Raw genomic sequence first — 288,358 nt, forward strand, 5'->3', positions numbered from 1 at the left:
ACAAAGGTGGGAAGGCTGGTCAGGGGTCTGGAGCACAAGTGTTACGAGGAGTGGCTGAGGGAACCGGGGTTGTTCAGCCTAGAGAAAAGGAGGCTGAGGGGAGACCTTATCACTCTCTACAGCTACCTGAAAGGAGGCTGTAGCGAGGTGGAGGTTGGTCTCTTTTCCCAAGTAACAAGCGATAGGACAAGATGAAATGGCCTCGAGTTGCACCAGGGAGGTTTAGATTGAATATTAGGAAAAATTTCTTGATTGAAAGGGTTATTGAACATTGGAACAGGCTGCCCAGGGAAGTGGTGGAGTCACCATCCCCGGAGGCATTTATAAGACATATAAATATGGTGCTTAGGGGCAGGGTTTAGTGGTGATTTTGGCAGTGCCAGGTTGATGGTTGGACTCGACGATCTGAAAGGTTGTTTTCAACCTGGGCGATTCTATGATTCTATATATAAAATTTCTCATTTCTTATACTTCATATTTGTAGATGAAAGAATTGCACTTTTTCACTTACATAATATATGGTGATTTTTTAAATTTTATTATCATGCTGCAGTTTCAATATCATATATTTGTCGTGGTCGAGAAAGCACTTTCCCTAAAGTTCATGCTTTCATGTGGTATTTCATAGCTTAATAAAATGTCCTTTCCTATGAAGTATCACAGAATCACAGAATCACATGGGGTTGGAAGGGACCTCTGGGGATCCCTTCCGGGTGAGCTGGCGGGGAGGGCCGGATGGCGCCGTACGGAGGGGTTTCCGAGCTCAGGGACCCCCGCTTACAGCCCCAGCCGGAACCCGGAACCGGAAGTCCGCGGCAGCCAATCAGGCGCGGAGGGGCCACCGCAGCTTGTGGCGCGCGACAGGAGGGGAAAAAAAAAACCAACCAAACAAAAAAAAAACAACACAAAAAAAACCCCAAAAACCACCTCACACAGAAAAAACCCGCCACCAGGCACAAAAGTTCGAAACAAACACACGAACCACACGACAGGTTACTGCTGGAGAGATCATATCAAGTCATGGTTGGGACTCGGTCAAAGATCGTTAGAAACAAACCTGCGTGTACCCAGAAACACGCAGGCACCCAGGGAACAGGCTGCAGCGAGTGCTGGAACCTGGCAATGATGGGTGATAGAGACAACACCTGTGTTAGGGGTGAGCACATCAATGATCTGCTCCACGTGGTGGCTGAGCTAAAGGAAGAAGTGAATAGGCTAAGGACCATTAGGGAGTGTGAAAAGGAGCTAGATACATGGTGTCAGGCTCTGCAGACCCCTGTAGCAGAGGGAGATGACACAAGGAACAGAGAGGAATGGAGACAGGTGCCTGTTGGAAGAGGCAAGGATAACCCTTCACAGCCCCCTCCATCTTTCCATTTGCCCCTGCATAACAAGTATGGGGCACTGGAGGTTGAAGGTGAAACAAATGAGAAGGCTGAAGAAACACCACCCAGGGTGTTGCCTGAAGCAAATCACACTCCCTCTCACATCAAAATCAAAACCTCTACCCTAAAAAAAAGGAGGGTAATTGTCATTGGTGACTCCCTTCTGAAGGGAACAGAGGGTCCTATATGTCGGCCAGATCCCTCCCACGGGGAAGTCTGCTGCCTCCCTGGAGCCCGCATCAGAGATGTAACCAGAAGGCTGCCTACTCTGGTACAGCCCTCTGACTACTACGCCTTAGTAGTTATGCAGGTGGGAAACAATGAGATCAACACTGGAAACTTAAAAACAATTAAAAAGGACTTTAAGACATTGGGGAAACTGGTTGAGGGATCAGGGGCACAGATAATTTTTTCAGCAATACCCTTAATTGCAGGCGAGAATACTGAAAGAAATAGAAAGGCGTACGCGATTAACAAGTGGCTCAGAAACTGGTGCCACCAACAACATTTTGGGTTTTTTGACCTAAGGGAAATTCACATGGCACCAGATGCAATAGCAGCAGATGGAGCACACCTGTCTCAGAGGGGTAGGAAGATACTGGCCTGCGAGTTGGCAGGACTTGTTGAAAGGGCTTTAAACTAGGTCCGAAGGGGGAGGGGGTTAAACACAGGTCAAGCAGAAAAAAACTCAAGGAGAGCCATCAACCTACCATCTCAGCTAAAAAGTCAGCCCCTTTAGGCACCCAGCTGAAGTGCCTATACACAAATGCACGCAGCATGGGGAATAAGCAAGAGGAATTAGAGATGTGTGCACACCTCCAAGGCTATGACCTTATTGGCATCACTGAGACATGGTGGGATGGCTCTTATGACTGGAGTGTGGGAATGAAGGGTTACAGACTCTTCAGGAATGACAGGATGGGCAGAAGGGGAGGGGGTGTTGCCCTCTATGTCAAGGACTACCTGGAATGTATGGAGCTCCAACTAGGGATGGATGAAGACAAAACAGAGACCTTATGGGTGAGGATTAAAGGGAGCACAGGGGCAGGTGAAGTTACAGTAGGAGTCTGCTACAGGCCACCAGATCAAAGGGACAGTGAGGATGCAGCCCTCTATAAACAGATAGGGGCAGCATCGCGCTCACACACTCTGGTACTCATGGGGGACTTCAACCACCCCGACATCTGCTGGAAAGACAACACAGCGGAGCACAGGAAATCCAGGAAGTTCTTGGAATGCGTTGAAGAGAAATTTCTTTTCCAAATAATTGAAGAACCAACGAGGAAAGGAGCAGTGCTGGACCTTGTCTTTACCAACAAGGAGGGGCTGGTCGGGAATGTCAAATTCAAGGGTGGCCTCAGCTACAGTGATCATGAGATGATAGAATTCAAGGTTCATAACGCAGTAAGGAGGATGTGCAGCAAGGTGGCTACCCTGGACTTCAAAAGAGCGGACTTTGAGATACGTGTTAAATTGGTATTACTCCAAAGAGGAAAGATAAAGCAACATGAATGTTAATAAAACCTCCATATTTTAATTGTTCTTCATTTTCTCCTGTTGCAGATTTCATCAGAACAATATTCACAACTTTTTGAATCTTTTGGTGATTCTTTATTTGTTCTACACCCAAATGGAACCTTGAATTGAACTCTGCAGGGTGAGAGGGACAGAAAAGTTATAAACAGCAAACAGTGCAGGCCTCTAAATATTACCTAAGATTGCTTTCCAGTGTCATGATTTTATGATCCAATATCTTCCAGCCTGCCAGACCTAGGAAGGGTTGCCATCTCTCATTGCAAGGGAAGACTCTCCTCTTTCTAATGTGATAAAGCATCCACTCAAAGTCAGATGGCTCATGAAATATTGAAACTTAAATCTGTCACTAACCCAGACCTTAATTTTGAGTGTCCTGCATATCCAGCCACTGTAGTTCTCTCTCTCTCACTCCTTCACTCCTTGCTCTGAACCCAGCTATGTGGAAGCGGGGAAAGAGAGGGACATTCTTATCTTGAGAGAAAGAAAAAACTACCTTATATTGGGGTCCAAAATGTCTTTTGAAAAATTTTAAAAGTTCATTTCAAACAATGTCTCTGTATTCTTATTACCAGGGATGAATAATATATGGCTTCTTTTTAAATTATCTTCAAAACAATGCAGGAATTTTGTAGTCTTTTTTTTTTTTCCCCTACAGGATAGAACTATAGTTAAAAAAAAGGAAGGATAAAAGAAGAAACTTAAAAGTCAGAAGTTCAGCTGAGAGGCAGTTTGTGTATTTAACAGGTTTATGCAAATCTCAAGAGGATCAGTTAGAGACTTATTTTTTTTTAATTGTTGCATTTAAATGATGAGTAAATTAAAATGTGCTGAAAGTAGCTCTGATAATTTATGCATTGCAGCCTCTAAAAGCTTTTCTGTAAAGAGAAAAAAATATTTTCTATTCATGTCAGAAAAATAATTTAACTGTATTCTCCTACAGTGATACAGCTGATAGTAACCAAAAGGCTTAATCTCTCCAGAGGGCTCTTTAGGGACCTTCACAGAATGTTTTATGTCCATCATGTTAACATTGGAATCATGTGCACACCATGAACTTAACCAAATAATCATTCTTTACCAGTATTTTTAGCCATTCGCTGGTAAACACACCAGGGACTAACAGAAACCTAGTCTAAACTACAATTAAGGATGCTGGTAAATGTGACAACTTCATGGTAAATTTGAATCACCTGGAGAAGCAGGACAAGGGAAGTGTTTGCTCTTCCACCTGCAGGGAAGAATAGTATTTTCATCGTGCTATTGACATAATTGTGCTTGAAAAGAACTGAGTACAGTAAAAATTCAGGAGGTTGGTATTCAGATATTCTTTGGCATGTTTTTTCATGTCTCTATGCTTCAAATCTTTGTCTAAAAATGAGGCTAATGATATTTCTTTTCTAGGCCATATTTCAACAATTAGATTACCCAAGAAAGGACAACCTCAAGAATTTTGACAATTTGAGCACAGTGAGGGTTTTGTACTCTGTTCTAGTTTCAAGAAACTAATGTGGTAAAGTTAATAGCAGCAGATGTATATGGAATATAATCTCTGGCACTGTCATTATATATCAAAATTTATCTCCTTCAATAAACATTAAATCATACAAATGTAAAAATAAAAAATACCTAAATTTTATGTGTTCTAAATAATTATATTATTATTACATTGTTATATTCTTATATTAGTATTTTAATATAACTAATATTATAATATTATTAATAATATTGTTACATTATTATTTATTAATGTACTTATTGGCCTCCAGTTATTAAATAACTATATATCCTTCTAATGAAGTGTGAGGAAATTAATAAAGATTAAGCACTTAGCTGGCTAAACATATATTTATCAATTAGTCTTTTAATAATCTATCATATTCGACAATATGTAAAAAGACATCCTCGACCTCACGTTAAGTACTGACTTACAATAATATCTATACCCTAGGTAGAGAATGAAAAAAAGTAAGTTTGCTCTGATGCAAGCCAAAAATTTATGGTTTCTTCATGGTCTCTATTGGAAACATTAACTTTTATGTGACTCTCTGAAATTATGCTGTATTTAGCTATTATGTGATGTTAGAAACATTATTCTTTCTAGCGAAGGAACTGGCTATTTACCTGTACTAAATAGTTTCTCGAATGTGAGGAAAAATAACAAAAGATAGAAGTGTGTTTGAGCCTCATGCTAAAGGCACTTTTGGAGGTACAAATTTTCTTTGCAAACTCTCTGCTTTCGAAGTATGTGGCTTGTACAGACACAGATTTCCCTTCAATTCAGGCATAATTAACTCTTATTAAAAGAGTAGGAGGGCACTGAGGACATAGAAGAAAAGAGTTCATAGCTGTAGTCATGGGGGGAAAGAGCTGTTGGAAGCCAAGCACAGAATATGTTTGGGAAGGGATGGTTTGGGGAGCATATAAGGATGCAGGAAGTAGCTGAGACGGAATGGGGAATGGCAAAAGGCTGAACAGCACAGACAGCAGGAGCAGAGTGAATTTGAACCTCTTATCTGCAACACCCCAGCCTTGGTTTACTCAGCTCTGGTAGGAAGAGATTCCCCCCCAAAAATGTGGCTGTAATCTGATTCTCCGTTTTGCCCTTCCCCTGATGCTCTCAGCAGCTCCATAGCTCCTTTCTCTTTTCTTCCATGGACAAACTTTTGTCGGGGAAGAAATTTATGGAGGTGTTCGGTTTGCAAGTATTGTCTCTGATGATTTGCATCATTGTACCTTAAGTATGTTTCGCTTTGTTGTGGTTTTTTGTCTGTTTGTCATGACATGGGCATTTCAACATGTCAGCCAGGTGTGTTTCTCAGCACATGTATACATCTAGTTGACTAAATAAATGCTGCACAGATGTTTCTTGGTCCACTACACCAAGGATTTGTTTTAGAACAAATGCCTGTTGTGCGGCAAAGGTACAATAAAGATTTAGCATGCAGCAAAAGACTAGTTAAAAGAAGGCATGATTGGCATATTCTGCTCAAAGAGACCATTGCTTAGGTTTTTTTGTTCACTGAAGCAGAAACAGAAACAAACCAAAAAATCTCCTTCAATACAAAAAAAAAACCAAAAACAAAAAACAAACCAAACAATAGCCCTCAGCCTCATAGTATTTTTACTACAGCACAGAAGGAGCACAGCTATTTCGTGAGGGCGGATGTGTGTGTGAGAATTCATAATTGCTAACACCTCACAGGTTTAGGAAAGCATGTAGATAATAGACTGTGTTTATACAAAACGAGCATTTATGTTTGTGTGTACAGAGGGACAACCTGCAGTCCCCTTAGCTGTGGTTTTAGCAAATCCATATCTTTTTACTTCAATGTAGCCTTCCTCTTCTAGTTAAACATTCAGCAAGCCATCCAATAGGCACATAAAAGGAAATGTCCTTTCATCAGCTAATAATGTCTAGCAAGTCTAATCAACTGGCGTACACAGTAATTTACTTTTCTGTAGAACTAATTTCTTCTCCGTATTTCAATATCTGTGTCCTGCTTCAGAAGTGTGAGGGAACTTCTGCTCTCCTTTCTCAGGCTCTCCAACCCTGTGACTGTGCACTCACACAGCTAACCATGCCATGTCTCACCTCTGACCCTCTGAAAAGATTACATTCCTTTTTGTTTCCTTGTTTTTCAGCACACTTATTCCCCTTCTTTCCACTCATTTAACCTTTAACTAGCTCCAAGATACATGGCTTAATTATGATCATGGTAGCGGGTGACCTGAGGCTTTTCTCTAGTTAACATGACTGACCTTTACTTGATTTGCCTCCACCTCACTGTTCTTGACTACCAGCACTGCAGGGGAAGTGAAGCAACTTGTTTTGTTAAAGCAGGGAGGAAAGTAATAATAAAAACAGTAATAGTGATAATAATGAAAAACGTCAGCCTGGTAAAATGGTTTCCCGCTGCTTTCACAGGCTTCATCAGTTGTACTCACCCCTAATTACTCCCTGCAGGTTGACTGACTAAACAGCAATAGTGTGAGAAACAGCCCAGAAAGCGGAGTGAGGTTGGTGTTTCATGTTTACCAACCATCAGACATGTTACGGCTAGGGAGCCCTTTCAGCTCTGACAAGGTGGTGCTGCTAAGTAATATCCAATCTGCTCCCAGTCTGATGAGTACCTTGACAAATGACATTGAAAAAGACTAAAGAAAAAGCTATAAAAAGAAAAGAGATGCAGCAAATAGGAGGAAAAAAAAAAGAGTATAAACATGGTTTTCCCAAGTCTTTTTAATTTTGCACATAAAGTGCTTGTTAAAAGGAAGAGAGAATAAAAAAGGAGGTCTGTCAGATCAGACATGTGTATGAAACTTCACTGTATTAGATTCCACAGGCTGAATGTTGCAGCTGAGAGAATGAAAAAGGAGAGTTCCTCATTGGTTTGGTCCTGACTGGTTTGCATTTGTTTTCCTGCACAGCAGTTCTGTCATAATGGCTTTTCAGTGTAACCAGGTTAACCTTTTAATTTAGAAGTTTATCAGTATTTTTGCATGGTACATATAATTATTAATTCCTAATGTCATGATTTGAATTTCTGTGATTCAGATTATGTTTCCTGAGTTTAAAATAACTTGCCTTTATTCATGACAGGAAACATTTGCATATATATGTATGTAAAGTGTTTAGCTGGCCTACATCCCTCACTGAAGCCAGAGGCTCCCTCAATAAAAAAAAAAAAAAAACAACAGATGTCTTAAAAAGCCCCTGAAAACTCAAGGGATATATGCTGTACTTTCTGTCTTAGTTTGGAAAGCTTTATTGAAAGAGCAGTTGAATTAGCATGAAAGCATTTACACAAAACAGGAAAGTGGGAGATACTCTCAGACATAAAATTGCATGCAACTTCAGAAGGCATCCTTTGAAGCAGGTCTTTTTTAAATACTGAGAATGTTACCATGCTGTGTAGAAGGAGATGTGACGGCTGAACAGCAAGGGATAGTGTTTTATATTAAATGTTTTATGCACCAGAACATATGGTACAATGGAGATTCTAGAGTGGTAGAAAAGTAATTACATTAATAAAATCATCTCTGTGCTAATTGTACAAGGAGGTTCAAGTTAGAAGAATAACCTTCTATTTAATGTATTCATGATGTGTGTTGACACTTCAACAAGAAATAGTAACCAGATAAGGGGCAAAACATATGGTTCAATGATTCCCATGAGAAGCTGAAGGAGTGTTTTTGTCTCCTTTGGGCAATACCCCTGGAAAACTGAACAAGAGTGAGGGACCTGTCAACAGAAGTGCCAAATGCTGGCACAAGATTGAATTATATCTAATCTTGGTTCATAAACAGCAACTGCAAAAGTTATCTTTTGTTGAAAGCTGGTGTCTACTCTTGCAATAGTCTGATTCAATTTTTTTTGCATTAATTTTTCTCCAAGTTAATTTTCCTCCAAATTAATTTTCCATTAATTTTTTCTCCAAATTCTCCAATTCTACAAATGCTGCTTAACTTAAGAGAACAGAATTAGTGCCATTAGTATCAACCACAGGTGATCCAAAAGGGAAACCTGAAGTAATATTATAAGTCCTGAAATGATTCAAAAGTAATGAGATTTTCTAAAATGATTACTTTGAGACCTTTAATTTTCTATAGTTTTTGTTGGTTTCGTTTCATTTCTTCTATTTTTTACTTTCAAGGAAAACTTCTGGATTCAACGCGATATGAAATCTCTTAAAGGTCAAGTCCCATCTTAGACATGCATGCAAAAAGATCCCAACAAGTCTTCCTTTAGGAATTCCACTTGCAATGTCCTTCATGTTTTGAATATCATCCCTCCCCCTCCTCTTACACAGTCAGATGCAGCATCAGCAGTGTGGATGGTTTCCACAATGAGTAAAGTATGACAGCTTCGTATTACCCTTTCATAAAACAGACACATAAATACTCAATAAGACCTGGATTTATAATAATGAGAATAATAACAGGTGGCAGCACTGTAGAAGTGTAGTCTCAGATAAACAGGGAAAGCACTCTGGCAAAAATAAGGAAAAGGAAGGAATCATACAGTTCTACAACAGCTGGAAAAGTGTAAAATAAAATAAAATAAAAAAGCAAGGAGTCAGAAGAAAGGTCAGATGTTAGGTTACAGCAACCCCTTCCAACGCTTCTAAGAGCATAACAAAGACATGAAAATCTTGGCTTCAACAGAGTCCTTGAGAAAATCAAAGATTTTCCAGGTACCCCAGGCTGAATCAAATTTTCCAGAACAGTCTAAGTAGAGGGAAGGTAGGGAGCAAGGGAACAAGCTTTATTCATTTTTTACCTATACAGGTGTCAGGGCATGAATTAATATTACTTACATTTGGCTGTTATTTTAGCACAGTTTTATTTGCAAATAATAAATTTGTTTTGCTTAGTTGATGTTCTTAATGCTTGGAACAATTTGTGACAGTCCTTAAACATGTGACTGCTGGGAAAAGAGAAGCCTTTAAATAATCCCTAAGCAGTTTAATTTGACGTTATTGATCTACATTTTTTAATTGATTTGAACAGCATTACAGGAACAGCATTCTGCATTTTGCCATTTGAATTACTGTCTTGTTACTGTGCTGGAGTCTAGACACTCTCACTTTCCAAAGGGCACGAGTGTCTCTGATGATGTCTTCTCATAGAACAGTACCAATCAGTTCAGGGTAAGATATTTTTGCCTGTTTGTTACTACTTCTTTTATAACTTCATCTGCACAGTCACCAATTAAAATTTGCCTGATTTTACAGTGCCTTGCATTTACTGTGATGTTTCATGTTGCTGTATCCTTAGAGACGGTTCAGACACCTGACACAAGCAGGCTGCCAGGAGAAGTGGCTCCTGCCTGCTGGCTAGTCTGATTTTATGGAACCTTCTGCACCAGTAGTGGGTGGGTGCCTGCTCTGAGGACCCCAACTCCATCTGTTTGTCCCAGAGCGTATTACAACCCTGTGGCTGGACTCAAAACGTGCATCACCTGACCAGCCAGGGAGTCATTTTGGTCTTCAAGCCAGTCCTGCCCACAGCTAGCACCCTGAAGGGGAAAAAAAAAAAAAAAAGGAAAAAAAGCCACAGAAGTATTGCAATTACATGGATGTAAGCATTTTTGGGGTGTGCTGAGTCATGTCAGGGCTGTCCTGGCACTGTGGTGTCACAAATGAAATTACACTTTGGGGCTAAAGCATAACAGACCTACCCAGTTTTGGGCAATTCAGTATTACCCTTCATTCCCTTTTCATGAAGTCCTTGTGGGCTGCAGAGCTGTCTGATAGTATTTGGTGGCAAAAAACATTACCGTTATTTCCTGCAACATTAATTCTTCCACAAGATATTCCTGTAAGATTCCTTCATATATAAATTTAAAGTTACAGAATTTGTCTTTTTTAAATCTAATAAAATAGGGTGACTTGGTTCTAAAGGTGACATTGTCATTAAAAAAGAGTTCAAAACACAAAATTCCAATCTTACTTTGAGATCAGGAACAGTTTTCTAGTTAACAAGGTTCTAAAAGTGACCAAATTATAAGGTATGTTAATGTTACTAAATCTGCTTGTACTGGTACAGAAGAAATGATGGAAGAAACAGGAACGATTTTAGTGAAACTTCCTTTAAATGTTGGTATGCATGTATTGCTTGCAACTTTTTTTTGTCTAATTTTTTTTCCATTCTTATAAATTTTTTTATAATTTCCTGGTTAATATTTTTAATATAATCCTTCTTTATTCCAGACACTACCTTTCCCTTAATTTTCTATCTTTCTGGACATCATCCAAAGTTCCTTTAAATGAATGGAAAAATTGCCCTTGCCTTCATTGAGCTTTGCAAGTGATCCAGTAACTGAATCATTTAATACTGACCTTTCATTATCCTCCTACCATTCCTTATTGTCATTTTTATGTCTCGTCTTTGTTCTTCTAAATTCATGTCTTCCTCAGTCCTTCTGAGTAAGAAGGCTTGACAGCCATAAGTATTAGGGTTATTATGAAGGACGTCTCAAACAAGAACCAAGAAGTCTCTATATTTAAAGAAGCCATGAAAACTTCAAAATTGTATTGAGCCACATGTCTTATTATCATTAGGTTTTCTGGTGTTGCTAGGAAGAAAATATAGGAGTAGTATGTAATGGTCAAGGACACTTTCAAATCTATACACCTTCTGATGTGTTTAAATGATTATTTTATATTGATTTATTTCCATGAGAAAACGCTGTTAGATGTATTTGCCAGAATGTAGGGGTTGTTGAGAACAGAGATTCTTTGTTAAGGAATTCATTTTTGCTTGCCTTGAATAATCATCCTTCCTGTTCCCATTCCCTTACCTTTCCCTTGTCTTCCCTGTCCCTTTTGTCTTCCTCCTTTTGCCCTTTTTTTTTTAAAAAAAAATCTTTGCAAAGGCAAAAAAAGAGAAAAAAAACCCATAAAAAACCCTGAAGACAGCATGAGAAGGCATGGTAAAAGCAGTATCTGCCATACTACAGGCAGGGAGAGTTAGTACTTCACGTATTGTCAAAATGGAGCATATGGACAGCATGGTGTGTTGTCATCAGAAAATAGTGTTAATTAAAGCAAACATAAAGCATAACATGTCTTTAGAATTAACAAATCTACAAAGTCTTGTAAATCTTTTTTTTTTTTTTTTTAATGTTGAGAATCAAAGATTTTTCAGTGACAAACTTAGGGTCTTTGTGCAGTCTTTAGTTACATAGGTTAACTAGCAGCTTCACATTTTCCATGAATGAACATTTTCAGTTCTTTGTATTCCATATTTAACCAAAAATCCTTACCCTGTAAGCTGCTCATTACATAACTACTGAGTAAAAGAGTGATTCTTAATAATGTGAATAGCTCTATATATTTTAACAGGATTTTTTCTCACAGGTTGGAGTTCTTCAGGATCACACCCCAATGAAAGAAATCAATAAATTAAATATAAATAATATTTCTGAGAGGAACTTGCCAACATTAGGAAAAAAAATATATTATCCCTACTCAGCTATAATATTTATATGTCCATTATAAGACTAATATGTTCACATGAAGCTTACTGGTGCTAACAAAAGGAAATTCAAGACCCATTGTTGTTCATTACAAACAACACCAACATAACCCCCAGCAAATCCCCAGCCCCAATAGCTTCTGAGGTTGCATGTGAATACTGAGGAAGAGAACTGCAGATATATTTCTATAAATGCAGTAAGAATTACATTAAATTCAATCGGTATACTAGAGGTTCGTTTAAGATGATAAATTTCTACTGGGGAGAAATGGCAGAAGGACTTTATTAGTACATTATAGTCTGTGTTTCACATATTTTTCATGGAATACTGAAGGACAAACATCTCCTGTGAGTCCTCACTATCCATAACCTTATTTTAAGAGGTGCTGAGCTCAACATAAAATTTATCATTCCAAGTTTTCAGGATTCCCTTCATTTTCCTCTTATAAAGCTTTTCTTTATAATTCATTATACACCCAGCTGTTTCAAAACACCAACTATAATATCACATTTAGCTTGACAAGCTCTTCTTATCATTGCCACCACATTCTGGAAAAGTATTTTTGGAATGTGTGTAAAACATCCCATTGGTGTCATTTGTGGTTCTGACATTTAGTGCTATTAGGTTCTGTGACCAGTTTTGCATTCAGCTGACACCATTGCTCAGGAAATGGAACACATTCTTTTCAATTTCCCAATAGCCATTTGCTTTTTTTATTTGCCTTAAGAGGGAGAGCAAGGAATATTTGAGAAATAGATTACTGTGTATCTTTGCATAAGCCTTAAATCTAGCTTCCTGAGAACTTTGATATGTTCTGTAAAAGGTATATTATGTGCCCTATTTACGCTTGTAACTTTAACTCACACTGTATAAATTAGAAGACAGACTGTAAAAGACTGAGTGCAAACTGCAAAATGTTGTGGGTTTGTTTTTTTTCTTTCTTTCTTTCCAAAGCTGAGCTCTTCTTTAAAGTGTCTTTTTTCATCTTTATCTTGGGGCAGTAGTGCTTATTAGAATATTAGGTCAATCTTCTTACAAACATGCCTTGTCATTTAAACCTTTCTCCTTTCTTCTTTCTTTTCCTTGTTGGAAATCACACTGTTATCATTTTCTGTTGAGTAATTATTACAGATTCAGTACCAAAGACCAATTCTGAATTGTTCATTTAGTAAGATATCTTGTCAAACACAAAAGGAATGATATTTGCGTTCTTCTTCCTTCCCCCCCAAATATGAGAAATTATCCCATGGAAGAAGCTTATGAAAGAATGACTAGAGAGCAGATTTTATAATTTGTCACATAAAATTTATTTAATAAACAATTTATTATTTTATTAAGATGACAATCTTTTAGGTGATCATTTGATTCTATGACAAGTAATTTCTTTTAGCAGCCATCTTTCACTTTCTCAAGTCATGTACTTTTACTTATAGCCTCATTCTTTTCTAAATGTCTTGTAGTCTATGGCCATTTTCTAAGAACAATTACTCACTAAGCCTTTTGACATGGATCAAAGAAACACAGACCTTTGTTATTGCCCCTGCAGTCTCCCAGTGCCCTGTGTGGCTGAAATTTCATTCTCAATGACAGGCAAGTCTTTGTTTCTCATGGTTTTTTTGAGTTATCTTTACTCTGAGATATGGAATCTCTTGATCTATCCCTATAATCTGAAATGCCATCAAAAAGACACCTGAGAAAGAAGTAGCCATCTTCTTCACCCAATTGCATGATCTGTAAACAAGCATTCATATACCTTAAAAACAAGCCCTACCCCTGATTTTGTCATGTTTTCCTAAAGGATTTAAACAAAGATGATACGAAGTTTTTTTTCTCAGAAAAGCTCTATCTTCATCTAACAGTCTTATTTATATCTCCGAACTTGTATGGCATAAGGGAATGTAATGACAGTCAAATGATCTAAATAATTGTTAAACCTCCTACATTACATGACTCAACATCTGGTACATTTAGAAGAAGAAAACATTAGAATTTTTATGAGAAAAGTCTCTGTTCATTCACTGTAACTAATGTTTAGGATCCAAACATACTGTCATGTTTGTTAAGTTTAGCTATTACCCAGTCTCCTTCAGGGCTACACCACAAAGAAAACATGACTGTGCTTTTATTTCACTTCAAAGGAAACCTGACCACATGTCTATATTTGTTGGATATGCATGTTCTCATTGACATACACCATATGGAAATTTATTTATATTTTAGGACCGAAAGCTGTGAAATCAGTCTAACATTAAAATAAGGTCGTATTCTCTATATTAAATAGCTGAATAAGAGATAATACAACAGGAGACGATCAAAAAACACCTTCAACTTCATTCTACACAGGTTATGATTTTTTGAAAGTGCTGTGATAAACATTGAAACAAAGTATTTAGAAACCCCAGAAAACGCAGATTTAAAATGCTTAATTGGGTGCTTATGGAATTATTTGTAATACTTTTCAACAAAATGAAAATCCACCTGTGAAGGGAAAATTGAAGAAGGGTCAAGAAGTAAAAACACTGTCATATATTATTTTTTGTGAAGAACCATAAGTTCTAACATATTGTTTAATAGTGATTAGTTATAAACCATAAATAATTTGGTTATTATATACCACTTTCTAACTGAATTTGCCTTTGTCTTGCTATTCTCTGACCAGTATTCTAATATAACACACACCTAAAGATAACCCTAAATTTAAAATGTATCACAGATTTATCAAAATCAAGGTGTTGGGTTTTTTTCTTTAAAAATAAAAACAAAAAGGGGTAAGTAGGTAAGATATTACAAATGAAGAACACAAAGTAGGAATTAGAAGGGCAGAGTAGGGATAAGCTTTATCAGATGCCTGTCTGCCCCTAACAAAACACTGACATTCACAGCTACTGATTTCCAAGCACCTTTTCCCTCTCTTGCTCACATACATCCTTCCAGATCCAAAGTATGTTTTTGCTTTGATGTGAGCTTAATGTGGGGGAAAACCCCTGCCAAAATGACTGAGGGGCGACCTTATCGCTCTGTACAAGTACCTGAAAGGAAGCTGTAGAGAGACGGGGGTCGGTCTCTTCTCCCAAGTTACAGATGATAGGACAAGGGGCAATGGCTTCAAATTATGCCAGGGGAAATTCAGGTTAGATATTAGGAAACATTTCTTTACTGAAAGGGTTGTCAGGCATTGGAATGGGCTGCCCAGGGACGTGGTGGAGTCACCATCCCTGGAGGTATTTAAGAAACGTGTAGACATGGTTCTTCAGGGCATGCTCTAGTGCCCAAGATTATTGGTTTGTCGTGGGCTGCTGAGTGGGTGGGTGATGGATTTTTGGTTTGGTTGTTGTTGTGTGTTTAGGTGGTGTGGTGGTTTTTTTTTTGGTTTTTTTTGTTTTTTTTGTGGTTGGACTCGATGATCTCTGAGGTCCCTTCCAACCACCACAATTCTGTGATTCTGTGATTCTGTGATATATGCATTTACAAATTGCAGGAAATAATGCTCTTCTAGAGCATTCCTTCACATTCCTCTGATGCTCACACTAGTAATCACGTACCTGCTGTTAAGAAAATATCTCTTGTAGCCCATGTACATTACTAAACATATCAGAGGCATTCAGAGCATTACTGAGCTGTTAAGGGCATCGTCCACAAATGTATTTGTTATAGACGAATCCAAGCCTAAATCATAAATCCTCCCCTGTGTATCTTAAATATGTAGGCAAGTTCGTATTGACACAATTACAGATTTAAAAAGATAGCTAAGAGCAATTTACATAGATTATGCAGAATTTATATACCATGCTTCCTGAAATTTTTCTGGATTTGTAGATAATAAAGCATCATTTAATCATCTGAATGTGTTTCTCTGCTGGATTGTTAGTCCTGAGATATTACAGGTCTAATAAGTCTATAATGATACATAAGCTTTTCTTCATCATTTAGTATTTACCCATGTCATTTTTCTTAATTCCACTAATCTGTTCACTGCTTTCACACTCAGTTACCAAAAGAGACTAAAATGCTAAGATGAATATGTTAATTTTTAAAAACTCTTGAGAAAGGAAAACTCAGTGTATATCACGCATAAAAAGTATCTGCAGCATTTAGAAATTAGCCTGTTTTCTGGCATCGCCACCAAGTAAAAAGATTTTTACCAATTTACATTCTATTAAAGAAATGCCCCAATAAACAGAATTCTGGATGTACTCATATTTCCCCCAGAATCTAGAAAATTCAAAGATGACTAATAGGAAAATCGATGCAGCAAGTGCTCCAACTCTAATATATATAGGTGAAATGTTGTCCTGGATTGATAGAGAAGGAACATGTTTCTTTCTGCAATTTCTCTTTACTCAGCAATAACCTTATAGCCAAGTGAGCAGAAAAATGCCTATTTTATATGGAAAATACAGTACTTCCTTTCCTTGTCTTCCTTCCCAATTGGCTGTAACATGACAATCTGTAATATACCTGTTCAGCATTCTTAATCTCTGGCAGAGGCATTGTAAGAAATTATACTTCTGTACAGAATTAACAGGAAATCTATGGTTTTGTGGTTTATAATTTTTCTCCTTACCCGGTAGAGATACCTGTGTTACAAACTTGCTATTTTGTTAAGGGTGAATATTTACAGTTCACCTACATTTCTACTTCACTTTCTCAAGGTTGCTACACTGACTGGAAGTAATCATAGAATCAGAGTTGGGATTTTTATTTCCATGACCAGCAATGGACCACTATCTACTTCCAGGTAGTACAAGTTATTTCATTTATGTGATGACAAATGAGAGCTATAAGCTTTCATTAAAAAGGAATTTATAGAGTAGAGTAATTTTATTTTTTTTTCTGTGAAAAAGCTGTTCTTATTCAAATAGTTTCAATTTTATAGAATAAAGTATTTTTTCCTTTCTGAACTCCAAATACATCCAAATCCACCACAATAAGTAATTAAAAAAAATCTGGACTATTAAATGAGATCATGTTATTGCAGATGTAGAAACAGGTCAAGTTAAATGTGCATATATCCAGTAGAATAAACAGGGATATGCTGATTTATATCATCTGACATTTCCAGCCGTGACTCTTCCTTAGCTTTTGCAGATTTCCTTTCTACATCAAAGAAATACATGCAGTGCTTCTGAAGGAGACTAAATAAGGGGCAGGAACCAAAAGAAAATAATTGTTATAAACCATTTGAACCTGGAATCATACGAATAGTGTGAAAATAATGCATACCAAGGAAATGTTCCAGCAAGGATACACAGGATACTAGTGCCCATGGCAAAGTATTTTTGAGATGATTGCCAGTGTTTTAGAGAGCAGGTTTATCTGAGAAGGAATTATGAAGAACAGTATTCCCAAAGTAAAGTATATGCTGTCTGCACAAAACGAATTGATTCAGAAACGTAAATGGTTTTATATGTCTTTTATCACAGGAAAACTAATAAAGTTAGGAAAAGGTAATGTGGAATACAATTATTAATACATTATTATTTGCCCTTTAAGAAATAGAAATATTTCAAGTATAAAGAAATCCTCTTCTTTCTTCTGTCATAAGCTTTCTCAACTTCAAAGAGGCTAAGCATTAAGCCAAGTATGGCTCTATGTGCCCCTGGATCTTGTGGGATATGTAGGAATCCAAATCTCTTTTGCAATGTGCATTCCTTTTCTTGCAGAACCCTTGTTCTGCAACAAACATTGAGAGTTGTTGACTTGTCTCACCATGGTTTTTGTAGAAAGCTTCTTGTAGGTAGATTTGTCAATAAAGATGGGGAAAATGCCCATGAGCACAGTATGTTTGGGCTAATTTTCTGATGGTTTCCCCAACCATTCTTTAAAAAAACAAAGGTTCCGTAGGTTGCCAGGGGTCACTCAGGTAAGAAGGCGGCCAAGGCTTTTACTTTTGAGATTACATGGGCTGTAATTCTGCCTTTCATTATATTTGTATATGGGTTTTGACCTCAAAGGAGTATCTTATACAGCTATCAAGGATCTGATTTGACAATAGCAGAAACAGAACTTAAGTCTTCCAGGCACTTAATGTGTCTGGCAAACTTTATATATTAGTAACTTCAATTGAAAAAAAAAAAAAAAAAAAAAGTCCAAGAATTAATTTCAGAAACACTGGTGCCTGCAATTACCTGGCCTACTGTGCTGTTTTTGAACATAAGGAATAAAAATATTTTCATTTGTAACAAAAGCCTTGTCTGATCTGAAAATCAACCACACATCAAGACACATCGGAGAACCACAGTGCACTGACATTTTTACACTCTTAAGAGAAGAACTTAAAGTATGAGATGATGAGATCTCGGGCCTTCACTCCAGTGAAATTTCCGAAGTGCATGAATGTTAAAAAGAAAAAAAGTGGGATATTGAGGGAAAATGGGAGAAACGTGGAGAAAAGAGAAGAACAATCAGAAGGAAGAAAGAGGCTGGGAGATTTAAATGGTGATTGGAGCAACCTGGTAAAAGAAGGATCAAAATTACCTGAGGGATGTAAAACAAAACAAAAAAAAAGGAGGTAGGAGCCCCAAGTTATTCAGAATTACTCTTGAGAAGAGAAATAGGGCTGGGAAATTGTCTACTAAACAACAAAAAAAAAAGGCACTGAATCTTCATCCTAAGATATCAAACTGGCTGTGAGGCAACCATTATATACATATTCCTTACACAGAACACCAAATGATAGACAGATTTGAACACATACAGTACATTCAATGGCTGTTGAAAGGGGTTGGACAGAAAACAAAGTGTGTGATTTCCTTCAAAGAATATGTCATTTATTCTTACAAATTTCAGCAAATCACATCTGCCTACCACAAGGTCTAACTATATTATTCAGAAAAAGGGACTTCTTTTCTTATTATTTTCCAAGGTTATAACCTGGAAATGTTTTCCATCCTCTGCTCAAGGTTCATTTGCACATTTTCAAGGTACATTTTCCCAGTGAACTCTGATTACTGATGCCTATGGGGATTATCTTTAAGCAGACAGTTCGAACTCTTGTCCCTCCTGCAACCTCATTTTCTTCTCATCCTCTTGTTACGGGGAGATCAGTAGCTATAAACTTCCCATTACTGTGTTGGTCAGCAAAAAAGCCACACGGACATTAATGTTTATTAGCAAGCTTTTTAGCAGAGTAATAGCCAAAGTGATCTAAGCTTTAAAACTCTCCAGTGCCAGCTGGAGTATCAGAAAATGTGTATGAGCCTTTAATTAACTGTAAAATCTGAAGTGAACTGCATTGCATGATACCTGGGGATTTCAGTGAAGAACGTACATATGTTCTCTCTGCTAATTGAAGATGAGCTGCATTTTAAGGGATTACATCCCCTGAGGTCGCGGAGCCAGAGAGAGCAGAAGACAGGAGAAGAATTTTAAAGGCCTAAAGTAAACTTTCTGTTAATGGTCTGCCCTTTGCAAGAAAAGTGCATTAACAGTTTATCTTTAAGCTGATTTACTGCATGTTGTGTAAATTTTGTATGGAAATGGGAATGTAGGGCAAAAAAGAAGTTTATATTTTTTCTGCCTACCCATAAAATATAAAAATTGAAAGGCTTCTTATAGTTCTGTTATAAAACTCAGACTTTGTTTTTGCTTTTTCATTAAGCAGTGAGAACTTCTTTGTTTGCTTTTAAGAAGTTACAGAAGTAGATTAAATGGAAAAGAAACTAATCCTCACTGTAAACTCTTCTGAAATGTAGTGGACAATTACAACACCCTAGTGGCAGGGTGATACTGAATTGTCTGCTTCAAAGATGCAGAAGAGCTAGCATGGGCATTTCACCTTGCAGCAGGGACAAAATACAGTACATTGTCCCAAAGGGCGTCTTAAAACCTTAAATTTTTAGTAAGAGATTCCAGCCCTCTCCTTCTTTCTCCTCCTCTCCAATTCCCTGTACTTAGCCATTGGATTTCTGTCAATCAGTTGGAATATTTTCCTCTCCCAGCCTCTTTGTCACACTCTGGGAGGTATCTACAAGAGCAAGCAAGCTGAGTCTTGTTCCTGGATTAAGTAAAGCTTTTTGGCTTCCCATTCTTCCACTCTCTGCTTCCTCTCTAGGGTGAGCAGGGGGAGTAAAGAAAAAGTGAGATTAGCAGCTGCCTCTGATCCTTCCCTCAGGGTAAGACAGACAGTGAAATCGCTGACGATCTGGCATCCTTCAGATCATACTATGAAGTGACATATTAAAACCAGAGGAACAGCTGAAGCTTTACGTTAAAACACTTCGTTTTTTTCATTTTAGATTCGATGCAATACTATGCCACCTCTTGAAAAGTGTTGAGAGGGGCAGATGAAAAGGGCAGTGGAAAATGCTTTTAGATGTAACAGAGGAAGTAGAAGTTTTCAGAGTATCCATCATGGTTGCATTCCACCGAGGAGTTAAGCCAGCATTATGGTTAGGAAAGCAACAGTATATTGAATTTACAGGAAAAGAAAATATATTAAGGGGATAAGAAAATGTGGGGAAGTGGAGATTAAGTTGAATTGAATATGCTTTCTTGATTACATCTATTGGGGCAGGGAGATGCGGGAGAAAGGATTAGATGAAACAGCCTGAAAAAATGTCTCTCCAGTGTTTCTCCAAGTGAGAGGGTGGGGATTTTGTCTGTTTGACTTTATCAATCACTTATTCCAGAAGCTGGTGTGTGACTGAGTAACCAATGAATTTGGGTGTGTACCTGGTACATCTAAGTCTGTTATATGGAAATAGGCTGTAGATATGTACCATTTTGCAAGCTGTATGCAGTTCTAGTGCACAGTTTACACAATGGGCATTAGCATAGTAATGGGCATTAGCATAGTAATGGTTGGGCATACAATCACCTCTTTCATTGCAGTATCTCTGGAATAGGCTCAGGAGTAATGTGTTAGTTCAGGTGAGGTTTCCATGGCAGGGGTGCATAACATGACAACACTAGTGCAGCACATGAGCCTCTGCCTGGTCCAAATCCCCAGCTATGTAAAGACACAAGGGGGGCTTTTGAAGCTGAAATTAGAAGGTCATTCAAGGATCAAGGTGTGTGTTCATCCTCCCTCCAGTAACACAGCAGTGAGGTCTCCTTTGCCTTTTTTTTCTCTTCTGCCTTTGAACCATTTTCAGGGATCTGTCTGCCCTTCTTAGTTACAGAAGAGATATCTTGTGCTTTTCAGATATATGGTGATTTTGGTATGCAGCTTGCGGGGCCAGGAAAGCTAGACACCGCTGTACCAGACATGGAGTATGGCAGTTGCTGAACTTGGGAGCATTTTTCATTCTTTGCAGCTCATTTGGGCAAGGCAGGCTATCCTTGAGTATCAATGACTCTGTCAGAAAGCAGGGGTATATTTACATCTCATTTGCATACTGTAAATAGTTGTGTTCTTCTCGTGGATCTTGAATAAAAACTGCATATCATCTGGCATAATATGCCAGACAGAAAAAAGTTTGCTTAAGTTGTATTAAAAAAAGAATTTGGATTAAGTGTTGACATGCTAAACAGTGTAATAATAATATCTTTGCATAAGTGTTCAGATTATGGTAATGCCACAATTATAATAAGCGGTTGAACTTTCCAGAGTTTTAAAGAAAGGAACACCCAAGAATAGAAAGTATAATTGATAAAATCAAGACAAACATCTTTTTGACAAATAGTAATTTTTTTTTATTAAGAAGGGAAAAGAAAAATAAACTTTCAGGTACAATCTGAGGGGTTTTTCATGGTGGGTTTATATTCTTATACAAGAATATTCTTATACAAGGTTACTGAATGGAAACAACAGATTGTGGTAGTTTTCTTATTTGGTAAAGAATTTTAAAATTTGGCCTCTTTTTCATTAATAAATTCTGAAAAAAAAAAAAAGATGGACTGTGATATAGGATGCTTAGCACAATTTCTGTATATTAAAAAATGGCTAAGTCTTTTTGGTCTTATTTTTCTTTTTATGTTCTGTATGTATTCCAGTTTAATGGATCCATATGCATGTTCTCAGATACAAGAAACTAAGTCTTGTGGTATTTGCTCCAAAGTTCAGGCACTGATTTAAAGATTAAAGTTAAGATTGCCTACATAATATTTCAGCTGTCCACCTGTGAAGCAAGTTCCTTATTGAAGCTGTCCACAAAAAGTGACCTTCTAGATTTTCCTGTTGTATGCACAAACTACGTGACTGCATCGAAGCTCTGATTAACCCCAGGGCAACTGGTTGCACAGCACTAAGACGAATGATGCTTGGTATCATATCTTGCCAACTAACTACATCTTTTTGTGGTAAAGAGTCTAGACAGAGCTACTGAAGGTGTGTAAAGTCTTAGCAGGCTAAAGGCCCCAATAACCTATAGCAATACAGTAAAATTAGTTTGCTGAAGCTGATAACATTAGTAGGTGTCTCCCCATTTCTCTGTCAGCATAGGCATAGCTGGTGTATTGTATTTATTCCAGGGCTCAGTGATAATAGCATTTTCTGCTGTTCAACTTCAGTTTACAATATCTGTTAGCATGCTAAGGTTCACTGTAAATTGAAAAAACTGATAACATAGCCAAGAATCTGAATGCACTTTATTGGTTTCATTCCTGAGTTATGCTAGTGTAACATTAAAATATTCCTGCCCAGATATGGAAATGGACCCTACTTTATTAAGTAAAAAAGTGATTTTAAGTTCCTGTGCTTTGGTGTTGTGTTGGTTGCCCAGCTATATCTTTTCTTCAGTTAAGGCTATAGTAAAGACCAAATAATCTCTCTCTTATGACAGAGCAGAATTTCTCCCTTTCGGCCACTTTCACCTTCTGCAAAGAGCCTGTAATTCTCAAACTGTCAATTCTCACATTGCTGCTATAAATATCATAAAGCTTTTAGTAATTTAGAAAAAAACAACTGTGTTTCATTGTTGATGAAGTTGGTTTTCATAATCAATAGTCTTATAAAATATGGTTGTTGACTTTCTGTATTTATTTCAGTCTTGGCTAATGTTGGTGTTGTGTAATTCCAAAAGAGGATAGAGGAAGACAGACTAAAGAAAATATGGTAGATCAAAAAAAATATTCCAGAAGAATGCTAAAACCAAATTATAATGCACTGTGTAGGAAACTGAGGGAAAGGAAAAAAGATTACATGTAGAAGATTATAACAGCAGTGAGAAACAAAACAGTATAAAAGAAAAAAACCTATGCCTTAAGCTACACAAATACTGTGAAATACATTTTAAGAAAATCTCATTGTTTTTTAAAAGAAAAATGTTTGCTTCTGTTCTATTTCTACCCTCTTTCTTTTTCCCTGATGCATTCATTTTTGCAGCCCTTGCTATTAGAAATACAATTCCAAATAAATAAAATAATAAATAAAATAAAATATGAAATAAAATAAATAATAATTAAAAAGTGAACACTGAATTTTTCAAATAGATATTTTATTCCAATGCTTAAAGCTTTAAAGGAGGCACAAGAATCTTGGGATCATCTCTAAAATCATGTAGGTTAGCTAACCTGCAGCTGCAAGGGGAGAGGTGTAGGTGCTGGAGAAAATAAGACAAGATCAGGATCGAGAGTTTTAAAGGAGAAAGAGAGCTGTGGACCTCATTTTGGAAAAAAAAAAATAGATGAGAAACAGCAGTCTCAACATGAGCGGGCAAGAGAGCAGCTATTTGGAGGGGAAAGTAGATTCATACTGGGCAGTACACTGAAGGTGGCCGTCCAAGGTTGATATAGCAGTAAGGAGAGCCCTCCTGTTAACTTCCAGCTTGTTCATTCAGTCTCATGATGGCCCCAGAGGACTGAAATACTTCTCTTTCTATTTTCTGCTGTCCCTTGGTAGCTAACATACAGTTAAAGTCTCTCCTCATGTCTTCTCTTTTTTGCCCAGGAAAGGCTCAAGAGCTGTCCCCTTTTTCTGAAAAGCATCTTTCTGTTCTTGCTTTAGTCCCACCTCATCTTCCTGCTGAGATTAGCAACTTCACTGTAAGGGCACCTTTTTTCTTTTCTTCTTTTCATCTTCTTTGCACCTTTCACCAGTTTTCTTTGTAACTCTTAAGAAAGTAAAAGAAGGGGCTGAGTGAATAGGCTAGAGGAAATGATTGCATGATACTTTAACTCTTCGAAAGACTGTGCTTTGAATCCCATCATTTCTGGAAAGCACAGACATGTGTACTCTAAGTTTTTAATGACAATATTCTTATCCAAGATCCTGCATAAAATCATGGAGAAACATCTGTGGTTCTGTAAGAAAGAAAAGTGAGAGGCAATTGATTTCTGGATTAATGTATATAACATTCTGCCACATTCTGTGCTGCTGTTGAAGGCATACACTGGCTATATCAAACCAAGACAGTTGCTAAGTGCCTTTAGGGTTTTTTTATTGTATTTTTTGTGTATGCATTTTTAATTCTGAAATCTTGTACTATTCTTACTTTTTGAGCAGTAACAAGAACAGGTAAAGTGTGTTTGTTTTAGAAGGGAGATGCTATACTTTGGAATCAACCTTGGGCAGCTCCAATACTGAGCTTTCTCTGCTACTGCCCACAGCAATGACATAACGCTAGTTTCTCATAGAATTGCTACTTCTGAGATACATCATCAGCTGTAACTTACACTCTTGTCCAAACATATCTTTGGAAAACAAGACAATTTTTTTGTTGTCATCCTGACTTGGTGTATTTCAATGACTCCCTGTATTCTAGAGATAGTGACAGCACACTTTGTTTCCTCTGTTCAGTTCTTAGGTGCAATATACTCTCCACTAAGTACAAAAAGGAATTTTTCACAGAGTTGGGATTCTCTCACTGAACACGTATTGAGATAAATTTGAGGGAGAAAAAAGATTCTTCGTTGTCATTACAAAGCAGTTGGTAGTGTTCAAAATACTACAGTGTATGCTGATGACATGCTAAATGTTCATTTACTCTCAAAACAAATTAAAACCAGGAATATTCTAATGAAAACAGTAGTGTATGTTATCTGCCATCACTGTGAGGGCATTACAATGAACAAGGAGAAAATATACCCTTGATTATGGAGGTCGATTGAAACATCTTTCAGCTGCTTTGTTTGCATGCAAAACATATGCTGGTATTTCAAAGTGACTGAAAAAAAAGTTAAGACGAATTCACAAGTCCACTTTTCCCTATTGATGTGGTGGAAAGCATTTAATAAAATCTCATGGGATTTTTTTTTGAGAAAAAGCTTCTGAATATACATGCAACGATAAAAGAAAAAGTAGCAATAGAGCAATAGCTGAAATGGTCACGAAGAGAAAATAAGTGGTTTTGTATTTGTGATGTATGGATGATGATATGCACGTGTTTGAAGAGCTGATCAGACTTCATAATGTAGCTGACACTTCATAATGTAGCAGTCAGAATTTAAATATTTGATTATATAAATCAGAAACTGAATGACATGAAAAATCATCTTTGTGATGAGGTAATTAAAATCAAATGTGCAGGTATTTGTAACAACTAAATCAAGCCCAGAGTAATTGTATTTTCACTCTAGGAAGTTTCTTCTCCATTGTCCTTGAGGTCTGGCTACTAGTTAGTCACTCCCTTCTCCCTTTTCACAGGTCCTGTCTGAGATGCAGACGTCTCATTTCATTCTCTCTCTCACATCTTCTGTTCTTGACATCCTACAGTCCCTACAAGTTCCTCCCCTTGAGTAGATCTGCTTCATCCCCAGGAAAAGTGCAATTTGTCCAAAGCAGAGGTGCTTCCATGACAGTCATATAATCAGTAATGAGGTTGGCAGGGACTTCTGGAGATTGTCTAATGCAGCTTAAAACTGGGTTCATGAATGGAGACTCCACAGCCTCTCTGGCAAACCTGTGTTTGACCACTCTCCCATCAAAAATCTTTTTCTCATGTTTAAAGGAATTTCCTGTATTTCAGTTTGTGCCATTTGTCTCTTGTACTGTCACTGGATACCACTGGCTCTTCATTCCTTACTCCCATCCAACAGGTATTTTTACACATTGATAAAATACTCATAGCACAGAACTCACTCTTCTAAAAGGAGTATAACACCACAAGGAACACCTGAGAAATAAATATAGAGGCTGTCACAGAATGCTTTTATTTATTTTTTCTACATCGATTAAAATGCCCAGATGAAATGTCTTATCTGACAGTTTAAAATATGAAAAATTAATTTCCTCACTAGCAGCCATATGTCCATCCATTCAGATGGAACCTTCCAATAGAACCTCTTACTTCCTGAGAAATTGCTGTTACAAAGTACAACTAGTGTGTTACCTCCAGTTATGATGACTCCTTCATTTTCAAAGGACACATGCCTACTGCTTATTTATCAAGGCAGATTATACATAAGATTCTGGTAGCAAATACCACAGTAACTAATACTAATTCCATACAAGTAATGTAATATCAGTAATATCAGTTAGCAGTTCCTTCAGTCATAATGTCCTTGGATAATAAAATGTCAGTGAATTCTTTTCTTCGTAGGCTTCTTCTTCCTATACTTCAGGCAAATCCAAAGATCTTTGTTGGTGCAAATATCACATAGTGGGACATGTATGCTGATCTTCTTTAGTTATCTAATTGTAGAAGTTGTTAGCTACTTCTCCTATATATGTGTGTAGGCATAAACTGCAGCAATCCAACCACTGAAATTGAACAACAATCTCACAAAATGAAAAGCTTGTTATATCATTTGTTATTTGACATGTCAGCAAACTAAATCAGTTCATACTTCATTTCCCCGTTTTACATGTGTGCAACTTTTATGAAAAAACATACAACATGAGGATTTCAGTGGCTAAGACATAAACATTCATGCCAATACCACCGAAATTTATATTTATGGAGGACATGGTGAAAGATAGTACAAAAAACCCTGAAAGCAAAAGATTGGGTTGGTGACCCAAGCCTATGGGAGACTTTCTTGTTTGAATGTAGAGACATTAATTTCTGATGATAACTATATTTATTTTATTTCAGTCTGATGAAACATTTTCTGGACAAAAAATCTGTGGCTGTTGAAGACAGTGTGAATGCTCAATTTTCAGAACTAGAGAAGAGTTCCCCAAATATGCAGAGGTAAACTCAGCTATGCAAATTCAGTTGGAAGTAACTGATTTTGCAAAAGCTAATATTTAACAGGGATATGACGATATGATATCAATTACTGAGGCCTCCATAACTATTCCAAATGTAATAGAAATGTGAGCTTAAGATGGTTCCAGGTGCACGGTTCTGTTTTCAGCCATGATCAGCTGATTACTCATCATCATCTGTTGCAAGCCAGCTGTCAGCTCACAGGGAGAGCATTGAAGTCAGTTTGGCTGAGCAAACAGAGTTATTTCTGAACTGAATGTCAATTGGTTTCCAAAGCAGTGAAAGTAATAAAAGTGGTGATGCCAGTAACAGCAATCAAGCTGCACAGAGAAGCATTATTTCACTGCCCTAAATCAGATTAAACCATGGCTTTGATTAACAATGAGACAATTTCTGCTCCACAGGTTCAGACTTCTACTTGCATATTAGGACAAAACTTTGTTATTGATAGATCAGAAATAGAGAGGAACTGGTTTCAGGAAACCCAGTCTAATGACTTCATTTGTCTATTTTTATTGAAAAAAGAAAAATGCATTACTGGGTTAAATTCAATGTTCCTTTTATCTTTGCTTTCCAATGGTCTCTACAGTAGAGGCAGGGAGAGTGCTAAAATATATCTTTTGGGGGAATACCTCAGCAGATATAGGTGTATGTGTGCAGTGGTGCATATGTTCTGTAAATTCTGGTTCATCTGGACACACATGCCTGTAGATCTTATTAATAAATGACAGCTCTAGAGCTTTGTTTAGGAAATACTGATTATAGTGCAGATGTACAGAGCAACCCTATGTTGCTTTTATAACAGACAGCTACATCTATCAGATTAATTCCTGTCATTTCTAGAGAAATTGCAGGTTGTCTGGAGTGGCCGTGCACTTCTCAGCTATGTGTTTGGAAATGCCAGAGACACCTAGGAAGTTCTTAAAATCTGCCTGGACAAAGGAATGCATTCAGGAAACTTCAACAGCCCCTCTGGTTACGAGTAACCATCAGCAGCACTGAAAGAAATACAAAAGCAGCAAGTCCAGAGCTGACTGAGTTTGAATGAAAATGAAGGTGAAAACTTGTATCTATATGGGACTATTGAAGGATGAATTTCAGACTGAAAACCATCAAAAAAAATGTCTCCATAAAAAAGAAAGCAACTTGACAAATATTTGAAAACAATTTTTAAGCTTCCTAATTTTGAAGTCAGACTCATGATCCTTCAGACAGTCTGAGTCATGATTTTTTCAACCTGTAGGACTGATGGCTCTACAATTCTCCTGTGAGTTACAAGTTTCTATGCCACTGAAAAAGGAACGTTTATTACTCTCACATGAACTTTGCTTGTTAGCTTTCTAAAATAATGTATTGATATACTCATTTTTCTTAGGACTGTTCTCTCCCACCACCACTTCAAGTGTCTAAATAGAATAAAAAAGAAAAAGATTTTAATATAAAATAGGAGTTACTGTTGAAAAATCAACAGCAACCCTCTCCTGATCCACCGAAAATCCATCAGCACTGGATCTATCAGCCAGACTTTCAAATGATGTAATAATACATGAGAAGTATAAGCATTACTAAACATGCTTTAAAAAGCTACTAATATTATTCATTTAGATTAAACAGCCATCTGGCTGTCTTCTTAATCACTTGACCTAATTGCAAGGTGGTCATTTAGCACATGTTTCAAAGTGATATTCAGGTAGATGAGGTTATGAAGAAAAACATCTGTTTCATATCACAAATAATAATTAAAGTTAAACAATTAAAGCAGTGATGTACCTCTGGGATTTGTATGGAGTCCTTCATTAGAATTCCACAAACCAAATCAAGGTATGATTATACTTAATTTTCATGCCTCTGATGAAGCTTATTTGCTTTCTGGCTATTGCCAAATCATTCCTGTAGGATCCTTACAGGCATCTTAGCCAAAGAAAATATTTTTCACTTGTCTATTACCATAGACACAAGAAGGAATGGCTTTCTTTAGGGACTAGTAGGAGGGTAAAAAATGCTGCATAGATATCTAAATGCCCTTAAGGCAAAAAGTACTTGAGAAGTTCCTTGCATACGTCTAGTAATATCACCTGTAGTGTTTATCCTACAGTGTGGTTGACTAAGTGTGCAGTGAGAAATAGCAAATGGTTTGGGTATGTATTTTTTGCCTTGCCTGGTTACCTTCCTTGTCAATTAAGTTGCTGTAAGAAGGTATTCTTTTAGAAGCAGAAATGTGTAGCCTTCACTGTCTATCATTCATCTAGCCTTGTGGAGCACATGGTCACAGGGCAGTAGCATTCCTGGGCACAGAGCTAACATAAATAAAAATATTAAATATCAGATAATTGTTCTGGCAATTTAAAAAGAATATATTTTTTTTTCAGACTGGAAGGGAGATCTTTCATTTTCATATCAAACATTTCCAACTTGTTTTTACTAACAGTAAATTGAAATTAAAGGCTGAAAAATAACATCAATTAATTTCTATTTTATTTTGATTTTTGTTTTGTCTAAATGCACAACAGAGCCAGATTTAGCTGCTTTTATGTGGCATCTGGATGCCACCGAAAGAGCATTTTCTTGAATAGAAATTAAGTTCAAACAGACATATTTCACCTAGATTTAATAATGAAGAAAATAAAAGAAGACATAGTAGCAGTTGCCATTTAGCATAAGAGTTACCTTTCATTGCTCTGTGCCCTTTTACAGCCAACAGGACTTATTTCTGAGAAAGGCACAAGAAAATTCACAGTAGTAATAAATTTTGTTGATCTAATGAAATTTTGTGGCAGAAAGTTCCACAAAAATATTATGTGTCACAAACACACAGGTTTTTTTAAAATCGGTTCCAAAGGATGAATATATCTACTTAACTGAAAGGTTATATTTTATTATGGCAGGACAGCAGGATTCCATTTATATTATTGGAAATGTCTAATTTTTACCTACATCTTCCTTGTCCTGTTTCAAGTCAAATTATTCACAGTTATCTTATTTGGTTTTTGTTTGACAGTTCTTATCATGCCTCTAATACAATCACGTTTCTTTCTATTATTTGAATATGTATGTTTTAAGGTCCATAACAGAGCACAGTATTCCAAGTGAGAATATGCTACTGTTTTCCGCAATCTCCATTATGCAAACTATAATTGGTCTTATTTATTTACTCTTCATTTTAGTTTTCATCTCTTATTCATTAATCCTTCTGTGGTTCATTTCTACCACTACCAAGTGAGAATAAGGTTTTGCTGAGCAGTCTAGAGAGGCACACTGATAATTTTTTTGATATATTTCAAATTCAATATGTGAATGTCAATTTTTTTTCTCTCTACTGGACTCTTTCTTGCATTTATGAACAGAAAAATTCACATGCCAGGATTTTGCACGGTTCTCCAGCTTTACTAGATCCAGCAATACCTTCTGGTTTCTATTAAATGGGATGCATACCAGATAATTTTCATTAGAAAAACCAATTTCATTATAATTTCCTGGTGATGGCACCGAATTATAGCATAGATGCATTTTCGTATTATGTCTGCATTTCTGTGAACTATTTTGTATCAGTAGAAGAAGTCCACTCAGCTGTGTCGTTATAGGACTGTGAGTAAGCTCAAGGTCTCAGTATCTTTCTCTAGCTGATGGCTTTTTGTTCTGTGATTTTTAAACCAGAGTTCTTTCTTTTTATTACTTGCAGAAATAAACATGGTGGAGAACAAAGAATGGTATTGGAATGGTAAAAAGGAATTCTTCCTGCTTATTACCTGTCTTGCTAAGGATAAAATGTCATGTTTGTTTTCAGCTTTCCCACTGAGCTTGGGAATATTTAATAAGCTAAGCACATAACTTTGGATACCATTGCCCAAGGAAGAAAACTTCAGATGCCAACCCTGTAATTGGAACCAATTTCTTTTCTGTAGTTTTCTTTTTTTAAACACGTTAAAATGGTCAGTGAGTCAGTGAGTGACTAATGTAAAAAGTAGATACTCTTGAAGTTGCTTCTGGAGGCCAGAAAACTGTGTCACAAATTCAGAAATCAAGATGTTTCTAGAACTAAAGCCACATGACATAGTTTGTATGCTTCCTAAAAGTTAGTGTGCTGCGAAACCTTTTTATTAAACACTGACTATTTTAAGGCTTAGGGGATAGGCATATCGCAAAACTAACTTATACTGTGAAGATAACGTATTTCTTAAGAAGATTCATGGGTCCAGGCTACGCGGGATAAAAAGTGTATGTGCAATCTTCAGTCTTGAAAATCCTTACATTGCCATGAAATAAATAGAGTTTATCTATTGGGAATAGGGGAAGATTCTATCTTATCTAGGTTTCCATTTCACCTGTCATATTTCAGACTTGCCATATTTTTTCAACAAAATGTACTCACCACTCCTCTGAGAGCTGGAAAAAAAGGAGGAGGAGGTGAATTGTTGGTGTTTGGACGGTGTATCCCCCTGAGTGCAATAGTATGTGTCTTCTCATTCTACACCACATGTGAGACACCAGACAATTGCTGCCATGGTTACACTACTACTCACTGGCTCCATTTTTCTGAATATTGTCTGCCCTTGCTTTGTAGTAGTAAGTGGACTGTTACTGTTATGTTGCTTGTGCAAGATAGCAAATGGCACATAGTAATTATGCTGCTATGTAAAGAGTGTTTCAAGTATGGCTACTGCTTAAAAGAAAACATCTTAGCCTTTTAATGCAGAGGGAGCTCTTTTTTTCCTTCTTCTGAGACATCCCACTAAATAAAGCAGATGTTTCCACTCACTGTCCAGAATAACTGTATAGAAAGCAGGTCTCCATGCATCTTCTACAGCAAAAAACAATACAGCACAGAATTTGGGTACATTGTGGTTTGAATATGAAAAGACATCCACTCTTTTGAAGGTGTGCAATTTTTATTGAAACTGATTATGTCCGCATAAACATAGAGCAGACTTGACCTAGACCCTACAAAATCAAACAAAAAACTTTTGTAGATATCAACAGATCCTGGAACAACGTCTAAGAGCAGATAAATCAGTACTTGCTTTTTGTAATTTGGATGGGTAGAAGGAGTTTTCAAGCAGCACATAGTCTTGCTAGTGCAGCTAAAAACACAAGGACCCATGAGTGAAGCATGCATGGACTGACTGTAGTCCTATGTACCAATAGAAGCCCTGTATAATATTTCCTGGTATTAATTCTCAGACTACTGCCAAACATCTCAGGGCTTTGGTAGCTCCACATCTTAGAAACCACACAGTTAAGGGCAAAAACATAACATGTTAGAAAGCATGAAACTGAAAAATAGAACTTTTGTATCAATAACTCTGTTGCATATAAATATATAAATATATAATGGAGCTGGAAAACTGAAAAGATGTATTTGTTTTACAAGGTGTTGTATAAAAAACACATTTTCTAATGTGTTTAATTTAATCTAAATGTAATCCTCTTACTTAGTGGATGCTTTTCTTCTATCCTTTTTGTTCTCATGTCTGGAACAAACTAAATTCTCATGTCTTTTTCTTCTTTCCTTTGGACTGAGAAAAAGAAACACTTTTTTTCAGAGTCATACTATTACATTAAAAAACATACATTTCCTTCACTGAGTGTTTTATACAGAAAAGCTGAGCCTGCGGGATAAGAACCAGATGGAAAAAAAGTTTGGTAAGCTGTTCCTGCCTTAACATTCAGTAGATATTCAGACAATTTTTGATGAATTTGCACAGCTATAGGGAACAACATATATTATGATGTAAATGCCATCAATATGACATATGCTTAAAGTTCTGTGTATAAATAAATAAAACATATTGAAAAGCCTGCTGCTTACCCCAGCTGTTTATTTCTCACAGTGTATAACTGCCAGAGAAAAAGCAAAAATACCACTTGCTTTTGCAGTGTTTTCATATTGGGTTTGAGTCATAAAGTAATTAGTAATCTTAAATCAGAATTCCTAGCTGCAGTCAGGTCAAGTCCCATGAGTGAATTTCTGCATTTGTGCTGAAAAAGATGCAGAACTGTTTACATCAAACTGACAGAAAATGACATCTTCTTTCAAGATTGCATCCTGACTGAAAGAACATATATTTTGTGTTGATCTTTTAAGGAACTCTTGGTAATTCATGGGTGAATTGATATAGCTATTTGATAACTTATTGGGGCTAGTGGAAAAAGCTTCAGGTGACATCCATGATACCTCCATTGATTCTCAAAGTCACTTTTCATAGCAAGTGATTCAGTGACCAAAAAAATGGAGTAACTGAAAGTAGGGAATTGTATAATTTGCTGTGATTAAGCATACCCATTATAAGAGTCATCTGCAGTTGTTAAAAACTGACACAGCTGAGGACTAGCATCCCAGAGTCTGCGGTGCAGCACCTGGAGATTGTTAGAGGCGGTGGCCTGCCTTGCCATTTAGCTTGCATTATACTGCCAATGACCAGAGGGAAGGAAATAATCTGATCCATGATCAATGGACTGACGCCAAGCATTCGGTGTGACTGTGTTTTTTCATAAGTGTAACTGCCTGCCTGCCTGAAGAGAAAGTTGCTAAAATCATAAAACAGTGGAAAATCTATATGTCTAGAAAAAAACTTTTCTGCTCTGCCACAGAATCCAAAATTGATATTTGCACGTTTCACAGTCCTGTTTAGTTCCAAAAAAATCTTTATTTTTATAGTGATTCAAATAACCAGATTTATTTTGGAAAATTGAGGGCTGAGGACTGACTTCATTCCCCAACCAAAACTCCCCTTGCACTAAAAAAGGGTATTTCTAGATGAAAACATGTGGGCCCTAGCTTATATGTTTTTTGCTAATGCATCTAAATCATACAAATAACAAAAATGTTGAATTAACAGTACTTTATAGTATTTTCCAAAGTACTAAACATTTAATTCCCTCTATTCCAGTGCCAGAGATGACAGTATATGTCCTATAGACACAAACAGGAGCAGACCTAATTAGCAATAGAGTGTCTTTGAAAATCCGAAAAAAAAATAATTCTCAATCTATGATTCTCAGTTTTATTCCCTGCATGACCAGGATTAGCTAGTTTACATCCTACTTTGGTGTAAATTCATAACTTAATGGTTTGGCTAGGTTTTGGAACATTTGCATCTATGGAAACTCTTCATCATAACAAATCCCCTGGGAAATTACCTCTGAAGTTAAACTGTCAAGTCACAGAAAATGAATACACCCAAGACAGTATGTTCTGTAGTGGCTGCTCCTAAAGTTCCAGTGATGGAATGATGGTCCTTACTGCCATTTAATAATATCTTCATCATTTGGATTAATGCATCATCATTGAAGACTAAGTCATGGCTTATTTCTTCTTGGGTATACATGCATTCACCTAGAATTGGTAAGCAGCACTGTTTAAATTTCCAAAAATTTTCATATTAAGTGAAACTAATACTTTCATTATTACAAGCTTTCTTGAAAGAGTTAATGTCCTTTTCCATGTTCCACATATTTAAAAAAATGTTAAATGGAGCAGCTAAACCCTACACTTTCCAGCTTTCTTTGCTCATTTTAGTATTAGAATTGGATTTTTGTCAGATTTTGGGGGTTATTCATAAGCTTGCTAACACCTGACCTCAAAACAGAGCCATAACACTATGTATATCATGCAAAGAAATAATTAATTTCCATTAAAACATTCATTTGTGTTTACATCTCTTACATTCATTTAGGCAGTAAGCCTATTAACCTGTGGAAGGTGCATTTGGAGTTTGTTTCATGAGACACAGGGTTGGGAAGGCTGATTTTGTTTTTTTTCTTTGTTATTAAAGTCAGAATTTGCACAGTGAAAAGAAGTGAGTCTTATCTTTTAAGTCTCCCATGTTGAAAGGCTTTTGTCTTCCCCATCAACTTCTTATTTTCCTGTCACTGCTTCCTTCCAGTAAACTGTGTATTTTATATTTAAGTAGTAGATGAAAAAATTCCAGTTCTTCTGTTTTGAAATGCAGTGACTATAATCTATAACCACAACACGATTAGGAAAAGCCTTATTCTAGCTTTTTAATCTTTCAAGGAATCTGAGTTCAATATAAATGTCCTGGAGACAATGGTGAGCTCTTTATAACGAAGCTGTGAGCTGAACAAGTTTCTGCAAAGGTGAGAGAGCCTGCTACCCAAAATCTGGGAGTTAATGCCTAAGTTTTTCATGGCTGATTGTCTTCAGAAAAAGCTTTGGAGTGTCTGAACTTTTTTTTACTAAAAAATATTACATTTGCAGCTTTTCATTCCAACTAGAGACGTGTGCCTAGCACTACCTTGATCACTTTGCTTATTTTTTTACTTTCCTGTTTCTTCTTTGATAATATTTACTTTTTCAGTGATATACACATTAGTACCATACTGCTGAGATGGTTAGGGGATCAGAGCATGTGACAGATGGGGAGAGGAAAAGGGAAATGGATTTGTTTAGTGCAGAGGAGAGGTGACTAGACAGGGGAGGATTGAATCGCTATTTTCAACTACCTAATGAGTTTCTATATAAAAGAAAGCAACGGACTTCAGGCATTAGTTGCAAAAGGTGATTTCTAACAAGATAAGCCAAAAAAACCCACCATGAGAGTGGTTAAGGACTAGGACAGGAGCCCAGAGAGGACATGAAATCTCAGTCCTTGAAGATATTACAATCCAACTGGGCTTGTATTATTTTGTCTCAAATAATGATCGAAAAGAATGTATTTCTCACAAAACCCATCTATATAAGGTTGTGCCAATTGCATTCAGCTATCAAGAGGCTAACTTTTCCTGTAAAACGTTCTACCACTTCGGACCACATGAGCTATATCAAATGCAGGACTAAAGCTGGTATGGACTCATATTAAGAGATTACAATTACAGCCTTTTCCTTCCTCGCTCCTTGATATTATAGGTACCAATTCATATTCATCTCAGCCCAGAACTAAGGTCTTACAGCTCTAAAACCCATGGTGCAATCTGTCAGCATGTCTCTTGAAATGGTGAAAAGAAACTGAGTACTTTGATATCTCAGACAAGACATGTCAAGTTCTCCTAGCTACTTATAAACATTTGCAAGTTTCTTGTATCTGTTTCACAAGCAGCTATCTTGTATTTTTTTGTACAGAAAATGTCAATTGATGACAATGTTTTAATTCTCTTCTACAAAGTGAGAAATGTTTAGAGATACAGAAATCCCAAACCAGGTATTTCAAGATAGAATAATAAAATGCTAGCCTTATTTAGAGAAGAATCAGCAACATAGGATGTTTTCTTTTAGAAATCTTTGACAAATGCCTTGTAACCATAGAAATGATTTTGGAGACAGCAGGAGTAGCTAAAATAGATTAAATTAATGTGCCAGGCTCACTTTCTCACAGCATGTTTCACTGTAATTGATTACACTATAGCCAAACTTAAATTACTAATATCAGTGCAGATAGAGGAAAATGAATATTTAATAAAATCCCTTTGTGCAATTGTAATAAATTAACCTATTTGAATAAACTATAATTTGTGATAAGCATTTAAAGAATTTTTTCTGCCTGGAACACTTGGTTGCAGAACTCGTAAGTATGAAAAGAATAAGGCAAAATAATTTAACAAAAGAGAGAAAAGTAATTAATTATGCAAACTTGTATTCATTATTTACTTATAATGATTCAAGAATATATTGGATTTGAAAAATAGATGTCACCTGACTAATACTTTAATCTTGGCCTTGCAGACACACAGGCTCTTTAAATAGATTGGTTTTAGAAGAAGCAAATGCCCAAATAAATATGCACTCAGTTTCAACTGTAAAATGAAGGAGAATTAGTCAATAAAAACCTGTAATTGTGATTAATGCTTATAGCTGAGCAAAAATCTATGGTTCTAGGCAATACAGAAGCTTTTATTTGCAGGTAGTCTTAATAGAATAAATCCATGTGTCCCATGTTAGAATTAGAATAATAAATAAAATAAATAATTTTGACAGGTTAGATCTAGTGTCCAATCATGAAAGGAAAATTGGAACACAAAACAGGACAACCTTAGTAGCTAGTTGAAAAATGTAGAAAAGCATTCCAGCAACAGGAATATTACTAGGAATATGGCATAAACAATAAAGGAAAGAAAGCAGGTTCATACAAGCAAGAATTCAGGTTGATTCTTTTACTTCTCAAAAGCTTATTCTTTATATTCTATTTTACTTTAAAAACATACTTAAATTTTATATTATTTTCTTGTTCTTACTCTTTGAGGAAGATAATAGACTTATAAACTCCCACTTACTTCAATGGAGCTGTGATTTAGCTGGGTAAATGCTTTGTGCACAAAAGCCTCAGAAAAATCTGCTAGTTTATATCTCCACAATCCGTACACACAGCCTTTGCTTTGGCTTAATTGTTGGGTCTTTATTTCATTACATTCATCTAAGTAATGACTCATCATCAATTTAAAGTTTTTTCAGTTTTTAAGAGACACTGTTCTCTGAATGATTTGTCAGTGTAATACCAAGTGAGTTGAATATAAAAAAGAGAGGAGCAAGCAGATGATCAACACACGCTTTACCAGGTTCCTTGAACTTCTCACCTTTTTTGTTTGTGTAACATCCCCTTACCCCTTCCTACACATATCAGGGTAGAAGTACACAAATAGTTCAACTCTTTTGAAAGATATAAAAGGAATTTACTTACAATTTTGCTACTTTCACACAATTAGCTATATCCAATAAGGTTTTTTACTATAACTGTCAACTAAAAAATGTTGAAACAATATCCAAATGATTAAGTAAACCGCACCTATAAAAGCTCCTACCATTTTATGAAATTACCTCTTTTAGTTAATCTTATTTTAGATGTTTCACCATTAATGCTACTTCATCATTCATCAAAAACAGAACTCCTGTGTATACCCCATAACATCTCGTTTTTAACAATTAATTACTGATTTTTTTTGCCAGAAATATCTTTTTACCATAGCTCAAATTTTTGAAGTTTTTAAATTTTTTTGAAAAGATGGAGTTTATTTTTTGTTTTGCAAATACTTGTTAGTATACTCATATGATTCGTTTTACTTATTTATGAATAGTAAGGTATGAATTATATCATGTACTATATATAGCCTGTAAAAAAGAAGTCATCTCTATCATGGAGACATTTTACTGCATACAGAATTCTCCACCCAGACATGGGCTATTCTCTGTTATTTCAGTAAAATTATGTTGTCTCTACATTAGGAGAGCAAGAATAGCTTTTCACTGCCTAACCTGGTTTTGTGCATTGCTTTGCTCGGTACTAAAACAGGGGCACCATGTCCTAGGCAATGTGTAAAGCAGCCATGCCTAAAGAAATGGTATGCTTGATCTGAGAGTATATCAGTTAGTGCAGTCAATCAGAATAAAAAAAAACCATAAAGAGTGTCGAGAAACTGTATTTGTATTACGAAGTGCTTCAAATATAGGGTTGAAGAATTTACAGCAGCATGAATGAGAGCTATTTTTTAAATAATGCACGCTTTAGGGGCAATAAAAAGTAATTACGATTCAGAAAATTTAGTAATTTTAATTGAAGATTTTCTGCTGAACTTCATTAAGATCTGTAATATACTCACATAACAGAAAAAAAAAATATTCCACTAAATGAAGAAAATAGCCCCTTCACAGAGGTGGAAATATGCCAGATAAAGTTGAAGAAAATAGTAGCAATTTTGTGATGGGAAGTGGATGTGTTTTTGAAGTCCCCCCAGCCATAAAATTGCACAAGAAAAACGTTAATTATTTCAGAAATTAGATGCATAAAGCTTGCTCTCAGATGGTGAAGAATAATACTATTTAACCGCAGAGAAGCAACAGATTACAAGTCAGGGAGGCTTTCATGTCCCTAATACTGTAATTTAAATATTTTACAACATGAAGGCCTAAGATGGCAACAATAAGAAGGTCCCCATCTCTTTGGATGGACAAATGAGTTGTTGGTGGAAAATATTTGAATTCAGCTTGAAATTTTCTGTACCGGTAGTAGCACTAACAAAAACCTGAACAACCAATATCATAACTGCTCAAAAGTCACAGTATACAAAGATGATATAAAATGTCAAAGAAGAGAAAACTAGATCATGAAATGCAGCCATGAAATACAACAATCTTAACATTATGGGACTGTAAATGAAGGGAAAGAGTGGGAGAAGAGACAAGACTTAAGACCCTGTTTAGGGTATCTGCACATTAGTTTTTTTCAAAAGGGATATGTTCCATGTACAGAAGTTAATTGTACAACTAGGGAAAGTAAAGCAGAGTCATTGATGTATACCACATAAGACCATGGAATAATTGTATGGATGTCTTGCCTTAATGGTGCTGATGCAACAAAGTATTCATTCAGACTCTAGATAATATTATCAGTAAAAATTTCACTTAATACTTCTTATACTACTTTCGAAAGGAAGTTCAGCTCAGAGACGAGAAAGAAGCAGATAACAAACAGTACATCCCATGGACTCACTTGTGAGCAGCCACAATACTAAACTAAGCATAGGACCTTCTCCATCAAATCACAAAGCATGGCAAATCAGAAAATAGAACCTGACAAGATTTTAGTGACAGCAACACAAATGCCTAAATGTGTACAGTATCTGATACCTTCTAAACACTGGAAAAAGTACACAATTCAGCACAGTGAAATATTGGATTCCTCTCTGTGTATTCCTTATGTAAGTTAAGAAATAATAGGGTCAAAAATTATGAAAAAAGTGGGGTTTTTTTCCCTCTATTTTTATATTTCAACAAATACAATGCCAGTAAAATTTAACAATGTGTTAGTCCTTGGTCATCACAAAATTGATTAAATAAAAGCAATGCAAGAGATACAGGCAAAGGAAGGTTTTGTCATTATTACTCACATTCACTGCAACTCAGTAGTATTTTATTTTTTAATAAACTGATATAGTTCTATTCATTGTAAGTAATGTTGCTGTAAAACAAGTCCTCTCAGCTTTATAGCTTTATTATTTCAGATAGAGACCACACTGTGCCTATGGTCTGTAAGAACGTTGGTCACTTAGAACTTCAAAAGTTGCTCGAGGGTGTAGAGAAAAATTGCAGGGTTAACCATGCAAGAGACAAGATTATCTCTTTTGTGAAACAGGGGGTATGCATTAAACTGTCTTTCATAACAAATCTGCTCTTTTCTATACAACCTCTTTGTAACAGTATGTTTCTTTACTGGCATGTATCCTTAATGCGAAAGCCCAGATTTGTCTATGAGGTAAGAAAACATTTCAAGTTAAATTTTCTTCAAAGATCTGAAGTAGTGACAAAAAAAAAACCACCTTGAAATTTTAACTTGTGAAAGGCCTTACAATGTTTCTAGTGAGCTGAGTAGCAGTACTCTGTACGAAGACTCCCTCTGATTCAGCTAAGTCTGCTAAATAAATACTGCTAGGTATTTAATTAAAAGTCTGGGGTGTTTGTTTTTTTTTTTAAAGTAAATTAAAAATCCTATGGGAAATAGAGTTGCATGCAGAGAAGAACCCCTGTAGTACAAATTTAATTGACTCACATTATCCAAAATAAGCTGGATAATTTAGAAATTTGTATCTGCATGAAATTGCAAAGGAGGTTGATTATAAGGCAGAAACTGAGGAAAATAGAGATAATTTATTTATACTGAGAAAATCATATTATATTTTATTAAATAAAAACCAAAATAACAGGGGACAGACTTTTTCTTTGTCCTCTTTGAACAACACTGTTCTACTAATTCATATCTATGTGTCCCTCAAAGGGAGGTTTTTTTCTAGTTGCTTCTCAATGTTAAGCATTAAATATCCAAATTAGATATTAAAAAGGAAGGGGGGGAAAACCCAGGAAAATTCTACTTAACAAAGCAAAGCCAGAGTCCTGACCAGAACTAATGGAGATGACCAATTAAGTGAGAAGTATTTAAGCTATAAATAAACAGAGATTCACAACTTCAGTCTCAAGGGACAGGCCAGCCTATTTCTTGAAGTAGAATCAACAATTTAGATCCAAATGCTTCATCTTTCACTTGCATAAAAATGGTGCTTTTCATTTGCACCTTGTGCTTCTCTTTTATATTAACAGAACGAATTGAAAAGCAGTGTAATAAAGGCTGGCTTAGCAACTTGAGCGGGAGGAAATTGCCACTCTTCCTGTAACAATCGGAACAGAGAAGAGTTGTATGATTTCTCATTTCACATTTATTTGCAGGGATGGTGACAGTGTTTTGTTTTGTTGTTTTTTTTTCCTGGTATTCCTGCCACCTGATAAGATTGCAAGTGTTAGAGTCTGTCATTATTAGTGATTGCCGTCAGGTTCTGGCAGTGTTTAGACGTGCACTGAGAAGGCATGGTTTGTAACCTTATTCTGTCAGTCCTTGACCTGAAGTTTCAAGAAATGTTAAGAAAACACAGTGCTCTGTTATTAGGTGGTGAGCACATTATTGTTTTAGGCGACCTTTTGTAATATCAAAGATGGGGAAAGAAGACTGTCACAGTTTCTGCTGTTAGTAGCTTTAGAATGTTAATACTTATGCACAGGTTGAAACTGAAAAGTTCATAACATTTCTCAAAGGAAATTCAAGAAAAAATGGGTTGGATTTCAGTGAATTGAAACCCAGGTGGGCTTTTTGCCCTATTCAGACAGTATTATTTTGGATTAAACAAAGTCAATCAAAACAATAGAGATAAGTTTTCCATAAATGAAATGTGGGCATATTTTCGCAAAGATTAGTCCACTTAGAGATAAAGGCCACAAATGTCAAGCTATCTGCTTCAGTTAACCAGGCTGATATATCATTGTTTACCAAAGAACAAAAGTAAAAAATAAGCTGCAGAATGCATTTCTCTGCAAAATGTTACTGGAAAGCTAGCATACTGGCTAATATGCTTGAAGTCAATGCCAAAAATGTTTTTATTTTCACCACTGGGGCCATGATCTGACTCGTAAGTCTATGAAATATGCTAATATGCTAATATGCTTGAAGTCAATGCCATGATATGGGGCCATGATCTGACTCGTAAGTCTATGAGCTGAGTAAATCCAAGCATGAAAACTCCATAACCTCTGTGGTTAACCTGTTCCAGTGTTTGCCTACATCCACAGTTAAAAAAAAAAAAAAAATTAGGTGTGAATTTTCATGTGTTTCAACTTGTGTCTCTTGCTTCTTGTCTGTTCACTGCGTACCACTGACAAAAGTCTGTCTCCCTCCTCTTCATTCCCTTCCACTAGATATATACACACAATAATAAGATCCTCCTTAACCCTCTGTTGTCCAGGCTGAACAGTCCATCTCTCTCATTCTCTCTTTTTATGAAAGATGCTTCAGTCTCTTGATTGCCCTGTGGCCGTTCGCACATTAGTCCAAGAGACAGCATATAACTGTAGAGACTCTGTGTCCCTGAGGCTGGAGTTAAGTATGAGATTATTAGAAATTTTTCAAGGATTTACTGATTCTTTCTGATAATTACACCTGTATAACACTCTTGTTCTGGTCATTAATTTATGATTCGGAAGACCTCCCCCCAGATAATCACATAGTAGAAAATAAATTAAAGTACAACTGCTTATATTTAGCTGTTTAAGTAAGGGCTGTGGTCCATCTGCAGTGAGGCTTCCTGAAGAATTAGGGATTTTTATCAATTCATGAGAATTCCAGTTTGTTGTGACCTAAATTGCCTTTGAAAGTGCTTTTGAACCAACATCTCTCCTTCACCCTGAGTAAATACTTAAGGGTCGCTAGAATATGTGGATTTCATAATGCCTTTAAATGCCTTCAGGGGATGAATAATTTTAAAGTCATCATGTGCCATTTATCTCTGTATAAACTTTTGATAATTTATAATCAACTGTAGCTTCATCTGGGCAGAGTTAAGTGAAGTTGTATGCTCTGGCTGTATCTAGTTGAAGAGTCAGGGAGGTGAAGAGGAGGAGGAGGGAAGAAAGGACTGTGAGGTCTCAGCTTGTTACGGGGTTGGAACATAGCTGGACTGGGCAACAGTGAAACTGGAGCTCTGAACTATTCCTGTGTTTCTTGTTTTAATACTTACTATTAAAATCCTGGTTTAATATACTTTAAATGTTTTGAGAGTACTTTTGAAACATTTGTGACAAATGGTCTGTCTTTACAGTTTTTAAATATGTTTTCATTTATGCTCTAAATGATCAAGGAACTCAGCTTCTGTAACACAGATGGAAAAACAGTACAGGGCTTATGATGGAAAACTGCTTCCTCTTAAAGCATGCGGTAAATATTTTTTATCAAGGACAGTTTCCATAATTAAAAAAAAAAAAAAGAAGTAAAACTTAAGTAGTTTGACACATCTGGGTGACAAGCCACAACTAAGTTTGAGTGGCAAATACCTTGTCACTAGAAAAAAGGAATGCAAGTTTGCACTTTGAAGAGTAGATATGTATTCATTTTGATGCAGGGCAATGAATAAAAACAAAGACAAAAAGCACTTTTACTAATAAGCATTCTTTTCATAGTGGTGATCTGTGGAAGGTACAGTCTGTTTTCTGTAAACTGTAAGCAGAAACTACAAAGCATATAGTATAAATCCTGCCTTTTGTAACCAAATGTCTCTAGTTTCTTATGAAAGTAAGGTTATCTAAAAGAAAATTATTGATTAATTACATCTTACAAATAAGAAAATTTAAATGGTTATTTTTAAGGAGGAAAAGCAGAATTTTAATTTGAAAGGTATTTATTTAATGCTTAAAAAATTTAAAATACTGTGAACAGTCTCTTCTTTCCAAAGAAACCCTTCTTACTCATCAGCTGCAGTCCTCCAAGTATGCAGGCTGGATTGATTTTGCTACCTAAAGCTTATATGCCAATGAACATAGCTTCAAGTTCTTGCATGTCAGGATTTCTGCCTCCACACAATGTTGACATAAGAAAGGAATGAGATATAATATCATATCTATATTTGTTTACATTTAATGTTAGTTTAGCATGTATACATAGGCTTTGTCTTACAGTAAATTAAAACTGCAACTGAAAATTTATTCACCATATTCCTGCTACTGAGCAGTAACTCTGAATACAAAAAACAAAAATCACAGCTCTTGTGCAATATTTCAGTCTGCCCCAATTAACCATGAGATGTAAACAGAATAAATCAACCCTTTTTTTACAAAAAATGTAGCTGTTTTAAGGCTCCATGATGTTAAAAATGGATGTTTCTGTTAATTTTATTTTTTGAGAAAACAGTGTTTTGCTTTTGTTTTTCTTCCTGGCATTCATAATCATTACACATTTTCTGACTTCTGAGTTAAGATAATCAATTATTCTGAAAATCCCAGGACTTAACTCTTTTGGCAGAGATAATCAAAACTCCATCATACAGACTAGACCTGACCAAAGCAGCAGAAATACCTTCCAATGGAAAAATTGCCAACTGGAAGGTTAGTTCTACTCCAAATTGGAGTAGAAAGATGAAATTTTAAGATCTTATGAAAAAGAAGACAAAAACATTAAAACAATTGCTTCACACATATAAAATATAAATGCTTAAAAAATATTAACATAATTTAATAAATTTATTATAAAAGGAAGTGAATTTGATACCAGAAATGAAGTTGTATCACCTTATTAAACACATGAAAAGAGCAATGGCATGATTTTTAAAAAATCCTTCTTGAGTGGAATATACAATATAACTTGTGTAATTAGTAAAAAACAGTATCAACTTTCTCATGCTGTCTTATTTTCAAATGGGAAGCTGGTCCATCCATACTACAGGGGAAAAAAGAAATAAATTCTAAAAATAATGAAGCCTTCTTTTCTGGGCATGCATTTGGCTTCTGACCCAGCATTTCCTCAGAGTCTAGTCCCAGAGGGTGCCCTGGTCTTCTCCTCAAGCAAAAATTGACACCGCAGATTAGCCCAGCAGGTTATGAAGAGCAACCTGTTCATATCTGCTTCATTTCTGCCACCTTCTGAAGACTTTTTCCACAAGTGAACAATAAAGACAGGAAGATATTTTCCCTAGTGCGTTCCCTCTTGGAGCCTCCAAGGTCCAAACTAGGTGACTTACCTTCCCCCAAACATGACAGCAGTTTATATCAATTTCACCTCTCCTTTGTAGATATCGTCTTCAGGGAAAGAAGAAAAGAGAACTTACCAGCATAAAAAAGAGAAGAAAGCTGATGAAGCCTGCTTTTATTTCTGAACCAAGGGAAATTCTTTTCTTAGGAAGAGCGCAAATATGTCTCTCAGCAGAGTTTTCACAGAGCCCACCTAAGACAGTGCATCAGAATAAGAGGAGGGGCAATATAAATCCTACTAGACTTTCTCTTTGCTGAAAGAAAGAAGAAACTTGCACTTTTATCTACATTAGCGGTATGTTTTCAAAGGGACGTTCAGGGATTTAGTTGGAGAACTTCTATTAACATCACTGGGAGTTGAGGGTATTTTTCTTTGTGCTCGGCTTTGGAAACCGACCTCTTTGTGTTACAGGCACAAACACTGTTATATAAATAGTCTCTTTTTCTTACTCACTCTTTTTTATTATAATAATCATTGCTAAACAAACAGGCTTTTGATTATGATCGGTAAGGAAAATTTAGCTGGTCCTTTTATGCAGAGTAAAATAACATATGATGCTAATTAGGGCCAGAGTGGCCAGCTTTTATAATAGTAACTATTATAAAGGTGCTACAAAGGAGTATCTGTTGAATTTTATATACTGCAAAAATTCATTGCAAAAGAAAAGATAGTAATTAAAAAATGGAACACTGCAAATAGTAGAAATTAAAATATTTTAAGCATCCTTTCTACACAGATGAAAGCTCCTTTTATAGTTCAAATACCTCTTAATTAAAAATCAACATTTAATAATCATGTTATATGAAGCTGTTCTTACTGATATTAGCCTAAGGATAATTAATACTAGCTTAAAAATGGATATTTTTTTTCCTCATCTCTGCTAGCTAAAACATAATCTACTCTCAAGCACATAGACAGAAGGTTAAATTTTGTTTGTCCCTCAGATGAATGTACAACATACATTTCTTTGTTCTTGAAAATTATGCAGAAGGTCCACAGAAAGTAGATTTTAAAGGCAATAAAGACCTCACTGATGATAGTTCTTCCAAGTGATACTAGTCTATTAGATCGCCATGACTTGACAAGGAGTAAAAAGCTGGGATACATCCACTTTCCTTGGAAGTGAAGGGTGAGCTGCGGAAAGAGGCAAGCAATCAGCTCACCATTGGTATCTCCCAGGAGCTGTTGTTTCATGGTGACATGGAGTCCCATAAGCAGCAAGAGCTTATGACAACATTTCATGTAGCATACAAAATACCTGCCATGCTAGAAATCCAGATGGCAGAATGTGCTGGGCTATTTGATTAACTGGCAGGAGCCTACAATAGCAATAAAACACAACAGTATAGCTAAGAGATTAAAATGTAGAATTGTCATATATAGGTATTCCTTTCAGTATACAGTGAGCTCTTACACAATTTCTAAACACTGTTAATGGACCCATTTATCCCCCTCCCCATCAAGGGAAGAAGTGTTAAGACATCAGAGATAAAGCATGCAAAGGTGCACCTAGAACTCCTTCAGTTAAAACATCACCAGGCAAAATTACATAATGACTCCTCAGGAGAAGCATTTCAGAATTGTTACAATAACTTGCAATGCTGTTATTGTCTGTTTCCTGTGTCATCGAATACGGGTGGGTTGTATAGATCATAATATCAAAGTTTTCTCTGCACTTAGGATAACTAGAGGTTTTTGGCTTTGCTTCTTTGTTTGTTTTTAATGCGCTAAGATGTTTTACCAAATTACCTACCTCTAGAACAGGTTTTAGAAGTAAGCCTGTATAAAAATGATCAAGAAAAAAAAAACCTCCAAAAAACCACAATGTATTGAGAGGAGGTCCAACAGCATAAACGGCTATCAAGATTGTAGAACAAAATAATGAGCTAAACGGGAAATTAGAATTGCATCTGTACTTTGGGCAAAAAATCTCAGAGCACTTCCCTTTCTTTAATGACTTGAGGGAAATTTTCAAAAATGTAAGCAATTTAGAGGGCAAAAATAAAAGCAAAAATATTTTAAAGGACAATATTCACAAAAACACTCTTTCATACATTTCTCACTGAAAGACTTCTACTGTATAGTAAAACTTGACATAGTGAGGTTTGTTGCATTTTCCAACATACCCAACCTCTTTTTCTGAATTAACTGATACTTCATGACAAAAATAGACAAGGAAAAACATAATGAGCACTCAAGAGAGTGAATACTTCAAAAGCTAGAGACAAAATGAACTTAATTATGCCACAAAAGTTCTGTCATTGACATGTAACAGGTATAAATCACTTTCTATCACCAACCAAGGGTTTCATTTCAAAATGTATTTACATCCACCCAGAGATGAAATTGTAAGGCTGAAACATTTAGTCACATGCTCGTGCTGGGATTTTCACTTAACAGAATACAGTGACCAGTTTATATTAACATTCAGACAGGAACTTCATCATAATCCCACAAGGGTTTCAAAGCTTCTTAAAACAAATAAGAATATAAATCCAAATTATGAGTCTTCAGCATAAGACTTGTCAGCATTTTTCAAATTTAAAACTCTAATGAAAATTTTTCATTTGAAGTGTGTGTGTGGAGAATAGTTTATAACATTTTCTGATTAGAATATCAGAAAACTCTTGGTCTTTCCCACTCTTTTTAAGTAATAAATTCTCACCACTTAAACCTTTAAGGAACTGAGGCTTCACTTCAAAGAAAAGACAGTGAAAGTGCCCCTGAAAATGTTAAACCAAATTCAGTTGAAGGAGGAAAGTAGAAAGGCAAGTTCAAAAGAAGGGGGAATTCAGGAAATTTGAGAAATTTTCATAATACTTAAAGGAAGAAGTAAGGTTTGCAATCAAACAATTCAAAAAAATCCAGACTAAACATCTTTTACATATTAGCTTTTCTTCCAGAAGGCTTAATAGATTTGATTCTGTTTAGCTCAAAATCCTGTTCAAGCTCACAGCATTTTTTTGTTCTGGATAGGAAAACTAGACCCTACTGGAAGTCTTTCCTAAATTAGGCATTGAATTCTGAATGCAGCTAACTAATAAAAAAACAAAATTTTGGAAATATTAGCTTCCATTTCTCTAACTCTTTTCTCCTATTGTATACTTAAGGCTCAAAGCTTCTCTAGGTACTAGTTTCTGTGGGACCGATCCTTCCTCAGTTCTCTGGTGTTTGGGAGAAACAAGTCTGATGTGACATTTCCACAAATGTGCAGTGTGCTGCATGTGACAGCCAAAGGGTTTGCATGGAGAAGTGGGTTGTGTATACAGGTATGGAGAGGTTTCTTAAGTCTTTTCTATTTTTTTTCTGTGACCAGTGAGGAAATGGATTTTCTTGACTTCAAGAGAAGAAAGCTGATTTGAGAATTGTCATGTACTTGGCATCAAATCTACTTGGTTAAAAAAACCAAACCAAACCAAATCCACACTAAAAAAAGTTAAAAACAATGTTTTGAAAACCTATATTCTGCTGCTAATTCTGACATCAGAGAATACAAATTATTCCAATAAATCCTCACCACATTAGAAGTGCCAGTAGCAAAACTGTACTGGAGCAACTGTACTGGAGGTGATTTTTAGTTCAATATCCTGGTTTTGATAGCAAAAGCCCCAGACATTGCAAAGAAAATTCTAGAAAAGAGAAGTAGATACCTATCTCACTCTAAATCATAGGGTAGAGAAATTTTTACCTAGAAAGCTACATTTTTGAGTTCCTTGTTGGCATTGGCACAGACCATACAGGTATGCACATGAGAATAAAGAGAAAAATTAAGTTGTGGTTACAGAGCTCTAATGTTACCTATAAGGAAAGGAAACAAAATTTATGTGCTCTGATACATTCTTGTGTACCCTTATGTTTGATTTCACTGATTTAAGTGCTGCATTTTTCCATTTCTGTATCAAAATCATCTGTGCTATAAAAAAAGGCTGTATAAAAGTTCAGTGACCTGTAGATGAGCATGCCTGGCTGCAATTGGTGCTGTTACATATGGAAAATAAAATTTGGTATTGAGGGATCATCTGCAGAGAGTATAAGTAAGTCTTTAAAATCATCTGGTTCAAAACAGCCCTTGATCATGCCAGGAGCTCCACAGAGACCTGGTTGCACAGATTCCTCTACTTTCTCAAGGGCTTCATTCTTGGATGTATGTTTCTTCACTTTTACTGTACCAAAGGTTTATACACCTCATTTTGACTCAGAGTTCTTCTTAACCACCAGCAAAGAACACCAAATTCCCCACCTGCTTCTAACCTGAGTATTATCCCTTTGTTCTAGCATGCTCCCAGGGGTCACTCCTGAACCACATGGAGAGTGAAGCAGCAGCTGCTGCTAGGATAGTGCTAGAATGCAGTGGAACAGTATCTCTAGCACAATGAGCATTTTTCATCTAGAGGTACATATATGCTGGAGATGTCAACATCTCTCAGGGGAAGGAACAGACAGAATCAAATGACTACAAACTCTTGAGGGAATTTAACTTACCCATGAAACAGAAGATCCAACAAGACCATAGAAGCAAAGTCCTTAAGGATGTACACTAACCTGTCACAAAATCGCACTAAAGTTAGTGCACAGACAAGACTGTCACAGACAATTCTTAGCCAATAATTACAGTGTGTCATGGCCTGAAATGCCAGCTTATACACCTTCAGGATGAGTGGTTTGGAGGAAAAGACATAAATATTTCATTGCTTCTTGTCTTTCAGACCATGTTTCCATTGCAGAGTTGCCAGCTTGCATCCTAGTTAGAAAGACAGACTTTCAAATGAGAGTTTCTATTGCATAAAAAGTGTTTTATCTTGATAGGGAAACTATTGATTAGGTTGGAGGTGTATGGAGGGGTATTTACATTGTATTTAACAATACGTGTAACAGGCAATTACAAAATATCAGTGGTGTAAGTATCTGCATCTACACATACAGATGTGTAAATGACCAAAGGTAGCCTCTTAGATTTTCCCCTAGGTAGAAAAAATTAAATGTCACATTTACACTCTAATAACTGCATTAAGTAGTCAAGCAATTGTAAGTAATGAATCCCCATTTGTTCCTCATTGGGTATTTTCACATCCCTTTCTCAAAACAAAGGCAGCATTACCATGATATTTGACATAAGGGGGAAAAAAAGGTTAAAAAATGTATAATTGGAACAAGAAAACACATCCAGTAAATACTCTGTTTCTGTTTGTGTTGCAGGTTTTTTGATTGGCTAGTTGGTTGTTGTTGAGGGTTTGGGTTTTTTTAGCATATTAGTATTAACACCAACTAAACTGTATCCAAAAAGAGGTAAGCACAGAATCGAAAAAAACCCAGAGCACTGCAAACTGTTATTTCAAATCAACAGCTAGAGTATAAAAGTTTCATGTATAACTTTAAATTGCTTTCTCCTTCACTCTTTTGCAGCTGGTGTGTGTTAGTATTCTGCAGGTTGGTAACTTTAACATCACACAATACATCCAGCTAATGAGATTGCAAGAACATTGTGCTCCTCCATCATTTTCTTATCAGTGACAGTCAGTCCATTAAAAGCTGTAACCCTGAGAAGTGAACTCCAGTCTTAAACTTTTGCGTTCTGGAAATGGTCTTCCCTAGGCTGTTAATAGATAAGATGGATGCAACACTTTGTGACAGTTCAAGACACTCGGCCTCCAAGAACTGTTCTGAAACTAACAACAGACCTATTATCTCCTTTTAGAAAAGGGTTTTTATCCAGGACAATTAAGTGCATTGTGTGCTGCTGCTGGGAGCTCTAGGCTCATCTTCCAGGGTTGCATCTACCCTCATGGATACAACGCCCTTGTCTTCTAAGACTTAATGAGTTTCTTCTAAGTGAATTCAAAGGTTCTGGAAATATTTTTTTTTCAGTCATATAATAATTTGCAAATAGCTGGAACTGCTGAATGAGAAGATCTTAATTCATAAACTCAGAAAAATAGAAAGGTCATATTTAATACTGAAGGTTGTTGTATTGTCATCACTAGGAAAAATACCAGGTAATTGAAAGTATGGGTCAGATTCTGCAATCCATGACAATACCGTGTGTGATACTCTGGATTTACATCAGTGTACAGAAGCAGAACTTGGCATTATAACAAAGACTCAAGCAAAGATTTGCTATTGATAATAATTGAAACCTGTGAGTGTTTGCTGGATCTGAGGACATACTTATTCTTTAAAGAAGAACTAGACAAAAAATTATTCTCTGCTCTGTTCTGAAGGCTGTTTCAAGAGGAACAGCTAGTCATACTGAGGGGCAGGGCTGGCACTCTCATTGTTGAGACTGGGATTGGCCTTGACTTCAGTGAATCCTTGCCTACCTAGGGAGCCTAGTCTTCTAACCTGTCAGGAGCTAAGATGCCTGAAGTACCTATGATTAGATTCACTTACTATCCTGTTTGTGGCTGCACATATATGATATCCCTGCTAAGTGAATTTGAAGCTGAAGCAGTTCTGGATTGTTTGGTCTTGTGGATGAGTGACACTTGTCAGGTCCTGAAAAGGCATCATCCCCAGAGAAAGAGGAACTGATCACTGGACAGTCTCTGTCAGAGCGCCTTTTACACACTGAAGCATATAGAATAACCTGGTTTTTTTAGACTGTTGCAATATGAGGTGAGTTTGCTAGAGCTTTTTTAGATAAATTTTTAATAACTCAAGAGAAAAGAGGATCACAGATACAAATAGATCTCTGTGTGTTTAGCGTGAGAAAGACTGAAGAAGCATCAGAAAATGTTGGATTTCATTCAACTTTATTACGTGTTTAAATAATAAGACTAATAAGATGTTCTTTACAACAACTGGGAAAGAAAATTAATTGCGAGCCTGGCTTCTATGTGGCATTATCAACAACAAAAATATTGTCATTCCTCCAACTCAAACTATTCTTAAGACAAAGGAGAATTACTAGCCTACAGGTAAACAAAGCTTCTGCTTAGATATTCGGAAGGACCATGACTCTTTGCATACTGCATCTATAGGAAAAGTATGTAAAGTACCTTTGCTTACAATTAACTAGGTAAGGTTTGCTCATTTAAAGTGAGTATGTTAGAGATTACTGCAATAAAAAAATATCTTAGATATATGTATTGCATATTTAAACATCAACACATTAAAATTAAACCCAAAAGAACTACATAAGCTGACATTCTCATTAAACATTCCTTGCAGCTGACCTCTATTGTCTGTCAGAGGGATACCAGGTAGAATCTCAACAGAAGAGTGGCAAATAAGCTTCAATGTAGATAATAAAAAGTAATGCATCTAGGAAAAAGAATCAAAGCCATATCTAAGCAAAGCTGAAGTCAGAGCTGGCATTACAATTCACAAAAGAGGTCTTGGAGCTGTCATTACCAATTCTCTGAAATCATTAGTTCAGTGTACTGTGGGAGCCAAAAAAAAAAAAAAAAAAAAAGGGGGTTTTAAAAAAAAAAAAAAAGGGGGTTTTAAAAAAAAAAAAAAAGGGGGTTTTAAAAAAAAAAAAAAAGGGGGTTTTAAAAAAAAAAAAAAAGGGGGTTTTAAAAAAAAAAAAAAAGTTGGATAAAATCAGAAGGGGTATTCAGAAAAAAAAGAAAAAAAAATGAATGGTTTTTTTTTTGCTTCTGAATAAAACCTTGTTTTGCCCGTCTCTTGAGTAGTGTGTACAGTTCTGGTCCAGGAAGGGTCTAGAGGAGTTTGAAATGACTCATGGAAGGAGAATCAAAATGACCCAGCTGATGAAGCAGCTGCTTTACAAAGAGAGACTAAAAGGCTGAGATGGTTTGGAAAGGAGACAGTTGAGAGAGGTGGGATTAAGATTTAAAAAATCATAAACATGGACAACAGGCCCATAATAGGTTGTAAGAGGACAAGGCTGATATTTATGCCCCCTCCGACATTTCTTCTCCAACAACAGAGGATAGTGTTAAGTTTGATGGGAACAGGTTGCGCAGAGCCTCCAAGCTTGTATGCTTTCTGTAGTGACATCTTTTTTGTCACTGTTGGAGACTTGTATATTGACCTCTTGTCCAACCTAGTGAGTTATCTTCTGGGAGTTCTTCTGGAACAACACAAATGGGAGGGAATGGCTTCCTACATGACATGTGAGTAAATTACAGGTCTTCCTTGGCAAGTAGATTGAAAAGTGAACGTTTAACTTGAAAGTGACCATTATTCTGCTGAACAGTTCTACTAATGACTTTTTTTTTTCCTTCAAGCTTCTAAAGATATTTTTGTATTCTCCACAATATCAAGTTTAAAGAGATTTAATCAGCCAACACGTGGTATGTATCTATATGCATCATATTGGCAAATATAAAAACATTGTTCAGTAACCAGAAAAACTCCTTCCACCTCAAAACACTATCTAACAAGTTGAAGAACTTCTTAAGAGCATTTCAGAAATCCTTCTAACTGAAATGAACATAACATGGAGCTGAAATTCAAGAGGTATGAGTCTGAGAAAGATCTCTGCAAGCTATAGTACAGTTTTTCATCTTTGAGTCAATCTGAATCCGCTATGCCGCTGATGAGTGAAATGGCAACTCCCTGAGAAATGCCCATACAGGCAGGGTAATAGCTTTTCCATTTTTAAGGTAGAGTGAAGAATCTGATAAATAGATTTTTGTAAATAATTTTTACTTTTCAAAAGCAAAGCACTTTAATACCAATTTCAAAATCCAAAACAATGTAATCATTGATTAAAGTGTTAGACACCTTGTAAATACATAGACTGTGTAGTTTATAAGTTAAGACTAAATTCACTTCACTGAATTTCACTGAATTTTAAGAGTTGGAAGGGACCATAGAGACCATCTAGTCCAACTCCGCTGCCAAAGCAGGATTGCCTAGAGCTTGTCAGAGCATGTAACTCAGGACTACATCCAGGCAGGTCTTGAAAATTGCTTTCTGCTTCTTAGATGTATTCACAAATAATACTTAATGGTGTAAGTGAATGAGATTCAACTGTGACACCTCACAAGAATATAAATTAGCTTTGCACAAACAAGTAGTCAAGATTCCCCATATTTTCACCTAAGTTATCCAAGAGAAAAGTCAAGAGAACAGGCTGCTTTCTGTGTTCCTGTGGTGTTTTGTTTCATGGTATCCTCAGATGAATGCAGTCATTAGCACAGAAGAGTACCTCTCAGCATGTCTTGAAGAACATAATGAAGGAAAATAACACTACTTATTCAAAGAATTTCCTTTAGCTGTCCATAAGAATGGAACACAAGCCCCAAAAAACCATTTCAGTTCTGTCATCTGCTTGTGGAGGCAGCACATCAGGTTTTAGGATTATCAGCCCTTTGAAGCAAGTACCTGAGGAAAAGAAGGTAATAGAAGGAATAAAAGATTAAAAGCTGGAAACACAAAGTTCTGGGAAAGCTTAAGGCAGGATTTATGATTTATTTTTTTCTTAAGATAAGCAAGTACAGTTTAAATGCCATAGTAGTACGACTAATGTAGTGCATGTGTTCTATATTGATAATGTGGTATCACCCACTTCATGGGGTCCTGCTGAGATGCAGGTTGCTTCAGAGAAGAGCTATGAAATTGAGAAGTAAAGACTAAACATTTTTCTACTGTCTTGATCCTTTTACACTGAGGTGAGCACTTGTTTATATAAGCAGTTTGCACTCAGCTAGGGAACTGCTTGGACAGAGTATGGAGTGAAGATTGCATAGATCATTAACTGGTGCCAGGATAAGCCTCACTTTGACACAGATTCCTTTTTATGGCATCGCACTAAACAAACTATTTCCATGGACTCAGTTTAGATTATTAGACCAGAAATCTGAATTCAACAGAGACACTGTCTACTATCTCAACAAGTTTAAAACTACAATCAAGCCTAGTGATAAGATTCTGGAGGTAGACATAAAAGGAGGTAGTTTTCAGGAGATGTTTATTAGTCAAAGAAAAGTGATGGTTTAAAGCTTTATTCCTGTCCTCTTTATTTTGCTAATGTTGTAGTGAAATAAAATCACTTTATATATTAGAACTCAGATATTGAATATACATAAACACTTTTTCATTATTCATTGAGACGAGTTAATCAAGCATGCTTTGCATAGCTACGATAAAAAATGTCAAGGTAATCGTTTTCAGTTGTGATCAACAAAAGCTGACACTCTGCTGCTCAACCTTTGTAACTAAAACACCTACAGATTAAAAGTGTGCTGATAAGCAAGTAAATAATATTAGCTTGCCTTTAACCTGATTATAAGCAAACTAAAAAAGTTTAACCACAGTATGCTTGTATTTTGTATTATGGCCTAGACAGACACAACTTATATGCATTTTATTAAGTATATGAGCAGTATGAGCCCTAAAGGGGCAAGCAAAGAGTGGCATAGCAATATGCAAAGGGCATCCAGTTAACACAAATGTGCAAGACAGAGAAAGGGCAAGTACAAAGGAGTGCAAATTATATGTGCTGGATACACAAAAGGATGACTGGCAAAACAAAGGAAAATAGATGAGCAGGATTAGGACACATTAGACTCCCCTTTAGTGGAAAGGAAAATGGATAACACCATCAGGCGTAAGTGCAGAAAATCAGAGAAGAAAGAAGACAAAACCACTTTGTTCCTGGCCTCTCATCAAAGAACTCTCCAGCCTGACCACTTGGACATCAATGACTAAAAACATCAAGAAGCATCAGCTCCGTGTTATTGTGTACTCACAGATGATTCAAAACATAGGTATAAAGGACTAAAAATTTTGCATATGTTGTGGCCATGATTGATAATTTGTAAGTACAGCTGTAGCAAGAAGTGTGCCTGTAATTCATTCAGTAGAGTTTCAAAACGGGCCTGATTTGTCAGTCTTCTAAACAATCTCATCACAATAATCTCTGATTACCTAGCTGATATCTATCTACCTACCTGTGTATTCAATTGCATTATATTGATTTTTTAAGCCATTTCCTCCTTGTCTTATAAACAAAATCATCATTTGGTACCTGTATGATTTTTGAATTTGGGAATGGGAATATCAATATCCAAAGTTACACATATCAGTATAACAAGCATGTTGCCTTACAGTTGCCTTGCAGTTTAGACTTTCTGTTGTTATCAAATAAATAGATTTGATACAGGGTGCAACTCTTACCTTGTTTTCCTCCCCAGAACTATATGTTGTTTCAGAAATACTTTAAATGCAATGAAGTTTGCCAGACTACAACTCAACAAGAATGGTTGCAGTATTGCTTTCATTTTATTACCATTGGCAATGTTAGGGTAATTAGCTAATTAATATGGTAATAATATTAGCAAAAACATCAGATGGGGATTAATTAGTCATGCTAAATGTCTCATATTTCATGAGTTATTTTATGGCCCAAGAGAAAAAGAAAATTAAACGAAGGCTTAAAAGCCTAGTTAGTAAGTAGTTCTTTTCCTTTCTTTTAAAGCAACACATTAAATGTTGTGTCCTATATGAAGAATAAGAAAAAAAGATTAGCAAATATACATTTGTATTACTTAGGGATGCGTATTAATAGAATGAGTTATACATTTATGCCAACCTGTTCTGTAACTAACTATCTAATGTGCTTGGTTATCCATCTCTCTGCAAAATGGAGTCAAAATAATTGACATTGAAGCTGATTATTTATCACTGAGGAAAACATTTTTAATGGAAAAAAAAAAAGATTCTCATGTTGCTATTAATATTGGAAGATATTTAAAGAGAATCAGTATCACTGGGTGAACCTACATTACAGAGTTTTATGAAATGCCTTTGGAAATTAAAATAAAAATGGAACAACAGAGCTCTTTTATTTATCTCTGTGTGTTTAATGGTAATGAAATATGCAGGACCAAGCTCTGGATGCTGAAGGCTCTTACTCAGTGAATAAGTATAGCGCAAGTGATGACAGTTTCCTCTGAATACCTTACATATAATAACTACTTGCATGAAATACGGCGAGGGGATATGGTGCAAAGTGGATTATATGATTATTATTAAAAACCTCAGTATTTTATGTTTTATTTGATATAGTGCTCTGGCTCATTTTGAATGACAACATTTTACCAGTTTCTTGTAAGACTAGTGGAAACTTCCTGCGGTGCTCATTGTTTTGCATGCGCTGAAATGCAAGTCTTCCAGGGACAAACTCAGCAAATCACTTCAGCATTAAATAACAGTTAATAGGATATAAGCACATGGATTAGTTCTTTGGTGCATCCACAACACCTGACCCCGATCTGTTTAACTTTTATTTAGTGTCAATTCTTGATCCCTGGATTTTTTAATGATCTCTGTCAATATTGAGTTCATTGCAAGATCATACACTAGAACTGCCAAAATTAAGTCAGGATTTTTGCACCATCACCTTTGTTAAGTATCATCAAAAAAACAATATTCAAGACTCTCAAAGTCTTGAGAGCACAGTGAAACAGATTTCATAAATAGTAACACATGAATAAGTGAAATGGTTTGCTAGTTTTGTACTTAATTCAATAAAAGTCATTTTTGTGGATTGGGGCGAGGCATAATATTAGTTTCTGGAATCAAAATTCCAGTCTCTGTACCAAAAGATTGGAGGGAATCACTTGCGGAATTTAGATTAAGATTTTTATCAGTCCTAAATGTCATACATTTAGATTTAAAATCTAGCATATCAGTCCATTAAGACTAAGAAGCATAAAGAACTATAGTCCAAGCCCTTAGACAATGCTAGGATCCAGGAATGGTGATAACAGAGCCTAAAGGCAGGATTCTTGGGTAATGCTCAGTGAGGCAGACATATTACAGCTTTGTCTGTTGAGCCTAAAAATTGACAAGTCTGGAAGTAACAAGCAAATAGAAAGATTTTGCAATGACTGGAGTATTAAAATAATGAATTAAAGAGGCTAAGCATGCTGGCAGCAAGACAGAATGTGTGGGATTGGCTCTATCTGCATTCCAGCTCTTTGCTTCTGCCAAAATATGTAAAAAACGTATTTTTCCATAAAGTTTTCCATAAATGTAATCATGATGCAGAATCAGTTTTTTGTATTTTACATATAATGCTATATAGTTGTTACCTGTAATGATGCTTCCTAGCAGCCAGTGAGTTGTCAGAGAGATTCTGATGGAAAACTTCATAATAAATGCTTCATTTTCAGTCCAAGGAAAGACATAGGGTGACTTCATGCATCTAGCAACAACAATGGCAAATTCCTCTACGTACCAAGCAGCAGTATTTCGCAGTCCATCTAAAGGGAAGCACAAGAACAACTCTCTCCACTTTGCACTGTTTAAGTCTTCTCCATTTGAAAGGCAAGTATCTTTCTTCATGGGGTGGAACAAGGTGCCTTGTAGATGCCTACTGCTGTGCTTAGTTTTCTTACTGAGCAGAGCTGCCTACTATCCTCTGCTGTTGAGAAAACCATAAGAAATTAAAGGATCTCTATATTTCTGAAGGAAAAACCTGCAGTGCTAATAAAATTTTAAGTTACAAGCCAGCTGTCATTGCTATCTCTCAAGAAGTAAACCAAGAGTAAAATTATTCCTACTAGCCTAGAAATCTCTTCCCCCACCTCAAAAAAAAAGTGTTTTGTGTTTTAAATTAAAAGTTTATTTGGGAATCTCAAAAGCAAATTAATTCCTCTAATAAGAGAGGGACTCTGGCAAGGCAAATGTTAACCTTTTTCACAGCACATATGTACACATTATATGATTCTTAAAATTCTCTTCAGATACCAGCAGTATCTCTGGAGAGTTTATTACACTTGATTATTCCACTTAAGTATTCATAAATATTTATGCACCAATTGATGTTCTCGATGTAATCTTTCAGTGTCTGGTACAAATATGTCACTAAAAAGAACAGTGAGGGAATCTGCAATTAGCAATTAGTGATTCAAACATATCATGTGAAAAGTTGAAAATCTCATTTGTGTAAAATAAGCTTCTGCATTAAACATATGGATTAGTTTAGTTTCCAAATGCAAGTCACCACCAGAGAGCTAAGCCTGTTCTCTAAAGACTGTTATGAAGCTACCATAATATGTAAAGGCATAAACATTTACCTGAATTAGTTTACAAAAGCTTTGTTTACCCAATAATATGCAAATTTTCCATGACTGTTCCATTCCTCTTCCTTTTTTTTTATCCTTTCTTCAGATACATTTACATTTCTCTTGACCAGTATGACACTAACAGCCTTTTATAGTATCCTTACCAAACACTTCTGTGTTCTTGGAGTGTATTGCCTCATAGAAACACCTGCCAATACAGTCTGTCTGCTTGATTTAGAATTTTATATGAGCTTGTAAATTTTGTCATGAAGGTAGTAACCAGACATTATCATTTGCTTTTTTTTTGAGAGGAATCTCATATACAACATGAAAGCAGGTACAATGTATTCAAACATTGTTTCCTTTTATGTGTCATTTATGATCAAATACAGCAGTGATTTGTGAAGCACTAATCAGGCAGGCCATATGTTATCACATTTGTCCAGAAGGATAAGGATGTGTAATCATATTTTTTAACTGATTGCCTAAAATGTATGACTGGATTTCCCCACACACCCCCAAAAAGTCATAGTATCTAAGGTACCCTTCCCTTCAGTGGAAGCTTTGGGTTAATGTCAGATCTAAACACAAGAGAGATGCATGCTTCTCTCCTGAAGATCTCCATGTGGAGTTTCTTCCCTTCTGCGTTAGACTGGACTTGTACCCCTCTTCCATGTAAGTGACCTATTGATTGCTCTTTGCTGTCACATTCTGAGATGTGCAAAAACCCCACTTACTTCATGGTTGATCTCATTACCTCTGACAGCTTCCCATGCCTTCTTTTAATTCGGAAACTTAGCCATGAGAAGGCTGCCAAGGAAAAGCTATCTCTGTGACTTAGATGAGTGAAGTTAATCACCCTGCATATGCCCTTGCTTTACACAGTTAATGTCCCAATTGTCTCTGACTTGTCCCTGACTCGATCTTAACCAAATGGACCTGTCTTGCAATTATACTGCCACAGATCCACCTCAGTGCCAGCTTTACACATAGGCAAAAGAAGTAATTGATCAGAGGTGGCTGCCAGAGATTGCAAAACAGCAGTTGCAAAAATGTAAATGCCAGGGCCCTGGGAGAAAACAGGCACACTGCTACTGCTGTGGCTCTTGTTCCTCAGGGAACTTCTATGTGTCAGCTGCTGTCCACAGGGAGCCCTGATGCCCCTGGCAGCTCTCACAGTTGGGCTTCCTTTTCTCACGTACAACAGCGAAAAACTTCAGCTTTTCCAGGGCTGTCACCAAGACCACATTGCTAACTCTGTTGCTTTCGGAGTCAAGAAATTCAGAGGAACAGACAGTAGGGCAAACATACTCTAACCAGTTTGGGTTTTTTGTCCCCAAAAAACCACAGGTTGCAACTAAAAGTGGTTTCTGGGAGCTTTAGGAAAAGCCTGGCTTCATAATGGGCCAGCAGATGGTTGTAACAGGCCTAAGTCTTTTGTTCAGGGAAATGCACTCTTGCCAAATTTGGTAGCCAGTATGACCCCTTTTAGTGTTTGTTTTCCTTTGTACTCTATAAACGTCTTCTCTTACCTCCTGTAATTTCTATTGCAAAGAAAAATGATGTATTTGTAAAGTAATATCTTTGGAAGGTGAAAGCAAATCATTTAGGACATGGAAAACATACATTTGTTGTGAGATAGAAATGTTCTTCCAAGACAAAATACAATTGGGCCAAACATTAAAATACCCATTACTTCAATGCTCAAAAAACGATCTCTTCATTCTACAGGGGACAAGCAAGAGTGAAAAATACCTTACTTGAGCTAGTGTTCGTTCCAGTACATAATGACGCCATACACCCTATCAGATTCAGATAAGCAGTTTTCCCAGCTTTTTTATATTTCCTTAGACTATGAGAAATAAATTGAATTTGAGAATCTCATCCCGGGAATTGTTCAGAAGGAGGGTTATTGCTTCTGTTAACATGTTTTTGGATTGGATATGTTAATATACTTTCATTATGGTCATACCATTTCTGGCTCTCTAACTCACTCAGAGATATAGGCAATGAAGCAATTGTAACAACTGTCATTTAAGGTGGCAAAATCTAAGTCTGGGAGGATTATTTGTATGTGTTAACAGAGTTTCTATTTTATGTGAAATAAAATTTGATGTCACTACACAAGAGTGGGCTTTTTATATATTACTACTATTTCTCTCATTTGCATAATGTAAGTTATAATCAATGCAATATTTTATTGCAGGTTTGAAGCATAAGTGTCTCATCTATGAAATTCACCAGTGAAGATAGATCCTATATACAACTTTAAAATGTGCATGAAAAATATGAATAATTGACAGAAATTTAGAAGATTCATATGTCAATTGAATCTCACTTTGGGACATAAATTCACGGCATCCTCTTCTGAGATTCACAGTCATATTTCAGTTTTGGCATTACTGAAAACTTCAGCAAGGGAGAAATAATGCATATATGATATCAGAAACAGTAAGCATATTCACATTAACCAATTTTTGAATACTCATCTGTCAAAAGTGCAAGTGTAAAATGACACTGACTAGAGAAAGTCAGTGAAGCTCCAAGTGATTTAACATATGAGATAGATGTTTTGGTTAAGAAAAGCAAGTACCTAAATGAGAGGAATGAGAACTCAAAGAAAATATGTGCAGGTGGAGACGTGCAAATCTGTATCATGAGGAAAAATGTAGATGAGTTCCTCAATTTACACAGTAAACAGATTGTTGGTGAAGAAGTTCTTTCTCATCGAAGGGCACATTTGTGCACCAGCACTGAAGAAGTAAAAATACCAGAAGAGAAGAGTGACGTAATCTGCATTCTGAATATTCTGAAAAATATTGTCTGTAAAGAAATGGTTTCACTCATCAGAAATAATTTCTTTGCTAGTTTGAAAATCTTAAGAATCACTGACCTCAAAGAAGGATTAGTGTTGTTTAGAAGACATATGAAAGTCAGTGAATTAAAATGATATCCAAGAATATATGCCATAAACTAGAAGGAAGCCTACAGGCACGCTACACATTGTCTTGCTTAAAAAGGGGGAAATTATTGCTTATCCAAGAAAGATTTCTTAAAGTACTAAAGATGGAGTTGAAATGATCCAAATCAAAAATAGCGGACATAAAAGCAATTTTAAGTAAAGCAAGTTTATAGTTGAAAAATGACATTTAAATACAAAGTGTGAATGAGTCATGGCCTCCTTCCCTCTAAAAATTGAATGAAGATTCAATAAATGTAAGTGCTCCAGCTAAGTGTGGGGTTTTTTAACACTGTCATAAGGACAGAAGAAGTACCCAGTTTATCAATCTGATTAAAACAAATATTAATATTCCTCAGCCAGGATTCTGTGACCACATGAGTAAAAACATCATAGAATGAAAAATACTTTGTTGTGAACATGCAAAACATGAATACTCAAGAACATCCTGAACCTTCAAACATCTGGAGCATTGTTCATGTCATTGAGTTATCACAAGGACAGATATAACCCCTTCATTCCACAACAAATATTCAACCTTGTCTATACAAAAACAACCACAGCTTGGAATAAAATTGACAGATTTGTGGAAAGAATGCTGATTCATGTAGATGAAGTTGCTTTCCTGCCTCCTTTTAGTAGCTCAGCATCCAGAAAGACATTAGCTAACAGTAAAAAACTCAGTACAGAATAATCAATGCAACCATAATGTTTCTGTCCTATTAAAAAGCTCAGAAAGGATCGAACCCTATCCATTTCCAGTAGGAAACCAACACTGTCCATATAATGCTGATTCCCTATATCCGCTTGCCTGCTTCCCCACTAAAACAATACCAGTTTTGGATTATGAGATAACCCCACTGCTGGTTTATGGTGCTGTATTAGAGAGCTTTGATAAGAAATTCTATTTGTTCCTCTATTCATTCCCCAAAAATAAACCTGCCCTTTATCAGCTGTTATGAACCAATCATTGGAGAACATGTAAGTGCTGAAGTTGTATAAAAAACACTTCTTAGATTAACATGGAGTGAATTTTCTCCTTGCCTACAAGATAATTACATTGCTGATGTTGCCCACTTGGATGATGCACTTAAATGTATCAGCAGTGCTTGAGATAACATCTGCTAAGTGCTTTTTGATTAAGTCTTTTATAATTACTCATTTTCACAAAGCATGTACCTAATTGAAGGGCACCTCAATTATCAAAGAGAGGATGCTAATGGAAGCCTTTCGCTATTTTGGATTTCTTACACTGATTTGACATTTTTCTTAGGTTTACGAGAAGTAAGAAAAGGGTGTGGATGCTCTGTGTGAATCCCACCCATGCCATGATTCTCTGCATTTTGATATATAGTCCAAACTATGTCTCCTCTGTACTATGTGACTATGCAGAGAAGATGGGTATACTTGTTAGTTGATCAGATTGGAAGCTTGATGGCTCTGACTGGAGAATCCCAATACATCAGGCAATAGAAGAGACAGCAAAAAACCCCATTCAGACTACATGTCTTAAACAATTTTTTTTAATAGGTACTGCTTAATTCCTAAAAAATGAAGCATTTTTTATGGGACTACTGAGAAATCTGACAAAACTGAATAACACCTTAATAATTTCCACAAATCTCTGGGAGTCTGGCATTTGAAAAGATCAAGGACACTTTCAAATCTTGCATGAAATATTTGAGAAAACTGAATAATCCAGTGAATATTTCCAGAAAGACCTTGCTAGTCTATCAACAGGCCAACTAATCCCACCAGATGTTGTTGATAACTTAATTAAGTCACTGGAGGGATAAATGTATCATGATTTTAAGAAGAGTCATTTCAAGTGTGAGATGATTTTCATCCTCCTTGCAGAAACTGTATAGCCAAATGTCCTTAAAATGTTTTAAGACATCTATTCAAAAAAGGGGTTGTGAATATCTTAGGTTATATTCAAGTTATATTCAAAGCAGACAAGAATGTATTTAGAAACACATTTGCTGTTGCTCAAAGCAGATGAGGGAACATTTGAGAAATACTGTAATATCTTTTTCTCTAGGCATCAGCAATATTAGGTGAAACACTGAAAAAACAAGACATTTCTGGGTAAAGGGGCAGTATGGATTGTGAACCCTATAGAAATCATCCCCAGCCCTGTTCTTGTACCAGCAGCCTGAATGCTAACAAACATTTGCAGCACTTTAAGAACATGCCTGGTGACTAGCAGGACAAGAAGATGCTGTAAGTCAAATAATTAATACAGACCTCCATGTGCACTGGGATATATTAATAAAAGATACTGTGATACACAAAAAAGAGCCAGCACAAGCATTATTTTTGCTTGTGGAAAAAAGCTGCAAGTCAAAAGGTCCAGCAATACTGAAATCATTTGTGCATCTCCACCAACAAATCAGGCTTCAAGGACAAAAAACAAAAACAAAACTTCTGAAATATTCTTAGGTAGAGGAAAATTCATGTTATTTTGCATATATGTCACGACACAAATCTTAACAGTAAATCAATCCTAATTACTGGTTTAAGCTTTGAGTGTAGCAATGATGTTGGAACACAGACTGACAGTTAATTTTATATTAACTAAAGAGAGGACTTCCTTACAGTTTATGCATGCAGAGCACTGACTGGATATTTTGCATATTTTTCCAGTTTCACATTGTGAGTACTTCTGCAGGAAAAAAGAACTTGAAAATGCAGTTCAAAACAGACCTTTCCAGCTTGGACAACCTTTTGGGGAAGAATTAGGAAATCATTATTCATTGTTTTATATCTTGAACTGTAGCAATGGATAAAACCTTAAGTGTTATTGCTAGATTTTCTGTGCCAAAACTGACACAACTGACTCTAGACAATTTTTGCCACATAAAGAGAGTTCCTTTCTGCATGTGGATTATCAAGAAGAATCTTGGGGACAAATGCCGAATGAGTCCATTATACTGAGGACAAGAAGTCCTCAGTAGGCTGAAGGCAGAAGAAATGTAAGATGTTCAATGAATGCATCATCCACATCAAGTGTTACTCTGGAACTTATATCTGTTACCACTACTAATAAATAATTATGCATTAGTAACATAGTTAAGTGATACATACATAAAGCTGGAAGTGGGTGCCAGCCAAAATAAGAATAAAGAAGAGGAGGTTGTAGGAGACTGATTAGTGAAGATTTTGAGAAGAAAGGGAAGGAAGAGGAAATATTTATGTCTGAAGTATCCAGTCTCTAGAAAATGCTTTTTAGAACAACTAGTATGTTTGCTTTCCTTGTTGATGGTGCATTTAAGTGTTACTTTTTGAGCAATAAATATGTAAAGTCTGTCATAATATAAAATATATATCAAATGGGAGGGTAAGAAAATAATATCTGCTGCTAAGCAACAACTGAATCCAAGATATTATTTTAAACAGAATCTGTTGGCAAATGTCTTTCTAGAATTTAATCAATTTAACATCTCAGCTACTGAAATTTCTGTTCTTGAGTTACTGATTTAGCTTTACAAAACACTATATAATGCGCAGTCTAGGTACTTATTGTAATACACCTTCCCTGGTCACTTTGCCTACAGGTGAAAATCTGGTAATGGAATTCATGAATATTAGTTGCAAGGCTTTTAAGGTATTAAGATAACTCATGTTCTTATTAGGCTTCCCATTAGGAAAATAAACTCTCTTTTCTCTAAGTCCTGACTTCTTATTTAAGTCTTTCTATAGAAAATATTGCCTCAGTTGACAATATGTGAACTCAAACAATTTGAAGACAGTTCTGCAGATCAGTCTTAAGCTGAAGAGCTAGTTTAGCATATTTTTATATAAACCCTATTACCCAGTCAAGCAGTGGTACTTTCTATGTAACCCAATCCAACGATACAAAAATTGTTATGCCATGTTATCATGAATACTCAAAGATAATATGCATGCATCCTGGGTATGTGCCATTTGTTGTTAATGAAACCTTGATGAACATCAAACAAATTACAGATGCTTGCTGCAGCTGCCCTTTACTGTAAGATATTGAAAACAGTTTATCAGATGCCATCCATTTGGGATCTATGTAGACAACCTGATGACAAGCTGCTTGGAAATTTTTGGCTTCAGAGTAGGAGAAGAGAGGAGGAAAGAATAAATCCCTAAGAAAGAAATCTTGTCTTGTCTTATATGAACACAAAACTATTCTTTTGTCAAGCCTGCAGCTCAGTGTTGCTAATTATGACTGCTCCACCAGGATTTCCTGAACTATCTATTTTGAATGAGTGATTGTCTTAAGACAGAAAGTGACACATGCCACAAAGGTATGTATATTAACTACCTGTCTTAATGGCTATGCTTGATATTTCTTTGAAGATACTTCTTAAGAATCTACAGAGTACGGAAAGCTTCACTCAAAGAGGAACATTTAAAAGCAAGAATATCTCCTCGTGAAGCTATGAATGTAAATTACTTCTTTTTTGAAAAAAATTGCCTCCAGAGTTTTGATTTCCAAGTAAAATCCAGCCCTTTCTCAAAGATATGCCTTTGGAAAGTCTGAATATTTTTAGGGGTGGAGGGGGAAATATCAACTGCTCTTGTACCCACAGAAAGAGCCCCAGATTATGATTCATTGCTTGGCATATAATGCTGATACACGAAATACCTTGAGGCGTGTGTTTTCATCTATCTCCTTTTCAGTCAAAGAGGGTCTGAGGTCCCTACAGAGATATAGTGTTCACACATGAATCTATCTTAGTGTCCATTTCGGTGTGCAACTGTGACTGCAGTCATGCAGGCCATTTCCAGTACTAAGTCTGCATGACTGCTTTGTGCCACTGACCATGTATGGTGCAATATACACATTGAGGGTAATGGTCCGAACGTGACACAAGATCCATCTATACCAAATCCTTCCTGTTAGTCTATCTTGAGTGCTGAAAGAAATATCATGATACTTTTTAGTAAAGAGCTGAGTACAAGAAGGCCAGATTAGACTATTTCCTGGGTATATGTAGGTTATTGATTACTTTGGTGAAAGCTGTTATTTATATAAAAATATTCATATTTTTAAATCTCTTAGAATAATACACAATCTTATCAACAGTGTCTGTAACTGTGGGAACTGGGAAGGCATCCTGGTTGCTGGGACCAGATGCACCTTCTGCCCCCATCCTGATTTGGGGAAAGAGGAACTCTCCATCGCTATTACGCATTATCTGGTTGAGTACCTGACATAGCAAAGGAAGGGACCAGAAGGACCTGAAGCATACTGCAAGGCAATCCCTGCCCTCAGAGCAGCCATATCCAATACGAATTAGAGGAGGAAAACCTAATGGCACGCAGCCAGCTGCAGGCAATCCGTAATCCCTTTGCTGGAACCCCGGTGCAACCTGTATGATCCATCCACACTGAATAACGTCCCAGGTGTGAGTCAGTGTTTTCAGGGATGCTTTAGCAGAGGTGCAATTTCCAGTGTTGCACTGAAACAGTAATACCTCTAATAAACATATATTAAGCAAATAGGCTATTACTTTCTGAACTAAAATAAAGGCAATCTCCTCTGGAATCCTGATGAAGCGTTCGATCTGTGTCAAACTGTAAGTACTTCGGATGCAGGATAACAGACTGCAAAGTCCAGCATTAGCTTTTTAAAATTTAATTTCCATATTAATATATGAATCAGATCTTCAGAGATTTGAAGTTAAGATGTTCGTCAACATTTCATTGCAAATGCTCCTTTTTGCTTTGAGCACAACATTTATCAATGATGTGGTGATAGTAACAAATGATGCTTAAAACTAATGGCCTTCTTGAATATTTACAGAAGAATGAAGACAGTTGATTGCAGCTTTTATTGTTTACTCGGGTTTTTTAAATGTTTATTAAATGTGCAGTAGTTTTATCTACTGCAAAGCATTTCTTAAACACATACATCAATCTTTCCATCAAAACTAAACTCCATGTTACAGTGTTCCTTATGATTACGGTATTATATGCTGTGATCAGTTTTTATGGTCTTTTGATTTAAAATCAAGTACCCTAGAACCAATCTAGGATGGGGAGCGTGTTAAAATGCTTTGCTGGATAGAAATCAGAGAGCTTAGCAACTTGAGGTTGTTTCTGGACTGACTTTTCAGCGCATGTTTTCCCCAAGGGTCAAGACATCTAGTCCTTCAGATGGGCTTCCTTTTAAACTGCATTACAGCTCCTGTACAGGTTGAATGCATTACTTCTTTTGAGTGGAAATCTAGCTGTTGTAAAGTGAGAATGGGTGTAGGATATGAACAGGGCTCAATATCACACCTTTAAACTTAAGAGTGGGAAGCATATTTGAGTGCTTTTAAAAATCCCTGATTACCTAGTACGGTGGGTTGACCATGAGTGGCTGTCAGACACCCGCTGGCAGGGGGGGCTCAGCACAGGGGCTGGTGCAGGGGGCTCGGTGTCGAGTCCGGGCCAGCTCCTCTCTGCCGCTGCCGCCTCCTCACCTTCTCCCTGCTCCAGCCCGGGCCCTTCCCCGGGGCTGCCGGGAAACCCCTGCCCCAGCGGGGTCTCTCCCGGGGCCGCCTGGAGCCCCTCCTCCCCTCCTCCTGCTCTCCCCTCGGGGCTGGCGGGGCTGTTTCTCACCCGGTTTCCCTCAGCCCTGGCTGCCGGGCAGCGTTTTGCCCTTTCTGAGCCAGGCTTTCCCCGCGGCGCCCGCCCGTGGCTGAGGGGCTCAGCTGTGCCCTGCGGTGGGGCCGTTGGAGCCGGCTGGAACCGGCTGTGTCCGGCACGGGGCAGCCCCGGGCCCGCACCGCAGGGGCCGCCCCACACCGCCCGCCCACACAACCGGGGCACCCGCGCCCGGTACGTGTGGGTGTCTTTCTACTGACCTCAACAGCCTAAAATCTTCTTTAAAAATTACCGAATATAGAGATAGCCACCTATTTGTGGCCAGCCCTTTTAAGGTATGGGCATCTATGTTTCCAGTTTTCAATGACATTGCTGGGTATTTGGGTGGGAGGGTGAAATCAGGTGCTAATTTCATAATTTTACAGTTTCAGACAGGTTTTTTCTGAACAAACTGAAGTGTCATTTGTTACATAAATCACTCAAAGTACATCCTTCCTCTTTCTGGTTTGTGGACATGGGAGCAGTCGTGCGCTGTGTGAGGCAGTGAGGATGCCTGACTCCTGGGGCCCTGCCAACAGGCAAGTTATGTGGTAAATTATCATCCAAAAATGACAAGTGAAACAGCAAATGGGAAATTTACATTTCTCAAACTGTGTAGCTAAAAAAAAAATTAAAAAAAAAATCAGGACTTGATCTCAAAATAATGACAGTAACAAATGCAGGTTCGCCAGCAAAAACCTTTCCTTTCTTTTAGGTTTTTTTTCCCCCTAAGACATGTACATGTGACAGAAAGACTAAGAGAAAACGTATTGTTAATTTTAAAATTGTATTTCAGTAACACAGTATAACTTAATATTACATGTAATAGTGATTCAAGCTTTGGTAATCAGCTTAGATATCTGTCCTTGTTCTAGTCAACGGACCAAAGGTAAAAGTATTTTCCAGTAAATTTAACAAACATCATTTTGCTACGCAAACTGGGACAGGCATTGTCCTCAGAAAGAGAGGCTTGTTGCAGATAATGATTATACCATTATATATGGAAGTAAATAAAAGAAGAATCTTGGCCTTTGCTTTGGCAAGAATGTGGCTAGTCCACAGCATGTTTATAGACCACAGTTTCTGATGTACTGTCCTCTGCTGTTCCTGAAATTCTTTCAGCTTGACACCTGCCTCCCTTTCACCCACAAGTACCAGTGTAATTCTGCTGCCATCCAGCACAGAGCAGAATCTGATTCCAGAGATGGACAGAGGTTTTCTCCTCTCTTCAGCAGATTCCATAAGAATCTATCACCATGGATTCAACCACGGTTTTCACTGTTTTTACAAGTGGGCACTATGACATCTACAAGCTGGACAAATAAGTTGCACTTAGGTAAGGAATAGTAAATGAAGACATTTCTAAATTGAAATTTCTCTATAGAAATTCCTTGCAGGTTTTCATTCTTTCTGATTGAAAGTGAGTAAACAATTTGTTTTAGTTGAACCATCCATCTCAAATACAGTTTCCTTACAAGTTGTTCGACGTGTAGCTGTATGTATTAGTGATGCCATGGTGTTATGCATACATTGCTGTTTGGGTTTCCTATAGCCCCAGACTTTTCTGGACATGTTATGACAATAAATGTCTTATCTGATAAAGCCATGTCATACAGCACAAGAAAAGGAGGAGGAAAGCATGAAGCATGCCCTTATGCAGTGACGTGGGAACACAGGAACATTCAGTTGAACACCAAACTCATTAAAACAAGAAAGTCTGTCATTTCTAAATCATAAACTTTTTGAACTCTCAGAACAGTTTGTTCTTTAAAAAAGTCTGAGTAGTTGATTTGGGCTGACACAAATGTCACAAACTCGGGACTTCCTAAGGGACTGTGCTCTGATTTTCACCTGGTTGAACTATCACTGGAAGCTGTTGATATTTTTCTATCTATTCTTGACAATCAGGAGCAGAAAATGGAAGTTAACAGACCATTGCTTACAGATAAAAAGACTTCACACTACCTGCATTCTGGTTCTGCTTCCAATATAGGAAGTTGTCTTTGATATGTCATGCAAATTTAGAACTTCAGCTACAATATCAAATACAATGTTTTTTTTTTTTTTCATCTTATTAGCTAAAAGCAGTGTAAAGAACCCTAAGATTTTTACAGGTTTTTTTTTCAGTCTCATGATTTCTGAACAAGATGATGGCTTTTTTTCTTTGGATAGTCAAGATTCCTATTAGCTGGAAGGGTAACAATACTTTCTATAGTATTGCAGATCCCTTTCTGAACTAGTAAATTATATGACAAACAAGACTTTCTCTGCCAGCATTGCACAGCATATTCCTTTGAGTATGTTCTTGTAAGTGCAGTATTTTTGTCTTCATATCATGACTTTCTCAGTCTGCTCCATATAAATACACATGTTTCTACAAAAAGATTTAATTCCAAGTGGATTATAATGTTGGATTAGTCTCACCCAAGTGGCAGGGCAGAACAATATTTCCAGCAGTCACTTCAATTGTAAAAAACAGGCCTTACTTCTAGAAAAAGGAGCAAGATTTTTCAGCAAAATAATATCAGTCAAGTGTTTCCTGAAGACATTCTCTTGGCATTGTCAGATTTAGCAACAATTTCAAGGTTACACATTTCAAGGGCATACATTTGAATTTTAAAATATGCTTGAATATGTACAGATATGTAAAAATACTGAACTACACATTCATAGAAAGGTATTGATCTCTCAAAAGCAGCATGTTTGTGAGAATTTTATTTTTTACTTCTAAAACTCACAGGATAGCAACAACTTTTTTGATTTACTGAAAGCTACAATTAAAAATGTTTTCAGAGGATTTGGGGTTTTTTTCATCAGCTTTTATGAGATACGTGGAATAAGCATGACATTCACCACTGCAGTGAGAAAGTCCATGCCACTACTGACATCCCGTCAAGTGCAGGAAAAAGAAGAGTCTTGTGCACCGCTTATATATGCAATTTATTCAGGATCCAAATAAATTAGAGGAAAAAGAAGATTACAGAAACCTGTATTGTATGTGAGTTTTTCATCTGTGGTGTTTGCCATGAAGAGAGACTCCAGTGATTAAAACAACTTGTAACAAAGGGAATGACTGCCGGATTGCTGGATGTTGTGTAGACACGTGCACACACTTGTCTCTAGCACAACAAACAGTGACCCACAGCATATGCTGCTCCTTCTGCCTCTCTGTCCCAGTGGTCCTGGCATGAGTTGTGCCCCAGCAAAGCCACCCACCTCCCCATGGGCACAGCGTGTTTAAAGGTACCAGGGAAACGAAGATGGTTCCTGTATTGTTGAGTTCTGTCTCCTTGCTCTGGCAAGCTCTTTGGCAAGAGCAAGGAGGTTGAAAAGATTGCTTCTGTGACGCTCCAGAACGGAAGGGAAAGTGAAGTGGGCTCCACTGCCCGGTTTTGAGGCAATTCAAAGAAATCAGGTGGTCCCCGGGCACTCCTGGGCCACGGAGGAGATCCCCTCCCATTCACTGGAAGGTAGAGGTTGAAATATTGATCATTCCCCACACTGAAAATGGTTGCTACCACAATCTATTGAATATGCTGACATCATTCACGCTTCATTTTGGCACTCTGGACAGGGGTGAAATTCGCCATTTGTGAAGTTTGATTCAATGTGAGAGTCACGTTTTAAAACAGAAGTGAAATACCTAGACAACTAACAATCAGCTTTTAATATATCAGGCACACTGCAGATATCATTCTTGAGTGCTTCTTTTTCTTAAGTACAAGACATACTATTATATATGTCCTCAGATTTAAATTCAGGACACATTCCTTCTAAAGTAACTTAGTGTTTCTATGAGATGATGAATGGATTGAAGTAACCCATCTCGACAGAGAAAGATATCATCTTAATAATCTGATATTTTATGTTCTTTGTTATAATTACTTTTGCCTCAGATTAATGAATTCCATTTACAGTAGCAAGCTGGCAAATGAAAACCATTCAGCACAAGTATGAAGTATAAATGGAAAGATGAGACTATCTGGATGTGAGGCATAAATTGAAGTATTGAAGAGTCATTATTTACAAAAAAAAAAAAAAAGATTTTTTCATGGTGTAAATTTTATTATAGAGAAATCTCTTTCCCTCAGAAGATATCAAACACATTTACATTCTTGAAGACAAAGCCACAGAACCGAAAAACTAAGTTTTCAATTTTCTTCTCAAATCACTCCCTTTGTTCCCATTTACTTTCTGTATTGTGTGTTATGTCCTTCCTATCTCTCTCTTTGTTCCATCTGAAGTCCAATCATTAAAAGAAAAAAAGAAAAAAAATTCTTGGGATTTTTAAAACAAACTTCTTTTTCTATATAAATCCTTACTTGTTTAGAAATGCATGGCCTCATCTCCTTTGGAATGCACATCTCTTTCAAACTGAGACCCCTTGTAACAGCTGCTCTGCAGCACTGCAGAGTGATGCTTAATAAAGCCATTACGCTAACAAGTGAAATGGAATGGATCCATAAGCTGGAAAGGAGCAGTACCAAGGAGCCGGGACACGGGGTTCCAGGTCACAGTGCTGAGAGCAAAGGCATCAACATGAGAACTAAATGACACAGGAAGAAGTGGCTAAGGAAGTCAGACATCTCCAGATTGAAAGGCAGCAAGCAACTCCATAGCAACCAGAGTCCGAGACAGGCAGGTTTCCAGTGAAGAGGAACCAGACAGCACCCTGGTTGTGATTCAGCAGGCTCTGAAGTGAAGTAGCAAATGACACAGAGAAGTAAGCCTACTGCTGGAAATGTCAGAAGTCTGGTCATTTTACTCATTAGTTCATCCAGAATGAAACCAGCAGTGGCCAGACTAGTGAAAATATGACGTATGTGTAAATCCAAGGTCCTGAAATATCCTTCCAGCCAGCAGCATCTGACTTAAAATCTGATAGGAAAGATCCTAATGGCATCTGGGGCCACAATTGCTATGTTGCTGGAACAACTGGCCATCCCCCCCCTAAAAAAAACCCCCAAACCCAACAACACCCTACCCCACCACACCCCAAAGAATCAAAACCATTCCAGGGAAATTAATTTTATTCCATGGGAATTAATGCAGAGTGGAAAGGACCAAAGGACAAAGTTTTACGTATGTAGCTGACAAAACTCTATAGAAACCGAGGCTTCATGCTGTCATGGAATTTTACTGTGGCAACAGATGTAATACTACCTGTCAGGCTGTAAGGGGACCAAATCAGACAATATACATAGAGCAAATAATGACAGAGAGCAGTGTGGAGTTACCCTGCAGACATTAGAAAGCTATGTTTTCCCAGTAATGTGTGCTCTCAGAACTACAAAAGAAATACATACTCTGATCCAAATAGTTGAATATGCAGAAAACAACAAAATATTCTCTGTGGCAAGGTAAGAAAAGGAGAATATGACTCCATATCCCAGAGCCTAGCACACAGAGTTGAAAGAGTAGGAGTCTCCAGCACCGAGGGCTGCTTTCGTGTTTAATCCAAAACTGTTTAATGTGAAATATATACGGTCCTGGGAGCAGTAAACAGAAGAATAAGCAGCAAGACTGTGTCTGTTTTCCTGATATTTGTGCTGCTGAAAGAAGTGATGTATAAGAGGTAAAACAGGGACGTGTACTGTTCATTTTCCCCTTTTCTTTAATGTGCCTCAGCTTGTCATCTGGGAGTATCTCCATTATTTCTGGGATGCTGAAAACACTATTTTTGTCAGCTTCTCTTTTTGCTGTGAAGTACAGGTACAGAGAGGGGAAGATTTCATTTCAGCATGCTGATGCTCTTTCTCCCCGTGCAATTCGAATAGACCTTCCTATTTCATTCTCATACCTATTTTCTGAACTGTCTCAGCAGTGCATCCATGGAAAACCAAAAGGGGAAAAAAAAAAAAAAAATAAAACAAAGGAAAGAAAATATTCAAAAATCCCAGATTTTTATAACCAGATGCTTAACTCACCATTGCCTTTGCTGCACGGACCTTTTATGACATTGTATGCAGTCTGACATCTGACACTTCCTTGCTTCTTTACAGCAGAAAATTATGCCAGATTTACACACCACAGTAAAGTCTACAGTAAAAAAAAAAAAAAGGTAAAACAAAGGAAAGAAAATATTAAAAAATCCCAGATTTTTATAACCAGATGCTTAACTCACCATTGCCTTTGCTGCACGGACCTTTTATGACATTGTATGCAGTCTGACATCTGACACTTCCTTGCTTCTTTACAGCAGAAAATTATGCCAGATTTACACACCACAGTAAAGTCTACAGTACAGTGCTATCTCACTGGTATTTAAAGGAGAAGATATAGCATGGAAACCTGTGAAAAAAGTAATTAACCGTGTGGGATTCCAAACTCAGAGCAGATCATGGGTGATTTGGATTGGGGGATGGTGAGCCGTGGTCATACTGCGACAAAGTGCCCAAAGAGCATACAATCAGTCCTGTTCTTTAAAGTCCTAATATGCAAATTTCATCAACAGTAATATAAGAAGTTTGACTACACAGAAGTCTCAGTTTCATATAAGCTTTTCTTCAAGGCATATCTTTTCTCCCAGCTTGCTTGCAAAGGGGAGGAGGGAAGGAATCGAAGTCAAGAGACTGTAGCTGTTCAGATTGTGACTCTTGTTAGGTTTTTGTCATATTTGCTTTGGTAGGGCTGTCAGTAGTTAATCGATTGAGCCTGCTTAGGACTACTAAATGCATTTAACTTTGTCAAGGGCATTGTAGCTTAGGATAGGCTCCCTTTTATGTAGCTATTATAAACCCACTGTTATCAACTTGCAGAATTTTGCAAGTCTCTCCCCGTTTCATCATTATCTTAAATCCTCAGCTCTCGGTTCCATGTGACTACATGAGTATCTCAGATTTCATTGTAAAAGTACGATGAGTTTCAGTCCTTGTAGGATATGGAGAAAAGCTCTTTCTCTCTCTTTTGAAAAAGCACCCCCACTTTCTGTTATTTTTAAGATCATGATTATTAAGGAAAACTCATCACGTTATGACTTTTTATTCAGTTTGACTAAATTTTCGGTCTAAAAATGTTTTTATCTATTCAAGTATCAGCTAGATATGAACATATGTTTCTGCTGTTGAAATTCAGTTAACGAGACCGACCAAAAGGAAAAAAGTTTGCATAATATGTTTGTGAAAATCATTGCCACGGGAACTCATTGAGGCGAACACTATAGTTACCTTCTAAAGAGGAGTGGATAACTAATAGCATTGCTAAGAATCCATGCCTATGCAAGCTAAGATGATAATAAGGTAATCAGATTTCATGCTTGAGGGTGTTAGCTAATCGTCTGCAGAGGTTTGGCTCTGCACAACTGGCTGAGTGCATCTTGTTTATTTTTGTGCTTGCTCTGAGACATCAGTTATTCACTGCTACTGTCAACCGCTTACTGGACAAGATTAACTCAATGGTTTGTTCCAGCGTGATGAACTCTATGTCCTGTAATAAATGTTATCATAAATATAGCAAGCCATCCATTTTAAGACATCAATAAAATGTACATTATAGTGTAATAACTATTTAGTGCGCATGTGTACTGCTGCCCTCTGCTGACTTACAGCCATAGGCAAATGGAGTAGAGTTTTGTGTTTACCTGCATGCTACTAAATAGGACACTTTATGCTTTAGTAGACATCAAGAGCAGGAAAAGCTTCTCTCTTCCCCAGAAGGTAAAGAAAAGCCACACAAGTTGTCCCCATGTTTTAGGCATAAAGATGGAAAGACTCTTCTCTGACCCTCTCATCACTTCTGCTTCCTTGTCAGCTACTTCCTTTACATGCCAGAGAAATGGGACCCCTGACCAGTGGCAGAGAGAAATAAGTTGTTCCCTGCTCTTTGAAGCAGCCATCTCTTCAAAGCTGAAAACAGTCCTGATCAAGATTAAGGTAAATGAGAAAACAGAAATGTGAGGGACTTGAGAATGAAAATTCTGAAATTAAATGCCCAGAATTTTAAAAATGGAAAAGGCTTTGATTAAATATCTTTCTTGCTAGAAAGGGAAATGCAAGCTACAAATAAATGTATGCTGGGTGAAGAAAAGGGGAAAATGGCAATTATGACTGAGTCCCCAGATTCTGGGTTATCCTGAAATACTGATGTTCTTATCATATCCAGGAGAGGATTTACTGGAGCAACGTATTTCCTTCCTTGTTCATGCACTTGTTCTAGTTCACAGCTCTTGGAGGAAACCTGGACATACAAGTGAATTTCTCCTCCCAGCATGGAGCTGGGATGAAGTAGGGCACTCTTAGAGACCAGAATAGTAAAAAAAACCCAGCACTGGTTGTGCTTGTCACATAGACAACACTCAGTAGCACCTAAACCAGCCAAAAATTCATATATGGTAAAGCCAAGAAAGGCTGTTAGGGTCACCCTAAACTATAACGTCTAACCCTTTTTAGCAGCCCCATGTACTCTTTCAGTCTCACAGAAAATTTTGTACTTGATCAGTCATTGTGTGTGAAAACTGTATTTGACTTAACCTCTTTAGACTATGTATTGATGCAGTTTCTTATATGGTATTTCTATGATATAAATTAACATATGGTTTGTCTTTCCTTTTGTCCTGCTAGCAAATCGATCACACAGACTTCACATACTCTAAGACACATTTAGAAATGGCACCAAAAATACATGTCAGTGTACTTTGTTATAGTCCTTCACACTAAATATGTCAGTTAAAAGTGGTAGGTGGAAGGTACTGCACTCCTTTAACAATGTCCATAACATTTTATTGATTTAATTGTATTCCAAGTCATTAAACAAAATGGCTCTCAATTATCATTAGATAATGAGCAAAACACTATGTAAACAGGAACCCAACCAGCTATAGAAACTGAAGTGTTTTCTTTAACTTACCATGTGTTATTCATTAGGTCTCACAAAAAGACAAATGGTATTATTGATTTAATAATATGACTGATTTGAAAGCCAGAGGGACCAAACAAGCTTCTGGAGTGCTGTGTATTCTCAACCTTTTTATTCTGTGAGTAGCTGCAGAAAAGCTTCTTCGCTTTGGGCTTTTCTCATCTGGCAAAACATTAATTTTGAATTCAATCTATACCTAGTTTATTTTTTCAGCTACTACTTATACAATATATTATACATATTTTCCTGCAATTTAGGAAAATTTAGGTGAGTTACAAAGCCATTACTGAAGAGACCGTTCGAAAATTTTGCTCTCCTTTTCAATAGCCCTCCCTTATGCTAGGCTCTCAGGTACATTATGAAAATGAATATCCCAGAAAAGCACATGGAGCCCAATAAAAGACTTTTGGCTGGTATCTACCATTTTGTCAACCACTTGATGATCAAACACAGCTGTCTTTAAAGAAGTTATATTTAGAGTATATAGAGTGTAGAGTGTATATAAGGGGTGACAATCTAGTCACCCCTCAGAGTGGACCTGTGTTGTGAATAGAGTCATAATGCAGGTGCAAGTTGCCTGTTCTTAGATATATTTGAAGCAGTACTGAAGTTTTTAAACATATTTTTCTTTTCCGCTGACACTGGATTGTACAGGAGAGATGCGATTAATAAATTATATTGCTTGAATTTACAAATTATTACACCCCAGTCTGCCAATGTTCACTTTACCATTTCATTACCATCCTTTTACCCTAAGAAGATCCATACATACAGATACAGATACAAAAGGATACTCACCTAGTTTTAACACTGGACTCTACACCAAACATCTAGGATATTATAAACATGACAGAGTGTTTTCTACTCTAGTATTCTCTACTCTAGTATTACAGTAAATCAGGCATTCAGTCGGAGGCAGAAAGCCATAGGGTCAAAGGAGGAAAGCCTTTAGCGCTCTATCAGCTCAGGCCTTCAAACACATCTCAGTAACACAGTGCATTCATTCTTGGCAGCCAGCCAAGGCTGAGGTCCATACTATCATTGATACATGAACTAACTAGCTTTAAGTTTATTTGCGTATATTTGCATACAGACTTTTTAATGCAGTGTAGGTGCCTGCATGCATACATCTGCACAGTATTACCGTATGCCTACCTGTCACCAGATGCTGCATGCAGAATGGTTACACAAGACAAACCAGCTGCTCGTGGCTGCTGTTTTGCTGCAGGTGCCATTTCTGAAAGTCCCTGTGTGGTCAGGTTCCTCCCTTTGGAAATTCTACAGTGACCCAGCTACAGCACTGCAGACCCCATGGGACAAGGTGTTAGGTTCAACGCACCTAAATAGTCATACGCATCTGCAAAGTGCTTTAACTCTTGCGTACTTGACTAGCAATTAAGAAAAACCCAACCAATTAAGAATTAAGAAAAAGTAACAAGAAAAGGTACAAGCCTACATAAGGCTTTCTTGAGGAGATGAGCCCCATCACAAAGACAGAAGAAACTGCTGATTCACCCCTCAGATTCAGCTGGCTTCAGCTAAGAGTAGTGTTGAAAACACAACAGGACACGTGTCAACAAGGATAACCATGAGCATCCATACACAATTCTTGCTGTAGCTGAACATAGCATCAGGGGTTTGTCACACATTTGTTAAAATTGTCTTACGCGTTCCTGCTTCTGAGTGCAGTTAATAGTGATCTATTAAGGCTCTGAATTCCCACAGCTTGGACTAACTGAAAATCTTCAGCCAGGCTGTTCTTCTGTAAGCTACCCTTACCCTTTCCCCAGTGTCAGTTGCATCCTACCCCATTGCAAAAAAGGCACCCCTCAGCAGTGAGTTTGTAGCTTTGAATTTTACTCCCTTTGGAGTCTGTTAGAACCTAAATGGCATACAATTCATTATATCTTTACAAAACTAGTGATTAAGTGTAGTGTCCTAAAACACCCTCATTTAAATTCTTGCCAACTCATCCTTTATACACAGAAATCTGCGCCACAGCAGCCACTTTAATTTTTTTTTCTAGAAATGCTAAAAAGCCTCAGAACTCCCTGTCTTTTACCTTAAAATATTCACTTTTTTCAATCAAAGCCTGAAAGGATAATGACGGACTAGGGATATAGAATTCACAAGACAAGGCAGCAGACCAATCAAGCTGGCATACAGGAGTTTGCATACTTTACTCCTCACATACTTCACAAAAACTTATCTAGATCTGGATCCAAATTCTCCAGCTCAATCTTTTTTTTCTCTTTCTTGACTTCAAAAGCCTCTTTTTAACTTAAAAAAATTCTGCTGTGATAACAATGCTCCACCTAGTGGAAATAAAACTGTTTGAAGTATTGTAAAGACTATCATAGAAACTCGGAGAACTCGTCTCTCAGTGCCTGAGTAGTCAATTTTTCCAGTGATAAGAAAGAAGTGCTGCTGTGATTATTACAGGATAGTGCCAATTTAAGAACAAGAAATACTGTCATTTTAGAACATAATGGTGAACAAAAAAAAAACACCTCTTGGGGATCTGACATAATTATGACTCTATCACTAATTTGCTTATGATGACTCCTTGATATAGATATAGTTAAAATAGTTACCTTTACAAAAACATTTCATTGATTTTTAAAGAGTTAGTAGAGAAGATCTGTCAGATCATGCTGTCTAAAACTAATATATTGCAGGTCAGTAAATTTCACCTTCTTGTCTCAAATACTTGTGTTTTATTAAAGTATTTTCAGTTTTGTGGTAGCGCCTGGAGACTTGAGCAGGGATTGACATCCCATTGTTCTTTATGTTGTGAAAAAACTTAATGAAGAACTAATCTTCCCTTCAAAAGTTCATAATGTGGTGGGGTGGGGTGTTTCTCATCACGCAGTGCATTCACAACTTCAACAGCAAGGTGTTGAATTCCAGAGGGAATTTCAGATGAAGAGGTGTATGGAACAGCTGGAAGCCTTTAGGAGCCTCTGAGGGTGAAGTGTGAGACAATTTATTGAAGAATTATCCATGGGAAAAAATTTGCAGTACCTAGTGGCCCTGCACCTGTGAAAACTTGCATCAGGCTTACGAATCTTCGGAAAAAAAAAAAAGGAACAACCACAAAACCCCCATCTTATTGCATTACTTCAGTGTCTAGGGGTGTTTTCGAGGCAGCAATTTCATTCTCATTAATGATATTTCTATCATAATAATATTTCTAGCCTTCATCCAGATTACATCTATCTCCTTCCATCAAGGTAACGGTCTTCAATATCAGTCATTTAACTTAACTTGAAGCTAACACAAGCCTGCCATGGGACTACATAGCAAAGAATCTAGGATCTAACTCTGTATACAGAAACATACAAGGAAAATCACCGTGAAAAAAAACGTAGGGTATGAATTTAAAGAGCACTACTTTCTCTGCACTGTCCTCATGCATATATCTTTAATATGCAGGAGGGGTGATGTAGCCTAGAGCTTTCTGAAATGTCGCCACTGAGAGACACTGCTGTTGTTGCACAGCATGTCAACTATGTGGTTAATAGTTACTTTTGCTCTGATGTGGATTTCTACTTGTTTCAAAGAGTAATCTTGATTTTAAAAAAATCTACCCAATGCAAATGCAAAGACAGACAATTTCTTTATATGAATGTTTTATTATTCAAGCCCACAAGGTAGAGAGTGAAGTTCAAGAAAAACTTACTAATTTCATTTGGTGGGATAAATACATTTCAGTAAGATTCAAAAATTTGGCCAAAATTGCACAAGCCACTTTGAGCAATATGTCTTGTTAGAAATACGGCAAATGTAAACCTGTTAATTTCCTTCACAGTTTAACCTAAATTTTCCTCTCTCACAGAGCCTGAAGATTTAAGGATCCTATGCTTAACCTTCAGGAAAAGATGAACAGCAGAGATGAAAATGTATTATTTTTGCCTCATCAGAAACTAGGTGTAAGTAGATAATGAAATACTTGCCTGTTTTCTCAGAGCTACTGATTTCCTCTATACTGACCACTCTGTATAATGAAACTTTTTAATCATCCTTTATCCTCTGAGAAAACGTCTCTTCTTCACTGAGAAGCAAGGAAGCTAAGTTATTAAATAATCAGTAACATTTCCTAGATTAAAAATATTGGTGTAAAATCTGCAGTTTTAATCCATTCTCTCAGTAAATGAAAAGTAATTCCTCAGCTAATTCCTTAGTATCCTTAAGTATCTACATTGGCTCCTGCAAAACAGTAGTTATTCAGCCTCTTTATCAAAGACTTTTAAAAACTTGCCTCTTCTTCTTTTTAACATTAGCTTATATTTGGGATTTTAGTTGGCCTTTTAAAAATTTATTATTTATATTCCATTCTTTGCCTAACTTCAGCATAACTGAACAGCATTTTCAAAAACATTTACATGAGGATTGAGCAAAGAAAGATAAAGACAATGGAGCATTTCTTGAATGGCTTCTTCTATCATGGTATCACAACCACTGATAAGAATAGTAGATATACCTATTGTCAGACCTCAATATTACACATATATTTATTATATGTTAACAACTGTTTAAATTAACATGTACTTATGTTCAAGCCAATAAAGTGAGAACCCAGGCATGCAGACTGATACTATGACTTGTCTCTGTAAAGTAAAGATTTCACTAAAGGCATTGTTGCATCTTGTATTACCCATCTTCTAAGCTCCCTGTGGCCAGGTAATGATTGAGAGCTAGTCAGCCAGCCACATTACAATTGCACAGAGGACAGGAGAATTGTGTTGCTGCTGGGAACTTCTGCACTGAATGGGTCTTAGCTCTAAAAACACTGGTCATTTCTTGTCTCATGGTGACTCCCAAGAAACAGAGGGACCTGCTGCTTTTGCTCTTTCCAGTAGCCCCTTTGGTGCAGTCCAATTGCATGGATTCCTTCTTAGTCACCATACAGTCTGGAGACATATAAAACCTTCATTTTGTTTGTAATGACTGGAAATGCGTATCTGGAAACCTGAAGATGACAAAATCTTGCTTTCAAAATTGCTTGAAAGCTAATGTATGAAAGGCATTATTCCTATGACCAGTTTACAAAGCTAGAAAAATTGATGCTAGTTGACTCGATTCACAGAGAGCACCACAGATGAAGAAAGCTAAAGGAAAAAGGCATGCCAAGTAATTTTATCTGCATGTCACACATGACAGTCTTGAAAAGTAATTGCTTGGACAGTCTGGCTATTTCAAAATTACTTGCTCTGAACATTCACGACATCTCTTGGGTGAAGTAAGTGCCATTTTGTCCTTGATTAATTTTATGGATTGAGAGGAACTAACTGATTATAAAGGTACCATATTGATTTGTCTGCTGACATGGGTAATGATTTTAATTGTGCCTCTTTATGCTAACTACTTTTGACTAATTAGGCATCAATTCAGTGGGATCTGTGAAGTGCTCCATTTCCTATTGTATTTCAACCAAATATTTTAGCTTCCCCATTCTTTAAATTTGAGTGGATAAAAGCAAGACGTTTAGCAAGCAGGAAAGTCCAATAATTGAGGAAAAAAAAAGAAGCAATTTAAGAAGAGCAACTATCTGAAATGGGTGTGTAGACATCACAATGATTTCTAAACCAAAGCAACGATAAAACCATAGTTCTAATCAAAACAAGAAAAAATGTGAAATAAACACACTAAAAGCAAGGTTAATTTTGCAAAATGGAGATGGCATCAGTGATAATCAGTTTTTGTCCCTACACTTCCGTCTTGCTGTATTTTCTTCTTCAGTCTCTTCTTCCCTCTGTGATATAAGAACAGGGAGACAGAGAAGGAATTGGTCATTGTATCCAAAGAGTATGTCCCATCTTTCTTGCTCCTGCATTTTACTGAGGATTACAAGATTGTTATTTGTGTCTGCACAGAGCTCTATGCAGGGCCACGAGTCTGCTCTAAGAATAAGGCACAACTCTACGTGCATTTGCTTCAGTTCAGCCAAATGCTGAAGAAACGCTGTGCAGCTCAATCTTTTTTTCCCAGAATGCAGTCACTTTCTCACATCTCTTCCTGGTCTTTGCCAATGCCTCTCTCCAGCTGCTGCAACAGTTCCTAGAATATAGTCATTTTTCTGGAGGTCTATGCATGTGCTGTCCAAAAGAAACTCAACACTCAACCACTAAAGCACAATTGCCGTCTTCCCACCTGCTCTGTATCAACTTATTTATCAAGCTGCATGTAAGACGAAGACACAATTGTCTTGTATCTGCCTAAATAGTGTTAGATCACATTCTTTATAATTCACTCATATTTCAAGTAGAAAACTCCTCAAACCTCAGATGTTATTCATCATAAAACAAGACACTAGGAATTCATTAGGCCAGTTATATGGTTAGATTTTCCTCTTGATATACCTGTGAAACTTGACAGATACTTAATATTCATGCAGTTTCCCTTGTACAGTTTATCTTCTTTCTACAAATACAGTATAGATGTGCTTTGTAACATTTAGTACATGTGGTATGTATGCATTTAGACTGATAAGCAGAATTTATGGCAAAACTGTTTACCAAATACAGTAACATGATAAAAATTTTTATACTAGGAAAATATCTCTTTACAGCTATGGACACAGTTATTGTTACTAACTTTGTCTAGATGCCCCGAGATTACCATTATTATCATAATTTATTTTCTTATTACTGTTATTAACTTTAATAGATAACTTTACCACTACTTACTCCATTTTATTAGGCCATTATATTTTTATTACTTTACTACTCTTTACTGTTATTGTCATTGTGCAAATGGCTTGCATTGCAAATGTCTTCATTATCAGTGAAAACTGCAAGGAGACAGAGCTCCTCAGTCACTATTTCTAAAAATATCATAAACTGCCCTTGATAACTCAGAAGACTCCATATATGCTGAACCAAAAAATACACAAAGCAAATATCAAACTTTCACCAACCTTGCAAGAATAATCCAGCAACCGGTGGATACTCCACCTGCAATGTCAAAGAGAAAATGAACATCTGATTCCATCCCTTGAGACCATGGTCCGATAAGAGATAATAATTGCCCATCGAACTGTTATGCATATATATCTTTATTATATCCCTTTCTGCTGTTCTATCATTATAGCACCTGTGTCCACTGAGAAAACAAATTGAGCACTATAGAAAAACTTCTATTTTTATCAGTTATGCCTCAAGACTGATTATTTTTTATTGTCTAGCATGTATCTAATTTTTTTTTCAAAACCAAATTAATGTTGGACTGAGAATCTACCAGGTTGTAAATATGCATAAACTTCTGCACAGCCATAGCTAAACAGCTATGGTTTCATGAAGGGGATTGACATTCATATTATGTGGCTGAGGCTAGTCAAAGCAGTTTTAACTGCCTTTTCTGGAAGGGATTTCTAACCATCTTTAAATGGATAACTATGCAGGGTTTTAGCCCACATGGAGTAAATTTTGCGTAAAGTTTACTGTTCTCTGCCCTTGATGCAGCCACTGACTTGGTTTCTGTTTCCTGACCATAGCTCCTTTTTTTTTAGATTGGTGTTGGTTTGGCTTTTGTTTGGGATTTTTTGGTTGTTTTTTTGTTGTTTTGTTTTGTTGGGTTTTTTCCATTGATGGCAACTCATTATAAAATATGCCTTTTCTGTGAGAAGGTGTTTTCTGATTTGGGCAATATTTCAGGCACTTATTTCCATCTTCCTTGCTTACATGATTTGTTTTGCTCCCTTCCAAAAACAGATGGTGCCCAACAACTGCTCAGTTTCTCCTTTCCAGGAACTGTCCGGCAAAGTGTTTTTCTTGGGTCTGTTATGCTATGGGAAATCTGTTTTGTATAAACTATTTCCTTGTTCCTCCCAAACTCCTATTTCAAGGATCCCCTTAGGTATTAAGTTTTCCAGATTCACTTTGTTATGCCTGTGAAGTTGTGGCGCATGTAGCTTCTTTTAAAGGACCAAAAAGCCTGCTTCTTCTATGAATGATAACGTTAAATATTTTCTATGAGTATTCACTAAACTAAGAAAAGATATTGCTCTATCTGTGAATATAGTATGAATATAAAAGCAGCAATAATTTATGGAAAAAATATTTTAAGTGAGGAGTAGAAAACCTAATATTCTTATAAGACTAAATGACTGGTTCAGTAGATGGGGGAGGGCAGTGGATGTTGATTATCTTGGCTGTAGTAAGGCTTTCTACACTGTCTCCTGTAACATCCTTGCTAACAAACTGATGGATTGCAGACCACATGTAAGAACACTTACATGGAATGAAAACTGACAGAACTGCTGGTGTCAAAGGGTTCTGATCAGCAGCATGAAGTCACACTGATGGCCAGTCACTAATGTCACACCTCAGGGATTTATATCAGGGCTGATTTGGTTTATTGCCTTCATTAATAATCTAGATTATGGGACCTGGTGCACTCTCAGCAAGTTTACAGGTGATAGAAAACTGGAAGGAGCAGTCAATAAACCAGATAGATGCACCACAACCCACAGGGACCTCCGCAGGCTGGAGAAATGGGCTGACGGGAACATCATCCAGTTCAACATGGGGAAGCGCAAAGTCCCGCATCTGGGGAGAAATAGGCACAGGCATCATTTTATGCTGGGGGTCACCCAGCTGGAAAGCACCTTTGCAGAAAAGAACCTGGGGTCCTTCTGGACACCAAGCTGAACATGATGCAGCTATGTGCCTGTTCAGCAAAGGACAGTAGGATTGTGGGCTGCATTAGGAAGAACGTTGCAAGCAAGGGGAGGGAGGTGATAATTCCTCTCTGCTCAGCACTGCTGAAACACACCTGGAGCACTGTTTCCAGTTCTGGGCTCCCCAGTACAAGACAATTGGACATACTGGAGAAGGTCTAGCAAAAGGCTGCAAAAGTTATTAAGGGACTGAAGCATCTGACATATGAGGAGACAGTGAGAGAGCTGTTCAATCTGGAGAAGAGGAGGCTCAAGGGGATCTTACCAATGTGTATAAATGCCTGGTAGGGAGAGTATAAAAGACAGTATTCTCAGGGGTGCCCAGTGACAGGACAAGGAGGAATGGACACAAGCTGAAATACAATAAATTCCATTTTAACATAGGAAGAAACTTTTTTTACTGTGATGGTGGTCAAACACCGGAACAATATACCTAAATGTGTTGTGGAGTGTCTGTCCTTGGAGATACTCAAACTCAGCTGGACAATGCTGATCAACTCTCTCTAGCTGAATCTTTGTTGAGCAGGGATGACTGAACTCTGATGATGATTATTGATCTCCGTAACTCCTTTCCAACCTTACTCTTGAATTCATAAGCAAGAGTATTTTCTTAACATTAATGGCCTGCAGTAGAGAACAGATTCCCATGTCCCAATATGTGTCCAAATTGTACCTGCAGTTGTAGATACTGAAGTGATCAGGTGTTGGCCTCTGCCTTATGTTTGAGATTAAATATTGTTAAGATTCAGACTATAACATAAACTGAAAGGTTTCTAGGATCCATAAGCCTTTTAAGCTCTCAAATAAACTTATTCCCTATTGAGCCCAGCCCTAAAATGTATCCAGCTAAAACAACTAAATGGAAGTATCGAGTTTAAATTTTAGCACATCAAGAGATCTATTACTTGTTTTGTACTTTATTCTGGTGGCTAGAAAACCTCCTTGTTGCTACTTATCTTAAAATCTAGGTGAAGTAGCCAAGTTTTGGTCTCCTGCTATTGGTTCTTTTCACATTTTCTTTTGTGAGTTTAAAATAGACTTTAATGAACAAACCCACAAATAACAAAAGGAGAAAATAAATATAGTCCTACATAACTGATCCATAGTTTCACACCAGCACTTAAGCACACACTGAATTAAATCACTGACTTGTCTGATTTCAAAAGATTTTTAGTACATAAAGTCCCTAGCAGATATTTTTCCCCCTAAATTCTTAGATTTACATCTACAAATTATCAGGGATTTAGAAGCAACATGCACATCCTGTTAACTCCAATGCACAACATCCATGTTTGAAATACACTTTAAAGTGGTTTTTGTCATTTCATTTCTACTTATACAACTCAAAAACAGCTGGGAAACTATCTTCCTATCTTCCATATAATTTCTTCTCTGGAGCAGTCCAAGTATTTAATGTCATATTTGAAAATTTTTAAATAGCAAAAGGAAAATGAAGAGACTGCATAATATGTAAAGCAAATTTAAGTAAAATAAGAGTGTTCCTTATATATCTTGTCTCGGTAAAAGCTAATGGGATCACACAATGAAGTAGGTTTCTCTCTTCTGTTTGATCATCGGTTTTACATTCCACTAACTAAACCCCTTTCTTCTTAAGGTGCTTCAAGCACCATTTCCAGTGTGCAAATTTCAGTGATGTTCCAGCACAGCAGCCACAAAAATCTTCTCAATTTATTTTAAAATCCAAACCATTCTGCAGTGTAGTATAGTTAATGTTGTATACTGGACCAGCAAAAAGCAAGCATTTTATATATGTTCCAGTGTCCTGAAAACGAAGAAGAGCACAATCATACTGGTAAATGGAGAGTGCAAGAAGGGAGTAGGTGGAGAGAACATTCTAGTGTGCATATACTATTGTTGCTAGAGGGTTTTTTTTTGTTCTTTATGAGATTTCCATATTTAATTATTTACTCCGTCTCCAAGGCCTGTCAATCTGGCTTCATAATAGTGAAGCTATCCAATGGAAAGGATGCGTGTACGACTCCAAACAAAAATGCTTGAAACAGTTTGAAAGAATTCTAGAAATATTTTCTGACAAAAGAAATAAATAATAAAACCCTAAGAGAATACATAGCATTCTTCTGTGGCAGAGTGTTTTGAAAAAGATGGAACTCACTTGTGGCTTTTCAATTTACAAGGAATATAATTATCTCAAAATGAATGTTAATGAAAATTTTATACTCTACTAGCACCTCTGCATCCATCTATCCTGAATATATATTATTCACTTGCTATGGATCTTTTCCAAATATGCCCCACTAAATTAATTAGGCTAGTATATCATATGTAGAATACAGTACCCAGTATTGTGAGTGAGTTACCCACAGAAAGAAAACATACAGCAGTATCCTGTGTTATTTCCAGGCAGGTAATTTTATTTTGAGTATTTTCAAACCTAATAGTTCAGTAAAGATTATTTTTTAAGTTTTGACTGAGATTCACTTCCATAAATTTTTAGATCTCAGAAGTACATTAAAGTACTTTTAAAGTATTAAAACTTATTCACTGTCTCATTAAAGTTAAAGTGTTTTAATGGCCATACAATTGTTTCTCAGAATTGGAATATAGAATTTAACTGTCACTTTTGCCATCGTCTTCATCAAGGCACATAATCACCCTATAGCACTCAGGTAGGCACTTATATGCTTCTGTATAAAATATAGGTATTATATGTATATATGTATATCGAGAAAGTGTGGGATTTTAAAGCTTTAATGAATGAACCTTTATAACATCACTGTAAGGCAACAATTGGAATGACTCATTATGTATATTAGAATATAAAAAATGCAAAGAGCTGAAAGGAATTTTAGAAGGTTATGAAATACTACTTTGTTTGAAACAGACAGGGTTTAGACTTGAATTTCCTTTATCTTCATACAAAAGTGAAAGCACAGAACCACAATTTATTTACTTGTATCAATACCGAGGGTTCCCAGCCACAGATGAAGATAGATACTAACTGCTGTGATAGATACTAACAAAACAGAGAGCTGGTCCTCAGCCCCAACATGCACTTTAGAATAGAATAGAATAGAATAGAATAGAATAGAATAGAATAGAATAGAATAGAATAGAAAAGAAATTTAGTCAGAAAGGACGTACAACAATCATCTAGCCTGACCAATTCAGGGCTGACCAAGATAAAGTTTGTTAATAAGGGCATTGTCCACATGACTCTTAAACACTGACAGGCTTGGGGCATCGACTACCTCTCCAGGAAGGCTGTTCCAGTGTTTGACCACTCTCTTGGTAAATAAATTCTTCCTACTGTCCAGTCTAAACCTCCCCTGGCTCAGCTTTGAACCATTCCCATGCTTCCTATCACTGGATATCAGGGAGAAGAGACCAGAACCTCCCTCTCCACTTCCCCTCCTTAGGAAGCCGTAGAAAGCAATGAGGTCACCCCTCAGCCTCCTTTTCTCCAAACTACAGAAACCCGAAATTCCTTAGACCTCCTTATAGGACATTCCTTCCAGCTCTTTCACCACCTTTGTTGCCCTCCTCTGGACATATTCAAGCACCTTCACATCCTTCTTATATTGTGGGGCCCAGAACTGCACAGGGTACTCAAGGTGAGGCCACACCAACACTGAAGAAATTCCTTAGACCTCCTTATAGGACATTCCTTCCAGCTCTTTCACCCCCTTTGTTGCCCTCCTCTGGACATATTCAAGCACCTTCACATCCTTCTTATATTGTGGGGCCCAGAACTGCACAGGGTACTCAAGGTGAGGCCACACCAACACTGAATACAGGGGGTTAGTCACCTCTTTTGACCAGATGGTTATACTATGTTTGATGCACCCCAGGATGTGGTTTGCCCTCTTGGCTGACAGGGCACACTGCTAACTCATGTTGAGCCTGTTCACCAGCACCCCCAGATGCCTTTCTTCAGGGCTGCTCTTCAGCGCCTAGCATTACTCCATCCAAGGTGCACAATCTGGCATTTTAACTTGTTCTCCATAATTTCTCCAGGAACTGAGGTTAGATTAACAGGTCTGTAGTTCCCTGGGTCTTCCCTCCCTTTCTGTAGATTGGAACACTGGGTAGCTTCCAGTCAGCAGGGACCTCCCTACACTCCCAAGACCTTTGGTAGATGATCGAGAGGGATCCTGCCACAGCATCCTCTAGCTCCTTCAGAACTCTGGGAGGAATCCTACCAGGCCCCATGGACTTGTGAACATTCAGCTGAAACAGCTGCTCTCTTACAATTTCAGTGTCAACAAATGGGAAGTCTTTTCTTTCTTCTCTTTTTTTTTTTTTTTTACTTAAAACAAATATTTAGACACTCACAACAAAAAGCACTCTTAAATAGCTTTCACAACTCTATCTATATGTCAAGAGCTGAAAACATCAAAAGCTCGGGTATTTTTTTACTCCTGTGCTATGAGTCCCAAAATTGTTGTACATGTGTGGAAAAAAAACCAACAACCCTAGAACTTTTCTAAATATGTCAGTAGCACATGCATATACAAAAATAGTCATAAATAGTTCAAGAAGACCTACAGGTTGCCTGCATAATGAAAAATTGCTTCAGATCATTTTATTTAATAAGTATATTCAGGTTTAATTCATATAATAAGTTATGCAAGGACTCCTTCAGCTCTAGTAAAAGAAAAATACAACATTATCTATATTGTATTTATTTAGTGCACTCAGGGTTTGAGGCAGAACCTATTGAAGGCAATTGAAAAGACTCCAACTGGGGTCAATTGGCTTTGGAATTAGTCTCTTAAGTATGTGCCTGCTATTTTCTGGGGTTTGTGGGTAGGGTAAATGATGCACCATTTTGCTCACTGCTTGCTCAAGCTAGAATGGATCTGGCATGCTTTCAAAATTTGTCCCATAGAGAGTATCAGAACGAACAGTTCTGCTTGTGTTTGAAATGCACTCAGTATATTAGTTTCCCTAACTTAAAAGTTTCAGACATGAGACATTGCAACTGGAAGGCTCAAAAGTCGTAAATGTCATTTTCGATCTCATGCTCCATCTCAGCCATTTGTTTTTGCTGGCCATGAACTCATTAAGAACTGAATTACCAGAGTGGGAAAACGATCCTGATTGACTTCAGTAGTGATGATACAGCAGCAGTCACCTGTAAAATTCTGGCACCTGCACATACGATTAAAATTTTAACCACTGGAGACTGTGTTTACTGAAGAGAAGCACATTAACATAACATCTGACATTCATGCCACAATGATGACAGTCAAAGAAGACAGTAAGACAAACAGATTGTATTTGATATCTTTCTCCATATGTAGTCAAATATAAAAACATTAGCCATTTATTTCATTTCACAGAGGTGAGTAATACTGCACCCATTCGAACTTTAAATTCTAATCTATTTTCTACATGGCTAGACAGATCCAGAAAGATCAGAGAATAACTGGAGTTTGCTCTGTTCCTAACAGGTGCCAAGGGCTATAACATAACATCTTTGAGAGGTGTCCCTGGATGTGCACTTTCCTGGGAGAAAAGAAGAAATTCCAAGAGACATCAGTGGTCCCCCTGACTGTTACAGCTCGACTTCCAGAGTGATACATGGGAGTCAGCAACATTCAAGGATCCTGTGATTTGTGCGATCTGCTGAACGCTTTGTTCCCAAATTTAGGACAATGTAATCTAAGTGTATTATGTGGTAAGTATATTTTTTCTTCTTTTGGAGATGTACAACATGGTAAGGGTACTTTGTTTAACTTCAGTTTAATTTTTTTTCTCTATATGAATCTATAAAGATACCGAATCATCGTTCTTTCTCTAAAGTTAGTAAATACAGTGAAATGTCAGCTTCTGTGCTACCGAGATGTTTAAAAGTAGCTAAGGCCCTGGATGTCAAATTTTTGTCACTGAAATTTAAATAAACCAGACTGACCCTGGGAATAAAGTTTATATGAAGAATATATAAAGAATATTCTGGTTAGAAGACTGCAAGATTTAAAGTGCCTTTAAAGCCTGTCAAGGCTAACATTTAGGGAAAACTCATGTTTTTAAAGTGCAATAGCTTCAATAGATTTTTTTTTAATCTAAAAGCTTTTATTTGCATCTATTATTTATGGCTATTAAATGACTTGCTAATATTGAAGACTAATGCAAACCACAGTATATGGTTCACTTTTTCCGCTAATTAAAGATTTAATTTTTTTGAAAGGAAGGAAGAATCACTAATGCCAATTTTTACAGTGCAAAGTGCTTTGAGATGAAGATAGAATAAATGAGTAGGAGTGCTTTGCTTCCACGAGGAGAGATGCCAACAGATTGTTCAATTAATTGGCCACATAACTTGAAATCAGATGGCTTCAATATTTACTGGCTGCAGCTAGAGAAAACATGTCATCATTGAGAACGTCTGTACTTTCACCCTGGGAATGATCTCAAGGTTATATTTGTTATCATTCAGACATCAAATCTAGAAGCTCAGGCACATGGAGCACTTAGTTTCCTTATGCCCCAATATACATTTTATGATATCATTACTAATGTGTTAAGTGTCTTACAATGTTTCCAGTCATGCTCAACACAGATTATTCTCTGGTACATGTCAAGGAAGAAGTTATGCACTTCACTTTTAAGAGAGAGGCAGCAAAGTATTTATTGATATAAAACAGCAATTTAACGGAGTTTGATAGTAAATGCAACAGTGGTTTAACAAGATTCAATGGCAAGGCACACTCAGTTATTTATTGCATAGAGGACATGGTCAGACAATACTGTCAGGGAGACTCTCCTGTTGAGTCACGAGGTTCAAAATTTCTAAACTAAACTAAACTAAAAGCTTTCTAAACTTCTCAGAGAGGAGTCTAGGTGTGGCTGGATCCAATCCTAGTCCCCGACTTGGTCAACAGTTTATGTCTAAAGGATTACATATGTGTAATCAATCCCTTATATCACTTAGCTAAGATTTCAAACTTTAGAATGCTATTAATCACTTACCAAGGGTCTGTTGCAGTAAGGAATCTCTCAACCTCGTGGTATAACCTTAAGAGGCGTCCCTACTTAAGGGGGGATTCTGGTGTGCAGCCTGCCGCTGTGCAAGAGAGCTCAAAGGGCTCTTGGGCTACTCACTATTTATGGGTTAAGACGATTGACTCATAGTCGTATTTGCATACCGACTGTAGATGTTAGTTTCTTCCAAATATGGCTTGAGTCAGATATTGACCAGCACTGTGGTTAGGTGGGCACATTGCCATAAATTAGCCCTTGGCTATTGTATTATCTGTCTCCCCAAAATCCATTTTGGCCAGATACATCCACCACAACTGCTGCTGGTGGTTACTGCTTGAGCAGGGTTACGGGAAAAGCATGGGGCAGGGCGGGCCAGGGGGAAAAGCACACCACCATGGGATGCTTGCAGAAATTGTCTCAATTAAGTCAGTGGGATGAAAGGCAGGTAAATATGGGAAATGTACTGGCTTTGGCTGGGTGGAGTTGGTTTTAATCATAGTAGCTGTATTGTTGTGTTCTGGATTTGTTATCAAAACCGTGTTGCTAACACAGGAATGTTTTAGTTACTGCTGAGCAGTGCTTACACAGTGTCAGAAATGTTTTAGTTACTGCTGAGCAGTGCTTACACAGTGTCATGGCCTTTTCTGTTTCTCACGCTGCCCTGTCAGTGAGTAGGCTGGGGGTGCACAAGAAGCTGGAAGGGGACACATCTAGGACAGCTGACCCAAACTGACTAAAAGGATATTCCATACTATATGATGTTGTACTCAGCAATAAAAGGAGGAAGCACAGTGGGGTGGTCAGAGTTATGGCATTTGTCTTCCCAAGTAACTGTTACACTTTATGGAGAAATGGCTTTCCTGGAAATGGCTAAACATCTGCCTGCCTGTGGGAAGAAGGGAATGAGTTCCTTATTTTGTTGTGCTTGCATCTGCAGCTTTTGCTTTACCAATTCTACTGTCTTTATCTCAACTCATAAGTTTTCCCACTTTTACCCTTCTGATTCTCTCCCCTGCACTGTTCTACAGGAGCAGTGAGTGAGAGGCTGTGTTGTGCTTAGTTGTCTACTAGAGTTAAACCACAACACGCAGGTACACTAATAACTGCTCTTTAACTGAACATTTTTCAAGTGTTTCTCAAGCTGGATATACTAGTTGTACAGAATGGGTGCATCACAGTGAAAGGTAAACATTAGAAAATGAAAGAAGGAGAAGGTGATGACCCAAACAGAGGTAATTCATAAAGAAGATGGAAAAGGGTAAACACATATATTAAAAGAAAAAAAAAAGATAAAAAAGAGGAAATACTTCTGGTGGGACAGAAGACCATGGGATGCTTGCAGAAATTGTCTCAATTAAGTCAGTGGGATGAAAGGCAGGTAAATATGGGAAATGTACTGGCTTTGGCTGGGTGGAGTTGGTTTTAATCATAGTAGCTGTATTGTTGTGTTCTGGATTTGTTATCAAAACCGTGTTGCTAACACAGGAATGTTTTAGTTACTGCTGAGCAGTGCTTACACAGTGTCAGAAATGTTTTAGTTACTGCTGAGCAGTGCTTACACAGTGTCATGGCCTTTTCTGTTTCTCACGCTGCCCTGTCAGTGAGTAGGCTGGGGGTGCACAAGAAGCTGGAAGGGGACACATCTAGGACAGCTGACCCAAACTGACTAAAAGGATATTCCATACTATATGATGTTGTACTCAGCAATAAAAGGAGGAAGCACAGTGGGGTGGTCAGAGTTATGGCATTTGTCTTCCCAAGTAACTGTTACACTTTATGGAGAAATGGCTTTCCTGGAAATGGCTAAACATCTGCCTGCCTGTGGGAAGAAGGGAATGAGTTCCTTATTTTGTTGTGCTTGCATCTGCAGCTTTTGCTTTACCAATTCTACTGTCTTTATCTCAACTCATAAGTTTTCCCACTTTTACCCTTCTGATTCTCTCCCCTGCACTGTTCTACAGGAGCAGTGAGTGAGAGGCTGTGTTGTGCTTAGTTGTCTACTAGAGTTAAACCTGGCCTTTTCTGTTTCTCACGCTGCCCTGTCAGTGAGTAGGCTGGGGGTGCACAAGAAGCTGGAAGGGGACACATCTAGGACAGCTGACCCAAACTGACTAAAAGGATATTCCATACTATATGATGTTGTACTCAGCAATAAAAGGAGGAAGCACAGTGGGGTGGTCAGAGTTATGGCATTTGTCTTCCCAAGTAACTGTTACACTTTATGGAGAAATGGCTTTCCTGGAAATGGCTAAACATCTGCCTGCCTGTGGGAAGAAGGGAATGAGTTCCTTATTTTGTTGTGCTTGCATCTGCAGCTTTTGCTTTACCAATTCTACTGTCTTTATCTCAACTCATAAGTTTTCCCACTTTTACCCTTCTGATTCTCTCCCCTGCACTGTTCTACAGGAGCAGTGAGTGAGAGGCTGTGTTGTGCTTAGTTGTCTACTAGAGTTAAACCACAACACGCAGGTACACTAATAACTGCTCTTTAACTGAACATTTTTCAAGTGTTTCTCAAGCTGGATATACTAGTTGTACAGAATGGGTGCATCACAGTGAAAGGTAAACATTAGAAAATGAAAGAAGGAGAAGGTGATGACCCAAACAGAGGTAATTCATAAAGAAGATGGAAAAGGGTAAACACATATATTAAAAGAAAAAAAAAGATAAAAAAGAGGAAATACTTCTGGTGGGACAGAAGGTAAATGAAAGTAAGGTATTGAATTGTTAAGCATCAAAATGGAAGTGAGAACTTCAACTCAAGGGGAAGAAACTGCAGCTAAAGAAGATGAACTTGGTCTGATAGTAGTTGAGGATGGAACTCTAAGAGACTTGCTAAGTCTCTTGCTGGTTGACTTCTAAGAAAAGTTTGAAAGCATAAAAATGCCTCAAGTTGTGGATCTAATTACCCTCTCATTTTTAAGCCTCCTTACAAATTCATCATCTGAATTCTGGCAAGTAGACATTTTTTCTTGAACTCCTCATTTTTTTTATTTAAAGAAGAAAAACTGAAAAAAAAATCTTCAGAAATATTTTTTAGAAAAGAATGCCAAATGGTTCAGCTGTCTGTGAAAAATACTGTTGTTTTCTACAGATACTCACTTTTGAGAGCTTTATCTCCATATGTGCCATATATTTGGGCGAAGTTTGATACAGAGCACTCCAGAAATACGGCCTATAGGAATACTGCACAGCTTGCAAATGTCTCAGGAGGAACCATTCTGTCTTAAGGAGGTAAAATTCTTTCAGATTGTGTGTATATTGCTTTAGTACCTATTCTTCATTTAGTTTAAACATCACAGAATAAAATGGTTTAAGTCAATTGGACTCACATTTTTATGAACAGAATGTAAGTTTGCTCTGTGCTCCAGTTTCCCCACTTGGAGAGATTCAAATGAAAGTGCAAGTCCCAGATGCATGGAGGCAGGTATGGTGGACTCAGTCCAAGCTCAGGACTCAAGGCACTGTGAAAGTACAGTCTTTGCATTCATCATTGCGAGAATATTTGCATTTGCATTCTTCTAGGATGTTTGCTTTCTTTAGGCACTTTTGCCTGAGCCTGGCTTTACCACATAATTTTTAGCTTTATACATGACACTCTGATAATTCCTTTTTTTTTTGCAATATGAAGTTGTATGGAAGACTTCATATATACCATCTCAAGTAAATGAAAACTCTGACCTCTCCACATTTCACTTTTTTGTATGTTCACTGTTGCTGGCTGCAAGATGAAGGCCCTTACTAATCAAAAAAATACTTGCACAGTACTTGAAGCCTGAGTGAAGAAAGTTTCCTTTTCTGTTCACTTGAGTTATAAGCAGTTGAAACCAAAAGTCTATAAAAGAAATTATGGCAAACCTGCATTTATTGTATTGGCATTACTAAAACACAGCAAAAGCTAGATTAAATAAAATATACTAAATTATTCTTGGAATGAGTGCAAATAGCATTATTTTAAACAACAGACCAAATAAATAAATAAATAAAGAACAGAAACCTGACAGCTTACATTATGCTTTGCAATTCAACGTGCTTATTCCACTAACGTAATCATTTTTTCATTCAAAGTAATCCCGCACCCTACAAAGCCTTTTTAATAATTACTGCTGTTTCTCATCATAAATTCCCACAAGAGTTACAGCTGCAGATTTAACTTAATATTCCCAGTTTTGTGGATGTCATTCGACTACTCCCCCTCCTTTTCCCAGCTCTTTCAAACTGTGTATTGATTTACCATGATTGCTGCCTTGTAATGGTCATATGTATGGACTCCCTCATGTAGCACTCACACAAATGCCATTTTCACTGTTCTTTGTAAAAACTCCCTTCAATCAGTGGTTAGACTTTCAACTCAGTTAATGCCCTCTTTTCCCAGGTAAAAAAAAAAAAAAAAGTATGGAGTTTTATGATCAGACCCCTGTGAGGATTTTGGTTTTCAAGATCTCACCAGGACTTCTGTGATATCTGCAGACAAAATTATATTGTTATCTACGGACAGGAATGTCACACAAGTTAAGCCTGAACACAAAACCTCAGTGAGTATGTATCTTTCTTCAGCACCTTTGAAAATTCCAGCTACAATTTAAGAAAAATGCTAAATACCAGAATGCAATATTAGGATTATAATTTGTTTTGGACTTTTTTTCTTTTTCTTGCATGTCTTAAAAAAACAAACAAACAAACAAAAAAACCCAGACAAATTATATGTGTTTTGTTTAAGAAAAAAACTAAAATTCTGGATTCAAAATTGTTTCCATTTTCCAAACAACCATACTGTAATAAATATTCAGAAGGCAATTTAAAGTATTTTCAGTAGAACAAAGATTTGGACAGTCTTTTTGCTTTTAAATATGCACAATGTCTTACAAGTTCTATAAGTAGCTTTTTCATACATTGTTTGTATTTACGGTCCTCTCACCATTAATCCATCTCTAACTTGTATCACATTAATACCTTCAATGGTATTTATTAGTATACCTTTAGAATTAGAATTAAAATTCATTAGAAACAAGTTCTATTTTTTTTCTTTTCCATCAACTTATCTCACCACTCTGTCATTTCTTCTGGAAACACAGCTGAGAGGAAGCTCATTAAAAGCAAAATTAATTTTGAGGAGGACTTTAATGTTTTGCATTTTATGACTTCCTGGGATTAAAATTGATTAAATTATGGGGTTTTATATGAAAGAAATACCTATTTCCCAGAGAGCAACACTGCAATTTCCAGAAGGCAGCAGCTCAAGTATTCATAACGTCTTCCTCTATTAAAAAATTAAATCCATTTTAGACCATTAAAAAAAGTTCTTGACATCTTTCAAGCTCCGTAAAACTGAGCAGCATGCCACCCAAACCCAGTATGGTCCCATAAGTCACAGGCTCATTGTTTTCACCTGAGTGTCTTTCTGACACGGTGTTACTGCTGTTGAATCTCAGGACTGAGCTCCCCGATGCCGTGAGGGTGTTCCAGCGCGGGCTTCTGCTGGCTCAGGAATTTCTTCCCTGTGGGGCTCTACACGGCACTGTGTCACCCAGGGTAATGAAGACGTTTGGCTCTGCGAGGGGTATGGCACGAAGACTAGGAATAGCGTAATAATTTACACCCTTCTAAGGGATATCTGAAATACTTTTAAACCTACAATACGCACAGCATACTTGTTGTGACAATGCAAAGATTTTTTTCAAGAAAAAAAGAAAATGCTTGAAAATTTTGTGCAAACCAGCATGTGGTATCAGAATCGTGTTCTAATTCAAAATCTCTTTAGACAAAGGCAACTGGTACAAGGGCAATAACTACTTAACCCTACTTAACTAATTTAAACTACTTAACTAACTAATGTTTGGTGTGCAGCCTTTTGGAGACTCACACCTGGCTCCTCGGGGAAAACACCGAATGAGATTCCCATTGCCTCGGGGACCTCACTCCAGAGGTTTGATATTCGTGTGTCATTTCCCCACTGGTAAGGATGTCTTTCTGGCGCAGGTCCCAGGAGAAGGTGTGCGGGACAGGTGGTGGGGCCCTGAGCGCGGCTGAAATTGACGATGTTTGAAAAACCCCGGGAACGGAGAATGGGCACCACAGCCCTGAGCTGGTGGCCCTGCTGCTGTCATCAGGTAACAAGACATTTCATTCTCTGCTTTGCTCTTCTGTCTACTCCTACATTAAGTACTTCTGAAAATTCTATAAATTAACTTCTAAGCTGCTACAGTGATCTGCACACCACCGTCGTTTTTTATTATCTATTTAGTCCTTTTTTTAGCAGCCTTCTCAGACTACGGCTGGTTTTCTTTTGTACCTTTTAATCTAACTGTCTACAAGCCTTTACAAAGGATTTATCCCGGTAAACCTTGAGGTTTACACCTCACGGCGCCCCGGTTGTGTGGGCGGGCGGTGTGGGGCGGCCCCTGCGGTGCGGGCCCGGGGCTGCCCCGTGCCGGACACAGCCGGTTCCAGCCGGCTCCAACGGCCCCACCGCAGGGCACAGCTGAGCCCCTCAGCCACGGGCGGGCGCCGCGGGGAAAGCCTGGCTCAGAAAGGGCAAAACGCTGCCCGGCAGCCAGGGCTGAGGGAAACCGGGTGAGAAACAGCCCTGCCAGCCCCGAGGGGAGAGCAGGAGGAGGGGAGGAGGGGCTCCAGGCGGCCCCGGGAGAGACCCCGCTGGGGCAGGGGTTTCCCGGCAGCCCCGGGGAAGGGCCCGGGCTGGAGCAGGGAGAAGGGTGAGGAGGCGGGAGCGGCAGAGAGGGGCTGGCCCGGACTCGACACCGAGCCCCCTGCACCAGCCCCTGTGCTGCCTGGGAGGAGGAGGTCGAGGAGTGGAGAGCGAAGGTGAGCCTGGGAGGAACAGGGTTTGCGGAAAATATTTTAGGGTTTTGTTTTTTTTTTTTTTCTCATCATCCTACTCTCTTTTTAATTCACAATAGATTAATTTTCCTCAAGTCTGATTTGCCCATGAAGGTAATTGATAATTGATCTCCCTGTCTTTACCTCTGCCAATAAGCTTTTTCCATCTTACTCCCTCCTGTCCTGCACAGAAGGGCACAGTCACCCTGCCAGCTTAACAGGTGAGTTCAATTGGTGTTATCACCCTCTCAGAAGGAGCTTAGCTGTGGTCTCCACCCAGCAGAGAGCCATGTCCTCTGCACTCACCAGAAGGGATGCAGTAACCCAGAGAGAGATCCCATGAAAACATGCAGCCATCCAGGCCTCAGGCTGCAGGGTGTGCCAGAGCCTTTCACAGGTAACTGATGGCAGGGGTGAGGAGAGCAGTGTGAGGTGTGACCGGGTGAATGATGTGCTCTGCCTAGTGGCAGAGCTACGAGAGAGAGGTTAAGGAGCATCAGGGAGTCTGAGAAAGAGATAGACTGGTGGAACCATGCTCTGCCTTCCCTGAAGCAGGAACAGCCACCAGAAAAAAAGCAAGGTCAAGGGGATCCTGTATCCTTCCCTGCCAGGCCAAAGGCAGTAACCTAAAGGAGGGGAGTGGATGGAGGTAAGTTCATGCCCCAGGCACCAGGGGAACCACCTTCTTTCCCACCTTGTCTTCCCAGGTGCCTCTGAACAACAGGTACAAGGCTTTGTATGTGGAAGAGCAGCCAGTGGATGATGTGGATGATGGTCCATTTGCACTATAGAGGTGTTGCCAAGGTTGAAAAGGCCTACCCCTTGTATCATGACAACTTCTATGATGAAGAAGAGATGGGTTATAGTTGTAGGCGACTCTCTTCTGGCAGGAACAGAACCTCCAATATGCCGGACAGACCCTCCTCTTAGGGAGGTCTTTTGCCTCCCTGGGGTCTGTGTTAAGGACATCACTAGGAAACTTCCTAGCCTGGTTTGGCCCTTGGACTATTATTCATTACTGTTCTGCTATGGGGCTGGCGATGAAGATGCAACACTTGGTCCAAGGGCAATCAAAAGAGACTTCAAGGCCTTGGGATGGTTGGTAAGGGAATCTGGAGCACAGGTTGTTTTTCCTTCTCTCCTTCCAGTTGCAGGCAGTGACAATGAGCCCAGTCTATTAATACATGGCTTTATAGCTGGTGTAACTGACAAAATTTGGGGTCTTTCGATAATGGGAAGGCCTACACAGCACCAGTCAGATGTGATTCACCTTTCTCAAAGGATGGAAGAGGGTCTTTGCTCACAAGCTAGTGGAGTCACTGACAGAACTATAGAGTTAAATGGGGAGGGGGATCATATCAAACTTGCCTGTGACAACCTGTGGGATGACACAACAAGGTTAGAGGGATGAGGTGCTGGTGAGCACCCTCAGCCTATTGCTCTGAGACATCCTGGCTACGCTGCAGCACACTTGAAGTCTTATGGGGATGAGCCAAGGTCTGCTGAGCTAATGGGAGCCAACAGGGAAACACTAGTGAAATATCTCAAAGTGATTCAGGGGTGTTTTTCTAAGAAGGTCACATGGCCAGCAGCTCAGCTGAAGTGCCTCTACACCAATGCATGCAGTATGGGCAAAGAATGGGAGCAGCTGGAAGCCATGGTGCAGCAGGAAAACTATGATATAGTTGCCATCATGGAAATATGGTGGGATGACTCACACAACAGAAGTGTTGCAATGGATGGCTGTAAACTCTTCAGACAGGTTAGGGAAGGAAGGAGAGGTAGTGGGATGGCTCTATGTGTTAAGGAGTGTTATGATTATCTAGGGTTTAGTGATGGTGATGATAGGGTTGAGTGTTTATGGGTAAGAATCAGGGGAAAAGCCAACAAGGAATCTGTTACAGACCACCCAGTCAGGATCAAGAGGCAGATGAAATATTCTGTAAGCGGACGGGAGAAGTCTCACAGTTGCTAGCCTTTGTTCTCATGGGAGACTGCAACTTACCAGATGACTGCTGGAAATACAATATAGCGGAGAGGAAACAGTCTAGGAGGTTCCTTGGAGTGTGTGCAAGGTGACTTCCTCACGTAGCTGGTGAGTGAGCCAACTTGGGAAGGCATCCTGCTGGACTGGTTGTTTGCAAACAGAGAAGGACTTCTGTGTGATGTGGTGGTTGGAGGCCACCTTGGGCATAGTGATCATGGAATGGTAAGTTTTTGATTCTCAGAGAAGTTTTATGATTCTGTGATCTATTTTGAACTAGACTTTGAAAACACCTTAAATAAACTGTGAGCGAACAGTTAATATTTTAGTTGATTGTTTTCACACAAACATAACATGACAGTAGAAAAAGAAGACATCCAAGCCATATACAAAAAAAATGTTAATCTATACACACCACAGATGCAGTTTAGGTAAAATGCCATACCCAGAGCTAAATATGAGGTGAATTGTCCTTACTGTATGCAAACATGCACTAGTAGAAATCTCAAAAAAAGATGAACTTGTTCAAAGCTTGTATCTCACTTCTCTTTTATAAAGAGAAAAAAAAAAACCCACAAAAAAAACCCAACAAAAAATCTGAACAACTACTTCAAGCTACTTAGATGAAAACTGATATTCTGTTAACCTCCTCAAATGCACAGTCATAGAATAATAAGAAAGCAATTTGAAATTGTAAAAAGGTGCTACACCTTTGGTGCTTTTAGATAATTAGGTAATGTTTTTTAGCTCTAAGTATTGTACATTTTCCTAGTGGTGACATAATTAAGATGAAATGGTAGAATTTGCTGATAGTGATTAAATTAAGTAAATAATCAAATTGTTCTTGACAAAATGTTGGTAGATATAAATGAAGAATCACATTATGTGATATTATTGATACAATTTTTTATTTTACCGTTGTTGTTCTGATTGGTTTAACAGTGCATCAAGGCAACTTCTTATTGACTTTAGGCACAGAAATCTATTTCAAGGCCAAAAATGTGTTCGTTATTTGAGTTTAAGATGCATTAATTTGCAAGTTAGAAAGATAGAGCAGATGTAAAACTGGAGCAAACTTTTCTATAAACACAAAAATTCACATGTATCTTTTTTAAAGTTATTAGTGGCATAGGTAATTTATTGTAAAAATAATATTACACTATATATATCTTTGTACATTGTACTGTAAAAAATAAAGCAATAAATTCAGCTACAATGTATTACGATTAATATATTCAGAATGCAGAAATACGAATCTCTCAGAAGCTATTGCAACCTTCTCAGTGGTGTTTAGTCAGGAACAATATTTATTTTGGTCCTAAGGGGGGACAGTTTTATATCAAATAATGCTGCAAGACGTTATTATTCTTACTAATGTAATTTTGAACATCTGATATAAATCATCTCAGTTTCCCTGGTGTATAAATGCAAACCAGTTAATTCCTTTGAGTATTAAATAATAATAATATATACCTCCTGTTTGGAGACGAGCAGATCATCTTCAGGAAAAAGCAAGATGAAACTTAGATTTTTACGTTCCATACAGAATAATAAAGCAATTTTTCTTTTTTAAATCTGTAAAAAGTTTTGTAAAACTCCTTTTATCGCCTGCATGTTAATAGTTGGAAGCATGTGCTAAAAATCGCCCTTTTTTGCTGATTTACTCAGAATTTGAGACAAACACTGTTAAGAAGCTGAATCCCATTAGAACGGTTCAAGATGTTGTCCTGTTATATCTCTTTTGTCCATAGTTCTGCAGCTCCCCTCCCCTATTTATATTCACTATTGGGTTCATACTCCTGATTTCTAACCAGCTGTTATTGGACATCTTTTGCGGTAGCCACAGCTGGATTTGTACACCTAGAAGACAGTGTTGGACAAAGAAGCTTTACCCGCTTGATACACTGATGCAATAAAGCAGAAAGGTGTCACTTGAACGCAATCAGCGGAAAAAAGAAGAGCAGAAATCTGGTGTGTCCCAGCTCCATCAGCCATCCTGTTACTGCCTGCCACATCTGTGTCTCCTGAGGAAAGAGGAAACGTGAGAGAGACGATAGTTTGGTAAGTTTCCTATGAAGATAAATTTCATATACTAGTTGTTGTTCTACTGTGATTATACAACAGTGGGATCAGTGAAATTTTGCTCCTAGTCAAAACATTTAAAAACATAGTGGGTTTGCCTTTACAACATAGTAAAATGCCTTTTCCAGTATAAGCTGCCCTTGTATGTTCAGTTACAGTCATATAATTATATATTTAAATGAACTGATCTGGATATAAAATACTGTGCATTATAGCATCCAACTTCACTGCAAAAACATAGCATGTATCTTTCTGTAAAAATTATGGATTCTTGTTCTCTTTTCTTTATTTTTTCAGTCAGTTGAATGTATCCTGGCTGGTTTTTTTTAAGAAATAATTAACAGTTCAATGAACAAGCCAAGTGGGACATTATACTAAAAATCTGAGTTTAATCCTAGGAGTTTAGTAGAAACAGTATTTTTACAGAAAATGCAAAACAGGCAGAGGACTGTCAACCCCAGGAGCCTTTTTTGAGCTTTAAGGTATTTAATAGCAGCTCTTGTTTCCTTAGTGGGTACTGGGAGATCTAACTCTTTGCTTTTCTCATGGTCTAATGCCAATTTAGGGAATGCCTCTGGGTGAACTCCATTTCAGACTATAACAAAACGAAAACCTTTATTTAAGTGTTACTGTCTTTTTTAAAAAACCTTATTCTCTCTTTCCCTTCAAAATTCATGATGGTTATGTCATTTTTACTGTCCTTGGCATTTGAACAGTTCCTAACTAATAGGTGTCTGGATATATATACCCTTTTCAGTAATCATTTATATTCTGCATTTTCTATGCATATTTGGGACAGAACTCTTCATTTAGGTCATTTGATACTTGAACTGTTTTTGCAGCTCAGCAAATCCAAGTCAAGTATTAAGTGCAAACTGCATAACTTTTGCTGATATGAAAAGGGATTCTGACATGGTGAGCTGACCTGGATTTTGAATTGATTGAAAAACCTCTACTTTCTGATTCAAAAGTCAAGAAACAGCCAGCTGTTCTGATAGCTTCATAAAAACAAAAATATACTGTGCACGACGGAGTAGAGATTGTCAGAATCACCTCTGGTCTCTTCTCTCCAATACCGCGAAGGCTTATTCTAGCTTTCTGATTTACCTGAAGATCATGGCTAAGAAGGTTTGCAATCTTAAAATGGGCTTTGAAGTCACTGTGGAACTGTGGGAGAGACTTCTTGCTCCTCCAGGCTGGGTTGGTTTGGGAATACAAAATGGGTCAGAGGGGCAATTTGGTTTGCAAATGAAAGCACACCAGAGCACAATCTTCTGCCACTGAAAGATCGAACTACTGCCTCTGCAACCAGATTGGGAGTACTCACCAATTGAAATGTTGCGAATGGTCATGCCTACATTTAAGAAGAGGCAGCTTTTTTATCCAAAAAGCTAGGTATTCGGCATGAAATCAAGTTGTCTTCCATCCCTCATTCTAACAGTGAACTTCATTATTATCCTTCCCACGTATCTGTGCAGATTTAGATGCAGTAACAGAAGCACTTCAGTGATCTTAAAACAATTTCAGGGATTATCATGGCGCTTAAAGAAATGGTAACTGCTCCGGCAAATGTGACCATGGGAGTCCTACTTCTCTCATGATCTACAAACTGGAAAAAGAAAGCAGGATTTCTCAACAATGTGTCTAAAGACGCCCAAAAATAACACTTGACTGAATGCAGCTTTCTGGCAAATTTGTCTGTATTCTTCTGTATGGCTATTTAAAGGGTCAGCTTTAGGTATGACTCCTGCAGTCACACTGGCCAAAGCACTTAACATTGTTTTAAGTGCTATGATAATCCCTGAAAATTATGAGAACTCTTTAGAGTAATTACAGGCTTTAATGTTACGGTAAATCAGAATTTAGGCTGTGTTTAGGTGTTCCTCCAGCAGTAGTTCACTAATGTGAAATGACTACAGGGCACTCTGAGAGGGACTTTGTTCCACATATCTGTCAGATGTTGGAGATGGGAAGCTACTCCACAATGGAAAGCCCCCAGGGAAGGGGAAAGGCATTTCTCCATCACTTCATTGCAACGGGACTGCTCATGCCTGGGCCTGAGCTAAGTAGTGCTTTCACTTTCAAAAAGCCAGTAATGAGTGGTGTCACTCAAGGGTCCATACTGGGATCAATACTACTTAATATCTTCATTGATGATGTAGTAGGATTGGCCTGAAGTGACAGGACAAAGGGCAATGGTTTTAGACTGAAAGGGAGTAGATTTAGCTTACAATGAGAGTGGTGGCAAACTGGAATGGGTTGCTCAGAGAAGCTGGGGCTGCCCCATCATTGAAAGTGTCCAAGGTCAGGTTAGATGGGGCTTTTGAGCAATCTGATCTAGTGAAAGATGTCCCTGTCCATGTCGGGGGGGTTGGCTAGATGATCTTTAAAGGTCCCTGCCAACCCAAGCCATTCTATGATTCTATGAAAGCACTGTGCATTCAGCGCCTGCACCCAGCCCAACCACAGTGACAGTCATTGAAACAATTATTTCATGTTTTTGTTCCTCCACACTTCTGCATATACTTGTGCTAAACTCCAGTGCGTTTCCTTGATGGCTTGCTATTCATCTCATACTTCCTCCCATAAAGTATCTTATATTAGTAGCCAGACTTTTTAAATTCAAGTAATTATAATACAGTATTTTGCCTTTTGGTGGGGTAAGGGCAGTGAATAGGAATCAGCCTGGAGTCAGATGTTGTCTTCTAAGCTGAGTTAAAACCTGGTCATCAAAACCTCTCTTGAGTAAAATTATAACCCTTTACATTTTTGCTGGACCCTATTGAGAAAATCGTGTTTGACACCTATTTCTCAAGGGTTTTCAATTTGCTTAGAGAGAAAATGAGTCTCCTGGAAAAAGGCAACAGAGCATTTCATGAATTTATAAACAATCAAATGGGTTTGACCTTTTAATGGGTGTGTTTTGCATCCCATGAAGCTCATGTAAATTTAGTGGCAACTCTGAGAGTACTATGAAATAATAAAGTAGATTTTGTAATGCAGCTTGTTTCTCCACTTCTAGATTATCAAGAAATGTATGCATTTATGCATAGAAGTACATGCTGAAGCAGACTACCATGGACAGATGTTCTTAATATTAATGGATTTAAATATGACTAAAATTATCTTTCATAATATTGAAGTACAAGTTGTTCATTATGAGGTGAAATTCTGTAATGCTCTGTTGGTTCCTTACAGCTATTTAATACGCGTAATTGAGAGCATTTGTCATGTTCCTCTCTTTCTGGACGTTCTTGGCTTCCCTTCCTGCCATTTCTGATGCTTCTCAATGGTAAGTAAAACAGTTTGTGGTCTATTTAAAATCTGGCTAAGTGGTGGCAGTTGAGATTTGTCATTTTTACACATCCTTGATTTTAAGTGATTCTTGTTACTAAGTTTAGTTGTGGGTTTCATGCTTGGATACAAAATGTTATTTTGTGGGTGGTTCTTTGCTCGTAAGTCAGCCCTGCAGGTCTAGGCACTTGTACAGCTACCAGTGAGTAAGAGATCTGTGCCTGCACAAGCATACTTGTGCTAGCCTTTCACCCTCCATGCATTTACAGCAAATAATGAAGTAACTGCAGCCATAACACATAACTGCATTTGAAGACACGATTAGCATTTTCTGGATAAATTATGTTAACTTTTTTTTTGGCGTTTTATGAAAGAGCAACATAATGCAATTGATTATCCCCTTTACAGTTCTTAAGAAAAATGTCTAAAACTACATTGTAAACTCAAAATACCAGCATTTTAGGTTAATAAAGAGCACACAAACAATTACTTTAATCTTATCTTCAAATTACTTTGCTCTATGTATTTAACTATGATCTAATTCAATTTCTATACAAATAGATTGTATTACTGTTAAGTCCTGCGTTTATTCTATTAGCTTATAACATGCAACCTGCATACTAGTTATGTTTTCTTTATGCTTTTGATAATTTCCTTGTAATAATTTAATGATGTGTTATGATGAGATATTTTTTAAAGGACATTAGAGTACTTTAAAGACTGGCATAATTATGCCTTATTTACATTTCTGTGAAATTTGCTGAGGATAGTAATATTTATAACGATCTTGTAGAAAGAGAGGTAGAAAAAATGCTACTGAGGGGTTACATTACAAATGATGCAATTATATTTACAAAATTTAATATATCACTGTCAAGTTCAGATGAGGATGCATTTACAGATAAAATTGAAACTTGGGGAATAAAATTTCAGGAGGTAGGCACCCATATCACATTGTATACTAAGAAGATATACTGTAACAGGTGATATGATACACTTAGACTACTTTGAAAATTAAAACTAAAATAAACATTTCAGTTAAACATTTAAGAAAAGAATTAGGAAAAATTATTCACTAAGCTGAGAAAATCTCTATAAAATTCTTTAAAATACCTTTCTATACCTGTTATGAGTAACAGACAAATAATATCCATTGTCTTGAGAGATATATGTTATCATCCACAAAGTGAAAAAAATGAGGCTATATTAAGAAACAAGCCAGGAAACTTGGTGAATTCAAGTACAAATATTGTTTGATATAGTTAGAAATTTTATAATATCAGTTAGCATACTTTCTACAACAAAGTGAGTATATGTTTATATCTGATCTCTCCTAACTGTCACTATTGCCTTGCTGTCATGTTCAATACTATCATTTAAAAACACTAGAATAAGGGGAGAATTGGGAGATATTTTTTTTTTCTCTAATGATGTACTCAGAATTTGGTAGAAAGCAAACACAGAAATAAAGATGTTCTTCTATAACATTAAACTAAAACTATTAGCATGTAACCTTTTGGCTCATACTTTGTAGTGTTTGTTTATGCCACCTAGGTAGGTAGTGCAAATGGGAAGAGGGAAAGAGACTGATGGCAACAAAATGATTAGGATTTGAAACTGAAATAAGAAAAAAAAACTAAAAAAAGAAATAAGAAGAGGAAGAGAGGGACTCCAACCAAAAAAATAGTTTGCAGAATTAAAAAGAAAGATAAAATGCTTTTGAACCGTTTAGGTCCACTTCTAGGTTGAAGTTAAAGATTTACTACAAATGCTGTAGTAAAATATCTTTAGTAGTGTTTTTGTTTATATCTAGCTTTCAAAGGAACCCTGCTCTTTCAAAGAGCAGGGAATAGACCCTTTTAAAATTTTGAGCAGTGTCAAAACAAGATTACTCTTTTAAGGACCTAAAATTTAGTATTAGATTGACGACACTTTAAAGAAAATACCTGTTAAATAGTTAAATTATAAGGTACAGTTCCACCTTTAGAAATTTCTTTTCCTTGTAAAACACAATTTTGAAATGCTTCATCATTTCTGTGTTGTAGCAAAGAAACTTGGACATACTTACAAATGCAGTGAAAGACTTTGTATCCCTAAAAAACAAACATAAAAATAATGATGCCTCATCTGTGGAACTTATTTTTCTGTGTTAAAGCAATTCACAGACAAAGAAGAAAGATGAAGCATTGAGAAAATGTGTTTTCTTCACATTTGGCAATGGTGTAACTCTTACAAGCCTGCAAATGTTCACAGCTCAACTGGAATTTTGAAATACTGGAGATAGCTCAGAAGTCCACAAGAATAACTAAAATTTTGGGAAACTTTCCTGTAGCAAATTCCTCAGGGAGCTCAACCTTCTTAATTTATCAAATAAGAAGTTGATTGGATTGTGAGTATCTCTATAATAAAATGCTTCTCAAATCTAGTAGGCAGTGTCATATAAGAAGATAATGGAAGCTAAAACTAGACCAAATCAGATTATACATAAAGAGAGATTTTTAGGAGTGTGAATCATTGGAACACCTTGTCAAATTTTTAGATCATTAGTCAACATTCTAAAATCAAGATTATATGAGTTTTGTTTTGTCCTACAGACTGATACTGCAGTTTGGTTGCAGCAGGTTTATGACACACAGTATTATAAATGAATTAACAACAATGGATTTTATAATCTGTGCATCTACTTCCATTTGCAAGACAGCATGAAGTTAGCCACAAGTATGAAATACAAGCATCTATTTCAACAGCAAATGTTGGCAGAGCATTGAAGTAGTTTGAGGATCAAAGAGTAAGTTAAAACCACTGTACAGATTTTTTTAATGCAAAGAATAAGACACGAACATCTGTAGAGATTTTTTTTGATGGTGTCCATTTTTGTATCTTGCACTGCCTGTGACAAAGTTATTTTTCAAATTTTGAGAAAAAGCAACTAGCAGACCTTTTAGTAGTCATTGTTCATCTTTTAATGACTCCACCAATATAAAAGAAAGAGATTGCAAAAGAAACTGATGAAAAGTGATGTTTGTCCTAATTTACCAACATCAGCAAACACCTTGTTGTGTTATGGTATGTATATTTTTGCTGCTGTTGTTTTTGTAACAATTGCATCATTGCAATTCATGGGCAAGTTATAAAAATATTTGAATAAAAATAATTTCCTGAGTAATAATTTCCTTTAAAGCTGTTTTGGTAGAACTTAAACCATTTCCTTTGTCATTTTTCCCCAATAGAAAATAGAAACGTAACAACTCATTCAGGTGGAACACTGATGTCTGCCTTTCAAAGCATTTTCAAGGCAAACAACTACAATGATTCTGATAAAAAGCAAGATTTTGGAAAGACTGGCAAAATACCAATAGGGAGTAAGAAATGAACCCCCTACATAGGTTTTCATAACAAACATTTACAAAAAATTGTTCAGCTTCAAGCCAAGCTCTTTTAATTGTTTTTTCTTGGTATCCTGAGATCACAATTTTAAACTCTCTTTCTGAGATCTGGAGACTAAACATTTGTCAGCTGTCCAATTTGTTGTGAAAATGTTAGCTCTCCAGTGAAATTTTAATGTTTCAAAATGTCTCTTTCATATTAGACTTGTTTTGCTACTGCTATAAAATGTGTATTCCTATGAGAGGACACAAAAGGATCTCAGTGCTTAAAGTCAAACATGTTTTGTAATTGAAGGAGAAAAGAATCTGAGAAGCAGATTTCTGTCTGAAAACGCACTGCAGCTGATCATTAGCTTGTTAATTTTTTGTGTGGAAAGAAAAAAAAAAGCCTCTCTTTTGGCTGATGATATACTGCTTAACAATTAAGTTTTCCATAATAATTCTCAGTGTTATATTACTAGAGCAAGAAATGGTTAGGACTTCCTGTTGCCACCATACTATATATTCAGATATAGAGAATTTAGAACAATATTGGAAATAACAATAGCAATAGTTAATGTCTTCAAAAAGAATTAATTTTTTATGTTGGTCATGGCGAAATGATTTATGTACAACTCAGTAGTGGCCAGAAAGCTTTTGTCAGAATTAAAGTTTTTGAATTCTGAATTCCTAGTGGATATATACCTACATAGAAACCTCATCAGAGGTTCCATCTTTGTGGAACAAACACAACACAAGCTACCATACAGAATAAGAAAACAAAGCTGTTTCTGTTACTTGGAGCATTTATTTAGCACTTCTAGGAGTTCCAAATCTGTACTCTGGCAAATCTCTTGATATGACTTTGGGCAAGTTGCCTAGGTCTAGACAAAATTTAGAAAAGTCCTTCAGCCTTGATCGCCCTGACACATGGCTGACACTGTCATGGCTGAAGAGATGTTCCTCTCCTGCAGAGCTCAGTCCACAAGGATTCTCACACCATCCATTTAGCTGAGCAGCAACACTGACCAAAACCCTCTAAACATAAGTGTCCATCTTGCTACTACTGCTCTCCTACTTTCTTGCCCAACCTTTATTTCTTTTCTGTAGAGTGGAAGAGCTTTAATGGGAAGGAACTAGCAGAGCCTTATTTCTTCCTTCAATACAGCTCATACTCTGGTAATTGCAGTACTCCTCTGAGAGAAAAAGTGTATCTGTAGTGCATCTGGCAGGATCCTCAATCCCCATCTTCCATGTTTCCTGTCCACCTAACCCTTAGGTGGATTTATCAGCGTGCACTGTCTCTATCTCCTCTTTTAGGATTTATAACACTGTCTTTTGACTAACCCTAAACTGCTTTTCTCTTACTAGGTATGATCTAAAATGATCAGCCAGCAATGTACCATGCAACTCTTCCCAACTATCTGATGGTGAACCTAGGGGCCAGGAGTGTTTTGGGCTCCATTCTTCGTGCCTGGCTATTTCACCCAAGCAGGTGATCAAATTTTCGGTGAAACCTTATCTAAGGTCTTTTTAGTAACCTGTCTGAGCCTTGCTTCTCTTCTCCAAATCTGAGGTAGTAAGACAGCGTGATTTTGTGACTATAAATATGCTTAAGAGTTTTCAGTATTCAAACCTCGTGAGGCTGGGTACAGAGGACAATATAGCCTGGGATAAGCAGAAAAAATGAGCAGGTGTAGTTATTCTTTTACCTCAAGTTATTAACACATTTGAGGTGTCAAAATGACCAATTGGTTTTGTTAGGATGAAGGATAATTTTTAGGTCTAATATTCAGTATTGTTCACAAAATAGAAAAAAACTCTTTAACAAGCAAATCTCTAATTGAAATATATATACAGGGACAAAAAAAAGGCTGAAGATTGTACATACTTTTCATAGGCACCGTTTATTAAAAGAAGCAAAAAAGGTGATATGGAGATTGCATTTATTTTTGATACGTGGAGCTTCTTAAAAGAGGCAAATAATTATTATAAAAATAAGAAAAACATAGACTCATTATTTGAAATGTTGAGTAATTAGTGCTTATCATCTGAGTTAGGACAATTTACTAATTTGTCTCTTATTATAATGAGAATAAGCTTTTTTAAAAGATTTTTCTGCTTTATTCTAGACTTAATTGTATCTGTTCATAGAAGGTTTGGGGATATTTATTTAAAAATTGTTCAAGTAAACCATGCATTTACCCTGCATTGAACTATCTACATGCTTGCTGCATAAATTACCTCCTCTTTTTTGGTTCCTTTTTGCATTTTGGCTTATGTTTTGAACGTCCCATATAACTCAGTGAATCATTCTCCCTTTCCTTATCTTTGTTACACTGAAATAATTTGTAGGCTGTGGTCATGAAGCCTTGAGTCTTGTCATTTCATGTCTGTATTGTGAAAAATTTATCTTCCTTCAGTCATTTCTAGAGGCTTTGCTTTATTTTGGTTGAGTGTTACTCTTACTCATTCAGGTTTTATATTTCCTACCTAAATGTACCATATGACTCTGTTTACCTGGCAATATTTATCTTACTGTAAATGACTAAAATTCATATTCTTCCACAAATCTATTTTTTGGTTTGTTCATCCCTAAATTAAAGGTTTAAATAGCAAAGCATGTAGTACATTCCTGAACCACTGCTTCCAAAAAAGCATATATAGGTAACACTTGAAAAATGATAAAAAGTGGAGTAGCATTTCCTGATTACAGTTGTTCTCCACAGTATCCCATTACTACCATTGTGTGGTGTAAAGGGTTTTTCTGAATTGGCATTGTCAGTACTGTAAAAAACAAAATGGCACAAGCAATGTTCTGTGACACAACTGTGTGCTGTGTCTGTCTAAGGCAAGTTTTCTGCAGCAGTATAGTTTATTAGCAGAGACTAGTACACCAGAGCACTTCAGCACACAGGGTATCACTCTTCCCTGTCAAACCAAAATTGCATCAGGGAGCAATAAGTGCATCTGTGGAGTTGCCTAAAAAAAATGCTTAATTTTTTTGCTGGTTTGGTGTCTTACAATTAAATGCTTTGCTAACCTTTAACAGCATTTGTACCCTTTTCATTTTTTGCTATCTGAACACACAATACATGGCCCTAACTGTTATGTCTTAAAGCAGAAAAAAAACAAGTTAGAAATTATGACCTCAGTAGGCTGGAAGAAGTGCAGCAAGAGGAAATTGAAAGTAAAGAAAGATCAAGAAAAGAGAAAACGAAATTCTATGCTATGTTTAGAGCAAAAGCTACCTCACAGATGCATAAACTGGGACTCTCTGCCTGTTTACAGCCCTTCTCACCTCCTGTGATCTTCAGGACCGGTCTGTGATGGACTTGTGTGCAGGGGCTCCAGCTGGCCATGAGCTGCCTGGCACCCTGCACCACAAACATCAGCCGCTGCTGAGGTCTCCTAAGAAGGATCACCAGCGTCACTCCTAGGAGAAAAAGGTTAGATATATGTGTGAAGGATAGTTATTAAACTGGCCAGCTCAAACTCTAAAAGCAGAACTGTGGTACCAGCATAAAATTCAGCACTACTTCCATTTGTACTTAGTTCCTTACTGACGTGTTTTGGCTGGTTCAGTTTACCTGGGAATGGTTTACAGCACAGCTATTTGTCCTCCAAAAACCTATGTTACCAGCTAGATAGTTCATCCCCCAGTAATGCACCACCAGCCCCCTCTTGAACCCCACGAAAAGGTTTGCAGGAGACATCTGTCCCATTGCCAGTGCAGGCTCTGCCCTGGACTGTCTTGTACTCACTGACCAATAATTTAATAAATTATACATTATAGAGAGGGATTTCCCATTTTGCACAACGTTTCCACAGCTATGATCAAGGAAATATTCTGGGTTCAAATCGTTACTGGGTTTGCTGGCCCCGTTGCTTTCCCTTGACTCTGGATCCCAGGCCAGCTTTAGGAGACGCTGCAAACCTCATTATTTTCTGACCTTTCGGGGAAGAGAGACATGATGAGATTTTTGCCCATGGGAAGTGAGTGTATTTTTCTATCTGTCAGTTTTTCCCTGGTTAATTCTGGCTCTGTGGAGTCATTGGTATTTGGGGTGTGTTGTTTTTCTTTTTTTTTTTTTTTTTTGTTGTCAAAATCAAACAAAGCAATGGGTAGGTGTTATTTCCTTCTGTATGTAAATAATAACAAAAAAAGATTCAATTCATGGTGCTACTCACTGCAAGGGCTGTTACATACTGGTAACAGCTATGTAAAGCATTTGTTCTGAGGAAGTCACTTCATGAAACAGATTTTTCTCCAATTTATTATGTTGAATGTTAACCTCAGATGACATCCAATATTAACATTCCATTTTTTAATTAAAATATATTTAGTTTTAATTTTTTTAAAAAAGCAGAAAAATGCATAATTATGGTGTGAGAGTTTCTTACTCTTGCTTTATATCTATGAGACTTAATTTCAAATCAGCCAAATGTAGTCTTATTACTGAACAAAATGTGACTTGTGGTTAAAAAACTTCAAAGATCCTCGCCTGAAATAAAAGGTTAAAAAAGGAGCTTCTTGCTGATACTAATCCCAAATATTAAGTGTTTTCTCAGATCAGTGGAGATTTTTTGAATACCATAAATTTGAAATACAAGAAATATGAATTGAAATCATGAGGATTACATCTAAACTGAGTTTTATAAAAATGCATGATGAATCTTATATTTGCTTAATCAATATTTAAGGCTATAATAGGACACTACAGTCACATTTTCATGTTTCTGTTTAAAACCAGAAGAATTAGAAATACACTTCACTGAAAAAAAAAAAAAACCCTCCAAAACCGCCACAACAAAACCAAAAGAGAACAGCAAAAAACAAACCCAAACCCACGAATAAAGTAAAAGTCATATGTAACTACTGCATTTTAAGAACTGGAGATTGAAAACCTGATATTTAAGTTATCATTTAGTTTGCTATGTAATTACAATAGGGGACATCTCTCTATGGAATCCTTAGTGCTGTATTTTTTTTATTCTGCAGGTATTTGTCTTCTGTGCTGCAAATACAACTCTCTTTCCTATTATCCTCTCTATCTAATTACTGTAAGATTAATGCAGTTCCCATCCTGGGGATATTTTGTACCATCGTGATGGATCCCGAAATAGAGACATTCTTTGAGACTAATGCATTAGAGCACAGATGCGCAAAAAAGACAAATGTAGGTAAAGAAGGACCTGATCCAGGATCTGTAGGACTGTGTCCTCATTCTGACACTGTCAGTTTCTAATGGATTAAGAACGTCATCCAAACACAAGGCAAGTACAAAGTGATACTTTCCCCTCTGTGTACACAGAAGTTCTGGTAGTGTCCTGTATTTGCACTTACTATGAATTAACTTACATCCTTTTTGTGGTTATTCATAGCAATGCATTCACTCAGTGCATAAGAATAGGCAGGAAGGTGTTTGATGCTGTTTGCTTACATCTATAGGTTTGTGAGAATTATAGTAATGTGCATATTCACATGTAATTAATCTTAATTTATTGACATCACTCCCCATGGACCATGTCTACCTTTTGCTGAAAGCATTGCCACACCAAGTGCTTTTGCTGAAACATTAATCTGTGCTTTTCATTAATGTCATCCATTTTTGCACAGATATATATATGTATGTACAATTATGTGTTTTTACTTGCAACAGATCTGCTCTTTTTCTGGAGGTGCATTTGCTCTTTGTATTTTCCACTGGTCATGTTTTGGATTTTGGTTTGCAGCTGACCAGCTTTTGTACCTCAGTGTTTTCTCCATTTTAACGTTGCCTACTTCATACATTGCTTCCCTAAAAATGCAGACACTAGCTTGGCTTATGCTATTTATGTATTCTTTTAATGCTCAGTGTCCAGATGTATAAGCAATCATGGACTTTTGATGAACTAATCTTAAACAGTATTTAGAACTATTTAATCTGTGAAATTAATCCAAGGGTTTTAACCATCATTCAAGTCCAATTCTGGACTCTACGCCAAAATCTGCAGGACCAAGAGATAAATCTCTAAATTTACAGCTGGACAATGACTTTGGTTTGGTGTCGTGTGTCCCAAAGGGCATTGACATTGTACTGAGTTTGGTTGTGATGGAGTTAATTTTCTTCATAGCAGCCCGTATGGTTCTGTGTTTTAGATTTATGACCAAAACAAGAGTTTTGGTTACTGCTGAGCAGGGCTTGCACGGCATCAAGGCCTGCTCTGTTTCCCACTGTGCCCCTGCAGTGAGCAGACTGAGGGTGGGTAAGAGGCTGGGAGGGGACGCAGCCGAGACAGCTGACCCACCTGACCAAAGAGCTATTCCATACCTCATACTCAGCAATAAACATGGGGGAGAGTTTCCAAGGCAGATGTTGCCCGGAGACTGGCTGGACAGCAGTTTGCTGGTGGTGAGTGGTGGCTTTGGTGGTTTGGTTTTTTCCTTTTCTTTTTTTCCCCCTTCAATTATTAAACTGCGTTTATCATGAGTTTTCTCCCTTAAGCCTTTTTGATTCTCTCTTCCACTCCACTGAGGGGGAGTGTGAGCGAGCCTTCCTCCTGGGGTTAACCTGTGACTTGTGAGGAGGTCCACGACCATCTGTATTTTCCAGTGTGTTTTTCAAATCTTGGATCTCTTTTCAAGGACCTTTTTGAAAGTAAGACAGCCATCAGACATCTTCTGTTCTTTATATGCTTAAAACTGTAACATGAGTAAAATACTGTCTAGAAAAGCAATGAGTGCAGAGACATCTTCATATGTCACGTATTTTTGTCCATCACACCTGTGAAAACAATTTAGCAAACTTTTCATGAAGGCTAAACCCTTGGTCCTAGCTTTTTCCTGATCTGTATTTTACCTGATATCTTTCTTGGATATAAATGTCTGTATGTTTACAGGTCTTTTCTCTCTAGAGAAGACGTGGGGGGAACCTCATCACAGTATTCCAGTACTTCAAAGGTGACCACGAAAAAGCCGGAGGCTCTGTCTTCACAAGGAGTCATACAGAGAAAACAAGGGGCAACAGGTACAAGTTGCACCGGGAGTTTTATGTTGACATAAGAAAGACTTTATTATTTTTTTACAGTAAGAGCAATCATTCAGTGAAATAACCTGCGCAGGGATGTGCGTAGAGTCCCCATTGCTGGAGGTTTTCAAGATGCGACTGGTCAGGTTGGTGGATAATCTCACCCAGGCTCCCTTTCCCGTGAAAGGTTGGATGAGATGATCTTCCAAGGGCCTGCGCTGTTCTGTGATTCTAAATATGCTCTCTGAGTGAAATATAGTCATTCTGTTGTGCAGAAACAAGACACTAAACTTGCAGTTCATTTTTCAACTCTTGAGAACTAATAAACCCAGAAATTTTTCATTTCTTGAAAATACTGTTTGAGGATAAGATCATAATTAATTAAACAGACAGTGTTTCACAATGGGTTTTCTGAATTACTCTTCTGAATAGTCATGTCCTTAAATTCATTTCACTGTCAAGCAGAGGCATGTTCTTATTTTTCTTGCTGGGTGAAATTCGGCCAGGTTCTGAGTATCCTTAGATGGTGCCTAGAATTGTCAGTTCTTATCAATGATGTTGAGAGTGCTCTTCCTTTCACAGAATTAGACATTATCTGAATTAGTAGTATTAGTTGTCACTCTCTGTTTCGTCAAAATACTTATTTTCTTTTATGGAATGAGATTAAGCCATAGTACTCAATTGCCCAAGCCATACAAACGGAAAATTATATTCAGTAGCAGAGTTAAAGATTTACAAGGGCATTGTTTTTTCTTGCAACTACCACAGGTCAGCACTTCACAATAACTGCGTAATAAAATTTTACATGGCAAACCTTAACCTTGATTTTTTTATCGGTACAAGTTTATGATGAAATAATTTTAAAGTTATTCATAGAAAAATTCTCACAGTTGCTGTGTAACAGACATTTTCTTAATCTCAGCTCAATTAGACTGCTCATGGTTGGCATAGAAATTCAACTGACTTTATAGAAGTTTAGTACTTTTCTATGCCAGATGCATACAAATAATATGTTGCTCCATTATTTTTGGGAAAATATGCTTTTTCTGAACAACAAGCAGAACTGGATAAAGCAGGATTTATAGTAGTTATGCTGAAACTCCCTTTACTAGAAACATTTGAATTCTAATAAAACTGAACGAAGCAAGTTGCTACTCAATGAATAACATACTTTGTAACTTAAAGATATTTATCTTAGTCATTCCAGGAGTTTGTGGCTCAAAATCTGCAAACTTCTACTCATGCAAATCTTGTTTTTTTAAAAAAAAAAAAAAATCATGCAGTGTTGATGGCCTCTAATTTGATAGCAAGGCTCTGAATGATACCAATACAATTGATACTTAAATACATATTATCTGATACTGAGCTCTATTTTTAAGGTAAACATCTGGAGGACAGGGGAGGCAATAGGTATGCCATGATGTAAGTGACAGGCTTCTGTTAGAAATGCTATGGGGTATCAGGATTTTATGGAAGTGTTTTATATAAAAACATACAAGGCTGATCTTTTCAGCATTATTTCATCTTCATACCTGTTTCTGTAGCTGTCTCTTTCACTGAGGTTTAATGCCAGGAAATAACAGGCTGAACCTCACATTATACGCCCAATGTTACCTTTTTTAAACCCTCTATTGCAATAAGAACATGTGCCAGTTATTTTGCTTTTCTCTTTATGAATCAAATGTGAGGGAATGGGTTCAACCTACACAGAAGCTCTTTACCCTCTTAGGTTTCATGTACCCTTGCCGTAATGCAGCAAAGAACTTTTTTAGCACTGGGACTTCTCTATTGTGTTAAACCTAGGAAGAAGCATGTGTCCTCTGTTGGGTGCAACTCAGGGTGCATCTAGGACCTCAGAAGGGCGTGCCACAAGGACCAAATCATTTGACATTCAAAAAAGCCCCTCTTCTGAAGAGGATAACCCAAAGATCAGCACCCCCACCCAACACCCTGACCTTGTGAATGCAGCAGGTGCAAGCCTGCAGGAGTGCACTGTTCTGGGGCTAACAGACTCTCCCAAGACATTATGAAGAAGCATGCACTTTGAAGCCACAAGAAAGTGAAAAATGGTAGGAATCTCTTTGTCTCATCCACAAGAAGCCCTTCTCTTGAAAATTTGCCCCTCAAAATGCTGGCTGAAGTTGCAGAAATTTCGGAACTGTTGGAGGCAACTGCTAAGCTCATTGAGGTACGTAGCCTTCAGAGGCAGAACAGGCTTGTAAGTGGATTGAAGGGGAGAGAGAAGCAGAGTTTCAGCATGCTGGAGACTGCTACTGGGTTAGCTGCTGGGATAAATCTATTTTTCCCCTCCATTGAAACTATTTTCCTCTTTTCAGAGAACACGTAATAAGAAAAATCAGCTAGCATGTGAGCAGTTTGCCTGCTTAGAAACCAAAATTAGCAGATGTTTAACACGAGGGGACTGTGAAGTGTTTGTGACCAATGGAACCCTTAGAGTTTGCTGGACTGAGATCATCTGGTGGAGAAGATCACCCTGCAAAGAGACAGCTGGCAATGGTAAGATTTGTTATAACCTGTTTTATTCAATCCTGCTCACACAACTTATCTGCGGTTTCCTTACACAAAGAGTGTCTCTATTTTAATATATTATTTTGTGTTCTAGTAAAACCTGGCCTTAGAGATTAGACACTTTTGACTTTGTGTACTCCCTTAAAAAAAGAAGTGGTGCGATTACAAAGCTCTAGCTATCACAGGTACATAATGAGGTAAAGCTCAAAATAGACTGACTGGAGAGAACAAATAAAAAAATCCTTTATTAATTTATACCAATGAAAAACCCATATAATCATTGGTTAATAGGCAACATTTAGAATGTGAAACAAATTTCCTGATTAAAAACATGTTTTCATTATCATAATACTTGTATTTCATCAAATGTCCTTGGAACCTGTGTTTACTGTCAGCAGCATGTGTCAGACTTTTTTTCTTTAGTATCTCTGAGGATTTGAACGTGGAAATTAATTAAGGCTTACACAAAACATTTTCCCCTTGAGCTACTCAATATGCTTAAGTGCCGTGATGGGGTACCATCCATTTTTCTAAAGCTGTTCATTAAATAACTCAATATGGTTTAAACACACATCATATTTTTTTCATAACTAGCCATAATTTCTCTCCTTGACTATGTAACCTTACCCCATTAAGAGACTCTGGCTTGTGTAATTAAATTATCTCTCTGCCTTCAGTAAGAGGACAACATGAAAATATCAGTGTGTGCTGATGTCAGGGTCCATGAACATAAAAAGTTTAGAGATTTATCTCTAGGAGTACTGCCAGCTTCAAATATCTCAGGAATTTCAATACTATTATTACCTAAAGGAAAGCAAGCAGTTATTTATAAAGTTAAATTTTCCTGAGTTATACATTTTGCAATTTGATTAACTTGGAGAAAAAGTAGTGTAGTAAAAAAAGTGCAGATTAATCACTGGTTAAAATGTAATACATTTTCAAAACTGAAGCCTTGATTAGGCATTTTTATGCCTAATATCATGACTATGCCATTGTTCAGGAGGCAATTGTAGAGTATTTGATTCATAGCATTATATAAGACATGCTAATGTCATAATATATGCTGTTAAATATGTGGGTTAAAACTGTTTGTGTTCATTTGAATATATTCATCAGCATGTTTACTAACATCAGGTGCTGTTTCAGGGCAGGTCTGGTATTTCCCCCATTTTTGGAAATAGACAGGAATCTGGCTTTCCATTCTTGGGACTGAGCTGAGCAGCCTGCCCTGTCAGCTGCTTCTCTGCAGCAGGACGGGCACTTCAGGGCAGTTACAGCAGAAGTATCTGTCATCTTCTACAGGGATTTTTTTGAATATGAGGTTTAATAATACCATGAGCAATGGGTAGAAAGAAGGAGAGTGGGAAAGGATAGAAATACAAACACAATGAAAGTCCTCCATCTGGAAATATTTATTCCAGCTCTTCAGTAATAACAGTTAGAAGTTTGCAGTCTGGCTTCTGAAAATAACTGTGACTTTGTTGATTTTAATGGACTATTGAAATCAGGTACTACTCGGAGTGAATAGGGACATAGTCTGGGCCTAGGCAGAGAGACATACGTAAAAAAGTTGCAGAAAATACCATTTTCCATATAAAACTCCATCACATCACACACAAAAAATCTGACATGGGCAGATTCTGAGCACCTCAAGGATCCCTATGTAAGCCCCAAAATGCCCCGAAGGTAGGTACTTTACATCAATACAGTGACTTACAACACAAGATAGACCCATGGGCTTCCTAGGCTTGGTCAACAGAGAGGTAAACACCTCTGAGCAGCAGTTCAGGTCCTAGCTGAAACACCTGTCTCATTGACTGTATGTCTCCATAGGGCTACTCGTTATAGATAATTAGGAAATGTGTGCTCTCAGCTAGGCACTGACTGGGAAGCCAGCTGCTGGGAGACCTGTGGCTTCACGCTGTCCTTTACACTCTCATGGAGCTGAGATCCAGGACTCCTGAATCTCTCTCTTCTAAGTGCAGCCTCTGCCAGCTCGTGAGATACAGTGGGCCAACATCAGATATGGCTGCACAATAATTAGTGCATTTATTTGAGAAACAGAATTACCTGAACTTCAGGTCAAGAAACTTTAGAACTTCGTAAGTTTTAGATTTTAATGAGTGGGAGCTGGAATGGGTGAGGTGATGGGGAGGCAGAGAAATAGTTTTATCCCAACCTCAGTCTTCCAGTGTCCCATTCTTTACACCTTACCAGAACAGCCAGGGAAGAGCCTGTTCCCCTGCTGAGGTTTGCTGTTCTGCACATGAGGATGCACAGTTTATGTAGCTCAGGAAGGCAAAAAAGAAGGTATGTGATTCTGTAAACTACTGAGTAGGAGGATCTCAGGTTCTTTACTTCAGCCACGTTTTATTCTTTTTTTTTTTTTTTTAAATAGAATGTTTTATCAGTTCTTAGACTCCACAGGATAAGCCCTCACATACCTAGAATGAGGCCTTCTCTTACATTTTATCTCTTTCTCCCTCTGTCTTTGCTCTAATAATTCCTGTGTGCTTTGATTTTTTGGTCATCCTATAGGAGCTTTTTGGAAGGTTTGGGGGTTTTTTTGTGGTTTAGGATTTTTTTGCCTTTTGTTTGTTTTTTTTTCTTTTTCCCTTCATTTTGGGGAAAAGACTAGCTTTGTGCATCTTTAGGGAGAAATGGTTTCCTTTTAGATTTGGCTGTCAAATTTTAGTTAAGATGGGATAATGTTGATATCTATCTGAGAAAAAACAACAAGAAACAGTAACATTTTGTGCTGTGTTCTGTCCAAGAGGACTTGAATCTGTAATGACTTTAGAATATAAAAATGATCTATAAAAGCTGTAGAATACATAAATCAACGAAGGCATTCGGTGACCAGTTCACCGGAAAAGGTGTTTTTGCCTCTCTTCAGTTGTGTGGAATTTTCCTGACAATAAAGTCTTAACCACTCTGGAAAGAATGCTTAATAAATAGCATTTTGAAATGCAGATTCTATGCAGCTATCTCAGAGAAAGGCATGCCATTTCATAAGTATTAAAAACTAAATGGCAGCATCCAATTAAAATTAAACTGAACATACACATAGGCATATCCTTGAAAGAGAGGTAAAGATGCAGTATTGCAAGAAAAATATGCTGTATTAATACATCTTCTCTTGTAATCTTGACTTTACTGCAATGTAGAGTTTGCTTGAAAATCAATCTGTTTGGCATTTTTATTATCATTGTGCAAATGGAAAGAGAGTAAATGAACCATTTTCTGCCTTTACTTTCTGTGTAGAGTAATGCTTCAGTTTTCTATTTGGCTGTAGTCTATAGTCTACTTTTTTTTTTTTTTCTTTTTTATTAACACATAAATGCTTACTCCTTGGCATCTTGGTATCTTTGAGATTGTAATTATTAGTTATGGCAGGTTTCTGTTTTATGTCCCTGGAAACTTTCCTACTGAGGCACAAAAACTACCAAGAGCTAAGCTGCTGTAAATAGAATTTGGTTTAAAAGGTTAGTAAACACACTGTAATGAAAACCCCTGTGGCTGTTAAGGAATATTGAGCTACAGAATGTGCCTACCTGGTAGAGGGCAGAAACATTGGTTGTACTGCACATTCTTTCCCTTACAATTATTTGGACTAAAGATTAAGAGATCTGAAGGGAAAAAGGAAAGGATAAAATGCATATAATATGACTGATTTGGTTTCTTGTACATGTTCAATGTTAGACCAGCATCTATATTTAGCTATTTTGGTTTGGTTTGGGAGGAATGACATTTAAACGGGTTTTTTTGTGAACATGAACTAGTAATCCATCCCCTGTGCACCACGTCTGAAGCAGACAGAAAGCTTAATTGAGTGTGGTAAAATTGTTCCCAATCCATCTGGACAAACCAAATGACTATTTCCCTTCCAGACATATTAAGGGAAATAAGCTAATAATATTCATCTTTTAATGCAGATGAAAATCATAAGGTGATGGAGTTTTGTTCAGAAAATGTACTTTGGATTAAAATACACATATAAAAAAATTACAGCACAGTAATCATTCCTGAGTGTTAGTGTGTAGTCACTGGCTTCTAACTGCAAAATTCCCTCCTTTTTTCCCTCCAAAAAGTAGCAATTTAGGAAGGGGTGGAAGAGAGAGTCATAGGAGGCATAAAAGCCTTACCAGAATGTATGGTTCAATGCTGCATTTCCACTCAGCTACACTTGCCTTGCATAATATCATATACTATACAATATAATAATTATGTATCAGAAATAAGCATAGCATCACAAAATAATTTGTTTTGGAAAGGGACCCTGCAGGTCATCTAGTCCAAATGCCCTGCTTGAAACAAATCCAGTTAGGGCAGTTGCCCAGCACCACGTCCAGCTGGATTGCAAGTATCTCCAAGGATACAGACTACACAGCTGCTCTGGGCAACCTGTTCCAGTGCCTGAAGATCCTCTTAATGCAATTTTCTTCCTTATCTCTAATCAGAATTCCTCATTTTCCAGCTTGTATCCACTGTTCATCTTCAAGAGGAGTCTGGCTCCATCTTCTCTTTATTCTTCCAGTAGGCTTTTTTGTAGGCAGGAGGAGGATCTGCCTTTAACTTTCTTTCAGCGTCTCCTCACATGCCTTGTACTCCTGCCCTCAGCCATCTTCATGGCCCAGAGCCACTCCAGTATTTCCACTTCTTTCTGGGAAGAACTTGGACCATCAGCTCAGTTGTGACTCATCAGAGTAGAGCAGATGGGAAGGATTCCCTCCCTCGGCCTATTGGCAACATTCCGCCTAATGCAACCCACAACGTTATTGGCCTTCTCCATTCAACAACACGTTGTGGTCTAATGGTCAGCTTGGTTGGTATCTGCATGGACCTCCAGCTCTTTTCAAGCTGCTTTCCAGCTGTTTGGCTGTCAGTATATACTGGTGCTGGAGTCGGTGTCGTGGTGGGACCTGGAGATACGTGGAAATAACAAACCAAAGTTGCCTTCAGAGAGAGGTAGGCAAAGAGGCAGCTCAAAGCCCAGATGCTATGCATTGGTCAATACATAAGAGGTGTCCTACACTTTACTGAATTAGTGGAGAGTCTCTGAAAGAGCTCATGGAGCTAATCCATCAGCTGCCACTGCTGGACACCTCCAGGGGCTTCTCTGAACTGCTTCCACCCTCTTTCCTACTGAGAGCCACCACATCCTCCACCCATGTCCACTACCTCCTGCCACATCCAACACGTCTCTGCTCCTCTCTGGCTCTCTTTTCTTCCAACTGATGCGTCTTTGCTTTGTTTTTATCTTACATCAAGATCTGATACATATTGTCATGACACCGATCTTGTATTGGTGGAGTTTAAGCCTCCCATTTTTCTTTTATGACCAACAGAGTGTGTGTTGAGGCTTTGACTGCAGTTCATACTGCACAGGGGGAACGGCTGTTAACGTTTCATAGGGAAAATTATGTAATGTCTCCAGTCCTATGCACTATAAAAGAATATGTTTGCTTCCACGTGATTCTTTTTTTAAATGAATTTAATTTGTTTATAATTGAAAGATTATTCATCACTGGGAATGACTTTTTGTGTTTGCCGATAAAATTAGGGCAAAAATGTTTAGCAAAGTTGCTACCCATCATGCATCAGTTTAATTCAGACACGGAATGAAGGAGATACTTCTCTGTGTCTCTGTTGTGCTGAGTGGCCATTAAAAAATACATAGCACCAGTAGTAAGACTAAGACAGTAGTGGGAGTGGTGTACTTACAACCTTTACCACCTTAAAGTTCCCCAGAGATACATATAAAATAAATTGTATCTGCCCTAAATGAACGCTGGCAAAGACTGACAGGTGGAAAGTACTTACTGCTAGTTCTGAGGCACTTGATGCTTCTAATAGTTTTCAGTGCACGTAACCTGGGGAGGACAACTCCGACACTAAAAAAAAAAAATAATAAAATGAGTGGCACATGATATCTTAGAATAAGAGATGAGAGAGATATTTTTAAACAAAATACAAAGGGAAAAAATACAAAATAGGTTCTGACTGATATAAATCCCCAAAAAGCCTAATTTTGCAAGTTTGCTACATGGAGCCTGGCTTGGGGAAGACAGGGGAGAAATGAAAACCTGAAAAAGAGAGATGTGACAGAGATCCTAGGTTAAGGACACACAGGTTATACCAGCTGCAAACCCTGCAGGTGTTTGCGGGCATGCAGAGCATACAGAAAGAATGAAAGCTGGCCCTGTATTCCCAGAGGCAGAACTGGACAAAGCTGCAGTAGAACTGACTGAAAAAAACCAAATAGGACATGAATTAACAATGTTAATACAGAAGGAAAAGCAGAAGACAGTAGAAAGGAAATGCATGAAACTTTGGGTGTTCTTATTCCCGCTGAGCAAGGATAGGAACTAACTGAATGTCTAATACGTAAAGGCATTATTTATGATTGCAGTGAAATGGAATTTTATCTTGTAAAATTAAAGAATTCCAAACAAATTGTGCTTTTTGAAAATCATAGAAACATAGTATGGTTCAGGTTGGCAGGGACCTTAAAGAGTTCCTACCTCCCTGCCATGGGAGGACACCCAAAAATCATCTACTTGTTAAACTTTTTAAGCAGATGCTGAAGCAAACCTGCTGGAGGACATTCTTCAGCAGTTACAGTTCAAACAGAAGAGCCACAGAGCGAATACGCTCCCTAGATACTGCAGGTCTTCTCCAACCATGCTGTGGAAGCTGTGGAAGGAAACCAGGTTTCAGAGCTGTATGTACCAAAATTCTCTGAAACAGAGAACTCATGTCCTAATACACCAAATCCATAAAACTGCTTGAAGAGCAAGAATGTCCCTTGCATCATTCATAAATAGTATCTTTAATTTTATTGCACATGTTCTGCCAACTGTCAGTTGTACTTAATCATGTCAAAGTCGTAGCATATTATATGTTTTTTTGTTTTTTGTATTTCTGTGTCTAGACATGCTACATTGCATTTCATTTTATATTAGTTGATTTACCATGACAAGACTCCTCATGAAACAATTAAGCATACTGCTGTGTATCATAAATATGAAGTGACAAGTCAGAAAAGTGGCAAGTCACATCAAAAGCATACACATATATTTGCCAAATAAACAGTCCGGCTACGAGAAGACAGATCCTTTCAAATATTTTTGTATCTGTTGCTCCACAGGCACAGGAAATTTACTGTCAGAAGTGACCTGTGATCCAGCTCAATCACCATCATTCCTGCCCATCAAAAAGAATGATGATTATGATGACGAACTGTGAATAAGAAATTATAACTCAAAATTACTCAGAATGACCCCACTTAAACATATCCTGATGTCTCAACATGTGTCTTGCCATAGGCAGTGTTTAGAAGTTTAGGGGAAAAGCAGTAAGAGAGAAAATAAATCGTTTTTTCTTTCTTTTTTTTTAATTGCAGCAAATGTAATACGAAGCCAGCTGTGAAGCTACTTCAGATCCGTACATATCACCATATGCACCCATTCACATGTAGACAGGAGTGATCAGCTGGCTGGGTAAGGAGACTCCTCATGGAGACTAGTCAATTAACTCCACACACAGCCATAAAAGTAAATCCAGCACATAACTGCATTTACAGTTTAGAAAAAATACTTTCATGAATGAAAAATCAAAATAATTACACACTTGAGTTTGAGAAGAGCAAAATTACTGAATATATTCTCATTGTGTTCTATATTTCTATTATTTTGTTCACTTTGATATTTTTTATTAGTTTATCTACTCACTATCCTTACGTTTAAACAAATGGAAATAAACAAAAACTTATCCAAAAATTAATCTGTCAGAAACATAACTTACGTCTTTATATATAAGTTTATCCAATTTAATGACTAAACCTTCTGACAAGAAAGGTACCACAATAGGTCTTAATGTCTAAAAATGCTATCCTTTTGAGTCTGCCAACTAACCAGAGAAGTCCAAAGTCATCGTGCAGGTCTTGAGAAATAGCTGAATTTTGCAGCAGAGAAGTAGAACAGAGCAGGATTTTGTTAGTAAGAGCATCATCGCTGGTTAACGAGCACGTTCCCTATCACGCACATTACAGCAATCAAATTACCATCTCAACAATATGCACACTCTGATTTCTTCAAAATGTGATTTTAACACGGTGCATGGTTTGGATCAGGCTGAAAACCAGTAGTCTATTTAAAAAAAAAAAATATGTGGAACCTCTTTATAATTCCTGGCTTTGTTGGGGATGTGTGTGTGTGTGCTTATTTATTTAAGTTTGAGTTAGTTTTGTGCAGAAAATAACTTACCCCTCCCTCCTGGCTGCCCTGAAATCTTTCTTCACTCCACACAATTTGAAGTCTGCGGGGCTGGATCTTCCAGGCTTCATTTAGTCACCAGCCCTGAAAGTTGACAGTGGCTGTTAACGCACTTCAGACACAGAAGAAAAAGATGATAGATTTTATTTGCTCTTTAAAATAATATTATTCTCCATAATAGTAAAATCTTTGGTAGAGGGCAATTTGTATCTCCCTATGCCATCAGTAATAGTTTATAGCTATAATAACTTTGCTTTCACATAGTGAACAGGATTTTGCAATGAAACAGTATGTCAGTAAGCAAGAACTACACTTCAGGGGGGAAAAAAATACAACAAAAAAACCTTCAGCTCTCCCCCATCCCACAAAAAAAGCCCTTATCCCAAAACAGCATTAATAAAAAAAAAACAAAAACAAAAACAAACAACCCCAAAACCTTGAACTTATATCATTATAGGCAGACTTAAGATGTGGATGGAAAAGTTGTTTCAGAGACACAAAAATTGACAGTATGGAGTCTAAAAACTTCAAATAAAATAACTGGTTTCTGAGAAGCCAAATATTTCTTACAAAGATTAATTCTGTCTGAAAAAAGCTTAGCTTCCTACCTTAGTAAGACTGGAAGACTTGGAAACACTGCAGACTTAAGCCTTGAAAAATCAAATGAAGATTTCTAAGCTGTATTTTCTTACCCCTGATTATAACCTCTAATCTGATTGCTTTGAACAGGCAAGGTAATATTATATAAAGCACAGACTTTATCAGACATTTCAGGAACAGAAGAAGCCCTTCCCAAAGCACCAGAGGTCTATAACAGCAAGGGTTATTAACAAAGTAAAAAGACATCTAATATTAATGATAAAAATACATTCACTTCTATAAGCAGTAAGACATCTACAAGGACTACACTGCCAATACGCTACTGATTTCCAGCAGAGAATACAGTAACAAGGGAAATGTAATATATCCAACTTATCGGGACTTCAGAAAAATATCCGATATGTTTCCTCATAGGAAATTATTAGCTAAATTGAGGGTTAGCAAAAGAATTCTAAAATACAGAATTAGCTAGGGAGAGTCAAGCTCTGGTGAAAGGGTAACTGGCCAGCAGGAGGTGACCAGGACAATTCCTTAAGTTTTGGCTTTGAAACTTATAATGTTTAGTATTTTATTAATAGCCATGGCACAAAAAAACAGTCAGACTAATGAAATATGCTGACAACGTAATTCTGGGATGCCCCTCCAGTGGGAAAAGGGGATGTGAAAACCACATAGAAAGAACTAAATGACCTTGAAGACTGAAGTAATAGAGACGGGATGAAATTCAATAGTATAATGTGTAAGATTGTGCACACGTGGATAAAGAAGAAACACTGTTGTTAAAAACTCAGAATTCATTAATTACAAGTGGCAGAGAATGAAGAAAACCCATGAACAATCCTTGGCAATAGCATAATTGCCAAGGATTATATATAATATTATATATAAATAAAATATATAATTATAAATCTGAAACATGGTGCAATTGTAATTGTGTACAGATACTTATACGTATGCATGTATGTATGTATTTTACTTATATTAAAAAATATGTGTGTGTATAGTTCTGTAAAACTACATATAGGAGTGAATGAGGTGGTACGTTTCAAGCATAACAGGAAACTATGGATCTCGTTGTGCAAGATACTGGTAAAAATTAATAAGAACTAGTGCATAAGTGCAATTTCCAAACTGTTATGTACTGACACACTATCTGTAACCCTTAAAATATTTGCTGTATTATCACTCAAACCACATATACTGATGAGGTCTCGTGTTACTATTCAAATCAGGACCGCTTCCCACTGCTCTCTGTACCACCTGCAGACCTCCCAATATAGGCCGATACGATTTTGGTATATAGTAATGATCATTTATCAGCAAAAAAATAATTAAAACTCATAAGGATACAGAGAAATGCTGTAATATCACCAGGGAATAAGGAAGCTATCGTATGAAAATTAGTAAAGCAACACAAAGACTAAAGAGACTAAATCTAATAAATAGATTGGGGCAATAAAACTCCAGGGAGAGAGAACTGTTTAAGCTAAAGAACAACACTGATACACATCAAATGGGAATTTAGGCTGATAATTGGAACATGATTTCAAGCCACAAGAGGAATAAATTCCTGTAAAAGTGTTCCATCAGGAGAAATGGAAGCAAAAAAAAACAACCCACAAAGCACTTTAAAGTAGTTTCACCAATGTATGGTGGAAATTATGAGGAGGAAGTTTGGGGAGCAAGAGACTGAACCTGACCCAAGGCACTCTTCATTTTAGATTGTTTTGGAGTTCAGCTCTCAAGGCTTAAGTGCTCACCTGTCTTTGCCTAAAGCCTGAGCACTAGGATCCAGGTCTCCCGACTTGGCGCTTCCAAATTGCTGCTCAGCAGCACAAGGCTTCAACGACTTTTTGGATCCAGGCTGTAATCAATGAAAATAGGTTTTGCAAATGAGTATGTCTAAGGTATTATTGTTCTGAGTTGATGCTGCTGGGAGTCAGCAGTTTCCCTCCCACCTTCTTTCACTTTTAGACAGCATCAAACTCACTAACATCCCTTACCCATCCGAGACTTCATCAGTTGTCAAATAACTATTGCAGCAGGAGAAAAACTACCCTCACCTTTAAATTAACTGTTATCCAGGAATTAGAAGGACGATGCCTGTCCCTGTTTGTGTAAGGACTAGGACAATTAACACGTACTAATGGGTTAGAAATGTTAGTTACTGCTACGGAGGTGGGAGTTTCACTAAATGGAGCGTGGCTGGAAATACTGGCTAAAGGAGTTTTCGACCTGGCTAGTTCTTTTTGTCCTTGCAACACATTGCATCTTCTACGCAGGTGTGCCCAAATAATGGAACTGCCTTCAGCTGTTTGCTAACACAACGATTAGTTGCCAGTCTATTCATCAACATCTGGAAAATGCATCCATTTTTAAGAGGGCATTAATGGCATTTATCACATTTATCAGGTACTGCAAATGAGTAGTGACTCACGGGGGCTTTGCCACATGCCTTGTACTCCTTTGTATGCAGAAAACATGACAAATGCAGCCTTGGGTATTGACCCAGGGCACGCAAACAATGTCAACAGCCTTCCAAGAAGCCTGTTCCAGCTCAGACATCTTGTCTCCTTAGTTATACACCGCATCGTTAAAAGCATGTTTAAAGTTGCAATGGCAAGTGTTTAAAAACTAAAAAGCACAGATATGATTTGGGCTCACTCTTTATTTGTGCAATGTGGCAGCAGATTTAACAATAGGTTCACCTACTTTTCCTGCATCTCTGTGTTTTGTTCAGGGCTCAGGGTGCTCTGTGCTCTGAAGACAAAGTCAAGGTACTTGCTCAGGCATTAAATACCCAGACTAATCTTCTCTCTCCTTTTGAAACAGTGCTTAGCTGGGGTAGAGACAGACGTGAAAACCTCTAATTTTCTGCATGTCTAATTCTCCTCTCCAGTATAATTTAATAGTTGATTCTTAAAATAATTAAATGATGCAGGAACTCAAGTCTGGTAAAGCGAGGTGAAAAAAGCTACTTGCATGCTTAGAGACACATGCGCCGTAAGATCTGCTGAGCTCAGGATCTAAAGTAATTTACCTGCTCTGCTCAATGAGGCTGAAAGTCACACATGAAATAAGATTCAGGTTGTATAACAAAAACAGATTTCAGGATCATATTTCTCCTTTGTGTTTATTTTATTATATTTCAGCACCTAATTATATCCTTTATAAAATTTACCTGGTGTTCAAACAGCAAACTGAATTACAGGGTTGTAACTGATCAGATTTCTTAAAAGATGAAGTCACGAACTCTATCAGTTGAACACACATTTCTAAAAGGAAATGTTTGTTGTTTTTTTACTAGGAAATTTGTATATAAATTGTATATAAATTTGTATAATAATAGAAAATTTGTATATAAATATACTATAGAATTAAGCTGCACCATAATTTTCCTTATGCTTTTAATTTTAAACATTTCATAAAAAGAACACATTTACCATATGACCTAATTCATTTAGAAGCTATTTCTTGAAAAAAAAAAGCCTATAGCAGCAACAGATGGAAAGAAGAAAAGGAACAACAAAATCCTGTTTTGAATATCATCCAATTTGACAATGAACCAGCTGCTGTAATAAGCTGTGTCAACATCCAAAATGTACTTTAAAAATGAAAAAGTACACTTATGTGCATTAAATGAGGAATGCTTTAAGCAAAATTCACTGGCAATAAAAGTTATTGGTATGTTCTCATTTATAGCCATGCTACCTACTGATTTCTGTATTACCTGAGGACTGTCAACACTTGCCATGCCAGCAAGGACAGACAGACGGGAGAGTGACGATACCTGCTTTCCCAAACAAAAAGAGGCTGTGTCTACTGTGTATGATACACACAAGCACGACCAAAACTATAACCAAATTTCATCTCATGACTCCCTTTCTCTATAAGCGAATTAGAAAACGTTTTTCAGCTGCTTTTAAAACATGTGAGCGTTGCTTTTCTTCACACCAAAGCTAATACACACTACATTGGGTTTGGCTTTACGCTGGAGCCTGCCTGTCTGAATAAAGCAGTTTGCTCTCTCTCCGTTAGCTTTCAGTTTGACATTCTTGGGCTCTGTCAGGATATTGAGAAGTTTGGCTAGAGGGAAATCACATTCGTTTTAAAATCAAGAATTGTTATGCCCTTTAAAGTACAGCCCCATACTGGGAGTTGTGTCCCAGAGGAAGCTCAGGAAAACATAAAAGTCCTCTAATCAAAAAGCAGAGAGGAAGAGCTCTGCCTAAGCCTGGGAGAAAGATGTCATTGTTGTGTGTAGCAGCCTGTCACCGGGCAGGAGTGGAGCTGGCTGACAAATACACCACGTGTCAGACTGCAAACACGCCAGGCTGACCCTTACAGAAAGGACCACAAATTCACACCACAGGTCAGTGACAGGGTTGGAAATGCAAGACAAGGCTTTTCTTTCCCTGCCTTAGGAACCGCACAGCATCGGCTCTTTCATCCCCCCTTGCCTGTTCTGCAGAGAGCGGCAGCAGCAGCATTGCACAGGGAGAGAAGGATGTGCTGTTTCCCTCGCACAGGTACTGCACAATGGGCTTTACCCTCCTGGTTTTGTTTTTTTTTTCAAACCAACAACAGGAATCATGCCAGGATGAGCCCGCTTTCGGATCTTATTAGCAGGCCTGGGAGTCAAATGCAAAATCTAAAGGTTTCACACCAAAATGTGAAACAAAACTAGTTTAGACCTCCATCCAAAATTTAGGGAGAAACAAATTAGCCACAACTGCTCATTTTTCAAGGATTACACTAAATGTGAAGAGAAAGAAAATAAAATAAAAAAAAGTCCCCAAAACTTTTTTGAAGTTGTGATATGAGAATCCAGCAGTAATTTTGGAAAATACAGAAAAACTGCATTCAGAGCATGCATAAATAATACCACGAACAGTACCTTTGGTAGGCTGACAGAAATACTGTGTGATTGCCCAAGCATCATTTCCACAGAGAACTGTCAGCAGAAAGCAAGGGCTGGATATAAGGACATATCATCTTTTTTCCCCAATCATAGAAAACAGCACCTGACAGCCTCTCGATAGCAGCTCTTTGTAATTTCTTCCCTCTACATCAGCTACTGTCTGACTGCAATGTACCACCTGATCACCGAGCTACTGAAAAGATGCACAGATGCAAAACTAGCTGGAAACTTTCAGAGAAACAATCACTATAAAAGATGTCACTTTATTAAAATACGAAAATGCTGCATTTGAAGTATCTCCAATTTAACTGACTCGGGATTCCCACAGAACCCCTCTGTCAAAACTGCCCACCAAACTGCCCCTACTGCCGTGCCTCTGCCACTTCCAGTGCCTGGGCTACCTCAGGTAGCTCTCCTGTCATGCTTCCTTCGGGTGGAGATACCTGGACTTTCATCTTGGTGCAACCTCCATATGAACTCAATGCCACAGGGGAAGGAGCACACACTTGCAAGGAGCACGGGCTTCACGTGCTTCAAAGCCACGGGCTTCAAAGAATCTAGAGAATCACCAAGAACTAGAGGTATCAGGGTGTTCAGGCTCTTTGCTACAGAAACTGGGAGCGGGAGCTTGTGAAGCCTGGGCTGGGCTTAGGGTCTGGGAATCTGTCTACATACCCTTCCAAACACCATTTCCCTAGTGAGCTTCTAGAGCTTAATTAGTCATTAGCCTCGCATTCATCAAGAGACAAAAAAACCCCAATAGATTTGTTCTACAGACTGGAGACAGGTTCTTGTCACCTGCTTTCCAAAAATTCTGTTTAGCGAGTTTTTTTTCAAGCAGATTAAATCATCACCAGTACTACCTGTGGATTGAAATAATACATTTTACTTTATCTGTAAACCAATGGTTTTTTCAATCTAACTTACTGCTTTATATACTTACAGGTACATGCCTTTGGGATGCATAGCTAATTGAGTAATGTAGAAGCAAAAACCACTTGCACATCATACCTTTAAAAAGCTGGAGCAGATTCATTCTTGAAGATAAGAAAAAATTCTCAAATATTTATAGTGTAACAAAGGGAATAAAGAATCTGGAAATAGTACATTATGGATAATGCAAAGAAGATCTATACAATGTTGTAGGACAAGAGACTGCACTGAGGAAAGAATGGGGAATGCAGAAATTCCTGGGCTAATGCTGCCTCAGGCAAGTCCACATAATGTTTTTTCAAGACCCAAGTGTAGTCACACCAGATTTGATCTGCAGCTTGGAAGGTTCACACACAGAAATGGCGTGGTCATTGCAGAACTTCTGTGACTTCACAGACATTACGGACATTTAGTGTGAGCAACTCTCTGGCACAAACAGACTGTGAACTGTTGTTTAACTTCGTTACCAAACTAATGGCATGACTTTGATAACTTCCTTGCTTGTGAACTCAGTTTCCTGAACACGTATTTTTGCTTGCTGGAAAAGTCACTCAAATTATGTGAAACTGAAATACTTCACTAAATCCAGTGTGGGTAACCAAAGTATTTGGTACATCAGGTGAAGTAAAAAGAAAATAAAGGATTACTGCAGAACAGAAATAAGTGGTGGAAATTCAGTGTTAGGGGAAAAACATAAATCTCTCTCTGCTCCATCCTTTTTAGTTGCAAACACAGCATCACCCTCTCTAAGTCAACTCACAAACTCTCTTACTGAGAGAAGTTAGTGACTGTTCCTTACAGGCACAAGTGAGACAGTACCAGTGGGATTCTTTCAAAGATGTGAAATCTCTCTTAACTATGGGTACTTGGGGGATTCATTATCAACTTCATGCCTTTCCTCTAACGGCAGCCTTCCTTCAGGGGAAGGAATCTTCAAAATGTTGTTGAAACTATGGTAGGTCCCTCAGTGACTGACTCTACATAAGTGCCATACACTCCCAGCCACTAATTGAAGTATCATTTTAACCAACTCCACCAGAGATGCTTTGGTTCTCAAGTTGATACTTTAGTAATTATCATCTTAGATATAAAACTGGTTGCACTATCTTAACTATTAACATCCTTATCCATTTTACAATAATACTTAAAAGCTCCCATCTCATTGTTTTATTATTTTATGAAAATAGAAGAAGAAACAGTCTTTACCCTAAACAATGCATGACGTAAGGATGGGATAAAAAGCTAAGCTGTTAAGCAACACACTGGACAGAAAATGCTTGAAAGTAAGGTTGTTGTAACTGCTCTGACACCTGAAGGCTTATCATAGGCAATATTTTGAAAAGGCAAATAGAACACTTAGGGGTAAATATAGTGTATGTTTTGCTTGAATCACAACAGAAAAGTTTTCTTCAGTGCATTGATCTGACCCAGTTAGGAGTTTCTAACTGTATGACCTACACAGGCCAAGGAAAAAAGCTCCTGAAGAAAAAAAGGAAAAAGAAAAAAAGGCATCTCACTAGAGACCTTGAGGAACTTTGCACCGGAAATGGCAGTAGATCCAAATTCAATTAAATCACTCAATGCTTATGGTTAGACACTGTAATCTCCAAACTCTGCACAGTGGTCCCAGGGTAGACCAAACAATCCTGGTGCCAAGAGTCTCTGCACAGCTCACACAGCCCCTACAAAGGGGTAACATCCACATGGGATCCAGGGGAGCCACTGTGGTGAGCAAAGCATCACCCAGGAGCTATCCTTAAGGAAATGAAAAGTATGAGAAAAGTCTAAAATCCTGCACTCATGATCCACCCTCTACATTCACAGGTCTATGCATCTTCCTTCAGAGACATAAGTAGTAGATTTCAAACAGTTCTCTTGAAACCCACGCACCTCTTGCTTCCTTTCATGCAGTTTCAAGTTCAACAGGCAAAACACCTACTGAGGAAATAAAAGACCTGGATATAATTGCCTTAGTAGTCTGAAGGTACTTCAAATCCGTATTTACTAACCAGATACTGCCCTAACTTCCAGGATGCAGTCTGTACCGGCTGTTATATTTCTCTCCCTTTCTTGAAGGCCCTGCTAATATTTCAAAAAGAGAGTTTTAAAAGAACTGGAAGATAGAAAAAGAATCTGCCTTTGCTACTGATTAGTAAGTTTCCTTGCAAGTGAAATTAAGACTTTGAGCATGTAACCAGTCTTTTAAGCAAAAGGTAGACTGAAGTCACAACCACATTTTTTTTGGCATAAAAACATTCACCAAAAATGCATTCTGTGGGAGGCTGTCTCCTAAGTGGTTGCTGCAAGACACATTCTAGACTGGCACACTAGGATAAAGAAATTCCAGATTTTTCCATCAGGATGATCTTAAGCTACGTAGACTGGGACGCTACAATAGATAAGCAGAGATGCAGCTCAGAGTGCTTGGAAAAGCTGAAAGAAAAAAGAAATCAGGTTTTTGGGCAGTGACACTCTAAGGTTTGGACTTTACTTGGGCAGGAGTTCTGAATGAACACTTCACAATGAACATGTTAGCAGCTAAACTTAGTAAGTCCCACCTTGGGGACCTAAGTCTTTAATTGATTTGACCTTTTCTATAGTACCTGAGTAGACTGTGATGCTGTTTGTTCTTACTTTTCAGTCATTCAGCAGGTAAGCTTCATAGGCTGGTGTTTTGCCATATTTGTCATACGTTCCAAATGATTCTTTTTGTGCTTAACAAATGAAAATGCATGTTGTGCCTATCCGTGATATAAAAGCTACTAATTTATTTTATAGTATGCTTGTTCCTTCAATTGGCTTATGGCATTTCAGAATAGATATAAAAGCTTGTGTCCCAAAAAATGTGAAAGGAAATGCTTCATTCCAAGACCTGTTATGAAAACAGGAAATAATATGAAAACTGATGTATTTTATAAATTGTGCAGAACAACTAGTGCCTGCTATTGCCACACACTTTGAAATAAATGCTTATTTATAGAGAAGCTAACCTTAAATAAATTCTAAAAAAAAACAAAATCAAAGTATTCTAGTAAGTGTTGGTCAAATTTATTCCAACTATTATACCTATATAAAATGATTCAGATGAAACATCCACCAAATTTTCTGAACATAAGTATAAAAACCTGACAGAAAGTGTGTTAAAATGCTATCAAAAGAACAGTTTCATTTGGAATTGTATTTACAGAAATGTACATAAGTCACTTTCTTAACACTTTGATGTCTTTCAGTTTGTTCATTTTGTTTATCTTCTTCTTCCATCTTCATATTTATATGGATTGCTTCGATACAGAATTACCCGATACATGCAAAATTATAAAATTATAGCAGCTTATTTTAGAAGCCTTTTAAATTTTAGCATACAAATTAGATCTTTTGTGGTCTGACCCAGACTGAAAAACTGATGTAGAATTTCTCCAGTAGCTTGGCACATAGGTGGTCAGTATAATGCTGACACCCAGGACCAGGGCCCACAAAGACAGATTCAGTGAGTCGAAACTACAGGAGCTGATGACTGCTTTCTGGTCCCCAATTTAGTGCCAGAGCCCAGATTAGTTCTAGTGTCTGCACCCTTTAACTCCACTTTGCACTATTCTAGTCCTGGTTACTCTTTGGTCCTGTGCTCCCAAACATGGAGGTCTCAAAAATAAGAAAGAGGTACAAATATATAGTAGAGATTAAATAGTTGCTCACCATCACCTATGAGCTTTGGGGGGAAAGGAGGGAGAAAGGTGTGCATATGAAAACACTTCAATAGATATGATTATTAAAATTCATTCTCTTATTTTCTGACATTTACAAGCAGAATGTGAGCATCAGGGTCATTATCAAAGCTTCTGTGATAACCTTACCCATCTAACTTGAGGGAGGAAATCTGTAGGGTAGTATCTCTTTGCATAGAAAAAGCCCTTTACTTCAAGGTATTTCTCCTGCATATACATGGCTGCGCGATGAACAGAAACCCTTTTTAGAGACTCTTCAACTTTGTACGCCATCTAGTGCAGTGCTGAGAATTAATTATAGCTATACAAAGAATCATCCATTTTGATTGCAATGCTAAAAAACACAAGTACAACAACCTTTAACCAGCTGTTTTCACAAAAGCAAATGACTATTTATTATATTCTTTATAATTAATGAAGACCAAATTACTTACTATGATGAATGCCAATAAATACCCTCTAATATGCAAAAAGTTTTTCCACCATTTACATTTTAATGAGATTTGAAATGTTAATGAATGAAGGGAGTCTACTAATTACCTTAGTGAGTGTCTCAAATAAAAGTGAACTTTGTTAGATGAATTAATATTAGTTCCTCATTAGGGTGTTCTAATAGCTGAAAATTATTAATGTTTTATCTAATATGCTGAAAACAAATAAGTATTTATTTCACAGTTTGACAAATAGTTTTAATGATAAACAATGGGCTCAGTAATACATGTGACCTTTCAAATGTGTTCCACATGTAACCCAAATAACAAGATTCCTAACACACCTTTTCAGTATAATAAAGTTGCCTTTTAAAAAAAAACAAAACACAAAAAGCCCTAAATCCCCACCTCACTATTGATTTGATTCCCATTTGATTGCTTGTACAATGAAATGAAGCTCAGTTTAAGCCCTATTATTTTTATTAATATGTTTAATGTAAAAATGAAGATCATGAAAGATAAATATTAGCCCAATTATCGTTCTGTGTCAGATTTATGTCATCCAGTAATGAAATCAATGTCCAGTACAGTTACCTGTTTCCATTGGTATATATTCTGTGAAAAGCACAATTTGTGAAGCACAGCAGTGCAGCTCCGTGTAGAATACTGGTGGGGCTGTGTGTGAGGCCCTGCGTTTACTCCATCCATGCCAGCCAACAGAAGACAAACAAAAGAGGACTCAACCACTTGCACGTCAGAACAGCCCACTGCCAAATTGACCTAGGAAAGGAAAAACAGAAAGAAAAATAATTGTTTTATTCACCCTTTGCTCCCAAGAGCTTTTTCTTTTTTTAAATAAGCAACCGTAGTTCCCTATTTGAAAAGTGTATTTAAAAAAAAAAAAAAAAAGTTTTGTTTTGATGTTGAAAAGAGCGTTCACAGAAAATTTAAAAAGATGGCAGGTTAGAATTTCTAAGACTGCACAACACTGGATTAAATTGTAGGGGACAGATGCCACAGACCTCACAGATTCCAGGAGGACTATTTCCTAAAGGAAGTTTAAAACCTAAAGGTCACATTATGAATACATGAAAATGCTAATTCACACACACATTCAGGAAAGAATATACACAATTTACTGCAATGCCCAAATAAAATTTATAGCCAATGTTTTAACCATTTATCTTGGCATAACGATATATTTATAGCCTAGCTGTTTAAAATATAAATTGTCCTCCCTTCTCCCCCAAATGAATAAATAAATGAAACATTCAACCTTATATTGCAACAATAGTTTGTTACAACATCCTGTATATACTTCCCATAACTTCTTACTTAACAAGATTGCTGATCCTGAGACTACAGAAACACGTGTAGCTCCAAGGAATACATTGATAGGCGTATTTGTCATGTTCAGCCTCTGATCCATGGCAGTGAATCCAGTGGGCTGGCAAGGCTTAACACGCTCTGGAGCACTCAATCCCAGTGGCAGTTAACAAATAGTTCCTTCTAAAGTGGTTGTATAGAAAGGTCAAAGTATACCTTTTTTGCTTGTTACGTTAACCTCATAACTTAGTTTGCTCCTGGGTAAGGGAACAAGGAATATGTATCATTGTACCTGGCTATTTTTCACATGTCAGCCTGATTAGATAGCTATGTATAACAGTACGCGTCCTGCACCCCGCCTGATTATCATACCTCTGGAGTCACGGGGGGGACTTTCAAATTCTGCTACTATGCCCCCAAAACGGGTACATAAATCACAAATCTGACATTAAAAGGTGCTTTCTCTAATGGGATGTGTCTCCAGTTGAGTTTATAAAATTAGTCATACTATGTTAGCTGGAAGTAAGTTTCTGTTTAAATTTGGCAAGACAGCAAAGAAATTCTAGCAGCACTTTCAGAAGGAGGCACACAGGGTGTTTCTACTGATTGGAAAAGTATTTGAAGGTCACTTTGTTTCTTTTCAGTCACTAATTTTTTCTGGTCCTGTTCTGTGGCTAAAAGAGAGTGCTCCCAAAATGCCAGGTCTGCTGTCCTCTTTCCAGACAGCTGATACACCTCCAAATGGCTGCAGTAGGATGCTCACCAAAGTGGTGCTTTCACCACCCTGAGGTTAGCAGGTGGTTGTGACACTGGAAAAGCAGATGTAGTCAGGTGTGGTTATCAGGGTTTCTGGATAGTCTGCCCATGGTGGACATTTTCCTTTCTAGGTGGAGTGTTCCATCTCATGGGCTACTTGGCAAGTATGGCCATGGGCCAAGTGCTGTGAAAGCTCACTGGTGATCAATGTCCTAACAAGCTATGAGCAAATAGGGTCTACTGCAATGAGACACCTTACTTTTAACTGTTTTTGCTGTTGAAACATCAGTGTGGAACAGAGAATTAGGATTGTATGACTGCATAATTTGAGAATACCAGTAGCATTTAACATTTTCAAATGTTATCCGTCTACTGGGTCAGTACCATATTGTGGTGCTAAAACTCTTGATTAACTTTAGTATGGGTTTCTTTGGAAAAGAGTAAGAAAGACGTTAATGCTAATTAACCCCTATTCCTACCAAAGCTGTTTGGCCACAGGGGAAACCAGCCTTAAAGGTGATAGCGTCCTGAGAAACATGCCTTCTTATTCCAGCAAGAAGACAAGCAAACATTCCATGGGCAAAATATGCCAAAAAGAGCTGAAAGCATTTAAATTAAATCAAACACAGATGTAAGTCGACATTTAACATAATATGGAAGGAAAACCAAACCAAACCAAAACATGGAAGAGGGCAAGAGATGAAGATGCAGCAATTGTGACAATAGTGACCAGAGTAAATGAAGAACTGTAACATCTATCAAAGAATAACAGCTCATGTCATTACATTGGGTGAAGGTACCTTACTTTCTTGCTTGACTTTTGAAAAAACATCAATGTGTTACTACTGATATGCAGAGGTGGGAATAGGACCTAATATTCTAAACAGGGATTTCCAACTTCTTTTTCTCTATATCCATAAAAGTAAAAATGCTTGGAAGACAATAAAATAAACCAGAAGTGACCCACACATTACAGGATCGGTTTTGACAGATCCCCATGCTTACCAGCCCTGTTTTACTACAAATGCAAATACGTAATCCAAAGCATCAGAGGCTCACTTGTTGATGTAGCAATCCAAAAGTACTTTGGCTTTGCAAGTATCAATCCAATCAGCTAAAAAGGACCAGAAATCAGCAGTTTCTAGCACACACTGTCACTCTGTGGTAACATATAACACTTTCTGCATGACCAGACTAGAAAGACTCCCTTTTCTCTGTCTCTTTTGGGTTACCAGGAAATGCACCATCGCTCCTTTTGTCTCTTTCAGCAGCCCATCTCTCTGCTTTTCCACTCAATGAGGAACAAGACAAGTCAAGCGAGGAAACCAGCAGCAGGAAAAGCACGACTAGAAAATGTATTGTCCTCCATTTTTCTTCCCAGTCCTTGGATTGACATTAGTCTCTGAATAGAATGAAAAATGTTCACAATATAATCCCACTATTTGGCTCTTTTTTCCTTTTCTTCTCATTTGGTGGGGGAGAAGAGAAACCCAGGAGAGAAAAGAAGATAAAGAGAACCCCCCTCTACCCTCTCAGAAAAGAAGAGGGACCATCAGTGGGACTGCCTCTTCTGTAGGAAAAGAGAGCTGCCTTCCTCCTCCTTTGCCTAAGCAGGAGGAAAAGGAGACCTTGCCACAGACTTTCCCAGAACACAAGAGAAAGAATGATTTTGGCTATATTTGCTGCTATCCTAATACTCAGGCAATTAGATGTGGCAAGTCAGGTGGAACAGTCCAGAAAGTCAGGGCATGTTCTGCTCTGTGATTTCTGATGCGACTGTTGCCTAAAAAACATTGTATTTTTGATAGAATCCCTTGTTGCTCTTTCTTCTCCAGGAGCCAGGGTGTTCCATCACAGTTTGATATTGAAACATAATGACAACTGGTGAGCGCTTTTTTATTTTTATTGAGGTGGTTAAGTAGTGAGTATGTCACCTCATGAAAACCTTGCTGGAGTTAGAATGTAAGGTATTACCTGAAACATATGCATATGATTGATGCTTTTCCTAGTAGCGGTCTCTCTTCAGGTATAACTGAACTATGGAGAAACCAAGCTAAAGGAAATCTGGATCAGTAGAGTGACATGCAGCATCTTTGCTGAGGAAAAGCAATGTTTTTGAGGCTGGAAAATAATGTAATACATCTAAAGCCAGCTTTTATATTCCTTAAATGAAAAGCAATTAATCAAATTCTAAGAATGATCTGAAAAGATATTAAAGTTTTCATCTTTTGAGCCTTTTCAAATAAGTAGAATATTTCCTTTTAGACCTATCCTACAGATCACATTGTACATTAATAATTTTTAGTGTTCTGTTCCAGAATGGTCTATGAAATATGCAAACACCATCTTATGTTTTCAGAAAGACTGAAGCAGTAAGTGCTTTTGGTTTCTGTTGCCAGTTCACCATTCTTGTTTACAGAGCTCACTCAAACTTTGATTCATAGGACATCTGTCATGCCCTCCGTCTCTACTAAAGCAAAAGACAAGTAGAAGCAGAGGACATGTTGAGATTTACTGTGTTTACAAGAAACATTTTTTCCCCACTGATTTGCAGTGACTGATGCCAGTGGGAGTGTAATTCCATTCCCGGTATTTATGTGGTTAGCATAGAACTTTCTGTGTCAAATATGCTTTACCAGAGTGAGTAGAAAGATTGGAAGAGACAATAAATTCTGTCTTGATCACTTTGGCTTTTGAGTTGTTTTCAAACCTAAAGCAGTTATTTCCTTTCAGCAAGAACTGCTACTTTAGGAACTAGGAAACCTAGTATTTCTTGTCATACCTATTGCAGGAAACCTTGGCATGTCTTCTTTCTGTAATTCCTAATAAAATTTAGCATTTATTAAAGACACAGAATGCATACATGTGTGTTTCTGTGTGTAATATACACAGACGTACACAAATCCCTTATCATGAGAATGTCATGGCCATAAAATAATATTGTTTTCACTTATGTTGCCCTCTTCATCTTTAAGGCTTGCCCAATTTGTCTGTCTATGGCTCATGGTGAAATTAGCTTAGGAAATGCTACTTTTACCTGCACAAATAATTCCACTGAAGAAAATGGAGTTAGCCATGGTAGTAAGCAATGACCTACTTTGTGTTTCTGTAGTATGTTTTACTCAAGTCTATGGGAAGTTTTAAAAGTGGTATGTTAATTACCAAGCCAAGTAATTACCAAGATGTGCTGCGAGACGTGATGAGACACTATATCCTACATATGCAGATAGATACAGAAAGAAGCTTAAAGTTATACATGTAGATAGCTCAGAATTGAATCCTAAAGAAGTATGCCAAATACAAAGAATTTCGAGCACAGTAGTCTTTCATGTAAATAAGGAGCACTACAGAAAATACAGCAAACTTTAAATTAAATGTGGCTGTGTCCTCTGAAGTGCTTCCTCTAATACCCTAAATGTTAATATACCATAAGCTAAATATACTGGCCTCCAGTATACATACAGTGATTCTTTTAATATCTGCTGTGCCTAAACCAAAGCAGTAATTTGTTCACATCTATGAGAGTGAACCTCTTTATACTTCATTTCATAACAAAAGTTTAAAGAGTCGCTTGTGAAACAAAAAAAATCTTCAGGAGCCTGTTGAGACCTAAAAAGTTTCTTCTCACATAACCAACACAGCAGGAGAAGAAATAGCAAAGTTAAGAGTTAATTGCTGTGATAAATACGGTAAACCCACCAATGCTTCATCTGGAACTGCAATTTCACACACATCTAAAATTTTAGCAACGTAAATTCTCTACAAAGAGGAAGTACATTTCAAAAGAATTGCGTCACACAAGATTTTCCACTATTTTACCTTCAAGTAGAGATATGAATTCTCTAATAGGAAATATATATCCAAAGTAACATTTATTTTTTTTCAAAATGGGAGAATTATTCTCCTACTTACCCAATCTTAACTGTTGTTCAAATGACTGAGAATCCTTGCTGTCAGCCAGCCAGTGCTCTGGATGCTGCAATATATCAGGATGCAATCTTTTGCTTATTGGTCTTTTGGATACCACTTTAGAAACTTACATTAATTACTAGAATTGTGTTTAGCTGATGGCTATGTAATCTGAATGCTTCAATAGTATCTGTGATGCCTTCTCCAGATGCAACAGTTGATTAATTAGCTTTGTCATTTAGCTTCTGTGCAGTATGAGGGCTGTAGCTGTTCATATGATGCCAGACAGATTATCATTCATTTAAGATTTGACTTGCAAAGTCTATACTTCCAGAACTGCTGCAAAACAATGCTGTTTTTATTTAGAATGCAAATAAACCCCAAGAAAACTATTTTACCTTTCCTTTGCACAGTGTATTTTTTGTAACACATTTCCAAAGTATGGCCTTCCTAAAAACAGCAACAGAACTACCACAACAATAACAATAATTTTAAAAGAATGTTTGAGTACAAAGGTGTTCCATGTAATTAAAAATACTTTCTACATCTTCCTCAACAAATATCAAACAAGTTGGCACTACACTCAACTTCTTATACTTGAAAAAATCAGCAATGCCATAATGGAGAGCTTCATTTCAAGCTGTTTTGCTTATAGGCTGTAACTGTGAAGACAACAACCTAATCATGAGTGGCATGGTGGTCAGCTGCTGCTGCCAATAATATGTCACAAAAAGAATTTAAAACTTCTTGCAGGTGTGTCCTCATGTGTACTGATTAAGTAAAGGGGAATTTCTGAACGTGTGATACTGCTGTGTGCACACAGAGCTTGCTTAAAAAGAAAAGTTTGCCTCTTGGGGCTGCATCGTGATGAAGACATACTCACTAGATGACTCAATGTTGTCTCCTGTCTCTTCTGCATGATAAATAGGTAGGCTGAAAGAATACAGTTTAAAATTCAGAAGATAAGAAAACTGCAGCTGTGCTGGTTTTGGCTGGTATAGAGTTAATTTTCTTCATACGTAGAGGGTAGTAGGGGGCTATGTTTTTTATCTGTGCTGAAAACATCACTGATAATCCAAACATGTTTTTGTTGTTGCAGAGCAGTGCTTAACAGCATGAAGGCTTTTCTGCTTCTCACATTGCCCCACCAGCGAGTAGGCTGGGGGTGTACAAGAAGCTGGGAGGCCATACAGCCAGGACAGTTGACCCCAACTGGCCAAAGGGATATTATGTACCCTACACCATCATGCTCGGCATATAAAGTCTGTGGCTTTGGTACAGTTAGTGATGGGATTCACTCAGGATTTGGTCAAACATGTCATAGCAGCACTATCTTTATTTTGCAAGCAAGAATAGAGAAATATCCCTATGACTGACATATTCTGCAGTAGGGCACACTAGTGGCATGTTCCTGTATCTCTTTTCAACACATGCAGTTACAAAATAATCATCCCACTGGACTTGTCTCCCGACAGCAGGACCTACAGAAAAAAGGCTAGTCAAAAGCAAAATGCCACTCTTTGTGGGTGACAGCCTGTATCCCTGATTCTGGGTTCATTTATAATTCATACTTTCCAAAGGACAAGGCAGCTATCCCATCTGAAAACTCACTTGCAACCACTCCTCCAGCCAAGCTTGTGCTCATTCGCACACGAACTTGAAGGTCACAAGAGATTTCCAAACCAAGAGAGTTTACAGAACAATGTAATACTGATATAAAGTTTTTCAATCCAGTATTGGCCCAACCCTCAGAAGCAATGTGTTCCCACAAATGCTGCTCAAGTCCACAGGACCTGAGAGCATCCAGCAGCTGGCCTCAAGCACCGCAAAACGAGGAGCTGATCATCATTTTCAGACTAGCAGCAGGATTGGGTCTCACAAGCTACCAACTTCAAACTGCCTTAACATTTCCATAATTAGAGTTAGCTTCCAAGTCACAAGATGAAGGAGGATGGGGAAAGAGCTGTACAATTTTGATTAGGAGGTAAAGAAATGAATAGGCTTGTTTGTCTTAACCCAATGACACTTGCATTCTGAACAGGAATGCTCTAGCTAATGTATTTTGCTGATTATTTATTCACAGTTTTGCAGCTAAAGACTGTTAAAGCTTTTCCATCATCTGTTCACCTGTGGCTCTGAGAACCAAGAAGCTAATGGATTCTAATATAAAGGGAATAATACCTTTTATTCAAATGACCTTAGAATATTGTCAGCATACACTTTCAAATTTCAATTAATAGTTCCTAATGCACTAACAATCCACAACACACAGACATGATTGCTAACTATGAAAGAGAAGTTATTTTATTTTGGAGAATTAGAAGGCTTTTGAGTTTATTCTAACTTTCCTACTGAAACTTGCTTAAAGTACAATGAATGTTGTTTTAAATTCTTCTGTACAAAAATAGGACACAAATGGTATTTGTTTGAAATTGTTTATATGGGGTTGATCAGCTTTAGAGAAAAAAACATTTCAATGTTGAGGACTTCATTTATAATCAAAAATAAGATCTATATTGAAAATTAGTATTTATGAAAGCAAAAACACCCCAACAACCACTTGCAATATTCTAAGTAGCATATGCATTTCTAACTTTACCTAGTATTATGTGTGCTCACAAACATTAAGATTTGTTTATACTTCTCAATATATACAAATGAGATGCTTAATGATCCATTTTGTTGAAAATCAGCAGTACTGCTAACACATCAACCATGGTAGCGTATATTCAGTTAAGTGGTCGTGTCCTACACTTTATGGATCTTTGTGGATTCCTACTGTCAGCTTTACAGCCAGGTTCACTGTTCCACACTACTCTTGCTGGTACATAATAAAAATCACACCTATAAATTTGTATAGGTGGAATTGATAGTTCAAACTAGAGCTAAAAGATGTGAAAACTCCTACAATAAAGTTCTGCATTGTAAATTATAAATATTAGAAAATAAATAATGTATTTGGTTTTTCATAAGACTTCCCTTTAAATAATATCTTCCACGGCACTATGATTTGTTCATATGAAGGACTTTTACTTCTTACATTAGGGAGAGTACCATAATATCAGTTATTTTACTGTTACTTATTATATATCCTAGATTTGGTTTCACGTTTTAGTCTCAGTGATAATCCAGCTGGTGCCAATTTAAATAAACTCACCCCCTCTCCAATACAATTTAAATATGTAAATGCAGACAGAAAAAAACCCCACTAAAAATAATTATACACAGTTGTATATCTGTACTTCAGAAAATCCACACACCTTAAAATTTCTTGGACAGTCCACACTTTCAGAGAATAAGTACAAATGTCAACAGGACACAGAAATCAGCAATAAGGAGCCTTTGAAGGTAGGACAAGGAGGCTATAAAGGATTTATAAGTCAGGATTATTGAGGGGAAAGAAGTTCTGAAATTAATATTTGTCTTTATTATGTGAAAATACGTACAGCATCCAAAGCTGCTGAATTTCAAAAGGGTTTCTCAGTTTTTGAAACGGTCATCCATAGGTCTAACGTGAAAAAAATTGTTACCTTGAATCTCAACAAAGATTAAAAAAATATATATTTTTAGGACAGGCTTGACTATCTTGTTCTGTTGTATAGTACTTCTTAGGTCTGCAGCTTGCTAATCAACAAGGAATAAAAATGAGCAGCAGTGCCACTAGAGTTTACCATTCTAGATCCGATGATAGGACCATCTTCTTAGAGCAAGCAACCTGGTTTATACTTTTACAGGTAGCAATTCTGAAGGTTCACTTTCTCTATTTTTATTTTTATTTTTTTGAAACTGATGAAGTCTTAATACTTGATGTGATTTCCTGCACACCACCAAAATGTACAGACAAAATCACCCCTAGCTGGCAGTATGTATCCCTCAAGCATGACAACTCAAGAAACACCAAAATTATTGTATTAAGTTATTAAGAATCTTGATATTTATCTCCTCTAAATGTCACTATGTGTCAAATAGAGAAGAAAAATTATATCCAGTGATAACAGTTTCAGTCAAGTAGAAAGATTCATATTTAAAAAGAAATGCCAAACAATATTTAGAAATAATTCAAGAAATAAAATAACTTTTCAATTTATATGGTATATAAATGGGATATAATGTCAACTTACAAAGTTCAAACTGTAGTCTGACTCAATCTCTCAATTTCATTCTCTGGTTTTGAAATAAATTACTTCAAAATAGCCCCAACATTTAAAGTTTCATCAGACCTTTACTGAAAGACCCACTCAACTAAACAACCAATATTTGCTGCTGTTATCGAATCCCTGTAACTGGGAGCAACATTTAGCAAGTTTGCATAATCAATACCTCTCCTCTGAGCAGACAGACTTATAAAAGCTTTGCCCTGTACCAAAAGGTCTGAAACATTAAGATAAATCCCTATGAAGGCAGACGCACAAGTGAAAATATTTACCACTCAATAAATTGGATCACACTGCTTTCTGTTGATGAAGCAGGTTACATGCTGTACGTAGCCTAAGTGAATTGCTCTCAGTCTTAAAATGTTCTTCAGTAATGTCGAATGAAAAACCTATTCTATGCCTCTGTCAATATTAACAGTCCAGCAAAATTATACATTTCATGTTAAATAATATAGTTTTTGATTTCCCTTTCCTGTCATCTATTCTATTTCAAAGTGCTATTTCAAAAACATTAATTTACAGTTCTATAAAACAAAATTGTACATATTTTTTGAACTTCAGGATCTAGCTCACTTGGTTCATATTGATGGTCAACCTTTTAAATATTTAATTATTATCACTTTAGGAGGTGAGGGGTTTTTTTCAGCTTTCATGACTCTAAAATGACTTCTTTCTACCTGCTGTGGACAGCGTAAAACAGACAGTATGATTCAGAGTTCTATTAAGTAGAATAAGTCTTTCAAACTTTTATGAAACAGTTGCAGGATTTTGAATTAGTGACACTGCCAGAAGTATAAGTGACTTTCTTTTAATGCAGAGTGGGGCAGAAGCCTGATAAGCTGGTTTGGGATGCCAGGCATGGCCAATGGGAGCTGTCATGTCCCTTGAAACTATGGAGCTTCCTCTGCCATATAACTGTAATGTTAAAGCTGCATGAATATTATCTGACCAGGAAAAGGGAACATAAAGCTTCCAAAAATGTGCCTCTTCCAGAGTCTGTTTGCTTGTCAACATTTCCAAGCATTTTCACTAGCTTCGTGCAAAGGTTTTATTTGTTGAATTGTTTTCTAGTGGAACGGTTCTCAGTACCTGAAAACTGAACTACTTTGCAAGAACTTAGTTCTCTTCCATTAAATTCTCATTTAGAAAGTTTTCTCAAAGCCAAAGTAAAATTTCAGAACAAAACCACAAAGCCAATTCCTATTAAAAGCAATACCATAGTAGTTACCTGCAGTATGAATGATACAGATTGAAATTAATTGAAAGGCAAAGCACTGACAGTCATCCACAACCATGACTGATTATAATATATCTAGCCCTTTAGAAGTCTTATTCTGAAATATAACATCCTTCAAAATATTATGATACAGAATCCTTGCTTTTAGACAGTTAACAGTCTGAATGAATCAAGCACAAATCCTTTTATTTTCTAAGCAGCTGCTTTCCCCAGTATTTTATTGTAATTCTTTTATACTGAAGACTTCATAAATATAAGCTCAGACTCCTCATTAACAACCAAATTATCAAATTAATCATTAGCTTATAAAGTCAGTTTATTTACAAGATTTAATTACAAAAATACTTTTTGCAGTGAGACAAAGTTTTTGTGTTCTGAAAGTCATGAGGCAAATATAGGTCTTTCTTTTTAAAGAACTAGATAGTTTGTGTCAAATGCACAATTTCTCTTGGAAAAATAGGTATGGGAAAGAAAAATAGAAGAGAAGAGAACTTTCTATACGATTATACTTCATAGTGGAAGATTTCATAAAATTGATATTTAACCTCTCCTAGAGGAGAGCTCAAGGAATTAATGAGGTTGTCATTAAAGACATTTGTCTTTTCTAGGCAGTCACACAGTCGACCCCCTACCCCGACCCAGCCTTTATCAGATTATCCTGTGCTGTTTGTTTCTAATTCCCATTTTACGGTTGAGGAAAAGAGATACCAGACCAAATTAGGCTCACATGAAGAAAGGCGTGAATGACTCTCAGCTGGCAGGCTTCTCATTCCTGTAACTCGTTACTTGCCTGCCATATGTATGATCCGTAAACCTGGATTTTTCTTCCATTCACAATACACAGTGACTACTTCAGTTACAGTTCAGCACAGCCAGTAGCACCGAGTGAGGTTCCATCTAAACTACACAGTAGCAAAACTAGGAGATAAGATTATCACAAACCCCAGGACGTGGTTTGCCCTCTTGGCTGGCAGGGCACACTGCTGACTTCTACTGAGCCTGCTGCCAAACTGCATCCCCAGACCCCTCTCTGCAGGGCTGCTCTCCAGCCACTCTTCTCTCAATTTATGCTCGTGCCTGGTGTTAATCTGTCCTAGCTGCAAAATCCAGCATTTTGACTTGTTCAATTTCATCCCATTGATCGTAGCCCAATGTTCTACTCTATCTAGATCCCTCTGCATTTGTCCCTTAGGAGAGTCAACAGTACTTCCCAGTTTGCTACCGTCAGCAAACTTGCTGATGGTGCATTCAACTCCAGCATCCAGATCATTGATTAATGTACTGAACAGAACTGACCCAAGAATTGAACCCTGAGGAACACTACTGGTGACTGGTCCCCAGTCAGACGTAGCCCCATTCACTACAACTCTTTGAACACTGCCATTCAGTCAGTTTTTCACCCAGTGCACCATGAATCTACTCATCCCACAGTGGACAACATGTCCAGAAAGATATTGTGAGGGACATTGTCAAAAGCCTACCAAAATCCAGAAAAACTACACTGACCACCTTCCCTTCATCCACTATGCAGATGACCTTATCACAGAAGGTTATCAAATTAGTTAAACAAGAACCTTTGATTAGTATCAAATTAGTTAAACAGAACCCTTTGTGAACTCATAATCTTCTCCATAATTTTTCTAGGAATTGAGGTTAGACTAACAGGTCTGTAGTTCCCTGGGTCTTCCCTCATGCCCTTTATGTGGAGTGGAGTAACGCTGGCTAGCTTCCAGTCAGCAGGGACCTCCCCACACTCCCAAAACCTTTGGGGATCCTCCCATAACATCCTCTAGCTCCTTCAGAATTCTGGGATGAATACCACCAGGCCCTACAGACTTGTGAACATTCAGCTGATACAGTTGCTCTCTTACAATTTCAGTGTCCACAAATGGAAAGTCACTGTTCCCACATACTGAGGGGGAAAGAAAGAACAACACAATTAAGTTCCATTGTTCTTAAATACACAAACGGCAGTGCAGTAGTAAGTGGAAAGTGAGATAGCTGAGGAAGACTAGGCAGGGTTGGATTTTTTTTTTAGTTTTCTTAAATCAATACCTTATAATTTCTTCATTACTACACAGAAGTATGATCCCATTCCCATGACATAAAACCTGCACAAACAGGTTTTTTCCATGATGTAATGAATCCCTTGTTGATAGAAAATGATCAAAGGACTAAGATGAAAACTTTAAACTCTATGATAAAACATTGATAATTGTACTGTAATATTCAATACTGTGACCCAAAAAAAGTAGGTTTCGCTTCTGAATTCAACCTTAAAGCTTTATAAATCCTGTATATAATCTTTTTTAAGTCTTATTGTACCAACAGTTCTATAACAACCAATTATCTGCATAACATTCCGTCTTATAACTGCCAATAAAACTTGCAATTCAGGCTGCAATGAAGTATTCTATTTAGATTAAGTAGCAAATATAATTAGTTAAATCAATGGGAATTGTTTTAAGCTATCCATAAGTGCTTAAGAAGCTTGAATTAGTGTTGTCCTGGGCTTTTTCCACATTTTGGTCTGATTCTAATTTGTGTAATGTGTTGGTGCAATTAGGAAATTCATTAAAATGTCTATAACATTAAATTACGGACAAACTTCAATAAATGTCTATTATACAATTACTTGATAATATTGCAAGTTCTTAACTGTTTGCTTAATTAGCTGGTTTAATTCATGTAAATACCACATTACTTAAATTAAACACTTACTATTAAATTCTATGGATTTATGCCATTCAGCAGTATATGGTGGATCAATTCAATCACAGAACCATGACACCAGAAGAGAAAAATTAGATTTGTTCATAGTCCACTTTTTTCCTACAGTGACAAAATTTATTTTATGCTAAACAGAGCTAATCAATCATTTTAATTAACAACCAGAGGTGGGCTGAGGTCTCCCACTGAACTGAACAGTGACTGCTAAGTTTGGTGTCATCTGCTTCAGGGCAGATTCAGCTTATTGAGTTTGGTGTTGAGAAAGACCCTTGGATGTGCAAATAACTCCCCTTCTTTCTACACCTGAAGCAGGTCTTTATGAAATGTGGCATTTTGTTTTGTGAACAGATATAAAACTGTTTAATGTTTTTCAACTCTGTTTTTGTCACTGTGGATACCTTTATGTTTTGACTTCAGGGTATTTTCAAAGCTGTGAGTAGGAGTTGAAAATTTATACATCTGAATCCCATTATTTTCTAATAGGATTTGAATGCATATATTTGCCCTAAGATTTAATTATACTTCTTTGAAAATGTAGATCAATTAGACAACTTAAAAACCTGCTCTTTGGGGAAATAACTGTCAGTTTCTCTTTTTCCTACAGTGTCATAATTATACCAGAAAGTTTGGTCTACCCCTTTTTTCTTGCCTTTCATTTGCATAGTAAAAAAAAATAAATAAAATTAATAAACTCAAAATTTTGAAATGAGTTAGTACAGAATTACAGAACTGAGCTGGAAGGGATCTCATTGGTACATCTCTTTGCTTCAATATGGAAAGACGTATAATTATGTGCAAGATGCTTCTTGCCAATTCTGAAAGTTTTTCTACAGTGGAGGCTTCATAGACTCTCAAACTGGCCTATTCCAAAATAACATTGTGTTTATTATTTCAACATGCAAATTAAACTGCTATTAAAACCTATTAATTATCTATTGTCCTAACATCACTAACACAGAGAACTGACAAATACCTTCCTCTTTCAAGTAGCATTTTACGTATTTGAACACTCTAAGATTTTCAGTTTTCTTTCAAAGAACCAATCCCAAATTGTAGAGTTCCCCTGTACTAGAAAAATTATCCAGATCCTGGATTATACTCATTTTTCTCCTCTGAACTATGTGCAGTATTGATTATAGCTTTCTTGATGGGTCCAGATGCTCTCCAAAACAGGTTACTATATTTCAGCAGGGTTTCATATATGATGAACAAAGCAGAAGAATTACATAGAATTTCTTGTGAGCTGTACTTCATTTAAATATCCCAGCACGAGGTATGGTGTTCTCCTTTACAGCAGCATGACACCACTGATTGATGTGTGGCTTATGATCTGCTGAGGATTATCCTCAGATCCTTTGATATTGAATTGCTATCTAATCAGCTCATGTAGAACTGCTATCTCTGTATTCATGCACCTAATATTACAACCCAAAGTAGAAGCCTGTAGTCATCTTTATTGAATTGAATCACACATTTAAAAATCTTTTTTTCCCTGTTGTTAAAATTGCTTTGAATTATAATACAGACTTCCAATATACTTGCAGTTTATACTAGGACAGCATAATAAGCATACTTTCTATTCCATTACCCAGGATATTAATGAAATATAAACTAGAATTCAAGTAGGATCCACTGAAGAGCTTTACTCAAAAGTAAAGCTCCTTCCATTGACAGTATCTTTCTCAATACATTCTTGTGATCAGTTTCACTGTAACACTACAGTGGTCTCATCTACACCGTATCTGCTAAACTTAATTAAGAAAATATGTGAAACTGTGTCAGAAGTCCTACTAAGGTCACAATAGATAGTATCTTTTGATTGTCTACAATATATAAAACATTAAATCCAAGTTAGCTGCACAAATCATTTAATTGTTTGCGACAATATTTTAGGGGGAAGAAAGATTGGAACAGAGCAGAAAAGTGAAAAAACTTAGCAATAATTTCCCAACTCTTATTCCCATTCCTCTTAAAAGCATTATTATAATTTTCATTTTCTCGTCTTCTAATACCTCATGCATTTTTCACGCACCCTTAAAAATAATGGTCAATAACTCTGACATTAATTCAATAGGTTCTTAAAGCAGTTTACAGTACATATCACCAGGGCCAAAAGACTTGAGCAGATCCAAGTATACTCCAGCATATTCTTTCTCTGTTCGGCAGTAAGAACTTGTCATTCCCATCAGCTATGCCTGCAGCTGAGCATTTCACGAAATGTTGATAAAAAGACAAGGCAACTTTCCCATATTGATAGACTATTGCCGTCCCTGGCTTTCTTTTTTTCTTAAATGAACTTGCAGAATAATTTCTCAACACTCTTGCATGTCAGTTTCTAACTATTTTCTTGAGCTATATCTGTTCTGGTGTTGTTCCTACCGATGTGAGCTACTTTTCTTATCTTTCCAAGTCACTATCTGACCTAGTTTCCATAGTCTGTATGATCCCTTTCAAGGTTTAGGTCATTTGATATCTTAATATACTTCCTGCTCTTCCTCTGTAATTGGATAGTTTGTACTTACGCCCCTAATATTGTCTCTTTAGGAATTACTTAACTCTCCTTAACTCATTTTCCACTAAATTTGTTCTAAGTTTCCCAAGTTTGTTAAAGTCCACCTTTTGAAGTCTATTATTTTTATTCTGTTTTTCTTCTTCCTCAGGATTGTGAACTCTGTCCCTAACCTCCTACTAGTTAACATCAAATCTAAAAGAGTTTCACCTTTCGACATTTTTTCCTTTTTCTGTGTAAAAAAAATTGCCATTCATACATTCCAGGAACTAATGACTGAACACAATGATCAGTCAGACACAAACATAGGTTTTGATAAGCTAAGCACAGTAATGTTTGAGGCTATCGCATGTTTTCTTATCAGCAATTAAAAAAGCTCCAGCTTGAAAAAGAATTCCTACCTAATAATTTTTCTATGGATAGGACCCATTTTTTTCCGAGTTTAAATTATCCAGTTCAAGCATATATGAAATTACTAAGCCCTACATGTCATTCAGAATTGTTGAGAAATTACCAACCACTTCCTAGTCTGTGTGTGGTCTGAAAGCAACTCTTGCAAATACGACGCAAAGCCACAGTCCGGGATGCCTGCAAACACAGCTAGCAAACATAGCTAGCACCAAAGCCTTTTTCCACCATCATTCCTATGGGCATTTGGCAAGCATCAGTAACACATCTGAAGTAAGCATATAATGCTCTCAGATCAGAATGGTAATATTTTATTAACGTGCTGCTCTAGTGTAAATTACTGCCTATTTTGGAGAACAGTGGTGATTTAGGGCTCAAGCCTTTAATATTCTGAGGATCTCCTGAAATAACTTAGTCATAAACATACTGTCTATGTCAAATTGTAAATTTCATGAACTGAACATTCCTGGGATAGTGTTCTGTCATCAGTATCTAAACACATCTATCCATGATGTCAATGTCACTTCCCATACTAGGATTTCTAAACACAAGCAAAAGGCTGCTGACTGTACTCCTTCTCTGAAATCTCAAATGGTTATGATCTCATTCCATTTAATGACCTTACACTAAGGCAGTAAAGAACATGAGACTTATAAAAACCAGTCCAGCTGAAAATGAAAAAACCCGCAGTAAGTGGATTCTCTGAAAAACTCAAATGCAAGTTTTAATTCAGTGATAAGCATATTAAAAAAAAAAAAATCAATATGCCAGCTGAAAACTTTTAGCTGGGGGAGGGGTGGCAGTCCAATGACTCCAAGAAGCCTCTACCAACCTGAATTATTTTTCATTGCTCTTGAAAAAACAGACTCCATAAAAGTAATTTCTTTTATATTCTTTGCATTAACCAATTAAGTTTGTAAAACTGAAATGAAATTATGCAGGTTTTATGAAATACAAATAAAATCATTCATTTCTTACCAAAATCCCCCCCTAGTATTCTAGATAGCTTTGTTTTCTTTTATGACTGCTACTTATTGTGTTTGTCAAGGATGTGGGAGACAGGTTTCCATCTGAGGTTTGAACTTATATATATCCTGTAGGGCAGCTCCTCAACCATCAGCCCATGAGGCACTCAAATACACGTGCTTGTGAAGATGGGGCAGATATCCTACAGTTTTGCTTTGGTTTTCATGATCTTCTACTAAATCCAGGCATCCTGCCTTCATGAATGCCATAGTCAGTTAAAAGACTCATCATCCTGGAGAGTCTTTGAATATTTTAAACAAAAATATTTCCTGTCCCTCAGGGAAAGTTGAGAGGGACTCAAAGACTCCCACCATGTGGTTCAAAACAAATGTGTGATGCGGTTGTTCAAGTACCTCTGGAAGAACGGAACCAGGATCTGCTAACTCTAAGGTAAGGATGTTGTGCATGAAAGCACCTTGAGCTTTGAAGAAATGCTCACATGCTATGAAGTTTTGTCTGTAAGCATAAAGCTCTCTTATTCAGTTCTCCATCTCTGAATTCCTTACACTTGGAGACTAGCTCTGTACCAGCACTTGTATACTGATTCAATTAGGCAAACACATTAAATTGATTGTCCTAAACAGGTTTAGCATGTTCCATTTGGAATTAAATCATAGTTAATCTGTTAATTAATATTAATTATTGCAACTGACTTGAAGTTTAACAACTGCAGTCAGCTTTATTTTACACACTCCTTGGCTTTTAGCTAGAATGTGGTTTTGGTTTGTTTTTATTTATTGTCTGACTTAGTCTTACATCAATAAGTTTGCTGGGATGCAGCTTGAACTGTGCTGTGATCTAGGAAGTTCATTCATGTTCCTGATGCTGCCATAGTCTTTACATATAGCTTGTGACAAGTCACTGAACATTCACTTCTCTCTAAACCAAGAGGAAACATGACTTCTTTGTACTTCTGTTTCTTCTCCTGCAGCATATATATGAATATACTTTCCAACTCTGACAAAATATATTAGTCTATCTCATGTACTATTTCAGCTGAAAATATACTGATGAGTTTTGAGCTGAGTAACACTTACAGATCAAAATTCAACAGTTTTCTTGTTCACATTAAATCCATAATTTACTGGATATGAATATACCAGTGAAGAAGAGTTGTTGTATGTCAGGTATAAGAGCCAAGAAAGGCACGCTTAATAATTATTGGTTTATTTTCAACCTAGAAATATTGAATTATTTAGTTATGGTTTTACCAGTTAATGCACCATATCGTGGTAAAACACAGACACATTTTGATACCTTTGATTTTATGGACTTTTAGTACTTTCAGTACAATAGTCTTGCCTAGTCGGAGTGACAGATTGATATCGATTCACTCTCCACAGATACACTGTAATTAATTACTTCCTTTCAGCCATTTTTTTTTCTTTTGTGAAACATGTATATGAACACACAATACAGCTGCCACATTTTGTTGTATACTGTTGCATTTTTCACAAGTTTCTAAATTGTACCTTGAGGTGGAGCACTGACAATGTTTTATTGGTAATCCCTTTTATTTTGTCAATAATCACAGAATCATTGCTTTTAAAAGCCAAGATCTGCTACTATTAACTGTCCAGTAGAATCTGACAAACTGCACTACCCCATGCAATTTGAAAAGTGGAATCAAACTAGATGTATTAAATATATATGCTTCTCACCAGCACTCTGGTATCTTCGGGCAAATGCTGTCACCAGAATTTAGGTTATAAGTTATCTGGAAACATGGCACAGGATATATTTGTTTATTAATTGAACAGGGGCTCCATTATCTTCAGATCAGGCTTCAAGACAGGCTATTATTGCTATTGATCTTTAAACTCTACATACAGAAAACTGCATGTAAACTAATGAAAAGAAAATTCCAGAATATGAAAACACCATCTTTAAAGCAGGCCATCAACGCAAATGCATTAAGAAAAGACCATTAAACACTACCAGCTAAAATTATTAGGGAAGATATTTTATAGCAATCTCGGTAAAAAAGATTCTCATGTTTTATTATATGTCAGTTGAAGCTAAGTATTTAAATTGCTTAGGTTCTTCTGAAAATTCTCAACCCAGAAAAGAAAAAGTACAAAGGCATACTGAAGTGGAATTTCTAAACTTTTCCTTGAACATCCCTTATCCTACTATACCAATGTTGATTTTTTTTTATTTTTTATGTTTTCTAGTGTCTGTCTGTTTCCAAACTCACCAACAGAGTGCATGCAACTCCTGCGCATAAATGGTGGATAGATCATTCCAATCACTTCTCCCTTCTGTACTTTGAAGCTATTTGCTAACTGTTAGGAAGATATCTTTTCAGAAAACTTAGGAAGAAGAGCACAATAACCAGACATCCTCTTCAACAGGATAATAAAAAAAATAATCCTACTCTCAATCTCTTTTGATAAATGCTGTTTCATTTTAATTGTATGTTATAATCTTTTTTAAAGTCCTATAAACTAAAACAGAGGTGCGTAGTAGGCCTGCCATAGAGATTAGTCCTCCAAATTCCAAGATACATACTGTCGTCATGATTAAACTCTTTGATGTCTCTAATAGAATCAAATACTCTACCATGAGTAATGAAGCTAACTAACCAGTAAGCAAAGACCAACTACTCAGTTACACCAGAGAGAATTTTACCATAATTTGTAGTGGGAGAAGGACATCAGTCTAGATGAACATTAAAAGACCTAATGTTGCAAATTCAGTTGTCTGTATCACTTTATCTATACATTTGACTGTGCTCTTATTCTAGGGTTTGTTCACAGTGACAGTACAGCCCCAATCTACAACTGTGATTCCTTGGTGACACCATTATGAAAATAGTTTGTCATAAATAACAAATAACAATGGTAATTTTTTAAAGAATTATCAGCTCCTCTACCACAAACTATATTCAGTTTTGCCAAGACTGAAGATAATTGAGGCAAGCTGCATGGGCGACTACTACTGAAGCTGAACTATACAACTTTAGAAAAAAAATTTTAAAAATCTCATGATGAATCCTTACCAGAGCATTCTGATACTAAAGTCTTCCTAAAGCATGAGGAAAGACCAACATTTTTGTGTTAGACCAAGTTTTAATGAGCACGAATTCCTAAAACATCATGAACTTCAGGGTCCTCTTAGTCCTCCATTCATCACACATGCTCTGGGAACTACATTTTCCTGTTCACATGACATCTGTGTGCTCTGTCTACTTGCATGAAAGTAAAATCACATTCTCCTCCAAGCTGGAGGAGTTGAAAGTGTTCAACAAAACAAGATAAGAACACGGCAAGATGAGAACTGAGCGGCCAAGCTGAGTATGTGTTAAGATAAAGGTGAATTCCATATTCCCATCACTGTCAAAGCATATTTCCCGCATCTTGTCTCCAGAGAAATATATGCTATTGGTGGAAAAACACTGTTTTCTATCTTCTGATTAATGTAATGTCATTCAGTACGTACAGATACCACATTCATTTTCAAACAGAAGCGTGGTTTATAATATTTAAGTAGCAAAGGCATGAGTAGGCTGCACTTACACAAGGATGGGTAACAAAATTCTCACTTCTCAGGTTTTTTGTTTGCTTTTTTAAGATAGTGAAGTGATAATGAAATGCCGTAAATAAATGTAAAGATTTAAACTTAATTATTTTAAGATATTCATACTTAATCAAAATGCTTCAATTTCTTCAAGAAGCTTGAAACCTCTTGGGACAGCATCCTATAGCAGAATATGTAACATCTTTACATTACATAGACTCATAGAATCATCTATATTGGAAAGGACCTTTAAGATCATCTAGTCCAACCGTCAACCTAATTCAGAAACAAACAAACAAACAAACAAACCTCTAACAAACAAAAAACTAACAACCTATCACTAAACCATGTTACTGAGCACTATATCAACCCGTCTTCTAAATTTCTCCAGGGATTTGTTTGTTTGTTTTTTTCCCCAACTTAAAATACATCAAAATAACCCTTAGAATGTATATATTTCACTGGGTTTAGTTTTCTAAAGAGAAGAGGTCTAAGCATTTCTTACAGTGTGTTCTACAGAAATATGTAAAGTTATATTGAAAACGTTTACTTCATTTTTAAAATTCTGCCAAAAGTATTTTGTCAGTTACTCTGCCTTCCCTCCTAGAATCGTAAGGCCCTCTGTTCCGTTGCTCTTTACGAAGAAGAAAGGAGAAAGGACAGGTTGGAAAATGATGTTTCTTTTACTGTTTACCTCAGTCTCTGACACTGACTGTCCTTTATAGCGTGATGGATATAGTCACGTTAGCTGGCCCTTGCCATTAGCTTTCATGCAAGTTGTATTTCTGAGTGACCCAGGCATGTTCTAAGATAGACTACTACAGAAACTATGAAATTTCATTTTCCTCACCTCTTTCAAGCACTTACCAATTAATATTAAAGATGCCAAAGTCTCCATTGTACTGCAGTTAATTATGATACTGGCATGATTTACAAACTGCTCAATTACCAGGACTGAACAAAGGACAGAACCTCGACATTCACCTTCTCTCTGGCTCTCTACACCTCCAACTCCAAGATGCTCTCAATGATTCATTTTATATTCTTTTAGAGATTTAACACCCTCAAATACCTCCCTCATCTTCCTTTGCCAGCATTAGAAAAAAGTTTAGCTTGTTGCTATGGAATGCTTAAAAGAACAGAAATTAAAGCATTCCTGGGCCTGCAGCCATGCATGTTTGCGTGTTAGCATTCCAGTTCAACAAGAAAAAAAAGAAAGTGATTCTACCACCACCTACCACATCTTTTGGAAGGCAAAAGTATAAGCTATAAAAGTTGAGTGCATCATCATATTAACAGAAAAACAATGAGTTGCCAATAAAAAAAAAAAAAAAAGATCACGCATGGTTCTTGTAAAACCCATCAAATTCTGACTTTTTGAAATGTTTGTTTCTGGGTGAAAGCAGGGCCACTCAGGACATGTTCTCTTAGAAACAGATGAACACACAGAAAAATTGTACTAACTAGTAAGAATCATATAGTATTCAGTGTTAAAATGTTAGAGACACATGCACTCACACAAAAAATGTCACCGCAAAGTTATGATGGAAGGACCATAGTCCACAAACCCAACAATAAAATCAGATGTGGGTGCTCCAGCACGGTGTGTACTTCTGCTGCTTCCCCCCACCTGCTAACGCACATGCTGGAGAGGGAGCATCCCCACAACTGCCCACATGCACACCCTGAGACATGGGTCCTCGCTTGCTGCACCCACTGCCCTGGCTGGGTGCGGGCTGCTCCCTGCGTGCCCCAGGGAAGCTGCACCCCAAGCAGAGACTGGGATGCCTGCGGGGTCGTTGCCAGCAGCGTCAAACCAGGGACCGACTGCTACTCTGTTAAGCTCTTCTCTCTCCCCTCTCAACACAAATTATCCTGCTTCTTGTATACTGCTTTTCAAGCTGACTCCCCCTTTTTTTCCCAAAAGCTCTTTGGCAGTTCTCTGGATAGGGTTTTAGCTGGCTGACAGTTATCTTAAGCAAACTTTGTTAAATAAGTGTTGTCAGTTTTGGAGCAAATGCCCCCTCCGACAGTTTTGCATCTCCCACACACAGACACTGATCACACTCGTATCTCAGAAAGGAAGGGGGAAAAGACTGCAGAGGTTATACACAAACTTAATTCAGCCTTAAATAACACCACCATCAAGTAACTTTCAACAAAAGCACCCCCTAGAAGCAGCTCTGGTGCCAGCACAATCTACAGCAGAGCATTCCAGCACAGTGCACAGGAGGGTTTCCTGAACCAGGGACATCTCAGGGGAGCAGAGTTTAGAGAAGCCGTGGCTTTCAGACTGATGGATACCTTTGCTCCCTGGTCAAGCAGCAGAGCTTCAGCGCGCTTCCTGCATGAACTGCCACACAGACTGCCACACCACCCCCTGTTTGCCCACCCTGGCCGCTGGCACCCCCAGTTGGTTCTTTTTTATATGGAGGGGGGCTGGAGGGTGGGTGTCCCAAGTAACAGGCAACAGGACTGAAATGATGAAATGGCCTCAAGTTGTGCCATGGGAGGTTTAGCTTGGATATTAGGAAAAATTTCTTCACTGAAAGGGTTATCAAGCATTGGAACAGGCTGCCCAGGGAAGCGGTGGAATCACCATCTCTGGAAGTATTTAAAAGACGTGCTTAAGGACATGGTTTAGTGGTGGTTTTGGCAGTGCTATGTTATTGGCTGGAGTCAAGGATCTTAAGGGTTTTTTCCAACCTAAATGATTCTATGATTCATTTACTTATATCTTCTATCCAATGAGGAAAATTCAGCTCAGACAGAACATATAAATATATCTTATAATCTTGCCCTTTTCCAGTGAATGAATTACCACAAAATTAAGATGGGTCTACTTTGCTTTTCCCATCCTAAAATACACACTTTATCAAGCTTAAAAATAAAACCTCTTTCACTTCCCACTTAAAGTGATTTGACAGAATATTCTTTTAATGGATAAGTATAATTTCTTGACTGCATATTTTTACATGGATGGTTATTTCTCCCTTTTAAGAGGACAGTGATATGTTGGAATATCTGTGGAATATTGAAAACTGGTGGCCTATAGCTAGGAAAAAAAATAATAATTAGAACACCACCTACTCTTTACCAAATTGAAATAGCAGGAACTTTGAAGAGCAAACAGAAGCACAATAGAGACAGCAATATCATAACCTTTCTTTAACTATTTATTCATGAAAGGCACTTCACTGTCAAATTTATAATTCTGTGTTGATACTACTTTTGGAATTTGCATTAAATGACATTTTGATTATAGTATTCAAATGCATGTGCCCTTAAAACTTTGCCATTTATTTTGTATGCAAAAATCTTCCAGCTAAATGTCCCCATTTCCATTTTGCTCTGGATTCCACTGAGACTACAGAGGAAAGAATAGCTAAGTTTCTCTTCACCCCAAAAAAATCTTGTCAGGTAAAAGAAAATCAAATTATAACAAGCATATTATGCACCAGCTGTTTGATTCTTAGCTCTAAATTACAGTGTTGAACAAATAAGCTGTTTTGCTTTTGATAAAATTAGAAAATTTTTTTGGTTTAAATCTCTCTTTGTCCCCAATAATCCAGGAAACCTCCTACCTTGACACACTTAGACAAAGCATATGTGTGTGCTTATTATGTAAATTCTTTGACCATGCCTTTGAGCCATAACCTTTTGAAACCATTGGGAGTTTCAACCTAAACAATTAGATACATTCAGTGAGGGAAAGAAAATTACTAATGATATTAAAACAGTAACAGGGAGATGACCTCAGGAAGTTCTTAAGTCAGAAAATGCTTGCATCTGCACAACTGGGACCTGGGATGCTATTACTATGCAATTGCCCTGTCTCCTCTTTCCTTAGGCATCTACCACTGACCGCTGTCAGTGATAAAAAAGTTAGAATGATCATCCATTTAGGCAGAATTAAGCACGTGTTTATATTAAGCCTTACTATATTTCTCTTCTTTAAGCCAGATGGAGTACATTTTGCTACCACTAAAATTGCTCCTTGCAATTAGAAAACAAGATCAGAACATAATATCTGAGTTTACATTTCGTAAAATATTTTGCATCTGCAATAAACTGACATCTACCAGTTTGTATTTTTCAGTCAGCCACGCATTTTCGTAAAGTTCACTGTAGCAAACAAAAGCAAAATGCAAAACAGAACAATGTTTGCCAAAGTCATGGTGAGCTCAAGGGGTACAGATCAGGAAAATGAAGGTTTAAAAGCATATCCAAGATACCTATTAACTTTTAACATATTTTTTTTCCCACTTGAATATAAAAGCTGTGTTTCAAAAGCATGTGGTGAATATTGTATTTAAAAATAAAATCAAATTGCTTGGCAATGAAGTGTTACCTTGAGCACAGAATATTAAAGGGTTAGCTGCTTTAAAGTTTTGAGAGTTTTCCAGTTGCTGGAACAAAATATCACAGAATTTAAACACAGATTAGAAAAATGAGTAAATCTATTGTCCTAATCATCTGCCTAAACTCTTGGCTAGACCCAGGTTAGACTGTCCACTGTCTTTCAAGTTCAACACATGGTTAGGACATGATCCTCTAATAAGTTGTGCTGAGGCACACCACTGTCTTCTCATAGCTGAGAAAGTGAGACGTGAGTTTACCTTGGGTGTACCACACAAAGCCAGTTGTATAAAATAGGGAAACCAGCCCAAAAAAGGTACTACTACCAACACTATAGTAGTACAATTTTCTGCATTTTATCAGACTGTCTGCTAAGTTCAGTAATATTTGTGCACTTACTTTGACAGGATAGTATAAAAAAGCTGCACAACTGGGGATGAGTGTTAACTCTAATGTCAATGAAGTAAAATTACTAGGTTTTTGTTTTGTTTTGTCTTTCAATTTTTCAGGGAAGAAACAGTTCGACACTGTATTCCGTGTAACCTCAGAAGTGCTCAGATGAAATAATTAAGGTTTTTGGAACAATAAATTTGGAAAACTTTAAGATAAGCCTTTTAGTACTAACTGCAGTTGTTCAAGGTTTTAGCACACCTTTTATTGCCATTATTTTAAGTAGACCTAATTTGGAGTGTTTTATTTTCTTAAAAGAAAAGAAAACATGGGAAGTCCTGATTGACATGATAATAGGTTTGCTATTAAAATGTGCACTGTAAATCAACCAAATTACTTCAGAGCAGAATATTTCTGCAGGAAGATGAAAGCTAAGCATATTTAGGTTGAAGATGTCATTTTTTCAAAGCTCTAATTAAGGCTTAAAATATTTTTTTCAAGAGTTTTACATTAATATTGCTAAAGAACTCACTGGTTTGGGGGGGGGGGGGGTGTGCTAGACAGAAGCTGTAGAATTCAAAACAGAATAATTATACAATTTTTGTATAGGCCTAAATATCTTTATTGACATTGCCCTCTAAGAACATTAGCTCAATTTTGTCTGTTTACATAGTCATAACCATCAAGAGCAATGAAAAAATCCAAGGTAGTTAAGTCTTAAGGTGTTGGCTAGAAAGAGGTCATTGCATGTGATCAGGGATATGGCCCAACACACCTGATTTTACCACCACTAGTAAAAAGTTACGGGTTTTCTATCTATGTGGCAGTTCAGGGTCTCAGGACTTGTCACGACTGTTCCTTTCCACTGCACCCCCCTCGGGCAGCCTCAATAAGCCCAGGCATTTTCCTGAAGCAGTACTAGCCTTCTGATACATTTTTCACTGCTCCCTCACACACTATCTTTCCCCTCCTTTGCATTCGCACATAAAATCCTTCTACAAAAACACTACGCCATATTCCATCTCCTCATTTACAATACTGTTTCATTGCCAGTCAGGGATAGGACCCAAATTACTTCCCCACCCTAGGATTAGACACCATAATGTATCTTGTCAAACTCCTAAAAAAAAATAATTCATACCACCTCAAGGTTGTCAACACTTACTAAAATTAAGACATTGGGAACAGTGCATAGAAAAATAGTGTTACAGTCAGACCAGTCTTAGATTAAGGAATCATAGAATCATAGCATGGTTTTGGTTGGAAGGGACCTCAAAGATCATTGAGCTCCAACCCCCCCGCCATGGGCAGGGACACCTCCCACTAGACCAGGTTGCTCAAAGCCTTATCCAGCCTGGCCTTGGACACATCCAGGAAGCCTCTACATTTCTGACCTGACAATACTGCTGACAGGATGTCAGTGGAAAAAATCTGGCAGTCACTTGTGCCTGCAACTAGATCAGGGTGTACTGTTAAATAGCATATGCCCAACAACCGCCTACCTTCAAGCCTTCTGCAGTTCCCTGCAGATCATGTAAATATTGACAGTGGGAGTGGCCATTTCCCACTTTTGCTACTGAACACGATAGAAAGAAGAAAAGTGCACATCTTGCTCCTCCCTGCTACCTCTTCCACAGAAAGCTTGACAAGGGACAGTACGTGTCCTCCTGGCCAATGCTGCACAGATCCATCGTGATTCCTATCAGTCTGTGGAGGAACTGACTCACGAAGGGAGCGAGAAGGAGAATAACCCAGCTGCCACAACCCAGTGAAGCGATTCCTTGAATGATATCTCTGTTTGGAGGACAAATATAAGCAGGAACTCCTATTGGGGTAGGATTGGTGGCACAAGAAATACCCAACATCTTAACATGACACCAGAAGTTTGACCACTGGCCACACGAGCAGAACAATGGCTTGGCACTGCATCATATCCCGGTTCACCAATCATGCCCATGTGAGTGCTGTTGCACAGTGAAGCACTGACAACTGAATTCACAGGTTCTTACAGCCCTCACAAAGGCAGTGTCATCGAGCTTTTCCACTGGAGGAAACTCAGAAGGATCCCAGCCCTGAAAATGGTTTAGTTTGTGTGGTGAGGGAGGTAAGCAGGATGAAAAAGCTCATTGAGAGTCAAAACGTCTCCTACCACCCTCCTCTTCTTCCCAAGCTGAACTTACCTCCTTCATCCCCGACTCTTCAGCCTCCTCCTCCTCAGGTTTAGGCTGTTTCCTCTCTCACACCTGGCATATTGTGATTACTACTGCAGAATTTGAAGATTTCCATCAAATGCTGGCAAGTCCAATGCTTATGAATCATACTGGATTACCCGGTTATACTTATCACTAGCTGCAAAACCGATCCTAAGCATCTGTGAATCCAATCTGAAATTAACGATAGAGAAGAGTTGGTCCTGAGTTTTATAGAACAAAAGGATAAAGCTTCGTCTGATAGAACACATGCCATTGGCTAGATTTTACACACTGGACTTTGAACACAGTACCAGAACTCTGGTGCAGAGTTTAGGTGAATGTTGTCATTCAATTTCAGTTTGGTTACTTTGATTTGTTTTCCGCGGTGGGTTGGCCTTGGCTGGCTGCCAGACTCCCACCCAGGCACCCTCTCACCGCTCCTCAAAGGACAAGGGGGGAAAATAAGATGAAAGGGTCATGGGTAGAGATAAAGACACGGAGATCACCTGTCTGTTACCATCACTGACAAAACAGACCTAGCTTGAGGAAACATTAATTGATTGCCAACTGAAATTGAGTTGGATGGTGAGAAACAAAGACTAAAACCTAAAGTATTTTCCCCAAACCCTGCTCCTCCCAGGCAGGGTTTCATTCCCGACTCCTCGACCTCCTCCTCCCAGGCAGCACAGGGGCTGGTGCAGGGGGGTCGGTGGCGAGTCCGGGCCAGCTCCTCTCTGCCGCTGCCGCCTCCTCACCCTTCTCCCTGCTCCAGCCCGGGCCCTTCCCCGGGGCTGCCGGGAAACCCCTGCCCCAGCGGGGTCTCTCCCGGGGCCGCCTGGAGCCCCTCCTCCCCTCCTCCTGCTCTCCCCTCGGGGCTGGCAGGGCTGTTTCTCACCCGGTTTCCCTCAGCCCTGGCTGCCGGGCAGCGTTTTGCCCTTTCTGAGCCAGGCTTTCCCCGCGGCGCCCGCCCGTGGCTGAGGGGCTCAGCTGTGCCCTGCGGTGGGGCCGTTGGAGCCGGCTGGAACCGGCTGTGTCCGGGCACGGGGCAGCCCCAGGCCCGCACCGCAGGGGACGCCCCCCACCGGCCGCCAGTGGAGCTGCAGGCTTTATGGACTGGGGGACAGCAGAGGCGAGTAGACCCTGACAAAGGCAGTAATCACTAGAAAGAGAAATAAGGCTGTATAACACTTTGCAGCCAGCAGTTTGTCACCTGTTAAGTCCCTCCAGCTAGAGACACCTCGAGCCGTAACTTGCTGAATCCTCCGACTTCTGAGGAGCTCCCACACCCGGTCTGTGGGGCTGGAACCACCTGTGACACGTGATGCACCGATCACTGCACCTATAGTAGGAGAAATAGGTGTTAACTGCAGTGATAATATAACCACGTCTATTGGTAAGCGATTGAAAAAGAAAATGTAATCTTCTTCCAGAATCATGACTAAGAAGTCTAATTTATCAGGTATTACCAGAGAATACACCAATTAATAATAATTAAACTATATAACAGAATTGAAGCAGCATTTTAAATACCAGCATTCATAGAGTGCTCAGATACCATAAGCTTAGTACAGGTAAGTCCTATACCTATAAAAATGTTATAAGAAGAGTCGATATTTTTTTAATTTAAGAGCCAAAATAGAAAACCAGATTTCCTGTTATGTATATAATTAGAGTGCCCATTATAGGCACACTGGAATTTATTCTGATGACTGACAACCATGAAATTCTAAGTGACACCCTGAGAACTCTGTCATTTATTTTCCTGCCGTCCAGCTGCATTTAAGTAACTGTCCTTCAATTTCTTGATATGAATACATTTAGACATTAGCTAATGTATCATTCTTGACATCTATTCACCTTCAGCAGTGCATTAAAAAAAAGACAATAAATTTAAAGCAAAGTCAAGGGGCAGTCTTATCTGATGCACAATAAAATACCCTAGTGCCAACAGCATGAAGTACATGTAAAGGTGAAAGTTATACAATGCTTTTAAGTATTTACTCCCTTTTAAGTTGTAATGTTAAGTTATATCAAGATTTATCCTTATTTTAAGGACACAGTACACTGTGAGTCCATACACACTCCAAAGCTTCTGAAAGCATATCCACTATTCCTTTGGAGTAGACTCTACTCTTAGTTCAACCAGCAAAAGTGTCTTTATTGTCACCGCCCGCTTTAAATTTCCTCCATTTTATAAGTTTTTATGCATATCCTACTTTAAAATGCTAAGCACATTGCACATTCTCAAAAGCTGAGGTGAGAATATCTGTTGAGAATATTGAGCATGCTTGTACAAGGTTGGTAAGTCATAGAATAAAATCACTGTATGGAAATGTTTGCTTTATGCAAGTATTCTGCTTTATCTGATATCTGCTGTAAAGTAGCACTTCAGAAAGCACAAGTCAATTACGAATAAAACAGATAAATTTAACATCTGTAGCAAGGCTTGTATTATTCTTAAGCTTGAGCTGCTACTGTGACCTATTGCAACCGTCCTGATCTCTGTTCCCTTTGGTCTTCCAGTCCCAGGTACTGTGTTTTCCTTTGCCATTGGCAAATCATTTCTCTTCCTTCCTATGTAGTAAGTGACAGTCATGGAATCTCTCTGTGCCATCAAGGTTCTTTTTTAGGTCTTTGGAGCACACTGACTGCCTCCCAAACTGGGATATAGCCAGGCTGTTTTGGTCAAAATCTGGAGGCAGAGGTAGGTACCTCAGATCATTAGTGAATCACAAAATATGCCCTCATTTTCCATCTCTTTTTACACAGAAATTAGCCAGACAAAATCACAGAGTCAATGCTGATGTTGCTTTACTATGGTTTTGCATAAAGTTACAAAAATTAGGCAGACAAAGCCGCCTAAAAACCTACCTAGTGCAGCCAAAGTTTCACACAACAGTTTCCCCTATCACAAAAGCATTTTGGTTCAGTTCCCATTTTTCCCAATCTCTAGTCTGTTTTACCATTACAGACACTTGCAATCAGGCTCATTTGGGTAAAGTTTGTTATAACAATCAATGTGTAGCATATTTTTTTCTATGGTGCCAGCCATAAGTATAATTTGTGTTCAACATAGATAAGTGTATCATCAGAAGACCCTTTTATTCTCAAAAGATTTTTTTAAAGATGAAAATGTACAACCTTTCACTTGTTAATAATGATTTTATAACATACCTAATCGTTTTACACACACACCCTGAAAAAAAAAAAGCAGGTCTAGTGTAAATGAAGCAGCCATATACCACTTAAATATATTGGCTTATATGAGATGTGAAATTAATCTAAATTGGAAAGATGTGAGAAACATTCAGAAACATTTAGAAACAATATCTGCATGATAAGCCCTAACACTGGCAAAAAAAAAAAACAAACCTTAAGATGGTATGAAAATCAGTCTGAGATTACAATAGAATTTTGTAAATGTTTCTTTATCCCTATTTTCATAAAAGAATATTTTCCAAGAACCTATAAAATCAATGCACCAATGTTTTCTGTTGAGTATACTCTTAAAGGAAAATGAATTGCTTAGGGAAGAATAATTTTATATTTCAAATGTATCAATACTAGCTGAGGCTATGTAGAAAAACATCCAAGTCATAAATCAAAGCACTATCAAGGAAAGGGTAAAGCGTAGGAAAGGCATCTTATTAACCTTAAGATTCTCTTGCTTATAGGTTATTGCACACATGCTGGTTTGACTTTTCACCTGCCATGAGCTTTTGTGCAAAGGGAGACATGAATACTGTGAGAGAAAATTACAGTTCTGTACTCAATCATCTTTATATTTAAGACTGATATCTGGATAAGTATTGAAAACTTTTTTTCATATCGTCTGGTATACATACCAAGCAGTGCAGCACCAAATGAGCAACAGTTACTATGTGCAAAGAGAAACAAGCTAGATTATTCATGGTACAGAAATTATCATAAAAATGTGTTTTAGAGAGATTATCCTGTATAATGAAGCTGATTTTCTCAGTTTCGTACCTGCCAGTCTGACTCAGCTCTCAGTACAGGTGGCTCACCAATTTTACAAGTTGATAGACAGCTTCCAAAAATAAAAAAAGAAGGAAAAACATTCCTGACATAAAGTATACCCTTGGTGCACTTTATGGTTTTGTTTTCTATTTGAAAAAAGAACAGTTCTAGATGTGGGGGTAAAAAATACATCTAAGATGGTTTTGCAATCCTAACATTGGAGGTGAGGCTAATCAAAACTTCACAAGGTGCTGTGCCATGCCCAAACTGACAAACCATTTAGCATATTGTCTTACTAACTAGTATGAATTTTATCTAGTGGTAGTTCAGATTAAGTATTTAGTGTAACTGGTGGTATGGGGCACATTAATCAAATGAGAAGCAGTTAGATGTTCTTTGCTTTGTAAATTATAATAAATAAATGGCATTCGTACTTGTTATTTATCTACCTTCAAACTTTAATGAATATTTCTAGTGCTAATTGCTGATTTTCTATATTTAGAGGGAACAGGCACATATGGAGATAATAGCACAATGTGATATTTATGAGGTGCCAGTTCTCTTATAAATATAGAAATTGAGTAATTAGCACTAGAAATATTCATTGAAACTTCAGTGCACAATTTGGGATTTGAAATTAAATTGAGCTAAAGTTGATGATCCTTGTCATAAATTAATATTTGGGGATTTGGAATTTAACTCACTAGAGGTATGCCTTCAACTACTGAATAATGTAAGTGAAAGTAACATTGGACATAGCAAGCACATTTGGTGAAAGGAAAGGCATCAAAGGTTAATTACAGCTCTTTGACAGTGTAGGATTGTTGTTATCACAGTTTTTAACACATTTGTTATTTCCCATTATATCAGACTATTTCACTCTATCTCTAGTAGACAAAAGGTGATTTGAAATAGTGGTGAGTTTTAGAGGTTTTCCTCAGTTATCTACAGAGGTACAAATCTATGATAAGAGTTTTGAATTATACTATATAAACTAAATGCTTCATTGACATAGATTGATTTTCTTTAAAAACACTAATAATCTTTTAAATAATAATACCAAAATAAAGTTGCTTATGAAGATTTTAAGTTGGTTTTGATAACTTGTGCCTTCTGAAAACATGAACTTTTAAAAATTCAATAATAATAATCTACTTCAGACTCAAATGGTTGAAAATGAGGAAATACAAAATGCCTGTACAATGTTGATTGATTCTGGCACAAAGCATAGATAATGGCAAGCCCTTTAGATGCTTCTTTGGCATGTTGACATACCAAAGCAGATCCAATGAAAGACCATGAAGATGTTAAAAGGATCCGAGCAACTGATACATGAGGAAAGGCTAAGAGAGCTGTGACTGTTTAGCCTCAAGAAGAAAAGGTTAGAGGGCATCTCATTAATGCATTTATATCAGTTGGGGGGGAATCAAAGCAAGCAGAGACAGACTCTTCTCAGTGATGCCTAGTAAAAGACCAAGAGGCAATGGGCACAAACAGAAATACAGAAAATTCCTTCTAAACACAAGAAAACTTGTACTATCACAACAGTTAAAACTGCAACAGGTTGTACAGAGAGGTTTGGATACTCCATCCTTGGAGTCCATCGTAAAAGCACAGCAGACAGTCCTGAGAAATCTATTCCCTTGTTAGCCTTACTTTGAGCAAGTTGGTTATACTGGATGATCTCCAGAGGTGTCTTACAAGCTTTGCAACCATTCTGTGACTCTGTGAAATCTCCAGGGAAGAATTTGTATTAAGCTATCCAGTTTACATAAGATACCTCTACGAAATGTGAAGTTCCTGGAGGCAGAAGGCAAACAAGAAACACCTTCAGCTACCACAAGCATGGTTTTCTGTAGGAGGTGGACCTCTTTCAGATGTTTTAAGATGTCTATTAACGTGTCACATACCAATGAGAGCAAATAACTTGGGCAGATTTCATATTTTGGTGCTCCAGGTACTACTGTGACTATTTCTATTATTTCTTTTTATAACATCCATTATTCCAGTGCAACTACCTGCTTTTATCTGTTGAAGTAATTTATTTTAAAGGCCAAGATACAAGACTGGTTGGAGTTTGAGACTGTATTATGAAAAATAATTATAACAATCAATGTAAGAATATACTGATTTTTTTTAAATGTGAAAATATTTACTTTGCAAAGAAATTAAAGTTAAGAACATAAATTAATCACTTCTTGAGTTGCTTCCTTGACTATGCAAAAGTGCAATAAATCATAATGTGATTATTTATGCTAAGTAATTTGGGTTTTATAAGAAGCTCATTAAATGACTCCTTATCTAAGTTAAATGTTTGTGAGCTTTACTTTCATTAAATGTTATCTACATTCACATGAACAAATTCATACATAAATTCCTATTAATCAGTTTAAAATAGATTTTAATAAAACACTAAACAATCTGAATGAGCAAATGCTTTTAATATATACAGTAGACTTTTAACTGATTAACACTGCAGTCCCTAAATGATAATGAATTAATAGGCTTTAAAACTAAATGCATCTGACTATTGAATAAGTAAAACCAAATCAATGGAAGCTTTGAAGGCTCCTTGTCATTAAAACCGGACCTAGGCATTAAGGTGATTTTATAATTAAAGTTAAATTAACAGCCTGTAATTCAAGCATGAAACTTCAGGATCTAAAGTAGTGGGCTCAAATAATCACATGATTCTGTAGGAGACTCATACAGTTCTAAAATAATTTGGAAAACTTTGTTATCAGAAAAGCATGTCATACCTTAATTGCAGAGATTTTGACTGAAATGTAAAGCAGCAGCACGTTCTCACAATGAAGATCTCAAAACCTGACACATTTATATGCCTTCCATTTCATGGTTAGCTTCCATATTTACAACACTTCCATATTAATTGAGCATGTGGCAACAGTATTCAAAAGCAGATGTGAAGTTCGCCTCTTCAGTGAATTAATACTATGGCATTATGTGCTACTTCCTGACTTCACAGTTATGTGAAAAGAGCTCATCTGTATGTAATTCAAAGTGAACACAAAGATACATCACACCATTTAAAACTGCAATAAAATTCCTCATCTACAAACTGTGACAAAGGCTAATACAATTAGAAGGGTTCACTTAATTCTATGACCACTTCTGCTGTAGTATGCTGTTAAACAGATAAATAGCTCCCACAGACACTTGCTAGGTTTCTAAAAAAGTACAAAATTATTTTGCATTTCTCCTATGCTTTTAGGAGACAATGATGTAAAAAAAGCATAAAGAGCCCAAGGAGATCTTGCACAAAATAGATACATTTAGAGAACACTGTTTTCCAAACAATGGAAAAAGTAGCAAGTGCCAGAACTATATTGTCACAGATAATCCTTTAATTCATCATATTTGTGTATATGCAATAGAGACTCCCAGATCGGCTTCTGAATTTAATCTGGCTGTTGCTTCCCCTCTATACAGTAAAAACAAATGAATCCATCCAAAGCATCTGAAATTCAACTGTTAAAAACATCAGAAAACTGCAGGAGGAAATTAATACTTCATTACTGAGAGCTGAGTCTGAACAATGTGGGCTAATGCAGGAATAAAACCTGAGCAAGGAAAAAACAGAGTAGGTGCTGCTTGTCTGTATCCTGTCTATCCTGCAAAGTCAGTCAGGGGCAACAGAAAATCCTAACTTGACATTACATTTGTGTTTCACGGGCAAGTTTTAATGAGATTATTAATATGGAAAAACAGTTCCCAATTTAGATGCCTGACTTTTAAACAATATTATTTTATTTTTAATAAGATATCTATCTTAAAAAACATTGGCATAAATGATTCTGACATTTCCAATTATATTAACTCTCAGGAAGAACTGATCATCAAGAAGCTGAGAACTTTTAGACACTCAGAACTTAATCCCCTGAGGAAACAGGGTATGTAATCAAAATGGAAGTGTTTCACAGCCCATGGAAGCTGGAAATGTTTTCCAGTAACTATTACACTATTTCTGATATCAAGAAAATGCTGAGGCACTGTAATTAACATTTCTTATGCTCTCTTCAGTACCCCTTTGCTCCAGCTTGTCCAGGGCTCTAGCCTTTACCTCCCATTTACATCTCATTTTTCCCCTTCCAGCATCTCGTACCCATTGCTATTCCACTCACTCACTCACTCTCTTCTCCCAGCTCCTCCCAGGCTGCAGTTTCATGACTACAGTGAGTAGATGGAAGCCACGCAGCTTCAAAAGCAGCAAACTTAACACATCATTCCTTCTCCCTGGCTCTCATTTCCACCCCCATCGTGTCTGGTGCTGGTTTAAAATGAAGCACGTTTTTGGCAAGTTAATGGGATGGAGAACAGGAAGAGTGTGTGAAGACTAGCAGCCAATGATGGAAGTAGAGCGAGATGATTCTTTCAGCAACAGCACCAATTTACGCCCATTTTAAAATGACCCCTTGCCTTCCTAAAATCCCAGTATTTCTCCCATCAGTACAGATCTCTCTCCCAGATCCATTTTCCTGAGCTATCTCACTCCCTGGCTCCTTAGTCTTCTCTGTTGCTTCAACTGCCCCTTCCCTCTCAGCTCTAGTTACCCTGTTTCCCCACCTTCTCCTTACAGCATTTTGCAAAGGTCATGCTGCTTCCTTAATTCCTCTAACAACACCTTGTCACCTTCACTTCTGTCGTGTGATTAGCAGCCATCACCAGCCACCAGCCTGCTTCCTATAAATCCTGCTTGCATCTTCAGTCCAAGCGTCTGGCCAATGCAGATTAGAAACCTATTTGATTATCAGCTTTAGCTGCTTGTGTGCAGAAGGTTTTCATAGGCTTATATATTAAATAAATTGTATTGTCTTTTCATTCAGAAAAGAAGGAAAAAAGTCAAAGTTTACACCAAGATGATTACATTTTATGTCCTTAAGTCTAGGTGTAAATTGTTTGGTTTTTTTTTTTTAATAATATATTTGCAAGATTAATTTCTGGGCAGAGCCTCTCCTATTCTTCATTTTTCTCTTTATGAGAAATCAAAAGTCACCCTGGCAAGGCCACCTTATCAAAACAGCTCCATGCCAAACAGTTAAATATGGCAAACATACACAAGAAAAATAAGATTTGCAGTGCTATTTTGGCTAATTTTAGACATTACTGACAGCTATTCCTTAAAAACAAAAAGCGTATTTGCATAATAAACACAAAACTGTGGGATATAATAGTTTCTGTCAACATAGTGAACATTTTTTTAGATAAAAGTTCCCATCTCAAAGTCCCGTGTAAAACCAAAATCAGTGTAAAGACAAAATGCACTCTAAGGATTTGTGATGTCCCTGAGAGCACTCTTAGCCCTGACTGTCCCTGCCTAGCCACCCAGGGCCCACCCCACCCTCCCATGGCCCAGGACTCCACGTCAGACCCCTGGGGCTGCCAGTTTCTGCCCAGGTGATGCTGCAGCAGAGCTGGTCTCCAGCTCCCCACAGCTCTGGCCTGTACATCCATGGGCCCCACATAGCTGGGCCCACCCACACGTCCACATCCCAATCTGGCCTCAGCACATTCTCATCTCCAGGGAGATGCCTGATGCCCAGGGCTGGGGCTGCCCTGGTGTCCCCATCTGCCTGCTCCTGGGTGGGGTGGTGGGATGGGCCATGGCTGCTGGGCCTTGCCTGGGTGCTCCCCGCACCTGGTGGAGACCCTGACACTCACAGCCCCAAGGAGCCGCTAGCTCCCCTACTGCCCTGACAAGGTTTTTGTGTCTGACCACATGCAAATTAATTCACCAGCATTTCCATTTCACTATTAATTAAAAATACACAGTTTTCATTATATTACCAGCACTGGCGAAGCCACACCTGGAGTCCTGTGTCCAGGTCTGGGCTCCTCAGTTCAAGAGAGACATGGACATATTGGAGAGAGTCCAGTGAAAGGCCACAAAAATGAAGAAGGAACTGGCAAATCTCTCCTATGAGGAATGTCTGAGAGAGCTGGGGCTGTTCAGCTTGGAGAAGAAGGCTCTGAGAGGATCTAGCAATGTGCACAAATACCTGAAGGGAGATTGCACAGATGACAGAGCCAGGCTCTCCTCAGTGGTGCTCAGTGGCAGGATCAGAGGCACAAACTGAAACATGGGAAGTTCCTCCTGAGATTAGGAAACATTTTTTACTGAAAGGGTGACTGAGCACTAGCACAGGCTGCCCAGAGAGGTCGTGGAGTGTTCCTCCCTCTAGATGTTCAAAAAGTCATCTTGACATGGTCCTGGGCAATCAGCCTGAGCAGGGGGGTTGGACAAGAGGTCCTTTCCAACTTCTGCCATGCTGTGATTCTGTGGTACAAAAGAATTGTGCTACCAAAACTGATCCTAATGTAATGGCCAAAATAGGTCATATTTCTCCAGCAGGCTCTATGCTGGAGAACGCCCAGAAAAAAGGAAATTCTTCCATCCCCTCTACTGACAAACAGGAGTTAAAGTTCCTTGTATTGATTGTCAGGACCATATAACAAGACCACATAGTCTTGTCTGTCAAATAGTCAGACTTCCAGCATGTTCTACGAAAAGTCTTATTCACTAAAAAAAGGAAAAAAAAAAAAAAGGAGCATAATCCCCATCCATACACAGTCTGAGCCCATCAAGGAGGGCAGGAAATCTCTGCCACCACACACATCTCCAGTTCTGGTCACTACCGAAAAGTATTTCAACATCTAATTAAATTGCGGTGTGTGTTTCTTTCCTGGCGAATGAAGAAACATATGAAAAAATAATTAGGTCATATTGTCTAACTATACAAGGCAAGTTGAGAAATTAAACTGGTGAAAGCTCTCTAATAGGTATCATGAGATACCTGCACAGAACTGCTCAGACCTTCATGGCGGCCCAGAACAGCTGGAGCTCAGGAGAATTCCTCTCCTGTTAATAAAAATTTGCATTGCTTCCACTTACTTCTTCTTGAAACAGAAACTACTGAAAACCTTAAATATGCACCCAGTGGTCAAACCTAATTCAAGGTCATAAAATCTGTTCCAGTCACCAGAAAACACAAGGGCAGCAGCTCCTGACACGTTTTGCACAAGGAGGCAGTTTTAATCTCCATGCTTAACAAATTAAAAGCAGTCAGTATATAGGAAGGCTTAATGTAACTCTCAATTTCTTGTTTAAGCTAAGAGAAAAACAAATCACCGCTACACACAAGACTGCCTTTAGTAGAAATTGATTCTCACCTAAAGGACTAAGGCTTGCTAAGAGGCTCTCAGAGGGATTCACCTAACCTCAATCAAGACAAAATTAATGAAGAAGCAGACATCCCATGGCATATCTTGGCATATCACCTCAACAGGAATCGCTCTGTCTCAACATTTTCACTGAAATTAATTTAATTAACTCATCCATTAATAATGAATGATCTACAAGCTTGAAAATAACCATAGATAATTGGCTTTGACTAGATTTTTCCAGTAAGCTGCCACCGAAATGGATATTTTCACTCCAGGACAGCTTTATGATATTAAAACAATATTAGCTGGGGCATACATAGTCTGCTGGAGTTCATAAACATCTTAGGTATTAAAAACAAAGTAGAAAAATATCTGTTTGTTCTTCCAGGCATGAAAATAGGAACTGATATTATAGTGCATCTATCGGGTCATTAAATCATAACTTTCAATTTACCTTGTCACAGGCTGTTCTTTCTTCTAGTCTGAGGGATTATAAAACTGCGTTAGATCTACTACAAACTATCAGAATCTAAGCAGCACTCATGATAACCATATCAAAAACTCAAATCTCTTGCCTGACCTAAGCTTAATCCCAGTGGCCCTGAAAGATGTTAATGGAAATAAATATTTTAAAGAGCATTTATAAGTAAATCTGAAAGGAAGGCCAACAATCAAATTCTTACCACTCTTGAACTGAAAAATATAATATTTATGAATAATTTTTAATAAGAAATGTGTCAACAACCTCATTCTGTATCAAAAGAACAAACAACTTTAATAACACTTTAAGTGTGAAAAGAAATATTTTAATTACTAATTTACTGCTAATTCATCTCCCTCTAAGCTTCACATTACTGGTGTCCAGATAATTTACTCTTCATTGTTAAAGTCTATTCTGAGTATTGCCAGGCATTGATTTAATTTTTCCTCTTTCAGGAATTCTCCTGGAAATTGACTAAGTAATTAAGACTGTCTTTGCGTCTGACTGCCATTAATTGTTGTGACAGATTGTGATCAGCCTGTATCACATTGGGAACTTCATTTTGTTCTAAACCATCCATTTCGAACTTCATGCTGAAAACATATTTAGAGGTAAACAATACAGATTTATGTTGCATGCTTATTGTTGCTAACCCCTTCTACAGTATTCACTGGGAAAATGCCAACCAATCTAGTGCATTAGTGTCTTGAAACCTGGTCAAATTAGGGCACAGCTCTTGAAAAGAAAGACGGTTACCATCATATAGAAGCAGCATGTTGCTGATTTATTGACATGAATAGCGTATCAGGAATTTATCCAAAGAAGCCAAGTTCTCCAAAGAAATACTTTCAAAGGTTTCTGAGAATATTAATTATATAATACAGCAAATGACCACACAATATAAACACAAACTAAACCACAATATTACAGATTTAACAGAAAGAATGGATTCTTAATGCTAAATTCTGAAAACCAAAAATTGATGATTTAACATACAAAACATCAAGGGTATCATGACTCCTTCAGGTGGAAACGGAGTGAATATAAGGAACATTATGTCAGTCATTCTTTTATTTTCAAATAAGTAAAATAAGACCCTTTTAATATTAAATAGAAAATGGATATCTCTAACTTGTTGCATGTATTTGGGAAGATTAGATCAAGGTTTTATTTTGCAATCAGGCTGTTTTCTAAAGTAGTCTGATTTTTTTTGCCTCTGGTGAGCTCAAGCTGTTTCAGTCAGAAGGATGCTCCTTTTACAGTTTCTTAGTTATTGCTTTCTTTCATTTTTCTTTCCTGAATATCTTTTTGGGCCCCCTTTCAAGTGAAAGTTTTCATTCATCATCTCCAAAGTACAAAAAATATGCTCCTACAAAGCATCCAAAACCCAGTAAAAAGTCTACAACAGTCTTTTAGTTGTTTGTCTCCTTATCGATTTGGGGTTTTTTTTATTTCTTTTTTCATTAGAAATTGTCTTTTAGGTCTGTGCTTTTACAGCACCTTGTGCAATAGAGCTTTGGTTTACGGTTTGGGTTGCTGGGTGGCACAGCAGAAGTCTTTCAGGGAAGCGAATGTCAGACTTCTGTCTGTAGCGAAACGCTGAGAAGATTGAACAGGAAGGGTCAGACAGTTGTCTAACTCTCAAGAGATTAAAGTGAGATGGGTAAGTGATGAACAGTTTATTTTCCTTGCCTTCTTGCCATGTTACCTCAGGATTAAAGCAGAAGTGTGGAGTACCCAAAAGTTGCTGGTGGGATGGTGGGGAAAGGTGTGATAAATTACTTGAGAGAGAAGGGAAAGTCAGAGGCTTTTGTGTTCGGGGAGGTTGGAGAGATTGCTGAGTGCCTCATCCCAAAAAAAGGCATCGCTTTACAATAAATCTGACAATAATCTAAGTCCCAGAAAGAGATAGAATGATTAGTTGCAACTAACTAAGAAACACTTGAAATTTCAATGCTTTTTTAGTGTGGAGGAAGATGAGGAATACTTGAATAAAATTGGCCAGACACAGCTTAAACTCAAGTCGGTTTCCAGAAAGAAAGAAAAGGAATACAAATTTATTTTAAAATTTAGTCAATATTGGCCTGAGATCTGAGACAGATGTTCCCACTCTTCTCGAACCAAACAGAAAAATGCCAACCTCTTCAGTACTGTGCGTTAGCGTTCTCTGCCAGGCATAAAGCTTCTTCAGTGCTTTGCACGTCAGTTTACTTTTCGAGAAAACTGGGTAAGTGCACACAGAAGTAACACCCACATGAGCTCTTATCCAGCCCAGAACAGGTCTAATGGAAATAAATATGTGAATACAGACAGCAGAAGGCATTAATACCATCACTGTCATGGCCCAGTTGTTTGGTACAAAATTTTAAAAAAGATAACAACAAAACCACTATGAATCACATTTAGATCATCTGCTTTTTTATTTCCTTTTTAGCTTGTTTCTTGCAAACTGTAGCAGTAGTAGAGTTGTCATTAACTACTTTTTCAGTTTATTTTTTCTCATTTATGTCCAATGTACGACTCTGTGGAAGCTGTGAGTGGACTTGCCTTGATTTTATTAAAGTCTGTTTGAGCAAAGAACTATATTTTAAGAACTTGAAACTTTTGCTTATTGCTTGCATTAAAAACAGCCTTCAAAAGGGGAATGAAAGTAGAATACGCTTTATTCATAATTCATTATGCTGTCAAGTAGTAGAATTATTAGTATCTTAAATTTTTATGACATTTGCAAAAGGACATTATAAAAATACTTAGAAAATCTGATTTTATTGCATTTCACAAACTCAACTTACATTTGGACTTAAGTAATAATTAGCATTTTTACCAGCATTGAGCTTCCGGAATTATATATCAGATAAAGTAATTTCAAAAGTTCAGCAGCAGTCAAAATTCTAATTTAAACTTTAGGAAAGTATTAAGGCTGGAATCATGTGTAAACCAGTGGAGCAGAATGCCTAAAGCATCAGCCTGCAAACTAAATTAAACCAGTTACCCACTGCATTGAAAAGACATAACGTGCAAGTGTAACTGCCCCAGGAGAGTATTTGCATACTAGAGGGTCCAAACTTACCCTGTTCTGAGGTTTTAGTTCAACAGTAATCCAGGCAAGACTGCAAGTACACTCTCTTAATGAAAAATTACTAATTTTGCAATGAACATTTTCTCTCCTCCCCCTCTTTATGTTTCCCTTCTTTATTACTTGTCAGAATAACGGGTACATTTTTATTTTCATCTTTTTAGGGGTTTACAGATCATTTCAATTGTTGGGGAGATTTCCTTAACTTACTTCAAAGACCTTTACTGGTTAATTATCAGGAGAAAACTACATGTTTGGAGTTTTTTGAATATTTTTTTAATATTAATTCATTTAATATTAATGTGTATACATTCCTGGGAATGTATATGCCTAAAGACATAAATAAACATCAGGGAAATTTTCAAATACTGTCACCTCCTATTCATTTTGGTAGAAGTTAGGTAACTTGTCCTGTACACAGGATTTCTCTGCAAGTATTCCATTGTCACAAAATCTCTAAAGGGAGCAGGATTCATCAGCAGTTTTAATGAGAACTGAAGAGCTTAGCAATTTGCAGAAGATCCAGATATATTACTCACCTCTCAGGCCTGGATTGGCAGCAACTTGGCCAAAGTTTAAAATAAAAGTCTGCTGATAAAACAGTGGCTTGTATCTTCAGCCAGAGCTGAGGAAAACTTAAGAAAAACCTGTTGGTACTTGGTGAGCGAATTTTTCTCTATTCACAAATACGAATCAATTAGTTTACCTAAGAGCATTTTAGTAAGGGTGAAAAGAAGATAGACAACCAAATAGAAAAACAATAGCATCCATTCCCAATTCCTGAAGTATAACCTTAATTATATCACAGTTCCCTTGTTTATATCCAAGGCAATTTCTTGGGCAGGTAGGTGCTTCCCTCTTCCCCCAGCTACACCTCACATCAGTCTCCAGCAGCAAGGCTGGGTTTCCAGCTGCTGCTCAGCCTGCAGTACCAGTTGTGCCTGCTTCGCTTCTGACTCCCCCCTCAGCACCCTCTGCTCCGCTCCCAAGCTGCAGCCTTCCCCTTTGCCCAAGGCTGGGCTCCAGCTGCCTCAACAAAGTGATTCACAGACAGTTAGAAAGTTGTATGTGTAGCTTTGGTAACACTTCCTTTTTGTACAGTTCTCTACTTGAATAAAGTGTGGTGTTTCAGAGCTGCTAGGATCTTCTACATATTAGAGAGTTTTTAACAGATTTTCTGTTAAAAAATCTTTGACAGCCAAAAACTTCTAGTTTCCTCTGTACATTAATTTCTTAAAAAAATTGGTTCTTTAGATTTCCTCTTCAAATTTCTTAAATTTCTTCTGTTCTTTAATTTCTTCTTTCCAATGCCAACATTTTTGCCATAGGTTAACGTGACCATTTACTCCAAGAAAGCTTAAAGTATAATTAGTTGTCCAAGAGCCATATTCTTACCAAAAATTACAAAATATAGCAACATACATAATGTAAGAATCTGTAAGCCTTTCCAATGGTCCTTTTGTTTATCTTTAACAATGTCAACAGAACACACCTACTCTTTGGATTCTCCTCACCTTTAAGACATTTTTGAGCAGGAATGTACTACAGTTCAGTTTTTTTCATAGACTGAACGATAGCCACCTAGAAACACCACCACCACATAGAACTTATGTGTTATACAGCTAGACTATTCAATAAATAAATTTAATAAGTAAAAAAATGTATTATTTATGTGAGGTGTTAGATGACAGAACATTGAGCAAACTACTTCTCATTCAATGGCACTTAATAAAGTTTTCCTTATCTTGTCTTCTATTTTTGAATACAAATTGAAGATAAGCAGTTCAAGTATTTCTAGGACACTACTGTCCCTGAAATCCTTATCCCCCTGGCTTCACAGCAGTCCATGAAACAGGATTGTTTTGACCTGAAGTGATGTGGGAAACTATCTTCTCTTTTTCCACCTCAGAAAAAAAAAGATAATCCAGAAACTTTCCTATTAGAGGGCTAGAAAAAAAACAGACCTTTTGAAGTTTATGAAGAACCAACAAGTAAGAGATCACTGTCTGTGATTTGGAACATGGATCTGATCCCTCCAGAAACGTAGCAATGCTCTTACCACCTGTGACAGTGCTATGATTAGGATCACTATAAGCAGCTACACACCTACATGTAAGCATCTGTTACTGATTGGTATTAAAAGCATAGCACAGGAACAGACCAGCCATTGGACTGATACGGATTTTTAAAGCTATGATTTTCATCAAACTTGAAACTTCTTGATCCTGTCAGCTGCTCAGTGAAAATTATTCTTTTAGATTTTCTGTGGACACCAAAAAGAGGGAAGCAGCTCAAAGTGAAGAGCTGATCAGCCCTGGAGAAAAATACTAGGCGCTCGAGTGTACAAGGCCAAGAATCTAAGTTAGATTCTTTAGAATGACTACCTGGGTTTAGCTAAAGGTCATTGCACCAAAAAGGTTTGTAAGTATTTCTGAGCTCACTGACACTGACTTTTTGCTGAAAAGATATTGAGCAGAAAATTTCACACTAAAGTTTAAAACCTAGAGAAAACTCAGGAATTTAGAAAAAAACAACATGGAGACATGATCTTTACATTGCTTCCTTTGCCTGCAGCAGCACAGAACAACAAATCTGAGAAGATTTCAGTTAAAAGAGGACCAAGTTCCAGTCATATATACCTAACCAGTCTAGCACAATCAGATAGACCTGAAATTTTTACCATACTGTCTTTTTATAGAACAAAATGTGACACTGTTGTAATAAAAAGACTAAGCTGTACTTCCTAGGCAGGTGGTTTATGCACTCCACCAGTTTTCTGGAAAAGTTCTTTCTTTTCAATAGACTAGGTAATTTAAATGACCAACTCAATTTCTAAAGCACTGAGGAAGAGCAGAACCTAGAGAGGATGCATATACTCCAGAATATCATTTAATAAAGCCATTTAAATAAGATTAACAATGAAAAATGTCTTACAAGCCAATACAAGCCAAGTTGAATCAAAGATATACTTTAATTAAAGAATTTAAGCACTTGCACTGTCAAATTATAAAAGAAATTAGAAAATGTAAAAGATGTAATCGAAGATCCTATCTGATTTTGAAGAGCAGAAACGAAGTTGGTTAAAATTCAGCTATACTACACAGAAACAAGTAACGCCTACACAATAAAACATTCTGGATTCTTACCATATCTTTATTACCTCATCTTAATGCAGACACAGTGCAGACAGGATGCAAGTGTATTGCATATACCAAGAAGATCCCTTTGTTTTAAATAGGGCAGCATGAAAAATAGGTACCCTGAAAGGTCACCTACTCCATTTCCCTATCACATGGCAAAACATATTACACTTCTACTATGCTCAAGAAGAAAAAGTGTCCATGGTACAATAACTGTATTAAAAATAAACAAGGAGACCCCATACCAAGAATTACAAGGAAAATTTAGTATTATCTCATAATACTCACTTATTTACAAAAATACAAGTACCAAATTGTTATTTTTCAAAATTATAGTTATAATCCACCAAAATTCTAAAAAATAATTCCCCAAATAACTCAGTGAGAATTGCGTATGTGAAGGGGATATAGAATAGGGGTGTGAATACCTCTGAGTACTGTATAATGTTAGACAAGAACTATAACCTGAGATCATGATAAAATGACTGTGTAGCAGGCCAAAGAAAAAAAGTAGTCATCGCTGTCATCACACCGACTGGCAGGGTTTCTGACTTTCAGTAGTTTGGCTGCCTCTATCATACCTTGTCAGTGTTGTTTAGGGCTGTTGGGTTTTGGCGGGTTTTTTTGATTGTCTACTTGCTTATTGTAAGACAGTTGTCAGAGAGCAAAGCTAGCACAAAAATGGTCTTATTCTCTCCTTAGACTATTATAGCTCCATTGAATTCAGAGAGGATTGTTCCAAATTTATACCAGAGAGAGAGAAAGAAAGAACAAGCTAAAAAGAAACAGGCTTGATCGACTGCTGTGAAAATTGTTAAACATTTAGGCCTGACATAGAATAAAATTACTCAGGCTCAATCTCATGTCACTGAATCGTCAGGAACGTGCCACTGGTTTCACTGAAGCTTATTTGCTGATGTGCCACCAGATTCAAGTTTGATGCAGCCGTTAGTGAAAGAAAAGCATCACATTATTTTTTAATATGGTAACTGCAAATACAGATATGTATGTCCATAGGCAAAGGAATTACACAGATATTTTTTTGGATACTTCTGCAAATGCACTTCTCATTAGCACTGCAGTGAGAAGCAACATTTAAAGCAGCAGGTCTGACATTCCTCAAGAGAATTATTTCCTTTAAAACACTTAGGCAGCAGGACTTTCCTTATCAGTGTCAAAGTGAGGGTAGGTACAGTTTAAAGTGACAGGTTTAATCACTTCTAAAAACAGCCTTAACTTCCTTGGCGAAATGTTCCTCTCAGATCTTAACAGAACGTTTATATACTCCCTATGCCCAGGTTTTGTGACTGTCATTTTTTTCAAGTGGCCAAAGCACTCTGGAAAATGGCGAGCATGGGAGTGGATGGAGAAAAAAACGGGAAAATAAATAACTGCCACAGCTTTAAGTTATCTATAGTAATACCTGTAGCCTCTCATCAACTTTCAAAAAAGGTATGGTGGTGAAGTTACTCCAGCACTTTGAATGACATGCATTTTCAGAATGTAATAGCATATGTTTCCATTTACCAGGTTTGATTACTTGCAACTTATTGTAATGAGAGAGTGAGATCTGCAGCTGCTTCCCAGACCAAGAATCTCACTGAAGACAATAGGCATCTTGTAAGAGCTGCTGCTAATCTAAGAAAGGGTGAGGAGTTAAACCACAGCTGCTTGGAGCAGGAGGCAAATGAAGATAAAATGATGAATCAACCTGGACTCAGGAAAATATGGGATATCTGCCCTAAAACTGCTGTATGAAACAACTAATATGTGATTTGTTAGAGAAGGAGAGGGTGGTCTAGCAAGAACTAATGAAGGCAGAGATCAGTTTGGAGATGGGGTGCTGACACTGGAGTTCTGGTTTTGCGTTAAGGACCACGCTGTTAAAGGAGAAGGGACAGATTTACCTCAGTGATAGCAAACGCTATTGGGGCACAGGCCGTTCTGCAAAGCCCAAGATGTTCAATCCCTCCTTCTTCTTCCAAATACCTTTCAAGCAACCCGAGCAAAAGCAACTGCCCACAAGCAACATAAAGATTCAGAAGAGCCCTGTGAAGCATCACAGAACATGGAAAATGAGATGTCAAAGATGCCTGCTGTGAGAGCTAGTCAAAACTAGTCAAAGGTGGATCTTCCTCAGGATACTTATAAATGAATGTAAACTAAAGATTAAATGCCTGTTCCTAAATGTAATTTCTTTTGCAAGGATTACTTGCTAGGCATGCAACTACTACTATTTTCCAAACCACACTTTTGACTGATGTGACAGTGACACTTCCAAAAGCACTTCCTGGCTGAAAGTGCTTTTTTCCTTCCTAACTTGTACTTTTAAACTTCTGTCTCCTTTTGCTGTGTTTTCCCATTGAACTTGGTAATTGTATCATCTGGGATTTGGTTTGTATGCAAAATTCTATACAGAACATCTATTCCTAGCATTAGGAAAGAAGCCCCAAACTCACTTTTAAAATAGAATAAGTGCAAGGGTGTAAACATTTTGGGTATGAAAATCTCCTAATTCAGGAAACTTTGGAAAGCTTTCCACTACAGCTTGTTGATCAGCTGATAATAGCCTTTGTCCTAGTAGTCTAAAACTGTCACAAACCTTAGGCCAGGCTTCATGCACGTGAAGAGCCAAAAAAAATTACTCTGAGTAAAAATATTTGCAAGTTTTGAGGAGCAGGAAAAAAAACCTCGATATAACTTGCCACCTGGGGACTTGTCTTTCAGTAGAGCTAACTGGTGAAGCACAGGAACTAAAATCCTCTTCAGTCTTTCTAACTGTGTGAGAATCTGCCGCTGCTGCAAAATTCCTGTGTCGCTGAAGTCTCGTTAGCCAATTATAAATGCCAATACTTTGTGCTGTCTCTTGTTTTTCTTTGAATTCTCAGCTCAGCATTGTACAAACTTGATTCAAGCTGCTGTATAATCCTGTTATAAATTCATTGCCTTTTCATTTAAAGCCTTCAGTTTAATTCTTTCCTGGATGGATCTGTCAATTCATTCACACTGAGTAGCCACACAAGGGCTTTATTTCTGGCTTTTTAATGTGCCAGTCACGGATAGACATGAGATCCAACTGCAGTATCTCAAGTGAGCTTCTACAGTACAAATGTTCACACGACTGCAAGAGACAAACTTCATTTCATCTGGTGAGGCTTTGGTTGACACTAAGATTAAGAGCTTAACAAATGCAATGGTCTGCTCGGTTACCATTTGAGAGTTTCTTGCTTCACTGTGCTATGAAAGAGAACTGAAGGCCTGTCTCACTGTGTAACATTTTCTCAACTCCTGAGTGTTGTATGTGATTAAAAGGCAGGTGGGGTGAGGAGATTTGAGATCAGTCATACAATAGATCCAAATCTGTACCCATAGGAACCTTGTCCTTTGGCCACTGAAGTGTCTTCCTTTCAGACTGAGGCTAAAAATCATCCATTTAGTCTGAACCTGATAGAAAACAGACAAAATGCTAAGTAAATGCAGTAGTAAATGAGTACTTCGAGTAAGCTGGAAACTGTTGTGCTTTTTTGTTGCAGTAAATCCTTGTCTCATCATTTTTTTTTCTTTCTTATTCTAGGATTTAACACCCTTACAGCTAATTTTATTTGTTTTTCACCTTTTGGGAAAACTTCCATTTTTACATTTTACTACTGAATACTCCATTTCATCTAAAAAATAAAGTCTTTGCTATTCTGTCTTCCTCTTTGGGGAAACAGACAAAGCAGTGTGTTTTTAAGTTGCTGGTAAAGTTAAAAATATCCTATAATGCCTCCAGTGAAGTGCAATAATTTAAAGGACTGGATAGAATGCCTTTGGTAGAAGATGAAAACAGCATCTCCATAGGGTAAAAAAATACTTCTGGTCTTATGTATCCATGATTATGATGGTTATTATTAAACTGTCACATCATATCAATGGGTAAACAAGTAGCTATGCCTAGATCATATTAACTATTGTGGCAGCCGTAAATACTGCAGTAATGAATCTCCTGCAGGCAATAGAACAGATAAGAAAATGACTGAAGCTCCATGGGTTTACTAATCACGTACAGGTGATTCTGCAACAAGTTAGACAAGTTCTTAAGTAGTAATAGCCTGCTTTCCTTAGAGGTAATGCAGTGCCTAAACTGCAGTCAGATCTGTATGCTGTTGAGCTTTTATCAGTAATATAATACTTGATTTTAATAATATTTTATAAAAAAATGAAATAAAGTAGTCAGAATGAAAGTGTTTCTTCAAAGGTGATCTGTAAATGGAGAAAAACATCCCTCTGTGTCTGCTTTGTTTTTGATGTATGGTTTGAGGGGGATTTTACAAGGTGGGAGGTGGTTGCTTTGTTTAAGATAAGGTTGCATGCCTCTAAAAATATCAACAATACCAAATGCAGTTTTCCTCCTTCGCATACACCAGGAGAGAGAATAAGTACAAAGATGTGTCCCTATGCAATTAGTATTCATTCACAAGCCTTCCCAGTTCGTGTCTTTCTGCTTGCTAGCTCAGCAAACGCCATGCAAGTAGGAAATAATGGTATATGCCCTATATTCAAATTACTAGGGGTGATGGTTTCTGAGAACGCAATTAGAAGTCACGCCCTGGAGAGCCTCAAGTAGATGAGGAGAAGACAACTTTTTTATGCTTGCCAACCAATACTGCAAAAAAGAAAAGGTCAATAATATTTGAGCCTTAGAATCTTAATTAGCTAATTATGGTTCATGCTTGCTTCCAGCAAAGATCCATAAAAAAGACAAAACACTAAAAATGAAGTAAAATTATATTGTGAAGGCAGTGGAATGGATTCCATTTTTGAGAGGATATTTTTTAGTTTTTTAACTGCACTTTTAATGTGTCTTGCAAATCTACCTCTGAACTCAATAGGATTAATTTAAAGAATCTGGGGGTGTTAGTTGAACATGAGCAGCAGTGTGCATTTGCAGCCCAGAAAGCCAACTGATCCTGGACTGCATAAACAGAAGCCTGGCCAGCCGGTCCAGGGATGTGATTCTGCCCCTCTGGTGAGGGTCTAAAGCTCTGGCTCTAAAGCCTCCAACATAAGGAAATGGACCAATTGGTGGCAAGTTCAGAGGAGGGCCACAAAGATGATCAGAGGGCTGGAACATCTCTCCTATGAAGACAGGCTGAGAGAATTGGGGTTGTTCAGCCTGGAGAAGAGAAGGCTCCAGGGAGACCTTGTAGCAGCCTTCCAGTACCTAAAGGGGACCTACAGACAAGATGGGGAGAGACTATTTATCAGGGAGTATAGTGATAGGATGAGGGGTAATGGTTTTTAACTGAAAGAGGAGAGATTTAGATTAGATAGTAGGAGGATATTTTTTACTGTGAGACACTGCAACAGGCTTACCAGAGAAGTTGTGTATGCCCCATCCCTGGAAGCATTCAAGGCCAGAATTGATAGGGCTTTGAGATACCTGATCTACTGGGAGGTGTCCCTTCCCATGGCAAGGGGATTGGAACTAGAAGATCTTTAAGGTCACTTCCAACCCAAACCATTTTATGATTCCATGAATTTAAGAGAAACTTTAAGATTTCAGTATCACTGTTTTTAAAGTTCTATAATAAACAAAATAAACACCTGAATGCATTCTTCTTTATTAAAAAACACTGGGAAGAGATTTTCTAAGTGTTGTGATTTGACACATGGCTGCTGTTGAAATGCCTTTTACTATCTTCTGCAAATTACCTAGAGGCCTAGGCTATGGATTTTATAGTTATTTAAGGATGCACAGAAGGATATTAGTATCTACAGAAGTTCATAGAGGCATTTCAACTTATAGAAAAACAGGATCTTTTGATTTTTCTGCATTGAATGTCAATACAGGGTACATGATGAAGAAGTATTTATTAATGAATGCTGATTCTTGAGATCATTCTTATAAGAAGTTTAAGACCTTCACACAACTTCATATCACATATTATGAAAAAGGATTACAAGTAACTATTTATTCTTGAACAATGAAGGATCAGAAGTTAGTAGGAGAAGACAAAGAAACACCTGCAAAGTACTATCTTGTGGAAATAAGTTGATTGGTCCACAGTACTGAAGTTTTGAAATGGGCAAAAAGGATTTTTTTAAATTGAAATTATCTGAATGCTGTATTCTGACTTACCTATAATTAATTGTAATAATTCCATTAAGATGAAATATGCATTTATTAAATTACTGACTTGACATTTGAGCTACATGAACATGTTTTCAGCGGCATAGTACAAAAGGCAACCTGAAACATTTAAATTATCATGAACCAGACTATTTTGGAATTTCAATATAAAAAAATGTTCAGAATAAATTTTAGAATTGTTGGTTAAAAAAAATTGCATTTAAAATAATGAGAATATGTGTCTTGCATGTTTTTGATTATCTGGTAAAGCACAGTTGCGTGCAGCTACATATACTTTATGTCTCCATATACATACAGAGGAAGGTGGTTTACATTTTACGTAAGTTTCACAATGCTACTTGACTTGGAGAAACTAAGCTTCTGCAACAAAAGGCCTGTTTCCACATGCCTCGAAGATAGTAACATTAAGTACCTCCTCCAGTGTTAATTGAACACTTAACACTTGCTCTTCCATGCACAAATGAGTACGTAGCTGAATATGCAATTTCTTCTCTAATTTAAATGCTATTCTTTCATTGAAATTCCTCAGATATTATACCCGTTCATAAAAACTGTCAACCTTTGCTACATACAGACATCTCTCTCCCCTCACGTTCTCAAACCCTGCCTACAACACGTGCACCAAACTTGCTTCTGCAGTGCTCAACCCATCATGCTCATCCCCTTTCCTCCACATTTCCTTTCACGCAGCAGCAGTTCCTGCTACTCAATTCATTTGCCTCTGCTGCTACAGCTAGGTTTAATTGAATAACTGAACTTCATTATCTATGTAAATCTGTCTCCTTTTTTTCCCCGCTCAGTTAAGAAGTAAGTAATAGCATTAAATCACCTGTACTCTATTCATCATTCCTATGGGAGTAATGATGTACAGGGAAGAGGAGTGAAAGCACTGAGGCCATGGCAAGCCTCTGAATAACTGGCCGTAACCTATGTAAGAAGCACAAACCAAGCAGCATCATTTTTTTGCCAATAATACCATTTAGTAATTTAGTAATTTATCTCTACAGCTCTCATTTTGTTATTTGATAGATTTGAACGTACTAGTGCAATGATGTTTGGAAATTGGAAACTGCAGGTTAGCGTGTTTTACCCCTGTATCTTTTCACCTCCATCATGGTGCCCCAGCAGAATGCACAAAAATCAATATAGGACTGACATTTTACTGCTCAGGGATATGAGCAATTGTGATGCTTAATCCTAGGACTCCAAAGCCTTCACAAGGCCAACCACAGACTCTCAGCACTCAAGAGAATTTCAGTGCTACCACCGCTTCAAAATCCATTGAAGGGTAGGATCATCAAACATTTAGATTTAGTTTAGATAAGCTGATACTAAATAAACACTGTATCTTTTCAGGTCCCTGTTCAAATTTAACCTACACTGGCCTTGTAAGGCTCCTTTCTAACATTTCCCCATAGGGTGATTTAGTTCCATCGTACATGGTGTTTTGAAGCAGGATCCAATCATCTGTATTTGACATAAGCCGGGATATCTCTTTCCATCAACGGTGTAGGAGCTAGGCTAGATGACCCCAGCCAAGGATGTTTCTGTTGTAAAATCTTTTTGGCCAGTCTATGTTCTTATTGATCATTTCTGTAACCAAAGCCACTTCAACCCTTCCTGAGTGTTCCTCTCCCTTTGGGCAGGTCTTACTCGCAGGGCAGAAGGAGTTCTAGCATGCTGCTGGTGATGTTGATGCTGCACAGGGAGGACAGACACCCCTCTGCCCGCACTGAACCCCTACTAGGAAGTCACCTGGTCCTGTGTGCTGGGAATGGGGACCAAAGGTGGTACATGGGACGCGGGCATTTCTCTGGTACCACGTGGAGAAGCCTAGTTAATACAGGGGCAATGGGGAGCCAGTGGTAGTAGTACCAGGCCAATGGCCAGGGAGGCCAGGGGTCCATGCAGGGCTGGGTGCTCCCCAGACATTACTGCTGTGCTAGACCCATCCCTGGGCAGGAAACCCTCACACAGGCCCTGATGATGCTGGCCCAGGAGCTGCACTGACACTCTCCCTCTCAGCAGCTTCTGAAGAGATGAAAGGAAGCTCATGAAGCTGACACAACAGACATATGTTATTCACTGGTTTCTAGGCCAGCGTTAAGAACAAAAGACAATATTCATGCTATCAGAAAAGTACAGAACAAAATAATTCTGTATCATTATGGTTGGGATACTCACCTATGTATAGAGGCTCATTTTCTATTAAAGCATTAGAATCATGGAATCGTCCAGGCTGGAAGGGACCTCCAAAGGTCATCTAGTCCGACCTTCCCACGGTCAGCAGGGACACCCCCAACTAGACCAGGTTGCCCAGGGCCTCGTCGAGCCTCTCCTTGAATATCTCCAGGGATGGGGCCTCAACCACCTCCCTGGGCAACCTGTTCCAGTGCTCCACCACCCTCACAGTAAATAACTTTCTCCTAATCTCCAATCTAAATCTGCTCCCCTCCAGCTTAAAGCCATTGCCCCTCGTCCTGTCACTGCAGGCCTTTGTAAACAGGCTCTCCCCAGCCTTCCTGTGGGCCCCCTCAGGTACTGGAAGGCTGCTATTAGGTCTCCCCGGAGCCTCCTCTTCTCCAGGCTGAACAACCCCAGCTCCCTCAGCCTGTCCTCATAGCAGAAGTGCTCCAACCCCTTGATCATCCTCGTGGCCCTCCTCTGGACCCGCTCCATCAGGTCCATGTCTTTTCTATATTGAGGGCTCCAGACCTGCACACAATACTCCAGGTGAGGTCTCACCAGAGCAGAGTAAAGCAGAAGAATCACCTCTCTGGACCTGCTAGCAATGCATCTTTTGATGCAGCCCAGGATGTGATTGACCTTCTGGGCTGCAACTGCACACTGCCTGCTCATGTCCAGCTTTTCGTCCACCAGCACCCCCAAGTCTCTTTCCTCAGTGATTCTTTCTAATACCTCACCCCCTAGTCTGTACTGATGGTGAGGATTGTTCCGGCCCAGGTGCAGAACCTTGCACTTGTTCTTGTTGAACCTCATGAGGTTCACCTGCGCCCACCTCTCCAGCCTGTCCAGGTCCTTCTGGATGACATCCCTCTGGTGTATTGACAGCACCACACAGCTTGGTATCATCTGCAAACTTGCTGACAGTGCATTTAATCCCTCTGTCTATATTGTTGATAAAAATGTTAAACAGTATTGGTCCCAGCACGGACCCTTGAGGGACACCATTTGTCACTGCTCTCCATCTGGACTTCGAGCCTCTAGATGCGACCATCCAACCAGTTCCTTATCCACTGAACAGTCCACCCATCAAATCCATACCCCTCCAATTCGGTGAGCAGGATGTTGTGGGGGACCGTGTCAAAGGCCTTACAGAAGTCCAGATAGAACACATCCATAGGTCGTCCCTTATCTACTGATCTAAGTAGTAGCCCTTACCAGGCTAAAGCAACAATAGTCCTGGGAAAGCAGGACTCATCTACAAGGTGCCCTAGTTACTGAACTGGAAGATAGACCATTCACCTCTTGAGTCACGTGATTTCTCCACTACAGAAGTTACGTACCATCTTCACTTGAAAAAATAAAGTTGCATTTTCAGGGAGCTCTCTCTGAATAGTTTGTGTTAGGTATGCTTTGAATGCATTCAGTAGATGCTCTCAGGAGACTTAGGCTTCATTCTGCCTGGTTCCTGGATTTTAACATCAGAAAAGGCATCTCATTGCTCACATCAAGGCAGATCAGGGCAGGCAAAGAAAATTGTTACCTTCCAGAGAATATACAAAAGGTGAAAATAAGATGCCTACAAATTTTGGATACTTGTGGGGGCATAGTATGAGACTTTTTTTAGGTGGCTTTTTGGATGTACATGCTTAAAACTAACCTATGTTCTGTTTAAGACACCCACATCATTATTTTAACTGTTCCTTCTCCTTTCTGAAGTCACCTATAATTCTGTGCATTAAATATCTTATTCACTGATTGCCCATGACGTGTACATGGAAAAGTACATTTAGGAGGTGTGACTTCTGAATCTTTTTTTTTCATAGACCTAAGATATTATAAAGTAAACCTACAAATACAATAACAGACACCTGCTAGAAGTGATTGTAATACCATGCAAGAAATAAATGTAATTTACCAAGAAAATAAAATCAAGGATTTACTAAGAGTCACTTTTTTAATAAATATGGAAATTAAAAGTCTAGGTATCCTTTTGGCTTTACTATGTGACTGACTGTACAGCTGGAGTAGAATAGCACCTTGCATAATGCAGAAAGCATAAAGCTACTTACATTCCCATCAGTAAATGACAGATTTGATGTGTGCAAATTTTACACTATATAAATATTACATGATTAGAATTAATATTAATAAATCACAATTAACTGTTACCATATTTTTATTGATAATAAATCAATGTAATTAAGTATTTACTATTTTTATCTTATATCATACCATGATTTAACATCAGATTTTAGTCCTGATCTACTTACACTTCCTATGTGCAGCTTTTACCCAGAAGATGATAGTTACTAGCACTGCCATTCAGCTACATTATAGTCAGATTGCTTATTTCCAGCCCTGCTGCCCTGTTTAAAGGGATCAAGCCTCAGTATTATCTGAATACAGAGAGATGCTAAGTTGACTCACCCTGCTAAGTTGACTCTACTCTTACTGCTAAGTAATGGGTTATTCTGACATCTGATTTAGAGTATCCTCAGGTTTGAAGGCTTGAAGGTTTATTGGTATATGCAAGAGATGCAACAAGGATCATGCTGAGGTTTCTGACCATGTTTTACATGAAAGTAAACTTTAGGAAATGGCAGATCATCTTTACAGAGACTTGATTTACACAGACTGTTATGTCATCCTGCATGCACTTTGTCTACTTTATTCACAGGTGGAATTAGTCCCCATTGCTCATGAAGATCCCATAATACAACCATATGTGATCCTGTCACAGTAAGGCCAAGAGTAATTTGATTGGACCTTCTGTAATAATTAATAGCTTAGTGCCAAAACTATAACTTCAACTGAATTTTTAAGTTTGGTTTTATATGTTTTTAAATGTGCTTGTAAAAGTTGTGGTTGTTTCAGTTCTGCATCAGAAACTGCCACTGAAATATATGGTATACCTTCCAGCAACATCAAATCAACTCACTTGACTAAGCTGTTCAGGTTTTCTATATGACAGCGTGTAGTTACTCTTAAACTGTATAGCTGAGCTAGGAAAACCCGATCTATTTTAAAGTGGCCAAAATGTAAAGATAAAAATCAAATTATCAAAAAAGTACTTTTAACCTTCTCTCAGAAAAGCTACTGATATTGAATTTAAAGCCCTTTAGTTTGAATTTTGTTTTTCATCTTTCTTCTTATTAGTTTCTGCCTTCTATGGTTCTTAGCATGAGTCAGACTAAGAACAGTTGCTCATTAAGTTGTAATGTATTGCTGTCTTCACTCACACACTACTACTATCAGCTTTGAAGTGCAGAATCAGACATCGTAATTCAAACTGCTTGTTAGTCATAACAAGTATAAACTATATCGTATCAAGACACTAGCATACAGCAGGTAAAAGAACCACATTACCACATTAACTTCAGCTTGGTACAGACGAGGACCTTAACATGAAACAGAAGTTGGCTCAAGTATTCTTATTTATAGTTAGTTACTATTTGTAACTATTCAAGATAAACATTTCTTCCATGTCCTGTTCATTCATGAGACATGAAGACAGAAGAACTAATTTGTGCGAGGTGATCAGTAGTTGACTCTGAAAATGACTTTGTTATACACCTATATGACATTATCTTTTATTTGGCCAATACGTAATACACACTCCTACTTTTTATGTAGCATTTTATAAAGGAGTTAACATAAAACATGAAGTAGCTATCATTGTCTAGAATGACAACATACAGCAAGTAATTTGTACTCCTAGTAATTGGATGTGAAACATAATGAATCCTGAAGTTGCCTGAAGACTGTGTTTAAGGTGATATAACAAAGCGTGTGGTAAGTCAACATGTAGTTGCTGTAAAGCTACAAGTTTAGAAAACTTTCTGAAATGCTGCCTTCAAACCCCTGTACCACCCCTATATTAGATTAGAGACCCTGGAATGTTCCTCTGATCTTGGAGTTATAACAAGTACATTATAGTACAGTGGGTTATAGCAGGATGATAGATTGCTACATTTATCCTGCATATTAAATTTGCTGATTATCTATGATCCAATATATTTCAGCTTCTGACCATCTGTTAGAAAAAGCTTGGAAGCTTCATTATTAGGTAATTGTTTCATAATTATTCTGAGAAAATGTCTAATGTAAATTTTCTCATTTAAATTATATTATAATTTATTGAAGAAGTTTTTAATCTACTTGCTTTTTGCCTAATTGTTTTCAGCCAACATCTGCCACATATGAAAAGCTAAAAAATATATATAAAGCCTCATATGCATCAAGGTTCTTCCCAGTATTCAGTAGACACAGCAAATGTCCAGTAACAGTTGGTATCCACACAGAAAAAGGCACTAACCATATTGAATACCCTCTTCCAGCTGTTGATTCAAAGATTTAGCCTAGGGAGCTCTTTACAAATTTATTTGGCTATTTTACCATCTGTTATTTACTGACTCTGGTTGCAGTCCTGCCGTAGTCATGTGATTCATCCAAATCAAGTCTATAGGAACTAATTCCAGAGGCATAGCTGGGATCAATTATGTTAGTCAAACGGTGAGACTTTGAGGCTCTTTAAAGTAACCTATCAGTATGAAATGCTCAAACTTAGCAGGAAGAGTCAAGTTCCTTTGAGTACTATCTTTTCTGAAAGTAAACAATTTTTTCCCCTCACTGTGAGACACTTGATCTTCTTGCTCCAAAGGAAAACTTATTGCTTTAAGCTTTTGTTATTTGGCTAAACGCTTGCTCTGTAAATGGAACCACTCACCATTTATTTAAAATGAGCTTAAAAATTTCTTCTAATAAAATCTTCCTGTGAAAACACTCAGAAGGTAGGAAGAGAACTGCTGAAGAATGTGAAGAAAGGATGCATATTTAACCTAACTTGACTACATGTATGATGTTTTAGAAACCACCTTCAGTATTCCTCTAAAACTGTCAGTGGCTGCAACTGCTCAGAAAAAAACATAAAATATTAAAAAAATATTAAAAGGATAAGAATTATGTAAAGGTATGTGAAAACCATTTTTTTCCTAAGTATAATGGGTACCTCAGTACTACAACATTTGTGTGTGCTGGAGATATTTCACTTTTAGTGTGTTATACAAGATGTAGCAAGAAGCACATGGAGGAAACAGATGAATACTGGGGTAAAATAAGAAAGGCTAATATATTCCTGTAAGCAATATGAAATTGATATAAGTAGTTGGCTGTGGAGTGCAAATGGTAGTTATAAATAAAATATGGTATGACGTGGAAGTTAAAAAAGAAGTGAATTCAAAGCAATACTTCTAGTTGTTTTTCTGTAACCTTCCAAGATAGTGAGCTGGCACATCCGTATGTGTGTTGGAAGTGTTGGACAGACAGTTCATTAGAAAGGTGATAGAAAGTCAATGAATACTGGAAGGGAGTAGTAATGAAAACTGAAGAAGTCTTATAATGAGGTAGATAGAAAAAGAATACCAGTTTTTGGTGCAGAATGAGCAAATAGGAATATTTATTAGGAATTAGTAACAGGATTGTTACTAAACATCATTTGGCTAATGCTAATATTTTTGCTAGTCATACTGTTATGTTCAGAGACTCATAAGAACAGAAGGGAGTACATAACTATGCTTCTCTGATTTTCTGTATAAAATACACTAGGCTCTACCAACCTATAACATCACTGTCAAAACCAAAAATGACTGTGAGGAAATTTGTGGGAAGTTCACAGGACAACTTGGAGCTGGGAACTGTGCTACCTTGTGGGTGCGTACATAGTATAAGATATCGTCCTCTCTATTTTCACCCTGAATTTATCAAGCTTTTTATGGCAGGTTTAGTTCTTTTGTGCTATTACAAACTAAATTTCAAGAGATATAAGCTGTCAAAAATCTTTCTTCCATTAGAGATGCTTATGGGCTGTAATCAAGACATAGACCTCGCTCATTTCTCTGTATTAGACTAAAGAGGCTGAATCTCTTAAATAGTTTGCATAAAGGTATTTTTTCCACATCTACCGTTCCTCTACAGTTGCCTTGAATTCTGAAGCCTGAATATTAAGCCCACCCCATAACTCAGCATTCCAGTGATGGTATCTATCTTTTCTGGAGGAGAAATCCTTGCCACCTTCCTGCATCTTGTGTTTCCCTGCTCCTAGCGTTGCATTAGCTATTTGAATGAGAGCAAACAGCTTAGAAGATAACAGATGCAATAAATTGTGCCTAGTAGACTCTCTCAAGCTGTTACCAGTTGAACATTTACTCATTCGTTTTTCAGTCTTTTTGGTAAAGTTTTCCCCAACAGACAAATTAAATACTAAACTTTCTATAGCAGTACTTCTGGGTGTCTTGACTCCTCTGGAAACATAAATATACAGCCTTTTTTAGATTTTAAATATATGTTGAATCAATTTCTAAAGAAAAGTTAAACCTCCTTGATGATAAAAGAGTAATGCAAATCATCTTCGTTCTTATAAGGGCTTGTAACAAAAATAACTGCATATGAGGTAGGAATTTCTCTTTATTTCTCATAGGTTACCAACTGATTCTGTCACCTTAAGGAATAAATTGTGCCCCTTACTTCAGTTGCTACTAGAGTAGAACTAGACTTAGAAATATCTATGAACATGTGTCATGTACTGACAATGGCCCTTCTAATTGCAGAGCTTCTATACATGCCCAATTAAAACCTCTTTTGTGCCACTGTATCTGACACGTCTGTTATTAATAAGGCATGAAGGAAATACTGCCAGTTTACTTGTGTGATAACACTCACACAACTCCTGGCCTGATAGAAACTGAGAGGAAAGATGTGTTAAAGTATTGGTTTTAGGATCATGTATACAGTTAGTTCAAATTCAGCTGACAAATTCGGTAAATGTTTCTTGGTCTCCAGCTCTCTTTAATAATCAATTTCATGTTATTTGCCCTTGTAACTTGGTAGTATCATGAGGTCCCAATAATGTTTTAAGAATAAAGTAAAAGTATGTGCTAAAACTTCGTTTTTATTTCAGACCAGTTAGAGGTTTTGGCCATCAAGACATACCTCTTTTTAATATGAGGAAAAAGTTGGGAAGGACAAAGTATTGCAGTGTTGCTGAAGATGAAAGACTGAACATCAAACAGATTACAAGCCAAATTCTGTGAATAACATAAGCATATTCTTAAGAAAGATATTTTTAATGGACCCCAAATAACTTTCTGACACCTGTAACAAGCCTGTAAGGAGCTTGTTCCAGACCAGCATTTTTTTTTACAGAAACACTTTTTATGCACATGGAGCAAGGACTACAGTCATCTAATAATTGCTTAAATCACTGAATCTACATTAAGCCAGCTTTTGAAGTCTCTTGTACTTAGTAGTCTAAGTAAATATATAGGGCATACTAACTTTAGACACTAAATAGCACCTGTTTGTTCCATCATGCACTACTCATTCCCTGCTTTCTCACTTATGAGTAGTTTAGTCATCCCAAGCACAGTCTGACAAAAACTCCTTCATGCAAACATACATATTCCATCTCTCTTTTTAAGGTACCTCCACCTTTTCATCCGTGGATTTAAAAATAATCAGCACTTGTATTTGTGAGTCACACTGAAAATCAGTGCAGCAGCTTCCCCTGCTGGCTGTTGAGGAGATGAACTAACAAACACTCTTCACCTTGGCTGTATCAGCCCTGCTGTTGCTACACAAAGGCACAGAATTTAGTCAGAGCGCTACATGAGGCTAGTTACGTGTCAACATTTTTCACAGGATAACAGCTCATCAGTGAATACTGAGATGCTTAGTACCTGCCAGAAGAAAAGAAGTAAGTATGCCGGTGGAAATGCTGTTTAGAACTGCTCTGAGGAATTCTGTACAGTTGCAGCCATTTTAATATATTGGCTACACTTGCAGGAACATTTTAGTCTGCCAGCACGTCAGTGTGTTTTAGCTCTGTGACTCGTTATAACAGACCTGCTCTCTTCTATTAGGGTCAAAGACACCGTGTTAAAGCAACTAAAAATGTCTGCATGCATTTTTATACTTTGTTTCATCAATAAAAATACTCTAACTCCTTTTCAGATTAATTTGTAATATTAAATTATGTACTTGCTACCACAATTAATGGGAATCATACAATACTCTCTACTGTATAACTTGGAAAGTATCATTGCACCCCTACATGGATAAGCTTTGACATTGCTGTCCGCAGGACAATACCCTCTCAACTATTCTGTCTTCTGCAATAAAGCACATAGCAATTCACCTGTAGGGCAAAAGATAATGGACCCAATGGTGCAAATTGTGATGGTCAAGACTTTCTCATTTAGCTTAATGGAAAACCGCAGGACCTTAGCAGCCTACAGGAATGGCACTGCATAATATCTTACACAAGGTCAGGCCAAACATTTCAGATAGACTGGGGATTCAGCTGCTATGAAATTTTTGAAGCTTTCTATAATCACATAATCAGCTGTTTATTCCTAGTCACTAGGCTAGTAATTGATCATGATTATTCTACAGGGTCATGCAGTGTCCACTTTAATCAGATGATTACCAGAAAGCTTTTACTATTAAATTTTATGTTTATTAGTATATCTTTATGACCCCATTCATTTAAAGCTGCAGAAGATGAGGAGGGAAATGACAGAGCCAGTTATCTGAGTTTCCTGCTGATAAAGTAAAAGTAAGGAGAAAATTGCATTTTTCTATTTTTTTTAAAATATCATTTTTCCTTTACAGTGCTGAACTCCTCTGATGCCTTGTTGCTGGTAATACTATTTCAAAGCCACTTTGAAAGTAGGAAGGTCCTTGTATTCCCCTCCATCAGCCAAAAGCAATGAAGCATTACAATTCTCTGCCCATGCTATTAATAGACTTGCAACTGAAGCAGAAGAAATTCAAGGACTTTCCTTTCCTGACACGTTTTACAGTATCTCTAAGCAACATAGCACATATCAAGATACAAGCTCATATCAAGCTTACATGTCTTTTCTGATGAACTGGGGCATTTGTTTAAGGAGCTGAAAATTAATTACACATATTTCCTAATTACTTTGGTAACGTCTAAGAGTAACATGGTCCCAAGCATTGCAGCGCTTCCATAGTGCACTAAGTACCGCATTCAGCATACACTGCCAGAAAAAATATTGCAACAGTTATTTTCCACAAAGCTAATGTGTTCATGCCCACATCTAAGTGAAGGAATTTTCTTCTCCAAGAACAAGTAGAGTAAAATGTTAAGGAGTGGATATAATTACAGATTATAGCCTGACAAAAAAAAAAAAAGAGAGAAATAATAGTGGCTTGTCAACAAAAAGAATCTAGTGGAACAAATTTCCTGGTTTTGTTAGATATCTTTTCTTAGATACTGTAAGGTCTATATTTCCTATCCATATATTAGATAGATCTATCCATACTTGTGAAATGGATTATGGCTTTTTATATTAAACTGTTTCCTGTGATATGCAAAAGCTCTATCCAGGACCTCACTGCAATCTTGTATAGAACTGAAAATAGCCTTGACATGTTCTGTCTGTCTTGCTTTTTGCCGTATCTATTTTTGCCATGACTGAAGTCGGTATCTGCATTTGCTCACAGAAATCGAGCAAATGAGTATGCTTTATGTGGCAGACAGTTTGTTAGACATGCATTAGTTACAGATAGATTTTTTGGGCAATACTTTGGATGATTCCAGAAATTCCTATTGGTTTCCAATATCCCAAAGGTTTCTAAAGCTGCCTTGTTTTGTTATTGATACTATAGATAAAATGCCAGATGAATATCCAATTTTGAAACTGGAGTAAGTAAACACATTTTTATTTTAGGTTAGGGTGATCCATATTTCTGTGAAGACACTGATTTTAGCAATCTGAATGAAATTTATAGGAATGAATACAGTTGCTGGAAGAAATAACATCAAGAAGGTACCAAGAGACCAGTTTATAAACATGCTTAAATCCCAGCTAATATTTCAATATGTCTGTAAATATTTCTTCCTAACAATGAGCCATTTTAATTACACAACAAAGCAGTCCTCCCACGGTGCTCCTTAATATATGACAAGCTGACATTTAATTGAATTCAAATCAAGACTTTCTTTCTTGATGGTATCCTTTTATATATTAATTTGTTTTCCTCAAGCATCTAGGAAAAAGTAAATATTTAAGATAAATGAAGTTCTGCAAGGTCTCTAGAAAGTTTCTGAATTAAATCCTAGCCACAGCAACAGTTACAGTGATGGCATAGACAGGTTTATTTTTTTCACTTCATCCCTCCACTTTGTATCAGAAAAGAAAGAACAAAGTATGTTAATAACTATGTTAATAAATATTGTTAAAAAAACAAGACTCCTGCTCCTGTGTCAATAGTTAGAGATAAAATAGAGGACAGACACTTTCCCCCTCGTTATTTCATGCATATGAAAGAGCTCAAAGAGCTCAAAAGTAACAATTTATTTTGGGGGATGATTTTTTTTAAAAAGGATGTTTAATTCTCATTCAAGTGAAGAACTACATTAAAAGTTAATCATTATAACCATCAGCCTAATATAAGAGAAATACTTATTTGCTAATACTGATAGAGGAACAAACAATTCTTTATTTTTTAAAAAATTTGTTTTTCCCAATCTTTTTCTCCTTCTAGTGGTCATAAATTATTCTGCTCAAAGTTCTTCTCATACTTAGATGGGATGTCAAGTTCTGCACACAACTGTATCTCTGTCTTTCCATAACTCTATCTCCTTCTTTTTTTTACCCCTGGAAAAAGCTTACTCATATTACGCTCACAGGCATTCTGCTTTACACACAGAAGTCAGATTACCTGCACAGTACTATTTACTCTTCTGCTTTTCAAGAGAAGCAGCTGTATCTTTGTGAAGGAGAACATGCCACAGAACATAAGTTCTTTTTGACTTCTATTTGATCTTGCACAAGCCAGTATAAGAAATAATTACGTTATTCAGTAAGAATTTAGCACTCAACGTATAAACAAAGCCAACCTGAGTCTGATTCAGAATTGGCACATAGAATTTTCAGAAAAAAGCAAACAGTACACTATATGAACAATGAAAATACTCTGACCATTTGCATTCCTCAGTTATTGTGCTTTTGTTAAGTGCCTTTTAGTCTGAGCACAGAACATTTGGAAACAATTCTGCAACAACTTGTATCTTCCTGATGATATTGGCCAAAGTTATATCAATGCACCAGTGTTAATAAAACTAACGAAATGTACAAAGAATTTAGACTTCATAATTTTTCAAAGAAATAATGGTAAGAACTTTAATCTGCCAGTAACATTTTTTTTTTGCTTATCTAACCTACGAAAAGATAATTCTGCAAAAGCTACAGCAGATATGCTTGTACAGCCTGTCATGGGAAACAGTAAAAAATGCTTTATTCATTAGATCCTATTAGAAACCATGCCTTATTAAAGCATTGATGTCTCAAAAGGGTTTACAGTAACCATTACTAAAAAATAACACTTCCCTCTGACCAAAAGCACTAAGAATTGAGAAATGTAAATAAAAGCTTCTGCTCTCTCTGAGGATAATAGCATGTATTTAATCACCCTCCAAAGTTTCCTGAAATAGTGTAAAATGATAAAATACTCTGCACTAATACAGCAAGCCACTTTAAGGAATTTGATACCATTAGACATTTTTTCAATTATATCAGCTATGGTAGTTAAAATTGTATACCAAATTCAACTGAACAGTAGCTGATGAAGAACCAAAGAGCAAGAGCAGAGGAAAGCATCTAAATGATTCTGTGAGCCTCTCTAACTCACACAGGTGTTGCTTGTCTGATATTAGTTTATGCTGCAGGTGGGTCTGATGACCACATTCTTGGCAACTTCACTGAGGATCACTGAAACTTACACGGCCTGAGCATACCCATCCAATAGCAATGGGTAGCACAAAGGATAAAAGTATCACTGTGTTTCTTTTTGCATCAACCAGAGAAGCCTAGAAAACCTATCAGCTGTAGTTGCATTTGGTACTGGCAGAAAATTTGAAAAAATGTCTCTAGTGCTTCATTAAGAACATTCCGTGTAGGATTCCTGCTGGGTTTTACAAACTGTCTCCAGGACTAGACAAATCCAAAGGCATCTCTTCAACAGAAGTTGTTCTCTTATTTTTCCTCTTACTGAGTTAAAAAGCAAACATTTTCCTGAAAGCCCTTCCCAACCATCTTTTTAAGGCGTTTTTTTATTGATTTTGGTTTTTAGTTTTTTTAAAATTCTTTGTAATTCTTCTTACATTGATGTTAAAAAACAACTGGATTATAGTTTATTGGCCCTTATTCTCAGGGATCTGTATTATAAATAGTCTTCTATAAAGAGTTTTGTGTACCTTCCACCACTTTATTGCCAGTCAAGAATGTGTACGTAAATGTCACTACACACATCAGTTCTATGGGTGGCACATGTTTTGTTTCTTCCCCTATTCTTCACATACTACAGTGAAATAGTATGAGGCCTCTGTTGAGTTCTGCATTTCTTCAACATTTTCCTTTGCTTTTCTCCATATCCCACTCAAGGCTGCATGCAGTTTCTTATTCAACACATTTACATTTCTTCTTTTCCTCCTCACTCTGTTCTTCTTTCTCATAGAAAGAGTATATTGTAAATAACACTATGTTAACTCATAATGGCAGGAGGCAACTCTAAGAAATAGATAGAGAAACAGTTACTGGCCTAATAGAAATCATTAATGGGCACCTTCAAACAGTTATTTCACCTACAGACAAAATTATCAAAACCATGGTTCTGCTGCAAAAATGGGAAAGTGCTTATTTTCCATTTTACTCCTTGCTGCTGTAATGTCTCTGACATGACTACGTTGTTATCAAATAATGTCATAAGGTCCGGTAGATTTAATTTTTAATTTTAATTTTGGTATTAGTCCCACTTCTGATACAAGTTTCTCCAGACAGAAGAGCATAGCACAGCCTCCTGAAAGTATACATGGTAACACTGGGGACTATAAGATAGGTCTCTCAGCAGAGTTCCTCCTAGTGAGAAGGAAATATGTGCGTCCAGTTGTCCTGTCAACTTAGCTATATCATCCTCCTGAAGCAGCATAAACAGTTAAACCAACAGAAGTGTTCTGCATTCAGTAAAGCTGCACTGACATCAAGAGTTTTGAGGGCGTATTTACATTAAGCATATACTTTCTTTCCCCATAGCTTTGCCATCTTGGTAGAACTTAACAACAGAGATCAGTTCTACCAGCAGTGGTAGGCAAGCACCAACGCTCCTATAGCGTGTCCACACATCACTAGTAGCAGCTTTTCTAGCAAAGGCAGCAGAAGGATAATTATGTCTTACCCACTGCTAAGCCTACTGTTTTAGTTCAAACTCACAATCATCCACGGCTTAAGTTTAGACACCGAAAAGACAACTTTAAATGGCTCAGGCACAACCTTTTGCCCCTTCTGTAATGCAGGTAATAATTTTCAGAATAGAAGCAAGCCAGACAACAGGGAGCCATAACATCTCTAACTCTTGCAGCAAGATTTACTGGAGCATGTTCTGTATTTCTGGCAGCCTCAGTCAGAAGAGGTAAACTCCAAATATTTCTACAACGACATCCTGAAACATCTAAACATGCAGAGCTGCCGAGTCATTGCTCTGCCTTTTCGCTCACTTCACTAATAAGCATCAAAGATTGCCCTCATATTTCACAAAGGCATCTTGAGAGTTTTCAGAAAAGAGCTTAAAAAATACAGTCCTTGTGAAAATACAATTTATGTATCAATTGAAATAAAGATTATTAATCACTGCTGTGACTCCTATATATTGCAAACCAATCATTATGTTTCACTTCAGATACAATTTTAAAAGGTTGTTATAGGCCTTCCTATCTCTCTTTGGAATGAATTTCACAGTAAACATATGCAACACACACCCATGGAAATATATAAGTATAGACAGAAATTTCAGTTACATATAGCTTACAGTAGAATAAAAAATTAAGACACCATAAAATAATGATTTATGACACATCTAAAGAAAAGTGCATAAGCATATGCAATCATGAAAGGTCTACCTCTTGGACTAGCCCAGGAACTAGTTTCCCAATTAAAGAGCAGAATCATTCATTAAGAGAGGGAAGAAAAGCAATTGTTGACAGTCAACAGGGAAATCAAATTAGACCAACTCATTATTTAAATGTTTTGATTTAAAGGCAGAGCTGTTAATGAGCAACCAAGAGCTATAATTATCTATGTGTCCAATATCAGCAACAAAATGAAAATCCTGCAATAGATTAGAAAGACAAAACAACCCACCAAAAAACAAATCCCAAACCATGCAAAAAGTTTTAATACCAGAATATTAGCATTTACTCGGCTGTTGGAGAGTTGGCTTTTTGGGTTAGAAGGATTGTTTTGTTTTGCTATCGTTGATTTACCAGCTGTATAACAAAAGAAAAGGATTTTCAAAAGTCAAGAGTAACTTCCCCAGGAATGAGTTACTAAGGTCAGTCCTGCTACGTCTAGCAGGGCAATTTTATTCAGCTTTTTAGGGAGCTAGTGGGAAGGGTCCTTGCATAGGTCCAATCAATCCATGTGTAGATTGAATGGAATGGCGGAGAGAACCAGGGACAAATTCAAGATTACAAGGGCGCACTGTGTCCCCAGACAGGTATCTAGTTACTAGCTCAAATGCCTTGTTGTGTGTAAGGATGAAAAGTAAAATATATCTCTGACTGAGATATCGTAGTGATATGCTCATTAAGCTCCCTGTACTTCTTGTAAATTCATTGTCCCTTATTGTAAGCAACCAAAGTGGTACAATCTAATTGTCAGAAAGACAGGATTTTGTGAGCTAATTGCAAATAGTGTAGTTGGAGATCTAACTATTAAAAGAGCAAATAAGTGAAACAGAGCAAATAAAACAGAAGCCCAAGAGATTAAATTAACAGTTTCAAAGGTATATCTCATCATAGCATTGGTAATAGCTAATATGCCTATGTCACTATAACACTGTAAATTTAGATGCTTGTGACACCAATTATTGGATGCTGATATTACTACATTTTTTCATTCTCTGTAGTAATACTAGTGCTGTACCTGGCTCTGCACAGCCCAGTGCGTCTGAACTTAGTCTTTCCCATCTCCAGTGTCCAAATCAGCAGCAATAATACTGGTACTTGCTTTGCCTTTCTGCTGGGGAGGGGAAAAAGTTGTAAGCAGACTTCATTTTAGCCCCACACAGAGGGTGCTGCTCCTTCCTCTCAGGAAAATGTGAGAAAAGAGCTCCTGTGGATCTCAGAAGAGTAACAGACAAAGAGAAGGCTGTCTGAACATAGCAGGACTTGAAATCACAGTGAAGTCCAAGCATGCTCAGCGTTAGTTTTGCTACAACCTCCTCCAGGGAACAATGTTTGACCCAAACAGAAGCTCTGCCTCCTTAACCATTGCAAGGCTGGTATTAATATGGGCAGAAAAAGAGACTCTTGCCCTCAACAGCAGTATTATGAAATCACTCAAATGCCTTGTCAAAAAGGTTTAATAGCATTGCAGTACAGGTGATACTGTAATAATTTCGTTTTTGTTAGCAGTAACTCAAAAGACTCAAAGGATCTGAACTCTCACCTGAGGGAATCATATCCCAAAGCTAACAGACTAATATACCATTAAATCTTTTGGCCTTTTCTCCAGTGAGCCTTTCTCCTTCGGGATGAACTGTTTGATACAGCTGTTCAAAACTATATTCTGTAAGATTATGGAGGAAGAAGGAATTTCACACAAAAAGTTTGCTTAAAGTAACTAGACCTACATTGCCCATAAACCAAATTAAGTTAGACAGCACGCTTGTAGGTCATCTAAAGAGCTGTAGTGACATTTTAGCAAAGATATAGACACAACTTCTTTTACTACTCTTTTTTTGAGCAAAAGGAAGACAGATGAAGCCAAAAGAACAGACTCAAATACACTCCATAACTAGTCAGCCTGATTATTAAATCTCCGCATTTTAGGGAAGATTGTTGAACAGCTGGGCTGTTCTCAAGGAAAATAACTTATAAAGCATTCATTCATTATAAGCCTGTGCACTCACTGCTCTTGAAGTTAAATCATCTGGAGGGATGATTTTTTTTTCCTGAAGTTGAAAGAAATTTCCCTTATGCACTTTGGTTATGAACTAGTCATTTATTACCAGGCCATTGTCCTTCTGACACAATTATTATCAAATACTCATCTGAGATGTATTGTGTCTTAGTGCAAGACCATGTGAGACCCACGCTGAAGAAAATGGCTTTGCTCTCCCTGAAATTATCGGGCTTAGAACAATAAAATTCTATAAAATGAGTTATTAAGGTAGTAAAAATGTTGTTTCATCAAGTAATAAATATTGCGTTGTATTTATGAAAATGAACATTTTCTCCCTATTCTTTCTAACTGGGCAAACAATTTTTGTATTGGCTTCTAATATAAAAAATGCAGTCTTTTATTGGATTCTATATTCAAGCAAATTTCATAGGAAAGTAAAATACTCAGATCTTGATCCTGCTGAAAACCTAAGAGCTCTATTATCGAGTTTCATACAATCATCAGAGTCTACAAATTAATATAAAAAGCAAGTGTGGGATTCTTATTCTTGCTCTAAACTCATTATGCCAGGTGGAAGGGTCAATGTTTAGCTAAAGACCTAAAATACAGTAAAGTACAAGCATTGCCAAAAAGAACCTCATAAGCATCCTTCTGCAAATTCTATACACATCCAAAAGACAGTTCCTAATATAGGATATTCTTCCCTTGTGATGTAGTCCTGCTCCCTTGGAATTACTTTTGTTTTTTGCAAATTCTTTGCATGCTCTGGATCTTGCAGTACTGTTGGGAATGTCTCACTATAGACTCCCCCTGGACATCTGAGTGGATAGTCCCATGAGCAGTGCTGGAGTTTCCCCTATTCCCGAAACAGATTTTGCTTGCTAATGGGAAGGATTACAGGTAGCAAAGCTTTTCTTAAGTTACAAATTCTGGACAGGTCTTTTCAGAAGACTTCACGCTAGTTCAAATTGGATTTTTCATCAGCAAATTTAACGTTGACAAGAATGTGATAAATAGAACCGGTCAGACTGGAAAAAATGCTGTTTCACTGAAGCTGAAACATTCTGACACATCAGTTTTGATAAAGTTTTTGTCAGAAGGAAGCAGAAAAGATTAATCATTGAATTCTTAAGCAGGGGTGCAATAACCTGGTTTGAGGAGTCCTACAGAGCTCTAGCACTATGTTCCCTTTATGACTGATTAACAGTCACTGAGATGATAAAGTGGGAAATGAACTACTGCAATCAGAACTACTGCATCTATACATTACTGTAAGTGGAAAACTATGCCTCAGGAAGTCTCCTTTGACAGAGGCTTTCTTTATACTTTTTTTTTTAGTTACTTCGTTTTATTAACTTCATATGAAACCTGACACTTTGGCCCTCCATCCCATCTGAAGTCCTGAAACACGTCTATGTGTGAGCGTTTAATAATAGCACTTCACCCATAAGCTCAGTTTAGTTGCCAGTTATTTGTGAAACTATGGTAAACATCTCTAGCACACCAACTGAGCAACTGAACTACTGGCTGGCCTCATCCATTTTCCTCAAAGTTCAAAAGAGTGTGATTTCTTCTGAAAATCAGAAATTTCCAACACTGTAAACAACAGACATATATATATATATATCCTTCAGCATAAAATCACCAAAAAAAGCAGTGAGAACTTAACGCTAATGCTGTTTCTTAAAAGATGTTACTAGAATTGGGAGTCATACCATCTTCTTCGAGCTGCCAAAAAAGTAGGCATCTTGTCATTGCTCTAGACTTCTCTAATGTCAATGAAATAAGTTTGTTACATCCAAAAGATAATTTCACCCATTCTAAGACAATGATAATACACCCAAACTGGACATCTGAGTGGATAGTCCCATGAGCAGTGCTGGAGTTTCCCCTATTCCCGAAACAGATTTTGCTTGCTAATGGGAAGGATTACAGGTAGCAAAGCTTTTCTTAAGTTACAAATTCTGGACAGGTCTTTTCAGAAGACTTCACGCTAGTTCAAATTGGATTTTTCATCAGCAAATTTAACGTTGACAAGAATGTGATAAATAGAACCGGTCAGACTGGAAAAAATGCTGTTTCACTGAAGCTGAAACATTCTGACACATCAGTTTTGATAAAGTTTTTGTCAGAAGGAAGCAGAAAAGATTAATCATTGAATTCTTAAGCAGGGGTGCAATAACCTGGTTTGAGGAGTCCTACAGAGCTCTAGCACTATGTTCCCTTTATGACTGATTAACAGTCACTGAGATGATAAAGTGGGAAATGAACTACTGCAATCAGAACTACTGCATCTATACATTACTGTAAGTGGAAAACTATGCCTCAGGAAGTCTCCTTTGACAGAGGCTTTCTTTATACTTTTTTTTTTAGTTACTTCGTTTTATTAACTTCATATGAAACCTGACACTTTGGCCCTCCATCCCATCTGAAGTCCTGAAACACGTCTATGTGTGAGCGTTTAATAATAGCACTTCACCCATAAGCTCAGTTTAGTTGCCAGTTATTTGTGAAACTATGGTAAACATCTCTAGCACACCAACTGAGCAACTGAACTACTGGCTGGCCTCATCCATTTTCCTCAAAGTTCAAAAGAGTGTGATTTCTTCTGAAAATCAGAAATTTCCAACACTGTAAACAACAGACATATATATATATATATCCTTCAGCATAAAATCACCAAAAAAAGCAGTGAGAACTTAACGCTAATGCTGTTTCTTAAAAGATGTTACTAGAATTGGGAGTCATACCATCTTCTTCGAGCTGCCAAAAAAGTAGGCATCTTGTCATTGCTCTAGACTTCTCTAATGTCAATGAAATAAGTTTGTTACATCCAAAAGATAATTTCACCCATTCTAAGACAATGATAATACACCCAAAATTTTTTATTCACCATACTTATCTCTGTTCCTGTTACCTGTATCAGAAACCTAAACAATTTATGTAAACTAGATAATGAACTTTTACACATCTGAAAATCAGTAAGAGGAGCTCTATTGTCTCATTCAGACTGTATTGCCTAATTTTAAAGGAAATTTGCTTCATGGGATGTTAATCTCATTTCTAGTTTTGTATTACTAACTTGTTCACTGCAAACATATCTACATGAACACAGCACTTCAAATCATGACTGAATTTGACTCAAAGTTTTGGATAATTCCTATTTACTTGGCTTTGGGTCACTCTAGGGATAGCTTTAAGCCAGAATGTGTTTGAGGAGTGCTTTTAATGCCACTTAATTGAACCAGTCTAGAACTAGTTTGAAGCTTGAAAAAATCAAACAAAGAAGTGTTTGAAATGCGTATAGCATGCATGTCATATCCTGGTCACAAGATTTTATACTCCACAGTAGACAGCTACAATATGGACATCAGTTTCTCAGCATCAGCATTTGTGCTACAAATCCACTTCTGCTTGTTCCAAACTGTTTTCTACTATAGTCATAGTCAGAGACTTGCAGACACAAAAGCTCTTCTCATTTCCAGGTCATGTTTGTGCCCCCATTCCTGGGACTTATACAGAAGAAATCTTAGCATATCCTAAAAAGGATTAAATAACGTGGTCTAGGCTGGTCTCAGAATATGTGGAGTATCCCCTGATCAACGAAAAACTCAGCTTATGTTGTAGCACACACGTACTATTCAGTTTGGATACAGACATAATAATTTGCGGGCTCACTTTTTTGCACCATCACTTCTGCAAATAAGTGGTACAAAACATACATTACAAAACAATGTGTTTGACTTACATAAACAAAACCAGATGGATTCATATAAAGTACTCACTTGCATACAGGAAGGGATTTCCATAGGGTTGTTCGCAGAAAACTAAATGCATGCAAATCATGAACCTCATTTCAATGTATGGTCATGCCCATAGCATTTATTTGTGACTTGCCTCATTCTGGAACACAGTGTAGCATTTCCAGTTTCTAGTACATTTTGATGCTCTTGCTCACAGCGTGTCTAATTCAGTGAGATGATGAGCACCCCCTGACAGAGCAGCCACAGCTACTACTGATTAAGAAGGTCTGTGGCTCAGCTACTTGGAAAAGAAAGCTCACACACTTTACAGCCCAGGGGCACCGTGCCAAGTTTCAACAGGAGTGCCAGAGATTGCTGTGTAACTTTCTAATGCCACCACTTGCATCACATTGAGAGGAAACTGCATGCAAAGTTAACTCGGGCTGAACAGAAATATCAGAAGTGATATTGCTAAATTACCTTCCAATACCAGTCATGTCTCTAAGTATAGTCTCAGGCCATGGTACCAAACTAGTATTTCTTGCATTATAGCTTATAATCTATGTGTTTTTGCCAAAACCCATTATTCCAATCATTATTAAGGTTCTCCCACTTCCAGTTTTAAATTGGAGTAGGAAAACAAGCCAGCTTCTATGCACTTTACTAAAACAACAAGGAGAATTTGAACTTTTAAAATGTGAACTGTTGAACTTTTTGTTTAAAACATATACAAATTGCTCCCTTTCCCATCAATCAAATACAACACAGTGGACTTTGTGCATGAATGATACAATGAAATTATTAAGCAGCTCTGATTCACATTTTGAATCAAGGATAAAAAGAAGTAAACCAGAACTGCTTTGAAGTATTCTACCTCATCTGCTATTTTACAGGTTAAACGTTTATTACATTTACAAATTATTTACTGCAGAATTTTTCCCTAAGGTGTTTGCAAATTTGATGTCACTATGAAAGATTAATGTGTGTTTAAGCAAACTGGAGTAGCCTAATTTAATTACTTAGGACAATTCTTAAATAATGCTTTACTGACTGCTCAGCAATTAGATGCATCGCCTTAAGAAAGATAAACCAACGTGTGGCTTTGTGGATCTCGTCTGACAAGAAGACATTTATTTTCATTCCCTTGCCATTTGCTTTTAAAATCTTCAGGTGTACAGCATAGTTAGTCTGCGCAAGATTTTGGGAGGGTTGAGGGGTGAAACACAGGTGTCTATCTGATGTGAGGAATTTCTGAAATGAGAGCACAGAATCTTGAGACTCAGTGGGAGCTGGCAGAAATGGTAGTGAATTGATTTGCATGTGGCCAGACACTGAAATCCCATCAGGGCACTGGGGTCCTAACCATCAGGAGCTCCCCGGGCGGGTGATGACAAGGCCTGGGAGCCAGGGCCCATCCCACTGCCCCAGCCAGGAGCCCCAGATGTGGTCCCTTTGAATTGTCCCAGCTATTGTGGCTCTAGAGAATGAGCTAAATATATTCCAGTAGTTGTCCTGAGCAATCACCCTCTGCTTACTTGCCTGTTTACGAACCCATAGAAAACTCCTTGGGTACTGCGGCCAGCGTTTAGCCTATGCATTGCACCTGCCTCCTGTGCTACATAACACACTCTTGGTTACACCTGTAAGAATTTCAGATGCAAAAAGTCATTTTTTTCTCATCTAACTTCCCACGCATGCAACGTAGACGGAAAGGGTCAGTCTAGCTGCCCCTTATAGACAGTAGAAAGATGTGTCAAGAGGATTCACTAAACTGTTCTGATCATTAAGCAGTCTGTTTTGGGCCAAAATCTGCACCATAAAAAGGACTATATAAGTATTTCATTAAAATAACATTTTTCCACTGCAAATGACATTTTGCTGCATTTTGCTCAGGATGCTGAATTACTGCTTTATCGCCCACTCAAAGAGCACAAATTGTTGGATACATTAATCCATCAATGAATATACATTAGTACAATGCTGCTAATAGTTTTCTCTGTGTGCATAGTTTCAACATACTTTCCAATGAAAAACAAAATCAAGCTCGATTTACTACTTCCATTAGATTTTTGTTTGCAACATCTATTTATTTATATCTGGAAGTTTTACATCTTTTATGTTCAAATATTTTTCAAGTGCTCTGTAGAGAACTTTCTGTTCCATCTCAACCCAATTGTGAATGTATTATTGATTTCAGTTGCAAAAAACCTTGCCTATTGTTTATTCAGGAGGTACTTTTTTTTCTTCAACAGGACATTATATGCAATCCAGAGAAGGTGTAGCATTCTGTTTTGATTTAATCAAAAGTTGAGAAGTTTGTCAAATCCATATGGCACAAACAACCCGAAGCCATAGCAATATTAAAACAGAAAGAATACCAAAGTAATTATGAATGGAAACAATAATTTCCCAAGGCATCTGATATATTTGTCAGGCAAAAAGGCGTTACAAGGATCAGACAGTGATGTTAGCCAATTATTACTATCTTCTGGGACACAGAAACAACCGGAGAAGAGTTACAATACAGTAATAGCTGTTTTGATATTAATAAAAAAACAACCATACAGTAAAATCATGTAATTCATGTGCATGTAAAAATCTGATCTGTGCATTCAGATTTCTTTGCTGGTTCCTTCTCCATTTCCACACCTAATTTATTGAGTACCTCTATTATGAAAATTTTAATATACTGAGTGTATCAAAAGCTCAGTCTCATCAGCTACTCTTTCAAGTATTCACCATAGAAAGACACAGCTGCACTCCACTGTTCTGACATATTCCAAAAAGTCCAGGTGAGCATAAGAAGTAGTGATGAGTTGTTGACAGAATACATTAAGTGAAAAACACAGGGAGGTCATTTAATTTGCAAGAACTCACAATATACCCAATTTTGTCTATGTATTTTCAAGATACCCATCAGAACTCCTCCTTTGGCAAACAACGTCTACTCCAGCCAAATTGTAGAAAGAGTGCTCTGAGAAGAAAAAAAGCGCTATCAATACTTCTGCCAGATACATCTTTCTTCAGTTTTCAATCTACTAATTCCAGGGGAATATACCAATGTAATTCCAGAGCAGTGTTAACTGCTGTAACTCCTGAAGCAAAACTAATATTCTGTTTCACTTTTTAAGGGCAAGGAAGGAGAGATGACCAAAACTACAGGAAAAATGCTCTGTGGTCTGGATACACAACTGATATTAACTGAGGTCTGCAACTAAAACAACAACAACAAAACCCAAACAAACAAACAAAAAAATCCAAAGGAGGATTTCCTTTGAAAATCTTATCTTCGTGGTCTACAAACACTAATGAAATAAAAGATCCCGTTCCTCCTGTAAGATTTCCAATGTCTTTCTCTAAAATATATCTTTTATTTCTGCCTTCCCTAGTAATAACAAAAGACAAAACCTTCTCTATTTGTCTGATTTTCTTTCTCAACAGAAGTGTAATACATGGGCAATGGATAATTCTCACTGTTCGACAAGCATCTACAGGAGTATTAACACTGAAGATGTGTGCTTACACCATCAATCTTTAAAAGATATGGAGCCACTTTCCATTGAAACAGTAGATACCTGGGTATATTAACAGCTCTAGCCTAGGTCACTGTTTTATGCTGACAATACTTGCTTTCAATTAGGAACAGTGAGAAAAGTTCAGTCCCAAAGAGCTATAAGTCGGAATAGTCATATCTAATAAAAATACAGGAACTGGGTATCTGCAGCAGCGCACCCCTCATGATGCTGCAAGATTCAGTTCAGAGGGCAACAGTGGTAAGCGCAGAGAAGAAATAAAAGATTCACTTGAGATTAACCAGCATTTCTTTGGCAAGGAACAGATGATCAAGAAACACCTTGCAACTTCTGATGATTCAAAATTGTCAGAGTGATGAAACAGATGTCAGTCAGACCTAAAAAAATATGGAAATTTTGTAGAGTGTTTTACCATACTGCTAGTTGCAGGGAACAAAGGGATATTCAAAGAGACTGAAGTTCTGTCAGAGCTGTACTCGCTATGTGATTCTGAGTTCCTGGGTAGCTGGCACAAATTCTTAGGAAAATATATTGGAGATCTTGACTTTGGCAGAAAATCATATCTATTTGTTCTGCTTGAAGAGGCTAAGAAACAGATTATGAAATGGTTCAGAGACAGCCACTAATGGGAGTTAGAGTGATTCATCCAGAGACACGGACTAGAACAGAGTTTGTACCCATACACTCCAGCACCCCACGGGTGTATGAAAAAAATACTTTAAAAAGTAACCTGTCTATACACTGTTATTTAAGGATGTGTATTTCTCTGCAGTCATCCTGTCCTAAAATAAATGTTATTTTGCATCACTGCGCAGAGAATAAAAATGCAGGTACTACAAGGTGCTCAACATTGCTAATATTAAACACAGTGGTTTGAAAGAAAAACTGCAGATTTAAACCATGATTGTATGGAAGGGGAAGATGAGTTAGCTTGAGTTCTGAGCAGATTATTTCCAGACTGTGAAACACTTCTGTCCTAAGAACAAGGAATAATACTTGCTCTCCATCACCTTCTTTAGTGGTTTGTTTACCCAGAAGTGTATTTTATCAGTGCAGTATTTTGTCAGTAGTATGAAATAATCTGTAAATTTGGCTCTGTTGTTATTTAAACTTATAATTAATAGTCAGGCTTGACTGTGGAGGTATTCACTTAATTAGAAAAACCGGTTGGAGCTTGTGATGTATTATTCAGAAAAATGCTTTCTTAAGAAAAATAAAACCTGCCTCTACCTTATAAAAGCTTTACAAAAATAACTTTTGATTACGTTGTGCTTGAATGTCAGAAAGCCTAATATTGGTTTTTACTGAATTATTTTTTTGTAGTATCTTCTCTCCACCTTGTTGTTGTTGTTGTTAACAAGGTTTAAGTTGGCTATATCTAGCAAAACCTCGAGCTAGGAAAAGGCCACATTCTTTATGAGGAAAGTTTATAAAGTAGTTCTCCAACTATATGTTGTAAAAAATATAAACAACAAAGTTACAACATTTTTGAGGAATACATTCTTCCTGAGCATTTTGCATTAAAGGAAATATTTGTATTTTGATAACTACAACCATTACAGGCCCAGCCAGAAACAAATATGCGCAAAGCTTACATTACTCACTGTCAGACGCAACATCTTCAGTACAGGTTTTATGATGTAGTATCTTGATACAGCTGATTTTCAAACTCACAGGAGACTAAGAATTTCCTGTTTATATATTCAGGAGGCAAAGGAGGGGACAGGCTCAAAAAAGAGGCCTGTACCTAATGTCATCATCCACCAAGAGGTCTGCAGGCCCGCGGTGCTGAGCTCATCCCTAGGTGCTGGCTCAAAGAAAACGTCTGTCTTAAACAACCAGTGGAAGACAGCATCTCGTAAACACCGCTGTGAAGCCTCGTAGCTGAGATGACTTTCCAATCTGTGAACTGAATGGAGACCAGGAAACTGATCTGAAACTGCACCGGGTGCCAGGTTCCCAGGTTCCGGCAGCCGGGCGGCCCCTGCGGTGCGGGCCCGGGGCTGCCCCGTGCCGGACACAGCCGGTTCCAGCCGGCTCCAACGGCCCCACCGCAGGGCACAGCTGAGCCCCTCAGCCACGGGCCTGGTTCAGAAAGGGCAAAACGCTGCCCGGCAGCCAGGGCTGAGGGAAACCGGGTGAGAAACAGCCCTGCCAGCCCCGAGGGGAGAGCAGGAGGAGGGGAGGAGGGGCTCCAGGCGGCCCCGGGAGAGACCCCGCTGGGGCAGGGACTCGCCCACGGACCCCCCTTCACCATCCCCTGTGCTGTCTGGAAGGAGGAGGTCGAGGAGTGGAGAACGAAGCAATGAAGGGTGAGCCTGGGAGGAGCAGGGTTTGGGCAAAATACTTTAGGTTTTAGTCTTTGTTTCTCACCATCCAACTCAATTTCAGTTGGCAATCAATTAATGTTTCCTCAAGCTAGGTCTGTTTTGTCAGTGATGGTAACAGACAGGTGATCTCTGTGTCTTTATCTCTACCCATGACCCTTTCATCTTATTTTCCCCCCTTGTCCTTTGAGGAGCGGTGAGAGGGTGCCTGGGTGGGTGTCTGGCAGCCAGCCAAGGCCAACCTACCACAGAAACCAAATCAAAGTAACCAAACTGAAATTGAATGACAACATTCACCTAAACTCTGCACCAGAGTTCTGGTACTGTGTTCAAAGCCCAGTGTGTAAAATCTAACCAATGGCATATGTTCTATCAGATGAGGCTTCATCCTTTTGTTCTATAAAACTCAGGACCAACTCTTCTCTATCGTTAATTTCAGATTGGATTCACAGATGCTTAGGATCGGTTTTGCAGGTAGTGATAAATATAACCGGGTAATCCAGTATGACTCATAAGCATCGGACTTGCCAGCATTTGATGGAAATCTTCAAATTCTGCAGTAGTAATCACAATATGCCAGGTGTGAGAGAGGAAACAGCCTAAACCTTTCTTTCAGAAAGCGTAATAAAGCAGGAGCCTGACATGCTGTGCTGGAAGTACATTAAGCCCTTTAGTGCAGATTTAAAGAAATTTTTTGAACAGAATTATAGATACCTTTATCTATTGTACAAGCATTAACAATTGTATTTCTACTATGCATTGGGTGGCACTACCAGGAGCAGTGCAAATGTGGTTTTTATCTCAGTAGTGTCTTAGATTTTCTCGTGTAATTTACATGGTCTGGTTTGTTCTGCTGATTCAAAGCAGCATCAGGCACCCAGGTTTTACTCAGATCCAACAGAAAGTTCTAAGAGAAGCCTCAGTATTGTTAGCAGCTGAAGTGAAGCCCACGCAGCAGTCCATTAATTTAAGTTGAGGTATAGCCTGGGGTTTCACAGGCATGCTTTGTTAGTTTAATGAACTGGGGTAAATATCTTAAATATCCTGGTGGGGCTTGGTATTCTCTTATTTCAGGTTTGCGCATATTTCTGAGGTAGTCTGATAGAATTAAGCCAATGTGAACATTCAAACTTCTAGGGACAAGCCCTTACTTTCTAAAAAATCCCTCTTGATTAAGTCCAGTAAAAGCATCTCACTACAAATGGCATACCTGGTGAAGATGGTCCTGGTGTGGTGTAATTCTATTTTGCAGGTTAAAGCGTCACTTAATGTGAGTACTTTCAAAAGGTGATTGTTAGAACACTAATAGGTGGTGATTTCTCTTGGAGAGCTCTCGATTTGCTGTTATGTTCTCTGAAGTGAATTTTTACATGCCCTCATGTTATCTATCATCAGTGACCTTGTATCCTATTATTTCTCCTAATATGCTTGTAGTTTTGTTTTTTTTTTTCCTAACATTTTCCTTGTGTAGGTGATACACCGAGGAGAGGCCTTTCAAATCTCTGGTGAGGAGCAGCGTAGTGAAAGCATTTACCTGCAGTTACTTACTGCAGTCTGTTTGGCAAGTATCTTGAGCCAGCATCTAATACATTGTGTGAATTTAGAGCTAAGACTACCCAAGTAATGCAATCCTGGATTATTTCAAAAGTACATTCTATTTTTTCTTCTGGGCTAACATTCATTTTGACTGGAATTTCTCTTTTCTACTCTATTTTTTGAGGAAACTCTTTTCACTGGTCATCAGTCAATGTATTAGTAAATTTATTAAACAGTCTCATATTCCACATATCAAACATCATAGTTAGCAGCACTGTTCATAGTCCTGGCATGATTTTCTGCTGATAGCTTGCTTTTATAATGCGTTAACAGGTTTTCTATGGCTTCAGAAGCATCTGGATATCTCTTTATCTCATTTGTTGTAAAATGTTCTATTATATCACCGACTGAGATAAATTCATTATTTTTTCCCCAATTAAAGATTCTAAGGATTTCAGACTCACTGTTAGTTCCAAGTAGAAATTTAGATTTGTCATTGTCCCTACACTTAACATAGTGTTTCCTCTGCCTGTCAAAATAGTTGGCCCATCTACTTTTCCCCTCTCACTCACTAAGGTAGTATTGCTTCAATGCCATGAGTAGGACTTATCTTGTTTGCTCACACCACAGCACCAATTTCTGTATTAATAGTTCTTCTGGGCTAATGTGTTTTGGTTAGTGGTCTGTTTGTTACTTATGTAGCCAAAATAAAAGCTGTGTTGTTAAACTCGCCCTTTACAGCATTTTTGAGGCTCTTGGCACTGTAACTCTTTTTCTCTGGGGGAGGAGAGGTGGAAGAGAAGGTACAGCGCATGTCTTCAGACTTGTAAATCATTGTTTTTAGTACACGTCTCTAACTGTTTGAAAATTTTGGGGGTAAATGAGCACTGTTGTTATTTTATCCTATCATTAAATTGTTTTACGGTAGTACTTTTCTGTGTGTACTTTTCTGTCTTTCAGATGTGCTCTCTCTCAATTCCTGTCCTGTAAAAGCAGTTTCTTAATATCAGCAGTAACTGGATACCCTTCATCATTTGCCTCAGTGGCTTTCAGGTTTCTCTCAAACATTTTTTTTTTCTTTTTTTCTTTTTGTGAACAGCTTATTCTTCAGAGAAAATATACCTCAAATGCCTTGAACAGCAAAACTGTTCCTTTCTGCTTAAATAAGCTTGCCACCTATATCCTAATCTTTTGTCACTGTGTATATTAGAAAATGAGTGGCTTTGTAGGCTGCAGGTCATTTGTCTAGCTTAGGTCCTGCAAAGTTTCAGCCCCATTAGCTGCTTCTGCCTATTCAAGGTTTCTCAGATTTGCACATTGATTTCAAAGTGCATGAAGTAATCTTTCCTTTTTTAAATGCTGACCCCACAGTTTGAGTTCACTTAAGCCGCTAAAAGAAATGAATATCCTGTTATTAATGATTTTAAAACACATTCTCAGCAGCTCAACTGCAAGAGCAAGAATTCTTGAGTCACTTTTTTTATCTTGCAGAAGCCATAATAAAACAATAAAACAACAGGAAAAGCTGCTGTAGAGTTTTACAGAAAAAACAGCATACCTATATAAGACACATGATGTATTTAATATTTTGTTAATCGTCTTGGACCATCTCTTCAACTGACATCAATCACAATTACACTGCTGAAGTCCATTCATGATGTCAACTAACATCAGCTGCAGGTCTAGCCACTTGATAAGGTAATACAGTTTATTTTTCTAGCTAAAAAGAACTTTTTAAAGACTACTTTTACTAGACAATTTTATATGGCAAAATCTTCTGAAAATCCAATGGCTCTAATTCAGTTATTACTTTCTTCAATACCAAGCATAAACACATTTGTATTTGAAGTTTACAGTGGTTTGGACTATAAAAATAAGAGTAATGGAACATTCTCAGAAAGCTTGATTTGGATTAAGTATTTTGCTCGGAAGAAATTCTGAAAGCTAGCCACATTTTTTTTTTTTTTTCTACAGGATATATTAGTTAGAATATTCACGACTTCTTGATCAGTTGGGTGTTACTTTGTCTATTCCTGTGTAGTACAGAGTAATTTTACATGGTTTTCTTTAGTATTTTCTTATTTCAATCAAATAATGAAACATTAAAATACACATAAGGAAATAGCCGATATACACATTTTTTCTAGTATTAAAACCCCCACATAATATATGATCTGCTCTGAGTTGCAGTCATGTACAAAGGAAACCAAGTTAGAATTTTAGAATTTGTTTACAGTTAACGCTCTCTCATTCCATATGTATCCACAATGAAGGGGTATTGATATCTTTTCCAGGATGAGGCATTCCAGGGCAAATCACTTCTGACATCCTTTACTGTTTTAGAGGGAAAACTCAGTCCTACTTTAAATACAACAGAAGCACTGCATGACTATGCATTCTAGCAAGGTTTCTGGGGGAGAGATTTGGGGCTTCAGGCATGTCAGTAGAGCCTGTAGACTAAAAGTGAACACAAGTATCATTATAATGGTCCTTTTTTTTTTTTTAATGGGGTCACCAATTCATGTCACTATTTTGTTATTTTATTTCAAATTTTGTATTTCTCTATCGAATTGTTCTGTAAAGAATACCCTATTTAATGCAAGCCCCTTTGAATTTCAGCTAGATTTGAATCTAACCAGTAGATACAAACACAATTTCTTCTTCTTTTCCCTCAGTTCCTATAGTCCTTTGCTTCCTCCCATCAAAGAAGTGCTTCTGGTTTGGATGTGGCTGAAGTCTAATAAGTATCATACACAGGAGAAATCCAGGATGGCAACCTATGATTAGTCAATGTACTTAGTAGTACCTGACTGCAAGTTGTCTTTCTGGACATCTTTACTATTTCCCCAAAAGTACTAGCATGAGAGGTTCTTCAGAGTGTTCACTTCAGCTTTTGATTACTCAATGTATCAGATGTTCATCCTCCCCAGAAATAGTCTGTTATCCCTTTCACTTTATCTTACCTAAAGCACACTAAAAAAACCCCTCAGGTAAGGCCTCAAACTAGTTTTCTGAACAGCACTGAGTTCTAATATAGTTCTTACCTGGCCAGCACTGTGTTTTCAGCCAGTTATCCTTCAACTGACAAGCTCCTCAATTTCCTTTCTAAGCGTCCAAGAATAGCTAACTGAAGGACTCCCCTCCTGGCTTCTTCCCAGTTTGCTCCTAACTAAGGATCTGATTCTTCATGCTGAATAGTTCCTCATACTTTCATTAATTATCTTTTGATTGACTCCTGGCTCTACCAGCCTCTCTCTCCATTCACTCTTTCAGAACTTAACTTGAACTCATATCTAACTTTTCTTCATTAACGACTGTCACTGTCTCCCTGCAGATAGCTTCTCAGAGCTCTTGACTTCTCAGACTAGATCACGTGTACATGTCTCAAGTGAATTTCAACCCATTTGGGATCTTGCCAAGAGGATACGGCACATTTCTGTGAGTTACTGTGGCCATGAGCCATTATTTCCAATGCAAACAGTCATTTGCTTTACTATAGCCTTTAATTAGTATGCAATTAACCTGGATCTGTCATCCCTACATAGCTATTATTATTAATTATTCTATGCTGGTCAGGGCAGCTGGGTTTCTCTTATGTTTCCTCAAATAGCACTAACAGTATATTTCTGAGCACTTCAAAAAGCCAGACTGTGCCCAAATTGTTAATGTTCTCTGACCTTTGGGGAATCCTAATTAGGGTAGTTGGAGAATTTCAAATGGAAAGAAAGAGGGTAGCAATTTATAATTAAGCATAAACATGTGGCTCCAGAAAGAATTTAAAGGAAGTTATAGACTTCCTTGGCGGTTTACCATTCATTTAACCAAAGTGATCCGTAAGTTGAAGAGAAACCTGTTAGAATATAATATGTAATAAAGAAAATGGGAATCACAACCATGAAAAGACATCCTAACAGCAGATTCTGTGTTGTACCTATTACCACCTGCTCTTTGCCCCTTTTTAACATTAGGTACCTTGGTTTCAGAGGCAAAGTGTTCAGAAGCAAGAGGGAACCAAAGGTTATTTGGTTCTCTAGAATCCATATCTTGTCTGAGGGGAGAGGGAGTTAGGAAAATTGTTATCTGGCTCCTTATTTAAATGATGTCATTAAGATCTGAGCAGGATATAATTACACAGAATACCAAATCTGTATCTTGATCCAAATGTAGACCTTTGGTCTGAAATTATCATTATGGAAAGTACAAACACTATGTCTTCTTCCCTATATATGTTTAATAGGAAATAATGATTCATTGCCTATTTAGAATAATTTCCTTACACAGTATGTAATTACACAGGAAAATAGCAGAAATATGGAACTGAGAGACGAGAGTCAGCAGGGTGTGGGTGGGGGGAAAAGTTCTACTGCTGTCCCTATCATCCTTATCCACAGGGAAGGATCTGTAGCTCAGACCTTTGGCTTTGAGTTTAAGAGTCAGTTTCTAGTCAGAAAAAGCAGATTGAGACTGTGAGAATATGGCAACACTGTGAACACAGCAGTGTGCAGGGGTACCTTGGCTTAACTTTAGCTGTTAGCTCCTGAGCTGAAAGCATTACAGCCACATCAGGCGCATGCTCTACTCACACTTGCTAGCCTTTCTCGGAGGCAGGTGCAATTAACCCAGCTTTAACCTTGTTCCTTAGAGCCCTACCTCTGCACTGCACCCCATGGAGGATCCGTGCCCTCTCTCCGGTGGCCAGCTCATCTGTCCCTGACACAGCATTGCCTGAGTGAGGAGACGTGCTTAGCTGCCATTAGTTACCATTTACTGCACACCATTCAGTTTTTTGCCCGTTGGTCACATCAGTTAACAGTCCCTTCGTTAGAGGTCCCTTCATTAGTAATGTTTCTTCTCCTTTGTGTGGTCTGCAGCATAGGGCTAAGAAGAATTAAAGAAGAAAACCAGTATGAGTTCCACAATGTAGTAGTGGCTCCCCTCCCCACACTTCAAAGCACTTATTCATCCACGCTCTTCTCCTAAATTAAGAGATTAAGTAAGAAAAGCAGGTTTTCCAAATGAACTAGGACTGAACTGGTTTTAAACCAAACATCTCTGCATGAATGTATAATGATACTCAAGTTTTAATGAAAGAAAAGCCATGAGAAACAGTGACTAAGCTTCAAAACAGCTATTACCACCATAACAGCAGTGATGCTATGCAGCTGGGATATCTATCTAACCTCTTAATTACACCTAGAAGCAATTGTTTAGACATTCAGTTGTTTTATTAAAAAAATTCAGGGACTATATTAGCGTGTTGTGTTACAATTTTTAGCTTGAAGATGCAGACTTCTTTTTTTTTATTTATTTATTTTTTTTAATAAATAGCAGGTAATGAAGTATCAGTCAGACAATAGACTAGGAAAATGTTCTGTACTGAAGATGGGTGTTCCTGGAAAGAAGTGTCAACTCATGCTACTCTCTTTGTTGGCCAAGGAGATGGGTAGATTAAGATGAGCCTCTGTACTTCACACAGTGCTATGAGCATGTGTTTCATTTTACCATTTTTATCAACATGGGGACATAGGACATATACAGTTCATGCAGTGCCATCAGAACTGTGTGCTAAGTAAATGCAAGTTCAAACCCTAAGATATTTTCATTTTCAAGCTCGGAAAATCTGGTATTTTACATGGAAGAATTGTGCAAAAAAAAGACACATTATGATAACCTGCATGTATCCAGGTTTCTTCTTTGTTCATATTGTTGTACTGTCCCATTTTCTAAGGAATTAATTACTGCTTGTCAAATACGTTCATGGGGTATGTTTAAAAAAAAAACCACCGAAACTTGTTGACACATTTTTTTCCTTTTTTTCTGGATAACTGGACTATCAGAGGTATTTAATTTTTTTTTCTTCTTAGCCACTTCTTTTAATTTGTATTAATATGTAAATAAAGCTTTAATTTGAATAATGGAAAAAGACTGAGGAAGGTGTTCAGTAATTCGGTTTTAAAGAGTCACTCTTTTGAGTGTGAATCTGCAGTAAAAAAAATATTTAAAGCGTTCCACAAAAGTGTATTTTTTACTTTCAGAAATATCTTTCTCCCAGAATTTGTATAGCTTTTTCCAATTATATTCCAAGGTCATGTTCAGCCTTCAAGATCCGATTTCATATTTTTATGGACATGTTTCTGATAGCAAATCTCTGAAGAAAAGCACTGACATTGCATGTCAGTGTTAAAATTAGAGGATGGTGTGTTATTTTGCTCTTGTGGTTTCTGATAAACCTAGCAACAAAACATTTATCTCAACCTAAATCTCTAGAGTGTTGTAGACTCCTCAGAGACAGAACCATAACCCAGGAGATTAACTTTTTGCAGAAAAAGATAATAAAAAACCAAACAAAAGCCTATAATTCAGCTTTGGTAATACCATGCTGTATGATCTTAGGAAGAAGCCTTGCAAATCTGTTTACCTGCTAAGTAACTAGTTTTGCTTCTCTGAAAGGGGATTTCTTTCCTGTTTTGTCTGATGACCTAATCCTCATTAATGACTTAATGGTCAGAGACCAGATCATTCTCCTTTCATAAAAAATTCTGAAAGGAGTGTGGGAGAGGAGACATACAGACAAAAAATGAACTTTCATGTACTGGGATGTTGTGTGGGTGGGTGATGGTTTTTGGTTTGGTTGTTGTTGTTGTGTGTTTAGGGGGTGGGTGGTGGTGTGTGGTTTTTTGTGGTTTTTTGTGTTGTTTTTTTTTTGTGGTTGGACTCGATGATCTCTGAGGTCCCTTCCAACCACTACAATTCTGTGAAAATAATTTGTTTGTTCTGGAGCATAAAATGTGCTCTTACCTATAAAGATAGCCACAAGTTCACCTTCAAAAAGCCCAATGTGCCAAGAGACTTGAGCTGCCTCTTGGGATATATTTCTCATTTTGATTTTACTAGCTCAACTCTTAGGTGTTCTTAGCAGCGTAGTTCCATGTAAAATTTACTGTCAAGTTCATAAAATGACAATGTTTTTACCTTAAATTTTACTGATCTTCAACCCATTCCGCCTCTATCCCTTTTAGAGCATGGATACCAGGCCCAGGAATCACTTCCTAATCTCTTCTCTTCCTTCACAGCATCTTTTTGACAAGCAGCAGTGGTAGGTGATTCTCATTAACTCAGTCCACATTAGAAAGGAAGTTTGTGTGGCTTCCTGCCCATAGCTGTGCCACTGCTTCTTGGAGGAGGATTCACTTTCTTAGATTCCTGTCTTTGAAAAAGTTGATTATACTAACTTAATTCTTTGTTGAAGAAGTCTTTTTATTTAGATGTGAAGTCAGAATGTTAGCTAACAGAATCTAACTACACAGGCATAAAAGAGCTGGTATAAATTTAGAATAAATGTACATACTTAGTCATTCATTGCTGTATTTCTCATTTACTCATAATTCTAGGGACGCTTTATCTCTACCCACAACATGGAAAGGATGAAATTCTCAGCCTGATACTGATAACATTCACAAGTTGAAAAATATCCTTTGATGCCTAACCTAGGTACAACTCCAACCTAAAATTTAAAGCCATTTACAAGAACTCTAATTTGAAGATAATATTAGGCAATGATTTATGAGCCACAGAATCAGCAGTATCATAAGAGTTCTAGAAAAAAAAAGGGGAAAATGAAATTATATTTTCTAATTCTGGTTTAGGCTGTAATAAAGTAGTTTATATATCTCTATTTCCCTCACTGGCTATTATATTTCTAGTTCAACTCTTTATGATCTAGCTACGTGAGGTAATGCACTTTTCTTAATTCAAGCCACTGTTACATTAGCAACACAGTTGGAAATGCTCTTGCATAAATATGCACATAGCTCCTTTCTCACATATGTTAGAATAACATCCACGAAAATTGTAGCAAGATTCTGATGTTCTGTTAATTGGAGCCAGAAATGCTATCAAAATTTATTTAAAGTATATTTGACTGACAAGTAATATACTCTAAATGACTGCTGATATTTTTGACAGACACAGCTAATTACTACTAATTAGTTCAGAATTAATTATAAAATGACATGTTTATATTGATTAGTATGCATCAAAGTGTAAATGGTCATTCTGAGGGCTTAATTTATAGTTCCACAAAAAGGAAAACATAGGCAAATACACACAGGCAAATCTGGTCTTGAGAAAGAAAAATCTATGAACAGAAGTATTTCTGCATCTAATGATCCACTCCACATTGTTTGGTGAAATAGAGCAGTATTTGCAACATACTAGAAGCAAGTGAAACAGCAGTAGTTGCGGTTCTTTTGCTATAAGACCGAGTTTTGTTGGCTCTACTTGAATTAGCCTTCATAATTAAGATATTTTCTTTGAGAAATGAGTAACAAAATCCCATCATGTTCTTTTGAAAAAAAATCTCAGTTTATCTTGGTACTGCAAACATTTCAGTGAGGATAAAATAAATGAGTATCTGAGTGTATGTAGCTGTATATACTTAAATTAAAAAGATATATGAGGCAGTATGTTCGTCTATATTGGGCAACCAGAATACATGAGAAAAAAAAAAATCCCTTTACCCTTCTATGTTCTTTTGTTTCTCTTTGTACAAGAGGTCACGCCAAGGATTGAGCTAAAACCCAGCATGCTTCTTGTCCATGGTCTTCATGTCCCATTTCAAGGTACAGGACTGTGTGACACCCACCATCCTGCAAGAATCGTTCAAGCTTCAGCTCCCTTTGAGTATTACTGGCCTTGCAGCAGACGGTTGAGGAAAAGCCTTGCAAGCAGCATATCTATCTGCCCATGGCTGCTAGAAAAGGGTCGAATAAATCTTCATTAATTAGAAGTAACTGTGTATTTGATTTTGCATTTTTGCCCCTCAAAGCGTATTCTGGTGCTCATCTCAAGCCTCTAAATGAACATAGACTAGTAGTCACGCAGCACATTCTTGAACCCTGTTCAGTCTAGCCAGAAGGTTGGCTTTGGCTTGCATTTAAAACATTAGACTTTGACTTAGTGGCATATTATGAAATTATAGCAGAGAATGCCATTTGACATATCACAGTGACATGCAATTCCTTTCAAAGGTAAGAAAGTCTGACTGAGACGCCTTTTGCTGACAGCTGGGAATTTGATCAATTTAAAACAAAATGGTATTTTTCCTATAGGGGTTGGTTTTTTTTGAGCTGCCTGCTAAAAATTAATCCCTTCCACAGAATGAAATAGTTTTTAAAAAAAAACTACCAGAAAGAAATCTATTCCCTGCAAGTTTCTTGGCTAAAGGCAAGGATTCTTGGACAAAATTCTGTGCCTTTGTTATTCAGAAAAGCAAAGTCAATGATCTAACATAATCATCAGCTGAGAGGAAGGCGCTGCTTATTAGCAAAAGTACGTTATACAGAGTGATCACACAGTTAATGTATCTTTACAGAGGCTTTGTTCAGCCGCCTTCTAATGAGTATCTCTAGCCTTAAAATATACTGCTGTCTGGAGTGCTCTGTAGTCCTGTCAGTTGCATTGTATTTACACCATACAGGTGTATTTGATCTGGGTTTTCTTATAACTGGAAGAATTATAAAAGAGTACCATGCTGACTTTCTTTTCAACCAGGCACATCTGGCTGTTATTAATTAAAGAAAAACATCTTTCTTCTAAGCAGATATAATACATTACCAAAAATCCCCAACCAAACCACCAAAACAAGAACAAAAAAGTAAAACACTTTTTCTAATCCTTTTGTATGTTTTATGAACGTTTTTTTCCAGCTGCAAGCAGTATATGTGGTTGAGTGGATAGTCCCTAATCCTCATTGATATTTTACACCTTCCTTTAGCATAGTTAATGTCCAAGTTCATCATGTATCAAAACCGTGCGATTGACACAGCAAAGGGGGAGACAATAGATCTTCACCGTACCTCCTTATGAGATGCTCAGGAAGCACAGCACAGGCATATCCTGGGATTTAGAGGTCTTTTACTAGATTTAATTGCATTTGAAGTAATTAGTACAGAAAGAGGCAAACTGGCCTTTGATGGAAAGGATGAAAAGAAAAATAATTTTTTACAGTATCTGAAAGCCTCTGTATGACATTGTGCCTTATTTTTTACACCAGTTTTGTTTTGGAGGTTTCATTTGAGATTTCAAATGTATCCTTACATGTATACGTGAAACTGTACCTTTAATTCAAGCAAAAATACATTCTTTCTGCATTTCAGCCACTGCAGTGCCAGCCAGAAAGTGAAAGTGATAGGAAAATGACTTCAAACAAAAATCAAGTTGACTACTCTATTTCCATGGAACATGGCAGTTTTTTTACCTTTCTGCATTACCAGTCAAAACCAATTTTGTTTGTGAATCATTTTCTAAAATGTAAGGTCATATTGCAGTACAGTTTATTCCATGTGCATGTCGAGTTTTTAGCATCTTCCAAAAAAGGGAATAATCAAGCATGTAAGATTAACTCCTCCTCAGAGTACTTTTGTTTCTCAAACTGTTTATTCCTATACATTCTTTTTATTTTTTGTACGTATATTTCTCTCTCCTGCTGTAAACATTGCCCCACAGTTGGATACACAAAATTAAATCATTTAATGGATTTGTGGTTCAGTTGATTGAGGTCCCTGGGTCTCTCTGCACTTTTGGCAGCCATCTTATTTGGTCTGTTACTGTCATTCACTGTCATTTCCACTTGGCTGGCGCCTGTGACAGGTCAGATTACTGGATGTGCTCAAAATATGATATGAAAGAGAGGACTGTGATTCCGATACTGATGGGCACTGCTTTGCTTGCTAAAGCTATCTGAGGAGATCTTGGTAAACGCAGTTTCCTCAGGCTGTTTGGGGAATCAGTGGAAGATACGATGGTAAATAGAGGGGCCATCTGTCTACTTTTGCTAATAAGGCTGTGCTTTCTGAAATCTGTTTTCACTACATGGGTATTGTTAAAGCCAGGAGCTGGTTTACTGACACAGGATTATTTTAATATAATTAGCATTTTCAAACCTAGACCAAGTTGTGCACCTGTTCATCTATCTGTTATACGTTCACTTTTCTTCTGTTCTGTTCATCTAAACAATTTCAGATTTTGGGGCGTTAGATTTAATTCTGCAGCCCTTCTCTAATTCGCCTCCGAGAACTGCCCCATTTTCTCACGCAATCTCGAAATTATGTAGAGAAGATACCAAGGTATATTTTTCATAACAGCTTAAGGAAATAGCACAAAATACTTAATATATGTACTATTAAAGAACTTGGCAGCTTGTAGAAGATGTTGGAACATTTCAGGGCTAGCAGCTCTCTGATTCAGAAACACATATCGTAGCAACTTCAGCAACTGCAGTCTGTGACTCTAAACGTATTTATGAAAAAACAAACAGATGTTGGTATGCTAATAATAACTGAAGAAAAAATCTGGTTCTGGATGAAATTAGAATTTTAAATAAAAATGGTGATATCTCAAATTATCAGTAATGATCTTTTTTTTTCTTCAGTAGAAACTCAGGGAAAAAAAGATGATAAGATAGTATATGTATTTCTGTAAAAAAGATGTCTGAGCCTCCATGGGACCTTGTAGCTCAAAAGCTCAAAATTTGGTCTGAAGCCAAATTTATTTGTTTGTTTATTGGCTTATCATAAATATAATATACGCAATATAATATAAATACATGTATATAAAAAATTATTTGCAATGCAGCATAAAATGTAAATTGGGGTGAAGTTAGCAATCTGCTTTTGCTATCAGAGTTAAGATAATAATTATCCTAGCATGTTAATGTTTTAAGGGGGCTTATGTAGATGACATAGAACAGACAATGGTGAAAATCACGACATATATTTAGTAGGAAGTCTTCCACAAGTGGACAAACCTGATTTTTACAAGTTCTGTGTTCTCCAGTGCTAGCAATTTTTATTGTAATCTGGAACAACTGCTTAGTATGTCGTAAGAAAGAAAATGTTTCATTATCATCAGTTTTGTAAGGAGGGTCATGTCTGTATACCCCTTCCATTTTTAAGAACTTAATATGGATATTTCTGATCATAAAGGTTCCAACTTGTTCTGGAACATTGGTTAAAAAGAAATTGACCTTTCCTTTACATCCGCATATGGTTATAATGCTAATATGATTTCTAAAACCATTTTTATGCTCTCCTTGCACAATTATAACATATAAGATATCAAAATGTCACTCCATCAAGTAGCTAAATTTCTCCTGCTAACAGAATCACTAGGGAAAGTCACAAATGTACGGCAGAGGACATGCAGAGACCCATTTTCCATTATAAACAGCAAATTCTTTCTGAGAGACGTTTCACTTAAAGTGTTGCAGAAAAATGGGTGGCTTGTGGCACTGAAGCTTAACTGAAGTCTAGCAAAAAGCCTCGTCTCTGATGCATTTTTTTGCTATCTGATGGTTTGGGCTCAGAAAAGTAATCAAAGAGCCATGAAACAAAAAGAATATGATGTGGCTGACAACTAATGAGAAAAAATGAGAATAATACATGAACGCTAAACTAGTTGTGAATAAAACAATTTTGAAGGCACTTGTAAAGACTAATTTGAAAAGCACAATAATAAAATTGGTATTTTTCCTTACTTGTTATGACCCAATATGAAGGAACATTTTTCTATCCAGAAAGTTTCTAAGTATTTCTCATACATGATGTTTCTCCTCTTGTGCCCTTTACTCTACATGTCTTTTTCTTGTCACAGAGGAGAGGAACTTCTTTTCTCCATTCAGATCATGTCTTTCCTAGCCTCACAGGCTCATCTTGGGCTCTGGAGAATATGAACATCCTAGCTGATGCTTCTGCCTTAGAGAAGAGGTGCCAATGAATATCTCTGTGACTCTATTAATATATACTCTCTTTCAGCCGTGACCTGGGAGTGTGAAGAGAATTTAAAGGAGCAGAATTGTTTCCATTGGCACGCTTCTTCCACATCCCACTGACCTCCCCTTGCCCATAGAGTCAAAATTCAGAACAGAGAACTGACAGACCCTAATGGAGAACCTATGGTATGTGCAGTCCTCTCAGCTATGTACTAGAGATCTTGAGCTGTCTTGTAATTCTGCCTCAAAAGGCCCACCACAGCCTCTCTGCTCCCCTTAAAACAAAGGGCTTAGGGAAAGGGAGTACAGTATCTTTACATGGCACCTACATCTAGCCAGAGATGGACAATAGCATCTGGAAAGATTTTGGAGGAAGGCGGGAGGGGAAGGGATTCTTTAGAGACTGAAACAGATCATTCTTTTAGGTATCAGGTTAAATAATGTTTTTTTTCAAGGCAAATAGATTTGGGTAGATGCTGTTATTATTAGTGTCATGTCATCAGCCTATGTGAAGCTTTTCACCTGCATTTCAGGTAATACAACATGATGAGTTGCAGCAGAAATTTAAATGACAGTCATGTTTTCTCCCTTCTGGAATGGTACATCATAGAAGTCTGAAACAATGCGTTAGCACATTACTAAACAGCAAATTGATACTTGCAAGAAGACAGTAATTTCATTATTAGCAATCTCTTTGCTAAGGCAGAAAATTCACTTTTCATTGCTCTACCCTGTATTAAAGATGAAACAGAATTGTATTTTTACAATTATTATAGTGAGTGAAAATTAATAAGACCCTTCTCTGCTGAAAAATTCAAACCTTCTGTTTTTTCTCTTTCAAATCTTGCAAGAATATTTTACCAAGTACTTCAAAGAGGGTAAAAAAAGTTATTATAATTAGACAATTCACGCTACATGAGTGCTCAGAACTTACAAAAAAAGATCTAAGTTATTTACTCAGTTACTTTATGTCTAACAGAGGCAAGCCTTTACTATCCTGCATAATTTATAACCTAGTAGGAAAACACGTTATAGTCTTGCTAAAATTGTGATTTCCTCCTGCAAATGGAAGTTTAAATTAAGAACCTCACTGTGAGCATCACTCTGTCATTCTATGTATATGCCTTCTAGGCCCTCATCCAAAAATGCACTTGTTTAAATTAAAATAAGGATACTTTTTTTCCTGGAGTTTATGCCCCTGCTCAAGTGCTTTGAAGGATTATATCTTACAGAAGAGTTTAGTAATCTTTAGAATTAGCACTGCAAGTCTTAAGAGGGCTTACAATTGTCCAGTTCACAAAAACCTGCCAGATTCTGCTGGAAATTTTACTTGGTGAGAGGCAGATTTCCATTCAGTGGAATGCCATGATCAGCAACACCCCTGTGCCAGTCACTGCATTATATACATAGTAAGAAAAAGTGTTTACTCTCCCCCCTTTAATGACAGTTGGAAGACAGAGTGCTGGTGGGGAGAGGAAGTCTGCACCTGCCTGCATTAGGAAATAAAACAGATCCCAGTGCTGGGATTTGACTGTGTGCATTGGGAAACTGCTACAACTGTGCCTGGGAATGCTGCAGCCTGACTCGCTGACGCTCTCCCAAACTGGCACCTCTCTGGAGCCAGCATGACTGAGTGACTGTCCTTACCAGACACTTTGCATCTAGCCATCTGTTTTCCATGCTGATACAGCTAATGGCATGTGTGCATAGTGTTTTGTGCCAGTTGTCCTCAACGCTAAGGAATGGTCCCAGGCACGTTTAACTTACTTGTATGGATGTAGCTTCCAATTCTCATCCATAGCATGGCTGGATTCAGTTTAATGTTAAAAAGCAGAAATTCTTTCCTTAAAGTTATTACCTCATTTACAGAAATCTGCTTGTAAGTTTCTAGGACTAAACAAGTGTTGTTACATATGCTAAATATATATGACATAGAAATGTCATTTGACATAGAAATGTCAATTTTCCTTATTGACCCACAAATGGAAAGCAATAGACTATGCTACCTTATGTCTTTGGTTAATGTGTATATTTTCTGGTGGGAGACAAATGATGTTAAGCTTTCTGTTTTCTAGCTATGCAGAGATCAGTACACGTGGACACAGTTTACACACGTTTGGAGCACTGTAAGTAGGCAGAGATTAGTTTAGCTTAGGTAAAAGTCATACTGTTTGATTTTTTTTCCACAGCAGATTGTGAAGAAATAGATGGAGGGGAAAAATTTGTCAACATATCTACCCATCATCCTCCAAGTTCCCTTTAATTGTAAGTAACTGCACAGAGTTTGCAAAGTGCTATACTAGTGATATCTCCAGCCTCTTTCTGATAGTCTTAAGCTTTTGTTTTCCCCCTCTTTCTCTGTCACAATTTAGTATTCAAGTGCCTTCCCCATCTTCCAGGCTTAGAACTTTACTGCAGTCTTAGATTTTTTCTTTCCTTTTGCTTCAAAATAGCCATTATCTTCCCTTCATTGTACCTTTTCCACTTTGAAAACTTTTAATAAACATGTAATGCCTTTTAATTTCATCTAAAGCAAGTTGTCAGATGAGAAAACCATTTTTTGCAATGCTTCTACCCAATTTTTCTTTCTTTGTATAAGTAGTACTTATGTTTCTTTGGGACTGTTAAATGTGTCAAACATAATAACATTTGCTTGAGTTTTTAATACCCAATTAAATTTTACTTTCTGACAATTAATATTTCATAGAATCTCTAGTTCATTGCTCTTAATGTGGCAGCTGGTAGAACATGGAACAAACCCTAGCCTTTTTTTCTGTTACTCTAGCAAATTTTCTTTTTCTATCTAGGAAAAAGAATTTCCTTAGTTCTGCTTTTATACATCAGTCTTAGTAGACAGTATCTTGTACAAAAACAGCTGCAAAATTGTTCTTGGCCAGTGATACTAATAAATGCATGTTCATTACTTTGGAAAAGAAACTTAAAACTGTTTGGAGTACGGTGGTCAGTACAAAAATAGTTTTTCCAGAAAGCTGTTTCTGTTTTATTCTAAACATGGAATATGTTTCCAAAATTATCATTTAGATGCATCTTCAAATAGATCTTCCTGATGCTGCACCACAGAATTCCTTGAGTAGAAGAGGATCCCTTTGACAAGTCCACTCATATGCATGCCATGTCTTTTACCTTATCAGATGCTGGCAATTCTTTCAACATATTCGTACAGCATATGAAAATGAAGTTAAAAGTTAAAAAGATATCAACATTCTATTATCTTATTATTCTTACTTTAAATCCTGGACCTACAAACAATTTGTGCAAGTGGACATCTTTATATCTGCAAAAAATACCTCCTGAATTCAATTAACCTAATCATTTTTGAAGGGCTTAATATGAGGCTGGCATAGCAAATCACACAGTCCAGATTCTCAGCTGAAATGTAGTAGGTGAAACAGCTCACAATCTGTCCCACTTGCTATCCCAAATTTTAAGCTTGCAAAGTAGATTGAGCCATCAGAAATCCTTCCCTATTTCCTCATTCAGCAGAGGCATAATTGCTGGTGCTGGTAATGATTCACAGGATCAGCTCTGTCCTGTGACTAATAGCATAGAAAATAAAAGTTCATCTGTCACCCATTCAGTGATCTATTTTCCCCTGTGAGCTGATGCTTAGTTTTATTCTAGTAAAACTGGAAATCGTGAACAAAGGCATCAAAGCATTGGGCCCAAATAATTCTGTAAAAATACATCTAATTCATAGTAGTTCAAAATAGTGGCTCAAACAGTGGATCACACCAGTGGTTCAAAGCAGAAGACAGTCACCAACCTAGGATTTTATTTTATCATATTAGGTTTACCAGAAATACAGTTTAAAAAAAAATTAAAATATTTTTCCATGTATTTATTACGTCAGGAATTCTTTTCTTCCTTTTGGGGGGTTTTTGGTTGGTTGGTCTGGTTTTGTTATATTTTGGTGTTTTGTTTTGTTTTTTTTCTTATTTAAAGAACTAAGAAAGAAACCAGAAAAACAGAAAGAGGAAAAAAATATCATAAAGTTCCATGGGAGAGTTGCATTGCACGACATTTCCAATATTCAAGTATTTACCCCAAGTAAGGAGATAAAATGGGTTGCCTTGTACAAGTTTTTGATCCTCCTCTCTAATAGTTCATTCTGCACGCAGCCATCAATACAAATTACTGCAATGCTACATTTTGCAATAAGGTTATTAATGAAAATATTAAATCAGCCTCTAGAATGGTCTTTAAAGAATTTTACCAGTAATTTTCTTCAGTTGATATTTCTCTTTCTATACATTGGTTTTTGCCAAGTCATTTTTTATAAATCTTGTATTAAACACCACCTTTTCCCCCTTAATTTACATATGGCACCAAACAGGTCCTTTATTGAAGTATATTAGACCTGCTTTATTTTCCTTGGAAAACTTGCTGTTAGTGAAATCAGAGTGATCTAGAACGTTTCAGTTGTGGAACACCCACATTGCATTTTATCCTATTTTACTTTCTGATCTTTATTCATTCCATTAGAATGTATTCTTCAATCTTGTGTAATGCTGTGATGATATTTATGAACTTAAACGCACCTATTTTTTTCCTTCTTTTTAAGTATCTGTAAAATATTTGTAGATATTTTTGTTTCTTGACATATGGAGCTATCCGTAGTTTGCCAAGACTAGCGTGGAGAGCAAAGCAAGGCACCATAACGAGGAACATCTTTCTTATTCTTTGGCATGTTAGAATTCAAATTCATCCTCTATCAGTGAATACTTCACTTTCAGCTAGGGCTTCTTTTCGTAGTCAAAAGTAAGGATGGGAGACAAATCCAACAAGTTCTAGTAAGTATATATATGTCTGCCATTACAAAACTAATATCCAGAATGCCACATAAACACTTAAAAAAATAGTATTGCCACATTTTGAAATTCACAGTACAATGTGATTCACACTGTCTTGAGCTCACGTTTTGGAATTTTTTTATTTATGTTTCAAACTAGCCTGGTATTCCTTTCTTTCTCCACTACTCTTTTTTGAGCAGCTGAGTATTTTAATTTTCACAGTAATTTCTGAAAGATAAAATGCCAAACTCCACCTCTCACGTAACTTAATTTGGAGCAGTGAATTGACCCACCTCACAAAAGTAGTGATGATAACATGGTATCTTCTCTAAGGAGCCCAACAAGTGTCAGTTCTTAGCCATCTCAACTAACTGATTTCAACTCTTAAGCAGATAAGCAAAGTTTTTTAAACATTACTATTACTATTATAAATCAGAAGTCTTTGAATACTAAGTCCATAGTCAGTAGTTTTATTCTAGTGATATTCAAGTACACACTCACTGAAATCTTTAATGAGTACTTCCACTCTGACAGAAATCTCAATTTATTCCAACAGATCAAAGATAATAGCTGGCAAGGACGGGAAAGAACTCATCTGAACTCATCTGAAAAACAGCAAGTAACATATAAAGAAACTTAAAGGAAATATGGGAAAGTGGGGTTTGAGGTGGGAAGCAATATATTTTAGAATCTCTGGAGAAAACCATCAAAGCTGGCACTGTAACTTTGCAACTGAGGTGTTTTTCAGTCAGATTTTCATAATATGAACATCACACACTGAGTAATGTGTGCTGGAAAACTAATATGTCTCAGAGATTCATAATATAATAAAGAGGTAGCCTATTGAATCATGTGTTATTTATTGTTCTCCGAGCAAGGAGCAGGAATTTTTCGTATTACCTCCCTAATGTATTTTTCCAATAACCCTATATTGTTCTACAATGAGAATTTTTAACTTTGAAGTTGCTCTAATCTTACATTTGTAGCAGAACTTTAGCAGAAGCTTACCTTGCTGCTAGAGTCTGCTCTAATGATAAGTGAAGGCAATGAAAGCACATACCAGCAACAACAAAAAAAGGCAAGCCCCAATCAAGTGTGACCACTTGTGGATCAGAATTCCTGTTCAGCTGATCCTACTTCCGTGATTTGAGGTACTTATGGCTGAATAAGCCATGCTGCTGGCCTAAGGAGTAAAGAGAAGTAAAAGGAATGGAAGCATTCACTCCTCTCATTCCCTGCTTCTCTTTCCTTCTTTGCCAAAATATCCATGGGCAAGGTCAGATGTGAGTGACTACGCTTCTGCCCACTTTTGTGGCTACTGATGCTATATAGGAGCCCCTCACAAACAAGTGAAGATGACTTGGACTCGTAAATTTCTTGGGTATACTTTCAAAATCAGTTGTTCATATTTCATACACTTGGTATATCATAGAAATGTAATCTATAAGGCAAATTCTATTCCTTCATCTATTTCCCTACTCAGAAACATTTCATTTGCTCTTTCAAACTTGCAGTGAACAGAATTCTTGATTGCTTGTATGCCAGAGCTAATCCTAATACTGGAAGATACTATTATGGTGTATATTCATCAATCTGATAACAATAATTACACTACTTACATAAATTTATGCTTGCATAAATACACAAGTCTGTATATTCAGTGTGTAAGATCTTGTATGTAAAAACATGCGTGTTTAAAGAATATGTGAGAGGATGGATTTTCTTCTGTGGTTTTTTTTTTTTCCTACCATTGCCCCTGTAAAATGCTTTCAGCGCTTAGATTCTGCAGCTCAGATTTAGGACCAGTGACATTTAGCAAGACATAGCAGGTTAGCTAAAAGTTTGCAGATTTACCAGCATGTTGTAACTTTATAATTCAAACCTAATTCTCTCTCTCAAAAAAAAAAGTTACCTATCTCTAATTTTTTTGTTATTTCTTTTCCTGTTATTTTATTTCTGCTTCAGTATTACAACAGAAATATTGTAAGTTACACAAAACACTGTCCTGAATCCTCCTTATTCCCTTGCCAAAATTGTGCTAAATAATCTATATGTTTCCAGCATTTAAGTGATGTCCTAAATCCTAAATCAAGCACAGCTGTTTTTTTTGTACTGAAAAATACAGACTCAAATGTTCAGAAAAGGAGATAATTTATCTTAATGATGGCATGCTTGATGCATTACTGTACAGCACACAGGGGGCAGCAGTCCCACTGCTAGCTGATATATAACTTCAGAGTCACAGGGAATACAGACCATGAAAGCTAGAGAACAACAGACAGATAACAGGACAGGAAATATTTCACAGGTCAGTGTCCATAAACTGACACTGGCCTGTGGTCTGAATTGCGTATCTCCAGGTAGAATCATAATAAAGAGCACATAAAGCTTTTCTTTTTTCCTGAGCACACAAAAGGGGAAACTAAAGAAACATCAGCTAGATGGATCAAGTGAATAACTGTCTTTTAATTACATTTTTTTACCAAAGGTAGAGATGCTATTTAGGAAAAAAAATGTGAAACTACAGCACATAGAAGAGGGAAGAGAAGAAAAAGATACACCCAGCTGGCATAAATGAACATAAATGAAATTAAGTTGCCTGAACAGCAGGAAATACAATTTGTGCCAGAAACTGTCAGACTGATCTCATCCATCTCTTAAACAAGGCTATCAATCACTGTCTCATCCTTGTCTTCAGCATGGTTTTTCTTACTTCCAGCTGGCTGTGCTTCAGCAGTGGAGTCATGTTAGCTGAAATTCATCGCTGCTCTTTGCTCGGCTTTTATTCTTCAGAATTTCAACTATTTCTGCCAGCTCTGGAAAGGTACTGTTCTGCTTATATAATGGAGCAATAAGCAGATCATGGGCAGTAATGGGGGCTGCAGTGCTTAGTGAATGCAGCTGTGGGCTGACACTCATGAAACCTGGATTTTATTCCTATCTCAGCAGTGGACATTTTAAATTTTTCCTTCTGGGCTTAACTTTCCTCCATCTGCAAGATCTCCACTTATATGCTGAAGCCTTCTTTATTATTTATGAAATTCTCTCTTGTGATCTATATATTTGACCTGTATTCATACATGTCATATTTATAATAGTCAAAGGCTTAATCTTCCATGCCACGTATTTTAGGTTTCTATAATTTGGGAAGAGGCAAAAGATACTTCTTTAGAGAAAACTTGAAGTGTTTCATTACTGTGTGTATGCATGAAATATGCAATTGTATGACTGTCCTCTCTTCGGGATCTGAAATTATTGGGCTGTAATACAGGAGTTAGCATCAGGGAGCACCGACAGCTTTCTTCTCTGTAAGGGAAGGCAGACTGGGAGCCAAGGGTGACAGCAAGGCAGGCAGGGCAGTGGCCTAACTGGCAAGGGCACAGCACCAGAATTCCCAGACAAGAGTGGAGCAGAGCAGTAGCCCTGGTCAGCTAACTGGCCAGGGATTGCCAGGCCAACTCACAGTCATGACATAGGTCTGAAGTCAAACCAGGGGGACTGCAGGTCAGCTTCTTCATCCAGATAAGCAAGGCATAGGCATCGATGCCACGTAGCTCAGCTCAGGCAGGAAAGAAGGTCTGAGCAGCTCAGGATAAATGCAGCTCCTGAATGAGAGGGGGCCAGCCCCTGCCAGGGCTTCTCAAACAGCAGTATCAAACAGCATCAAGCTGCTCTATTATAGCTTGCCTTGAGCCCTCACCGCCGAGACCTCAGGAGGATGGCAGAAATCCACTCAGGTCTTAGACATTTAGTGGGTAAGTAACGTAGTTATAGCCTGCTTGAATTTGTCTCTGGAGTATATTTCACTGTATAGGTATGTGATAATTTGCTTTGAACAGTGTACACTGAAATAACTGGAACAACTTGCATAGTGAGTTTTAGACAAGAGTTAGTTGCTCAAGTTACTACTGAAGAATGGCAGACTCCGACTTCTCTTTTTCTGTTTCAAATACTCTTACAGCTGTTTAATTTTCATTAAGTTCTTTGTGACAAAATGGGCGAACACCAAGACCTTCTAGATATATTTTTGTCAGATTTGCTTTTGATTTCTCAAAAGTATCTATTGATTCATAACGAATAATGACTCAACCCCAGAAGTCATTAGTAAATCAATTCGATAGTAATTCCATGCATGAATGGTCTAAATGATCAGCCTGGCAAGATATCATGGTTGCTTACCATTTAGAAATTCCTATACGAGAGCTATGAACTATGAAATAGCTCCAGAAGATTTCTGCCATTGTGTCTATGCTTTAGTAGCTCTGATTAGACCAAAAGAATTTCTGGATTCTAAATTTCTCTTAATTTTGCTATGACTTAGACCTTTCAAAGCTAATGACCTTAAATGCAGAGCATGGATGATATTGACATACCATTTTTCAAGTTGGTCAATTTTCTTAAAATTGCACTTCCTTAGAGATCCAGAAGAGCAGGACGTTGACAACAGCAATACTTTAAAAAAGACATATTGCTTACAGAAAACAACATTCACTGTGCTTTTTTAGGTGAAAACTTTTGAACTCAGGTAGGATTCTTGTGAAATTGTCTGTTTTGTAGGCATAATAAGTACTTCCAAATGCAAATCTCTCATCACTACACAATGTCAGTAACCCCTTTAGCAAAGTTGGAACTACCCACTACAGCTTCCTTTTGGGTCTCAGATATCAGAACAATGACATCACAGAAAGATACATCAAGGAAAACAGAACAACTGAGTGTATCTTGCAGACTGATAGCCAGAAATTAATGAATAAAGACACATTCAATATTATTGATGGGTTATCTCAAACCAAGAGCATGGAAGCTGTTCTTCTCTGATGTCAGTAGCTTATGATGACTATTGACTTACCTTTTTGATTTAAGGAAGACTAGACCATTAATGCATTTTTCAGAACCTTTTAAATATTTGATCAAGGACAAAGTAGATTATACATCATATTTTCTTGGAACAGTGCAGTAAGACGTAAATGCTGAACAGAAAGTTGGTGAAAATTTTGATTGCTTTTAAAAAAAAAAGATTATAATTGTAACGTTCCCTGAGATTTCCACTATGATTTGGGAGAAGTAGACTACATGTATAGTATATAAAATATACTATTTTTATGGAACTCTAATTAATGTATAATCAATTTGAATAGACAGAAGACGTCAAAATTATGCCCTGTTGCCTCCTCACCTACTCTGTGCCCTGCCAGGGCTGCAAATAAGAGAACAGCATCTAAGACAGAATTTAAGCTTATGGTGGGCACAAAAAAAAGACTAAAGAAATGTTAACTATGTGCTTAATGGCTGAGGGTGCAGTGTAGGATCACAATAGTATTTGGTATAGCCGCCTTGTGAGGGAAGAGAGTGGTGTTCCCCGGCTTGAACAATCGTGGAAAAATGTATCAGCAATGGTTTCACCTACGTTCTTCATTAGAAAAAAGGTATCACATAAATGTAAACTGGCATTATTACAGTCATGTGAGATATCAAATTTATTCTCAGTATATGCATTTCCTCATGCTCATGCCCAGTGATTTCACAGATGCTGCCAGATTAAGTCTTAGTTTTGCAGCCTCTGCCTATTAGATTTGCCTCCTTGTACGCAACAGACAAGCAAGAAGCATTCATTCATGACTGCAAAAAAGCTTTAATTACTTTTAATCAGGTACAGTAGCCTAACTTAACCACTGGTTGCATATTTGTTTAGATGCAAATTACTGGTTTTTAAATTGCAAGTAAATCACATGATTTTCAAAGGTATCGACCAGTCTTGTCATACAGTCAAGTATCTTGAAAGATGTTCATGGCTCTGACAAAATACAACTAACACACATTTTTCTGTACTTTATAGATATTTTCTGTGTTTTATGGGGTTTTTTTCTGTACTTTGCATTGTACCCAAAGTCTTAATTTTACCCAGTAAAATGTTAAGGTTACGATTCCTCTTTTTATTTTTTCTCTATCCTAACTGGATACAGTTTCTTGTTTCCTTCTTAAGTACCACATTGTTTTCTGTTGTTATTGTTTGCATGATAAAACAAAGATGTAGACCTATTACAGAACTGCACCAGGAATCTCACGGAAGGAATCCATGGGTCTCAAATATATAATCTAGTTTTTGGCACAACAGTTTCATGAGATAGTTCCTATTTCTGCAAATACATTTTCCATGCAAAGTAGCGTGAATATTTAAAATACATTATCTTAAGCTTCTATTTGGAAGTTCTCAAATAGTGCACCTGTATACCATACATCTATTACTTTTATGGGAACCTAAGTTTTACCCACAACATCTAGTTCTTTTTCTAAGTATAACAGCTTCAAAATCAACTTTCTAGAATATCATACATGTTAAACAAATGGAACCACCATAATTTTAGACAGAATTATGCCAAAAGTCCACAGATATCCTTCAACTGTCCTACAGAAATTTACAGCATAGAAAAAAAGCTATTGAAGACAGTAAAAAAGGAATTAATGTGTTACATCAGTCTCTTTTTGTATGGTTATTCAGTTGGTTTTTTGGTTACTGCACTTACTTATAGCTAACCCATACCGGTATTTATTGTGGTTCATAGAATTTAACAACATTGATAGATAGGAGTATGTCATGGGTACTTACTTATCTAAGTAAAGTGAAATACAAAAAATTAAGTAGGAAAAGCTCTGTAATTTGAAAATGTCACCCTATCTTAAGTCAGAGTTCTTACACTTGGTTTTAATGAACTGGCTTTGCCTTCCATACGTATATCTATATAGGTTAATATACAGCTGATGAGCTTCTTTAAAACTTTTTTTGCAAGAGGACTCCAAGGTATGCTATTAGAAACTGTTGCTATGGCTATCCTAAGTCATTTTATCACAAATTCAAAAGCAACAATCAGAGCATCCATGTTAGGATCTTGACTTTTGACCCTGGTGGAAAATTCAAGTGAAATCCAGAAGACAATCGTGCTATATTTTTAAACTCTCCAATAATACGCAGTTCAGCCTACCATTTCTGTAATTAAACAAGACTGAGGAATACAATAAAAATAAAAAAATAGACATAACACATTTTCTAATATGCTAATGAGTCAAAAATTATACACTGTTCTAATCATGAAGCAATAAAGCAGTAATTCTGAGCAAAGTCTTGCAGTTCTGGGCTAAAGGCTCTGATCATCTTCGTGGCCCTCCGCTGCACCTGTTCCAGCTGGTCCATGTCCTTTCTGTGTTGAGGATATAATCTGTTCAGCTTGTTATGGGAATATTTTTTAGCAATCTCTTTACTCATTCCTGGTCTTCTGTCAGATTTCACCCAGACTGACATGCTTTCGTTTTTAGAACTTGAACACGTGTTAAAATCAAGTGATGGCTTGGGGTCTTTTTCCTCTTATTTCTTTTCACAGAAAAAAGAACGGGGAGGAGGGCTTGCTTATGGTAAGATTTTCACGGGAATGTGTGTCTTGGTATACATTAGACAAGGTGAGATGCTCAGCTTGCACTTGGAATAGGAGTCAGTTTGGTAATATTTTTCAAGATAGTTCCTCCTTATTAGCTTAATTTACAAGAATAATGCAACTGTTATTTTCTTCTAAAGAAACAAGACTACATATGCTATGCCAATACAGAGTATTCCATGGCAACTCTATGGTACAGTCTTTGGGACTTTATGATACTCAGATTCCTAATCAAGTGGTTTTTAATATTTAGTCAAGTGAAGTGAAAATTATCTTTTTATACAGGCTTGGGCTGTTTCTGCAGGTGTTGCCATGCTAATTTTGAAATGCTATTAAAAAAAATAGAATTCTTCTTTAAAACTGGAAGCTATCCTGAATCCTTGCATTTACTATTCATTTTCTTGGGTAGAATTCTAGCAGCTGTTCGGTCTTTCTAGGCTACGTTTCCTCATACTTTACTTCGCCTCAACAGCCTTTATTTATTACCTGAACTCTCACCTCTTAACAGAGGTTCTTTTTCTTATCCATTATACTCTTTGAGACTTACAACCCTGCCCTAGATTAAGGAGAATAAAAAGAGAAGACTGGAAATGCCACAATATATTTTTGTGTTCTGTCCATTCACATTTGCTGCTTCTTTTATGGCTTTATAATCTTCCCATCTATCTTTCAGGTTTCCTTGCCTGAGTCTGAAAGATTTACCACATGAGGTTGGGAGTCTTGTAGCACTTCACTCGCCAGCATTGCCTGCCATGGTGCCTCTGGTCAGACAAAGTTTGCGTTCTCCAGACCTGTTCCTTTAGAGACACATGCCATTGGTGCTCTCTCGTTTCTCTGCTCTTTTGAAGTACCACCAATCATGCTATGCAGTCACACTGATTAGTTTTTTTTAAATCCCAAGACATTAGGTGTCTAACAGAACATTTACTAAAAGCTCACACAGTTTGTCCTGTTAATGGGTAAAGAGATTATAAAAGCATTCATAATTCTCTCCAAAGACAACAGGACTTGCTATTAATGTCTTAACAAGAAAAATACAGTTAACACCCCACCATGCTTCTTTCTGCTGCTAGATAAATCAGGTCTCTATGGTTTCATCTTTATTACCCAGTGATTTAGTTACAACAAAGTAGTCCTCAAACAGTGAGCTCTAGTGCTATTGAATAGCTCCCTGTAGATGTGACATGGCCTTGTTATATACTCCATCATGTAATCTTTGACAAAAATCAAAGCTGTGACATTTCTTGGAATTATGCTTCATGATCGCCATGTTAGTAAAACCAGTTACTTGTTACATTGGGGTGTCATGAGAACAATGTATATAATGCAAAAAAAATAGCTAATAGATCTTTGGTGTTCATGGGCCCTTCAGTTTCAACAGGGTGCTGTTTAAGGGAGGTTGGTTTTTTTTAAGTTTAGGGGATTTTTGCTACCTGCAAATGTTAATAATTCCTACCTGTAGCACTAAGTAACTTTTAAAAAACATTTTGGAAAGTTTAATCAGAGTAAAACAAAATTAAAAGTTCTCTTCGTGAAGCTTTTCAAGCTTCAACTTGAAAGCTTCTAAGCCAATAGCAAATGACTTTAAAACCTCAGAAAACACTTTTCGCCCTTCTTCATTCACATCTGCCTATAACTGAAGTGTACACCTATGGTTCCTTTTTACTTACTTTAAAAGTTTATTTAGTGCTTTTGATTAGTCCTTACTAAGCTTTGTTGTTACAGATAGAAAGGATTGAAAGCAGGTGCTCTTCTTCTTACCCCTGCAAAGTGCAGGTATGAAAGATAAACACTACTAAAGTCCAGGACATCATGACGGTGCTGCTCGTTGCTGCTTAGCCTGGCTGTGGGGTTGTTTCCTCGCACTAATCTCTCCTGTGTTAAGCCAAAGCACTGGTATAGTCTTTCACTGGATAATATAAAACAGATAAACACAGTTCAAATTTTCTGTGTAGAGATGACAGCTTATTTAGCTGAGTTGTTGGCAAAGTTGTAACGTTTTACTGAAGACTTTAGGGTTTTAATTACTCTTTTTCAAGGAACAGTCTGTAAAAAAAAACTATATAAAGAAAAACCATATAGTATCTATAACCCTGTGTCAGAGCTTTACAAAAGAGTAACACCTTTGCACCTTTAGAAAACAGAGGTGTTCCCCTCTGCCCAGAGATTCAGTAGCTACGGAAAAGTATAGTTAACTATGGAATTTTTAATAAAATAATTTTCTTCAGTACGGATATTAACTGGAGCTCTACAAGTAAGAGTATTCACAGGCCTTTGAGAATAGGTAGGGGAATGCCTTCATAAAACCATTCTCCATTTCATTAATGCTATCATAAGTAATCAGTTAAGCCTGCACAACACAATCACAGTAAACCTTTAAATCCTGGGAAGCTTGCCCGCTTTTGAATACAAAACACAGCTTAATAAAGTCTTGCTTCATGATAATTCCTAAAAGACAATATAAAATAAATAATTAAAAGACAATTCCCTCCAATTAATTTTAAATAATTCCCCATCCGTAAACCAAACCCCTTTTATCACCATCATACAAATATTTTGGTTTGGGATGTCTTGTTTTTAATGACTGAGATGCTGATATCTGGAAATACTTTCCCTGCTTTAATGTAATTTATGGGTTCTTTGTTAATAGTATGTATTTTTTTAAAGTAAATTGCATTTATTTAGTTGAACTAGGAGTTAACAAAGATATTAGATGATCAACGTTTGAATTTTCTGGTCATTTGCCACCCACAACAGATATTATTGATCCTTCTGTTTCATTCAGAATAGGGCTTGAAGAAACCACTGTAGTTTAAGAAGTTCATGGAAGAAACATTACTGAATGAACTATGAGATCCACAACGATCTGAATATACGTTTTAGAACAATCTAAATGCCTCAAATTTATTAAAGGCTCTGGTTTAACATCCTGAGAGACTAGTAAAACCTCAAACAATAACAGAAAGCCTAAAAAATTCTCAGTTTCTATAAATGATTAGTCACTAATACAAACAAAAATTTTAAACGATAGAGAATTGAATGTTTTCTTTCTTTTAGTTTCAATATTAACTTATAATAACTTCTAATTGAAGCAATATCTCATTGTTTCAAACATGAACAAGGAAAGCATTCCCTTGAGCAGGGTAATGTGACAGATGAATGGAGGACAGAAACATCATGTATATCTGTAAATTATTTTATGTTTCAAAAAATTCAGTTTGCTATTTTGATATCTTCTCTATATTGTCTTTGTATGTGCAACATTTTAAGAAAAACAAGTGTGCATTAAATTTTATGATTGAATAATTCGTCTTTTAAGAAGACAAAATATTTCCATGCTTTGGACAACATTAGTATCATTTGTTCCTGTATTAAGAGTTCAGTGAGGTGTTTTCATTTCTCTGTTCCCCCACTCTGTCAGGATTACCAGGATCCTCTGTAAGGATTACCTTAATGTGTACTATTGTGCCCGTGCTTAAATTTTCCTGTGCACGGAGTTTGTTGTGCACACATGTCATTGCATAGTTACATTCTCAAAAGATATGAATGCCAGTAGGACTAATTTTCTTTATTGTTCAAGATTTAACCATAAAGGCAATAAATCAAGTTGTCTGTTCAAGTAGATATTGTGAAAATTTGTTGCTGTACTCTTTTGCATCTAGTGAAAACATTTCTGAGCCAAAACCTGCTGATATGTGTAAAAATCCACATTGAATTTGAACTAGGAGACTTTCTCTAAACTTTTTTTTTTTTAATCCATTAAAATACAGCTGGGTACCCTGTAGTGAAACACAGAAGGGAAACCCAATAAGGTTGCAAATGAAGCATGGAATTGTTTCACAACATCACAATTAACATTTTCCACCATTACTTATATGTGCATCTTTGTCCTTCCTCCTTTTCTGAGTCACAGTCCAGCATCTTCGGTGAAGTACTTGTCTATACAAGTCCAGATTTGGCTTACCCCCAGTAGCTTTAGCAGCCTTCATCTGCTGTGTCCAGCTGCCATGGACTGCTTTTGCACCTCCTTTTCTCTACCAACATGAGATTGCACCTCTTCAGTCTCTTCATCACTCCTATCTAGTCAAGCACCACTGAAGAAAAGAACAAAGAAAATCTTATTTCCTACTTCGGCAGAATTCTGGCCACTTCCATATCCCGTTCCACTTCTACAGTTTGCTGCACCCAGCTGCTATGCAAATTTTGTTTTGTTCCCATTTTTAGGGATGGGGCATACTCAGGCTTATCTCTCTCTGTAAAGGATATCTAGGTGACCTGATCACAGTGCACAAACACTACTGGGCATATACAAACTGAAGTTTTCAGGGTAGAAACTTAAGTACAAGTTTCATAGAATAGCAGAATTCAACCCTTAATCCAAAACAAGACGGGTTGCTGATTTTCCTGTCTGTGCCACAAAGCTGGATGCATTTCTTTAAAATGGAATAGTCTTCTTTCAGATGAAAAACAATGTGATTTCCTTAAACTAATTAGTAGAAACCTTTTGATAATTTTGCTGAAACTTTCCAAAGAACTAGCCTGAGGAAGAAAATCAGCCTTCAAATTCCTCCCAAACAATTAAATTTTGGCAGACTTGTAAACAGCTTATAAACAACTGAAACACTTTTCTAATAAAGCAGCCTTGTTTTGTCTTGCTTATAGGCAATCACTATAATTTTAATTAGATATATATGTGTATGATTTATATATCCTGTATGCTGTATGTGTATGGTTTTTAAAACAAGACTAAGTGATCCTGTAATATATAAAGCACACTAGAGTTTTACTTTGATCTTTCTTTGTAGATTATTTCCTTCAAACTCTGTATCATCTTAATAATTTTAGTCTTGCCAGTTACATAACATTCTCAATCTTCCAAACAAGATGAAGAAAACGATGTTTTTTAAATATAATAAGAGCCAAATCTGCAATCATCTATTCTTTGATCAAGGACAATAGGAAGAAAAGTACTATAAAAGTTACTTGCGATATCACCACTGAAGCTGTAAGCCAGAATTTGCCAAAAGTTCTGGGTGTGTTAACCAGCTCTGAAAACAGAACAGCTGTTCCTTGTCCCTTTAGAAAGACAGACTGCTTAAAGCTAACAAGGTATATGTTATTAACTAGAGAGGGGGAAAAAAAAAAGAACTTCTACATGAAGGAATATGCATTCAGTTTCTCTACCATATTCTAAAGTGTGAAAATATCTGAATAAAGTAAAGATTATATCATCATGTAGAAGAGGAAGGAATTTTTTGAGAAGTTAGAAATGCAACATTAATGACATGGAAAGAGCACACATTAAAATGACACAGGGAAAAAGTATGAAATAGCTTTTTTAAATATAGTTGATTTACCCTATATTCTTTACTATCTAAGCAATGCTGTGTGTCTGCTCTCATTTATCCGTTTCACATTTTGGAAAGGGATCTAGGCTGATTGAACAGGAAAATGTTTCTGTTCTCTCACCAAAGCTTTTAGTGCCTTCAATAAATAATCACTGTCTTGGAAATATATTGATCTGTGTTGTGAAGCTCATCGTAGATCCTTTGCAAAAGTTCATGTCAAGTCATTTTCTATGTTTATTATTTACTCCTAATAATATTGATAAACTCATTAGGTGCTGGCAGTTGTACAGTTTTTCAGATGAGAAATCTGGCCCTTTTTCATTGTAGAAAAAGGTTACAAGACCTCTTTAATGAAATTCATTTGATTTCTAATTAGTAACAAATGCAAAACTCAAATATATTTGACAAAAAAGAAATAAAGTCATTAACTCAGTCATCAGTATGTTAAAAAAAGCTAGCTGAAGCCTTGAGAGATCAAACAATGTGGAAAGAGAATGCAAAGTAGATTTAAGTTTTTGGAAGAACTCCATTAAAGAGAAACAATTGTAATACATTATTGAGTAAGTAGGCAAGAAAATAGAATAATTATTTTTAGTTATTTAACTTTAGGAATTGGTGTTATATTCCTACAAAATGTAGGCTGATTTTACAAGGCATTCCAAACTATCCCATTTAAAATTTTAATACTGTTTTTGGAAATAATTTGTGAATTAAAGTGCTCGCTCATTCCTAGGAGAAAGAAACAGAGAATGTGACCTCAGATAAAAAACATCAGTTACTGACTCTTGGTTTTGCTAACTCAAAAACATTCATGCTTGAGACTTAGTTCGGAGCCTTTGATTCGCTCTCTTCTGTTTTGTTTTTTTCTAAGCAGCAAATATGTTTCGCTATGTCTGAGGAACTGAAGTATAAAGCACTCCTTTCCTGCCTCATTTGTTTTAGAATGGAATCACAGAAAATGTTTTGACACTTTTCATAAGGACAAGAGTGAATCCCACATAAAATGGCTGAGCAGCTTTATTTACAGGATTAGTCCCAGTGAAGGCAACAGAAAAAAATCCCCTGAATATTATAATTCAATGCATAGATGCAGTCGCACAATAAATAAGAACTAGAAACAAAGTAAAAAGAAGATATTTAGATGTGTAATTACCCTTTGAAGATAAACTTTGAAACAAATAGAGGTAGAATTTGATTTTAAAAGCATATTGATGCCCGCGTTTCTTTTTGGGGAAGAGAGAAAAATAAAAGAAAAAGATCAAATATATATAGGGTTTTGATTTAACAGTCCCTCTGGGTCCAGTCTTGCTCATTTTACCAGGAAGACAGGTTTTCAGGATTCTCTTTGGTATATCCCCACGTTGATACCTGGTAGGTATGATTTTAAGCCCTGCATCACAGACAGCACTACTGCAAATAGCTTACTTCTAGAAGAGTAATTCTTAATCTACTGTATAAATATATTGAAAATGTGCAATATGGGTGCAATTTTCTTTGTTTTGCTAGTGACATCAATAAGAAATAGAAATAAACAGAAATATATTTTGCTTTATATTCTCTAAGTTTTAAATTAGATCTTTAAAACAGAAGCTGCAAATACAGTTTTATATATAAAACTACACTGAAAGACATAATGTTTTCTTCTTAACGTCCTTCCACTTCCATAATTACAGGTAGTTAGCACACAGTAATTATCAGAGTTAATTTAAATTCTTATCTTATTTTAAAATGTGACCATAAAAGCTCTTTTACTTGTTGGACCATACTACAATTGTCTCATGAATATACAGAAAGTTATGGAATACAAAAATTGCTATCTTATTATCCTTACATATTCATACACTAAACTGTATCAAAGCAATAATATAGCTCACTAAGGTCCACAGGGCATGCACATGACTTCATCAACCCTTAGTGAACCATAAAGGCCTAAGAATAACAATGCAAATCAGTCTTCCATGTACACAATGCACAGTGAGACAGTAATATTACAGGAATAGTTTTGCCTGCGTACAAGAATAGTTTCAGATAATGAAAGTGTCACCATATGATATTGCAGGGGACTCCTCTACACGCTCTACCAGGTGGAATTCAGAAGAACTTAATGATCCATGGTTCCTCTCAGTAGATTTCAAAATGCAAATTGACTTATTATGTTTCTTTAGCGCAGCCAAAAAAAATATCATAATACATTTGCTGTCTCATGAGATGCTTCTTTTATACTCAACTGGAGGCAAAGCACATAGTCATGCATATAAGCAAACATCTCTTAATTCTACAAAAGGCATAGTACCTTTATGAATTATGCTTCATAGTTCTTCTTTTATGATCATCTTGAGATTCACAAAAAATAACGAGGATATTTCAAGAAAATTTCACTGAACTCAGAGAATAAATTAGGTTGGTTAACCATATCAGGAAAAATTTACCCCAGAAGAACTGTACAATGTTTTATTGCAGCCAATATAATGGGACTTAAGTGATTCATGTGGATTTGCCTTTTATTTTCAACCTGAAAGAAAAAGTTTGGTTTAAGACACAGGATATATTTGTCTAGAAAGGCTGTCCAGGCCACTTAGAAAACAAGTGACATAGTAAATGGGGAAGCTGGGGAAAAAAAGATGATCAAAAGATGATGTCCCTGAAGAACTGGGACAATTGCTATTGGACTACAGGGGGGGAAAAAATAATTTAAATGGTTGCTGCAAACTGTACTGCAGCCACTGTCAGGTCTTTTCGTTCTTCCTCATTGATATCTAATCGTGTCTGCTTCTGATTATTCTGGTTTCAAAATTAAGTTTCTAGTCCAAACTACTTCCATAGGGTGTAGCTGGGAAATCTCTATCACGGGTCATTGCTGATCAGGAGGTATAGAGAAATGCACAAATGTGAAGCTGGAGGTTTTGGATGTGAAGATGGAGGTTTTGGTTTGAAGAAATAGATATTGGGTCTTTGTTTGGTCTGTTTTCACACTTAGGTCCTGCTCCAAAACTCCTTCATAGAATTTCTTTACAACTCTCAAAATACCAATCATCTCTTCTGCTAATGGTGGCTTAAATCTCCCAAATAATGCTTTATTTTATTTCATTTAAACATAAAAAGGGTTTTTTTTGCATGCATTGCCATCTATAGATGCAATTTCTCTTCATTCTGGTGAAAAGCATTTGAAAACAAAACTTAGTATTTCTATGAAAATAACTAGATACACAAATCCCATCTTGGACAGAGTCAAGAATCACTAAACTTGGGGCAGACCGGTTTAGGTCATTGCATTATGTCTATTACAAATCATGTGGGCTTCAGAGTACCTGAGAAGCCCCCCGGTATCTCACTGTGTAAATATATTTAGTAACCCCTAACAGCATTAACTCAAAGTATTCTTGCTGTTGTTGCTTGTTCTGGATATGAATGATTTAAAAATTGCACAGGTGATTATGGGACAGAAGTAACAGAAGAAATACACATTCATGGGCTTTGTTTAGAAGAAAAAAGACTTGATTTAAATACATGTTTTAGTGACTTCTGGAGAGGTAAAGAACAGGAGGTAGCCAACTGAGAACTGGAGAGGTATCCAACATGAATCTTTACTTCTCTTTTCAAAAAATACCCCCACTCTTCTCATCCCTTTATATCTTGCTTATTGGCTTATACTGCTTGTTTTTAAATCAAACACTATCTGCTTTCACATCAGAAAATAACTAAACATTTGAACTGAATTCTTGTGTGAAAAATCAAAATCTGACATCCTCCCTATTGACTTTAAAGTTCCCAAGATGCCCAGAACGTTACTTCTGTTAATGCTCATAACTGCTGGAGTAACTTGACAGGCCCAAACATACATGGATATTTCAATGTGTGACTGGACCAATCTGCACCTGGAGAGGAGAGGGCTGAATTCTTCCACAGAGCAGTTTTGACCAGGGAAGCCATACAATTCCCTTCTCTGATACAGGGACTTGTAGTCCCTAACCCTGATTCAAGATTTAACATAAATTTCATACTGAGATAATAAACCTCAAAAGTGTGTCTTTTTCTCATTATTACTCACTTTCTAGGCTGATTGATCATCTGATTGTGGAGAACTGAGGTGGTCTTTGTGCTTTGTGTTGCAAAGTAGGAAGTTCTATGCACCGTGGCCTCTGACATCTACATGCACGTGATACCACATGAGAGAGGATTGATGACAACACTGTCACAATGTTTGTGAGGATAGAAAGAAGCATATTACACATTAAATCATTGCCCAGTAAACCGCTTATTTAAATAGGAGTCTTAAGAATAGTTACTTTTAAATAATTTTTGTTACTAATAAAGAAAAGTTAAAGGAATGCCATAAAAAGATACAATCAATATTGTAGCTATTTCACTTAATTTCCAAATACAGTATAGTCAGTGTAATTCAAAGTAGCCAAGAAGCTAATCAGAATCTTCTGTTCTTTCAAGGCAACCTTCATCTTATGTCCATCTTACCAGAGGAAAAAATCCTTTCTTTTTCCTAAGTGCTGTGTGCTTCTGTTTCCAACCTTAAAAATCAATTATTGCTGGCAGTGAGTAATTAAACCAACTAATGAGATGTTATTTTAAATTACAATCCTACTTTCTTTGAACTGTTTCTGCACTAAACCTTAACTGCTATATCCGCATTATTCTGATCCCTTTATAGCTTCACAAGCTTGTTTTTCTGTGAGTTGCTTTCATTTAAATATCACCTGCAGTCATACAAAGAAATAATTAAGTATTTTTAATTGCAGGTTTCCAAAAACCAGACTGAAACAAAGCAAATAAAATATCGGTCCATTCCATAAAATGAAAGTTATCTAATGTTACTGCATCACTAAAATACAGCTAGCTATAGTCTGCAGATTCCTGTCATGTAAGAAATGGCCTACTGCAGTTAACTTTACCAGTCAGGTTAATTGCATTTCTTTCGTCTAAGTACACCATTGAGTGTGCTGTAAAGTCATTTAAATGGGTTGCTGACCCATTTCTGCTTCTTTCCTTTTCAGATGTTGGTAGTAAAATGATATCGTCTGAAGTACACGCACCATCAGGGTTAGATTTTCTGTTGTGTGGTTTGCTATATTGTTTTCAAAATGTTTAGAGCATTTTATGTATATAATGTTGAACAAAGCAACAGAGAAGATTTATGCAAAGCAAGAATGTGAGCAATAAATATGCCACATGCTTTCTAAGTAATTACATTTCTGCTGCTTTATGAGTTAATAATATGAATAAATGGTTCTTTTAACATCCAGCTCTCCTTCCTATCTATCCCTTAAATCTTGTGATGCTTTTTGCAAACAGGTCATTTATGAACATCATCTGCTTTCCATATCCTCTCTCCTTCAACACATGTTAAGAGAAATTGTTGAAAGCATCCTACCCCATTCAGCAGTACAGCACGAATAGCCACTCTCCTGCCATCACCACCGTTGAGAATCTAGTGTTGGAAGATCCTGAGCAAAGCATTTACACAGACACTTTTATGCCTATGGCTATGCAGTTTGCCCTCTGGTCTCACCTTAACCTCCATCATGTCATGCAACAATTCCCTACTCTGAACTGGTAGGAGAGAGCTGAACTCCACAGCACACGAAATAGTGTTTCTGAGCAGTGTTCCCGCCTTTTCATTTTCCCTTTCATTCAGCAGAGCCTTAGGAGCCCATTCTCCCACCCTGGAGCACAACCGGCCCCTATTCTTTCACGTAGAGCTGTTCTTTCTCTGATTTGAAAGCAGAGGCCTCAGGGACCCCTGAAGGCTTGTACAGTATTTCCAGTTCCAACTGACAAGTCCATCTCTCTTTTCTTTTTAGCCTGCATCTTTCTCTGCAAACTTCAAAGCCACTCACTCTGTCGATTTCTGCCAACACTATGATATAAAGGGCCATGAAGGAGCAGGAATTAGAGAGGAGAGGGCTCATGTCTGCTTGGCGTGAACATCTGTACCTCTATGGCTGACCTCAAGAGACACCATAATAAAGAATGTTCCCTTCAGTCACACTGGCTTCCTTTACTGAACTTAATCCCTGTGCTGTTCACTGTGTCCCGTTACGGTCACATCCAGCAGCGCCACAGCAAGGAAGACTCTCAGCAGCATCTTCCCCTGGCTCCTTCTGGGAGGAGCTCAGCAAGCACAGCCTCCCTCTGCGTTTGCCTGGCCTTGGGAGGAGAACAGAAACCCACTGGGGATTTCCTCAAGGTGCTAGTCTGCCCTGCAGGAATCCACTGAAACGTGGGTTTTCCATCAATGTAGCAACAGTTGTCTATGGAGAAAAAGCAAAGAATGGGGAGAGGAAAATAAAAGACAGAGAAGAGCGTCGGTTTTCTCTAGAGGAAGGAAGGGGAGGAAGCGACTGTACCATTTTTGTGCTCCTGGGTGAAAACACACTGTGCTTGCACGGGCATGACCATGCTCACAAGAAACTTGGAGGAGAGGGGCGAAGTCAGAGATCATTTGTCATTATTCACTGAAATAATTCATAAACCATCCCATTGCCAAATGAGATGCCTCCCTCTTTCTCCAGGCTTCCAGTCTGTAAATACGCAATAAATGTCTTAAAATCCAGAAACGGGTTAGGACACATCTATGCTGATAGGCACAGAGAGTCCAAAAGTCATTTTGCTGATCTGGAGTGAATCTGCTCAGTTTCACAAGATTCAGAGGTATGCTGCATCCAAGGTAATACCCTCTGCCTCTCTCCAGTTTGCCAGTGCAAATCTGGGTTGTTATTAACAGTCTCAAGGTCCGTCTTGTAACTTCTGTCTTTCTGAGTAAAACAGAATGACAGCTTGCAGAAATCCTAAGGTACTCAGGATTCAATGCAAGTAGACTTTGAATCATATACAGTGCTATTCCAAAAGTACCAGATTTCATAGATACTTGCATAATATTAATGCAATATAAAATTAAAACACAGCAGCCAGATACACCATGTTCTTTTTCACTGCCTTTTCTTTTTAAATCATTTACGAAGCAACTACCACCAAAATCTAACCTAACCTTTACTTTTCACAGATCACAGCAACAGTCCACTTCTTGTCATTCCTAATGAAGTCCAGTATTGTTTATGAGGTGTTTAATACCTACCGATACCTAGGTCTGACTGACACAGACACTTGATGTGAGGCCTTTGGCCTTATGCGTGCTCCAAGTAGAATTCTGTTAACACAGGCTGAGGTTTAGGCATCTTTTCAAGCATAATAAGATGAATGCAAAATATTGAAGATGGAATGATTGAATATGCCCCTAGAATATAATTAAGAAGATACAGTAATCACCTTCCCTTGGTTTGCAAGCCCCATATTTCAAAAAAATTATTTCTTCTCCAAGTAAGCTCTCTACCGTAACGTCACTTCTGAAGCTTTCTGGAAAAAGAGGTTATATATAACAAAGGTTAACTGTCCTCCTTCATCAAAACTAAAGGCTAGTTCAAATACCATTCTACACTAGAAATAAGGACATACTAGTATATTGTCTCAAGTTGTCTCAAGCTTTCCTCAAAAAATATTAAGTTCAAATTATAATCATATTGCATAAAAATTTAATTGACATATCCTCTTTTCTCTCCTCAGTATCTCCTCACCAGAAATGAAGGCTAATTAACTCCATGCAGAGTCTATGAAAACGTTACTCTAACTCAACTCGATATTCATTATGCCATTCTGAAATCTCAAAAAATATGACTCGGTGCTCTCTGGTACTAAAATCTGCAGAAATGAATAAGAATTACTGCTTTGCCTTTGAATGTAAAAATCTAGATATAAAACAAAAAAATGAACAAAAAATGCCAAAAACCCAAAATCAACAACAACAACAACCACCAAAAAACCAAAAAAAAAAAAAAGGAAACGTCACTAATGTTCATTTGTCTAGTATTTTCTAATTGGGTTTTTTTTGCATTATTAGCTGCCTTACTGAGGGATGGACAGCAGGTAACAAGCACTTTTAAAAACAGCTTAAGCTTTTTAATCATGCTACTGTCTTAGTTGACTTTGATACTGTCTTTGCTGCAGTTTTTATATTTAGTTTTAGACTGCATCTTAGCAGCCACCTTAAAGTTAAATTTACTCTGATAAACCAAAACATTTTAGAGGTATGAAGCTCCATCTGCTGGATATTCAGTTGTATATTCTAACATGTTCTGTGATTTTTCTAATCTTATTACTTAAATCTTTATTAACTCTCTCCCTCTAATGGAAATCTCATTCTTTTACATTATTGTAAGTAATTTGTCAATAATTTACCCAACAAAATACAGCAGAATATATTAACAGTATTTACTGATAGAAAACAATATAGAACGTCTGGGTTGCTGCCTCACTTACTTTACTTTCCACTTAACTTTTATTTCCAACTTTATTTCATAGAAATAATTCAATAAAGTCCCAAAATTCCTTTGGAACACAAGCTAAGTTAATGCTTAAAAGCATGACTGCAAGTCTCAATATGCAAACCTAGCTTCCGTATCAGATCCAACTGAAAAGAAACCCTTAAAGAACATTCTTATAGATTTTGCACCACATAGTCCATTTTTCAACATCGTGACACACAGTCTAGATGTTTTCCCTTTCATGATTATGTTCTAACCATTTTTCAGAAAGATATTTATTTTATTCAAATGAAGATTGGTATCAATCTTTTCAGCTAGAGTTGTGTAATGAACAGCAGCTGCCAGAGGCCCATGATGGAAGAATGGTGCAAGCACCAGTGCCAAATGATGACAGCTTTGACAGAGAATATGGGTGATACTGTTACTCTCTGCCCTACCTCACTTTTCTTTTGTCCGTGCTGCAATATCTCAAGTACAAATATTCAGATCACTGCAAAATGTATTTATAAATCATGCTCTACATCATCTATCAAAGAGATGATCACCATTAGAAATACTTTTTAAATTAAAATTGAAACTTAAAGAAAAGCAAAGGTTTGCAAAGGTTTACTTAAGTCTGACAGATGTGATTTATGTTTCTAAAAGTTTAACTCAGTTCCACTTAGAATTTCAGGTAGTTGCTAAACTAATACTCTTTCTGCACCTTGTCTCCCTTTGTAATATGTTTTAATCTTTTGGGGCTTTTTTTTTTGTTATGATAAGAAATGGAAATCAGAGTATTTGAAAATGTTAATGTGCAATTGAGCTGTACATTATTCTAATGTTGACTGCCAAGATCAAGCAGCAATGCTGCCTTTCATCCTACACCTGGCACCATTTTATATGCATGTTTGCAAAGAAACATTTACAGGGCGTTTTAGGAACAATCGGCATCTTTGATTCATTGAGTTTAAACTGTGCTTTTTATGAAGTACAGAGGTATAGTTTTCTGGACTTCCCAACACAAAAACATTTAATTTTAAAATCAGTAAAATAGTTCACACTAGATCCAGGTAAAAAACTATTCCTCTTTTCCACAGAGAAATGAAAATGTCTTGAGCTAAAAAACAAAAGGAGCTGGGGGGAGAGGGGATTTCTCTTTACAGTTTCCACAGTCTCATGACAAGGGATTTGCAAAATTTAAAGGGTGAAAGCCCTTCACCATTATCTTATTGTTCTTTCTTGTTGAGTACACTTCATCAAACACCCTGGATGATCTTAGCAGGGAGAGATAAGGCACTGGCACACTTTGCTGCCTCTCTCTGCTTGCTGTGCTGCACATACAATGATTTTAAATTCAAGAAGGTGTTATTGAGTGAGGGGATGATGCACTTATTGCTTTGCTCTCCACATGTATTTCCTTGCTGAAAAAGACACAGAGAAAGTAAACCACACCCCTCCACACAAACGCACAAAATCCTGCAAGATATGAAGGTATTTTCCCGAAATAATAGTTACAAGTGACTGCTACTGTTTCTAGAGTTTTTTTCTGGGAAGAAGACATGACTCCTACCCACTAACAGTTTTAAATAAGTCTTCTAAGAAAGAACTAGCATATGTTGATAAACATCAATGTCCATGAATTGTTTCTTATTTTTCGAAATCTCTATCTTAATCTGTAGCAGATGGTCCTGGAAACTATGCTAAGGCACATAGAAAAAGAGGAGGTGATTCGTGACAGCCAACATGTCTTCACTAAGGGCAATTTGTGTCTGACGAGTTTGGTGGCCTTCTATGACAGGGTTACAGCACTTGGTGGATAAGGGAAAAGCAACTGACGTCACCTACCTGGATTTGTGCAAAGCATTTGACACTATTCCGTGCAACATCTTTGTCTCTAAATTGGAGAGACATGGATTTGACAGTTGGACTGCTCGGTGGATAAGGAATTGGCTGAATGGCGCCACTTAAAGAGTTGCAGTCAACGGCTCAATGTCCAAGTGCAGATCAGTGATGAGTGGCATTCCTCAGGGGTCGGTATGGGGACCGGTGTTGTTTAACAACTTTGTTGATGACATGGGCTTGAGTGCACCCTCAGCAAGCTGTGTGATGCGGTTGGCAAGCTGGAGGGAAGAGATGCCATCCAGAGGGACCTGGACAGGCTTGAGAGGTGGGCCCATGAGAATCTCATGGAGTTCAACGAGGCCAAGTGCAAGGTCCTGTATCTGGGTCACCGCAATCCCAAGCACAAGTACAGGTTGGGCAGAGAATAGATTGAGAGCAGATCTGCAGAGAAGAACTTGGGGGTGTTGGTTGATGAGAAGCTCAACGTGACCTGGCAATGTGCGCTTGCAGCCCAGACAGCCAACTGTATCCTGGGCTGCATCAAAAGAAGCGTGGCCAGCAGGATGAGGGAGGTGATTCTGCCCCTCTACTCCACTCTGATGAGACCCCACCTGGAGTCCTGTGTCCAGCTCTGGACCCCTCAGCACAGGAAGGACATGGACCTGTTGGAACGAGTCCAGAGTCCAGAGGAGGGCCACAAAGATGATCAGAGGGCTGGAGCACCTCTCCTATGAAGGCGCACCGAGAGTGTTGGGGTTGTCCAGCCTGGAGAAGAGAAGGTTCCAGGGAGACCTTAGAGCAGCCTTCCAGTACTTAAAGGGCACCTACGGGAAAGATGGGGATGGACTCTTTATGAGGGAGAGTAGCAACAGGATGAGAGGTAATGGTTTTAAACTGAACGAGGGGAGATTGGGATTAGATATTAGGAAGAAATTCTTTACTTAGAGGGTGGTGAGACACTGGAAAAGGCTGCCCAGGGAAGCTGTGGATGCCTCATCCCGGCAGGTGTTCGAGGCCAGGTTGGATGGAGCTTTGAGTAACCTGATCTAGTGGAAGATGTCCCTTGCCATGGCAAGGGAGTTGGAGCTAAAAGGTCATTAAGGTTAGTTCCAATCCAAACCATTCTATGACTCTATGATATTTTTGTAATCTTGTTCAGCTGATAACAAGCAGGTAACTATTAGAAATACATAAAATTTGCTTTGAGAGGTTAGGTAGCATGAATTATTTAGATTATAAATCTAAGATTAAAATAAATAGAAGTATTGAATTTCTGGAGAATGTCTCTAATGCTGGGTGATAGAAGGTCTTTCCTCAAGGTGCTTGATAATATTTTCTTTCTTTGTTAATAACACAGTTTTAGCCTTCAATCTCTGTCCTTAATCCTGACTTTGTGCTCTTTCTCTACTTTGGAAATCATCACTAATCACAGCCCAGGTGGGCATATACAAGCTTATTTCATGCTACCAGTAAACAATTTAAGTGCAATAATTCAGAATTCATAGTGAGCTTCACAAAACTTCCCAGCACTGCCATGTAGTTAATTGGTGTATGAGATTCATACTTTTACAGGGAGACTGATATAGGGATCAGATGTTGAAAGCTTTTTACTCTATACAGAGAATTATTTGCCAACTCCACAATAAAGTCTGCAACTTCTTTTTTTTTTTGTAGGACTGTGATGAAAGAGGGAAGCTTATAACTGCTGAAGGGATAGTTAGTTAATAGCCAGTTAGTTAGTTAATATGTCAGTAATTTACATGGGCCATAATAGAAGCTGCTAATTACCTTATTCTGAGTATCTCATCAACCTCCATCTTCCCAACACTCTTGGGCTATGAATGGTTGATTCTATCTCCTGTGGGTCTTTGCTAGCCTTGCTCTTCAACATGTGATGAGTTGTCAGTGGGTCTTTGCTAGCCAAGGTTAAAACCACATCCAGATGATGATTTCCATAACTATCATATGTGCTGGTTTTTAAAATCAGCCATCTCAACAGTGACAATAGAGAGCCAGTCAATTTTCCTGGCAGAAGTGTCTTCTGTCATACCTCATACCTCATTTTGTCATCAAAGCACATTTCCATCTACATGGAACAATCTGTTGCTGAAATAAATGTAATCAGCTGTCCTATGAACTTTGTGAAGAAAAAATTTCAACATAATTAAGTCACAAAATAGAAATTTGCTTGGATTCTGTCATCCTGTCAAACAAGCATAATGAATACAGCCACTCTGTCACTTTGTGTCCATGGAACAGATTGAGGTATTATTCTCTAAAAATAGTGCAAAAACTGAAAGATTTTTTCCCTTCTGACATGGCAGACATTAATGAAGATCATTCTGGCAATAACGTGTGAATCCGACAAGTACTACCCAGATAGACTTTTTTAAAATCGAGTTTACAGAGTATAAATAAACAGTGTAATATCTATCTTCAGGTTAGCAGCTTACATAACGTTGCAACTAAATGCGGTATGTCTCACCCAAATTCTCAGTATTTTTTTGCCATGTATTTAAAATACCAATTTAGTCAGAGTTTCATGTATGATTTTGAATAGATTATAGGAAGTTTTTGCTTAAGCTTGTCAAGCATGTTGTGTCATGACACTAACATAAATACCCAGAGTGGATCAGAGGTTCATTAAAGAATAGTATTCATGTTGAAAATCTAAAAAAACACTTAATAGTAATTAGATTTAGAAAAGTTGAAAAATTTTAGAAAAATATGAATGTGAATTCTGGAAATTATTTCAGAATGGGAACATTTTGAAGCAGACTTTGAAAGTTGAGTTGATTTTTACTGATAATTTAAAAACTCAGTTGGAATTAAAATAATCAAATAAAACAGAACTTCCCTGGAAATTAATTTCAAGTTTTGAGAAGCCATGTTTAGTTACAAACAAGTCATTTGACTGATATTGCAAGCATCATGTCACACAAAAGATGTTGTGCACATCTATGCAAAAGGAGGCCCAAGGTATTTTCTATTTGCATCTGAAGCTGCAGTTGCATTTCTGTGAGAAGATCTTGGAGAGCATCACCATCTTAGCACTAAAAATCCTGAAGTTGTTTTTTTCTTTAATTTTGAATGCTACCCACACTAGTGAAGCAGTCATGACTAGAATAATTTCAGACAATGGAATTACTAAATAATATATTTAGAATATGACTAGTAAGCAGAATTTTAAAACATAGATCTAAGATGATTCTTTCTCTCCATCTTTAATTAAACATAGTTGTAAATATGTGAAATAATGAAAATATAAAAATCTAAAAGGAATTGTCTGGAATAAGATCAGCTGCATTAGTAATGAGGAGAGAAATACTTCTGTTTTAAAATACATGAAAATGACTGACAGAAAACTGCAAAATGCTCCTCTGGTTTGGTCAGGTAAGCCTCAATATTAGGATTATGATTTCCAGTGGAAATCTAAAAGCACGTGCTGTAACTATGAGTAACTGATACATTTTCTTATTAGTTTAGCTAAAGCTTTGTTAGCGGGATCAAGAAAGTTTCATTAAGCATTTTAATTAACTCAGGATTCAGAAGGATTTGAGGATTTTCAGCATTAGCCTACCTCCCTGTTCCTGTAGAAACAGCATCTTTTATCATCATGCTCATTCTGTAAAAAGGAAGATGATTTAATCCCCCTAGAATTTTCTTCTTTGCTTATCATGAGTATTAACATGTTCTTTGGAATTATATGACTCCATTTCACTTTCAGAGACATGTTGAAAGTAGGTAAGAAAATTAAGGCACTTCACTGCTTATGTGGATGGTTATACTACAACAATTACATATTAGTAATACTAATTTGTATTACAGTAGCACCTGGAGACCCTTTCTGAAATTAGTGCCTTACTATGCTAAGCATGGTACTAACATACAAAAGATGGTTCTTCCCCTTAGGAGCCTGCAGTCTGAAATGACTGACAAAGGCTAGAAGAAATCAAGAATTAATTCACCAAATTTCACAGATGGAAAACTGTGACACAGAGAGGTTTAGATCTGTCGGGTTTTGGTTGTGCTTTTTTTTTTTTTCCCCAACAAAGTTTTGCTGCTATGATTTAAGGTATAAATTTTAACTGAGATAGCTTAACCAATAACCAGTATAAAATCTCTGTGAACAGTCATAATAAAATAACTCGCTTATTTCAGCTTAGTGGAAGTCATTTGGGAACAGATTTACCTAAACCCAAATAAGTCACTCTTATTCCTAAAGCATAAAGTCCACACAATCTTTTGGATTCACTTAAAATCCATCTTAATGATACAATTCCCATGAACACATGCCTTAAATTACTTGTAAGTAGTCTCATAAATAATCTGAAGGCACAGCTGTGTCTTTGACCTGGAAAGGCCTGCTGTTGGGCTTATTGTGCTGGGCAGGAGGCCTCCTTTTTCTTTATATATCCCCACTTCAGTATCAAGATAACTTTTTGAATTTAAATCCAATTCTCTTCATCAGCTGAAACAAAGTGTCAAAAAAAGACTGCCCAATGCACGGGTCTGTCCATTGCTTAGCATCGTGTGTGACATCTTTCCAGACTCTCATCTGAACTGCCAATTAATTTATTTCAGCTTCTCATTAACTTTATAGGGGCAAACTCAATAGGATTGATTTCATTGGAACTGCTGGCACAGTAAATGCTCATGCCACTTAAGCATAAGTAAAGTTGTGTTCAAAGTCTGGTGTAGAACTTAGAAATGAGCACGCCTTTCAGTTTCTTTCTAGGACTGATTGCCAATATTTCAATATAAAACTTTTCTTCAATCAATGCAGGAAAAACAACCCCCAAAACCCAAACAAACAAACAAAGTGCCAGTACCAACAAAAAGCTTCTGAGGGATTAGAAATATTCAAGAATTGTGTGCATTTGTTTGATTTTATGACACATTAAATATACAACAGTAGTTGTCTCTCTTTAAATAAGGGACCAGTAGTCCCATGAGAGACCCCAGACTGCTAGAAGCACTGGAGCAAGTCTGTAGATACTACAGTCCAAATGAGGCACTGGGCAACAAAAGAAAAGAATTGCCTTTAAAATGGCATTAATATGAAATGGATTTGATGTTTAGCCAAGGCAAAACCGACCAATTTTCTCAACTGGAGGTTGACAAACATAATTAAAAGCAAGATCTGCGTCAAAAGATTTTAATTGCTCATAATCTGTGCTTTTTATCACAGAAAAATATTAAGGGAAGTGTTGTAATCCTGCTGAAAGAATATTAATCATCTTGGCAATAGTATAATAAGTTGAACTTGTATCAGCTACTAATTAGAAAGGTGACATTTGATTAGTTTGTGTGATATATGGCCAAGATTTTTTAAGTGACTACTGTTTTTACACACCTTGAAACAGAAGAGGGGGGCCTCTCTTCAGGGTCTCTCTGATACTCTCAAGATATATTTCATTAGACACGTATTGAATATTTTTAATATCTAAAGTTGATATGTACAATCAAAACCTGTAACTTACAGTTTTGAAAGTACACCCTTATAATTGTCTTGTCTTTACCTCAGAGGCATTTCATATTTTAGATCTAGCTGTGTGGGATCCAGACTTTGCATGTGACCACACAAAAATCTGATTTCACTGATACTTTCAAATTACTGTTGCTTCTATTTCAGGAAGAACACCTCTGACCTTCTTGCAGTGTGTACAGATGTCATTAATAGCTGCACACAGACATAAGTGCAGAGACATTAAAAACTTTTAAAACCCACTTAGGTTATGATTTGGACAAAAATGCAGATGGTGTCTTATTGTAGTAGATACAATCATGGAGTCGTAGAATGGTTTGGATTGGAACCAACCTTAATGATCTTCTAGCTCCAACTCCCTTGCCATGGCAAGGGATATCTTCCACTAGATCAGGTTACTCAAAGCTCCATCCAACCTGGCCTCGAACACCTCCTGGGATGAGGCATCCACAGCTTCCCTGGGCAGCCTTTTCCAGTGTCTCACCACCCTCTAAGTAAAGAATTTCTTCCTAATATCTAATCCCAATCTCCCCTCGTTCAGTTTAAAACCATTACCTCTCATCCTGTTGCTACTCTCCCTCATAAAGAGTCCATCCCCATCTTTCCCGTAGGTGCCCTTTAAGTACTGGAAGGCTGCTCTAAGGTCTCCCTGGAACCTTCTCTTCTCCAGGCTGGACAACCCCAACACTCTCGGTGCGCCTTCATAGGAGAGGTGCTCCAGCCCTCTGATCATCTTTGTGGCCCTCCTCTGGACTCTGGACTCGTTCCAACAGGTCCATGTCCTTCCTGTGCTGAGGGGTCCAGAGCTGGACACAGGACTCCAGGTGGGGTCTCATCAGAGTGGAGTAGAGGGGCAGAATCACCTCCCTCATCCTGCTGGCCACGCTTCTTTTGATGCAGCCCAGGATACAGTTGGCTGTCTGGGCTGCAAGCGCACATTGCCAGGTCACGTTGAGCTTCTCATCAACCAACACCCCCAAGTTCTTCTCTGCAGATCTGCTCTCAATCTATTCTCTGCCCAACCTGTACTTGTGCTTGGGATTGCGGTGACCCAGATACAGGACCTTGCACTTGGCCTCGTTGAACTCCATGAGATTCTCATGGGCCCACCTCTCAAGCCTGTCCAGGTCCCTCTGGATGGCATCTCTTCCCTCCAGCTTGCCAACCACATCACACAGCTTGCTGAGGGTGCACTCAAGCCCATGTCATCAACAAAGTTGTTAAACAACACCGGTCCCCATACCGACCCCTGAGGAATGCCACTCATCACTGATCTGCACTTGGACATTGAGCCGTTGACTGCAACTCTTTAAGTGGCGCCATTCAGCCAATTCCTTATCCACCGAGCAGTCCAACTGTCAAATCCATGTCTCTCCAATTTAGAGATAAAGATGTTGCACGGAATAGTGTCAAATGCTTTGCACAAATCCAGGTAGGTGACGTCAGTTGCTTTTCCCTTATCCACCAAGTGCTGTAACCCTGTCATAGAAGGCCACCAAACTCGTCAGACACAAATTGCCCTTAGTGAAGACATGTTGGCTGTCACGAATCACCTCCTCTTTTTCTATGTGCCTTAGCATAGTTTCCAGGACCATCTGCTCCATGGTCTTGCTGGGCACAGAGGTGAGAATGACTTGCCTGTAGTTCCCCAGGTCTTCCTTTTTTTCCCTTTTAAAAATGGCCCCTTTTTCCAGACAGCAGGAACTTTACCATACTGCCATGACTTTTCAGATATGATGGATAGTGGCTTAGCAAATTCATCTGCAGCTCCCTCAGGGTCTGCAGATGTATCTCATCAGGTCTCATGGCTTTGTGTACCTTCCAATGGTCCCGAAGCTGATTTCTCCTGTAGGGGACAGTTCCTCATTCTCATAGTCACTGCTTTTTCTTTTTGAAACTTGGGCGTTATGGCTAGAGCACTTGCCAGTGAAGGCTGAGGCAAAAAAGTCATCGAGTTCCTTAGCCTTCTCTGTATCCCGGGTAACCAGGTCTCTTGTTTCCTTCCAGAGATGATCCACATTTTCCTTAGTCTTCCTTTTGTCACTGATGTACCTGCAGAAGCTTTCCTTGTTGCCCTTGACACCCCTGGCCAGATTTAACTCTATCTGGGCTTTAGATTTTCTAACTTCATCCCTGTCTGCTCAGATGATTTCTCTCTATTTCTCCCAGGCTACCCATCCTTGCTTCCACCATCTGTAGACTTCTTTTTGTTTTAGTTTGTCCAGAAGCTCCTTGTTCACCCATGCAGGACTCTGGGTATTTTTGCCTGACTTCCTCTTTGTTTGGATGCATGGCTCCTGAGCTTGGAGCAGGTGCTCCTTGAATATTAATCAGCTTTCTTGAGCCCCTCTTCGCTCCAGGGCTTTATCCCATGGTATTCTGCCAAGCAGATCCCTAAATAGGCCAGTGTTTTCTGTCCTGAATTCCAGGGTAGTGAGCTTGCTGTGCACCGTCCTCACTGCCTTAAGGATTTTGAGCTCCCTTTCATGGTCACTGCAGCCAAGGCTGCCCTTGAGCTTCATGTTCTCTGAGAGCCCCTCCTTGTTTTTGAGAACAAGGTCCAGCATAGCACGTTTTCTTGTTGGGTCCTCTATCACTTGGAGAAGAAAGCTATCATCAGTGCATTCCAGGTACATCCTGGATTGCTTATGCTATCCACAGCTTACGCTGTGTTGTCCCTCCAACAGATACTGAGCTGGTTGAAGTCCCCCTTAAGGACCAGGGCTTGTGAACGTGAGGCTGCTCCTATATGTCTATAGAAGGCCTCATCCACTTGGTCTTCCTGGTCAGATGGCCTGTAGCAGACCCCCACTTTAATGTCACCTTTCCCTGCCCTCCCTTTGATCCTGACCTTTAAGCTCTCGGTTGGCTCACAGGCAGAGCTCTGTCAACTCCAACTGGTCCTTGATTTAGAGGGCGACACCCCCTCCTTGTCTCCGGTGCCTGTCCTTCCTAAAAAGCCTGAACCCTTCTATTCCAGCCCTCCAGTCATAGGGGCCATCTCACCACATCTCAATAATGCAATAAGATCATAGCCCTGCAGACGAATGCGCGTCTCTAACTCCTCTTGTTTATTCCCCATGCTACATGGATTTGCATAGAGGCATTTAAGTTGGGCACCCGGTGAAGCTGACTTGCTGGCTAGAAATATGTGGATTTACGAATTTTCCTCAAGTATTGCCGGTCAAGTAACAATATTTGTTAACTCTGATATTAGAATCCAGCAAAATATGTAAGCATTTAACATATTTCCATGCAATGATACTGTTTGGGCAGAAGGTTGCAGTAGAAGATCAGGTTGAAATGCCCCAGGAGATATGTAGCTTTTCTTTGTGGATTTTTTTTTCTTACTTCATGTTTGCCAGTTAGATTAACAACTACCCAAAAATATTTAGAAATTTCAACAAGCTTTGTTAACACAGAAACTGTTCTCACAGACCCCCATTATTAATTGCAGCTAGGCTGGTGATCTGCATCATAAAGAGGTTTTATCAAAATGCAGTATAAAGGAAAATATATCCATTCATTAGATATTCTGTCTGAATTGGCACTTGGCAAAAATCAGTCATGCCTACTGACTATATTAAACAGTATTCATACATGCAAAATGTGTAGAATAAAAGTATAGCATAAACTTAAAATGAAAACTCATCATAGTTAAGGATTAGCATACTATAAATTTAGTCCATAACAAGATTTACCAAGCTATGTGCATGTATAAATGAATGAGAATCAAAATTGCATAGAATATTGGCATTTTTGTTTTAAGATCAATTAACCAATTTATTCATAGTTTAGTAACAGTTATCTCAAAGTAATGAGCTGCAGAACATGGTTACCTTTTAGTAAAAGTGTTTGCAAAAAGTTATTTGGAAAATCCATTATAGTAGGTGACATTTTGGTAATCATCTGATGTTTGAGAAAGTGAGAATTTTACTAAAAAGCATCCAGATCATGTTTATTCTGTTTCCTCTGTTCATTTGCTCAAATGCACACAATTGCCAAAGACCAGAATAGCTGCTCTTCATTTTTATCTGTATGGAAGCACAACTCCTACTACAAGAACAATTTAAAGTTCTCTTTCATAGCAATGATACTGAACTAATTGCAACATTACTGCTAATAATACCAATCCTTTCTTCTTTAGTTTCACCTTTCATCAGATTATCTCAAACAGATTCTAAACCACTAACTGCAGGGGGCAGTTGTTTTTATGTACTTTATATAGGAAATGATGCAGGTGAGGGAGAAAAACAAAGGCTTTAATGGGCACACAGTGGGTAAGTAGCAAGAACAGTTGTATTAATTGCAATATGCTGCTCTGTTCCCTGGAAATTTCCTTAGTGCCAGGTGCTATGCAGACATAACGGCATAATCTTTTTTTCATTACTTATGCTTGTGACTAAAAAAGTAAATAAAAGTTAAACAATATCAAAAAACCCTTGTTGAATACATAGCACAGTGAAGAGCTGAATGCACAAGGGGAATAAAACCAAACTAATGACAAATGGCTAAATGAACATAGTAGTACATGTTCTGAGCTCTGTTTTTGGAAGTTCAGAAAGATGCAATGCATTAGGAAGCAATTGTTTACTTGCTGTGTAGTCAAACACTGAAACAGGCTTCCTAGAGAGGTGATAGATGCCCAGTGCCTGCCAGCATTTAAGAGGCTTTTGGGCAATGCCTTTAACAACATGCTTTAAATTTTGGTCTGTCCTGAAGAGTTCAGGCAGTTGACCTAGATGATCGTTGTAGGCCTCTCCTCTCCTCTCCTCTCCTCTCCTCTCCTCTCCTCTCGAAAACGTATTTAAATACTTTTACAGTGCTCAGTAAAAACAACAATTAGTGTGGTATTTTCCTTGCAGATATTTTGTTTTAGAAAATAAAGAATGCTAAAAGGGAAATGCTTTACCAGAACAAGCCAATTGCAACGAAGGTTTCTAAAGCACGCTAATCTGACTTTCTATCCTTTTCATGCTCTGAAAATTGGCCTGCTACAGGCTCAGTGACTATGCAGGAGGATGGATGAGAAATTCTAGAAAGATGTTTTGAAATTGCCCTTTCTTAGGAAATTACCTACTTTCTTTGTTGTTCTAACTTAGAAAAAAAAACATTCGTTTTTCCTGATGAGAAAATGCAGTTCATACATAGTTCTTCAAGAAAAACAAAGGTGTCAGATGTTCAAAATACCATGAATACCAATTTCAATACCAAAACAATCCTAAAACCTGGGGTGGGGGTTGCTTGTCTGTTTGCTTGCTTGTATCACCTGTACTTGCAATACTTGAGAAAAAAACCCAACCCAAACCAAACAAAATATCCCCAAGCAGACTAATAGGGATTATTAGGAAAGAAATGCAGCATAAACCAGCATAAACTAACAACATAAACCCATAATGTGGCCACACCATGCATACTGAAATCAGTTCTGATCTCTCCATCTATATAGCTGGACTGGAACAGGAACAGAGAACAGCAGTAGTAATGCCTTAAGTTAGATTACAAAAACCAGAATTCTAGCTGGAAAAGGGGCAATGAAGGAGGCATATTATTATTATTATTATTACTATTATTATTATTATTATTAGATTTATAGCTGACTTAGAAAAGTCAGTATGAAATTATTGTTCACAGTATTTTCAAGAGTAAGAACTAGAGAGTATTAGATAAAAATAAGGTACCTCGTCCAAAATAGAAATGTACATTCAAATTTGTTATTTATCTCTGCAGGGTATTCCAAATGTTTGAAGGCTAAGTAGACTACATTTTGGAAGAAAACTCCGCTGAGCAGTATCAAATACAAAGACACCTTCTGTGGCTCAAAATCACAAATACCTTAAGCCACAAACTGTGACAATATTCAGGACATGCAACTCTACATACTATCTACTGCTGCATATTATAGAAGCAAACAATTAGTGGTTTTGGTTAGTTCAGATGTTTTTATGCTTGTATCCACCATATGCACAAGAAAAATATGAATGAACAAGTGATTAGGGTACTAGTTTTAAGAACTAGGTTTTCCTGAATGTATTCCTTACTGCACATCCAGATTTCCTCTGAGACTGAGCAGTTCATTTGTTCACTCTCTATATCTGTTCTCCATCCATAAAATGGAGATTTTTTCTGTATCACAGAGCTTTAAAAACAAATACATTTATAGTTGTGAACTACTATCATGACAGAGATTAGTACAGGTCTACGAAAATCCCAACTGAGGAGGAAAAAAATCCCTGTAAAATACTAAATTTTCCATATTCCTATAATATATAAACACTGGACAGAGAAAACATTCAACAAAACAATAACACATGCTTTGATTTTGACCATCTAGGTTTAGTCCCGTCTTTGTTTCTGTCACTGAAAGAAATAGCAAAGCACTTTGTCACTATTTACTGCAGATTCTTCTTTAAAATGGACTACTGCTTCTACTTGTGTTTGCAGTGCAATACTGTTAGCACTAACATACATGGGAAGAAGTACAATTAGCAGAGCAGCTGCTTACACTCACTTCAGCAGATAAGCTGTCATTTATCTCAGAATTGAAAACAGTCTAGTGGTATAAAAAACATGCTCTTGCTGTGGTTTCTTTCATCTTCCCTCTCCTGCAGTTTGTGTTTGTTAAATCTATGATTCTGGCTTGTCTTTCCCTAATTAGGTTGTGAGTTCACTGAGAAATCTTTCTACAATACCCACAAAGTGGTGGCCCAACGCTGATCTGGCAAATGGGGAATATAAAGGATTAATAGGGTAAAGGCTGGCTATTATCACTAGGCAAAATACAACTTAAATACCTGTAAAGCATGTCCTTTCCTAGAAATAGTCTCCCTCAATCCCACACTCACATTCTAGAGGCAGACTGAAGTCTGACTTTTCAGACTGACATGGTCTACTTTTCTGCTTATTTATTAAATTTACTATCAGAGTATGCTTCAGGATGTGAAAGCTAGGACACCTCAAGGGCACATTTTCTTCATACGGTATTGCTTCCTTTTTTCATAGCTTCTGTTCTAAATGGGTGGCAGAGTCAAATCTAAACCATCAGCAGTGAGTGAAGGCAGCTGGCCTTCAAATATGTGTTTCTTCACAATGAAGTGCAATGTCTGCCCAGGAGAAGGAAGACTGAAAGGAACTGTGTAGGCTTTGATGGAACACTTGGGCCCAGGGTGACACATAGAGGTGCAAAGACAACCTAGTCATTGAAAAACACTGAACGGTTAAAAAAGATTCAAGGTTTTGAATACAGGTCTCAGTTGGCTGGGTTCTTGTTAGAGCTACATTGAAAGATGGAAAAAAAAAAGTTAAAACTGATAATACCAAAGTATTTCAGTCTTTATTTGTACAATTTCTTTCGCTTTCTTCCCTTCGCTACTTCAGAGAAATCGTGGAGGGAAAAACAGTTTTGCAGTGTATTAGAGTTAAAGATGAAAACAACTGTCCTTTTTGACGCAAAGAGGTAAGGTGAGATGGGCTGGTTTTGTACTGAAAAATCATCCTTCTTCTTTGAAGACAGATGCACAGGAAAGGGCAGAAAACAAAATAAAGAGAGAAGTAAAATGCCATTTGTGTCTGTGATGCTTACTGCTATTCGCAACCTTGCCGCTTTCAAGAGGCAGCCACCAGCCTCCTCTCACTTCAACAGCCGTAAGCAAAATCGTATCTCTGCCAGGTTATTTATGACAGTGCACATAGTTGTTTTTCTGGTCACAGTTCACAATAGTTTTGACTGAATATATCAGATCCTATTAAACAGAAAACAAAGGAAAAGGAAAGAAGGGAAATATGGCAAGGTGGCAAGAAGACAGGAGTTAGACAGGAGAGGTTACATGTTTAGCACATGGCCTTAAGCTTTAGCTCAGAGCAGTTCAACATATCAGCCAAAACCTTCCTTGTGAGTTCTTTGTCTCATTATATGTTCCTGGTATAGAGGAGGAGGAGGACATTTCTCATGTGAGGTTCCCCAGAGTGATGCATGTGATAGCTGTAATTTGAAAGCTTGCTTACTATTGTCCATTAAGATACGGTATTTTATTGGGACCAGTTTAAAATTAGGGACACCCAAATTGACAGTGACGTTATTACTTAAGTCTATATCCAGGACATAAAGCTCGGTCTGCTGATTTCCATCTTCACAATTCTTTTGTTAATTAGAATTGCAACTTTAGGTATTTTTGCTTGGATTAATCTTTTTCGCAACTCTTAAAATTTTGCTTTTTTCAATGTTTTCAATGTGATGTGTTAGAAATCAAGTTGGACTTTTGTAACGTTGGAGCTAGTAACATAGGCATATGCACCGTATGGGAACACAAAGTTGATAGAAAAGAGTAGAATGATAGGGACTGATAACTGCCTATTTATGTATCCATTTGACATACATATATCCAAATCTGAATTGAAAATAATGAGCTGCTAGTGCGGTGTAAAGCCTTTCCTTTAAAACTTTGCAAGTGCCAGCAGGTGAGAAGATGGCTAATGCAACACCTGTTTGTTATGCTCCTTTTTTCAAGGAGTTCTGTGGAACTACTGACCATTGACTCAGCTGCCTGCACCAGGAAAATAATTTGAAACTATAAGGAACAGAATTTAGTAGATAAATATGATACACTGAGGAAGAGTCAACGTGTTTTTTTTAAGACATATCAAATGCGTCAAAGACCTGATGGAGTTCCTTGAAAAAGTCAGTACACAAATGAGGGAAATCAACTTGTTATAGTTTACTTGGTTTTCCAAGGAGTTTTCAACATGATTTATCATCAATAATTCTTGAAGAAGCTAAATGGCCAAAGAATAACAAGCTTTCACAAAGATTAAACAGCAGTCGAAAGATAAAAGCCACAGAACAAATTATAATTTCCCATAACACAGGAAAGTCACCGGTGGAATCACCACACAATGTGCTCTGTATTATGTTCATAATTGATATGGAAATATCAGAGAGGTAGCAAAGGTTGTTAGCAATATAAATCAATCATGATAGAGAAGCTGATCGCAAAGAACTGCAGGAATTACATTCACTACATTAACTAGGCAAAAATCGGAAGCTAAAATTCAGTGTAGATAAATATAAAGTGAGGCACAGTGAAAAAAAACAATTTCAGTATTATCTGTGCAGTGATGTACTCGGAGCTTCTGTAATGTCAGGCAAGAGAGGGTTCTTCAAGTTATAATATGCAGTCAAATAACAAGAAAACCTAAGTTCAGTAGAGGCAAAATATCAAATGCTATAAACTATTATAAAAATAATAGGAAAAATAAGAGAAAATATTATTGTATCAATGTGTAGATCCATGGTACATCAAATCTTGAATATTATGTGAATTTCCAGTCCTTTTCCATCAGAGGGTAAAGCTCAGCACTGATGAGAATATCTATGAACTGTTCATATAAAGAAAAACTGAATAGATGAGGTTTCTCGAGCCTTCAAGATACATGACTGAGTGGGAAATGATAAAGGAACACAAAATTATGAGTGAAGAGGTTGAATATTAATGTGGTGTTCACTGTTTTCCAGCTCAGGTATTAGGAGTTGCCATACATAACACAGGCACACATTCCAAAACAAAGGGAAAAAACTGCACAGTTAAGATGTGGAACTCCATGCCAGATCACATAGTAGAAGCTGACTGTTGGCATGGGTTCAAAACAGGATCAGACAAACTAACAGAGGTAAAACTCATAGAGGACTATTGAATACAAAGGTACAGTATCTGGAAGCATCTGATGCACATGTGACTAGAATATGAAAGATTATTCAAAATAAACACATTTGCCTCAGCTTAAATCCTTTGTTATGAACCTGCTAATGGCCATTGTTGCAAGCAGGGTACTAGAGCAGATGGAGCTCTGCTCTGCCTCACTATGGACTATCGTTTTCTGAACCTTTGCCTGCACTATGAACTGAAGATTAATAAAAGTCTTCAGCAAGACTCCAAGAACGATACTACGCTCTAAACAAGATTCTTTCAGAGGCTTAGGTTGCATCTTACCATTGTTGCTGTAAGGATAACTTCATATAATTTGATAAGAAGGTGCCCTCTCTTATCTATGTTGATAAAGGCCACACAATGATGAAAGAAAGGCAAACAGAAGAAGACAATAACAAGCCCTGCAAAGCAATTTCAAAAGTATTTATCCAACACATCTAGTCATCAGTGATTTTGCAATCATTCACTTTTTTCTGGCCATAATATGACTATGAAAATGAATATATAGATATTATTATTATTCCAGCCAATATACTTATCAAAAATATCCCAAAGAGTTCTCTCTGGATTCACTTACAATTTGTAGCTATTTGGTTCATTTCTCATAATGTTCTGAATCTGTTCATGACGTCCAGCATCCCACCTGCTTATACACTTTTCTTTTTCTGCCAAGCCAAGCCATATAACTGATTCTAAATTCTGAATTAACTGATTCACACTTTCCTCCCTTTAAACTGTGTCTTTGAATCCACTCCGAGCCCCACCTGAGATATGTGAATATAACTTCCTTTCCCCGGTGACTCAATAAATAGAAAGGATTTTGAATTACACAACCCAGACCATAGTGTAGCTATATTTATAAAGACTCATTCCAGAAAAAAATATGCTATTGATTTTATAGTGTTCTGATGTTTGTATTTCTTGTTTGTTTTTAAAGCAAAATCATTTATCATAGATTGGGAGATTGAAAAAATAAATTATTTAGTATATAATTTTTCCTACCATCTATTCACTGTGCAGAGTTGTAAATGTTTTTTGTAAGTAATCACCAATACAGCAATTATTCAGGAGACAAATAGTCAAGATTTTTAAAACAAAGGCACACAGAGTTATTAAGGGAATTTATCCTCGCTCTAAAACGTCCACAAAAAGATAACATGTTGAGAAATGTATAAAGAAATTTGTAGAGCATATGCATAATACCTTTTAAAAATCTCTGAGACAGTGGTTAACATGTTGTTAGAAAGATATGTGTGCTACTGTTCTACTGTTAATATAAATAATTCTGCCTTTTTATAGGTGTAATGCCATTAGAGTACAAATAAAATTTGTATAGAAAACATCAGGTACATAGCACACTTTATCTGCAGAGAGCTACAAATCATTTTAATCTTTTAAGTGTCAGAAAATCCCTGAACATTGTAAATAAAAAACTAAAATGCTTCTTTCTAGTCCATACATATTCATTTTTAACTCAGATACCCAGAAGCAATAAAACTAGACTAACTGAAACTCCAGAACCATTTGAGCATAATTTTATTACTTTGAAAATACCAAAAACCTCAAGAATGGCTTTGCCCATATCTTAGGCTGTCAATGTCTAAATGACTTCATAAAGTAAAGCTTCCCTGCAGGTAGACTTACATATAGCATTTAATTATAGCAATTCCTTAGTCATTTTTATAGCAATTTACCCTTGGAGTACTAGGATGAAATTTTTTTTAGCTAACTATATACAACCAGTAGGCACTACTGAACAACACTGAAATATTTATTGGATAAGGTATGAGATTTTTGTTTGCAGCACTGTTTCACCACTGATTTCCCAAGTCAGGTTTTGAAGCTACACTTGTGTTTTGCTGCGATAAACTAATGTTCAGAAATTCAAATGATCCAGTAAGACCTGTTAGCATAAGACCTCTTGCTTTGCAAGAGTTTGCAGAGTAAGGAAAACAATGAATGGCAGTTCCTGCTTTACTCCAAAACAGTAAGAAAACTGAGTATTCATTCATCCACATGGAATTGGAAAAAAATCTCAAATGGTGCAGATTGAAATACTCAAGTGTTAGCAACTTATTCTCAGAAACAAAAGAGATATTTAAAAAGCAGATACATCAACAATACTAATTTTTATGAAAGAAACTGAATGCCAATATCATGTCTACATACCTTGCAGCTAAATTAAGGAAAGACCAAGCTATTGCAATGTGTAGAACCAGGATGGAGGGAGACAGTTTTGTTTCTTGGACAGACAGACAGACACAAGATGCATTGGGAAAGAAATGCCAAGTTTCAAAATTTTTCTCTTTTGCAGTAAAGAAAAAGAAAGATTTTACATCCTTTTTTACTGAAGAGAACATTGACCAAATTTGATATAGTAAGAGCCCTGATAAAAGCTCCAAAAAAAAGAAAACCCCAAAAATCTGCTTATATTCATATTTGAGCTCAGAAAAAAAGGACACTTTTACTGCTTCTTTCTCTTGTTAATGAACAAGCCATTGGAGTCTTGAAAGCATGCATTGCAAGGAAGAACTACTTGGTCCATAATCCAAATATTAATTTTCACCAGATTTTCCATGAAAAAAAAAGAAAAGAAAAATTAATACATTTTTCCTCTGATCACTGAGCAAATTACAGTAAATAGAAAATCACGTCAGATTAATAGTAATTTTACAGGAGCAAAATATTGCTCCAGATCTACACTTTTTTTCCCTATTCAATATTCGTTTCCTCTGAGGAGGAAAAAAAGCAGACAGTAATATATGAGTGTTTAGCCATAATGAGTTCCACATTCTTATAAATTAAGTATTGCTCAGGAAGGTAGAAGTTCAATTAGAACAAGGCATCTTGCTTTGCTGGAGGCTGTATATGTTCTCAATATAAATCTTTACACTTCACAAGGTGAATATAAAAGGTATTAGTCCTACAAGCCCTGTGTTTGAGTAAAAATTTACTATCACTAGCTACTGGCCTCCAACTAGACTTTGTGCCACTAAGAAGCAGGTGACCATGTCCTGGTCATTCAGCCAATTTCCCACCCAACTCTCACCGTCTGCTCATCCAGCCCATACATCAACAGCCTCTTTATGAGGATCTTATGGGAGACAATGTCAAAGACCTTACTAAAGTCTAGGTAGATAATTCTAGTCTAGGCAGCTCATTGGAACAGAAAAGTGTACGAGCAGCTCCCGCTTGGTACTGGTGACTGACCGCCTGCATGGACTTGTGTAGCAAGAAGTTCTCATGCGAACATCCTTTTTTCTTTGACAGTTGAAATAATGAATAGAGCTGTCTTCTTGTGAGCAAAATCCTATAGTAGCTCAAATGACTGAAACAGGGGAAACTTTTCTATGGAGAGGGCCTGCACAGCTTGCTACGTGCTGATTGGAAACCCATTAGATGCTGCACACCTTGGAGTACCTGGCATATGAAGGGACATAAAATTATCTCTCCTATTCACTCTTATTTTACAGTGTTAGCTCTAAGAAGCACCCTTTCAAGGACACTTTACTGAGTCTGGGTGCCTTTCATACTAGGATCATAATGAACCAGCACGTCCCAGTGCAATACAGCGATGAAAACTCCCGAATACCAGAGAATCCCCTTGTTTCAGAGGTAGTTTATTTTCCAGCTCTGTAATGTTTGCAAATTAATACTCTTTGTCAATTGTGTGGTCCTATTTCTGTCATTTTTAATCCTTAAATAATATATGGAGTAACCATCAGCACCCTTTTTTCCAAAAAAATACATTAACAAAAAAAAACCCCACCAAACAAACATTCTTTATCAATGATTGAGTAACTTATTTTTAACTTGTTCTTCAAAGGAAAGGAACTAAAAGGCAACTCAAAGACATTACATAATGAATGAGAATGGTCAGTGATATTTATTAGGTCTGTTGATAAATATTTAATTGCTCGTTAGACTTTTCTGCATACCATTTAGGTGTTTCTTGTGAAATGGCAGTTGTGGTTATATCCTGCTGCTGACAACTGTAATTGGTTTAGCATTACAGACCAACAGATACAGCACTTGAAAGAACCCTGGGGAGAAACAGCTGTCTTGAGAAGACCGTTGTCCACAGAATCCTTGATTCTGTCTTCTCCAGGTGGCTGATTTCACTTGCAGTAACAAGGACAACCCTTTTATTTAGTTTCTGTGCAACAGAATTTCCAGGTCAAGCGCAGAGATGATTGCTAGGGTCTTGCTGGGTTTTCCGTAGGTGGAGAAACTAATCAACTGAAGATCCAGGCCCACAGGAAAGTTACTTCATTAGCTGGAATCCAGGAACTTATAGCAGCAGAAAAAGAAGGAAGGTGACTTTGTTTACTCTGAAGATAAAGTGTTTTGCATTTGCAAGTAAAGGGTGCGGCCACGAATACAGTACTTTTACTGTATGTTATGTACATTAAAATTTACTGTGTAGCCCAAACCTAGGCATCACTGTGTGCAGCTGCTGTTGTGAGCTCCTGCACACACAAACGTACACAAAGCAATGGCCAGAAACTTCAGAAACTGTAAGTCTTGCCCACCAGTAATCTTAGACAAAAGGAGGTCATGTCTTCCTTCTGAGCACTCCCTTATGATTTTCTTGTTTCCAAGGTAAGTCTAGCATTGATCTCAGGCTGTGGACATAGGAAGAAAACCACACACTCACAAAAACCTCTTCAACCCAAAACAAAACCAATCCCACAGAACTGTGTATGTCTGTCTCCATAAGAACAAGCAGGCTGTCTTCGAAAAGCAGGCATTTGACAGCATAACAAATTTATCTCCGAGTCATTCACTGTGACATTTACTGTTATGAGGATGAGTTTGTGACACATTTAGGAGCTGTATAAAAATCAAGATAGCCTGAGAAGCTTTCAGCTAAAGCTAGTGACCTGCTTCAGTCCTAATTTTAAAAAGAAGCAAACCTCTCAGTAAGGAGAATTCCTCCATCTCTGATCAAACCTGCAGCTTGGTGCTCCTGGTATTGCTGAGCAGATCTGAACACATTATTCTCACACTGACACATCCTCCTGTGTTTGAAAGGAGGGGACTTGGCAACACCTTTGTCCTACTTACTTTGTTCTCATTCATTTGCTTTTCAAGCTGGGATTCCTCTGACCATGGCTATTAGCGCCAGTCAGTGTCACTGCATTATTTCAAAGGAACTGCCATCTACTCTGCAAACAAAGCCTTTCCTAATACAGAAAGTTGCTTCTTCTATTCATGCTTGATTTTGTTTCATTAATGTGTTTGCTCATGTTCTGCCTATGTATATATCTGCAAACTTACCAGCGAGAGCTATTTTTATCCCTGAGACACGTGTTCTCAAAGCATGCACTCACTCATCCTGACTTTGGCATCTCAATGGAGAAAGTAGAGACATGAGCTCACACAACTCACCCTTTATTGCATTTGATTGAAGAAATCCAGTCAGTGAGATAGCTGCACAGGTTTCTGCCTTGATCATTTTACATATCTAGAAGGGTTTATTTATTTATTATTTTTATTCAGCACAGAAAAGAATGAAAAGGAACAATACTTTGTGTCTGTCATAACATTTCAGAAGTTTTCCTGCATTGATTTCCTGCAATCCACAACCAGTAGCTAGTAACTCTTCTGTTATAAATAAGAAGCCAGGACACCAAAGAGGGCACTAGATTGCCTAGCAGAAAGTAGGTTTAAATTTAATCTAAATCCAAATGAAAGTATGAATTTTTCGGTCAGTATTTAATCTAGATCTCTCTGGCCTTTGGCAGGGACAAAACAGCTAGGAAACATCTTCTGCCCTTTAGATACTTGACACTAAGATGCAGAGGAAATAAAAAGTAAGGCACAAAAGTGACGGAGGAAATTTTTGGTTTGGAGACTGGTAAGTGAGATTTAAGTTTAATTCAACCCAAAATGTCAAGATGCCTTATTTCTTATCATGATGAAACAATTACAATAAAAATATTTTGAGTCAAACACAGCCTTTTTTTCCTTTTTGACCTCTTAAGGAAAAGAACGGAATGGTGTAACCTAAGAATAAAGCTGCTAATGCCCCCCCTCCCCAGATCATTTTTCACTTGAAGTCACTGGTTAATGTCAGGATTGCTTTATGTCAGGAGCCAGTAAACAGCTAATTATTGTATCCTAAGCATGTTTTTTGATTTACAGATTGACACAAAACATAGGCATTTCAGAAAGTAGGCACAACACAGCTGCTGTCACAGCAACCTGAACCAACATAACTACTGTCTTGCAATCAAACTTTCTCCTGTAACCTTGTTTGGGAGGTCCCCTCTCTTTACTTGCCTCTGTGGAAACGTCCTGGTCCTACCATTTGCTCCCATCACTCTACCTTCCTCTGCTCTAGGCCTCCTCAAAATTTTCCAGGAACCATTGCTGCTCATTGACAAAGAATCTGTAATTTTCGTGCCAGTGAGTGAATTAAACAAGTTCTTTAAAATTTCTAATAAGCAACCGACTTAGCTCAAAGAGAAGGTTAGGGCCACCCAACCATAAGTAGGGAACGGGACAGAAAGAGGGAAACACGGTGATGGTTTCTTTTTGTTGGCAGCTGTACTTCTTTACCTGCCCACAGAATCACAGCTTGAGTTAACAAAGGGCAGGGGGGAAATTTACCTCCTACTGATGCAAAATGTTAGCTGGAAAAGTACAGGGCATGATATTTGATCTAGCAAAGATCCATTTTCAAATAACTTCAGTAATGCTTATTCTAATTATAAACAATGACCATGCTGTGTCCCAAATAAGAAAAAGGAAAATAAAGTATCACAGAGAAATATTAAATCTGTCTGGCCTCTCAGGAAAAATTCAGATATAAGATCGCACGCAAAATTTCACCTCTTGCACTGAAAAATCAGTTCTATGTAAGGCTCTTCTTTAAGTTACGACAAAACATGCTACAAACTGCCAAAATCTCAGGGACCCCTTCATCTCACATTACTCCTTTCTTGCATTCATGCTTGTGTGACTACTCAGCTCGTTCAGTGACCGATCTAGCTGAAAAGTTACCAGGCAAAAGGAAGAAAAGATTGTCTGGGGGAAAAAAACCCGAAACAAACCCCAAACCTCTTCCTCCAAGCCTATTAGTTACTAATGAGATAATTAGCTAATAAGAGTTAATAAAGGCAAAAGACACGTTAACTCCACATCTGTGGAGAAGCAATTTTATACCCCATTGTACCTTACTCCAACTTGTATTTTAAACAATTGTCCTGCAGATAAATCCAGTTCCTCTCTTTAATGGAATGATTGCAAGGAACAATAAAATCCATGTAAAAAACCCTGATATATAGACAATTCCAAAGAATCACATCTCTCAAGTCACACTAGATCTTCCCTCCAAGCCTACTGGCAGCATCACATTGTCATTTGTACGTGTTTTTCAGGCATGTCTTATTCTAATGGTGTTCACAAGAAGCTCTAGTTAGGAAACTACCTTACAAATAAGTGAAGTTATTTCACAAAAGAATGAATTTCAGTAATGAAATACTATATTTATATAATCCATTTTTAATTTAAGGAAACCGAGTGGAATTTGTAACTGCTAAAAGCTAGACAGATACAGGGGAATAAATACTGCAATCACTCATTCATTTTGAATAAATATTTGAGTTACAATATTGAAAAATATATTGCATTTTGTCTGGTTGGCATTTTAATTTTAATTGATCGATTTTATTTCCGTAGATCACAAGTTCATTGCATTTACTTCTACAGTGTCCCACATGGATGCATCAGTATACTTTTACTTGCATTTGCTTTATTGTTTCCTTCCCTCAAAACATGCAGATAGGTAAGAGGATGAGAACGGAGAAAAAAGAGAGAGAGGAGAAAAAGAAGAACAAGAAGAAAAATTATATAAAGTCTGGCTGGTGATAAAAAGCACAGAGAACTAAGAATAGAGCAGGAATACAGAAAAAGGGTAGACAGAATGCGGAATGGAGAAAAAATGTGGTATAATAATAATAATGATAATAATGATATAAACACAGATTGAAAGAAGATATAGAACAAAGTTACAGGGAAAACAGATAGATGGACCTAAGAGAAAACAGTCCTATTTCATGACAGATTTCAAACATTCAAACAGTTGTTTTTGTTCTGTAGTGGTATGAGGGTGGAAAAAGATGCAAATTTTTTTCTGTCCTGTGCCACCCCCTGCCAAAAGCACAAGACCAATCTAAGTGAGAAAAGAACAACTGACCTGCACATTATGGCACTTGCCTGGCAGAAAGATTTTGATGTTCAAGTCTTACCTCTGTCCAGTCAGAATGGGACAGTCTATGCAAATGCTGCACTAGGTTATAGGACAAACCTCTTTGCAAGTGCTTTGCCTATTCCATTTGGAGCATTAGTTATTAAATTTCTTTACATGAAGCTCAAACTCAAAAGAGCTGGAAGTTTAATAAAACTCTTGCAGAACTCCTGTGAGAGCTTTAGGTTTCACTTGCTGTGCTAGTTTTCCTTACTGCCTGCCTTCCCTCCTTTCTTCCTGCCTTTGTCTTTCTGAGAAGCATTCCCGGGTCATACTTCGTTAAATACGGGAAGCTGCTAATAGCAACGCATTTTCATGAAACTACAAATTTTCAATGGAAATAAAATAATTACTTGGAATGTTTTGACTAACCTCTTCTGAGGCTGTGATTTCTCAAGACAGACTGAACCAAACTAACAGCCCAGTGCTGCCAAAAGAAGGAAGATCCAAGGCCATCATGACAGTTCTGGTATGCCAAAGCCCTCTGAGGAGCCACAGATCCTGAAGTCCTGGCTGCTGCTTTGGTGACACTGGTCTTCTTGTGAGGTTCACAAATACAGTCAGCAGTGACCAGGAATGTCAGTTGTGGTTACGTGATTGCAAGCAATAATTGGAATTCTCTGTTGCAGAAGCAATGCGTTTTCAAAAGGGAGTTTATTTGTGTATTGTCAACTGGTATTACTGGCTTGAGAAATCTGGAAGCTTTTGGTTGTGGCACTGATAGGATTCAGACACTGAAAAAGAGGCTCAGCTTCCACTAACTGGAATGACTACCTTTTTCTTCCAGCTCTACCATTATTTTCAGAGCCTGTAACAACTCTTACACAGAGAACAATCCCCTGAGATTGACTGGATCCTGAAAATGAGCTCTCTTATGAAATGTGCATATTTTATAATCCTCTGTTTGCAGGAAATAAGGACAGAAGGGACTAACTATCCTTCTGTCTTTCAGAAGTGGTAGGATAAGAATATTTATACGCACATACAGTCTCTGAAATATTCACCTGAATACAACTGAAATATTAAGCATAACCAATTTTCTGCTTTCCTTATGTCTGGAACAAATTTGATTATTCCATGCATAATTCCAAACAGATCCTCCCATCGTGATGCACTCTGCATATCATGTACCAACCTAATATTCTAGCCACCTTCATGACACTCCTTACTGTACTGTGCCTAATGCTAGCAAATATTAGAAGTATGCAAATGAGTGCATAACTAATGCTGAACATGAAATGTAGAACCTTTCTGAAAGCACAATTTAAGTGTGTTGCTATCTCACTATGTTCCATCTTCACTGAAAGCTGACTGATTCTGTTGAAAACTGTCAGACATTCCTGAGACTGCTTTCAACCTGACTTTTTCGTGACACTGAAAATTCGTAAGACTTGGACCAAGAAAGGAAAGGACTAGGAGGAAAGCTAGCCAGCAGAAGTTCAGATGCCTTCCCTAGTGTCACCAGCTGAATGTTCCTTAAAAAAAAAAAAAAAAAAGAAAGAACAAACAAACAAACAAACAAAAAAAAAACCCAGAGAGAGTAGAACAGGAAAATTTTCAGTTTACCAGAATTGTTCTGTTTCAAATAGTTATAGAATAATCTGAAAGCAGACATCCATGTAGAGTCACTAAGATTTTTATGGTGTAAATTTAGATTAATTCCAATGTAAATATAAAAAAGAAGCACTGTTTCACTTTGATTGTACAACAACTCTTTTTACAATGGTATGGAAGAATTTCTTCTTACAGAGACAATCTATGTAAAATACATTAATTTACATTATGTTTATAGATATATTTTATTTTTATTATAAATGTATGCATGTATACGTACACAGATCTATTCAAAAACCTAGAATTCACAAGCAAACCTTTAAGGCAGGGAAGGGAGAGGGGAGGGAGATCTATAATATGGATGATTTGTTAAAATTTCTTTTTTAAATCATTTTTTGCACAGAAGTCATGCAGTAGTTTGGGCTGTTCTATACATAAACTCTTCAGAGACAAAATGTCATACCTGAAGTTGAGTATTAATGCATGTTCTAATTTTATTTCCTATCCTAATTTCACTTGGTTTTAAAACTGTACTAAGCAAACCAAAATCCACAATTTCACAATAAACTGAATATAAAATAACATTATTAAGGCTGTTTAGCATACTAATAAGACTATCAGTGTAATAAAATAAACATGAGACAGTTAAAGAGGATTATTTTCAGTTCACAATGTTTCTAAATAGGCAAGGATTCATTCCTGGACACTTAATGATTTTCTTTTCCTCTATGGTCTATTAGTATTGCAAAATTTCTGAGATAGATAAAAAATTATGCATGTTAGTTCCACAGCATGTCTCAGAGGAACAGGTCTCTCATTATTTTACTGAAATGATTTCTTGCCTATCAGCCAATTCTTTGCTTATGTATACAGTGTCCCACCATCTCACTTTACCTTTAATTGTACTCAAGGGAGAGCATTAGTGTCACTAAGTTTAATAAGGGACCTCTGATACCTTCTAGTTGCCTTTCCTTCTGCCAGTCCTTCCTCTGTTTTTCAGTCAGGCAGGATAAAATCAGTTTAATTGAGATTAGTATTTTAAACATATAGCAAAATCAAATTAGCCTAACATAGAGGTGCGAGCAGGCAGCTAAGTTGTTGTAGTGCATGGGTTAGAAACAGTCTTAGTAGCAAGTGGTAATGTTGGTTTCTGAATTGTCCCTTTGCTATACAGAATGTTATGGGCTATTCTCAGTTTGGAGAAGAAATGAACGTGGACTGAGGTATTATCTTACAGTAAACTATTTTCTTGTAAACTCCAGTCCTGTTTATTTAAGCAAATGAAGAGGAAATAGATAGCTGAAAGACCATGTGTCTTCCAACACTCAGAATGGCAGCATCTAACTGTTACATACCTTGCCATTTTAATGGTAGCAGTAAACCTGAATTCAGTACCATGACTGCCTTGACAGAACAAAACCCCCAAACTTAGAACAGTTACATATCAGTGAATTAGATTTACTAAAATATTTTTACCTCACTGACAGAAGAAACTAGGATACAAAGAGGTGTGTTTTAAATCTTTCTTTTCTCCAGGAGCAGAAAAGAAACTTTTTTCTTAACTGCAAAAAGGTATTTCTCCTTCTGTAAGATCACACATCCAATCTTTCTCCTGAAGCTAGTATCACTTACGAAACAGTGTAATGATTGATGAAGCCTCTTTTCAAAATACCAATTCCAATTTCAGACTTCCGGGAGACCTGGGGTCAAACTTTTACTCTGGTTGAGGGGTAGAGACTGTCAGAGATCTGATCTCAGCTTCCCTATACTTGGGGATTTGTCTTGCTGCATTAGGGCCAATTTAGAAAGCGCACCGGCAGTGACCATGAATAAAGCTGCTCTTAATAAATCTAGAAGACTCACTGAGAGCCACCCTGTCTTCTCTTGGAAGTTGCTTTTTAAGCTAAGGCTCTCACCCTTACCCCATGCCTGTGCTACATTTGCAGTTGTATCACAGCCGGTCTTTTGCCTGACTATTCACCTTGTTGATCCAGACCCTGGCCTGTAAACTGAGGACCTCATCACTATGGACTGGACAGCTGATCACTGGACTGTGCTTGACGT

This window comes from Calidris pugnax, unplaced genomic scaffold, assembly GCF_001431845.1.
Source record: "Calidris pugnax isolate Ruff unplaced genomic scaffold, ASM143184v1 scaffold8, whole genome shotgun sequence".
Classification (NCBI taxonomy): domain Eukaryota; kingdom Metazoa; phylum Chordata; class Aves; order Charadriiformes; family Scolopacidae; genus Calidris; species Calidris pugnax.